Raw genomic sequence first — 229,937 nt, forward strand, 5'->3', positions numbered from 1 at the left:
GACCAAAAAATAAAATAAAATAAATAAAACGCAGTTGACAGCACATTTCTGAGCTGTTTGGGGAAATTTAGAGTGCTGGGTAAGAAAGCCTGATAACCACAGAAAAGGCCTGTATGCTCAGAGAGAGGGGATGGGGCACTAGAAGGAGATAGTAAACTCTAATGGCTGTGGTATGGTCAAATCATCAATACTGTAAGAATTCAGAATGTCATGGATACAATCTTCCTTCAGACTGATAAGATTCCCTCCCTCCCCAACCATGCTCCAGCTGGGATGAAGTTCTTGGAGGATGGAGTCCCTGCTGAGTGATTATCCCTAGGATACTTTTACTTACTCATTTTATACAGTGAAAACTATGGCTCTCAACACCTCTTAGAATCTGTGAGCTTTATGTCCCCCAGAATCCTTGTTTCTATGTAAAATCACCCCTCACTTCAGGAAAGAAAGCAGGTAAGTGACCTACACGATAAGGTTTCAAGCAGGTAAATGGTCTGTATTATCATGTCTGCCTTGACAATAAAGGTGGAAGGAGATTTATTTCAAAATAATGCAGAAGACTAAGAGTTATTTCAGTGAGAGATCTAGTTAGGCTAGTTAGGACTCATTTTGGAACTAGAGTTGGAAGAAAGAAGCATTTTTTTAATCTTTAAAAACTATTGAGTTTCTTATTTTTGATGGAGGCCTCATAAAGAAGATTTATTTTCAGCCTGTGGTAAAGTTGCTGGTAACCTCAGCAGAAAACAAACACACCTAGCTTCATGACCACAAAATTTAGTCAATTGTGTGTCTTTGTTGTTAGTACTGTAAAGGTGATGTACAGAGGGGTTACAGTTACATAAGTCGGGTCATGAGTACATTTCTTTTTGGACAATGTCACTCCTTTCTTTGCCTTTTCCCAGTTTTTCCCTCCCATCCCCAGCCACAGGTTGTATAGTTCATTTTCTTTCTTTTTTCTGATGTATTTTGTGCCAACTCTAGATAAAGATGTTTTTATCTAAAATTTTTTTATTGTGAAAATACTGTACAGAGGGGTTACAATTACATGGGCAAGATAATGAGTACATTTCTTATCAAGCATTGTTGCCTCCTCCTTTGAAAAGAAGCATTCTTTAAGCTCACAAATTTGTTCTGTAGTTGCCACACCAAATGAACAATGATCAAGCCTCCGTCTCCATGGAGGTCCTCACAGAGGAACCTGGACATGCAAGTTGACTTGGGATGATGCCGACAGAGAACAGCCACTTCTAGCCACTACACTATCTGTGCAGAGGCTTGTTTTCTTCTTCTTCTCTGTGCCCCTAAGGTAGTGCAGTGTGCAAGATACTGTTTGCTTTATGCAGATGCTAGTTTGTGCTGAGAATGGACTTGGGTTGATGGGGTCCCTGAGGAACACAACACAACAGGGAACTCCCTTTAACAGAAAGACAATTTGGCTATAAAGCCTGCTATTGTCTGAATGCCTTCTGAAATTCGTGTATTGAAATTTACCATCTACACCACCCCCCACACCGGTGGTAAACTACAAGGTGAGACCTTTTGAAAGCACAGCCTTATAAAAGAGCTGGAGGAAACTCATGCAGGACTCTTCTTTTATCTCTCTCTCCCTTGCCTTCAAGGTGCTTTCTTGGAGAATAGACTAGCCCTTACCACACACGAATTGTTTATCTTGGATTTCCAAGCTTCCAGAACTATAAGAGGTAAATTTCTGTTTTTTATAAACTACCTAGCTTTGGGTATTTTTTTAATAGTACCACAGAAAGACTATGATGAAGCACAAAAGAAAACATGACTCACAGAAGTAATAAATCATAGTCATTGGCAAGCTGTACACGGGTACTGAAGATGAAGTGATTCTTTACAAGATACAAAATAAATACTTAAAATTTTGTCACCAATAAATTCCTTTACAGCAATAATTTAACAATCCCATACTAGAATTTATGTAGTCAATGCTTCCATCTTTTCCTATGTAGTTGCCAGAAGGAATGATCTAGAACTTCCTTCCCTACTTTTGCATCTCCAATCTTAATTAATAGCTTGAAAAATATCAAATTGCAAGCATAAGGACGGATGTGGTACTTACTATCAGAATTTACAGAATGTGTTGCTGCATTCACTTTAGGCTTTATTTTAAGCAATAAAACAGGGCTGAAACAGAAAAACCATCCTGCGGCCATCTCTAGTTTAAATTTTCATGTCCTTCTCAGACATGTCCTTCCCAGACCTTGATATTTGCTATTCTTATGCATGGTAAGAATGGCAAACAGAAAATTCTCTGCCTACATTACTGTTTATAAAAACATGAATAGTACTTAAAGCAATAGTATCATACTGCACATTTCCTAATGTGTGACTGTTTCAATTGAAGTTATTCGCCAAATTTATTTGTATCCATGTATATATATGCCACTGTAGAACATTTTTTTTAATTCACTTTAAAACATTATCTTCAAATAGTGGTACAAAGGGGTTTCAATCTGTTACCCTTCCATCATTCCCGTCCTCCTACTTCTCCCTTCCCACACCAGTCTCATCCTTGTTCACATATATACATTGAATGTTATGACCATATTCATCTATCTTCCCTCTCTTTGTTTGTCCAGCCTCCTACCACTAACACCTACCTTGGGTCAAGACATGTTTCAATTTTCTAATATTCTCTTAATTTTAACAGCCTGTTAATTGTTCAAAGGTGTTACACCATGGAATCTCATTCCTATAGATACTATAGAAGAGGATGGGAAGCAGAGTGCTCACATGAGGGGAATTGTCTATCTATCTGTCTGTCTGTCTATCTATCTATCTATCTATCTATCTATCTGAGAAAATATGAAACATGTACCCTTTGTCCAAGCCTGACTTACTTTACTCAATATTTTTTCTAGATTCATCCATTTCTCTGTAAATGGCATATTTTCATTCTTCCTGAGTGTTAATAAAATTCCATTGTGCGTGTGTGTGTGTGTGTGCGTGTGTGTGTGTGTGCGTGTGTGTGTGTGTGAGAGAGAGAGAGAGAGAGAGAGAGAGAGAGAGAGCGTATGTTGGTATCTACTGCGTTTTCTTGATCCTGATGCAGAGCATCTGAAATGTTTCCATAGCTGGGCTACTGTGAATAATGCTGCAATAAACATGAGTGTGCAGATGTCTCTATTAGGTCTTGATTTTCATTTGAGTATAATTTATTCTCACAGTTTGATAGCAAAAGTCAACGAAACTTTGCTGTGAGTGACCAAATAGTGAATAATTTACGTTTTGTAGCCAACGAAACTGACCAATGACATGATAAGTCAAACTCTGTTGTCATAGTGCATATAGTCTATCACCAATAAAACCTTATTTACAAATTTGGGTGTCATTTAATTTTCACATATCTCATATTATTTAAATTTTTCCCACAATTTAAAGTTATAAAAACTATTCTTAGCTGATAAGCCATATAAAGCAAGCAATAAAGCTAGGCTAAAACAGCTGAACTATTCTACACCATCTTCAGCCTCTCATGGGGCAATTTGTTCCATAAGCCATAGATTGCAGACCTCGTCTCTGTGACATTCTTTCGTCAGAGTTCATTAATGTATTCCCTTACTATTGGACATTAAGGCTGACATTTGCTTTGTAATCAATTCCAAAATGGCTACAGCCCATTAGAATTATTTACCTATTTCTCCTGCCTCATATTTCCTTTCCAGTAGATACCCCAATAAAGGCTTTAGCCTCAGCTTTCTCCTCCTTCTCTGTCTCCTGGCTGAACCTGATGTTTCCTCATAATATCCCATCTAGCCTGGCTTGACCCCTAAGTCTTGAGGAAAGATAACTAATAAATTCTTCTTTCAAAGGCATTACCATTTCTTTGTTATTACTTTCATAAATTCGAATCCTGCATGTATAATTGATTTATAAAAAAATTTATTCTCTTCTCTATTTTTTTATTGTTTTCTATTTTTCTCTATTCTCTATTTTAGGGTACATATATATATATATATATATATATATATTCTATTCTTACAAGTTTATTTTTTGCCTCTTTTGTTTCCTTTGCAATGTTTTTACTTTATCACCTCATTTCTGATAATGATACTTAACAGTTTGAATGGTAAGAATTCTCCTTATATCTTGAGCCTCTTTTGCTTTGTTTGTTCAAACTTATACAGGTGCAGACATGCAAGCTGACATTGCCTTATACTTATAATGGATTGCTGCTTTTATTATGATAGGGTGCTCAAAATTACCCTTTCAAAATTCTTTGCCTTTAGCTCAGCATTGCATTTATTAATCCTCTTGTTCTCAGTGATCTCCATTTAAATACCATTGTTGTTAAGCTTTCTGTGTGGTACAGTTTTGAGAGTGATACTGAGAAGCAATATGACTGTTTTTAAATCACTTTGTGGGTGAGTTTAAGTCAGCTTAGGTTGAGGTGTTTCAAGTGTATATCAGGTCATCTGGTTCTCTTTTGCTTCTTCCATTACTGAAATGGGACCTTATGAAATTTCCTTAATTTCTTTACACTCAGGTCTTCTCATCTGTAAAAACACTGAGGTAACTGTTAGTAGCACATTATGCTCTTATTGAGGATTAAATGAAATAACTTTCTTTAAGAAAGGCGAGTAGCATGGAGTCAGTGTGAAGTAATTGTTATTTATAATTCTTCCTATGACTGTTGACCTATCTGGTCTCCTCTCCAGCGTTGCTTCGTTTTTTCTCTACCATCCTTTTCAGGTTGTTTACTGTCTCCTTTCCTGATATTACCTTTTGTTTCCTCTATTTTTTTTGGGGGGGGGGTCCGGTCTTGGGGCCTGAACTCTGGGTTTGGGCACTGTCCCTCAGCTCTTCAGCTCAAGGCTAGCGCTCTACCACTTGAACCACAGCGCCACTTCCGGCTTTTTTCTTTTTTGCTTATGTGGTGCTGAGGAATTGAACTCAGGGCCTCATGCATGAAAGGCAGGAGCTCTACCACTGAGACACCTTCCCAGCCCTGTTTCCTCTGTTTTTGAGTAATCTATATGTTGTCTGTCTATTCTTTTAGTCATTATACTTCAATTTTCTATGGTTTTATGGTGATGAACTTGATGTGTAGTTTGATGAACTGATATATATATACATATATAATTCATATTTCTGTTAGTCTGTTCATGTTTTCTCAATAACATGTCATTTGGCATCCATCCACTACAGGAACAAATAATAGCCAAGTTATTCATTTCTCCCCTCTGGTCCAAAGCCCTTATACTGAACATTCTATCTAATTTTAACTTACTGATCCAATATTTCTCTTCCCTAAATCAGCCCATAGCCAGATTGCAGGCACAAACAGACAGTCTCTACTCCCCAGAGCAGATTAGAATTACTTACCTAGAATTACTTACAATCCCAAATGTTTCTCCTGCCTCGTATTTCCTTTCTGGTTGACACTCCAACAAAGGCTTTAGCGCTGGCTCTCTCTTCCTTCTATGTCTCCTGGTTGAACCTCATGTTTCCTCATATGACCCACATAGCCTGGCTTGACCCCTAAGTCTTGAGAAAGATAACTAATAAATTTTTCTTTCAAAGGCATTACCCTTTGCCATTATTTTCATAAATTCAAATCTTGTGTGCATAATTGATGAATTACCCAGGAGTTTTCTCATGTTTCTTTGTCATCCCCAGCAAGCACTGGTCTGCTTTCTATCAGAACAGATTATGCTCTATATAATTGTATATACATAGAATTGTACAATGCACATTTCCCTTTCTGAATTATTTCAATCCCAATTATTCTTAATTTATTATGTAATCTATGTAATTCATTTATTACATTTCATTCTAGTGTGTGAAAATATAATAATTTGTTGATTCATTCATCTAGTGATAGACATTGGATTATTTCTTATTTATAGTTATTATGAAGAATTTTTGTTTGGATATTTAGGCACAAGTTTTCATGTAAACACTTGCTTTTATTCTCTGATATAAACAACCAGGAGATGAATGACTGGATCCCATGGCAGATATATGATTAGCTTTTATAAAAAAAAAATGACAATTTTCCAAAGGATATTGTCTCAGTTGACATTCCTACCACCAGTGTATGAAAATGTTGTTCTACATTCTATCAATATCTAGCTAATTTTAAATGTAAGCCCTTCAGTGGACATGTATTGCCTTATTTATATCATTAGAAATAAAAAATTGTTTCCATAGTTAACAACTACATAATGACTTGAAGTATCAGATTGCTGTCATTATCTTTTGATCTCATGTCTTTCCTTGAGTTCATTAGTCTTTACTGAAGAATATGCCTTAGCAACATTTTAAATGAGGTTCTATGGGAATTAAATTCCCTTACTTTTTGTGATTTTTCTTTTGTTTTTTCTCCAATGATAATTTAACGTGGTAAATTATCAAGATATTGTCTTCTAGTCTATATTGTTACTGATGAAAACCTGCTTCAGTCTATTGTCATTATTTTTAAGGTTATCTTTCTGATAGCTCTATTTTTTACACTCTGTAGGTTTACTGACACATCTAGATGTAAATTTAGCTTTAACTTTACTTCCCACAACAACTGACATTTTTCTGATGTGAAAACTTTTGATTCTGTTCTCAGCTACTACTCTACTCTGCTCATCCTTTAATCCTTTGGGAACTCTTATTAGATAGATTGTAGAGTTGCTTAATCTGTCTTCCATTTCCATTATCGGATCTTTTAAAATACATTATTTCTTCTCGAATTGAGTTTTGGATATCTCAGTAAAGTGTTCCAATTCATTCATGAGAGATTTAACTAGATATGGAAAGTTGGACAAATGTCTAAACTCAACCAAGCCTGTGTAATGTCTAAACTCAGCCCCATCTAGTATAATTCATATAGATGGGATGTAATATCTATTGACTGATCAAATAAATATCTACACTTTACATGTTTGATCATTTCATTCTTATGTATAGATGTATATCTCTGTTAAAATAAAATATCATATTTGTATCTAACCTCTTAAACAAATTTGCCACTTAACACTTTTAAAGCTACACATTTGGGTAAACTAAACTTGTTCTCTTTTGGAAAATCCTTTGGGATCTTTTGGCAGAATCCTTAGGTTACAGACCTTCCAGCTAACCCCAAGTTTTGAATTTCTTTATATTTGATCATTTTCATTATCTTGTATCTTGTAATTTTATGGTTTACTACAAAGATGAGAATGTCTCAGTTTTGCTTCCTGGGCTATATTTGTTAGTACTTTGTGTTTTGTGTTGTACAAAGCACCATGGAGAAAGATGAAGTTTGCTTTGTAAGTAAGCTATGGTCTTTTTATTATTATTGTTATTACAGTTTCCCTCTTTATTCATACCAGATAAGAACAATTTCTTCTAGCTATAACCTAATGTGAATTTACTAGCTCAGTGTTGACACAGTAAACAAGGAAAGATGCTAGAATCTTTTAAACATGGAAGGATGTTGGGTCACTTGACACAACCAGTTAAACCAGTAAGAGCCCATAAAATGGTTACAGCAGGTAGAGTCTAATGATCAGAAAGGGCCACCAGCTGATTTGAGTCAGAGCCTCTCAGGATGAGCCCATCTCTCAACAATATTGTGTCTTCTCTGCAGAGAAGTGGCACATTGATCAATTCTTTGATTGTGGCTTTGACAATCAGTGGGCAACACCTCTGCTCCTCTTCCACATTCACATGTCCTTGTCAGGTAGGGAAAAATTTCTATTATGGCTCCGCTTTTCTTGTGTTTCCTGCCCTGATCCTTCTGATTGCTGGATTTGCTCTGAGAAGCCAAACGTGGACCTTAACCAGTGAATACTGCTGCAACTGTGGCCCTCCATGCCGAAGAATCAGCCCTCTGGAGCAAAGGCTGGCTTGCCTTCAGTTCTTCAGCATCACTGGGAGGGCACTCGTGGCTCCATTAACGTGGTTGGCGGTGACCTTGCTACGAGGAACCTATTATGAATGTGCAGCAAGCGAGTTTGCATCTGTGGACCATTACCCAGAGTTCGACAATGTCACTGACAGCAAAAGAGAAGAGATACTAGCTGGATTTCCATGCTACAGTCCGGCTCCTTCCGATGTGAGCCTAGCAAGAGATGAAGTAGCTCTTCTGCACAGATTCCATTCACAGGTACGGTGTGTGTGTGTGTGTGTGTGTGTGTGTGTGTGTGTGTGTGTGTGTGTGTGTGTGTGTGTGTGTGTGTGTGTGTGTGTGTGTGTGTGTGTGTGTGTGTGTGTGTGTGTGTGTGTGTTTTCGGGGTGGGGGGGTGAAGATCATGGGCCTTGAACTCGGAGCCTGTGCTCTGTCCCTGAGCCTCTCTATGCTCAACTCTAGAGCTGTACCAATTGAGCCACAGCGCCACTCCCGGCTTTTTCTGTTTATGTTGTACTGAGGAATCGAACCCAGGGTTTCATGCATGTTAAGCAAGCACTCTACCACTAAGCCACATACATTCCCAGCCCACAAAAGGTAAGTTTTTAAATTTTTTTCCTGCCATACTTTTACAGTCATATTTTTGCTTATTTTTATATTACATCATGAAAGAACAAGAAGCAGATGCTACTGATGAAAATGAAGCCTGCTGAACAGCTACATACATAAGATTTAGGATGCTGGGCTGTGGAATCAGCCCACCTGGGTTTGCCTTGCTTTGCCATTTTGTTTTATTTTTTCTTTTTTCTGGGCCTGGGCACTGTCCCTCAGCTCTTCAGCTCAAGGCTAGCGCTCTACCACTTGAGCCACAGTGCCACTTCCGGCTTTTTTTCTTTTTGCGTATATGGTACTGAGGAATGAACCCAGGGCCTCATGAGGCATGCAAGGCAAGCGCTATACCACTGAGCCGCCTTCCCAGCCCTTGCTTTGCCATTTTCTGAGTTACAAAATTTACCCATATTTCATTTTTCTTATCTATAAACTAGGATTATTTATAGTATCTACTGAATAGAGTTGTTATAAAGAATAAATGAACTAATACATTTAAAGTGCTTGATGCTCTGCCTAGAATCTGTATTAAAAGTAATAAACTTTAACTACTATTAGAAACAGTAATACTATGTTACTAAATCCTATCTTTATGAATATATATTCTCACATATGTATTTGTATATGATAAAATCTCATCTGAAATAATAGGACATTGAATTATAACTTAAAAGTCTCCAGTGATGGTTCTAAAATCAGTCAATGTGCAGGTATGTATCAGGGAATGGAAAGAGTGAGAGGAAATCCTTAACTTACTACACTATCAGGTTAAAGTTTAGAAGTATAATTTTGCATTGTATTATGTAATGACAGAGCCATTGAGTTTAATTAGTTTCTCCAATGGATCTGGAGAAAAACATATTTTTAAACCACTGCAATACAGTAAAAATGTTATTGTTATTAAAAAGTAGGACAATTATAAATTCAAATGCATTCTTGCTTAAATTAAAAAGAACACATAAAGGTAAGATTTTCTTAAGATCAAATTAAAATTTAAAATGTACACACTGATTTCCATTTTAAAAGTTTTGAGCTTTGATTACCACTACTGGTTAATTTTTTGGTATGTGTTAAAATATTTTTTAGATATTTGTCATATGTATTACTATGCAGATATTTCGTATGTTAATTTTAAACCTTGTAATATTGAAAGCTAGATACAAACTCCATTTTTACAGGTGAGTAAATAAAGTTCAGAGGTTATGTGACTTGTAGAGGTTTGTGGAGCTACTAAATAACTGATCAAAATAGCCAAAGATCGCAGGGCACCAGTGGCTCACACCTGTAATCCTAGCTACTCAGGAGGGATCTGAGGATCGCATTTTGAAGCCAGTCCCAGCAGGAAACTCCATGAGACTCTTATTTCCAATAAACTACTCAAAAAAGTTGGAAGTGGCTCTGTGGCTCAAGTAGTAGAGTGTTCCCCTTGAGCAAAAGCAGCTCAGGGACAGTGCCCAGGCACAGTGTTCTCAAGCCCCAGGACCCACAAAAAAAAAAAAAAGCCAAAGATCATGTTTTGCCTTGCTGTCTTCTATAACCACCTTGAACTTCAATCTCTTTTGAGCAATGTACTGCCAGATGGATTTTCCTGGGTTGACCACAAGATCATATTAAGTTAAAAATTACTATTTGCCCACCTCCCATTCTGAAACTTCTTCCTGACGTTAGTTTTCTTCAGTTTCAATCTACTTTCTACATACTTGCCAAAGTATCTATCTTAATGCATATTGGGTAGTCAGGTCTTCCTCTCTATTATATAGAGTACTTCAGTGATTTTTCTACCATCTTGTGCACAAATTCCTTGATATCATATACAAAGTCCTTCAATATTTGGCCTTCTACATGATTCCTACAATGGTATAAATACAAAGTATCTGTGCCCCCTCAACTCTTCATTCTCTTATTTTCCTGTGCTGTTTCTTTTAGCTTTGTAAAATGAAACTTTTATTTTTTCCCTCATTTTTATTAGGATCAATTAATTGTACAGGAATGTACAATCCACTTGCATATCCACACATGCATACAACATATGATCAGACATTCCCTTCTGTCATTTTATGTCATCACTCTCCTTATTTTCCTGTCTTCTTTCTACATAACAAATCTATTCAACTTGTATCTACTGGACTATTTTTTTTGTTGACATAATTTAAATCTGGCCATCATCTCTCTGAGCATTATTCTGGTATTTTGTTAAAGTTTATTTCTCTTCCATTGTGATTCTCCAGGTGCTATTGTTACTAAAATAAAAATGATGACATTTTCCTTGACATGTTCATTTCTCTCCTCTTTCAGGCTTGAAGATTGTAGATAAGTCCCCATTTTAATCCCCATCACTCAGCAGTAGGTATCACAGGTAGTTAGAGGTCAACCTAAAGATGAATAAATGATAGTTGGTGTATATATGGCTGTGAAAGTTTTTCCCCCATTATGCTGTCTTTTAATTGGGTTAAATTCTGTCAAGTATTACTTTGGGGGTTTTTTGTTTTTGTTTTTTGTTTTTATTGTGAAAATACCATACAGAGGGGTTACAAATACATGGGCAAGGTAACGAGTACATTTCTTTTTGGGGGGGTAGGGGGGGGTCTGGTCGTGGGCCTGACCTCTGGGCCTAGGCGCTGTCCCTCAGCTCTTCAGCTCAAGGTTAGTGCTCTACCTCTTAAGCCACAGCACCACTTCCGGCTTTTTCTGCTTATGTGGTGCTGAGGAATCGAACCCAGGGCCTCATGCATGCAAGGCAAGCGCTCTACCACTGAGCCACCTTCCTTGTTGCCTCCTCCTTTGTTTCCCCTTCCCATCCCTTCACATTCCATCCTCCCCCTTCCCTCTCCCGCCCCCCCCTCCCCCCCCCCCCACCAAGTATTACTTTGTTTTAGCATCTACAGAGTGCAACTATTTCATGGTGCACACCCTGCTAACTCTAGGCTTATTGGTGAATAGAAATACACATAAGAGGCCTTCTCTGCCAGACTGTGGATATACATTGTTAGCTTTCCTAAATGTATAGAACTGTCCTCTAAGACTAGAAAACATTTATGTCAGGCTTTAAAAGCAGGAAGTAAACTTTTTTATTTTTAAAGGAGTACTAGAAGTTACAATGACTATAATATCAATAATCCATTTAGAGACACAAGTCCATTCACTGATTTATTTTTGGTTGCAAAAGAAAGAAGAAAGAGCAATGCAGGAAGAAGTCTCAATAAATGCTGTTTGGCAGGTCATGGAAGACATCTGGGAGGCTAGCATTATTGTCTATCAAACCATCATTTCTATCGCTATATTATTAGTAAATATTTATGAAGTCCCCAAAGAATGTATGGGCCTATACTTGATGACTGAGAAGTAAGGTTGAGCTATAAGCAAAAGCCAGTGTTATGTATCTTATGTAAGGTTAATTGGTGGGTTACAGCGTCAGCCACTCTAAGGACATTACTTAGAATCCATTCTAGGTTAACTGGTCAAATTAGTATTCTTATTACCAACATATGTGGCTTGACCTATCCTTCTATCAGCATACTTTCTATAACAATCAGCACTTTATTAATACGTTAAAAGACTGGAAAAACAATGCACGGATCTATATTTTAGTTCTGTTATGTCAGAATACATGCTACCATGGCTTTTTCTCAAATATTTTATGTGCTGGGTTTGTTTTTTTCTCCCTAACAATCATGTGAAGATGCTGGGCTGGATTTTGATTACCTTGGCAACCATTGCATATCTAGTCTCCCGCTGCGTGGCGAGATGCTGTTCGCCCCTCACTCCTCTGCAGCATCACTACTGGACCAACCACCTCCAAAATGAGAGAGAGCTCTTTGAACAAGCTGCAGAACAGCACTCCCGACTTGTCGTCCGGGAGCGCATAAAAAAGCTATTTGGTTTCATTCCTGGGAGTGAAGATGCCAAACACATCCGTATTCCTTCATGTCAGGACTGGAGAGATATTGCAGTGCCCAGTCTTCTATGCATGGGCGATAACTCACAAGGCCACCACTATAGCTTCCTGGGAGACAAGGTAGTTGAAGAAAATGAGGAAGACAAACCAGAAGGAATTGAATTAGAAAACGCGTCATGCCCAATGCAAGTTGCTTAATGTATACATGATAATGGAGTTTTCATGTAATCAATTCGTTTTCTTTTCCCCTCTCCCTCTGATATTTGTTTCTACAAGCCCATCAAAATACTATTTCCAAATTCAATTTATCTGAAGAACTATGCCAATCTATGTTTTTGAAATTTCATTCTGCCTTTGTATACTTATTGTGTCACATTGGTCTAATTAAAAACAACAACGTTTCAATCCCTATCAAAATTTGTATCTTAGTTCTGTTATTAGCTGGATGGAGATGAACATTTCTGGGTGCCATTTTGTCATCTTTAGCTGGCCTTATGGAAATGATGTGAAGATTAGGTGTGATATCCTAAGTCAATTATTTACCACAAAGCCTTTACTATTTCTACTCCTTTTAATTTCTGCTTTTCTCTATTTCTATGTTTATATAGTAAGTCTTCACTGCCTTCTTCTCTTTTGTCAAACCTGAATATCTGACCATTTGGGAAGATAGGTAAAATTCTCTTTCTAACTCTTGACACATGTGCGAAAGATTTTGAGTCATCCTTGTGATGAGGGAAAACGAATACATTACTTATCGCCAGCTCCATCTAAGGAACATTTTAATTTTTTTCTTTATTGTTATTGTAAAGGTGATTACAGCAGGGTTATAGTTACATAAGTCAGATAATGAGTATATTTCTTTTTGAACAATGTCATTCCTTCCCTGGCTGTCTCCCAGTTATCCCTCCCATCCTCACCCACAACTTGTATAAATGAACAAACAAGTTAAAAGGAAAAGAAAACAAAAACAGCAACAAAAAATATAGAAACCACTTGTGTCCACTTCTCAGGAACATTTTTATCACTACATATAAAGTTTATTCTAGACAGCTTATCCTCTGTGCTTCACTACTGAGGGTCCAACGTATGCCTTTACTCTTTCAAATCTTTGCATTCAAAGTCTATTTGGGAAATTTGGACTGACTGCTTATATTTGCCTATCTACTATTAGAACTCAAAAAGGTACAATATCATTTTGGCCTTTGTCTTGCTTTGCTAAAATGTAACCTCTGGTAGTTGACATTTTTCTGGTTTATCCTCATTATTTCTGACATATCACTTCTGATGCAGTGTCTCCTACATGAGTTTTGCCATGTTCAACTACCACACTAGCCATCTGGGCTACATTGGCAATCTGGGGGTTTTATGTATTCATTTATTTAGCCCAAACAATGATTTCTTTTTCAGTAATATACTAACTGCCAATGGTCAAATTTCAAACTTTCAAGGAGACAATGTAACTTGATAATCTAAAATGCAGCTAATTTCTTGGTAACTTGTATTTTATTTTATTTTTTATTTTATTTTATTTTATTTTTTTGTCTGCCATGGGGCTTGAACTCTGGGCCTGGGCACTGTCCCTCAGCTCTTCAGCTCAAGGCGAGTGCTCTACCACTTGAGCTACAGCGCCACTTCCGGTTTTCTGGTGGTTTATTGGAGATAGGAGTCTCACAGACTTTCCTGCCCGGGCTGGCTTTGAACCTCGATCCTCAGATCTCAGCCTCCTGAGTAGCTAGGATTACAGGCGTGAGCCACCAGCGCCCGGCAGTAACTTGTATTTTATACGAGTATGGGAAATTATATTTTGTTCTAAATTCTGGGTCCTTTAACTTAATGAAAACAAGTGATTTTTTAAAAATTGAGTCCAGGGTCTCATGCATGCACAGAAAACATTCTACTTCTTGGAGATATGTCCTCAGCCCTTTAGTTTCATATTTTGTTTTTTTGAGATAGGATCTTAATATTTGCCTGGGGTACCCTCAAATCTACAATTCTCCTGCCTCTGACTTTCAAGTAGCTGAAATTACAGGCATATGCCACTATGCTAGAAAATATTTTTTTAAGGAAATAAAATGTTTTCAAGATTCCTCCCCCCTCCCCCCATAGAGACTGTTTAGTGTCAGACTTGGCTAAGGCAGGAGACCTGTCCTGTCCTCACCATTACTCCTTATTTAACCTACAAATGTTTAGTTCATCTCTCTGGGCTTTAACTCTTTCGTCTGTGCAATCAGCATAATGATATGCTACCTTCTGCAAAACAAATAACTAAATTCTTGAGGTCCTTTCTAAACCCCATAGAATCTTTATTTTTATGGATGTATGTGGGTCAGTATATAAACAACCCTCTGGGATGGTAATATGCCAGTGTTCCTTTTTCTGGAAGGAAAATAGCAGGGTTGGACTGAGTTTTGTCTAATCTACTGGGATTCTACCTTTTACAGCGTGATGACCTTTAACAAGTAGCTAGAAAATGCTATTCTACCATATCAACTAACCACATAACTCAGTATTGACATAAGATTATAGAACGATATTGAAACAAAATGGAAGTGTGTTATGGGAGGAACTAGTGTTCTAATTCCCTCTGATATAAGAGTTAGTAAACATGGAAGTAGAGCTGTGGCTCAAGTGGTAGAGCAAAAAAGCCAAGTGAGGATGCATGGCCTGGAGTTCCAGCCACAGTAGCAGCAGCACACCTGCACACCTGCACACACACACACAGACACACACAGACACACAGACACACAGACACACACACACACACACACAGGCTCAGTATGTTTTGTTCTCAAAATTCTCCTGCAGTCCTAAATCACACCTGCACACCTGCACACACACACAGGCTCAGTATGTTTTGTTCTCAAAATTCTCCTGCAGTCCTAAATCCTGTGCCTCTTTTTTCATAAGAGCTTTTCACATACACACATACACACACACACACACACACACACACACACACACACACACACACACACACACACAGTCTCAGTATGTTTTGTTCTCAAAATTCTCCTGCAGTCCTAAATCCTGTGCCTCTTTTTTCATAAGAGCTTTTCACATTCCTTTGTATCAAGGTTATTAGTTAAATGAACAAGGCTCAGAATTGGTTAATTAAATTTTAGAAACCATACCACAATAAAGAATCTTCTTTAACACATTTAATAGCAATATCAAAGATGTATGGTTATAACATGACATCACCAGAAAGATTAATAGTTGTTTATACCTTATAATTGGACACTTTGTTTCTACCAGCATCTGTAGCCCTTTATTCTTCAAACTCTTTGCCAGTATGACATAGAAGTTTATATTTTGAGCTAGTTAATCATGATTCTTTGGCTGATTAACAAGGCTTCAAAGTACCTTTTAGCACCTATAGGAACATTTAAAAGATCATACACACACTTGGGATTTCATTGTTTTCTATATTTGCTATTTTAAATTAAATAAATTAGATTCCCTGCCTTTTTTCTCTTTTGTTCCACAGCCAATTAGATAAAAAAAATTTCCAGTAAAAACATGGTATTTCCTCCCCCTTATGCTTAGTGGATTTATATAATTATGGAACCGATAATTATAGTTAATTATGTGCTAATGCTGCTTTATAGCTTGCTACCAAGTGCTTTTGGCTACCACATCAAACTCTGTGGCTTGACATATAGAGATGTGCTGACTTCCTAACTTTAATTTTGCCACTTCACTGTGATCTAAATTGCCTCCTTCCCAAGAGACAAATAAACTCTATATTTAGGTAGGTTTCACTTAGATTTCTTGATGTTTTCCAAAGCAAAATTATACAGAACTATACTTTGTCATCCTCATTGTCTCCTTTCTATGTTCTGTCTCGATATATTTTTTTAAAAACTTGAATTCATAACTGTCATAAGAAATGAAGTGTTTCCTTGCATTTGGTTTGTACATAAAAGGAAAGCACATTAATCTTAAAACTTGGAAGTCACTTGACTACTGAATGTCAGACCAGGTAGGTTTTCGCTATCTCAAAAATATGAGACAGATATGGTTTTAATTTCTAAACAGAGTCCACCAAAATTTAGCTCTGTTCAGCAAAGAAAGTGTTTTGGCAGACTGAAAGGAGATAAATGACTGGCTTTTGAAGCTGTAAGGACACAAATCCACAAATGTGACCCCTCCTGGACTGAAGAGCAATGATATAATTTCCAGAAAAGGAACCTGCATTATCCTGAATTGAGTTATTTTTTCTGTGCAAAGCATCAAGTATGACTAAGCTTCTCTAATCTCTCAGTACAACCATCCCAAGAAACAGATTTCAAATATGGTTTCCTCTGCCGCCCCTGAGTGGTCAAGGCTGGTATCTGCACCCATCTCTACTCAGTGGTGCTGACAGTAATCTATTTTCAAGCATCTGAAATGCCCCAAAATCCAAAATATTATGAATGTCAACATGATGGATTATGGTTGCTCTACCAGCAAAATAGTTTCCAAAATCTGGGGAAAAAAAAACAACTCTGAACTGGGAAGCACTTTTGGTCCCTAAGCATTTTGAATAAGGAACATACTCAATTTGTAGAAATAGAAATAATTCACAACACTCATTATATGCTAGCTCCTTATAACAAAGTGGCAAGCAGTCACATTAGAAAATAACTTGCCAAGGTGACATTAAATGCTGTAGGAAATCGGAGAGAATTTTGTAAGGCTTTGTATAACAAATACTTTCTTTTTTATGTATTGTAAAGGTGATTAACAGGAAGGTTATAGTTACATAAGTAAGGTAATGAGTACATCTTTTTGAACTTACCCCCTCCATTTTTCTCACTTTCCCCTTCCCACTCAATACTTTCTCATTTCTAATATTATTTTATTAGGTAGCTGGTGACTCATGAATTATCACTGAAATCTAAGTCTACCTAAAATTTCCTATTTTCTTAATGGTAATTAAGAAACAGATCAGGGGCTGGGACGGTGGCTCAGTGGTAGAGCACTTGCCTTGCATGCCTGAGGCCCTGGGTTTGATTCCTCAGCACCACATAAGCAAAAAGAAAAATGCCGGAAGTGGCGCTGTGGCTCAAGTGGTAGAGCGCTAGCCTTGAGCTGAAGAGCTGAGGGACAGTGCCCAGGCCCAGAGTTTAAAAAAAAAAAAGAAAGAAAGAAAAGAAAAGAAACAGATCAAAGAATGTACAAAAGATGACAAGCTTATAAGTGAGAAAGTCCAGATTTTACCCAGAATCTGCTTTGGGGCTGGCTCTCAGCTCCACAGCACTAGCCTAGAGTTCTGTCACAGGGATAGCTAGCTTATCAACCCAAGAGTATTATAGGTATTAGGATAATTCTCCTCAGAACTCCTACCAACCAATAGCTGAAACATCCTGCAGTCCAATAGTGTGTCACATCACATTTACATCCCTCTCTTTCTACCTACACTGTACCTATGTAAATAAGGTCTCACTTCTAAGGCACTGTGCACTTTCTTACCTAGGTGACCTCTCCACTCTCACTTGGGCCAAACTTTGGACCTGAGCTACATAAAAGCCTGCAGCACTGATTCTTAGTCTCACAGTAACCACACACCTGCCCTGGTGTCTCAGGCATTCTCCTTCTTATTCGGGATGTAAGCAGGAAAGCACTATAATCTTCTCATTTGTTTTCTGTAGGACATAATTATGAAGGGTTAAACCAGAGTTCAGAAAAAATTTCCCATTACTCACATGGTCACAATCAGGGCAATGTCTTTAGAACTTTAATTTTCCTTTACATGAGATTTTGGATTGTGATTAAATTGTGGGAGTGGTAATTACTCCTCTTTGAAGAGCCATTCCAGGTAAAGCTGTTTTAAGGAGAAACACAGTATAACTGCATACACACAAGCACAGACTCCTGTACTGCAGAGGTTACAAGACTGTAGTAGGCTAATAATCCTTACCATTCCCATTCTTATCTCTGAAACTTGTGAATGTCACTTTTATAGAAAAAGACTTTGTAGCTGGTCACCAGTGGCTCACACTTATAATTCTAGCTACCCAGGAGCTCAGATCTGAGGACTGCGAAACTCTTATCTCCAATTAACCACAAAGACAGAATCAGAGCAGTGGCTCAAGTGGTAGAGCATCAGCCATAGGCGAAAAAGCTAAAGGTCAGTGCTCCAGACCTGAGTTCAAGCCCCAGGATAAGAGTAAGTGAGAAAAAGAGTGTGTATGTGTGTTTGTGTGTGTGTGTGAGAGAGAGAGAGACAGAGACAGAGACAGACAGACAGACAGAGACAGAGATAGAGACAGTTTGCAGATATGATCAAGTTTTTGAGAGTAGATTGTCCCAACATAATCACAGAGCTCTTTACAGAACAATCTTAGGAATAGTCAGAGAGAAGGCAGAGGGAGGGAGTGTCAAGGAGTGTCACAGTGGCACAGCTGGAAAAAGACTCCATCAACCATTGTTAGATTGTTAAGATCGTATAGTTCATGAGTTTAGGAACATGAATGCCCATAGGGGGAAAAGGCATGGAAATGGACCTTCCCCCAAAGCCTGAATAACAAACATAACCTTCTGACACTGAGACTTATTTCAGTACAGTGAGAACTATGCACTTTTGCTAAGGTTGTGGTACTACGACAGAGTAACTTTGTGTTGTTTTAAATCACTGAAATTTATAGTAATTTAGTGTAATGGTGATGGGAAATTAATACACATAGCAATACATGGGGAGAGCTTACAAATCCCCAAGACTGTGGATGAATGAAAACCTCTTCAAGCATTCTAAGACTCTGTATGCACTGATGTACCATCTAGGTACAGCTGGTGCTTCTAAAAAATAAGTATACACAATATTCTGCAAATAAAATTTAACGCATTCTAATACCTTAATATATTTTAAAATAAGGAAGAATACTTGAGGATAAACTTGCACTGGATTTATAGATACTTCATCTTAAGCAACAGAGAAAATATGTAAACGCTTCTCTTTTGCAGTTGCTAGTTTGCAGTATCGAGTATACTATAAATATTTTATAATGCAGACATATTTCAGCATTTAAAGTTCAGGACAGCAAATCCCAAACCAAGCAAATGCAAAAAAAAAAAAGCTGGATTTATGTGATGCTTTATTGCTTGTATAAATTTCATGTTATGAGTGAGTAGATTACTGTTGCTAAGTCTATGCTTGCCATTCTTCCATGTTGAGATCACTTGAATCAGAGAGCCATCTACAAAATAAGCATTTTTAACCAAATAATGATTTACTAGATCCTATGAGGTCTAATAAAAAATTATTTTGTGGAGAAGATAAAGTCATGTGCCATTCTTACGAAAAATTTCTGGTTGTTATAGGCATAGTTAGAATAATAATTAGTACACAATTCAATTCAGCTCGCCATCATGGCGCCTGTTCTTTTTGGAGCATCAGCACTCTCCGGGAGGCTACAGGGTGGGGCCCTCCCGGAGGATGCCTGCATTGCAGGGCACCTCTTGGACCCAAGGGTTGTGTTCTTGCTGCATCTGACGTCGCCCCCGTGTGGCCAGACTCAGGTGTTTCACCTGAGACGCCAATCCCACCTACATCTCCAGAGCCAGCTGGGGGTGTGGGTCCTCCGCTCAAGAGTTATGCCTGGCGCCTGTGGCTCACACCTGTAATCTTAGCTACTCAGGAGGCTGAGCTCTGAAGATCACGGTTCAAAGCCAGCCCGGGCAGGAAAGTCCGTAACTCTTCTCTCCAATAAACCACTCAGAAAACCGGAAGTGGCGCTGTGGCTCAAGTGGTGGAGTGCTCGGCTTGAGCTGAAGGACAAGAGTTCCCCACCACAAGCATCCGAGATGGTTCTCCCAGTAATATGAGGGTGGCTTTTAATGGGCCTTTCAGATTGCATTCTCTGTCTTTTCTGGCCTCTGATCAATTAGGTGATGCAGCATGCTCTAGTGCAGATCAAGGACATTCCTTGGACTGGAATGAGAGTGCCAGACTAGCACCATCCACCAGTACCTGGCCTGTCAAACCACCAAGCGGCCACAGGTGAAAGGCAGGAAGCAGCCGTTCCTGCTTTCCTTCCCCTTTCCCCGTCGCCCTTCTAAGGTCGCTGTGATTATGGCCTATAGTAATTGAAAACAGGCAAGATTGGAAAAAAAAATGTGTGGTAATTTTAACTGAATGGAAAACAAGTGATCATTCACATTTCCCAGAATACTTTGGGTTGGACCTGCATTGGTGGTGAAGAAAGCATATTTCCATCGCTTCCTCAAAGTTTAAAAGAGTTCAATATTCAGTATTTGAAACATGGAATCACCGCCAAAGTTTGCCTGGGTAAACTGGCTATATAACGTATTCCTCTGCTGAAACACTCAATTAAAAAAAAACAATCAAGATGCCTTTTAATAATACGTGTGACTAAATGCACTTCACAAAAGTATAGTCATTTGATTAGCCTTCGCTATTATGACTGACAATTCTGTGTGCAGTGATGAGCCGATAGTTAAAAGTGGCACTTCCGTTCATGACATAGCAGCGTTACCCTTTCTATCCAAGTGTCGCTGAAACCAGCATCTTTTGCCATTTACAGCCGCGCACGGCATGCACAGGTGCAGGTCTGCGCTCTGCGTCGTCTGCTTCAGGATCTCACACGACGTTTTGTGTTGTTGCTGTGGTTTCTGTGCGGTCCTGGGCTGTGCACTCGGGGCCGGGCACCGTCCTGGCCTTCGTGCTCATCAGGTCTAGCGCTCGACCGCTTGAGCCACAGCTCCACTTGGGCTTTTTTTTGGGGGGGGGGAAGGGGAATGCAGAAGCGGCATGGGCTTTCCTGCCTGGGCTGGCTTCGAACTTCCATCCTCAGATCTCAGCCTCGAGCAGCAAGGACTACAGCAGCGGGCGACCCTCCCAAACCCGTCCCACCGACGACCGTCAGGCTTCCCACTCCCCCTCAGCCGGGTTCCACCACGGGCCCACCCGCTCCCCCACCTCCGGCGGAACTCCAGGCCGCTCGGGCTTCCGGAAGCCCGACCATCCGAGGAACACACGGGGCCGCCGCCGGCCGCAAACCGGAAACCGGAGAAATCTGAAATTCAAGGACGTCCCGGGTCCCGCCGGCGGCGACGTCGTCCCGCCCAGCGCCCACGCTGGCGCTCGGCCCAGGCGTTTAGAGCGAGGATGCAGCTCGGAGGGGACTTCTCTGCCTCAGGTCCCGCCAAGCCCGGCAGCTCTCCTTAGGTGTCCTTGGCGAATGCCGGAGCGAGTGGTTTCATTATCCAGCAAATCCGAAGCGAGCGTGGGACAGGCGGTGAATTGGCTTCCCCGAGGCCAGGCAGAACGAGTCGAACGCCGATCGAGGGAGCAGAACCGGGAGAACGGCGCGGAACTGTTAGCTCAGTAGGCCGGGCCTGGCTGTAGCTCCCCGGGCCTGGAGAGTCGGGCTCTGCGCCTGCGTCCACCTGGCAGCCGGCGCGGCGGCGGTCTGGGCTGCACCGCGCCGCCCAAGTGTCCGGCGATCCATGGGCCAGCAGCGAGGGCCACGATGACAGATTACGGCGAGGAGCAGCGCAACGAGCTGGAGGCCCTGGAGGCCATCTACCCCGACTCCTTCACAGGTGACGCTCGAGGCCGCGAGCCCGCAGCCGGGCCGGAGCCGCCGCGGCCCTCGGCCTCGGGGCCGGGGGGAGCGGGGAGATCGGGGCCCGCGAGGTCGCAGGACCGCCTCACCCGCCACTCGGGGTCAGTCAGTTACCACGAGCCCCGGGGCAGCTCCCCACCCCCGCCCCGCTTATCCTGTAGCCTTGAAAGTACGGATGGCGCGGGCGGGACCTCGGAGACCCCGAATCGGGCCTGGGTTCACTGGGATGCACGGAGAGAAAAGGAATCCTCCGAGAGAGATCGAGGCTTACGGGTCGGAGGTAGCTGTTTTTCTCTCGGCGGCGTGTGAACATTGGTGGAAGTCTGAGTCAGGATAGAGAAGTAGCCTAGCCCCTGGAGCCCGTCGGCTTGCTTTAAGAAGGGAAATCTCACGGCATTCTGCAGAATGTCGAGTGAATGATGCCCCCTCCACGTTTCTGTTCTGCTGTAGAACACAGGTGAGGGGATCAGACATCACCTAGGTTGCCATGGAGGCTCAGGAAAGGTAAGTAAGTAGCTGGCTCTGTCTGGTCTGCTGTCGAGGTAGTGCAGACTGGTATTAAGTTCTGGGGGTTTGGGTCCAGTTCTAAAGCTGAGATGAGGGAGGGCAGACTTCTTGGTAGGTTAGGCTAGGATAACGTATCGATAGGTCCATTCGCTCCATTTTAAAGAAAGAGAATTCTTCCATATTAAAGCCGTGCTTCACCGGATTCTGAGAACGCTGCAAGATCACTGGATCGCTGATTTCTCTCAGATATGAAAAGCAGTGCAAGGAAAGCTAGTATGAGTATGAAGCCTTTAGGTTTGCAGGACTGACATTCCTTTGCCTGTTCTTTTGACTGTTGCCCATGATTGTCAGAATTCAGAGTGTGACTCTTTAACTCATGAAGTTCAGCCCTCTCCCTTGGTTTAGTGTAGATTTTTTTTCCTTGACTTCACCTTTTTTGACCACTGCTTGAAATGGTAGAAAATTTTGTTCTGCTTTGCCAACAGGCAGATGTCTCTCAGCTACCCCTGTATAGCTCCAGTCCTGTTCATGTTCTCTCACCAGCAATACAGCTGTGCTGTGAGGATGTTAAGGGGATGAGTGAAGAGGGGTTTGAGAGTGTCATTATCTGGGTGAGTGTGTATGGAGTCTGGCTCCCTTCTCTCTCCTTGCTTATATGTCATGTCTAACTAAAATAGGATCCAAGAGTCAGTTTGTGGATATGCTCTTAATCACAATGTTTGGTTAGTTCCACTATTTGGGAAATATAATAGGTGAGAACACTGTAGATAGAAGTAACAAAACATTAGCTGTACTTACTGTTCGTTTCTTTGTACATAGGGTAGATGTGTTATTAAATAACTGTATATATGTGCGCTTACAAAGGTGACATGCATGTGTAGCCTTAAAACAACCTTGTGAGTATCTCAACTTACAGTAGGCCCTAATAGCTCTGGTACACGAAATTCTTGTCAGATGCAGAAAGTCCTGGAGGATTCTGAGCCAGGGAAATAAATTATGAATTTTCTGATTCTTTCAAATATTCTGCTATTATCAGTAGAGTTTATCTGTGATTCCTGTCAGCATCTATACAAGATTTACAATAAATAAGATCTTGATATATAGTTCTTAGGGACTTAGGTACTTGTACTTTGTACAGTAGAGGCAGAGAACCTTAAAGTGTTTTCAAGTTTGATGTTTTTGAAATTTTTAAAGTTTGTAAGATTTGCTATTTTACACCCTTCCATACATTTGAACTTCTGTGTCCAGTGAAAGAGAGCTTGCTATGTCATATCACCAAGGAGCACTTTTCATTTTGAATCTCATTAAATATTAGGTTTAGTAAATGCTTCATCTATTGATGAAGGAAGTAGATACCCTTTTAATGTGTTACTAAGAAGCATTTGTTAAGTACACATGACCTTATATGGTTATTGAGTGGACATAATTCCAGCCCATAGACCTAGCTTAATCTCAGAATTACTTATATTTACAAAGATCTTTTGGTCCAGTGTTGCATTTGCTGTGAATTATATCATATCATAATACAATTTCTTCTTTTTGCCTATTCTGTAGCTTGATTGCACATTGATCCAACCCTCCTAACAACTAGTCTTCCAAAATATAAATGGACTCTTCTGATACCACATTCTCCTTCAGTAGTGCTTCACATGACAAGGTCCTGCTAAGGTAGTAGAATTTGGTTATTTCCATTGCTATATCAAAATCTCTGGCTGTGGGGAGTTTTGTTGGAATAAACTAGTTGACAGTTCAATAAACTAGTTGACTTAAGTTCCCTTAATTTTGTTTACCTTACCAAGATGGGTACAATACACACTTGCTGTGTCAGTCTGCTAAGTAGCAGCCATGAGCACTTAATAGTTACAGTAGTATCTTAGAGATAGAGCAGAAATCATCTAGTAAAAACTATTTTTGTGAGACATACTTTTTGAAAGGTTAGATACTCCCTAACAACCAAAGGGACTTAGTAGGGGCTTTCTGATTCTTTGTGAAAACCTAAGGTCATTTGTGTATCCATATCCATTAGTCTGTTTTTGACAAAACCCTTAAATTCTGTCCATTTTATCATCATAAACACTACATCACCTAACTCGCCCCTCCTGTTTCAGTAGGTCCCTGTTCAGTAGGTCCCTATGCCCAACAGCCTTCTCCTTTCTGTAAAAGTAATTTCAACCACACACAATGGTGGAGGTCTGGCATTCATCATTTACCGATAGCTCATACTAATACCTTAGAATGGAATTGTTAAACATTTTTATTGTAAAGGTGATATACAGAGGGGTTTCAGTTACATAAGTCAGGTATGAAGTACATTTCTTTTGGAACAGTGTCATCTCTTCCCTCATTTTCTCAGTTTTTTCTCTCTTGACCCCCTCTTCCCCTCAAGTTGTATAGTTCATTTTCAACGTAGTGTCCAGTGAGTATCACTGCTGAATTAGTTCACCCTTTGTCCCACCATTTCTGTGCTTCCCCTGATCCTCTCCAAATAGAATGGAATTTCCTTCAGCATAACTCAGGAATCTGCCAGGCACAGTCACTCATTTCTGTAATCCTTGCTATGTGGGAGACAGATCAAAGTATCAAGCTTCAAAGCCATGGGGCAACAAGTTAGTGAAATCCCCTACAATCAACAAGCTGTGAGTGGTGATCTGTGTTTGTACTGCCAGATATACTGGGAGCATAGATGGGAGGAGGATTGTGGTCTGAGGCCAGCCACAGGCAAAAATAATAATAATAATAAAATAAAAACTCTACTTGGAACAATAACAAAGCATAAATGGGCTAAGGAAATGGCTCAAGTGGTAGAGCCTAGCAAGTGTGAGGCACTGAGTTCAAATGCTAGAACCATGACCAAAAACAAAAAAAAACTGAGGAATTAACTGAGCATAATGGCTGTAATCTCAACATCCTAGCACTTGAGAGGCAGAGCAAAAGGACACAGTTCAAAGCCAGTTTGGGCTACATAATGAGTTTCAGGCCAGACTGGTCCACCCATGAAACCTTGTCTTACTAAAACAAAACGGAACAAAACAAAAAACAATAAAACCCCCTCTGGACTCATAGGTTTTTTGCAAACCCTGATGGATCTCACCATCCCTATTTATTAGTTATTGTACAAGTTCAACATATTAACCCCTCTCCTACATTTTTTTTTAATTTAGCTGTGACAGAAAATCCCAAATAGCAATGGTTTTTACAGTGGCTAAAGTTTGCTTTTTCTTCATATCAAAGAATTGTGGCAGCTCCACCTCCAGACAGGAAAGAGACTTGTCCAGACTCAAAGTTGCGTGCTTACCCTCTTAGATAAGATGGCATCATCGTTCTCTTTCTAACATCAGAAAGTGCTGGAGAGGAGGGAAGAAGGTAAAAACCCGAAGTTTCTCAAGGAAATTTCCCAGAAACTGCCCAAGGTCACATCTGTTCCCATCTTGTTAGCTGTAACTTCATCATTTCATTAGAAATATTGTGTCATTCTTATTCTTTGGTAAATATGCTTAGAAAAAAATGTCATAATTGGACAGAGGGAGAGTGGATATTTGAAGACTTAGCAGTATTCCCCAGTAGCCTTTTTCTTTGTTCTACCTTATTCCCATTTTTTTCCTTTGTAGTGATACGGTGGTGTGGTATTTTTGCAAACCTTTTAATTTACCTATTTAATGGGAAACAGTGAACATGCTGTATAACTATCTAAGGAGTATAAAATACTCTGCCTGAAACTTACCATCTTAGTTGTTGACTCTTCTAATAATGTGCCTAAGAGTTCTTTGCCTTTATTAACTGCTAACTTTGATTTTTACCTTTGCTGCATGTGGACATGGGCACCCCTTGGTGATACCATCTCTGAAAGGCCTATCCATGCAGCTCTTTTGTTGTCAGGTTCCTACAGTGTTCTAAGCTAATTATCTCCATAATCTTTTGGTTTCCTCATTTACCAGATGTTTATCTGATGCCTTGCATTTAGGCAAAGCAACAGTTCTGAGTTGTTTTGGAGAACTGAAAGGTGATGATTTATATGAAGGGAAAGATTAGTATGTGCATAAGCAGGACTCTGAGACATTGTGAATAAATAGTTTGGTATTGCCAGAACATAAAACTCATGAGACCTGATAAGTCACATGGACCAGTTCATAGGGAGCCTTGTCAGGGATTTAGACATGGTTAGAACAATGCTTCTTTACGTACATGGCTACATACTATAGTGCACATTGCAGGCACTGCTCTATCAAGTGCAGATTCTGCTAGTTGAGTAGTTTCATACATAAAATAGACTTCAAGTTATGTGTGCTTTCCAGAGTCTTAACTCTTGCCCCTTTTTCACAGTGATGCTAACACACTTAGGCAGGTGTAAGCAGGTAATGATGTGATGAAAATGTGCTTGCTTGGAAAACTGTTAAAGCAGTAGTGAGCATGGGGGGGTGGGATAGCATGGGCTACCTCTTAAAAACTCTTCCTTTGATTTGTATAACTGTTTTCTCTTGAGTTTGTTACTCATTCCTATGCTTGTTTCTAATAAGCTTTAGTCAGTTTTTTACTTTGTTTTCCAAGTAATAGATTTTTTTTTTAACCAAGCTGGCATTCACTTTTATTTTTCCATTACCTTTTCTCCTTGATGTTCACATTTAGTCTAGTGACTTTAGCTCTCACATTGCTATAGATAATCCTAAATGAAAATAAAGCCTCATTCTCATTATTTCCAGTTCTCATCTGATGTCTACTCAGTGCCTCATAAGTACATGTCTGGTTTTCTTTTGTATTCCTCATTTGAGTTCTCCATGCCACATCCTCAGCCTGCAAACTCTCTGTGTCATCCTTGTGGTGACTTCCTCCTGGTCTCCTGCTGTTCTCACAGCTGACAACCTCGTTTAAAACCTCATTGGTTTGACCTCATTTGTAGCAGTAATTTCCTAGTTTAATCAACTTTCAGTTTTGCTTCCCTCCTTCCATTCTATACACTGTTGTTTGATTTTATAACTGTCTAGTGGTACAATTTTAACTATATTATTACTAAAATCTGTTATCATCCAGGACTTAAATTTCAACTGTATTTTCACCTCCTTCACTGACATATTTGTTCATCAAGCTAAAGCTATAATCAGTCCCTAAACGTCCCACTGGCTTTTCATCCATTGTGCTCTTACTGCCGTGGTACACTCACCTGTTCACCTTCTTCATTTTTACTGGCCAATATGCCACCCATGGTTTTTAGCATAATTCAAATGACATCCTGGAATTTCTCAACTGAATTTTTTTTAAATAAAGCACTTTATAGTTTAGTTCTACAGTTACTGGTTATAGAACCTTGAGTGATTTATGAAAAGGTCTGTGTCTTGAGTTCTAATATCTATGAACTTGGGGCTAATAATGTCATTGCTTTAAAGACCATGTATTCTTACATTTTAACAGTACTGAAATAGGAATTTATTGATTACAGGATTGACAGCCTTTTTTTCTTAGTGGCGTATAAGTAAAAATAGTGCATACTTGATGAGGTCTTAAATTTGGTGAAATATAGCAAGAAAACCATAGTTTTAATGTTAGATTTAAAGAGATTTTATGCAAATGCACAGCACAGGATAGGCACAAAATGATGCTCAGTCAGAGTTAGCTGTTATACTGAATATAGGTTATCCCTACATTGGGGACTTGATAGAGTCCTTGTTGCAAGGAGTAGCAAGTTGGAATGTCATCATTAAACTCTTATTTCCTTGATTGCAGTGTTTATATTTCATGGTATGTAAATAGTAAAATTGGTCATGAAGTAAAACACATATTATATGTTTTAAAACACATATTTATTTAGAAATAGGTAAGACCAGTCATTTTGAGAGAAAGCTTATGAGTTTTCAATAACTTTTCAGGATAGGCTGAATTGCCTAAGACCTAGTACAGGATGAGTACAATAAGTGTTTCGTCTGCCCTGATAACACCTTCTAATAACCCCAGATGTTCACCTTTGCTTCAAGTGCCTTAAACCTGGATTAAAATTAAATGAAGTTATCTGTCCCAGAAATATTGGTAATCTATATTATGGTGGCTTAACCAGGTTCCTGGATACTAAAGGCAAATAGTTTCCATGGTGACTTCTTTAAGTGATCTTTGCTCTTTCATATCAGAAAGAGTCCACAGAGCTCCTGTCAACCTTAACAGGTGCCAGTACTTCCCTAGTATAGAATAAAGCATATAGAGTTTTCTCTAAGGCTTAGCAACTGTCACTACTGATAAAAACTTCCCTTGTTTACTATTCACATGGTTTTGAATTCAGGTTTCCTTTGTTAACTGTTTTTCTCCTTTTCTCCCATTAGTCTTTGTTTCATTAAGCCAATATGTATTGAGTGTCTAAAGCCTGTGAGGCACTGATCTGGGAGCTCCCATAGAAAGCATTGTATAATATCCTTGAGATACATGACATCACACTGAAATAATTAATAAAGCTTTCATATGTATGTAAAAGTTGATTTATATGTCTTGTCTTACTTAATAAATTTAAGCTATTTACTGCTCATATATTTTTTTTTTTGGTCCAGTCGTGGGGCCTGAACTCTGGGCCTGGGCTCTGTCCCTCAGCTCTTCAGCTCAAGGCTAGCGCTCTACCACTTGAGCCACAGCGCCACTTCCGGCTTTTTTCTTTCTGCTTATGTGGTGCTGAGGAATCGAACCAAGGGCCTCGAGCATGCAAGGCAAGCGCTCTACCACTGAGCCACCTTCCCAGCCCCTACTGTTCATATTTATAGCTAATTTCTATCATAATTCCATGAAGATGATAAAAGTTCAATAAATATTTGTGAAAGATTAAATTTGGTTTCACTAAAGATCTAGTCAATACTAGAAAGATAGAAAAGTATAAAATCAGTGACAACATGAATATCAGTGGGTAGTATTGAAGAGGAACACCAAAGTTTTTGCTATTCTATTTGGAGTTTTTTCTTAGGAACTTAATTTTTCATGTATATGAAGAGCTTTAGAAATAAAACATAAACTACCTACTATTTTGATTGTATAGGTAAGACATCAAGAGGGTTTATTAACCTTTCCAGATTAAAGAAAACTCACCTTGATTAGGAAATTAATGTAGTCTTTATATTTCATTATTCTGCTCAGTTTATATTTATTAAAGTAAAAATACAGGTTAAGGACTAGTTTTTAGGACTGGGTAGTGATACACTTACAATAAGGAATAACATCTGCCTTAGGAAGTAGGCTCCTAACTTTTATGTATGTTTTCTTGCAGTATTATCAGAAAATCCACACAGCTTCACCATTACTGTTACATCTGAGGCTGGAGAAAATGATGAAAGTAAGTCTCATCCTAAATACTTTTTTCCCTTTAGCTTTTTAGAAATTCCATTCATTCTATAGTCATTGTGCTGGGCATTGTTTGTGTAAAGGTACTAAGGTACTGTTAAGATTAACATGACTGGGTGCTGGTGGCTTATGGCTGTAATCATAGACACTCAGGAGACTGAGATCTGAGGATCTCAGATCAAAGCCAGCCTGGGCAGGAAAGTCTATGAAACTCTGATCGCCAATAAAAAAAAAAAAAAAAACCCACCAGAAAACCCAATAACAAGTGAATTTAGCCACCTGGCAAGCCCATGCCACTGCAGAGCTAGTCCAGAAAACATTCTCCATATCCACTTATTTCACACCACCCTCCTTTCCTAGAGGAGCCAGAGGGCATTACTGATGTTTGTATTTTAAGGAAGAGGAGAGGTAAAGAAAAGCAGTAGCCTTGAGCTGAAGAGCTCAAGAGTTCAAGCCCCAGGACTGAACAACAACAACAAAAAAAAAGATTTAATGTGAATGTTGAGTGTTTGTAGTCTGATTTATTGTATGAATATGACTTTAAAAAACATGTAGTCTAGCAAAATTCACTTGATTTTTTTAAGTGAGACAGTTGATAGAAAGAAGGTAAATTTTTGTCTGAAACAAGGTTTTACATGTGAACATTCAGTGGTTTTGTGGTATTTCATTGTGTTGACCATGATTACTTTTTACTATTTTTCCATGGCTATGTTTTACTATTAATGTGTAGAATGCTTGTTGGATATATTTGTTCTTCTTTTTTTTTTTTTAAAGAAACTTTAACACAAATAAGCAAATTAGCTTAAACTTTTGGTGGATAATTGAGGAAATAGTGTATAAAGTTTATTTCTACTTTTGGTGTATGTCAGTTACAGTAGTAATTTAATAAAAATGATATATGAATTGCAGTTAATGCCTAATATTCTTTTCCATAGTAATTGGTAAATCAATATCCTGTCATAAAGATTAAGGGGATAGTTTTAATAATATATAATAGCTCTCAATTTGTCTTACACAATTGAAAATAAAGTTAGCATTGAGATATTTTGATGTATGAAAAAGTTATCAAATAGTTATTTATTAATAGGTCAATGACAAATATTCTCATAGATAGGTATTGTATTAAAGCACAGCACAAAGTAACTAGTAGAGTATTATTATATAACTATTAGAGTTAAAGTGCAAAATAACTACTGTAGTTATTTCACTGTTTGAATTTTTTCTTTATAAAGAAGTTCTTGAGGCCGGGCGCTGGTGGCTCACGCCTGTAATCCTAGCTACTCAGGAGGCTGAGACCTGAGGATCGTGGTTCAAAGCCAGCCCGGGCAGGAGAGACCGTGAGACTCCTATCTCTAATAAAACCACCAGAAAACCGGAAGTGGCACTGTAGCTCAAGTGGTAGAGCGCTCGCCTTGAGCTGAAGAGCTGAGGGACAGCGCCCAGGCCCAGAGTTCAAGCCCCACGGCCGACCAAAAAAAAAAAGAAGTTCTTGACATTACTTGTGTTGCTTATAATACCATCTATATGCTGTAATGCTGTGGCAATGCTCATTGGTAAATACCCCAAAATAACAACACTTACCTTTTTAAGATTATACCGAAATTAAATGCAAAATTCAAAAATTGCTTAAGATTGTTCCCATATTCTGAATACTAGCTTTGTTAGAATCTAATAATCATCCAGTTGTAATGGTTTTACATAAGTCATGTTCTAATTTGAAAAATATATTCTAAATGTGTTTGAAAGAATCTATAGTTGTAATATGTTTTTCCCCCAAACTCCATTTTAATAAACGAACTAGTTCAAAAGCAGCAAAGAGAATAGATTTGTAATTTCTAGAAACAGCATTATAGATGATCATCAAAAAAAAAAAACTATTCTAACAACAACAAAAAAACAACTAGTCTTACTATGATGTGAGTTACAAGATAATAAACTCTAGGAAAGTGATCAATGTGAGTAATGATGTTAGTAGAAAAGATTTAGCACTACTGCTAGTTGGAATAGAGAACTCATTGAACTGGGCTACAAAGACGCTAGATAGCAATGTGCCCAATAATATTTCACTCCCAAACAGATGTTGGATCTGTACATTAGCACAAGTCAAAAGAGTGAGAATGTGTGGATGAATCACGTTTTTCATAGATACTTTTTCAAACTAGTCAAAACTTTGTCATCTAGCCAGCAGATATTGCAGCTTGGAATGGCTTCTGGTAGAAGCCACAGTTGTATTTTTTGCTTTTACTTTATGTTGAGCAGAATTTTTAAAAATATGAACTTTTGGCCATTTTCTTCCTCCGAAATACAAAATCATAAAATGATACTGGGTAGATGTACTTCCTATATAAGAAATGAATTTTGGTATTTACTTACCTCTTACTGGTATGTGTTATTAGTACTAATGATTTGCTAGTCTTAGTTTTGGGGGGCCGTTGGTAGGAAAATCTGTTATACTACTTTGGCAAATTGTAAGCTAATTACTGATTAAACAAAAATACTGATCTCTAGTCTTAATGTATTTACATCAAATTGTTGTCTTGTGTCTTAGCTGTTCAGACTACACTAAAGTTTACATATAGTGAAAAATACCCAGATGAAGCTCCCCTTTATGAAATATTCTCCCAGGAAAATTTAGAAGATAATGATGTCTCAGACATTTTAAAATTATTATCAGTGCAAGTAAGTAAATAAGAATTTTTTGTATTGATGTTATATTTTTGACTTTAAATATTATATGTTAACTTAAACATTAGATAATGTTATTAAATAGTTGTAATAAGTACAGACCAAGCAGAATGGATGGTGTAGTATTACCAAGTGTCTTTGTTTTAGTTTCCCACTGTTCCTTTAAATTTTGAGTAATAGAAGTTGTCCCAATTCCTATTTGAAACTCAGCATTATGACTTATTTCCTTAGTCTTTATGATATAGTAGCCCCAAAGGTACTTTAAATCATAAGCATAGTTCTAATTTGGTTCTTAGAATATCTAGTCCTACATGTAGCTAGAAGTTTCAGCATTAAAAAAAAACAAAACTCCCTCCCCTCTGACCTTTCCAGACAAGTTGCCTGTAGTGGGCTGCAATTGTTTTTTGTTTTTCCTTTTCTTTACCTCTCTTCTTCCTTAAAGCACAAATATCAGTAATGCTCTCTGGCCCCTCTAAGAGGGGAGGGTTGTGTGAAATAACAAGTGGATATGGAGAAGTGGTTTTTGGACTAGTTCTGCAGTGGGATGGGCTTGCCAGGTGGCTAAAGTCACTTGTTATTGGGTAGTGAGCTTTTCATTTCTTCAGAGTGAAGAATAGGGAGGTCCTTCATTCACCATCTTAAAAATCAGGAGTCCTAACTTGTTGTTTGTTTTAAAAATTGTCAGAAGCCAGGTCTTGGGGCTCATGCCTATAATCCTAGCTAAGATCTGAGAATCAAGGTTTGAAGCCAGCCAGGGAAGGAAAACCTTACCTACTAAAAAGACAGAAGTAGAGCTCTGGTTCAAGTTGTAGACTGCTAGCCTTGAGCACAAAAGCTCAGGGACAGCTCCCTGGTCCTGAGTTGAAGCCCTACAGCTAGTCAAAGAAAAAGGGATTGTCAGAAAACATCTCCATCGGGGCTGGGAAGGTGGCTCAGTAGTAGAGCACTTGCCTTGCATGCATGAGGCCCTGGGTTCGATTCCTCAGCACCACATAAGAAAAAAGCCGGAAGTGGCGTGGTTGCTCAAGTGGTAGAGCGCTAGCCTTGAGCTGAAGAGCTGAGGGACAGCGCCCAGGCCCAGAGTTCAGGCCCCACGACAGAACCCAAAAAAAAAACTATTCTAAGGACCAATAGTCCTTTAAGTGTTACTTTAAAAGAAAAATATTTGGAGTTTTTAGGGAAGAAAGCAAGCAAGAAAGTATGAGAAGATTTTGCTGCTTCTAGGCCCTGCTCAGCCTATTACCTGAGTGAAATTACAATTACTCATTATATATTTCATTTTAATAATGAAATATAGTAAATATAGTAATCTACAATGTGAATGTGTGGTATAACTAACTGAATTAATAGTTGTGTTATAAAAACATGAGATTTAGTGGTTGTGCAAAAATTGTTGGCTAGTTGTAATTTTTCTGAGAAGTGTGTTTCTCATCACCTGTTTTTGTTACATAGGCTGAAGAAAATCTTGGTATGGTGATGATCTTTACTCTAGTTACAGCTGTGCAAGAAAAATTAAATGAAATAGTAGATCAGATAAAGACTAGAAGAGAGGAAGAAAAGAAAAAAAAGGAAAAGGAAGCAGAAGAAGCAGAAAAGGTATATTTTAAGAGCCTGTTTCCTCTCACTAGTCATTAAATCTGTTTAGTTGGGAGCCAGTTTTTTTTTTGTTTTGTTTGGGGGGGGTGTTTTTTTGGAAATTGCAGTGGTTTTTTTTTTTTTATCACAAAATAAGGTGTATTTTAATACAACTTTATTGAGTAAAATATTTTTTGGTAGCATGCATAAGTAACACATAGTAATTGTGTAGTAAACCTTACATAAGACCAAGAAATTATTTTACCTGTTGCATAGTTCGGGAATTATAAATCATTACTAAAAATGAAGACTGAAGGGAACCTCAAATTCTGAAATGAAGTGTAAAAGTCATGATTTAATGTTACAACTTGATGTATATTCATAATGTTTTAGTACTGATATCAACTTTGCCAGTAAATAGCTATGGTAAATACAGAAGTTTATTGCATGTGATATATATATATATATATATATATATATATATATATAAATTAATTTATTCATTTTTTTGTAGTAAGAATCAGAAGTCTAGTTTCTCAGTTGAACCAAAAACAAAGAGAGTGGCAAATACAGGAAGAAATCAGATTAAATATTCCAAAATTTCAATGTGTTTTGGCTGATACTCTTTCCTGTTTCACATGTAATCAGTATGTGTATTTGTCTGGAATATTTAACTAGGCTTTACTTGTTATACTGATGTTTCATTAATCTGGCAACTTAAATCTCTATTTAATTTTTAAAGAAATTATTCCATGGCACTCCTGTTACAATTGAGAATTTCTTAAGTTGGAAGGCCAAGTTTGATGCAGAACTCTTGGAAATTAAAAAGAAACGGATGAAAGAGGAAGAACAAGCAGGAAAAAATAAATTAAGTGGTAAGTAGTATGATAGCTCTCTGCCCCATCATCATTCCTGCTATCCCCAAAACCCCTTGGATCCTTTCTTGTATAGCATAAAAAGGCCATTTAAGTATTACAATTGATAGATCTTAGGATACAGGGTCATTTAAGACCATAAGCCTTAGAAGTGATATAGTCAGACTTGTTGTTTTCTAGGACTCTTAATGCAGACTAGGGTGTACTTGTTTCACTTTGATATACATTTCATAAGCCCCATAGCTACTACAGCTCACATACATGATTAAATTCACAAGACAACAGATTTTAAGGAGGTTGTATTTTTTATTACATTTTTAAATGGTTATAGAGAAGATAATGGATCTAAATTGAGGCATTTGAATTAAACATACCTATTTCTTTTAGGAAAGCAGCTGTTTGAAACTGATCATAATCTTGATACATCTGACATCCAGTTCTTAGAGGATGGTAAGATTCTGAAAATCAAAGTAATAATTTTACTTAATGTAATGTTTTCCTCTCAGAGTTGTTTAAAACACATACATATACATTTTGAAGCCTACAGTTTAATAGTTTATTGATTTACATATTTGAACTGAGTGTGTGTGTGTGTGTGTGTGTGTGTGTGTGTGTGTGTGTGTGTGTGTGTGTGTGTGTGTGTGTGTGTGTGTGTGTGTGTGTGTGTGTGTGTGTGTGTGTGTGTGTGTGTGTGTGTGTGTGTGTGTGTGTGTGTCCGGTTGTGGGGCCTGAACTCTGGGCCTGGGCTCTGTCCCTCAGCCCTTCAGCTCAAGGCTAGTGCTCTACCACTTGAGCCACAGCGCCACTTCCGGCTTTTTTCTTTTTGCTTATGTGGTGCTGAGGAATCGAACCCAGGGCCTCAGGCATGCAAGGCAAGCACTCTACCACTGAGCCACCTTCCCAGCCCTGAATGTTTTCATTCTATAGCAATGTAGTTTTTAAGTTTTCTCATGACTTGAGCAATCTTCAGGTAGCAGTAGGTAGACAATTATAGTACAATAGTCTGATAACTAGTAAACTGGTACATCAAATTTGTAGTATCACAAATGTATGAGAATGGTATCTTGTGATTTTTCAGAGTTTGGGTAGCTCTCATATATGGAACTCTATAGTTTTCTCCGTAACCAAAATCTCACCTTTCCTTGTCTTTGAAGCATCTTCTACTAATTGTGCTTAAGCTCTGCTCCTCGCACTCTCACTTGTTTTTTGTTTTTTTGTTTTTTACTTGAGTCATGCCTCTTGTTTCAGCTTTTTGCTGGTTATAGTTTTCCATACACCTTACCTCTTGACATCTATCATCTATCTGTCTACACACTAATATTCATCTACACACTAATACTTACTACATTGTCCTGTCCACTTAGAATATAGCAAAGAACAGTATAAATCAGTTCTCTAACCATACACACTTTATGATCTATATATGTTGGGGGGACTTTTGTTTGGTTTGACTCAGGAGTTTTTATTTAGTTTTATTTTGACTCAGGGCTTCAGACTTATTCTACCGCTTGAACAATACCTCTAGCCCTGCTTTCGTTGGTTATTTTAGAGATGGAATCTAGTGAACCTTTCTGCCTGGTTTGGCTTTCAACAGTGATCCTCTCAGTATCAGCCTTCTTGTTAGCCAGTATTACAGATAAGAACCATTGGCACCCAGTATATACATGTTTTGTTTTGTTTTTTAAACTGGATTCCATACTTAGCCACAAGTCCAATAGCATCTTAACATTCTGTGTTTTTTTTTTAACCTTCTGTTATGTTCATCTTGCTAGTTTGGAATCTTCTAGCTTTTAGCCTTACCACCTTGTTCTAGATTATCTGCTGAAGAAGGTTAGGAATCAGTGTTGATAAATCTTCCTAACCTTAAACTAGGCTCTTATTGGCACCACCTCTATTATTTTTTTCTTTAGGTGGTGTAAGGTCTTGAGCCTGCTAGGCTAGTAGTGATCTACCACTGAGTTATTACTCCAGCCTTCAATATTTTTTGTTAAGTGTTTATTTCATTCTCTGTAACAGCTATGCCAAACTTTTTATATTCTCAAAAAATAAAAAATGTAGTTAAGATATCTTACATTTTCTGCAGAGTCCTCATTCCAAAAACATCATATCATTCTGTCTTTGGCTTTCGAAGTTTTAGTGTCTTCATTCATTCTTATCTCCTTTCTCTTTTTAAAGGTTGATCAGGCATCTTTTCATATCTAGTAAATTGCACTGACATATCTTTTTTAGCAATTTCTTTTGTTTCAAAGGTTTTATTATTTCACCTGGACTGTAGTGTAACCACTTGAACAATTTCTCTGTATCTCTACATCCTTATTTCCTCACCTATAGCTGCTGCTTCTGAGGTGATAAAAGCCATATTTTATCATAAAAACTCTATAAAATCCTTTAAGCAATATTAGTCACAGTTGTAGTTTGATTTTTTTGTAGTTCACTAATTTCTTCTTTTTTTTTTTGGTCGATCAGGAGGCCTGAGCTTGGGGCCTGGGCGCTGTCCCTCAGCTCTTCAGCTCAAGGCTAGTGCTCTAACACTTGAGCCACAGCACCACTTCTGGCTTTTTCTGCTTATGTGGTGCTAAGGAATTGAACCCAGGGCTTCAGGCATGCAAGGCAAGCACTCTACCACTGAGCCACCTTCCCAGCTCTGTAGTTCACTAATACCTTGAAATATAATATTTAATCTGGTCTGATGCTATTTATTCATCTGATTTTGAGCCTTTAGTTTTTGTAGATGTTCTTTGAAATCCATCATTGATACAGGAATTCACTTTTCACAATTAGGGTTACCCACACTTGACTTCTTCCCAAATAAAAGGATCTACCCCAGCCGGAGCATTCTATAAAAACTGATCTGTTCAGGGCAGAGTTCTGTTCTAGTAATAAAAAGGATTTCAAGTTGCTGCAATTGTATTGTTATATTGGCTTTTCAAAATAGGTGTGTAGGGTGGTATCTAGAACTTTTCTAGATAAATACAACGTGTGATCGTCCAGAAATGTTTCAGTAACCCCTACATTTACAACAGTGATACTACAACAAGCAGTGATACTACCAACTGCTGTTTGTTATTGGCCTAGAAGATCTGTTCCCTTTTTATTGCAAACGAAAACCACCCATCTTCATTTTTATTAGTGGGCATGTAACTATACCATGTAACCTTAAATCGGCAAAAGGGATTTTCTTGTGTAAGTCCCATTGATGTAGTATTGTTGTTGAAACATCCCTTTCCTGTTCCCCAAAAATCCTGCAGGTGGTTCTTTTTTGCCAAAATAACCTCTCATTTTTCACTGGAGTTGGATCAGAAAGAGTACTCTCAGTATTTATCAGTTGGTTGGACTGAATAGGAGCTTATGTAGGCTGAATGGAAAGATGACCTAATGTAGTTTGTTACTGTTGCTGCTACTATGTACTGAATCCTCCAAATCTCAGGCCAGTTCCCAAACCACTACCTAACCCAGTGCTAGTTCCTGTTTGTGTGCCCAAACTAGTACCAAATCTAAAACTTTTGATTTGAGTCACCCCTGAAGAATCTAGTAGTGCCAGTGTATGTTAGGCAGAAGAATCTAAATGCAGAGCCTGCAGTTGTACATGTCATCAGATGTCCAGCTGGCGGCAGCAGTGCCCCAGATACTTGAGGGAGCCCCAGAATTAAAGGCCATGTTTTGAGAGCAGTGGGAACAGGGGACTACAGTCCTGTTCCCATGATGTGTCCCTCCAGCACTTCAATGACTGAACAGTTCTAGGCAATATTTTCAATGTTATCACTTGTCAATAGGTTAGAGTCTGAGAGAGACAGACGATAACAATTTGTGAGTGCTTAAAGAGTACTATAGCATCCTACTTTCATCTGTTTCAGTCCAAACTGAAGTATGATGTTTTTAATGCAGAGCCTGCTTACTGCTTCTGACAGGAGTTAGACATTTGGAGTATTTGAAATCTGTTGGATATAAAGAGAACTGGGTGAGAGTAAAGGTTCAATTAAATCTGTCCTCTAAACCCCTGACACATGTCTCAGTGATAACCACCTTTTTATAAGTAATGATAACAAAGTCATATTGGAATATGCCACATTATAAATCATGGCATTCTAATAAGTTTTTAAATAGAATGTCCAAATTTTCAAACTATGAACTGAAAGAACTGCTCTTAAAATGTCAGAGTCTCTGCTGATCAATATATTTGTGGTTTGAACTGTTGGGTTTAGAATGTATCACTCATCCTTTACAAAAGAAGTTTCTCTTTGCTAGTACCAATGAGTTATATCTTTATGAAATACATCTTCATGAGATATGAGTTACGTGTTTCAGAGCTTATGACTGAAGGTAATGTTTTCTCACTCTTTGCAGCTGGAAACAATGTGGAGGTAGATGAGTCATTGTTCCAGGAAATGGATGACTTGGAGCTGGAAGAAGAGGAGGAGGATGACGATCCCGACTATAATCCTGCTGACCCAGGGAGTGACTCAGACTAACGGACTGCCCCCATCGCTAGAGAGGCTTCACAGCCACAGCATCTGTGGCTATGCTGAGAGGGCTTTGATTTTCCTTTCTTTTTTTTTCTAAGAAAAAAATCATTTTCAGGAGAATATTCTTCTGATAGCTTACATCATTGAACTTAATAAACTGACCTTAAAATTTCAAATATAAAATGTCTACTTCTTATTGGTGATCAAAAAGTCACCTATCTAAAAATCATTTAGTGTTGAGAAGAGCTGGCCTGTAAACACCAAGACTTGAAGGTAAGGTTTGTAGATGAGGAATTGGAATAAGTTAGAATTTCTATGCTGAAACCAATGATTACTTCGGGGTGCAAAGTGTTGTCATTCATACCATGTTACATATTGTCTGCAACACAAACACACATCTCCATCTGTGAATATGTATATTAACATGGGTGTTTGACTTGGGCACCAGGTGGGAGAGCCAGGCTTCATGCAGATTACCTAGTGAATGTATTTTTGGAGGACTGAATCTTGGCCCCAGTTGAAAATCACTTGTGCAGTGCACATAGCTGACTTCATTTTTAAAAAAAAAAAAAAAAAGAAAGAAAGAAAACACGTGTTGCATACCCATAAACAGAACAATATCAATTCCATGTTTATTTGGGAATCAGACCTTGGGATTAAAAGCATTTTCATGAAAAGATAAATCTATTGTGAGACTTCATGCTTTTTGAGGGAATCTTGTGGTTAACCTTGATCAAGAATGGAGGCTTTGCTTTTCCTAGAAAGACAGTTTAATCTGATGAGTAGATCCATAAAAGCTGTTACAGTTAAAAAGAATGATGAACAATGTGGGACTGAAGTGAGTGAAGACTGTCCTCCCTTCCGGTAAGTTTAAGACTAGTTTTATACATTCCTCATTGGATATCTTTGTCATTTGGGACTGAAGGCAAGAACCTAGTGATAAAATGGGGACAACCTGGTTTGTTTTTATAATAGAGTATGTATTGTATTCTAACCCAAGATTTTGCTTTTCAAACTAGAGCACACATATTTCCAGGATATGTAGTAGTCAAACTAGCAGTATCTGTAGTAATAAGTAATCAATAAGTAGTAGTCAATAATAAGTAGTCCTGATTATCAATTTTGCTTTTGGATTTGGGAAATTTTTTTCTACTTGTGCCAAGTTGTGCAAAAATATTACTGGGATAAAAACAAATTCTGAATTAATGCTTGACACAGAGTGGACACCTAATATTGTTGGATGAGTGAATTATGAAATAGAATGCCAAATTTTCTTGTACTTTAGAGATACATGAGAGTTTAAACAAATTTTTCTGTTTTTCATTTGCATCTTTGCATAATACTAAGCATCTGTTACTTTGGCCAGCAGAGATCCTTAAGGGAAATGATGTGTAAATACTGGTCAAAGGCCATACCTAAAATAGTACATGAACTTTACCTACCTGAGGTAGAACCAAGAGAGCAGTCACAGTCTCAAGGAAAGCAATGAGTTCATCTGTCATGGTCTTGAAACATGTTTGACAAGAAGCAAAATATTTATTCTTGAATCCCAGAAAAAGTGTAGATTGTGCAAACATGTTAAGAGGTAGAACTAGAACATAAATGTACTACCTGATTCAAATCATTTGCAGCATTTTTGTCTTTCAGGTTACTTTGTTTCAGAATGTTTCAAAAAGTCATTTTGATTGTTGGACAAGACAGTCAAGTACTCAAAAATCACTGTCCAAGTGAAAGGAATATTATTCCCAGCACAAATGGCACTGTCCAAAGTGCTGAAGATTAGCTAGCATTTGCTTTCTCTTAATGCTGTGATACAGTTAACATATTTCTGAAATGCTGAGCAGTTGGTGGAAAAGGAGAGTAAGATGGGCTGATAACTTGGAAAAGAGCAACTGGGAAAAAGGCAAGAGGGTATTTTCAGATTGGGGAAGAAAGTACCAGAGCTTTTTTATTTCCTTACACAACATGATGAATTTTTTTAAATGTTTTGACAATACTGGGATTTGAACTCACAGTCTCACACTAGGCAGGCGCTGTACCACCTTTTTTACTTTAATTACTTTCCAGGTAAAAGTTTCATGTTTTTTACCCAGGCAGTTCTGAACAGTGATCCTGCTTATATCTGTGTAACTGTGATGACAGGCATATACCAACATGTCACCCCATGCCCAGCTTTTTTGTCAAGTCTGGGTCTTGGCAAGCAATGTAAGTTCAAGTTACTCATTTTGTTCACTAACAGGGCTTTGTAATTAATAATTAAAGGATAGACTCATCATATAGATATTAAAGTTTTGTCCCCTGAGCAGTAGATTTTTGTATCTGCTTTGTCTTTCACACTGTGGCTAGAATTCTACTTAGTTTATCCCCAGTGAACGAACTTTGAGGAAAAGTCCTTCATGTTACTCTGGAATATCTGCTTATATCTTTCATTCTGCCCCCGCACCCCCAGTTATGATGTTTCCAGTTGCCAGCAGTACTTAATAGCATAAACACAGGGAAAGCACACAGGAGATTAATTAAAACTGTCCATTTTTTTTAGATGATTACAGATTTATAAGTAGTTGTAGGAAGTTTAGCTCCCATCCATCTTTTCTCACACTGGAACATGGTATTAAACTATAGAACAGTATCACATCCAGGACACTGATAATATGCCCATAATTCTCGATTAAGATACATTATTTATTCACCTATCCATAAATAGCCAATGCATAATATGCATGTGTGCATGTATATACATATATGTGCACACATTTCCTACTTTTAGGAATGACACTATTAGCATGCATTAACTGTAAAGGGGCTTCATTGGGATCTTTCCACATGTGTAGGCCATACATGCATGTAAAGACCTTAGTTTGTATCCACTCCATCCTCTTGTATTTTACCCATTCCATTCAAATATCTTCAACCCAATCTCAGTATCTGCAGTGCTTGTTTCTTCACTGCTTTTTATAGAAGAATGAGCTGGGAAAGAAACTTAGAAGTGTAATAACTTACAGTAAATATAGTTCCATTTTCTATATTAGAATTTCCCCCAATCATAACCATTCTTTATGAAGAATAAATGAGGTAAATATACTAAGATTAAAAAATGAATTTTACTATTAAGTAAGCAAATTGTCTTGCTTTTGAGTATGGTATGCCACATTCTAACATTGTGGACTTACAGTGTTTTAATTAGATATTGAAGAAAAGTTTGAAGATGAAAATATGCGAATTTTAGAATATTGGATGAAAACTAGGGAGTAATTATGAACTACCTTTTCACAAAACTCTACAGTAACTAAATCTGTTGAGAAGATAAGTTACTTTTTTTTCTCAGTTCAGTCCTTACTGTTATCTTAATGTTACTTTTCTTTTGAGTATAATAAAAATGTCTCTGGTCCTTTTATGTGTATGAGAATAACTTTTGCATTAAAAAACAATAAAAGAAAATAATTAGCTTGTCATGAAGGCTCAAGCCTTTTAATCCTAGCATTTGGGAGCTTGAAACAGGAGGATTAATAGTGTGGGCTATGTAGCAAGATCTTGAACCAAAAATAATTTTTAAAAAAATATATTTCTGTTGGTCAAAGGGAAGATATTACATTATTTGAAGAAAAATTGCCCAATTTGACAATATTAAAATTAAGAATACTTAGTGAAAATAGCATACACCAGAATTATAAAATATATATATATATGAGAGAGAATCAGCATGTGTATTAGTAAGTCAGTATCCAGAAGCGTTTTAATACAAATTACTAAGAAAAACACAACTGCTGAAAATCTGGACACACTCTCTAAGATTCTTTTTGCTCACTACCACTTGAGCCATAGCTCCACTTAGAATTCTTAGTCACTGGTGCCTGGCACTCCTTTTTTAGTATCCATGATTCATATGTTTGGCCTTTTAGTGTAGCCCCAGAATTTTGCATTTGTATTTATCTTTTCTTTTTCTTTATCTTAATCTAATTTTTTCTGTTATATCTACCTTGTCTTCAAGCCCTGATATTGTGGCTTTCATTTGATTAAGACTGCTAGAGAGGCTTCTGACTCAACAAACATGACGGCTAAACTTACTTGTAGCCATTGACCTAGGCAGATTTCTTGGAGATCTGGTGGTCTCAGACAAATACACCCAGTTTCCTCGATCCCATATTATCTGCCCCTAGTTTTGCACTCACTGTGAATGTATTTTGCCTTTTGTGATTATTACAATAACAGTGAATTTAAGTAAAGCTTATTAAACACTGAAAATAACGGTTAAGGAAAAACAGTTTTTGCATAATTTATTATGTCAAAATCAAACAATATTAAGACATAGAAGTGATGTTTAGGTGATATATATATATATATATATATATATATATATATATATATATATATATATATATATATATATATGGTTCACCTTGTCATATCAAGACTTTGAAGAAAATAAAAATAAATGTTATAGTATGTTCGTTACTAAGAACAATATTATAGAAATCCTTGCCTTACTATGGTTCCACTTTAAGATATTTTTTGACCTTACAATACTGCAATTCAATAAACACATCCTTGACCCTTGCTGCTAATTCTTGGTGAGGAATAGATTGTATATGGCTCCGTATTTTTAAAACTACTGTTACAATCAACTTTGGTACTATTAATGCAGAAATTAAAAACAAGGAAAAGGGCCCAAATCTATATGAATGCTCTTGTCCCTGAAGAAGGACAGGTCAGTAAGGCCCAAATTCTTCCCTGGTCTTTTAAGTAAAATATCACACCGTGGAAAGAGGCTGTTTTCAGCAAAAGTAAGGAAGGCCCTTTCTTTAAGCCTATTGGTCTGAAGCTGTTCCAGGAAGAAAAAACGGTTCAGGCCAAATGTTCAGCAGCAACCAGAGTGGAAGCCTACTTCATGAGAGTTGCATGAAGTGCTGGGTCCCACTGATGTTGCAGTTAACTGTTGGGGTCCAGTTTTGATGTCATTTTCCTCATTGTGGACATCCTGCTCGATCTTCCTATATATTTCTTAGGCTGTCTTAATGAAGGCCTCTTCAACATTGCAGGCTGGTTTAGCCTGCGATTACATTCTATGAATATAAGTCCATGCACCTGAGCAAAGGCCTCTCCTCCCTCTCAGCACATCCTCACTCTTAGATGAGCAAGATAACCATGTTGGAGCTGGAGTGCTGGTGGGCATCCTTTCACCATGAAGTCAGGGTTAAAGGTTTCACATCTAGTAATGTGTGCTAGCAGCGCTCCAGCTGCTTCCCGATAGTAGGATTCTTGCCCAACCATATCCCAGATTTGATTTGTTTTTCATCATTTGACCATGCATGCTCAACTCTCAACATCTGTTGTAAGGTCGTGAACAGGCTGGAACCCTTGTCAGTAAATGGCAGGAGGAGACATGACTTGCCACACTTTAAAGACCAGCCGGTGCACTCCAGACAGCTTGTGGCTAGGAGATTTGAGGTTTCTTTCTAATGAGGAAATACACTGAAATCCAGGAGCTGCAGATAATCATGATGTATTAAATAAGACAAATTCAAAATGAAAAATACTGCTTTCTCTTGATTGTTTTGGGGACACACACATCTACATATAGTGTGTATAGTGTATATAATTTATATATGGTGACAGACATGTATATGTGTAATATGACTTTAACTATGGGACTGTGAGAATGAGGGGAATGGGAAGAATGAGAATGATGAAGGATGACTAAAATAAAAATACATTGCAACTGTGTATGAAGATAGCATGAAGAATCTCACCAACAGGTGTTAAACAATGGGCAAGTGAATGCGATGAGAGAGAGCAGTAGAGAGGGTTATTTGGGTTAAAACAATATATGCATATACAAAATATGTTGAAACTCCTTGGCAAAATTAATAAACACTAAGAAAAGAATAGCAGAAGAGTAAAACAGGCTCTAATAGGGATAGGTTTCAGTGAGGGGGGAGGATAGATGGAGACAGTGAATATAGTTGAATCTAGTGAAATAACATGAAATGCTAAGTATTTGTTAAGTAACTCTTCATTAGTCATGTAGTCATAACTTTTAGAAATACATAAGTTAGGTGAAACAAAGTAAGTGAGCTTCTAGAGTTACTTAAATTTGTCATGGAAACATTTAATCATTTTTCTGTGAGAAAATCTTTCTAAAAGTTACAAAATAGGTGTTAATAAATTGTTGCTGGGGAAGGGAAACAAGGATGCAGGTTGACCCATTATAACAATGAAACATACAAGACACTATATTGAAAACGAACTTTACAACTTGGTGGGGGGAGGGAGGAGTTGGGGAGATGGGGAGGGAAGGGATGGTAGGGAAAAACAAAGGAGCAGTAACAATGCTGGATAAGAAATATACTCATTACCTTACTCATGTAACTGTAATCCCTTTGTACAATACCTTTACGATAAAAAATTAAAAATAAATTGTTGCTATATGACAAACTAAGACTTATTTCTTTTCAAATCTTCATTAAAATTCTCCTCTATAGGATAACTAGTAGAGGCTTTCCTAAAGCACTTCATAAACTACGTCAGGACATCTTTTTCTTTTTTTGTAGAGGTGATGTACAGAGGGGTTACAGTTACATAAGTCAGGTACTGAGTACATTTCTTTTTTAACAGCAGCACCTCCTCCCTCGTTTTCTCCCAGTTTTTCCCTCCCAACCCACTAGCCCCTGAACCCCCACATTGTATAGTTCATTTACAACATAGTGGCTAGTGAATATCACTGTTCAATTCATTCACCCTTTGTCCCACCATTTCTGTGTTTCCTCTTCCACTCCCCAAATCAGAAAAACTTAACATACAAGACAAAGAGTGACAAAAAGGGGGGGGGGGAACAGAAGAAAAAAAAAGAACCACAAAAAGTAAAATAAAAAAACCTCTTTCCACTTCTTGGAGTTCATTTCGAGAATCATCATTTCATATGATCATATGCACATAGCCATTTAGCCCTTGTGATCTCTCCTAAGAATATCCTCCTTTGGTCTCACTGTGTGAATGTCTAGAGTCCTGTTTATTTTATCATGTCCCAAGTGTAATGTTTTTGACCTTTACTATCCATTGACTTTACTTATAGATTTGTAGGCACATTCTAACTATTACAAATGAAGGAAGCCATGCAACCTATGTTTCTTTGGGCCTGGCTTACTTTGCTTAATATAAGTCTTACTGTTACCTTATGAATGGGACAATGTCATTCTTTCTGATGGAAGCATAGAATTCCACTGTGTGTATATACCACACTTCCTTGATCCATTTGTCCATGGAGGTACATCTGGGTTGATGCCATATCTTAGCTGTGGTAAACAATGCTACAATGAACATGGTTGTGCTGATCGCTTTAGTGTGGACTGCAATGAACATGGTTGTGCTGATCGCTTTAGTGTGGCCTGGTTTGTGGTTAATTGAATAAATTTTGATAGGCATTTCAAGGGGGAAATCCTTGTGTTGGTTACATGGGCCACACAGAAAGTTTATCAAACTATAGATAACACCATTGCTAAAACTAGGTGTTGTGTGTGGATAAACCCCTGTGGGAAAGACACAACCACAAAATTTTTTTAAAAAAGCAAATGCTCAATAATTACAATAGGTCTGACCTAGTTTTGCTTGTTCACTTGATTTGTTTACTTCATTACTTTTATAGCTTTTTTTTCCCCAGAGCTGAGGACCAAACTCAGGGCCTTGTGCTTGCCAGGCAGGCACTCTTCCACTGAGCTAAACCCCCAGCCCCTACTTCATTAGTTTTAAATCCATATTCTTGGTTCAAAACTATTATGTAAACTAGATTTAATCTAGGATTTGTTTTTCACTTTCTTTTTTGAACTTTGTACCTGTTTATTTTAAAGTTTGGCACGACAATTTGTAACATAATAGTGTTGGCTCAGTACAGGTAGAATTGGTCTTAACTTTGGACTTGTGATAATCCCTATCAAAAGTTCAAGGTCTGAGTTACTGAGTTACTATTCACTGGCAGAAAGTTCCTTCTATGGTCTAGCTTGAGTCCCTCCTGCTGCAGGAAATTTACTCTTTTCCCTGATCCTCATTCCCTTGGAAAAGAAGACTATCCATGGTAACAAAAATTGATTGACACTAAAACAGGCAGAAATATCCGCGAGATGAGGGATGTAATGGTAAGCAGCTGTTACTTCAGCTCCAGAAGTACAGACAATGGCTGAGTACTGTAACATAAGCCTATCATCCCCAGCATTATAGGGAACCACAAGAAGGATCACAGCCCAGTCAGGCCTCGGCATAAAAGGAGACCCTACTTCAAAAATAACCAATGTAGGAACAAGTTAGAGAAAGTCTTTCATGTTCTCAAGTGGTAAAGTGCCTGCCCTGTAAAATGTGAGGCCCTGAGTTCATTCCTCTTACAACCAAACAAGCAAATAAAACTTCTGTAAATGTATGTGGCACAGATTTAGTGAGTACAAAAAGAAATGCATTTTTATCCACTGGTTAAAAATAAAAGATAAATTTTTATCTACTAGTTAATAATTAAACCAAGAGTTGATGAATTATTCTTTGATGATTTGATCTTCACTGTGAAGTATTATATTATTACAAAGAAGCATAGGTTCATAAATTACTTCTCGGTGTATTCCACTTACCACATTGTAATTATATTATTTTAATTCAAAAAATTAAAGTTTAATGATCAAACTTAAAAGATTTTTAATGTTTAGTTGATCCTGAATTCAGTTACAGAGGCAGAAAAGCTGTACACTAAAGAATGCTCTCTGAAGACATCTACGAGTCATGTTCTATGCAATATGTGGGGTCATTTTTGTTCAGCGTTCCAATGCTGCTTATCTCCTAAATCAATTCAATTTTTGAAATTTCAAGGCATTCAATAATTTCATGGCAAAAAAGTTCTAAGCATAGATTACTGGTTTTGTTCATTAAGATAGCTTTGTAATAATGATTTAAAATGATTTTTTCATGGCTGCTTTTTTTTTCTTCCATGCTGTGACTACAATTCTACTCCTCATTTAAATCCCAGATGAACTTCAAGGGAAAGTCTTTCATGTTCTTCTGGAATATTCTGTCAAATCTTTCATTCTGCGCCACAGTGAAGTGATGTTTCCAGTCGCCCACAATGCCTAATGGGATCAGCACAAGGAGAACACACAGGAGAGTGAGCAAAACTGTCAGGCAACATCTGCACCCATCCATTGCAGCCCCTTCTTTAACTCAGGCTAATGGAATTTATTCTTTTACTTAAAATAGAGGAATGAGTAAAAGAGAAACTTGGGAATTCTGGAATATTATAAATATAATTAAAGTTCATATTCCCATATATTAGCATTTCTTCAGTTGCTCCCTTCCTAATTACCACCATTTTTTGGAAGAAAAAAATCCATTATATATATATATATATATATATATATATATATATATATATATATATGTGTGTGTGTGTGTGTATATATATATATATATATGTGTGTGTGTGTATATATATATATATATGTGTGTATATATATATATATATCTAAACACATATATTATTTACTGTATGTCAAGCATCAGGCTAAGCAAACTACCTCTATCAATAGAATTCTTAATACATTTTATTGGATATATATTCTTTTCTACATTGCAAAAGCAAGACATAGAGATACTCAACTAATGATGTACAAGGTCACTTGTTACTTGACAGGAGCTTGAAACAATCATCACACCATTTACAGTAAAATAAAAAATAGGGCATGTTTAGCTGTCAGATAAATTGCATCAACTCTACTGTTGGCTTTTGGAACATATAGCAAATCATTACGATGGGCATGAGAATTGCCTTTTGGTTTAGTCAAGAAATGTAAATATTAAATGGCAGTTGACATTAAATGGCAATGGAGGAAAAAATTATGAAATTTCAAAATCAAGGCCAATTGCCATACAATACCCAAATAGTTATTTGTAAATTTATTATCACAATAGTGATAATGAGTTAAAGAATAAAATGTAAATGAAATAGAAGTATTTGTTGATTAGAATATATTCATTTAATTTAACTTAAATGAGAGCTAGTTTATGGCTCAAGTAGCAGAGCAAACAAAGGTCTTGAGTAAAAAACCCCAATGGCAACATTTCCCCCCAAATTTCAGGAATATCCGTTAAGGAAACATTAATTTTTAACAACTCCTGACATGTAATAAGATCACAATAAGAAGTAATTTCATTTAAAAATGAATGGATTTATGGCAAATAGGTTGAATCAGAAATCACTAGTGGCTCATGCCTATAATCCTAGCTAGCTACTTGGGGAGCTGAGATTCAGAGGATCTCAGTTTGAAGCTAGGCTGGAAAGGGAAATGTGAGAGAGTTTATCTCTAGTTAGCCAGAAAAAGTCCATAGAGGAGTTTGTGTGTGTGTGTGTGTGTGTGTGTGTGAGAGAGAGAGAGAGAGAGAGAGAGAGAGAGAGAGAGAGAGAGAGAGAGAGAGAGAGACAGACAGAGAGACAGAGAGACAGAGAGAGAGACAGAGAGAGAGACAGAGAGAGAGACAGAGAGAGAGACAGAGAGAGGGAGAGGGAGAGGGAAGTTGTATAGGAAAAGGGAAGTTGGGAGAGAGGAGAAGCAAAAAGGAGAGAGCTTAACTCCTAGAAACATCTAGTATAAATAAAGGAAAACAAGAATTCAAATCTTTTTGGTCTAATATATCCACTGCCTTCAGATAAGACCACTTTAAACTATTAAAGAGTTAAGTCATGTCATCTATAGGAATGATTTTACTTATGAAACAGGTGAAATTGTCAGTTATGTACTAAAACACTGGTAGGATAAACATATTAGAAATATGATAATTTCTTCTAGAGTCCAAGGACTGAAGTGAACACAATCCGAGTATCACCTTTGCGCAAAAAATGTCCATCATTGTTTCTTGTCCCAATTTCCTTTTGTGAAATGGTAAGATAATTTGCTCGCGCATCAGACTTCATTTTCTGAAATGTAGCCTGTCTCACCACAGCATCTATATCTTCTTCACTCAGTTTTTTTTCGAAAAATTTGCTAATTTTCATCACTGAACTTCTGAGGTCCTGAAATGAATTGAAGGCATGAGAAGTTATTCCACATATGAGCATGAGTTACAGTGAAACATAGTGTGGTCAGGGAAGGCTTACTTATAGAGTGCAAGGTGGCTCTGCATGTGAAAATAAATCAGTACAGTTTATCACAAAATGGAGGGGAAACTGGCTTTATTATCTTCATTTATATAAAAACATGATTGTAATAAAATTCAACATCTTTGTACAGTAAAAAAAGAAAAAAAGCGCCGGGCGCCGGTGGCTCACGCCTGTAATCCTAGCTACTCAGGAGGCTGAGATCTGAGAATCGCGGTTCGAAGCCAGCCCAGGCAGGAGAGACCATGAGACTCCTATCTCCAATAAACCACTAGAAAACCGGAAGTGGCGCTGTAGCTCAAGTGGTAGAGCGCTCGCTTTGAGCTGAAGAGCTGAGGGACAGCGCCCAAGCCCAGAGTTCAAGCCCCATGGCCGACAACAGGAGCACATCAACAGGAGCAAGAATAAGAACCACATGCTTATCTCAATAGATGCAGAAAAAGCATTCGACAAGATCCAACACCCCTTCATGATGAAGGTTTTGGAAAAATTAGGAATCCATGGAACATTCCTCAATACAATAAAGGCTGTATATGACAAACCTACAGCCAGCATTATACTCAATGGTGAAAAACTAAAGCCATTTCCTCTTAACTCAGGAACAAGACAAGGATGCCCACTCTCTCCACTTCTCTTCAATCTAGTATTAGAATGCCTAGCTACAGCAATAAGACAAGATGCAGACATAAAGGGGAACCAAATAGGGAAAGAAGAAATAAAACTCTCCCTCTTTGCAGATGACATGATCTTGTATTTAAAGAATCCCATAGACTCCACTCCCAAATTACTCAAGCTGACTCAAAACTTTGGCAAAGTAGCAGGTTATAAAATTAACCCCCCAAAATCAATGGCTTTTCTGTATGCCAACAATGAGAAAAGTGTGGCTGAAATTAGGAAAGCAACTCCATTTGTAATAGCCCCACAAAAAATAAAATACCTAGGAATTAACTAAAGAAGTGAAGGACCTCTATGATGAAAACTTTAAAATCTTGAAAAAGGAAATCAATACAGAACTAAAAAAATGGCAAAGCCTCCCTTGCTCCTGGATTGGAAAGATTAACATCGTGAAAATGGCAATACTTCCCAAGGCTATCTACAAATTCAACGCAATACCTATCAAAATTCCAACCTCATTCTTCAAGGAAATAGAAGAGGCAATCCAAAAATTCATATGGAACAATAAAAGACCCCGAATAGCAAAAACGCTCCTCAATGGAAAGAACACTGCTGGAGGAATATCAATACCAAATTTTAAACTCTACTATAAAGCCATAGTAATCAAAACAGCTTGGTATTGGCATAAGAACAGACCTCATGACCAATGGAATAGAATTGAAAACCCAGAAATGAACCTACAGACCTATAGCCATCTAATCTTCGATAAGGGAGCTAAAACAATAGAATGGAACAAAGACAGCCTCTTCAGTAAATGGTGCTGGCAAAATTGGTTAACAACATGTAGAAAACTAAAGCTAGATCCTTATATATCACCCTGCACCAGAATCAACTCCAAATGGATCAAAGACCTTGAAGTCAAAGCAGACACTCTGAAAACATTACAGGATGGAATAGGAGAAACCCTAGGTCTCCTTGGCTGAGGCCGAAAGTTTTTGAATAGAGACCCGGAAACACAACAAATCAAAGAAAGGTTGGACAAATGGGATTGCATAAAGTTGCAGAGCTTCTGCAGGGCAAAGGACATAGCTAGCAAGATCAATAGAAAGCCCACGGATTGGGAGAAGATCTTTACTAGCCATACAACGGACAAGGGTCTCATATCTAAAATATACTTGGAACTCAAAAAATTAAACCCCCCAACAACAAATCCTCAAAGAAACAACTGCCCAATAAATAAGTGGGCGAAAGACTTAAAGAGAAACTTCTCTGAAGAAGAAAGAAGGATGGCCAATAGACACATGAAGAAATGTTCAACATCCCTAGCCATAAAAGAAATGCAAATCAAAACAACATTGAGATATCACCTCACCCCAGTTAGAACGGCAAAAATCAAGAACTCTAACAACAACAGATGCTGGAGGGGATGTGGACAGAAAGGAACCTTACTTCATTGTTGGTGGGAATGTAAACTTGTTCAACCACTTTGGAAAGAAGTATGGAGGTTCCTCAAAAGACCTCACATAGAACTCCCCTATGACCCAGCAATCCCACTTTTGGGCATTTATCCAAATGTTTACAAACAAGACCACACTAAAGCTACCAGCACAACTATGTTTATTGCAGCATTATTTACCATAGCTAAGATATGGAACCAACCCAGATGCCCCTCAGTAGATGAATGGATCAAGAAAATGTGGTATATATACACAATGGAATTCTATGCCTCCATCAGAAAGAATGACATTGCCCCATTTGTTAGGAAATGGAAAAACTTGGAAAAAATTCTATTAAGTGAAGTAAGCCAGGCCCAAAGAAACATAGGTCCCATGGTTTCCCTTATTTGCAATATCTAGTATATGCATGAGTCAAGCGGAAAAGGTCAGATAATGTGATGTCAGGAAAATGAACCCTTAGATATGTATTTAAATGTTTTTTTTCTTTCATGCATGTGTTTCTAACGCATTTATAAGATTATCTCTTTGTTGCTTTGTATGTCCCTCCCCCACAGTATAACCCCTGCTTTCACTATATTTGATGTCAGTATAACTTGTGGAGGAGATGGGGAAAAACCAGTTGTTTAAGGATACAGGTGGACCTGTTGCAACAATGAGAAGTACAAGTTGTCATCTCCAAAACGAGCTTTACAACGTCGGTGCGGGGGGGGGGGGGGGTTGGGGGGGGGAATGGGGGGGAAGGAGAAGGATTGGGATTGGGGGGGAGGGGGGAGGCTGGGAAGGGACGTGAAGGGTAAACAAAAGGAGGAGGCTGCAATGCTTGGTAAGAAATGTACGCATTATCCTGCCCATGTGATTGTAACCCCTCTGTACAGTATGTTCACAAATAAAATAAAATTAAAAAAAAAAAGAAAAAAGAAAAAAAGCCAATTAACAAACTAGTAATCAAAAGAAACAAACAATAAAAAGGCTTTTTTTTTTTTTTGCCACTTCTGGGGCTCGGCACTGGGCACTGTCCCTAAGCTTCTTTTGCTCAAGGCTAACACTCTACCACTTGAGCAACAGCACCACTTCTGGCCTTTTCTGTGTATGTGGGACTGAGGAATGGAACCCAGGGCTTCATGCATGCTAGGCAAGCACTCTACCACTAAGCCACATTCCCAGTTCAAAAGGCCATTCCTGAAGAATTATTAGAGAATACTTTCGAATTTTATATTCCAATAAATTATAAAATCTAGAGAAAATGGATGAATTTCCAGATGCATTTTAGCCTATCAAAACTGAATCAAGAGAATATGAACTACATAAAAAGATCTATAATAGAAAATGAAATTGAAGCAGTAATGAAAAGTCTTAGGCCCTGGGACCTGATAGATTGTCTTCCAAATTCCACTAGAACTTTAAAGATTGAGCAATAGTATTCTTCAAACTATTCTATGCAATAGAAGCAGAAGGAAAGTTAAATATTCTACTAAGCTAGTTTTACCTTAATACTCAAGTGGTTAAGGGCAAGAAAAAGGGTTAAAATAGTAAAAAAGAAAATTAAAGAACAATTTTTTTATTAACATAGATAGAAACTTTCTCAATAAAATACTTTCAAAGGGACATGTGAGACCAAGAAGAGAGGGCGTAGAAGAAGGAAAAGGGAAAGGGGGGAGAATACAGGCAAGAATTTATTGTATATACCACAGAATTGAGAAAAATAAAGGGAAGGGTGGGATGAAGGGGGAAAGATGTGGAAAGGATGTTACAGATCAAAATTCATGATATACACAAACTGCTTTGTTAAAAGGCAAAAATAATCAATACATAACCTAAAAATTAAGAAAAGTCAGAGGAGTGTGTTAGGAAGGGGGCTGGGAATGTTAAAATGAGTGACATTGAACAAGATGCACTGCATTCATAAACTGCTTTGTTGAATGGCATCTCCTTTGTACAACTACTTAAAGATAATAAAAACATTCCAGAAAATCATACCTAATCACCATTTAAAGAATGCAAGGATGATTTCAATACATGCAAATTCATAAATGTAATACAGCAAACAGAACCAAGTATGAAAATCACACCATCATCTCAATAAAAGCAGAAAAATCATTTATCAAAAGTCTTCCTTTTATGATAAGAACAACTCTGAAGATACTAGGAATAGAAGGAACATATTTCAACATAAGAGGTATATATAACAATGAATAGCTAACATCATATTCAGTGGGGAAGGGCTGAAACATTTCTTTTAAAGCCATAAATGAGATGATTCCATTCTCCTCACGCTTCCTTAAGAAAGCACTAGAATTCCTAGCCAGAGTAATAAGACAAGAGAACAAAGAAAGATTCAAATAGGAAAGAACAAAATGACCCTAGGTACAGATGATATCATCCCATAATTAAAAGCTCTTAAACGCTTGACCAAAAAATTTATAAATCTGATCAAGTAGTAGGACATAAAATTGAGTCACAAAAATGAATAGCTGTTTTATGTACTAACCATGAATCAGCTGGAAAAGAAATGAGAATATATATATATATATATATATATATATATATATATATATATATATATATATATATGTAACTGTGAATAAAGCTAACTAAAGAGATGAAAAACCTCTACATGGACATGTCAACATTTAATCACCTTGTGCAACTAATTGATGCTGCTAATAATATGTTTAAAAATAAATAAGTATATTTTGCCTTTCTAGATTTTAAAAAATGTGAGAAAAAGAAAAAAATCTAAAGGGCTGGGAAGTTGGCTCAGTGGTAGAGTGCTTGCCTTGCATGCATGAGGCCCTGGGTTCAATTCCTCAGCACCACATAAGCAGAAAAAGCCGGAAGCGGTGCTGTGGCTCAAGTGGTAGAGCGCTAGCCTTCAGCTGAAGAGCTGAGTTCAGGCCCCACGACTGGACCCAAAAGAAAAAAAAAATTAAAAAATAGTCATAACCCCACTTTTTGCAACTCATAACCCCCATTTTTGCAACTATTAAAGATAAAAATAAACAAGAACAGACTAAAATAGTTTGCTTTGGCTCTTTAGGGTATTTTGTGTTTCTACATAAACTTTAGGATTCAGTTTTCTATATCTGTAATAAATAAATTTAGGATTTTGAAGGGGATTGCCTTAGATCTGTAGATTATTGTTTGTAGTATGGCAATTTTCACAATAGTAATTCTTCCAACCAATGAATATTAGAAATGTCTTGTGTTTTCATGTTCAACCCAGAAGCATCTGATATCCACTTAAGTTTATTTCTTTAAGGCTTTATGACTTTTTGTGTAGAGGTTAAAATTTTCTGCACATCAAAAGAAACAATGAACACAGTCAAGAGCAACTCACAGATCAGAGAAAAATTTTGCCAACTTTTCTTCAGATGAAAGATTAATATCAGAGCATATAATGTTCTCAAAAAATTAAAAGTCAAAAGAATAAATTAGGGGCTGGGAAGGTGGCTCAGTGGTAGAGTGCTTGCCTTGCACGCATGAGGCCCTGGGTTTGATTCCTCAGTACCACATAAGCAGAAAAAGCCAGAAGTGGTCCTGTGGCTCAAGTGGTAGAGTGCTAACCTTGAGCTGAAGAGCTGAGGAACAGTGCCCAGGCCCAGAGTTCAGGCTCCATGATCAGCAAAAAAAAAAAAAAAGAATAAATTATTAGATTAAATGAACAAATGAAATAGAGATCTCTGAAATACAAATGGCTAAGAAACAAAGAACCATTCAACAAACTAAGTCATAAAAGGAAATGAAAAACAAAATGAAACTGAGACTTCATTTACTCATTTACTTCATCAAGAAATGCTGGTGAGGATGTGAAAGAAAAGGAGTTTTATACACTGCCAATGAGGATAAAAACTAGTGCAACCATTATGGAAATCAGAAGGGAGGATCATTAAAAAAGCTACAGTGGTGTGACCCTATCATCCTCTTAGGCCTCTATCTAAGAAAGTATAAACCAACATTCACTAATATTTATTGTAGCATTATTCACAATAGCCAATCTAGTCAATCTAGTTGCCCTACAATTTACAAATTAATCAAGAAAATGTGGTGTGTGTCCACAATGGGAAATAAACATAGCCATAAAGAATGAAACTATGTCATTTTCAGGAAAATGAATGGAACTAGAAATTATTATATTGAGTGAAATATGTCAGCCTCCAAACAAAATGTCACATGTTCTTGCTCAAATAGAAAATTTATATCTAAAATGAAAACCAAGAACAACTGGACTTGGGGGCAAAAGAGAGACTATTGGGATGTTCAAAGGGAGCAGGAGGAGAAATAAGAAGGAACCATGTGTCAAAGAAAGCAAAGTATGTTTTATATGTGTGTGTGTGTGTGTATACAGATATATGTATATATACAGCTACACATCTATTTATGTATATGTACATAAACATAAGTGATATACATGTATATGTGTACATATATGTATACATGCATGCTTATGTGTGTGTTTTTATATGCATATGCATGCATGTATAAATTACATGTGTGTATATGTATAGAGATTGCATTGGGAAACCTACGAAATATTACTTCTAAAAGGGAAGAAATACAGATGAGGGTTAAGGCGAACTTTCTCAAAATACACTATATACAGTCACCTATGAAATTTCATACAAACCACCTGTAATCTACAAAGCCTAAATTTAAACAAATTGTTTAGATATGTATATTGCTGATAATACAAGGCTATTCAGGGGACACAAATTAGGAGAAATGAAGTTTAAGATATGACCAGGGGAATGGTAGTGAGATTCCATCTCAACAAGCTAGGCATGGTAGTGTGTGCTGACACATCCACCCATACTGGAAGTATAGATAAGAGCCTCATGGTCTGAAGGCAACCCTGGAAAAATGTGAGATCTTATCTGAAAGTAACTAAAGCATAAAAATGTCTGGGGATAGAAAGAAGACTAAAGAGGAATGAGGAAAAAAGGAAATAATTCAAAATGTATTACCCTTTCAACCTACCTTCTTCATTTCTTCATAACTCAGGAACAGAATATTGAAGTCATGTCTGTGTTCATACCAGCCTCTAATATGATCAAACCACCGGCTTCCTACCACTGAAGGGAAAGTTTTAATGAGTAGCAAGGTCAAGGCATTGCACTTATTGAGAAACAAATTGTACAATTTCTGTCTTGGTTTTCAATTGCCAGAAATGAAAAACAAAGATTCCACCACTAGATATACATATGTCTGTCTTAAAATATTGTTTTATGAAGGCATCACATGATTTTCATATAAATCTGCCTCTCCAAACTTTATGCACTCAGGAGAGCAACAATACAGAATCAAGAAACCCAGGGGTTTAAGTTAGAAGGCATCTTTAAGACCAGTCTCTTCATTTTCTTATATCCTTCTCCTGAAGAGAATACCTTTGTCTCTATTTCCCTTCTTATTTGAAATATATCAATATAGTAACATTATCTCTCAACAGAGACAGAACATGAATCTAATCTTCTAAAGGAGTGAGCTCCTGACCCCAAATTCTGCAAGGTTCTTGTACCAATCCATGCTTCTCAGCTGCCCTATAAGGCCTACTACAGCTCCACAACAGAGAAGGCTTTCAGCCAAACATTAGCTATGCTGGAATGAATGAGTCTATCTTCCTCTCAAACTCATATAAATTGATATAATATTGGTAAATATCCTTAGTCTGACCAAAATAGTTCTTAATCAATATGCCTTTGTAACAGGACAATTCCCAAATGATACGGCAAGAACAGAAAAACTGTTGGGCAGCATGGAAAGTTAATGTGCATTTTTGATGACTTATATACATTGAATTGTTCTCCATCATTGTGAAATGTGTTCCTGAAGGTGGAAAACTTGAATAAGTTGTAGTCTTACTTTGTTACAGCATTCCTTTGTTAACTTGTTGCTAGGTAAACAAGTTCATGGTTACCTTTTCCATCTAGAAACGTTTTCATATATTCTTCTACGGTATCTGCGGCTTCTAATTTAACATTCCACTTTGAAAAATGAAAAAATGAGACCAAAACATCTTTAGGATTTCTGTAGATATAAAGCATCTGAAAGATGAATTATGAAAAAATTCTTGGTTACTTTTACAGGACTTTTTAACTAAATAATATTTTAATACAGAAATCAATCATTATTCCCATCCACACATGGAAATGTAGGTGGTTATAAACTTTTTCTTACTGTTACACTGTTATAATGAATGCTTTTATTTCCATGACATATGGCAAGAATATAGGACAGATTTGTAAAAGCAAAACAATTACTTTTAGTGTTGATAAACATTGAAAATTAGTTTGAACCATTGCAGCCATGAATATTCTGTGATATATAATACATTCTATAGCCAAGGTACTAATGGGGATAGTGAAACAGGATCTCATTAGGTAGATACAAATAGTTCTCTATATATAATAAAAAGGAACAGTAACACATTAAAAATAATAATTTGCAGCAAATGCCAGTGGTTCATGCCTGCAATCCTAGCTACTCAGGAAAATGAGATTTGAGGTACATGGTTCTAAGTCAGCCTGGGCTGAAAAGTCAGTGGGACTTTTATCCAATTAACCATCAAAAGGCCAGAATTAGAGCTGTGGCTCAAATGGTAGACTATCATGCTTGAAAAAGCTAAGAAACAGTGCCCAGGCGCAGAATTCAAGCCCCAATATTGGCACATACACAAAAAGTCATTTAAAATTGGATTAAGGAGTTGGGAATTTAGTGGTAGGTTGCTCACCTACCTTGCACACAGGCCCTAGGTTTGTCCCCTAATATTGCAAAACAAAAAGGAATAAGAGATGAAACAAATTAATTTAGATTATAAATCTTAAATATTTGAAAAATCATCAAAAAACAAATATTTTTATAAGCTGGTGAATGAAGTCTATAAATCAGGAATAGTTCAAGGCCACTGGGCTATATAGTAAAACATTGTCTCAAAATTAAATTATATGTATATGTGTAATTTTTAAAAGAAAATTGGATAAATTTTGAAACTAAGTTGAAATATACCATAAAGTTATATAATATCTAAAGTTATGCAATATCTAATCAGGTATTAGATATTATACAAATATATCTTTCAGAATGTAAAACAGGAAGATTGTCCAGGCAAAGTTAGGGAGACCACATCTCAGAAACAAGTAACAAATGGAAAAATGACCATATTGACAAATATTTGAAAGTTTGACAGGCAAACCTACTAGTTAAAAAAATAACTCATCTACTACTGGCTTCAGCATAAATGCATAAATATGAATATGTACTCTTCAGAAATATGTACTACTCCATAAAACTGAACATTCTAGTACTTGGAATTGTGTTTCTGGTTATACACCTAGGGAGTCAAATGCAGATGGGCCCGAGGGACTTGACAAAAATGTTCATAGCGGTGTGTGTTATAATAGCAAGATACAGCACTAAAAGAAGGTATTTTGTCTATGTGAACTCCATACATACTTTATTTTTTTTGCTCTTCAAGCCTCTAGGTGCTAAATAATATGGAATGTGGGTGCAGAAGAGACGAGGTGATGATCTTTTGGCGTAGTCCAATTTACGAATATTGTATTCCAAGTAAGGGACTCTATCTAGTGTTTCTATGTTTTCAGTCCCGTTGCGATGCCCCTCGTGAAAAATCAAACTGAGTATCTGCTGAGACCATATAGTACCTGAAAAATAAATAATTTTATTTTCAATGATCAAGTCGGTTGTTTTGCGCCTGGACGCTGTCCCTGAGCTCTTCCCTCAAGGCTAGCACTCTACCACTTGAGCCACAACACCACTCCTGGTTTTCTGGTGGTTTAATGGAGATAAACGTTTCACTGCCTTTCCTCAGGAGCCTGGGCTGGCTTTGAATCATGATTCACAGATCTCAGCCTCTTGAGTAGCTAAGATTACAGGTGTGAGCCACCGGCGCCCAGCGTCAAGTCTTTCTAATAACAAATGTCAACAGTTAGGCCATTCATCTTAAAATAGTGTTCTTTTTTCTTTTCATAACTCCAAGGATGCTCATTTATTTGTCTAATTTTGTTGTGTGAATCTAGTGGTAATGGTAAAAGGCAAAGCCAATCTTGAAGTGAAGCAATGTATTTCAAAATGATTTCTACTTATTTTTATGGCCAGATCATGTTTGACTGCCTTCTTGTTTTGGGACAGTTACCTCATAAGTAAAGAAGTTTATGTGAAACCTCAACCACAGCTCTACTTCTTAGTCTGCTTAGGCATTATAAAAAAAAACTCAAGTCGGGCTGGGAAGGTGGCTCAGTGGTAGAGTGCTTGCCTTGCATGCATGAGGCCCTGGGTTCGATTCCTCAGCACCACATAAACAAAAAGAAAAAAGCCGGAAGTGGTGCTGTGGCTCAAGTGGTAGAGCGCTAGCCTTGAGCTGAAGAGCTGAGCACCCAGGCCCAGAGTTCAGGCCCCACGACCGGACCCAAAAAAAAAAAAAAAAACTCAAGTCCTACCCAAGAATCATGGTTGGGCACCATGATCTTTTCAATTGCAGCCTCCAATGTAATTTGTATAACAGGTATGTGGCATTGATCCAGATAAGGGTTGAGAAGCGGGTTTTCTGAACTTTTGGCTCTGGATGGTCCTAAACTATGTTCCTCTTGTCTCAGCTTTCCATGTAGCTAAGATTACAAGCATGAGCCACAAACATCTAGCTGGAAAACTAATCTCTATGGGAGACAATGCATCTTTCACAAATGAAGCATTTACTACTTGGTGAAATGATTTCTGGCTGGTTCAAACCTATCCCACAGACTAAGCCAGTAGGTCAGTATTTACCAAGTCCTACTCAGTAGGACTCAGTATTTGTTATCAAAATTGACAACACATAAAATGCAAATGGCCTTATATTAAAGTCCCTTTGTATAACTTTTCTCTGATTTCAAATGATAGAATAAGCTACTGCTGATTTCTGGAAAAGAGCAAATTTTATGCCTATATTACCAAACCAAAGCAATGACTAACACATAATGGCCTACTACTGCACAGTGCTGATATCTCACATCTGTAATTATAGATCATGGAGAGACTGAGATCTGCAGGACTATGGTTATCTGGGGAGAAAAGTCCACAAGATTCCATCTTTAAAACAGTCAGCAGGGGCTAGGAAGGTGGCTCAGTCGTAGAGCTCTTGCCTTGCATGCATGAGGCCCTGGGTTCGATTCCTCAGCACCACATAAGCAAAAAGAAAGAAGCTGGAAGTGGTGCTGTGGCTCAAGTGGTAGAGCGCTAGCCTTGAGCTGAAGAGCTGAGGGACAGTGCCCAGGCCCAGAGTTCAGGCCCCATGACCGGACCCCCCCCCAAAAAAAAAAAATCAGTAAAAAGCTAGACTGGAGCTGTGACTCAAGTAGTAGAATAACACATGAGTAAGCAAGTGGGCCAAACAAATGTACCCTTATTCATACCCAGGGCAAACAAACAAACAAAACCAAGACCAACCAAACAACAAAAGATGACCCACTATTTTCACTTACCAGATTTTGGATATGTAATTACAAAAACATCATCATCCCTAATTTCAAAATCTTCTATATTTTTAAGGAACTCCATGTCAACTAAAGTGCGTTCAAAATTATAGTCTCTAAAGTTTAATAAGTATTCATTTGTATTTTCCATGATTATTCCACCTGCAAGTAAGAACATACAATTCTCAAGTTCTTTGGATTTTATAATAACTATTACTTATGAGTGTTCAATATCATAGCCTCATTTAAGTAGCTTCTGTGTATGAATATTTACTATAATAAACACATTACACATATTCAGTGATTTAAACTTCATAACAATCCACGTTGGTTTTTTAAAACTTTTTACTATTTTATATCTGAAGAAAAAAAGTTAAGCAGACTCTCCTAAAGTCCCAGGAGGAAAGAATTATCATGATTCTAAACAAACAGATGATAAAATTAAGAAGAAACAGAGAAGCCAACTAAAGTATTCACAGTTGCACAGCTTAGCAAGACTGAGAGCCCTGGGTAATACAATATGGCTACAGAGTTTAAACTTTGTAGAGTTCCTTATTATTTTCTATTTATTGCTTTTTAGTTATTTTCTTTTACTGTGCCAGTACTGAAGCTTAAACTCAAAACCTTGCACGATAGCTTGGCCTGTTCTCTCTCAGGCAGAACTATACAATATGAGCCATGTCTGGCTCCAGTTCAGGGTTTTTTTTTTTTGTTGTTGTTAATTGGAGATGAGTCTCTCAGATGTGTCTACCTGGCTGGCTTCAAGTGAAGATCTTCAGATTTCAGACTCAAGAGTATCTAGAATTATAGACATGAGCCACCAGTGCCTACTAATATTTTCTATTCTTATTGTTTACATAAAAATAGAAATTTTCAAAAATAAGAAACTCTTTAATAAATGTGATTTTGTTTGTATTTTTTCTAGTATGTGAATGAAGAAACTTCTGAGGTTTGAGATGGGAGGTTCAGGTTTTCCATTATTCAAATGAATAATGGAAAATTTTTACCTGATACCAATTGGTTTTACTCTACGAATGTTCCTCCAAATGGCTCCAAGATACTACATGGAAATGATCATTTCTAACAGAAGATTCTAAATCTGAAATTGGATATAACTTCAAAGTAAAACACAGATAAAAATCTTTTCAAAATCTGGACCAACCAAATCATTTTTATCCAGTCAGCCTGAGAAACATCTACTGGTTGGGAAATAGGTAATAGTATGCAAAAGAGTAAGTTCTAAGAACATTCATTTTAGAACTGGTACAAAGTTGTAAAGTTTATTTTTCGACATAACGACTTGTACATCTTGTTGCAATGGGTCCACCTGTATCCCTATTTAAACGATTTACAACTTTGGCTGGGGTGGGGAGGGTGGGTGGGAGATGGGAAGGGATGGGAAGGGGAAACAAAGGAGGAGGCAACAATTCTTGACAAGAAATGTACTCATTAAAACTTGCCCATATAATTGTAACCCCTCTGTATAGTATTTTAACAATAAAAAAAGAACTGGTACATACTAAACTGTTTTTTAAAGAAATTTTTGTGCACACCAAAAAGCTGAAAATTTGGATTTGTCTGAATGACATGTCAAAAACAACATTTACATTTTTGCCATCCAAATACCCTGGCCTGATAGAAGAAATCCAGCTTCAGTCATTTGCAGAGAACCAGTAGAAATCCTATTAGAATCAGTTGGGTAAAGCTTTGTGGGCTGTGACTTGTCTTGAATTAAAAGTTGTAATTAAGATCTTATTACCATTTACGCGTTTTGTTCTCCAGAAGCTGAAGTCTATGAATCCTGAGTTTTAAGTACGAGGACTAGAAGAGCTGGGTTCATGGATCTCAACAAACGACTTCAAGAGAGATAGATACAGAGCTATTTTGATGATGGCATTGTAAGGGAAACCTTAGAGAATTCTGTCCTTAAAAGGTAGTGTCTATCCCATGGTCAAATTAATAAGTACATAAGTGAAAAATAAGGTTGAGGTGAAAAGCAAAAATGAAGTGTGGATCACTACCACACACCTCCTAATATCCCACTATACATTCATCAAGGATTCCAGAAACTGAATCTTGAGAAAAAGAGAATGTGAAGTACTCACTACAATCATTCTGAATGAAACTTCCCCCACACTTGTGATATTTATTATGCTTAGATCCTCAACTGGTGTGCTTTTTACACCAGAGAGAGACACAGACAGACAGACAGACAGAGGTAGAGAGAGAGAGTTCAAGGCATTTCTGACAAGAAACAAGATAGTAAGAGCAGTGTGAGAGGAATTATGTACAGGATAGACAGGGGTAGTGTATTATTTGAAATCTCTGATACAGACAGATAGATATGAAAAAGATTGTACAAGTAGCAAGGGTTGTCTAAAGCTTCTTATTCTTTCACCATAGTACAAAGAGAAGAAGGGAAAATAATTAAACACAGGGGAAATTCAAATACATATTATGCGAAAGAGGGGGTGCAACCTGCAAGACACTCTCAACCTGCCTTTTACTACTCACAGTTGCCGATCAGCCAACGAAGCAAAAGCTCCTCTGATGAAACGTTAAAACTGCAGGAATTGAGTGCTGCTGAGGAATAAATACTCTCTACAGATTTTGTTTTGACCAATGTGGAGTGTTCTACGAAATGACCTGGCAACTCAGCTTGAGTAAATTAGATAAGACTTTGCTGATACCAGGAAAAATTACAGGGACTGTAATTACCTAGAATGAATTGTAGAACAAATATCACATTTACAGGGACTGTAATTACCTAGAATGAATTGTAGAACAAATATCACATTTACTCAATTGCAACAATTACTGAACTTAGAACAAGTACGTTGTACAGCTACAAGTACAACATGATTTAGACAATTCTTGGCTATGATTGCAGGTAAGTAAATACTTTTAGACTTCAGACTCAGGTCCATTCTTCAGGTCTGTTTTTGGACATGCTGTCCTGGATATATGCACATATTTGTACTGGTCCTGGGGCTTGAACTCAGCCTAAGCACTGACCCTGAGATTTTTTTTGCCCAAATTTAGTGATCTATCACTTGAGTTAGAGCTCCACTCTGGCTTTTTTATTTTTTTGAGAAAGTTATTGGAGATAAGTGTCATGTGGACTTTCTTGCCTGGGCTAAGTTTTTACCATCGCTGCCTCCTTGGCAGCTAGACTTACAGGCATGAGCCACCAGTGTCCAGCATCTTGTTCTATTATTAATCTGTCTATCCATGTATTTGTTCTGTTGCAAAACTGGCTAACAAGGATGGCAGGTTCTAGTTGCTTTATTTTTTTTTCATGGCAAGACTCTGACCTTTGTGAGATGTACAGCAGTGACATTTTGCCATCCTCATAGGGAGAAATAGATGTATTTAGGAATGTTCAGACCTCATTCTTCACAGAAATAGAACAAGAGCTGTACTCCTTCTATTATGCTGCCATTTTAGGATAATATCAGAACACAAAACTCAATTTATTATTGCTAATGACAAATATGCCACCTTTCCTTGAATGTATTTTTGAAGGAGCTTCTAAATATTCCAACTAAGGAGATTCATTCTCGTCCTTTCCAACATGTTATATTCTCATATGGGTATGGAAATGTATTCTGTGTACATGATAATGACATGAAATTTATTTATATATACCACCATAAGAACAATTATGTAATTTATTCATATGAATATTTGCTCAACCATATATGTAACTGTGCTTATTAGTTACACATCATAAGATCTAATCTATGCCCTCTGGACCAAAGAATATGCAGAGTAATAAAGTACAGTAATTTATAGTACAGATTTCTAATCTTTTTAATGAACAAATCTCTCTGATAAGGATTAAGGACATAGTGTGTACTCTGCAGGTGATTTAACCTTGTGAATGTTGATCCTGTCTCTTGTTTCTCATAATGTGTGTGTGTGTGTGTGTGTGTGTGTGTGTGTGTGTGTGTGTGTGTGTGTGTGTGTGTGAAAAAGAGAGAGAGAGAGAGAGAGGGACAGATAGAGACAGAGACAGAGAGACAGAGACCCTTTCTCAAAAATAGCTGGGTATGGTGTCTTATCCTTGTCCTTCTAGTTGGGAAGCTAAGATTGGGAGGATTGTGATTCCAGACCAATCAGTGCTGAAAAAGTCCAGGAGCTCCCAAGGTGGGCATGGTAGCATGCACCTTTCATCCCATCTATGACATGAAGTAAAAAAAAAACAGGAGGGAAAGAGTCCAGGCATATACTTTGATGGGGAGTGAGACTCTATCTAAAAATAGCCAAGGGGTAGAGCACTTGCCTTGCATGCTCGAGGCCCTGGGTTCGATTCCTCAGCACCACATAAGAAAAAAGCCAGAAGTGGTGCTGTGGCTCAAGTGGTAGAGTGCTAGCCTTGAGCTGAAGAGCTGAGGGACAGTGCCCAGGCCCAGAGTTCAGGCCCCACGACTGGACCCCCCCCCAAAATAAAATAAAATAAAATAAAATAAAAATAGCCAAGGATCAACTTCATGAAGTAGGTGAAAGATCTCTAAACTTAAAACTGAGTAGCTGGCTAAGACACAAATAGATGGAAAGGCGTCCTATTGCTTAATTTTTCACATTGCTAAAATCTCCACATACTTAATTTTCAGATTTACTGCAATCGCTATCACAGTATCAGTAATCTGACCCCCCATAAAGCACACTCAAGATTGAATTTCACCTCAAATATCATCAGGGAATCTTGGGGATGAAGGCATTGTTACAGGAAATTCAGAACAAGATATTCTCTGAGCTCTAAATCCTTATGTCTACTCGGTCATTCTATCCTAGAAATTTATCCTTTCCTTTCTAAAATCTAATCAACCTCAAGGAAAAGCTTTAGGGTTTCATGAAAAAGTTCAGTTCTTCAAGCTGAGTGCTGATGGCTCACACCTGTAATCCTAGCTACTTGGCAGGTCTAGATTGGGAGAATCATGGTTTGGGACAAAGTTCAGAAAAAGTTCTGAGACTCACTGTGAATGGAGAGCCGGACATGGTGATGTGTGCCTAGGGAGGCCATAAAATGGAATGATGTCCCAATGATGTCCAGATGTATGCCAGATAGGGAAGCAAAGAATAAGCAGCAGTAAACAGGAGTTTATGGCTCAGTGATAACATAACCTGCCTAGAAAGAGTGATGATTCAAGTTCAAACCCCAGCACTCCAAAAAAAAAAAAGTACCTCAAAGGCAATTCTCTGAATGCAGCTCCAGATCAACCATTTGTCATCAATATATACCTTAATCTTTCCACACAAGAAAACTACCCTCCTACAAAACCCAAGACCTGTCATTCTCTTAAATAAATTTCATTGCCAAATCTCTGCCATGGCTATGTACTATGAAAAATGACCACAAGTAGGCTGTGCTTCCTACTTTTTCCATCAAAAGCCTTCAATGCTGGAAAATTATTATCTGTTTAACCCAAACATCTTAACCCTCATTAATTCTTGAGAGCAAAATGAATTGTGATCCTCACTAGTGATCCCTCATCTGTGCTATGAGAGACTTCATGTCACACTTCAAGTGCACCCAGGCCTGTCTCTTCTATCACAAATGGTTATGTCCACAACTGTTCACCCATTATCAATTCCTCTTTCAGCTCGGATAATTCTCCAAATTGCACTTACTATAAATTTTTCATTGTCACGCTTCTATGGTTGAAGAATTTACTTCCTCTGTAAAAGTAGTATCTATCTCTTCCTTGTTAATGATCATGAAACTGTATTTTTGGCATATTCTTTCTCTTACCAATCTTTGGAGAGTATTTTCCTTCCTTTGACTTCATCCTTTTCAATATGCCATTATAAAATCAGAACTGATCAATGGATACTTTTGCTTTATGTCTTAAAGAAGGATATCCCACAAGAACAATTTTAGCCTTGATGGTATATTCCAATATCTCAGAGGAGCTGAGCCTCAGTAACCAAGAAACTATCAAGGCTCTACCTAGTTCACAAAATGAAAGTGACTCGTTGGCCAGGAGTTGTTCTTCAGAACTGCTGCATCTTGGAAGTGCTCACAGCAGTTCAAAGATACTTGTTCTTTTTTCAGAAGACTGCTACTCTGGTATTAACAAATCTAGCAGAATCTAAGATCATATAAGATATCTATTATATCAAGAGATTCATTTCAAAATAAACTTTTTGGGGAATGATAACTTGCTCTACGATTGTCCTGGGACAATCTTAGGTAGCTTCTTCCTACAATTGAGATCCCTAATCTCAATACTTCCAGCATAAAGTTTTGGCCTTATGATTTTGAAATGCCCAATCTTTCAGGTTAAAGTAGCTCCATTTACATTTAATGGTTCATGTAAGATTCTAGCCACTTCCTCCATAGGATCAGACAGCAATGCCAACTTAATATATGTTGGGAGCCAAGAAAGTGTATGGAAAGATAAGATTCCTCCAGCCCTAAGCAGACAACATTTGGCTAACCATAAAACTTCTCTTATCTCCAGCCCTAAGCAAACAGTGCCTGGCTAACCATAAATGTCTCTTAAAGAAATCACAGGAAATACCTTTAAGATTAGCACAACGGCCAAAAGGATAAGCATGACCCATCCCTGACCCCGGGACTTCTCACCTTTGCTTCTGCAAAGTTTTTTCATTCTTTCCCTTCCCCTGTCCCTTCCGGTATATAAACCCTGCCTCACTTTAATAAAGCAGACCTTGACGTGACTCAGACTGACTTTGTCTTTCTTTATGCGCTTGGTTTTGTTTCTCTCTCACCCCCATTGGTTTTTAAGAGGTGCCTCCTCGAGCCTAACGAATAACTGAACCTGCTGGACGGGTCAAATATATTATGTGCAGCTAATTTATTCTATAATGTTAAAGGATAAATAAAAATCTCCTAGTATAAGAACAAATTAAAACAATTCATGACTACTAAGCCAGCATTAGAGAAGATAATTGAAGAAATTACATACAAGAAGAAGAAAAAAGAAATAACTGTATCGCAAAGCTCATAGAACTCATAAATGTTATAGACTTTGATAGACAATTTGCTCCAGGAAAGTTAGAATATGTTTGTGACTTTAACTGAGCATTACTATCCCACAATATTGTGAAATTTGGGAAATTATGTAACCACTTAATCACAATAAAAAATTTGAAAAAAAAGAAAAAGAAAAACTGTCACAAACACGAGATCATGAAAAAATAAATTTCACAAGAGAAATGAAAACACATTGATTAGAATTAGGAAAGAAGCAATCCTTATCAACTCAAATCAGCAACTTCCAAAGATTGATTAGCAATGGTGAAAGTGAAAAAAAAAAACTACTAAAATCAATCAGGAAAGAAAATAATGAAATAGCAATAAAATAGCAATCAGAAAACACTTCCCAGAAACAACTCTAAATTAATAGCAATTCTAATTAAAATACACAGATTGACATCACAATACAGAGAGTTTGGCCAGAGAGGGAAAATTCAGGCAGATTGGTTAAGGAGACAGATCTGAGCATTTGCCAGTGATCACAGCTGCTGCAGCTGCCACCATATCAACAGAGAGAGTCCAAAGGCACCAGATGTGGTTTGCGAGAAGATTCTACTCACTGCCAGCAAGAACTGACGAGGAGCAGAAATCTTCATCCTGCTGATCACAGACCATGGACAGTCTGGAAACCAAGAGAACGGAGTGAGTAAACCCAAGACATCCTCACTCCTTCTCATGGAGCAGCAGTGGGAAGATAGTCCCTCCCCCACCACCGGAGAAGAATTCCATCTTTGTTTTTGTTTTTTGTCAGTCATGGGGTTGAACCCTGGGCCTGGGCGCTGTCCCTGCACTCTTCAGCACAAGGGGAGCATCCTACCACTGGAGCCACAGTGCCACTTCCAGTTTCCTATTGGTTTATTGGAGATAAGAGTCTCATGGACTTTCCTGCCCAGGCTGGTTTGAACCATGTTCCTCAGATTTCAGCCTCCTGGGTAGCTACGATTACATGCATGCATGAGCCACCAGGCCTGGCAAGAATTCCATCTTTGATACTGACAAAGGGCTGATCCAAGCAGCAGCTCCAACCCAGGCCTTCAAAGAAAACAATAGGGGCCGTTCAACTGGTAACAGGAATCTGAACAGCTCAGTTATATCCCAGGGAAAATTGCCCTTCTCTGGCAGAGGTGGTACTGCCCTCTGAGGAGTGACTTTCTTTACTAGGTAAACAGCCAGAGGCTCCCCCTCCCCACTGCAGGAGCAGGAGGGGTAAAAGAAAAACAATTGACACTCAGTAAACATAAATCTTGAGAATGGCTCCAGGCTGGGCTCTGTGAATGTCTCAGAAGCTAGCCCCTCAGGGAAAAGATGCTGATTGCTGATAGACTTCAACCCTACCCACAACCTATCTTCATCACAACAACTCCCAGCTAGAGGAAACAGCCATCTCCCACATTTGTGATACTCAAAACAGGTCTCCCTCTCACTGAACTAGCCTAGGAGGAGGATCACAAAGTCCTGGGTAAGGCAGAGTTATCTGCCTGCTCAAACAAACGGACTTAAGAAACCAATCAAGCCACAGAAAAACCAAACACCACAAGCAAACCAGAAACGCCACCCAGAGACTGATTACAGACGACACAGGGGAGATACAAGATCCTTCCCCCCTCCCCCAAAATACAATCAAAGAACTCTTTTTTCTACCTAATTGTTTTTAAATTTAAAAAATTGTTTTCTATTTTTTTCTTTCTTTCACAATTTTTACTTTAAGTGTATGTGATTTTTTTGTTTGTTTTTACTTTTGTTTTTTAATCTCTTTTAACCTTTTGGTTCTCTTTTCTTTTTCTTTTTCTTTTTTTTTTTTTTTTGCATGACTTAATTGCTGTTCTGCTCATCTCTAGATATATACCCATCATGGATTATTAGACCTTATCCTGCATGCTGTGCATACTTAATTCAGAAATTGATTACTCAATTTGCAACCTCTTAGGCTTAACTCCTTTAATAGTAGTATTATTTCTTTATACTTATATAATTTTTAAGTATGTCATTTTTAAATTTTTTATTCTTTATTTTTCCATTTTCTTTTTTATCTCTCTCCTCCCATTCTATCCTTTTCTTCTATCAGTATTATTTCTTTATACTTACATAATTTTTGTGTTTCATTTTTTAAAATTAAATTTTTGCTTTTTCATTTTTTTTCTTGTTTCTTTATCTCTCTCCTCCTTTCACTCTGCTGTATCAGTTTCTTCTCTGAAATTAGGGCTTGGTTAAATTCACTCTTTTACCTCTCCACATTCCTCTAATCCTATTTTTTTCCCTACAATTCTCCCTAAACCTATGAATTTCTGGTCTGCTGAATCCCTCTTTGATGTTCTTAGCCCATTAATCCATAGTTATTTGGTATTGAATTAGATTATATCTGTTGAAATAGATTGTATCTGCAGCCATTTTAACTGCATCAATCAGCCCGTACAACTACAGGACTCTGGTTGATGCTTGCCTTAAAATAGTGTTCTAGCACGAAATTGGTGTTACTTTCATAGCAAATGGGCAGAACAAGCCAGAGAAACACAAGAAAAATGGCAAGTCTGGGTATCTCAACTCCCACTCATGACAATCAGGTGACAGAAATAATAATTATAATCCAAAGGAGAGTTCCCAAAAAGCTCTACAAACACTACTGGTAAACATGGAGAATGAAAAGATTGAAAGCCTGCAAAGGACTCAGTGTGAGAGTGATAGGGAGCAAGATGAGGCTAACTAAAGATTAATGCAGGAACTTCACAAGCATAGTGAGCCTAACCAAAACTTAATACAGGAATCTTGTGAGCGCGAGGAAGCTAATCAAATATTAATACAGGAGTTGCATGAGCAGGCTGAGAATAGTCAAAGAGTAATACAGGAATTGCATGAGCATGAGGAAGCTAATCAAAGAGTAATACAGGAATTGCACAAGCAAGATGAGAATAGACAAAGATCAATAGAGGCATTCATGGAATCCACAAAGAGACTGCTGAAGGAATCCGGGGAGGCCACAAAGGGAATGTTGAATGGAGCCCTACAGAAGGAAAGGGAGTTCAATGATACCATATCCAATCAACTAAGGGATTTGAGAATAAACACCAAAAACCAAATTAAGGAACTAAAGAAGTCCATTCAAGATCTAAAACAAAGCTCCCACAAAGAATTTGAAGCCAACAAAGCCAATCAATTAGAAGGAAAGGAAATAAAAAAAGTAGAAAGTCTTGATTGTAGGTTAGACTATGCAGAAGATCTGGGATTGAGGACAGCCTAGATATTATAGAGAAAGACAAGATAAATCCAAGAAATATGATAGAGCTATTCAACATTTGGAAGACACCATCAGAAGGCCTAATCTGAGGATAATGGGTGTAGAGGAGCACCTAGAGACAGAAATTAATGATCTAAAAAAATTCATTAAACAGGATCCTGGCAGAGAACTTCCCAAACATGCAAAAAGATAGGCCTATTCAGATACAAGAATAGACCAGATCTGAACAGGACATCTCACCATCACATTGTAATCCACACAGGATCAATTCAGACCAAAGAGAAGAACCTTAAAGCTGTCAAGGCGAAAAGATAAATCACTTATAAGGGAAAACCAATTAGAATAACCTCAGATTTCTCAGCAGAGAAAATTAAAGCAAGAAGAGCCTGGAATAATGTATGCCACACCCTAAAGACAAACAACTATCAACTGTACCCAGCTAAACTCTCCTTCATAATGGAAGGTCAAATAAAACCTTCCATAGCAAAGAAAAACTGAAACAATATATCTCCACCAAACCACCCTACAAAAGATACTTAAAGATGTCCTACACATAGAAAACCAAGAGCACAGTAAAGGCCAAGAAACTGCACCCAAACTGAAAATCCAAGAACCATAGGAAGAACCCAGTTGTCGCAGCCTCCAAGAAGGTGGATAACATGGCAGGAACTACCAAACACCTCTCAGTCCTAACTCTCAACATTAATGGACTTAACTCTCCAATTAAGTAACAAAGACTGGTTGGATTAAAAAGCAAGATCCTTCTATCTGCTGCCTTCAAGAGTCACACCTTATCCATAAAAACAAACATAGTCTGAAAGTGAAGGGCTGGAATAAAAATCTACCAAGCAAATGGCCCCCATAAACAGGCAGGAGTTGCAATCCTAATAGCAGATAAAATAGATTTCAAATTAAAATCAGTGAGAAGAGATAAAGAAGGTCACTACATACTAATTAAGGGATCTCTACTTCAGGAGGATATTACATTCTAATCTATTCACTAAACAATGGAGCACCCAAATTTATCCAAGAAACACTACTTTCTCTCAAATTTCACATAGATCAAAGACATTAATTCTTGGGGAGTTTAACACACCACTATCCCCATTAAATAGATTAACTCGGCAAAAACTCAACAGAGAAACTGCAGATCTAAACAACTACATAGATCAACTGGATTTAACAGACATCTACTGAATATTTCACCCAGCAGCCTCAGAATACACGTTCTTCTCAGCAGCACATGGAACATTTTCCAAAATAGACCATATTTTAGGTCACAAAGCAAACTTGTCCAAATTCAGAAACATTGAAATTATGCCCTGCACTGTCTAGGGGAATAAAAAAAGTCACCAAAAAAAAGTCACCAAAGAAAGTCCTGTAACACATGGAGGCTGAACAATACACTGTTGAACCACCAGTGGGTCATGGAAGAGATTAGAAATGTTCATGATATTCAACAAAAAAATGAACACACAAATTACCAGCTCCTCTGGACACAGCAAAGGCAGTACTCAGAGGCAAGTTTATAGCTCTGCATTCCTACATCAATAAATTGGAGAGATCTGAAACCAACAACTTAATGAGACATTGGAACCTCCTTGAAAAAGAGCAGCAAGCTAAACCCCAATCCAGTAGATGGAAACAATAATTAAAATTTAAATCAGAATTGAATGAAGTAGAATCCAAAAAACCATAGAATTAGCAAAACAAAGAGTTGGTTCTTCGAAAAAATTAACAAAATTGACAGACCCTTAGCAAATCTTATCAGAAAAAGAGAACACATCCAAATAAACGAACTTGGAGATAAGAATGGAAACATCACTACAGAAACAACCAAGATTCAGAACAGTATAAGGGAATCCTTCTCAAACCTTTATGATAATAAGTTTGAGAATTTGGAAGAATCAAACAGGATTCATTTCAGGGATGCAAAGCTGGGTCAATATATGCAAATCAATTAATATAATTCATCACATCAACAAGAGCAAGGATAAGAACCACATGATTATCTCAACAGATGCAGAAAAAGCATTTGACAAGATCCAACACCCTTTTTATGGTGAAGGCTCTGGAAAAATTAGGAATCCGGAACAGTCCTCAATATAATAAAGGCTGTTTATGACAAACCTACAGCCAGAATACTTAATGGTGAAAAGTTAAAACCATTTCCTCTAAACTCATGAATGAGACAAGGATATCCACTGTCTTCACTTCTCTTCAATTTAGTATTAGAATGCATAGCTACAGCAATAAGACAAGATGCAAACATAAAGAGGATCCAAATAGGGAGAGATGAAGTAAAACTCTCCCTCTTTGCAGATGACATGAACTTGTTTTTAAAGAATCCAACGGACTCCACTCCCAAATTACTTGAGCTGATTCAAAACTGGCAAAGTAGCAGGGTATAAAATTAACCCTTAAAACCAATGGCTTTTCTGAATGCCAACAATGAGAAGAATGTGGCTGAAATCAGGAAAGCAACTCTTTTTGTAATAGCCTCACAAAAAATAAAATACCTAGGAGTTAACTTAACTAAAAAAATGAAGGACCTCTACAATTGTAGCGACCGTCTACTCGACCAGTGAGGAAAAACGACCACCACACCAGGAGTCTTCTCAGATCACGCTTTATTGGAGAGCCTTTTAGTTGTAGGAGAGCTTGGGCGCGAGAGAGCGTGCACCCGAAACATAGCCGCTTATATAGGAGAATCGGAACGTGGGTCTTTCTATTGTTGGTCGCCTGCCTTTCACCGTCACCAGGTGTCATGGGATTGGCTGGGGACTCTACCTGGCTCGCGCACGCGCACAGCCCAGGCGTCCCGCCAAGCACCGTCTGGGGTGGTTACCTCAAAGCTGCAAGGGAGTGGGCGGAGTCTCGCCTCAGCTCCCTACATACAATAACTTTAAAAACCTGAAAAAGGAAATCAAAGCAGAACTTAGAAAGTGGCAAAAACCTCCCCTGCTCCTAGATTGGAAGAATCAACATCATGAAAATGGCGGTACTTACTAAGGCTATCTACAAATTCAATGTGATACCTATCAGTATTCCAACCTCATTCTTCAAAGAAATAGAAGAGGCAATCCAAAAAATTCATGTGGAACAATAAAAGATCCTGAATAGAAAAAAACGATCCTTAACATAAAAAATAGTGCTGGACGAATATCAATACCAAATTTCAAACTATACTACAAAGACATAGTAATCAAAATAACTTGGTTCTGGCACAAGAATAGACTGAAGACCAATGGAATAGAACTGAAAATCTAGAAATGAACCCACAGACCTATAGCCACCTAATCTTCAATAAGGGACATAAAAAAATAGAATGGAAGAAAGACAGCCTCTTCAGTAAATGATGCTGGCAAACTTGGTTAATCATCTGTAGAAAACTAAAATTAGATCCTTATATATCATCCTGCACCAGAATCAACTCCAAAAGGATCAAAGACCTCAGAGTCAAAGCAGACACCCTGAAAACATTCAGGAAGGAATAAGAGAAACTCTAGGTCTCCTTGGCATAGACCAAAATTTTCTTAATAGAGACCCAGAAGCACAATAAATCAAAGAAAGGTTGGACTAATGGGATTGTATGAAGCTGCAGAGCTTCTGCATGGCAAAAGACATAGCTAGCAAGATCAATAGAAAGCCCACAGATTGGGAGATCTTCACTAGCCACACAATGGATAAGGGTCTCATATCTAAAATATACTTGGAACTCAAAAAATTAAATCCTCCAACAACAAATCCTCAAAGAAACAATTGCCCAATTGCAGCTCTGTTTACATAAGCCAAACTGAAATCAGAAGTGCCCCAAAACTCATAAATGTATATAAAATATGCTATACATGGATATATCCCATGCCATTATATAATCAATATTATTCATCTACAAACAAAATTGAAATTTACCAAAAAAAGTGAATGAAATGAAATTGTCATGTTGAGAGAGATAAGCCAAACTCAAAAAACTAAGTATCTCATAATTTATAAGATGCGGATATAATGGGAGATGAATATAAAAGAGAGACTTCTCGAAGGGGAAGTGGGAGGGAGAAAAGAGAGAATATAGGAGGGATGAAGAGGCTTGAAGGACATTATACACACACACTCACACACACAAACACAGCATAGTGAACTCCGCCTAGTGCTCTTTGAGAAAGAAGATAGGAAGGAAAAGAGGAATGCAAATATGGTGGAGGAGGTAAATTCATTCATAAAGTACACTGTGAACATGTATGGAAATATAATGAAAACCCCACATATTATAAATGTATGTTGTTGACTCAAAACTAGTGTTTTTAATACTTGAAATAAAAATATAAGAACTCACATAGTTACACTATAAATAGGACTAAACATTTAAAGAAATAATCCTACACAGTCTCTTCCAGAACATGGAAGAGAATGAAATACTTCTACATTCATTTTTCATGACCAGCATTATGGACAATGGCTTAGAATGAAGCTATAAAGATTAGGCTACGAATTTTTTCCTTTAATCCGAAGATTAATGAGAAGCAACTCTGGGATTACTAAGAGTCCAGCTCTAGACAGAGCTTGGGCTGAAGCAGGAATAATAATGAGCATCTTTTTCGATTGCTCCTTCCATTGAGCAGAAAGATAAGCAAGTTCTAAGTATCTATTCTTCCATTATTCTTTTTACTTGGCCTTTCCTCCCTGATCTGCCTTCATTTTTTTCAAGGATGGGAAAAGGAACAGCCTTTGTCATATATCTCCAGTTATTAAAGAAAAGATTCACGAAGAAGAAAAATTCTGATCCAAATCATTATGCCAACTATGGAAAAATGCAGTTCTAATTTATCTTAACCTTTTGTTTTGTTTTTAGAATTCCCTAGAATTCTAAATCTGAAAGATATGACTTTAAAGAGTCCCATCCCAGTAGAAATTTTATGAGGTATGTTGTGAGTTTGTACACATGAATATATTGAGAAAGAAAAACAGCCACAGCTTTTACCAACTTACAGAAGGTGTGGCTATTTCCCCACTAGACTAGGGGTGGGGCAGGGGGAAGTGCACTTAGAATTTATTGCCAATATTTTTCTAAGTGGAAATCATGTCAATGGAAAGTGTCACGTGTTAGTGTATTTTTAAAGAGAGAAAGGATGAGTTAACATGAAAAACTTTAAGTGAGAGCCAGGTGTGGTCCAACCCTACTCCTTCTTCGTGGTGAAGATAGCATACTGTACGTTGTCATAATCTTCACCTTAAATCATTGCAAGATTATGAACTCACACTTACATGAATGATTCTATCATATCTCTATCTTTAGGGTGAATTTGAGTTTTAATTACAAAGACCAGGAAAGCAGTGAACTGATTATATAAGGTACATTTCTGCATTGCCTTCTCCTTGAAAATAATATTCTACCTAATCAGCCCGAGGCTTCCATAGGAAGGGGAAGAGCAACACTTCAGGACTTCTTTGATTCTCCAACATTCTCCAGTGTTGGTTGATTGGCTCAATAAGCTAACTTTCTATGCCCTCTAAACGCGCATCCTGGGTTGCCTTGGTTCTCATCCTGGGTGGATGTGGGTGTCTTATCTTTAGCTTCAGGACTGGATGCTCAAGTTCTTCCCACTCTCTACCTTCCCTTCCCTCTTCCTTTTCCGCCCTCCTCCTCCTTTCCGTTCTACTCTTCTTTATCCTTAGCTAGCTCCCTTTCTTCCAGTTAGCTCTGCCCAGGAGAGCAACCCCTTTCCCCCACCCTCCTTTTCGTGAGAGACTGCGTGTAGCCTATATAATCTCTCTCCCCATCAGTCGGGCTGCTGAGCGCTACATGCTCTGCTGCTCCGCATCTGGTGCAGTTTGGTTTGGTTCTCCTAACAGACTCTCTTCTGCCTGAACCGCGTGGTGGTCTCCTTCTGGCAACCCTTCCATCGCCCTCCTTTCTTCTTGGCTGCCTTCCCTCCATTCCTTTCCCTCCTCCTCCTCCCCCTCCTCCCTTGTAGAGAGCTGCGAGAGGCCGTACCTGGAAGATGGCGCTGGCTTCCGCCCTCCGCCGAGTGCTCTCGTGGTAAACAACTCCTGATATGGCTAAGGCAAAGAATCTGGCTTGCTTCTGTGCACCTGAACCTATTGGCGGTTCCCACGTGGCGTATCAGGGTTGGCTACCCAGCGGGTATTTAAGGCTGTGGGGAATTCTCCCCGGGGTTGGGGTCAGAAGATTACTAAAAGGTCCTGAATAAACTGCGGAGAGAAGAGTCCGGTGTCGCGTCGTCATTACCGGCCGAGGCGGTAGCGACACTCCCTCTCACTTCCCCTCTGTCTCTTCCTCCCCCTCCTCCTCCCTCTCCCTCCCCTCCCTCTCCCTCCTCCTTTCCCCTCCTCCTCCTCCCCCCTACCCCTCCTCTTCCCTCTCACCCTCCCCTCTTCCTCTCCCTCCTCCCTCTCCCTCCTCCTTCCCCCTCCTCCCCCTCCTGCCTCTCCCTCCTCCCTCCCCTCCTCCTTCCCCCTCCTCCCCCTCCTGCCTCTCCCTTCTCCCTCTCCCTCCTCCTTCCCCCTCCTCCCTCTCCCTCCTCCCTCTCCCTCCTCCCCCTCTTCCTCCTCCCTCCCCTCCTCCTTTCCCCCTTCCCCCCCTCCTCCTTCCCCCATCCTCCTCCCAGCTCCTCTCGCTCAGACACACAGATGGGAAAATGCATCCTCTCTCCACGAATGCACGAGTCACTCAAAGCCTAACTTGGGTCGGGTTGTCACACACACAGACTTTCTCCAGCACCGGCTCTCGGTTCTCCCTTTTCAGTTGGGGCTCCCGGAACAGGACCCGGAGTTCTCAGGTTTCTAAACAAGAGTCCAGGCCGGATTGGCTGGTGTCGAAAGAGGAGCAGAGGCTCCACCAATGACAGTGCTGCGCTTTCCGTCTTTCTGGTCTCCTCCCCCGGAGTCCTGGCGGCGGGCGGGCCTCGTGCTCCCGGAGGAACCCCCCCGGGGTTGCTAGGGCGACGGGACGCTGCTGCGCCGCCCCGCGCTGCGAGCCCCGAACCCGCCGGGTGCCCCGCGGAGCGGCCGCGCGGCGCTGCCTGCGCGTGTCACTGCACCGCCTGCGCATCCAGAACGCTTTACCGGGGAGGGGGCGCGCTCTTGATTGCTTCCATGGAAAGTTCGATCTCCTTCCATCAAGAAAAAGAAAGGCAAGAACTCGGCGGGGCGGAGCCGCCCGGGGGAGAAGGAGCCCTGGCAGCGTCTCCTCACGAGCCCGAACCCCCGTTCCCCGCGCCCTGGGAGGCCGAGCGGAGCCCAGCAGACCCCGAGCCCCGGCCTCTGGGAGACGTCCCCGGACCCCAGGGGCCAGCTCCCGCGGCCCCTTCTCGGGGGCCCTCCGCCCCGACTCCGGGCAGCCCCGACCCGGACCTGGCGGCCCCCTGGCGGCCAGGCAGAACCAGCAGCGCGGGCCCGGGTCCCGATCCGCGCCGCCGGCCGTCCGAGGAGAGGGAGCCCGCACCCCATCACGCGAGTCCCTCAGAGGAAGCGTCCTTCCCCTGGGCTCCACAATCCGGAGCTGGCCTGCGTGGGCCGTGGGGTGCCAGCCACGACGACTCCCCGCGGGAAGAGCGCGGGGTGATCATTTCTCCGGAGGAAGACTCAGACGGCCACTGGGACCCGGCTCTGCCCGAGCCCCGGGCCAGCGAGGAGGCCCCCAGCATGCTGGACATCGCCATCCAGAATGCCAAGTCCTTCCTACAGAACACCAGCAGCAAGACAGGCTTAAACCTGTAAGATTGGGGGGCGGGGCATGGCACCGTGATAAGGGGTTTGTGGTTGTGGATGGGTTGAAAACCATTTGTTAATAAAAGCAGGGCAGTGGCATAGCTGCATCACAGCTGCATCACACAGCCCACTAGTGGGGACTCTTTAAGGTTCCTTGAGGACCCCAGGCACATAGAAATAAAAGCAAGAATTTATGGAGTCTTGGTGCTTGAAATAGGACATCATATCTCAGCATCCGTCCAGGATGCTTGCAAATACAATGAGCAGCACTTACGTCTGCAATCTTAAGCGGTGGGAGGGAGGGAACGAGAGGAAAAGAGGGAACAGCTGACACTAAGCTGTGGAAGAAATCATTGTATTGTCAAAGCTCATAGAATTCACACACGTGGTAGACCATGATAATGACAATTTGCCTCATGAAAGTTAAAATGTGTTGTGACTTTAAGTATCACTATCTCACAATATTGTGAAATTTGTGAAATTTATGTAATCAGTTAATCTCAATACAAAATTATAAAAAATTAAAAATCAAGAAAATGTGATTTACTATTCACTAGTGGATTCTATTTGAATTTGCAAAATAAACTTTAAGTCATAATTCCTTGGATCAAATGAAGAGCTTGATCTTCAAACTACTAAACTTTAAAAAGAGCTCATTGTAAATATTTGTGAGTTCATAAAAATTTTAAATGAGATTGGAAAGCTAAAGTGAAAAATCTCTTTTACTCAATTATTTTATGACTGGTGTTTCTTTATATATACATTTCATTTTATTTTCAAATTCTTTTTCCATGGTAATAAATATGTTCCATGACTTGCCTTCGTCATTGTCCTCCTCCTCCTTCTCTTCATCTTTGTCTTCTTCGTCTTCTTCTTTCACTCTTTCACTCTTTCACTTTCTCTCTTCCTCTGTGTGTGTGTGTGTGTGTGTGTGTGTGTGTGCCTGTGTGTGCCTGTGTGTGCCTGTCCCCCTGGGAATCCCCAGGGCCTGGATGTTGTCCCTGAGTCTTGTTGCTCAAAGCTAGCACTCTACCACTTGAGCCACAGCTCCACTTCCACTTTTTTTGTGTGTTGATTAAGTGGAGATAACAGTCCAAGGTGGCTTTGAATCACAATCCTCAGATCTCTGCCTCCTGAGTGGAGGCATTTCCTAAGGAAACTTGTTGAATAGATTCTTTCTGGTATGCTAGAAGTTACCTACACTGATAATCTCTGAATACTTAGAGTTGTTAAAGTTGCCAAAAACTTCCAATAACGTGGTCTGCATGAGATGCTCTTGATGTGTACATTATTTCAATGTTCTTGCTGTGAGCATTGTCTGAAAGTTTCTCTGTTGAACAGATATGATCATCTTGCTAACATGCTTACCAAGATATTAGATGAGCGTCCTGAAAATGCTGTTGATATCATTGAAAAAATCAGTCAAGATGTAAAATTGGCACATTTTAGTAAAAAGTTCGATACCCTGCAAAATGAGAATGAGCTGCTTCCAGCATATGAAATTGCAGAGAGACAAAGGGCTCTTTTTCTCCAGGGACATTTGGAAGGAGCTGATCAGGAACTGGAAGATGAAATGGTAAGTCATGACTACAAATTATAAATGAATATCAATGTCTATTATAAGTCTGGCGATTTGGGATTGTGGAATGTTTTAAGTTCTTAAAATTTTTATAGTATTTGGATATTTTTTTCTTAAATGTATTTTAGGCTTTCTCTCATCAACATTGTTTAGGGGTGTCTCATTTTGTGTTTGCAGAGTTTTTATTTATTTTACAGGCCTCTGTCTTGTCATATGCTTGTAGGATAAGCTTTTGTTTTAATATTGTCCAGCTTGCCCGGTACAAGTTTGTGTGGAGAGCTGTTGCTTCTTAGTAAATATCTGTTGAATAGTGAATGAAGGTTTCATAAAATTATGTCTTAACTAATGACATTAGTTACTGAGGAACTGAATGCTAGGCAAGCACTCTACCACTAAGCCACATTCCCAGCTCAGTCATGAATATTCCTATAAACAAATCTGTTAAAATTAAATTTGTTCAATTCTTTCTAGAGACACATAAAACAGGTTATCATATCAATGACTCAAAGACACTATTAATATAAAAAGCAACATTCACAAGTCACAGGCCCATGCCTGTAACTCTAGCTACTCAGGAGTCCCAATGACATATTATATTTATGATAGTGATCATATTACTATATAAATTTTTAGTAAGCACTGAGTCCTGATGGCTCACAACTATAATTCTAGCTACTCAGTAGGCGGTAACATAAAGGATCTAAGTTCAAAGCCCCAGTAGAAAATTCTAAGAGAACCCATCTTCAATTAACTAGCAAAGGCTGGGTTGTAGGCATGGCTCAAATTGTAAAGGACCAGCCATGAGCAATGAAGCTGAATGAGCCCTCAGTTAAAGCCCAGTACACAGAAAATAAAGTTTATAATAAGCTGAGCAGTGCATAGCTTAGTGACATCAAACCCATTGTAAGGTCATAACACAACATATTATATGTCTATGGTGATGCTGCTGTAAAGAAACCTACCTCAGTGTACTCATATGGAAGTCAAGCATGTACAGTTGTGTACAGTAGGTACATTTGGAATTTGTAAGTGTATTCTTTTTTTGTTCTGTTTTGTTTTGGTTGGCAGTGGGGCTTGAATTCAGGGCCTGGGCACTGTCCCAGAGCTCTTTTGCTCAAAGCTAGTGCCACTTCCGGGTTTCTGATGGTTAACTTTCCTACTCAGGCTGGCTTTGAACCATAATCCTCAGATCTCAGCCTCCTGAGTAGCTAGGATTACAGGCATGAGCCACTGGTGCCTGGCTTTCTATGTTATTTTCATAATACAATTGCCAAAGGATGTGTTTCTCAGAATGTATCCCTGTCATAAAGGGATGCATGACTATAATTTAAAATGAAGTTTTAAGTCAATCTTGTATTTCCATAGAACACTGGAAACTACTTCTCATGGCATTTTCATTCTCTTTGTAAGCAAGTTCCTTATATCTTGAGGATTGTGGCAATATCTGCATAGTAATATTATGGGTACAGTATTTATTAATAGAAGAAGAGAGGAATAAAATACTTGTTTTGATCTCAAGAAATAAATGGTGAAAACATTTTGAAAAAGAATTGGCTATCATGGGCTAAACATCTTTATCAGAGAATACAATCAAGAATAGCACAGGAATTTTAGCTTTAACCATTTCAAAAGAGTTGCCCAAATTATGCTTCTTAAATGGCTATATCCTTGCAACTTATACATATCGTCTGAACATCTATGCTTTGATCACCAGGTTATCTAAAATCTGTCTGTGACTAGGAAAATTCAGGGGATAGATGGGCTTGGGAGAAATGGGATAGAATGATGAAAGAGGTGATCTTGACCAAGATGCACTGTACTTAGAAACTGAAGGTTGAATGGTAACCCATTTGTACAAGTTCTTAAAGATCATTTTAAAATAACCATAAATAAAATGATTATGTAGATGAAAATTTTGATGATTAGAGAGACATATGTGCAACAAGGGATCCTCTGAGAGAAGAGAGGGAAGGAACCGCTGCCTGACATAGCCGCACCCCTAGGGCTCAACAGCCCATGGGAAGGAACTTTGCTCACAAAGTAGGGCCCAGAGTGCGCAGACAAGAGGGACAGGGTATAGATGTCAAAGAGAGGACGCTAAATTGCTTTAACAAGGTGGCAGGTGGTTGTGTGCCATATATACAAAGATAATGGGTGTGAGAGAATGCAACACGTGGGGTTCAGGCACACAGGCAGACATTCCCAAGAAGACATGAGTCAGCCTCCAGTGGAAGAGTATATATAAGAATAGAAATCTCACAGTGAAACCTCCTCGCAAAGGAAAAAGATCAGATCATTAGTATCAATTGCAAATGCTCGCCATTTCTCCATCTGATGGGCCAATACTTGGTCTTGAAAGTTGTCTGAAGTTTTTTCCTCACTTCCAATATACTCACAAATGCTTTAAAACTTCTATTTTTTTTGGGGGGGGGATCCGGTCGTAGGGCCTAAACTCTGGGCCTGGGCACTGTCCCTCAGCTCTTCAGCTCAAGGCTAGCACTCTACCACTTGAGCCACAGCACCACTTCTGGCTTTTTTTCTTTTTGCTTATGTGGTGCTGAGGAATGGAACCCAGGGCCTCAAGCATGCAAGACAAGCACTGTACCACTGAGCCACCTTCCCAGCCCTCTGTTTATTTTCTTGTAGGGAATTATTTTTCTCTTCATTATTATTTATTTTCATAGAATTGTACAAAGGTCTCATTATTTTAAATGCCAAATGGTTTATTGTAAGTAGGAGCAATTGACTATATTATACCGTTATATATAGATTATGCCTACACACTGTTATATGTTCTTTATAATTTGTTACCTTATCTATGTTAATTATCATATTGATATTTATTTGCCATACAGATATATGCCCTTGTAGTTAGTAAATATTTTAATACTATGACAATATAAACATACAGACTCAAAAGTACATGTATACATATTACATATATGTGTATTATATACATATGTATACACGTATATGACCCGTCCAGCAGGTTCAGTTTTTCGTTAGACTCGAGGAGGCACCTCCTAAGAACCATGGGGGTGAGAGAGAAACGAGACCAAGCGCATAAAGAAACACAAAGTCAGTCTGAGTCTCGTCAAGGTCTGCTTTATTAAAGTGAGGCAGGGTTTATATACCCAAAGGGACAGGGGAAGGGAAAGAATGAAAAAACTTTGCAGAAGCAAGGGTGAGAAGTCCCGGGGTCAGGGATGGGTCGTGCTTATCCTTTGGCCTTGTGCTAATCTTAAAGGTATCTCCTGTGACTTCTCTAAGAGACATTTATGGTTAGCCAGGCGCTGTTTGCTTAGGGCTGGAGATAAGAGAAAGTTTATGGTTAGTCAAATGTTGTCTGCTTAGGGCTGGAGGAATATTTATGGTTAGCCAAATGTAGTTTGCTTAGGGCTGGAGGAATCTTATCTTTCCATACACTTTCTTGGCTCCCAACACGTATACATATATACACATACTACATACATGTTCTATGCCTTAGGATAGAAAGAGAATTGCAATTTTTTTGCCAGTCCTGCGGGTTGAACTCAGGGTGTGAGCAATGTCCCTGAGCTTCTTTTGCTCAAGGCTAACACTCTACCACTTGAGCCACAGTGCCACTTCCAGCTTTTTCTGTGTATGTGGTACTGAGGAATTGAATGCTAGGCAAGCACTCTACCACTAAGCCACATTCCCAGCTCAGTCACGAATATTCCTATAAACATCTGTTAAAATTAAATTTGTTCAATTCTTTCTAGAGACACATAAAACAGGTTAATTATCGTATCAATGACTCAAAGACACTATTAGTATGAAAAGCAACATTCACAAGTCACAGGCCCATGCCTGTAACTCTAGCTACTCAGGAGTCCCAATTAAAAAAAAAAAAAACAAGCATTTTCCTTAAGAATAGAATATTAACCAAATCTTGTTTTTCTAGGTAGAAAACTCTCTTCCAAATGTAATGGAGTCAGCATATTATTTTGAACAAGCTGGAGTTGGTTTGGGAACAGATGAAACTTATCGCATATTTCTGGCCCTCAAACAACTTACTGACACTCACCCAATCCAAAGATGCCGATTATGGGGCAAGATCCTGGGCCTGGAAATGAACTATATTATAGCTGAAGTGGAATTTCGTGAGGGGGAAGAGGAAGAGGAGGTGGAAGAGGAAGATGTTGCTGATGAGAAGGACAATGGAGAAAGTGAAGCTGAGGATGAGGAAGATGAACTACCAAAGTCCCTTTACAAGGCCCCACAAGCTATACCTAAAGAAGAAAGTCGAACAGGTGCCAACAAATATATTTATTTTGTTTGCAATGAACCAGGAAGACCATGGGTGAAGTTACCATTAGTTACACCTGCACAAATTGTTACTGCAAGAAAAATCAAGAAATATTTCACTGGGCGATTAGATGCTCCCGTCATAAGCTACCCACCTTTCCCAGGAAATGAGAGCAATTATTTGCGAGCACAAATTGCCCGGATTTCAGCAGGAACCCACATCAGTCCTCTAGGATTCTATCAGTTTGGTGAAGAGGAAGGAGAGGAGGAGGAAGAAGTAGAAGGTGGACGAGATAGCTTTGAGGAAAACCCTGAATTTGAAGGCATCCAAGTAGTTGATCTAGTGGAATCTCTATCCAATTGGGTTCATCATGTACAATATATTCTCCCTCAGGTAGGAGACTTATTTGCCAGGTAATGTATAGATTTAGACTTAAGTGTGTTATGAAATTACTCCATTTTTTTGTACAGTAAATATGATAGATGAAATAACTATTTTTCAAATTATACAGATACATTTATTATGGAAACTACGTTATTCTATTTCTACAACACATGGAACAATTCTTTTACATGGATACTTATGTCAGACATTAAATATTGTGACAAAAACAAAAATAAGCGAACAGTGCTAAATAGCAATTATATAGTATTGTACTAGATGTTGTTAGTAGCACTATGTGTACATTATATTATGTATAAAACTATAGAGAGACATATAATTTACTCCTCACAACAACCCCATGAAAGATTCACTGTTACTACATTTATATTGCAGATGAGGAAAACTGAAGCAGTGCTTAGGGAACATGACAAAAACAATATAGCTAATAAGTAACAGAATCAGATGTGAGGCTGTACAAAATGGACATATGCATTCTCTAAACCACTCTGTGGTACTTTCCATGTGCAGGTAGAAAATCTTCATGACACTTTGATCTAGATAAGAGATGCTTTCAAGTATCTCTAGATAACATTTAGTTCATTGAGAAAATTTAACTCACTCCTATTTTTAAATTTTATTGTCAAGGTGATGTACAGAGGGGTTAGTTACATAACTGTATATTACATAAGTAATAGTGATTATATTGCTTGTCTAACTTGTTACCCTTTCCCTCATTTTTCTCCATTTCCCTCTCCCAACTCAATCCCATTATCACATTAACATTTTTGTTATTAATATTTATAATTTCCTAATTACCTTGCACACACAAATTATTATAAGCCAGTTTGTTACATTTTTTTTACAAGACTTTACCTTCAACTTTTGTAACTTCAAAATTACTGGCAAATGCTTCAACTAAATATTTTTTTGCTACAAATAAACCTGGATGGAAAACAGACCTTTGTAAGTGTGATAATTGCTTCAGTCTAAATGAATATTATGACGTGTGTGTGTACGCATGCATGTGTGCACTTTGTGTCAGTACTAGGGCTTGAATCTGGGGCTTCCAGCTCTCACTTATTTTTTTTTAACAAGTCTGGTGCTCTACCACTTAAACCATACTTCTACTTCCAGCTTTTTGTTGGTTAGTTGGAGATGAGTTTCACAGACTTTTCTGCGGAGGCTGGCTCTAAGCCTCTTGGGTAGTTAGGATTATAAGTTATCAGCCATCAGTTTGGTTTATTCTGAGACTTTTTTTTTTTTTTTTTTGCTGGTTGTGGTGCCTGAATTCTGGGCCTGGGCACTGTCCCTCAGCTCTTCAGCTCAAGGTTAGGGTTCTACCACTTAAGCCACAGTGCCACTTCTGGCCTTTTCTGCTTATATGGTGCTAAGGAATCGAACCTAGGACCACATGCATGCAAGGCAAGCACTCTTACCAGTGAGCCAACTTCCCAGTTGTATTCTGAGATTGTAAGTTTTGTGGCATTCATCTCTAGGGACGCTGTAATTGGTTCAACCCCACACAAAAAAACGAGGAAGAAGAGGAGGAAATAGAAGAAGAAAAAGAAGAAAAAGGTGAAGAGCCTGACTACATAGAACAGGAAGTGGGGCCTCCTCTTCTGACACCTATCTCTGAAGATTTAGGTAATTTTAAATAACTATTAATGTGGACACACACAAACTGTATACCATGTGATTAGATAGTGAGTATCTGAGAGTTGGAAACCTCTAAAAGGTAGAGAGGAGTCGTGCACTCATCCTCTTTTCCCTTCATGGGTTCTGGAATGGTGGAAGGAAAAAACGCTTCTAGCCATTTCATCATGTTGCATACTGAAGGAATGATGCCGAGAGAAAACTCAAGTAGCCTGTAGTTCTTACTGAGACTGGTAACAGTCATTTAGTCATTTGTGCAATATTCCCGTCTTACATTCTGCAAATCATAAACATGGCATAGCTGTAGAAAGAATGCCCCATTATTTTCTTGTTTTCTAATTAACTCATGTCTACATGTTTTTGTTTCTTCTTCAATTTTGTTTGGCTTATTACCCTTATTCTCTCCCATGGCAATAACCTTTGCTTTAGTTACCAGACAGCATTCCCTCTAACACATAACCTTATCTATCTTACTGGTAAAAACAAGCATACATCTATTTCAAATTTTCTTGTTTCCAAATCAAGGGACTGCTCTACTGATTTTGTGCTTTTTTTTTTTTTTTTGCTGCTGAAAAACAGCATTTTTTGGCATAGATGTCATACACTGATATAAACATTTTCATATATGCAATTGAGTTTTTTGAAAGTATTAGATATGGAGCTTTGTGCTTGCTAAGCAAGTGTTAAGCTATTTTAACTTTTTCTATACCAAATTTGTGTGTGTGTGTGTGTGTGTGTGTGTGTGTGTGTGTGTGTAAAACCAAGATTTACAAAAAAGTAACTTTGGTAAAATAGTAGATTCTTACCTACTTAAGGGCTAAGCTTTCATGTTTCTTCTTTGGTTCTAGAGATTCAGAACATCCCCCCTTGGACAGCACGGCTATCATCACATTTCATTCCTCAGTATGCTATTGCAGTCCTTCGTTCCAATCTTTGGCCTGGAGCATATGCTTTCTCCAACGGCAAGTAAGTATCTGGACATTTATAAGGCCAGAGTAAGTGCTGGAAATGGTTATCACTGGAATGTTGAGGCCTAGTATTTTAACTCATCTTTGGCATATGAGGTGCTAGTGGCATAAGTTTTATTAAAATACCTGTAGGCTGTATGCTGGTGTCTCAACCCTGTAATTGAAGCTGCTCAGGAGGCTGATATCTGAGAAATCACTGTTCAAAGCCGGCCTAAGCAGAAAATCAGGAAAAAGTTGAAAGTGGAGGTGAAGCTCAAATTATATATAATGTATATATATATAATATAGTGTATATATATCTATATATACACTATATTATATATATATACATTATATATATACTATATTATATTCTATATTATATCAAATTATATATATGTGTGTATGTATATATGTATATACATACTTATATATATAAATATATGCATGTATAAAGGAGTGGAGATATATCTCTATAGCTATTTATTATTTATATCTATCTCTGCTCTTGCCATGTATCTAAATCTGTATCTATCCATATAGAGCTCCACTTTCCTGAAGGCTGGCATTCTTCTACTTGACTGGAATTTTTTTTTTTAATTTGCTGGTTAATTTCCATAAGGGTCCTACCAACTTTTCTGCCCAGGCTGGTTTCCAATTGTGATTCAGATCTTAGTCTCCTGAGTAGCTAGGATTACAAGGCAAGAGCTATCAGCATCCAGCAAATTTTCTTTTTTAGCAGTCTAGATGTAGGATGTATTTTGACAGAGTCTGGCCCTGTGGTTTTCTTAACCAGCTTAAGCAGTTTGGATCAAAATAGATTCCTTATGGTAGAATCATTGAGGGCTTTTTTACCTCTGGTATTTTAAATGTATAGCATATTGCTTCAAAAGAATCTATATTTATTTCTTACTGAATAGAATATTCCAGTGACTTTTGTTTTATACTTAACAGAAAGTTTGAAAATTTCTACATAGGCTGGGGTCATAAGTACAGTGTGGACAACTATACTCCTCCAGTTCTACCACCAGTTTATCAGGAATACCCGAGCAGATCAGAGGTTATAGAAATGGATGACCCCAGCGTGGAGGAGGAGCAGGCTCTGATGGCTACAAAAGAAGCATCTGAATTTGTGGCAGAGGAGATTGAAGAATCAGAGGAAGATGAATATGAGGAAGAAGATGAAGACTAACAACTAAATTAGCCCACTCTTAGGTGTCCTTAACATATACATCCAATGTAGGCAAGGGGTGTGTGATTATATACATAGATAAAACTCATGTGCAAAGTGTCATTCCTTGAAAACACCAAACTTGACATTTCATACAATTTTTATAGAAAGATGTCCAAAGACTTTCCAGAGGCTAAATGACATCACTGTTCTCATGACTGCAGTAAGTGGAATGTATACTGTATCCTCTATAAATCTCACAATTCAGATTTTAATCCACAGAGCCTCTTTGAGACTTCTATAAAGTATCGAGGGGATGTGGAGATTTAAAAAAAAAACCAACAAAACACATATTGAAAACTCCTTAATTCCAGCATGTATTTTGTTAGCATTGTAAGAATGGAGGTAGAACATGTAGCTTTCTTGTCTAGAAGTCCAATGCACTATCCATTGTGCCACAGAGCCAGCTACATGTAGCTTTCTTAATCCTGCATAACTGCTTTATCAAGCCTGTGTGTGATATTTGTGTGCAATTGTGGTGTATTATGTGTATATACTCTTCCCTGGGTGAATGTTCATAATTCTATAATCACTCAGTCTATAGAGACACTCCATTTTTTTTTAGCCCTTTTGTTACTTTTCAGCTTCCTTAATCAAAACTAATTTGTGGGGCCAGGTAAAGAGATTTGCAAGTATAATCCCAACTACTCAGGAGGTAGAGTTTGGAAGATCTTAGGGCTGGCTCAGGCAGAATTAACAAGACTCTCATCTCAGAGAACAAGCCAGATGTGGTGAGCAACGCTGTACTCCGTTATGAGGGGGAAGAATCATGGTCTGAGGTCAATTCCATGTAAAAATGTGAGACCCTATCTGAAAAACAACTAAGGCCAAAAGGGTTAGAAGCATGGCTCAAATTGTTGAGAGCTCACCAACCAAGGACAAATTTCTAAGTTCACATCCAAGCAACACAAAATATTAATTTGAATTAAGGAAAAATGATAGGCAGAGAAGGGAAGGGGGGATTATCCAGACACCTTAAAGTTCTTTAGCGTTACTTCTTTAAAATATTTTCATTTACTGAGAAGTATTTTTAAGTTCAAGTGTACTAATCAAAAGTAGGCATAGTTCACAGAAGGGAGGAATATGAGAAGGTAAACAGGAAATGAGACTAAAATATAGCCTGTAGTATGATACAATCCACTACAAGAGGCCATAGAATAGCACATGGCAAATTCTGTGGAAAAGGAACAATTAAAAAAAAATTTCAGCCAGGGATTGGTGGCTCATACCTGTAATCCTAGCTACTCAGGAGGCTGAGATCTGAGGATCACAGTTCAAAGCCAGCCCGGGCAGGAAACTCCCTGCGGCTCTTATCTTGAATAAACCACTCAGAAAATTGGAAGTGGCACTGTGGCTCAAGTGGTAAAGCGCTCACCTTGAGCTGAAGAGCTGAGGGACAGTGCCCAGGCCCAGAGTTCAAGCCCACGACCGACAAAAAACAAACATAAAACGTCAGTCCAATGCTGCTGTTTTACCAAATAAAAATATATCAGATGAATTCTTAATTCCTGCACTTAGACTGGAAGTCTATCACTAGTCTATGGTGAGCATAACACTTTTGTCATGTATTTAGGACACTTAATCTAGACTTGAGCAGGTCAGGAAGCACTAAATTAAGCAAGCATGACCAGGTGTAGTAGTTTTGGGCAGTGCCAATTATTATTTGGACATGAGTTTGTGCTGATAAAAGTGCATGTATTGAAGGCTAGGCCCCAGATGATCAATTCATGTCCAAAGTGAAAAGCAATTAGGTATAAGGGTTGTGATTAACATATTTATCCAGCTAACCATCAATTGATCCAAGGATGGAATCCTAATAGGATAGAATTGGGCGGCCGTAGAAACGAGGTGAGTGACTGAATGGGCAGGTCACTGGTTTCATGCCTTAGAAGGGTGTATCATTTTTATTTTGTCAGTTGTGAGCTTGAACTCAGGGCCTGGGAGCTGTCCCTGAGCCTCTCTGGGCTCAAGACTAGTGCTCTACTACTTCTACCCTTTTCTGTTTATGAAGTACTAAGGAATCAAACCCAGGGCTTCATGTATGCTAGGCAAACACTCTACCACTAACCACCATTCCCAGCCTCTGGAAAGGTATATCCTGGGTGAGATTATAAGTCAGTTAGAGCAACTGCCTAGCATAAACAAGGTCATGGCTCAATTCCCAGCCCAAGTTGGTATACCTTTTTTACAGCCCCCTTTGTCTCTGCTTCTGGCCATCATGAGGCCAGCAGCTTAGCTCCACTATATCTGCCTCACAGCTGGCCCAGAAACAACAAAGCTGTCAAGAATGTACAGTAACCTCTGAAACCATAAGCCAAAATACATCTTTCCTCCTTGATATTGCCTCTCTCAGGTATCTGTCACAGTGATGAAAAATCTGATTACCGTAATGGCCAAGCTAGCCAAATGGTATAGTGTTAGATGTTTCAAAGTGAGAGGCCAAGGTTTGTATTCTGGATCATTATCAGGTTCTTGGGCAAATTCCTAACCTTTCAGAGCTGCAGCTTCCTTATCGGGCTACTGACAGTACTTTCTGAAAGAATTAAATGGAAGATTAAAGAAACTGATGGAATACAAGTTAGGACCTGATACAAACTTGATATTTGAAACATGGATTAAAAAAAAAAACCAATAATGCAAACAAGATGTTTTATTGAAATAATTACAAACAAGATGTTTTATTGAAATAATTACTAAGTAATGATACACTATGAGTAAAGGCATTATAGAAACTTAAATAACATGCTTAACATTAAGGGAATTCAGGTATATTACCGAACTCAATGTCTGAATTTGGAAAACAAAGTATAATTAATTCTACCATTATTCTTCAAGGAATCTTCTCTGCTGTAAAGACTTGAGATGCTTGTCTTCTAGCCTTGAAAAGGAATTAAAAAATTATTTGAAAATGAACTTCAAGAAATGGAAACAAGAAATTTTTCTTTGTTGTTTTTGTCGTTTGTTCGTTTATCTGTTTGGGAGGGTAATGGGCACAGAAATGGTGAGACAAAGGGTGAACAAATGCAGCAGTGGTACTCATTAGATACTATGTTGAGAATGAACTATACAAATTGTGGGTGGGGACAGGAAGGAAAATATGGGAGAGAGGAAAGGAGTGACATTTTCCAAAAAGAAATGTACTCTTTACCTGACTTATATAACTGTACCCCTCTATACTCATCTTCATAATAATAAAAAATTTAAAAATTATTTGAAAGCTATATTTAATTGATTGTACTATATCTATGATTAGTCTATTGTGGTTAAATTTTATGACTCCATAACATTTAACTTGAGATATAGCTCTCAAGTGATATAACTATAGGTCTATCATTGGTAAACAAACATCTTCATAGTTTAAAATAATTAAAATGAACTCCTAACTTAATATGACCAAACGAGAGGTTAGGTAAACAAACAAACAAACAAACCCTAAGAGTACAATTTGGTATTTAAGTAATTGCATAGAAATCTTATGAATTTTGAGTGGGTGGCTTACACCTGTAATCCTAGGTACTCAGGAGGCTGAGATTTGACAATTGAAGTTTGAAGCCAGCCCAAGCAGGAAAGTCCATGAGACTTTTTTTTTTTTTAATCTCCAATTAGCCACAAAAAGCCAGAAGTGGAACACTGGCTCAAGTGGTAGCTTTGAGTAAAAAAAAAAAAAAAAAAAATCTCAGGGACTGGGATAGTGCCTAGGCACCAGCATGGAAGAAAGGAAAGAGGAAGAAATAAAGGAGGGAAAGACGAAAAAGGAACCTTTTTGAAGCATTATAATTAAACTGAATAGTTTACCCTTACATCTCAAATTATTAGGTTAAAAAGATTAGCTATTTCTCCTTGCAAATAAAGTTTATTGCTTTCCCCTCCCCCAAGATCCTATTAGTTTCCATGTTCTTTCCAGTTGTGTATCTCATTTAGCTTTAGAGTGAAATCATCAATATGAAATACCCTATGGTAACAATGTGTGGATTAATATCCCGAGGCCTATGCATCCTCCAGACTTAATGTGCTATCATATAGCTTCAGTTACAACAAGTGGAGATTTTTCACTTCCTAGAAAATTTGCTGCAATATGCCAGTTAACTAATACCAATTAATTGAATAAAGGCAAGAGCTACATTCACTAAATCATTAATATTTACCAAGCATACAACACAGAACCCAAGGAATCACAAGAATAGAATTTTGATAGTAATAATAAAACCAGAAAAAATAGGTTATCAGATTGAGTTAGGTTTAAGGAATCTTTCTCCATCACAAGGCATTAAAAATTGTTACAGCTGGGCACTGGTGGCTCACACCTATAACCCTATCTACTCAGGAGTCTGAGATCTAAGGATCGTGGTTCAAAGCCAGTCCAGGCAGGAAAGTCCATGAGACTCTTATCTCCAATTAACCACTAGAAAACCAGAAGTGGCAATGTGGCTCAAGTGGTAGAGTGCTTGCCTTGAGCTGAAGAGCTCAGGGCAGTGCCAAGGCTCAGAGTTCAAGCCCCACGACTGACTAAAAACAAACAAAAAACAAAAAATTGTTACATATGATAAAACGAGACTTTTTTATGAAGCTGAGTGAAGCAACTGAAAGTCTTTTAAGTACCACTTAAGTTTAAAATGTTCAGCCCAGAAATTTATAAAAAAAAAACCTATTTGTTCAATTTAATGAAATAGGATAAACACAAAGGGATAAAATGAATTTAAACATTTTAAACTACATTTGGGGAAAAACAAAACCTGAAACAAGGACACAGGATGACCCACTGCAACAATGATACCCATAGGACAGTATGTTGGAAACAAACTACAACTTTGGGCATGTGAGGGGTGGGGGGAGGTGAAGGAGAGAAGGGATAGTGGGATAACAACAAGGGAAGGGGTAACAATGATCGACAATGTACTCATGTAACTGGAACCCCTCTGTACAGCATCTTTACAATAAGATTAAAAAAAATAACCAGTAAAAAAAATAAAATAAAGGGGCCGGGAAGGTGGCTCAGTGGTAGAGCGCTTGCCTTGCATGCCTGAGGCCCTGGGTTCAATTCCTCAGCACCACATAAGCAAAAAGAAAAAAGCCGGAAGTGGTACTGTGGCTCAAGTGGTAGAGCGCTAGCCTTGAGCTGAAGAGCTGAGGGAAAGCACCCAGGCCCAGAGTTCAAGCCCCACGGCCAGACCCCAAAAAAAAAAAAAATAGGGGCTGGGAAGGTGGCTTAGTGGTAGAGTGCTTGCCTTGCATGCATGAGGCCCAGGCTTTGATTCCTCAGTACCACATAAGCAGAAAAAGCCGGAAGTGGTGCTGTGGCTCAAGTGATAGAGCACTAGTCTGGAGCTGAACAGCTGAGGGACAGCACCCAGGCCCAGATTCAGGCCCCACGACAGACCAAAAAATAAATAAATAAAAATAAATAAAAAATAATATTTGGCCCACTCAAGCTTCCCATACTGAGATACTTACAATTTTCTCCTCAGGGGAAAGAGCACCCTCTACTGCCACTATTTGATATTGCTTGTGTTTTAAATTTCCCACAAACTTCCGAAGCTGTTTGAGACTGCTAGCCTCTATATCTTGTTTTAATAATTTCTGCATTTCTGGAGAAGGACATCCAGGATCAAATATCAGTAAACATAATGTTCGATTTTTTCTCTCTTCAATTCCAACAACTGTTCGACTATGACCTGTGAAAACATAATATATAATACACACACATATATGCATATATATATAATATCTATGCTATACACACAAATATTGTATAATTATTCTGGTATAATTACTCTATACAGCATGTGGATATATGTAAGTGCATTTAGAATATAAACATTGTTAGTTTCTGATGTTTATGTATCTGAGATCTCTTAAAACAAATGATTCGTTCTACTTCCTTTCACTTTTTTGCTTACTTTTAGATTTTTTAAAGACTCCATTACAAAAAATTCTGCAGCTATTTTACCACATGTCACTTTTCCTTTCCCAATTTCTCATTGAAATAATATCAAAGGAAAGGACTAGATATTTACCTAGCATAAAACAAAAGGTGAACAAAATAAAGTTAAATATACTAGAATAGCAGAATAGAGAACTTCATCTTTATGTTCCACACCCTCAACAGTGATTGCTTCACTTTATTTCTGTCAGTTCAGACCATCCATTCAACAGTATTTGTTAAATATCTGCATTCCAGGCACTATCCCAGTAGTAAGTTATTTATCAGCAAACAAGACAGACAAATGTGCCTGTCTTCATAGAGCTTCTATTCTAATAGAAAGAGACCCTCTATAAACAAGATAAACAAGTAAAGGAAATACCAGTGGTGACAGTCTGGGGTAGAGCTGTGCTTTTATATAAGGAGACGGCTGGTGGGGAGGGCTTCATCTTAGTGACTTCTGGATAAAGACTTGAAGGAAGTAAAGTATGAACCACGAAAGAAGACAAAGGCCCTCTAGAAGCCAGGAATACCATCATTCATTACCCGAAAATGTACTGAAATGACAAAGTAGCTCTGGAAATCAGAGTACGTCACAGTACTCCCAGCTCAGTTCTAATCTCTTAATCTGACTTAAAGCAACAGATGATTTGCTGTCTTATAAATTAATACCACTAGCTATGAGTTAAACTCACCTTGATGTTGTAGATAGATAGGAGGTTTAGATGTACATACGACCTTTGAATCCCCTTCCCTCTCTGAAGAATAATAGTTCAATATCCATTCAAACAAGCGAGGATGTGTACCCAAGGGACCAGTTGGCTTGTGGAAATCAATAATACGGCACCTATAAAGAATTGACAAAAATGGATTACTGACAGTGTACTTTGAAAATATTTTCATCAATATAATGATCTAATATACAAAGAAAGAACAAAGAAAAAATTAAAATTTTATTGTCTATTTGGAAAACTGCCATTTTCTTAGAAGATATATTTAAATAACCAAGAGCTTGATGGTTGATTTAATGGTTACATTTTTTTTCTAACATATAAACATCTCCTTGAACAGCTAAAGAGATACTTGCAGTTGAGTCTGGCCTGGGAAAAAAGGGAAAGATCTGATCTGAAAAATAACCTAGAGGTAGAAAAAACTGGGAGCTTGGGTCAAGTTGTACTTTCCCAACAAGCACGAAAATGAGGTCAAAATCCAGTATCACATAAAAAAACCAAAAAGGTCGTATGGACAATGATTCCGGAACAGACAAGAGTGCGGTGAGAATATGGGGAAGCAAAAGAAAACAAGGAAGTATGCGACCATGAAAAGAATACTTAGTCTGAGAGATGAAAAACTTAAAGGATAGGTTAAAGCCTAAAAAAGAAAAAAAGGATCCTAATGTACTAAAGGAAAGAGAAGTTCCCCAAACATCCTTCCTGCTTATTTTTCCAATATAATACACAGCTGGGCCCACCTTACCACATCCTGGTTAATAGCAACTTTATCAACTTTTCCATTAAAGGCAAACTGGACTTAGTACAGTCAATGATGGATTGTCTGTATGCCAAGTGTATCTATCCCTTGCATAACGGACTGTGTAATGTCTGAAACTGAGAAACTGGGACAGAAGTATCGAGTGGTTCTAATAGTCAAGGATCAACAATTTGAACGATGACCATGTACACACAAAGGAACCTATGCAGATGACTGCTTAGTTCAAAGAGCAACCCCAGCACAAATGTTACACTGTGGCTACAGCTGACTGTGACCTTAAAGGAAGAATCTGAAAAATCCCTAGAGTTCCTATCGTGTACACAGATACAACATCACAGATACAACATCAAGTGGAGGTCAGATGATTATGCAGCCCCTCAGTTCTAATTCTTACAAGACACAGTTCTACTACCTTCCTTGGACCTACTTTCTTTATTGCCAGTTCATACCAGTTCAATAATCAGCATGATTATTATTCTCTTCACTCACTGGCTCTATTATGAGCTGAATATAGTTAAATACACTCACTTTTTAATTTGTTTTTTCTTAAAGAAGAAAAAAGAAAAAGGTAAATAATGGTTGCCTCTGAAAAACAGGACTTGGCAGTAGAGAAAGCATGAGATAGAAAATAAGTTGCTGGGTTTTACTCCTTTTAATGCTATCTAATTTCATCCTTAAATTGTTCCTTTGATTAAAAAAAATAAAGTTTACAAAAACAAAAGAAGTTCCCTGCTATGGCAGCAACATTAACGAGGCTTTCTAGGTACATACTTCACCCTCAGGGAGGTCAGAAGTGTGTATATTTCACATGCTCCGATCCAAGCTTTTGTTCCCTGTAACCTGTTATTGAGTTGAGAGGCTCCTTGAGGATCAAAACCTTCCTTCCACGCATCTTCAATCATTGCCTGAATTTTTGGAATGCAAGGAATAGACATACCTAAAATTATATAAAAACAAGTTATAAGGCTGTTTCAAGTCACTTAATGATTTTGTTTGCTAGTATATCCTATATTAGAGGATCCTATACTAGTTTTTCAGTCATTTCTGTTATCTTCCAGTATGTCTTGCCTTCCAACCAGAATTCTAGTTTTTTTATATAAATTTTCACTACAATGCTTCTTTGTTAAAGCTATTCATTATTCAGGCTATGCATTAATTCACTCCTTATCACAGATATTATCGTTTGTTCAGTTCCGAGTACCATATTTCGCATACCTTTCAAGCAATCATCAAAAGTATCATCTTGTAATAATGATGAAAGTAGCATCTGGAAGTTTCTATAACCACATCCCCAACCTTTGTCACCTAAAGATGAATGAAAATGATCCACCACTGCAGAAAGCCACACATGCCTCACATCTGTGGCAATGTTTTGATAGTATCTATGAAGAGCTTCAATGATCCCTAAAATAGAAAAGAAATTAAGAGGATTTAGAAAGAGCTATATTATATATTTCTAACATCAACCTCCAGCTCTACAGCTAAATCCTATCACTCCATCCATTTTTTTAAATCTTCTCTCTGATATAACCCTCAAGTTTATGTTCTTGTTATAATCCAAGTTTCCTATTGCTGATTGTGTTACTGGGTACACTGAAATAAAATTATATTACCTCAGTATCTGTAGGACGTGGCAAAGGGAAGTACAATTGCTGAATGCATGCCCTCATTTCTGATCTGCTGCTATACATGGTACCACTCAGAAATCACTTAATTCTGATCAATTTGCTTCCAAACAAAAGACAAGAGTGGACATGTAGCTCTTAAGCAGTGTCCTGAGCTAGCATGCACAAGGTCCTTAGCTGTTATTCCCCAGTATTGCAAACCTCATGGGATCGTATCAATCTATGGTATATGAAATTATACAGCAAGCTAGCCTCAACCTTAACTTTATTTTAGATCACTATTCTTGCCATAATCTTGACTCTGGTCTAACTGTACAATCGAATTTTGCCCATGGTGTTTTAATTCAGTTCTAGTCTTTCACTTTGTACATATCTTGTACTAAAACAAACACTGAACACAAAAAGACAACTGTGACAATACTTGAAATCTCATGAACCCAGACTGCAAGTGTTATAACATGGATAAATAAATGTTATTAAGACAATATTCATCCCAAGAATCTGGAGATGATGCCTGTAATCCTAGTTTTTCAGGTGGCTGAAATCTGCAGGATCACTGTTTGAAGCCAGCCTGGGCAGAGGAGTTTGTGAAACTCTCTCTAAAATAAGCAAGAAGGTAGGCCACAGGAAGGTGGCTCAGTGGTAGAGTGCTTGCCTCACATGCATGAGGCCCTGAGTTTGATTCCTCAGCATCACATAAGCAGAAAAAAGCCAGAAGTGGCACTGTGGCTCAAATGGTACAGTGCTAGCCTTGAGATGAAGAGCAGTGGGACAGCGCCCAGACCCAGAGTTCAGGTCCCATGACAAACAAACAAACAACAATTACCAAAAAAAAAAAAAAAAAAAAAAAAAAGGTAGGCCAGAGGCAGGCCAGAGGCATCATAACCACACTGCTAGCCAGCAGCCAGCCAGCTATCAAGCAAGTGAGCGAGTATGCACAAGGCCTTGAGTTCAAATCCTAGTTCAGGTGGGAAAAAAAATGATACACCTGATTTTGTCCCTTTCCTCCAATTAGAACAATCACCTTATAGTTAGAATCCTACATATAAAATCCTTAAAGGATCAAATACTCTTGCCTTCAGAGGTCCTTTTTCAGAACAATCACTGCATTTATTCTTTGTGACTCCTAGTACTTCCAGATTACATTCTGACATATTAGAATATTTTAGCTCCTTGTGTATATTTTATTTACTCCGTAGATTCTGTGAAGGCCTATCGGTAGTCTTATGTAGCCCATTCTTTCTCATAATGTGGTATACCAAAAAGAAAAATCACTATTTTAAACTTGGATGAAGGGGATAAGAAAAGTGGTTTCTTCTGTTTGTTTTGGTCTTTAAGAAGGTAGATAAAAGGTGAATAAATTAGTCAAAAGGAACCTATCGTAGTTGTCATGCTTAGTATATAAAGAACAGAAATACAGATCATTTTAACCATTTCCAAAAAACGCAGAAAAATAGACTGGCACTTAAAGAAAAAGAAAATTAAAATGTTTACAACTGAGTTCTAAATGTTGTGAGTAAAGAGCAGGACAAACGTAAACTTTGGTATACATAGGTATCCTTATTACATATAATTAGGAGTACTTTGCTATTGGGAAACTGCCTCAGTAATCACATCATGTAACTGATTTAAGGGAAAATTTTCGCATAATCAAGTATTTTACTTTCCAAATTATTTTACTTTTGTTTGTGATTAAAATACAAACAAAATTGCAAGTATATATTATAAATGGACACTAAGAAATGGTTGTTTCAATAAACTTAAAGAATAATAAAAGTCTTTGCCACCAAATCAATCACTTCTAAATTTCAATGAAGTTTATAAAAAAGATGGGGAATAATGCCATTTATTCTTATATAAATATTTTTATTTTAAGCTATATGCACTAATGTACTATAGAACACTAATATAAGTAGACATTTTTATGTTTTTTTCCCCTGTACCCTAATGGTTCATATTTCGTATCAGCTGGAATGTCCTGTGACACATTATACTTTTTTAACATGGAAACCCATGAAGTTAAAAAAAAGTTTTCAGAACAGACTCCTGGATATAAAAATATATAATATGTGGTATTACAAATAAATAGAGAAAACAAAGGCTCAATAATTGGTATTGAGATAAAGGAACCCTTAGAAATGTTGTTACAAGTGAAAAAAAAAAGATCCCTACCTTCCCACCCACCCCTCCCACAATTCCTAGTGAAATTAAAAATCAAAATGTGCCAGAGGCTAGTGGTTCATGTCTGTAATTCTAGCTATTCAGAAAGCTGAGATCCACAGGATTGCAGTTCAAGGCCAAACAGAGCAGAAAAGTCTGCCAGAATCCATCTCCAAAATAAGTAGTTCTACCAATTGAGCTACACCTCTAGCAAAAAGACAGGCAATTGTGAGGCTGAGCTCAAACACATGTACCCACCTAAAAGGGGGGGAAAGTAAAACAGAGAAAAAAAATTAACTTCTAATTAACTTCACATTCAACATTTAAAGGCAAATCATAGACTTGTAGTCTTGTATTTACATTTATTCACCCAACAAAGGATTAGTGTCTTGAACAATTAAAGGACTCCCAGAAATAAAAAATAAAGACAAGCTAATATAGAGAGACAGAGTTAGCAAATAAGTAATTTCTTTCAGCTAACTCAGAAACACTCAGAAACGTATAGAGTATGTTTCACCTCATGTTCCATTAAATGGCAAAAAAAAAAAAAATCACTCAGTATTCCCATATTAATTCACACATATAATTATTCACACATTAGTGTGAATGTAGATTGCAATTATTTTGGAAAATAATTACTTGGTTAAGCTGAAGGTGTTCATACCCTTTAACTGAGCATTCAGTTCTGAATGCAGTTATTAAGAGAAACTCCTAATTTTTGTAAATTTAAAAGCAAATAACTAGAAATAACTTAAAAGGTCTATGTCTGTGAAAACAGGTAAGATGGAATTCATATAGGGAAATATGATATAGCAGAAAAAGTGTAGTAACAAGAATCAGTATATTTAAATATAGTATAAGTAGATTAAATACATGTAGAATATTTTTACAGACATAAATACATAAGTGGTTAAGACTAAAAAACATAGTATGAGTAGATTAAATACATGTAGAATATTTTTACAGACATAAATACATATGTGGTTAAGACTAAAAAACATGGTTTGGAACAAAGCAGACTTGATCATAAATCCAGAGAGGTCAATAACTAGCCGTGGCACCTTGCCTTGGGAACTTATTTAACCTATGCCACAATGACCTCATTCAGAATCTGTAACAGTACACAAAAGGATATTTATTTCGAGTTAAATGCTAGAATATATACGAACTTCTTTTTTTTTTTTTCTTTTTGCTTATGTGGTGCTGAGGAATCGAACCCAGGGCCTCATGCATGCAAGGCAAGCGCTCTACCACTGAGCCACATTCCCAGTCCCTATACAAACTTCTTAACATCCAAAACTGTGGGGTAACAGAGTAGCCACTAGCTACATTATTATTCAGCATTTATAATATGGCTTGTCTAATTGAGATGTGCTATAAAGTATAAAATACGTAATAATTTTAGAAAAATGCACAACCAATTAAGCAATCTCAATCTTAATATTAAGTTGAGATCATGGGTTTAAGCTCCTAAAATTTGATTTTTATAAATCTGACATAACTTTTTTTTAAATTTAATTTAATTTGTGAACATACTGTACAGAGGGGTTACAATTACATGGGCAGGATAATGCGTACATTTCTTACCAAGCATTGCACCCTCCTCCTTTGGTTTACCCTTCACATCCCTTCCCAGCCTTCCCCCCTCCCCCCCAATCCCAATCCTTCTCCTTCCCCCCCCTTCCTCCCCCCCCCCCCCACACCGACGCTGTAAAGCTCATTTTGGACATGACAACTTGTACTTCTCAGAAATCTGACATAACTTTGATTCAGTAAGATGTTCCCTTTACAGTAGTAGTAGGAAAGGAATATGTATTCAGTAGAAACCATGATCTCTGACCCTTTCCTGAGTTATGGATATGCAGTGAGGTAAGCTCCATAGACTCTAGGGAAAATAACTGGTCAATAACCAGTACACTGGGGCTGGGAAGGTGGTTCAGTGGTAGAGCGCTTGCCTTGCATGCATGAGGCCCTGGGTTCGATTCCTCAGCACCACATAAGCAAAAAAAGAAAAAAGCCGGAAGTGGCGCTGTGGCTCAAGTGGTAGAGCGCTAGCCTTGAGCTGAAGAGCTGAGGGACAGTACCCAGGCCCAGAGTTCAGGCCCCACGACCGCCCCCCCCCCCAAAAAATAACCAGTACACTGCAGAACACTATCTTGCTGTGATATACAGTAGTTTATTTATATTAAATGCACTTTCAATTTAGGATTTTTTTTGGTGTACAATGGGCTTATCAAAACACAATTCACTTCAAGTTGAGGAGCTTCTTTTACCTTTTTAAATATTTGTTTTCAATGGTTTTAGGAAATTTAAAACTCCTTGAGGCTCACATCATATTTCTATTAGATAGCATTAATCTAGAACAACATAAACACTCAATAAAAACTCCAAAGATTGATTTCCAGTAACAAATTACACAATATAAATTATCTTATTATAAAAACATGTCTACAGATCCTTCAAAAAACATTTAAAAAATAAAAAATTAGGGCCGGGCACCTGTGGCTCACACTTGTAATTCTAGCTACTCAAGAGGCTGAGACCTGAGGATGGTGGTTGGAAGAGCAGAAAAGTCCCCTGAGACTCTTCTCTCCAATGAATTACTAAAAGAACTGTAAGTGGCGATAGGAGCAAAAGAGCTCAGAGACAGCGCCCAGACCTCCAGTTCAAGCCTCACAACTGACAAAAAATAAAATAAAAATTGGAGAGTGAGAAGTGCAGCCTAAGTGGTAGAGTGCTTGCCTAGCAAACTTACGAGTTCAAAGCCCAGAAATATCAAAACAACAACAACAACAAAATCAAAACATACACACTTAATTGGTTCTATCACTTCAGCGGCATATGCACTATTAAAATGATGGTAGTGATGTTTCAGTACTTACCAGAAGTTTTTGTTTGCCCATCATCAATACCAAGAGCCAGTGATTCCATCATGCCAGCTTTTACTCTATGAAATTCAGATGGAGGCATTCGTCCCCTATTTACTTCTATTTCCATTTGCCGTAACTGCTGTTGTTTATATCCTCCAGAATTATCTAAACCATACTGTCGCTTTTGGACATAAAAACAAATTACTTAATTTTCACGTCCCTGTACTTCAATGAGATGTTAACTTATTACAGTTTTAATATTTGGAAATTGATTCCGAAATATTCTGGTTTATATGTCATTTTTTAAGTCCCTAACTTAATAATTAACCATTTTTCTATAACTATGATAGCACTTCTTTGTAAAAACCTGCTTGCTTTCCTTACACTAAACCGATCTTTCTTCTAAAGGCAGAAGAATTCTGAATGTTGATGTTTTTAAGAAAACTTGTCAATCTTTGGTTCTGAGGTTAGTTTGCGAAGGTTTACTAAATCGTCATTCAGACAATCATACTGTTTAGTATGAACTTACATTTGTGTACACTGGACTAAGAACTCATATAGCATGCATAAAACCACCTACGGAAAAGCTTCTTTGAGATATAAACAACTGCAAAGGTACAAGATAAACCTCTTTAAATATTCAAAACATTTTGTTTGGACAATGTTCAAAAAACATTTTTGCCTTAGCAAAAGCCAATTTTCTTCTCTCTCAATTATGGTAAAAATATTTTGCATATAAATAAATCAACACCGAGTAAGAAATCCTAAGTCATATCTTCCAAACCATATTTCAAGGAACTATCCATGTGTAAAGTCAGAAAAAAAAAGATCTGAAGGTTAAACAAGCTCGAGGCTGGGTATAGTGCTGCATGCCCACATTTCCTGCTAATTAGAAGGCAGAGACAGGAAGATCACAGTCTAAGGCCAGCCTGGAGCAAAGTTAGAACAACATTTTATTTGAAAAACAAACTAAAAGCAAATAGGACTGAAAGTGTGGCTCAAGTCTCACATGGCAATACCTTGAGTAAAGTGTGGCAAAAAATGAAAACTAAAAAGGTCTGGAAGAGATGTTTAACACTCAGTATATTAAAGGTTTTGAGAAGTATACCAACTTGTCAAACTTAATTGATTAAAATATTTTTTGTTTGTACTATCCTATTAACACTCTAAAAACTAAGTAGTAGGCTGGGAATGTGGCTTAGTGGTAGAGTGGTAGCCTTAGCATGTATGAAGCCCTGGGTTTGATTCCTCAGTACCACATAAACAAAAAAGGTGGAAGCTGTGCTGTGGCTCAAATGGTAGAGTGCTAGCCTTGAGCAAAAAAGAAGTTCAGGGACAGTGCCCAGGCCCTGGGTTCAAGCCCAGGACTGGCAAAAAGCAAAAACAAAAACAAAAACAAAAACAATTAAGCAGTAGCACAAAAGAAAAAAATATGTTAAATTTGTGAGTTAGAAATGAGGGCACTGGGAAGATGGCTCAGTGGTAAAGTGCTTGCCTTGCATGATGAGGCTCTGGGTTCGATTCCTCAGCACCACATAAACAGAAAAAGCCAGAAGTGGCGCTGTGGCTCAAGTGGTAGAGTGCTAGCCTTGAGCAGAAGAGCTGAAGGATAGCCCCAGGTCCAGAATTCAGGCCCCATAACCAACCAAAAAAAAAAAAAAGGAAATGAAAAGGGAAATAATATCCATTAACGTGCTACCAATTTAGTTCAACAGCTGCTACTGTCCACCTAAGACAAATCTATCATCAAAAAGTACATTCCAATAATGCCCAGCCAGGTACTAGTGGCATGTGCCTGTTCTAGCTGCACAGAAGGGTGAGGTCCGGAGGACTGAAGTTTGAAGTCAACCTAGGCAGAAAAGTCCATCATGAGATTCCATCTCCAAAATAATCAGCAAAAAAAGCAAGGCTGGGGGCCAGCTCAAGTGGTAAGGGGTCAGCCAAGTGAGCCAGTTGAATAAGCTGATCAAGTATGAAACCCAGAGTTCTAAGCCTAGTACCAGAGGAAATAATAGAGAAAAAACAATAAAAAAAAAAAACCCTAACAAACTCCTCCCACAAGAATGTCTAAAATTGAAATTGTTAAAGTTTAATACAAAAAATTAAGAAAAAAAAGAATTTAAGATTGAAGACACATAAACTTGTAATCTTAGCTATTCAGAAGGCTGAGACCTGCCCTTCAAAGCCAGCGCAGGCAAGAAAATCCCTGAGACTCTGATCTCCAATTAGTACTAAAAGGCTGGAAAAGGAGCTGTGGCTCAAAGTGGTAGAGTGGTAAAGCTCAGGACAGTGTCCAGGCCTTGAGTTCAAACCCTAGTACCAGAATTTTTTTTTAATTTCTAAGTAGCTATCAAAATAGATTTGGAGTATCAGTTCCCTAATTTGTCCTATCAAATTATATAGATTTGAATATAAGTTTCACCACCTAATCCTTGGCAAATGATTTAACCATCTCTTCCCATTTCTTCATCTGCAAAGTAAAGGAGGAGGAGGGACTAAAATAACACCTTGTGGATTGAATGTGAAGGTTTTCAGATACTGTATTTGGCCAAAATAAGTACTTATAGTGTTCTTATAAACTGTATTAGACATAGAGAAAAATAGCTTAATGATAAGGACAAAAATAATAGTCTGAAGTCTTGTAAGTATATTGGAGAACTAAGATCTCTACCAAAGCAACATATTCTAAATACTATTAATCATTATACCTGTAGTTTTTGAAATCCTTCCATTTCTTGTCTGGATTCCTCAGATTTCCTCTTTCTGTCTTCTTGCTTTTGAAGCTGGAAAGCCAATTCTAGATCACTAGAACACTGTACTTCATCCATGCCTATTAGATATTTTAATGTTCAAAAATTTAAAAAAAGTCAACTTAAAAATGGACACAATCAGAGCTTACTTAGTAGGAAATATTTTGTACAGTCAATATTATTATTTGCTGTTCATTCATGCCTATACTGTCATAGAACCATGGAGCACAAATCTGGCAGAACTGCTAAGGGAATGACATACATCTAAATAAAAAATATCACTGAGTGCTTAAACTACACAAGCACTATTCATTAGTTACCTGATTTCATCTTCATGACAACTTTATGAAGTAGGTATTACTATCTATTGAGAAAATAAAATTTAAAATGGTTAAGTAACACATTCCCATTGATGCTTTTTTTTTTTTTAAACTGGTCCTGGGGCTTGAACTCAGGGCCTGGGCTCTATTCCAGAGCCTCTCTGTGCTCAAGACTAGACCTCTACCATTTGAGCCACAGCACCACTTCCAGCTTTTTCTGTTTATGTGGTTCTGAGGAATCAAACCCAGGGCTTCATGCATACTAGGCAAGCACATTACCACTAAGCCACATTCTTAGTCCCACTGATGCTTCTTAATGCAAGTATAGCAGATTTGTTTCTCAAAGCAATACTAAGTAACAAAGGCACATAAAAGTATACATTTGTAAAGTGCAGGTGTTAAATACTAACAAGAGTTTAGCCTCAAACAAATTGTGTAACTGTACAACATCCTGCCCTGCTTCCTCTCTCCCAGTGGCCTTCAGGATCAGTGCCTTCTGGCTTGTATCTTCTCTCCCTCATATCTATATTAGTCAAGAACCTAGGGAGAAACTGAACAGAGAGGAGGTAGGGGAGATGTGAGGGAAGAAGAGAGAGTGGGGGAAGAACTGTGTATACATCATGAGGAGATAGATTCTTCGATAGGCCATCTGAAGCCTAGACAAAGAAACCAATTGTGAGGTTCAACTAACTGGAGGCCCAGGGCTAGGAAAGTAAGGGTGGCAGCCTTAGTCTAAAGTCCAAAGGCTCAAGAGTCCTGGAAGAAGGACCAACTATGCAAGTCCCTGAGTAAAAAGGATGAATGAAGAATCTGATTACCAGGGGGGCAGCAAGAGAAATAGGTTCCAATCAAGAAGGAAGAGCCAAAGTGAGTCTGCACCTACTTAGCCTTTCCTGGTCTACCTGTACTTTCAACTTAATTGGATGAGACCTGCCCACATCTAGGAAAGGTCTTCCCCAATCAGTTTACTGACCAATTTCTTCTGGAAACATCCTCACTGACACACCCACAAGCAATACTTTATCTGTTTTCCTGGCATTCCTCAAAACAGACAAGTTATATCCAGCCTCCAACCTGGTCGTTTAATTAAGCAACCAAATAGTTTTCCTTCTCAAATCTCTCACCTGATGCCACATCTTCCCATTTGGTCCTCTTTCCACTAAATCTTAGGGCATGTAATCCAAAATTTGTTTATTTCCTCCCATACCCTGAGGCTATATGTAGTGATGTGCTGGGACCATATCTTTCTTCACAACCTACTACAGGCTTACAGTATATAATATACGTAGAAAGCCAATCATACTCTGAGCAAGAAGGAAGAGCTTCTACCTACTTCCTTGCAATTTTCCCAAAGGAATGTAGAAGACCAAATGGAGTTAAGTAGGAGACATTCAAAGTAGACTCTTGTCTCTTTGCTCCAGTAATTCTTCTCTTGGGGTTAGGTTGGGCAAGCAGGTAATGTGCATGGAGATCACTGATACTGATATTAGATCACTGATACTAAATGCTAAAGACCCTTGCATTGCTAGAATTATCTATACACCTTCAGAAACAAACAAAATAGAATCTGTATACTTCATGTGCAATTAAAAATTTTAAGTCTCATTGGCAACTTCCTAGTTTAGCAGTTTTACTGGCTAAATACTAAGCTGAAGCTGAGTTATTTCTATCTGATAAAGGAGTTCTCTCAAATTATATATTGTTGCTCCAGAGAAAAACGCAAGAAGTAGAAATTAAATAAGGTATTTTTAACTTCAAATGCATAAACATACCTTGTCTATAGGTGCTTTCTTCTAAATGCAAGTTGACATGTTCCTGGAGAATACTGTAATTTGTACAAAGGAGCCCACACATAGGACAGTCATAGAGTGGTTGATCTGTATTAAGAGGCAGAAGAAAGCTGATTTATTTTGACACAAGATAAGAAAGCTCCATAATACATATGCAATTCAGGACCCTAGAAATAGAAGAGATGTCAACTATGCTTCCTTTTATCACTTTCAAATGTTTTCTTTTTTTCTTCTTCAAAAACTCATGTCACTAGACTATAGCATCCTATTCCCCTTCTTGGTGGCTAGAATTTTCTGAAATGGTGGACACTTTCTTTCATTTACAAAGATTTCAGCACCTGAATCCAAAGTCCTTACACTGTGATCATTTTTAGCTACTTCAATATGCCAGTGAGGTGGTTCTTTGCTTTTACTTCCAACAATCCTTTCCCTTCACCCTAACTTAGACACTCAGTAACATTATTTTATTCTTGATTATCATCAGTATTAGCTGACCAATCTCTGAAATAGTCTATCTCAAACAATCATCATCATATTTTTTGTGTATTTTACAACTATAAAGTATCTAGCTTAATTAAAACCTATGATATAGAATACATAAGTTGATCCTAAAAGTTTTGTCATTCATCCATCTCCCTCATGATTGTTTTTCAGTCTAGATTCCACGTGTTCCCTGTGGAGAAAATAAATAAAACAACTAGATAAAATACCTTCAATATCTGTAAAATGCCTTGCTCCATATACTGTATATAAGCATTAGTTAAAACCCACTCCATTCGATTTTTGTACCTCTAATGACAACAAGTATTTACTTATTCAACTAAACATGAAGACTCCTGATACTATTATAACTGACATACTTGACACTGAGAAACTTTCAAAATAGTGTGCCAATAGTTTGGTGTCAAGCATTTCTCAACAGTGGGAATTGTTGTACTAGCCCATAATAGCAGTCATTAACAGCATCTACTTAGAAAACTGATGGGATCAATGGACAACAAATTAGAAATAAGACTAGATATAGTTATAAACTGAATTTGATAGTATGTCAACAAACTTGCAAGAGTTAATTAGATAAGAGAAAACATCCAACTCATAAGCAATAGAAACTATAATCTACATAGGAATAAAACTAACACAATTTCTAAAGAAAATAAAAATTCATGCCGCCTTGATGGATTACTGTGAAGATATATCCTGATCTAATATCAAATAATATTTCAACAATATTCTCATAGGACTTGAAAAATTATTCTAAAACTCAAGCAAAACCATAAAGTGAACTTGTCAGTTAATACTGAAAACAAAGAAAAAGGGAAGAACTTCCCTGTCTGATATTAATGGTATGTTACAAAATTATGGCTATTAAAAGTAAGACAACGAATAATAGCCAACTAAATAAAAATTAAGATCAGGAAACTGGTCCACAGAGAGATGTAAAAACTTCTAAAATACAAAAAAGTCAGTGTTAAGCCCAGTATACAGATACACACAATTTAAATAGAATAAAATAAATATGAAAAGGAGAACATAAACATTTTCAAGAAAATGTGAGAGTGCTTTAGGCCCTCAAGAGTCCAGAACTCTGCTTTAGACAATAAACAGAAAACAAAATTTAAGTCCTGCATAAAAGTGAAGTAAGCAATAACCTATGGATTAAGCTGAAGTTAAGGATTTTACTGGAAAAATATTTAAAAAACAACAGAAGTCAATATATGTGAACAAGAATAGAAGCAATTGAAAAAGCACATGACATAGAAAACAGACAAAATATATGGCATATACAACAGAGGAAATTAACTGGAAAAGACATTTAACTTACAGTCAGAGAACAGCATTAAAAAAGAACCTAAACACCAACTTTATGTTTTTACAAAAAAAAAAAAGTCTTGCAAAATTTAATTCAAATGAGTTAAGCTAAATGCAAATCTCTAAAACTTTTAGAATTGGTAGAGTTTTCAGATACAATACCAAAAGCATGACCCACAAAGATGAAATGAAGATGTGTTGCATAAAAATTAAAAAATGTCTACTGTAAGCTGGGTGCTGGTGGCTCACACCTGTAATCCTGTTCTCGGGGGACTGAGATCTGAGGATCATGGTTCAAAGCTAGCTCTGGCATGAAAATCTGTTGAGACTGTGTGAATGCCAGAAGTGGCACTGTGACTTAAGAGATATAGTGCTAGCCTTGAGTAAAAGAAGCTCAGGGACAGTGGCAAAAGAGGTCAAGCCACAGGACCAGCAAAAAACAAAAACCAAACTTGTACTGTATAAAAAGCAAAAATATCAGTCATATACATATACTGGAGAAAGTATTTGCAAAACACGAGTCTGATAAAAAGTTTGTATCCAAAATACCCAAAGAACTCTTAAAACTCAAATATAAGAGCTGGAAGAAAAAACAAATTCATCATTACAAATGGAGATTTCAACAATTTCTTCTCAAAAACTGACAGAACTACTAGATAAGAATTGAGCAAGGAAAATAATCTGAACATAAAACAACACAATCTATCTGACACATACAGAATTCTACCCAACAAAGCAGAATATACTTTTTATTTATTTCAAGAACCCAGGAGATATACCAAGATAGATCATTAATAACTTTAGCTACAAAACAAGGCTCCATAGATTCAAAGGAGTTATTACACAGGATATAATTCCCTGACCATAACAGAGTCAAACCAGAATTCACTAACTGAATAGAAGTTTATCCTCTGAAAATTAGGACATTTCTGCAATTATTTTAAATGTAGTTAAAACATTTTGTATCTGCATCAATATTTTTTTCATAATTGTATTTTTATATTGCAGTAATTGCAAGTAAGCAATGTTATGGACATGAGCTGGATTTTAAAGCATATTTACAGCCATCTGACTTAAAAAAAAAACAACTTCTAGGAGACCACATACTGAGGAGACTGTTAGTTATAATTATTTATAATAAATACTCAACCTTCCAAAACATTGGCATGTTTTGTTTTCATGTGGATTTCCATATCGTCACTACATGCCTCTACTTTGCCACAAAATGGACAGTCAGGAAGACTATACACTGCTTCATAAGTTGATCCTTTTATTTCAGACAATCCAGACTGCTTTTCCCTGCTTTTCAGCATTTTTCTAGATTCTGTTAAGTTTTCTGAGTAAAAGGCTTCCTGTTTTAAAGGAACATCTTTAGGCAGGCTTTGAGCTGAACTTTTTGGAGGGTTAGATGCACATGCCGAATGATCACTTGAATTAACTTCCCCAGTACTCTGTAGGGTATTGTCCTTGTTATCTGAAATCCCAAACTGTGTTGTGTCTGTCCTCTCAAAATTTCCTTCTACTGTATTCTGCTCAAAATGAGCTGTTTCAATATGAAAACATATCTCATCATAATTTACCCCCGACAACTTGCAAAATGGACAAGTAATTTCATTTTCCATGTGAACAATTAGGAGGTGAGTCTTCATATCAGGTTCTGAAGCTACTGTTTCACCACAAATATCACAGCAAAGCATGGTAGCTAGAAAAGAACACAATATCATTTTTAAGTTTCAAAGCCAGGATTTAAAGGAAAATACATTTCACAAAATGATATGACAATTCTTTGGTACTGTTGTATTTTTGTGGAAAAATTTCCAGTGTATTTACTGTTCCAAAATATACAACTTTATAAATCTCAAACAAAATTTTATCAGAATGATAAAACACTCATACTCCAAATGCTTCAAAATCTGAACATCTTTGTTTTGTGTTTTTGATGCTGGTCCTGGGGCTTACACTGAGGCCCTTGCTCTCTCTTAAATTTTGCTCAAAGTTGGAGCTCTACCATTTGAGCCACATCTGCACTTCTCAAAATTTGAGAAGTTTAAGGGTTGACATGCCACAACTAGAAAATTCAGTGTCTGACCTCACGTAAAAGGTGGCAGTCAAAACACAGGCATACTGAAAACAGTGTATAAATTCACCTTTGGGCTTTGTGCACTACATATGACACAAAAGTGAACTTTGTATTTAGAGTTGTCTCATCCCCAAAACATCTTATTATGCATACGTAAGCACTCCAAAATTACAAAAAAAATTCAAAAATTAGAAATATTTCTGATGCTGCACCTTTTAAATAAGGAACACTTAACCTGTACCTCATGTCCAATTTATAATTTCAAGAATTCAGTGCAAGCAATAAAACAAAATAACGTGAAGGATTAAATATTTAAAAATAAGAAAGAATTATGTTTAAAAAGCTATCCAGCCAAACTCATGGCTATAATCAAGAGGTTGAGATTCAGAAGATTACAGTTCAAGGCCAGCCTGGACAGAAAAGTCTGCTAGACTTGTTTCCAGCAAAAAGCAGGGCTGGAGGCACAGCTCAAGTGGTAGAGAGGTAATTGGGGCTCAACTACAGAAGAGAAGCAAACTTGAGTCCTTAGGTTCGACCCCCCCCCCAGTGTAAGATAGATAGATTTAAAAAAAAAAAATACATGCCCAGCTACTAAGTCGCATAAAATACTTTAAAACTTATTAAATTGTGAGGGAGTATAAATATGTCCTAATGTGAGAATCAACACTAATAACACTTCAACAGCTTTACACGCTTAATAAAGACTACTCTATCAGTCCACACATAAGGAAACCCTGGCGCTAATAGATCTCAGAAAATGGTGGTATTCAAAGTGCTAGTACAGTCTGCTCCACAGCTTGTACTCTCAGCCGAAAGCACACCAATAGTAGGAAACAGCACTTCCTAGCCTAGATAACCGACTTCGGGCCTCAGGTTCTATCACTCTGGCTTTCTCATCTCTTCCAGTGTCAGTCTACAAAATGGGTTACATTAGGTTGGCCAATCTCTTGTAGACTTTAGGGGCTAGTAACATGAAGGTGAAAAACAAACAAGAGAAGCAATCACAACCACCACTCTCCTACACCGTTCAGCTAAGTACTTCGGGGAAAACCCCCACACAAGAACAGAGAACGTTGTTCCCTCCGTTTACAGAAACCTGGCTTTACAAAACCTCCCTACATTGCTGTCCTTCTGCTCCTCCTTTCTCTCCAGACAGGTAAAAACTAGTTTCTACTTCTACAAGGGCGGTGTCTCGACTCCCCAGTGTCTTCTCTTCTCGGAGAGGAGACCTCCAGACCCCGAGGGCCTCCGCAGCGAGTGGGAAATCGGCCTAGGCCGGTAGCAGGTGCGGGGCCCGGAGGGGGTGGGGAGGGCCGGAAGGCGCGCAGCCGGGCCTGGGTAGGCCCCAACGTCCCGAGTGGGCCCCAACGTCCCGAGCGAGGACACGAGAGACGGTTCAGACGCGTCCCTGAGCCGGAGCTCGAAGCCCGGGAACCAAGACGCCACCGTCGGCGTCCACCCACCCGGAAACCGAGCGGCTCCGACACCGTGCTTCACTCCACCCGCTCCGGGTCCCGCCGCCGCAATCGCCGCGGCCTCGTAGGTAGAGGAGTCCGAGCGTGGCGCCCAGCCCCTCTCCAGACGAGAAAGATGACCGCCACGCACTCAAAATGCAGCCGACCGCGAAATGAAACGAAGACTCAAAAACACAAAGCACTTCCAGCCATGGAAGGAAAGGAATCCCAGCATGCCCTGCTCCACGCGGGTCTGTAGTGCATTCTGGGAGTTGTAGTCTTTTTATTCATCTCTTTCGCGCTTCCCCCCGGCCCCCCCCCACCCCCCCCCCCCCACCCCCGCCCCACTTCTTCTCCCTCCCGGTTTACTACTAGACAAACTAGACCCAGAATTTTATTTTATTTTTATTTTGTTGCTGGTCCTGGGGCTTGAACCAGAGCTCAAGACTACCGCTTTACCACAGCCACAGCACCACTTCCGGCTTTCTGGTGGTAACTGGAGATGAGTCTCAAGGACTTTCCTGCCCGGGCTGGCTTTGAACCGTGATCCTCAGACCTCAGCCTCCTAAGTAGCTAGGATTACAGGCGTGAGCCACCAGTGCCCGGCTCAGATCCAGAAAATGTTAAGGTCTGAGAAACTTCATAAGGCCCGATGCTAGGGCAAATGTGTCTATAGTTCTCCTTTATTTAGAGCTTTATTGAGTTACAGGCTATTCTTTGTATTAGTAGAGGAGCTATATAACTACATGTCAAGCTCAAATTAAGTTCTATAGATTCAAAATAACTAAGACAAGTCATTTTTTCAAGGTTACAAGATCATATGTACATATTTATATTTCTCTCCCAGTTATTTATTCAACAATAAAGATCACCCATAAGAACCATTATGCTTGGCACTGGAGCTGCGATAGTAACCAAAATACTGGACTTTTGAAGCTTACATTCTTGTGAGATGAGATAGTGGAAAGAAACTAGTGATAAAGGTCTGGGAAGATGACTCAGTGGTAGAGTGCTTGCCTTACCATGAGGCCCTGGGTTTGATTCTTCAGCACACATAAGCAGAAATAAGCCGGAAGTGGCGCTGTAGCTCAAGTGGTGGGGACCTAGCTTTGAGCTGAAGAGCTGAGGACAGCGCCCAGGTCCAGAGTTCAGGCCTCACGACCGACAAAAAAAAAAAAAAAAAAAAAAAAGCTATAAAGCAAAACTGAGTTAAAGATATACTAGCGTTATTAGAAAAAGGTCTTGTGGAGGTAAAGGAGCTGATGAATAAATCTTGCACCAACATTTCATTTAGCTAAAACAATAGGAAGGCAAACTTAGATGACTCAAAAAAGAACAAATAGTCAACAGAATATAATATTAGGGAGAAGGGGAAGAGTGATTATAAAATTAGGTCAGAGTTATAGACACTAGTCAAATCACCTAGGACCTTCTAGAATACTACTGAATATCTAAACAGAAGAATGACATGATCTGATGGATGCACAATATAAGGTTTTAAAAAATTATTCTGCAGGGTGCCAGATAGGGTAGCTCATACTTTTAATACCAGCCGTCAGGAGACTGAGGCAGGACTGTTTGATCATGAGTTCCAGGTTGACCTGAGTCATCGGGCAAGACCCTGTTTCAAGAACAGCAAATTATTCTGTGGGTTTATGGTTAAACATGGAACACTGAACCGGACATTTGTATTTCTTTGCTTCTCAACAATCTACTAAAATAACAGTATAAGATAAAAAATAAACAACTAACAAGTGCTTACAAACTTTGGAAGCTAGAATGAGCAATAACCACCTGAGAGGTCAACCAAAACCAAGCCATTCACACTCTACCAGAAATTTTTTTTAAATTTAATTTTATTTTATTTGTGAACATACTGTACAGAGGGGTTACAATTACGTGGGCAGGATAATGCGAACATTTCTTACCAAGCATTGCAGCCTCCTCCTTTGTTTACCCTTCACATCCTTTCCCAGCCCAGCCTTCCCCCTCCCCCCCTAATCCCAATCCTTCTCCTTCCCCCCCCCCCCCACTAACGTTGTAAAGCTCGTTTTGGAAACTTGTACTTATTGTTGCAACAGTTCCACCTGTATCCTTAAACAACTGGTTTTTCCCCATCTCCTCCTCAAGTTATACTGACATCAAATATAGTGAAAGCAGGGGTTATACTGTGGGGGAGGGACATACAAAGCAACAAAGAGATAATCTTATAAATGCATTAGAAATACATGCATGAAAGAAAAAAACATTAAAATACATATCTAAGGGTTCATTTTCCTGATATCACATTATCTGATCTTTTCCGCTTGACTCATACATATACTAGATATTGCAAATAAGGGAAACCATGGGACCTATGTTTCTTTGGGCCTCGCTTACTTCACTTAATATAATTTTTTCCAAGTTTTTCCATTTCCTAACAAATGGGGCAATGTCATTCTTTCTGATGGAGGCATAGAATTCCATTGTGTATATATACCACATTTTCTTGATCCATTCATCTACTGAGGGGCATCTGGGTTGGTTCCATATCTTAGCTATGGTAAATAATGCTGCAATAAACATAGTTGTGCTGGTAGCTTTAGTGTGGTCTTGTTTGTAAACATTTGGATAAATGCCCAAAAGTGGGATTGCTGGGTCATAGGGAGCTCTATGTGGAGTCTTTTGAGGAACCTCCATACTGCTTTCCAAAGTGGTTGAACAAGTTTACATTCCCACCAACAATGAAGTAAGGTTCCCTTCTGTCCACATCCCCTCCAGCATCTGTTGTTGTTAGAGTTCTTGATTTTAGCCGTTCTAACTGGAGTGAGGTGATATCTCAATGTTGTTTTGATTTGCATTTCTTTTATGGCTAGGGATGTTGAACATTTCTTCATTCCACCAGAAATTTTTACCAGGTTTCTTGGACTGTTGGATTCCTCCCTCTCCAAGAGGTGCGTGTCAAAGATTAGACTTCTCAATCAGCACTGTACTGTAGGACGGACAGACGGATGGATGAATTGGTGACCCGATGAGAACTCATTCCTTGTGGGTACGCAGAGGATCCGTGACGGTCTGGCTACTGGGAATGAGAAACTGAACTGAAGAAGCGAGAGAAGAGCTAAGCGGTAGCAGAGGTCTGCACACACAGCGCGCTTTTCTCCGCCCCGTCCACAATCGGAGCCACGCCTCCCCTCCTATAGCCACGCCCCCTGCCGCCTCCACCGCCGCGGCCGCCGCGGATAGCAAGGGCTTCTGGGAAGCTAGCGGCGGGGTCTCGGGGAAGGGGCGCAGGTGGCCGCCATCTTGGACTGCGCTCGGGGGCTCTGAGGGAGCAGTGCCGATCGTTCTGCTATCCGCCGCGGACGTCGCCGCCGGGGACCCGCAGGTCAGGGTGCCGGAGAGTTCCACTCCCATGGGTAAGTGGGGTGACGTAGGCCAGGTTGGGGGGATTCTAGCGCTTGCACTCTCGGGGGGGGGGCGGTAGTTAGCGGGACCACCGGGTTTGCAGCTGGGTCCCCGGCGGACAGCGGCATGGGGGGGGCGGGGGGCGTGGCAGCCGCCCCGCCGGGCGCAGCGACCGCGGCGCGGTGACGCCGTCGCTGACCGGCGCGGGCTGTCGTGCTGGGGGCTCCCAGAGCCGGGTCGGCGGGGCCACGGCCATGGGTCACCCCGTCGGGTCCGCCCCGCCGGGTCCGCCCCGCCCGGCCGGCCAGCCGTGTCCGCCCGCCCGTCCGCCCGTCCGGCCTCCGGGCGCTTGTCTCCCATACCTGGTGGGGCCCGGACGTCCATCAGTTGTGGACGTGCCAACCCTAACCTCACGACGAGACCGGCGATCCTGGGGACCCTCTGTGCCTCACCCCCACCTGCCCCTGCCAGCCTCCACACCGTGCCGACCCCTGCTGCCGGAGAACATTTCATTGCGTTTCCTGGATCACGCCGAAGAAATGGGAAGATTGGAAAGCTGTGCGCTTGCACCGTGATACTTCAGAACGCCAGCAGCGAAATTGTACTCTTGAGCACACACACACACACACACACACAGAGGACAGAAGGATTTATAACTCGCCTCTCTATTTCGATGCTTCATAATGAGTCATATTTTGCAGGAAGGAGAATAAGTAAGCCAGAAGCAGACACCTGTCCTGTCCTTCAGACCTAAGTACTGCTTGTTGTAAGTGCGCCCAGTCTGCAATCCCTCATAGAATCTTGTGATATTCTAATTAAGCATCCAAACATATAGACCTGGCTTCAGAAATCCAGGTTGTAAATTTCAGAAAAAGAAAACTTGGACTGGAGGTGTGGCGCAAGAGGTAGAGTGCAGGTCCTAGCCATCAAGCTGGCCCAGTGTGTTTGAGATCCTGAGTTCAAAATGTTAGTACCAACAGCAATAAAAATAAATATTTTTATGAAATTCCAGCCTTTGAAGAAAGACAGTTCAACTATTTTATTTTCAGGAAACAGTTTCATTGGGTGAGGAAGCATCTTTAGAGACTTTTTCTTGGCCTTGACATCCTTTTTAAAGCAGCACTGTGAAAATGAAAACAGTGAAGAAAGAAGAACATGACATATGCAATGTTGGGGCTATATTTTATTTGGAAGACAAATTTATATTGAAATGTACCTGTTGAAATGGTTTAGTTTGGCCGAATAGGTTAACAGTTGCAGAAGTGGTTTCTAAATATACCTGTGTGCTGGAGTAGGCCCAAAGTTGTATAATCAAACATGGTCAGAAAATATTAGTAGTTTTCCTTTTAAAATTATTCTTTTTTAAAAATGCTATTTCATTGTGAATTTAATGGTGGGTAGTACATTAAGATATTAACACATGTATAGAAATAAGTACTGAGGATAAATGTGATCTCTCTTTCATACATACAGATATGTGATCAAAAACATTTAGAGGTCTAGAATATTTAGTAGCCATTTGGTTTGGGGGAATTTTTTTAATATATAAAATAATTACCCCTTTTAGTATCTGGGGATTGATCTTACTGTTTCATTTTGATATAGGCAAGAAAATGTGTTCTTTGTGCATAAGTATCAGAACAAATTTTGTTCTGTGTAATATGCCTGAATTTAATGGCCTTAACGTAAGCCTCTTACAGTGTGAGAACTATCTGTTTTCTTCTCTTAAGATTCCATGGCTAGTCCAGGGAAAGATAACTATAGGATGAAAAGTTATAAGAATAAAGCTCTGAATCCTCAAGAGATGCGTAGACGAAGAGAAGAAGAAGGAATACAACTTCGAAAACAAAAAAGGGAAGAACAGGTAGAATTTAAAAATAATTTACTTAACACAAATGTATTCAGGTTTAAAATTTTACTATTGCCAAGTTTGAGATAATTTTGAATGAAAATGTGATTTAGAAAATTGATTACCACTAAATCTAATGTTTAATTATTAAATTTTTAATGTTTAATTACTAAATATTACATTTTCTATTTGTCACTGAGAAGAATGACTTTCCTGTTTTATCAGTGAACTTTTTAATGTTATGTCTGTACCCCACTGCTAAGAATGTTTCAGCAAAGATTTATTTTAGTATAGGCTTAAAATAGGGAGAAATAGAAAAAGAGAGAAACATTTCTTGCTCCCAGGCAAGAAAGGTGAATTAAGACTTAAAATGGTGGCTTCTATATGTACCTTGTACCTTTTTGAGGGAATATTACAAGGTCATGTCATCTGGCAAACTTGTAATTCTTAGTTGATAAAATAGGTGGAGCCTACCCAAAGCATAGGTAAGCTTCTTTTGCCAGGAATTCCCTTTCATTCAATCTCTGTCCATTTATAAGGAGTTCTCAGATTTTTATCATTTCAAAGGAAGCAGATTTGGGGATGTGTTGCTTTGTCTTTTTAGTACTCTACCACTTGAGCCTACCTTGCTGGTTAGTTGAGGGAGGGTAATAGACTTAGGTTGTCTACCTGGGCTGGCCTCAAACTATGATTCTCAGATCTCAGCCATCTGTGTAGCTATAGTTACAAATGTGTGATAATTAGGCCCAATAAGAAATTAGATTTAGATACTCCTTCCTATAGGAGATTTAGGCAGATTTAGGTAGCCCCTCTCATATTTTCAGTCTTATACTTTAATAGTAGAAGAGATCTGATAAAAGAGTAACTAATCTACTTTTCCAGTTTGTTTACTGGGTTTAACTTCTTATTCTGACTCTTGATATTTGTCAAATAAAAATAAAATAACTTCTGTTTCCTTCTCTATCTGTCCCTTTTCATTGCCCCTTTAAGTGAAATGACTGGTCCCTTTTAATCTTTTTTTTGGTTGGTCATGGGTCTTGAACTCTGGGCCTGAGCGCTGTCTCTGAGGTCTTCAGCTTAAGGGTAGTGTACTTGAGCCACAGTGCCACTTCCAGTTTTCTGGTGGTTAATTGGAGATAAGAGTCTCCTGGACTTTCCTGTCTGGGCTGGCTTTGAACTTCGATCCTCAGATCTCAGGCTCCTGAGTAGCTAGGATTACAGACGTGAGCCATCAGTGTCTAGCTTCTTTAAATCTTAAAAGGGATAGAGAGAACAGAAGGTCTATCTTCTATTACTGTTTTCTGCTCAGAGTGGACAGTTATTGGCTCTGCTTGGAAAAAGTGAACTAAAAATTATTATCCTGTCAAATTTCAGAAGTGACTTGGAACATTCATTTGGCCCAAAATTCTGGTGACAAGCTGCCATGATCAAAACCAGAAGATGATCAGAATCAAGATACTGTTATTCTTTTAACTAAAAGAAAGAAGTTAAAGAGATATTACTGAAAACCATCCTTTAAAAGCAAACAGCATTTCCTATGTGAATACTCAATAGTGGTTTTTGTTTTTGTCTGTCTTTGGGCTTGAACTCCAGGCCTGAGTTCTGTTCCTGAGCTGTTTTTGTTCTGCCACTTAGAGCCACAACTCCATTTTGGTTTTCTGGTGATTAATTGGAGATAAGAGTTTCACAGACTTTCTTACCTGGACTGGCTTTATACTGTGATCCTCAGATCTCAGCTTCCTGAGTAGCTTGGATTACAGGTGTGAGTCACCAGTGTCTGGTGAATCTGACTTCTTGTTTCTGTTGCTAAAACTTAAGCAGAAATAGGTTTTATTTTGAAATGTAAATCTAAATGCAATTGTGTCTAATAGTTTTGAGAAATTTTTATTCCTGACTCATTTTTCATTTTTTGGTTTTCCAATGTTACTCATTTTCTTCTATCTCCAGTCTCATCCACCAGGTCTCTTAACCTCTTTGCATTTGTGACTTTATAAGGAATAGAAAATCACTTAAGAGAGTATATCTTGTTGGGTGCTGCTGGCTCCTGCCTGTAATCCTTAGGTACTCAGGAGGCTGAGATCTGATGATCTCAGTTTGAAGCCCAGCTGGGAAAATCCATGAGACTTATCTCCAATTAAATCACACACAAAAAAGCTTAAAATGAGCTGTGACTCAAGTGGTAGAACATGATCCCTTAGTACAAAAAACTCGAATGGTGGGGCTAGGAAGGTGGCTCTGGTAGAGCGCTTGCCTTGCATGCCTGAGGCCCTGGGTTAGATTCCTCAGCAGCACATAAGCAAAAAGAAAAAAAAAACGGAAGTGGCGCTGTGGCTCAAATCTTGACATTCTTCATTCTAATCAGTATTAAAATTTAGAAATATAAATAAAAGAAGAGGGTATGGTGTCATCTACAAGTTAAAACTGATGTGTTATAAAGACTAGTAAAGAAAAAGCCCTGTCTTAGAAGTATATCTAATTTGTCTGTTATCTCCTTATCTGTAGTATCTTGAATAATACTATATAATAACTGAAAATAAAGTAAATAATAAAATGTCTTCTACCAGAAATTATAGAATAGTGGCAATACACTTAGTTGTAGCTACTTGGGATGTAGAGATAGTAGGATTGTGGTTTAATACTAACCTACAAGAGAAAATTAATGAGACCACCAAAGTTGATGATCCACCATAATACCCACTATAAAGGAGACAGGGAGATCCTAGGCAACAAAACACAAGGCCCTATCTGAAAAATAAAGTAAAAAGGCCTGGGCATGACTCATATGGGAGCATCCCAACCTAGCAAGTGTGAAAGTCCTGAGTTTAAACTCCACATCAGAAAGCAAAGAAACATATACAGATAGAAGAACAGTATTTATTTAGCTATCAAAAAAGAATATAGCTAGATTTATCTTAATTTTAATTTAGGAAATGTTCTTATAATTTTCCTTTAGTGACTTCACCATGTCTTTGTCCTTCTCTTTTACATTAATGTACTCCTAAATTAAAAAGTATGTGGTCCTTTTTCTTGAGAATTTTTCTTTACTGCTTGTTATTTGGATATTCTAATTTTTAATATATTATGTGTTATCTCTCTGACAGATTTGTTTAAAAATTCTTAGGTATAATCCAATGTGGTAATATATACTCTTAAATGGCTTTAAACTGTATAAATATTTTTATTAGCATCAGTTAGTTATACAGGGGGTTGTATTTAATATTTTAGATTACTAAATTTTTGTTTTGCTTGCTCAGATGCAAAATGGAATTCTGTGGCAATTGAATATTTAACGGAAAGATAAGTCTATAAAGTGGTTTCTCTGTTGCAGCTGTTCAAGCGCAGAAATGTCTCTTTGCCTAGATGTGATGATTCTATGCTAGAAAGTCCTATCCAGGATCCAGATATCAGCTCCACCGTACCCATTCCAGAGGTATACTTTATAAAAAATACAGTAGGAATTGTACCTCAGTAATACTTAAGACCTAGTACATACGTCAAATATTACTCATGTAAAATATTTTGATGTTAATTCTTTTTGTGTGTTTTAGGAAGAAGTTATTACTGCAGATATGGTTCAGATGATTTTTTCTAATAATGCTGAGCAACAGCTAACAGCAACACAGAAATTTAGAAAGCTGCTTTCTAAAGGCAAGAATTAATCTAATGTGCTCATTTGATATAGGATTCTATAGTGGTTTTATTTTATTAGGTAAATTTTAAGATGTTTCTCTGCCACTAGTCTTAGTTTCTTTGTTTTTTCTTTAAAATATACTTGTAAATAACATTTTAAAGCATATTATCAAGATAACATTGTAGAAAATTGCAAAATACAAAATAATTTGAATAAATATGAAGGCAAAAATAATATTGTGCTAAAAATAAAAGAAGCATTTTTTAGGTATTTTTTTTCCATTGGATGAGAGGGTCTTGCTATATATAGCTCAGAATGGTATCAAACCCTCTAGAAAGCCCTAACTCAAATTCTTGATCCATGTTGTCAGCCTCCTAAGTGTGTGACATTGTACCTAGCTAGCTGCTTTTATTAGCCAGTGGAATTTTTCTTTGTTTATTTTATTTATTTATTTTTGCCAGTGTAGGGTTTTGAATACAGGGCCTTAAACTTGCTTGGTTTTGATTGACCCACTGACTTTGTACAGCTGGAGTCGTGCCTTCAGCTTTGTTTTTTGCTGGTTATTTTGGAGATGGAGTCTCTTGGACTTTTCTGCCTAGGTTGGACTTCTATTCTCCTGCTCTCAATATCCTAAGTAGGTAGGATTATAGGTGTGAGCCACTAGTACTGCAGTTTGGTTTGGTTTTTGTTAGTTTTTCTTCTTTTGTACTTTCAGTATTAGGGTTTGAATGGTAAACTTTGTGATTATAATTTCCTGTTTGTTATTTATCTAACTTAATATAGAGTACGTAAAACTTCATTAGTAAAAATGTAAACTTTTGTGTTTTCATGTTATTTATAGGATTAGCAATCCTTATGTGGAATTACATCTATGAACTGATAATAATTTTAAAAATGTCTTTGGATCATCTGCCGTATCTTTGAGAAAGATAGAATTTATTAAAACAGGAGTAATGAAAGAAATCCTTTAGTCAGGTCAGCATGGATTCTAAGGCTGTTGTCATTGTTTTCTTGTTTGTAGTACATATTCATGAATACATTTCCTTTTGTGTTCATTTTCATCATTCATGCTGAAGTAATTCAGCAATGTTAAGAAATCTTTATACAATCAATAATCATTTTTCCTCCTACTATGTAAAGATTTTTGTCATTTTTTTGTCAGATTCATATTTTTACAATAATTTTTTACATTTTCATATTCTCTTTCAGGATTTCTTTTTGATATGTGCCTGATATCATAACTGATTAGCAGAGCTCCTGTCAGTTTAATGATGTTTAAGAGTTTTAGAGTTTGTCCCCATTATTTTTATACCACAACTTCACCATTCTTGAACTCATGATTTTGATTCATTATGGTAAGAACATGGCTTGAAGAATTTTTTTCTCTAAAATCTTTTTCTGTGAGAGTTGCATTAGTACAGTTCCTTTTATGTCTTTACATGTATAAATAATATCTTCCTGGTGCCTTTGAACTATTTATCTGAATTAGAATTCTTTGGTTAGAAAATTTCATTCTCATTTGCTGTAATAATGCAAAATAATGTGTTTCTGTTAAACTATCATCATTTTCATAGAGGCAGTCATTTTTTCTCTGTTCTTCTTGATCCTGGGATTTTGTTTGCTCAGATTGGGTTTAGAGCAGTCGTGATATATTTCTGCCATACCTGGCAGGCCTGGAAAAATAGTATCTTGACTATAATTTTACTTGATCTGTCAGTGGAGTTTTACTTTATATGTCAGTATAGGAAAGCAGTTATACCTAGAACTATAAGCAAACACAGCAGGAGGATTTTTTTAACAAAATAATTTATTATGTTATTAAAACACATGTCAGATAACTCCAATATTTTGACTTAAAGGCATATAGATTTACTTTGTAAATATACTTTCATATTTCCACAATCCAAGTGGTCTATTTCTTTTTCTCCAGGTTGGGTGGTACTTAAGAGAAACACAATTCACTAGGTTTTGTCTTTTTTGGGGAGTATTTACTTATTGTAATCATTCTTACTGTTGGCACTAGGCAGATATTGCCTACCCTCTGCTCAGAGCTTTTTCTTCTCTGATTTAAACCATGATAAGACATTTCATAAGATTTATTTCCCTATTATAGCCACTCTTGTGGATATAAATCACAAATGACACTTTAATCCTAGTTTTACAGAAATTTCTCCACTTTTTTTTGTTTTCATCACTAGTGCTGTTAAAGCACTAACAGCACTATTTTGCTTATATTTTTATAATATATATTGTCATAATGACAAAAAGTATTGTGTAGTAGTTTTCATGTTTATAAGATAATATAGAATATTCTGTAAATAATATAATTTCAGTATTCTGTAGATCAGTATTCCAGTTCAGATTTATGTTAGATTCTGTGATGATCCAGTTCCACTTTGAATGATTTCTTTTTTTTGTATTTATTTTCTAAATGTATTGCTCATAATTCTCCATGAAGAGACCATATTTGAGTTCTTATTTATGACATTTAGAGACATCACTAAACTATATGTATTGATATAGCTGATAGTCCAATATCTACTTCTCAGACCCTCTAACCACAACTTTTTGTTTTCTTTTCTTATTGTAACCTCAACTCTTATTCCTTGAAAAGACAAGGAAAAAATTCTGTTCTTAAGCTTTAAAAAAAAGGTAGTATATTTAGAATTTTGGAAAAGAAGAAGGTAAATGTAGTAACTACATTCTGAATTTTTATTTTTAAAAAGGAAGTAAAAAGGATTAATACTGTATTGTTCTGTTTTATTACTATAACAACATATTGAGCATCTAGAATTAACATTTTGAAAAATCTAAACTGGGTATAATTACACAAGTTAGAAGTAGAAATGAGAATTCTGTGTGTAACTACATGGGCAGATGACACAGTACTAGACAAATTTGGATTGTGGACAGGAAAAGGTTAAAGAGTAAGCAGAGTTATGTGTTTGATTTAGGTTATGTTACATTTTAAAGGTGTGAAAATAAAAATGCATATAATGCTTAAATCTGGTCTGAAATCTAGGAAAGAAAAAAACCATTTAGGTACTTTGTCAGCTATCACATCTGAAAATGATAAGTGATGATTGAATTAACAAAAAAGTTACTGAACAGAGAAGTTACTGAACCAAAGGGTACAGTTTTTATCTGTCCATGGATAGAACAAGGATTTCTCTGTTCTCGGTTAATATTTAAAATAACTTTCTGAATTTTCCATAAATTCCCCAGAAATTTTATGATTTTAAAGACCTCTAAATTTCATGAAATTTATTAAGAGTTTTAGGTAGTCTAGTAACATTTCTGAACATCATAAATATATCCATAAACAAGAGAACTTCATCTGGCTGAGAGACTTTAAGCAAGTTCGGATCAATAATGAGGAAGAGATCTTTGAAAATTGAAGATAGTATTGTAGAAAGTTAATGAACTTCATCTGGCTGAGAGACTTTAAGCAAGTTCGGATCAATAATGAGGAAGAGATCTTTGAAAATTGAAGATAGTATTGTAGAAAGTTAATGAATACTTTCTCACCTGCTGTTTTCAGTATTAGATTGATATTTCTCTTACATTCTAAAGGTGGCTTCATAAAATAGGCCTCAGCTTATAAAATTTAAATACATAGGAAATACTGTTGAAATTCCCTATATTTTAATAGAAATGTAAAATTTACTTTGCAAAAATGTTTATTTTGAAAACACTTGTTTTCAGTTACATTCAGATAATAGCTTTAAACTTAGATCAGTGAAAATTTTTATGTGCCTGTTAATTGAATGACAACCACGTTATTGTCTTTTCATGTCTTGTTTGATAATACTTTTCTCTCAATTTTTAGAACCTAATCCCCCAATAGATCAAGTTATACAAAAGCCAGGAGTTGTACAGAGATTTGTAAAATTTCTTGAAAGAACTGAAAATTGCACTTTACAAGTGAGTCTCAAGTTTTCATTCTTAATCTCTTTATAGAAATAATATATTAAAGTTTCTAGTGGAAACAGTTTCTTCTTGTAAGTATTCAGTGTTATTTGGTAATAAAATAAAAAGTAGTGTCAACTGCACTGTCCTGGACATGGTTACAGTACTAGTTTATTTTGTCTGTTGCGGAGCTTGAACTCTGGCCTGGGCGCTGTCCTTCAGCTCTTTAGCTCAAGGCTAGTGCTCTACCACTTGAGCCACAGGGCTACTTTCGGTTTTCTGAGTGGTTTATTGGATATAAGAGTCTCATGGACTTTTCCTGCCCTGGCTGGCTTTGAACCTCCATCCTCAGATCTCAGCCTCCTGAGTAGCTAGGGTTACAAGCATGAGCCACTGCACGGTGCCTGCCTAGTACTGTTTTTTTTTTTTTTTGGTCTGTCATGGGCTTGATCTCTGGGCCTAGGAGCTGTCCCTGAACTCTTCAGCTTAAGGCGAGCACTCTACCACTTGATCCACAGCACCATTTCCCTGAGAATTGTTTTATTGAACAATTCTGGAAAGCATATCATTACTAACATTAATAAAATGTTTATAGTTGTTAGCCTTAATAACTTTATGTTTTAGAAACTTCAAACTAAGATATAGTTAAATTTAGTTCTTAGATGGTCATAGTTAAATTTGGTTCTTAGATGATCATAGTTTTCACTTTTATCCCTAAAGTCATTTTTCATTAATCAGTTAGATTTTTTTTTGAAAAAAAATACTAAGTACAATCTACTAAAAAGTGTGATTATCACTATATTGGTCTTAAAGATTATTACTTCTCAACCATGATATTATTACAGTTTGAGAAGTCTTTAAAATAATTTTCTGGCTGGGTGTGATGGCACATGCCTATAATCCTAGCTACTAAGGAAATGAAGATCAAGAGGCCACGCTAGGCAAAACGTTAGGAATAACCCATCTCAACATACAGGCCAGGCAAGGTGGGACATGTCTGTAATCCTAGCTGTGCAGAAGGAATAGGATCATGGTCCAACATTAGCCAAGACCCTGACTAAAAATTAAAGCAAAAGGACTCCAGGAAAAGCTCAAGTTGTAAAGTACTTACATAGTAATGGCAAGGCCCTGAGACTTTTCCATTTTAAAATTACTCCATTGTACCATTGCCTTTGATATTTTCATTCAGCTTTTGAGTAAAGGTGAAGACAAATAAAACAAGTTCTTATGTAATTTACTACTGATAATAAATTTGCTAAAGTTTACAAATATTTTAATGTCAAAAGTCCTCTCAGGTTTTTGTTTTCTGTATGATCTGTATGTTTTGTTTTTTTTTCTTTTGAAGTATGGTGTTTGAACTCAGGCCAGGAGCTTGCTAGGCAAGTGCTCTACCACTTGAGCCAGATTTCTAGCCTTTGACTTTTAATTTTCATGTTTTTATGTGCAGTTTAGTGCTAACTAGGAAAATAGGTACCTCTTAAGATTCTTTTGCTGTATTAAAGAAAATACTGAAAGCTGGTGCTTGTGGCTCACACCTGTAATCCTAGCTACTCAGAAGGCTGAGATCTGAAGATTGAGGTTCAAAGCCAACCAGGGCAGGAAAGTCTGTGAGACTCTTAGCTCCAATTAAAAAAAAAAAGTATTGATTTTTGAACTGTTTACTTTGAACAGCAGACTCCCTAATAGTAAGCATTACAAGCTATAGGAATTACAAAATGTATTTATTGTTGGGATTACAAGTTTCTCATTATATTCCTTCTTGGCTCTTGATTAAATTCTAATTTTTCTTAGCTAAGGGTTTCTGTCTCTGAAACCTGATTTCATAGAGAATCTTATTTTACTTTTACCCTTTAGTTTGAAGCTGCGTGGGCATTAACTAATATAGCATCTGGAACTTTTCTGCATACCAAAGTAGTAATTGAAACGGGGGCTGTTCCAATCTTTATTAAACTTCTTAATTCAGAACACGAAGATGTTCAGGAGCAAGTAAGTTCTAGTTTATATTTTCTTGAAAAATACCATTTGTGATTATGACTTGTGATTGGTTTTGTGCCTAATGTGCCTGTGCATTGCATTTGTTAAAATACACTAGTTTCTTTACAGTTTCTCTCAAATTTGAAGAATAGAAGAATGAATTGCCTGGGGCATAGATCTTGGGTTCTCTCTATGTGAGATCTTGACTAGCAAAGGAGTCACTGTTCTTATTGAGACCCTGGAAAGTTAGTAGCTCAAGTTAGTATTTAAAAATTGAGCTCTGGAAAGACTGTTCATGTTTATGGAGAAGTAGAATTAATATTGTAAAAATGGCCATATTGCCAGAAATGATGTACAAATTTAATGCAATCAAATTTGAATGCAATCCCCATCAAAATCCCAATGAAGTTCTTTACCAAGATAGAGGAAACAATCCAAAAGTTCATATGGGAAAACAAAAGACCTCAAATAACCAAAGCAATTCTAGGCAAAAAAAAGTAATGCTGGTGGTGTCACAATCCCAGACCTCAAACTCTACTATAACACTATAATAACAAAAACAACTTTGTATTGGCACAAAAATAGACCCAAGATCAATAGAAGAGACTATAAGACCAGGAAATGAAACTATATACCTACACTTATCTGATATCTGATAAGGGAACCAAAGATACACAGTAGAAAAAAGATAGCCTCTTCAGTAATTGGTATTGGGAAAACTGGGCATTGATATGCAGAAAAATAAAAATGAATTGCTGTTTGTCACCCTGCACTAGTATCAACTCAAAGTGGGTCAAAGATCTTAACATCAGACCTGCAAAAAGAGAGTAGGCAGAAACTTTTTGAAAAGAGTTCCAGGTGTGCAGCAGATAGGAGAGAGACTTGACAAATGGGATTATATCAAACTAAAAGTTTCTGTACAGCCAAGGACAAAGGACATAGAAAGTCAGCCAACAAACTGGGAGATCTTTATGGGCAATACATTAGACAAAGACCTAATACTCAAAATAAACAAGAGCTCAAGAAACTAACCCCTCCAAGCTAATAAACCAATCACTAAATGGGCAAAGGAACTAAAGAGAGACTTATCCAAAAAAGAGCTAAGAATGCAAAGAAACACATGAGGAAATGTAAATCATCCCTGGCCATAAAGGAAATGCATATCAAAACAACTCGTAGATTCCATCTCACCCCAGTTAGATTGGCCAACATCATGAATTTGAACAACAAATGTTGGTGGGATGTGGGGGAAAAGAACCCTATTGTACAATTGGTAGTAATGCAAACTAAAACTAGTACAACCACTCTGGACAGTAGTCTGGAGGTTCCTTAAAAACCTAAACATAAATCTTGCCTATGATCCAGCCATTCCACTTCTGGGCATCTGCCTAGAACATCACATGCCAGGATACCATAAAGATAACTTGCACATCCATGTTCATTGCTGCACTATTCACACTAGCCAAACTATGGAAACAGCCCAGCCTACAATAGATGAGTGGATCCAGAAAATATGGTACTAACATAAAATGGAATTTTACACAGCCATTAGAATAATAAGCCATTTGCAGAGAAATGGGTGGGCCTAGAACAAATCATGTTAAGTGAAGATAAGTCAAGCGCAGAGAGACAATCTGCATGTTTTCTCTCATACGTGAAAGCTAGTTTTAAATATACTGGGACATGATAAACTATATGGCACACTGGGAGGATACTCAGGAGAAGAACACAAAGGTGCAATGCCTGTGTGCCTCTGTTCATATAAAATAATATTTATCAAAATAATTCCAGCAAATGGAATCAAAAGGTTTTATTTCTTTTGATGATGTCCTTTTTGTTTTTGTTTTGTTTGTTCATTTATATGTCTCTTTGGGAGGGTAAGGACAAGCATAGAAAAGGAGTGACAGAGGGTAAAATAAACGCAGCAGTGGAACTCACTAGACACTTGAGAATGAACTGCTTGTGGGTGGGGAAGGGAGGGAAAAACGGGAGAATGGGAAGGAAGGAGTGATGTCAAAAAATAAGTGTACTTTTTACCTGACTTATGTAACTAACCTCTCAGTACCTCACCTTTATTATAACAATAAAATTGTAAAAAAAAAAAATTGGCCTCTTAAAAAATAAGAGCAAGTAATTAATACCCTCACTAACATTATAGTCCACAGGATGATAAATATCTTCACAGGAGTTGTTGCTCTTTTCAGGGGTTAAAAAAAAATCCAAATCAGGGCTGGGAAGGTGGCTCAGTGGTAGAGCACTTGCCTTGCATGCCTGAGGCCATGGGTTCGATTCCTCAGCACCACATAAGCAAAAAGAAAAAAAGCCAGAAGTGGCGCTGTGGCTCAAGTGGTAGAGCGCTAGCCTTGAGCTGAAGAGCTGAGGGACAGCGCCCAGGCCCAGAGTTCAGGCCCCACGACTGGACCCAAAAAAAAAAAAAAAAAATCCAAATCATTTTAAGTAGATGTTAAAAGTATTTACTCATGTTTAAATGTCAAAGTTTTCCAAGTTGAAAACACAATGTCCTTTGTACTTACATGAAAAGTTTGAAATTAGAATATAATAATTTGTATTTGCATAATTGGTTATTGAATTGGAATTTAGTAATAACTAATGTTATCCTTTACTAACATTTATTTAAAAAGTATAATATACCCTGACCAATTTTAAATTTATACTCCTATTCAATAGTTATAATATACCCTGACCACTTTTAAATTTATTCTCATATTCACTGTTAATTTTTGTCAACTTTATTTCTTTAAAAAAATTATTTTAAGTTTGTGGTTTGAACTCAGGACCTTGCCTAACTAAGCAAGTGCTCTATCACTTGAGCTATGTCTCCTGCCCTCTTTCTCATCTTATTTACAAGCCTTTCCAGTTAGGGGATTTCTTAGCATAAGGGCAAACTTCAGTATAAATATATTAGAAAATTTACTAAATTCGACTCTCCATGTAGCTTGTTCTCTGTGTTGAATGGAATAGAAATTTTTACTAGAATGTAAGGAAAACTTTTTTAATGCTCTTTCAATTTGATTTAAAATACTGTAAAATCACCTTTTATTCTTTTTTCTTGTTTTCTATTTTAATTTTGCTTTCTCACATTGCTAAAAATTATTTCCTTACTCATTTTGTACTGAACTCTTCCTCTTAAGAGACAGCATCTTACTTAAGATACTGAGAGAATATTCTTTCTTACTTTTCTAAGGCTGTGTGGGCACTTGGTAATATTGCTGGTGACAATGCAGAATGCCGAGATTTTGTTTTAAATTGTGAAATACTTCCACCTCTTTTAGAGTAAGTATAATTGTTTACAATTCTATTTTTAGAAAATAAAATTTGTACTCCACCATATTTTCTACATGTATAGTTAGTGTTTTATAATTTTGCTTAGAATTAGCAAGGCTAATTAAACATGAGTATAAAATAAAAAATCTTAAGATAAACTTCTGTATTAATGCAGCATTATTCTCAGTTGTGTGTATTTTAATGATTAACCAGGCATTTTACCCTCAAGAAAAACAGGTTAGTCCCCTGAAAGGATCTTCAGTTAGGCTAAATGCCAGTGGCAAGGAAAACAAAAACTTCTACCATTTATCATTTCTATATCATTCTCCATTTCTAGGTGAAGATTGAATAGTTAACTTCTAGACACTAATATGTAAATATTTCATTCCTGTATAAAAATAAGTAGTTTCTGTGGGCAGAAATAATTTCTCCAAAGGATTTTATGTAACTGACATTAATTGAGGAACTACTCTCAAGCCACCAAACCACTTATAATTTCATCAATTTTGGTTTTATCCAAACTTAATGTTCCATTTATGAGAGTTTAGCTGAATCACAAAAGAAAATACTGATAGAGTTCAATAACAGAGTCATACTGAAGTCTTCACTATTAAAAACAAAGTTTCAGTATGACATTCTTCTGAACTGCATATATGATGATATATTAACTGAGCATTTTGTTTGTCTTTTTACTTTTGGTGTCTGTCCCTAGGTTTCTTCTCTTTTGTATCCCAAGTTGGTGGTAATAAAATAATAAGTATGTAATAAAAAAAAAGGTTAAGTCAGGTTAGCTATCAGTTGCTGTCACTTTAAAAATGGTTAAAAATTATTATGAATTATCTGTTTTTCATGTTGAAATTCACACTTAGCTAATGCTTAAAGTAAATACACATTGATCAGAAGACAGTGTATTTATACTCTGTCTTGTAGAATCTAAACCCCTTTGTACTACTTAAAAATATAAAAAGCAGGGGCTGGGAAGGTGGCTTAGTGGTAGAGTGTTTGCCTTGCATGCATGAGGCCCTGGGTTTGATTCCTCAGCACCACACAAGCAGAAAAAGCCGGAAGTGGTGCTATGGCTCAAGTGGTAGAGTGCTAGCCTTGAGCTGAAGAGCTGAGGGACAGCGCCCAGCCCCAGAGTTCAGGCCCCACGACCAACGACCAGACCCCCCCCCAAAAAAAAAAAAAAAGAATATTGTGGAAGAGATGACAATATATATATATATATATATATACACACACACACACATATATATGTATATACATGTATATATACATATATCTACACATATACACACATATATATACATATATATAAACACATATATATAAAGCAATTTCTCTTAACATTCAGTTTTGTTTCAATGAAGTTTATTTTGTTGCTAATTCATTTGATTCTCAGTAATATAAATCTTTTATTACTGTAGGTCAGATTTGCCTACACATTGCTTCAATGTACCTAAACTTTAAGGAAAAGCTTTACATAATTATCCCAGTAACACAGAAAAAGGAAAGTTTATTCTCCTAAGCCAAATCTGGTTTGTTTCATGTCTTTTCAAATAAGCTCCATCGGGACACATTCATGTCCGTTCACTTAGTTAACATCTAGTTGCTTTCATACTCCATCAGCAGAATTAAATAGCTCCAGAAAAAGAATCTTTAAGAGTTCCTGAAAAAACAGTTGTCAATCTCTTTACACAAAATCAGTATAATTATTTTATTTCTAGTGATTTTATATATATATGTATATATACATACACACACATATATATAAGGAAGCCTCAAAGCTATTTATAGGAATATTTTCATAATATTTTTATGTATAAAATACTTAAGTAGCTATTTTAAAGTAGAATTAAGTATATTTCTAATACTGTTCAACAATCATTTCTGTTTACTTCCTTAACATTTTCACTAACTCAAATAGAAATCTAATATCCAAATCTAATATCACATACCATTTTAGCATCATTTTAGCCCTTTGTCTTTATGAAATTTGCCTGTACTGAATATTTCATAAATGAATCATCTAATATGACCTTTGTTTCAGGCTTGTTTGTCTTAGTATATTGTTTTTAGATTTCATCCATATTGTACTATATATAGAGTAATTCATTCTTTTTATAGCTGAATAATATTCTGCAGAAAAGGTCATTACTATTTTGAATGTCTATATTGTTTTGCATTGTATTGACACCTTAACTATTTGTCTTTCAATCAGTGAACATGGGATGTATCTGTATGATAGATTAAAATTTCATCATTATGTAATGTCTTCTGTCTCTTTAAAGTAATATTTTTGCATACTATCTATTTTATCTGATCAGTGTAACTACTTTTGTCTCTGTGTTATGCAAAGTAGCTATTTCTATTTTTCTTTCCTTGGCAGATTATTAGGAAATTCAAACAGACTCACAACAACCAGAAATGCTGTGTGGGCCCTCTCAAATTTATGTAGAGGCAAAAACCCTCCTCCAAACTTCAGTAAGGTATGCAAAAAAAATATACTAATTACACAGTTTGTCTCCACCAAACAAGTTGCTTTATGAAAGATTTTTTTTCCTTTTTCTTTTTTTTTCTTTCTTTTTATTTATTTATTTTTATTGTGAAAATACTGTACAGAGGAGTTACAATTACATGGGCAAGATAATGAGTACATTTCTTTTTTTTTTTTTTAAATTTAATTTAATTTTATTTGTGAACATACTGTACAGAGGAGTTACAATTGCATGGGCAGGATAATGCATACATTTCTTACCAAGCATTGCAGCCTCCTCCTGTGTTTACCCTTCACATCCCTTCCCAGCCTCCCCCCTCCCCCCCAATCCCAATCCTTCTCCTTCCCCCCTTCCCCTCTTCCCCCCCCCCCCCCCCCCCCCGCACCAACGTTGTAAAGCTTGTTTTGGACATGACAACTTGTACTTCTCATTGTTGCAACAGGTCCACCTGTATCCTTAAACAACTGGTTTTTCCCCATCTCCTCCACAAGTTATACTGACATCAAATATAGTGAAAGCAGGGGTTATACTGTGGGGGAGGGACATACAAAGCAACAAAGAGATAATCTTATAAATGTGTTAGAAACACATGCATGAAAGAAAAAAACATTAAAATACACATCTAAGGTTTCATTTTCCTGACATCACATTATCTGACCTTTTCCGCTTGACTCATACATATACTAGATATTACAAATAAGGGAGATTTTTTTTTTCTTGAGGTTGAAAGTACTTTTTGTTAGTACATATTTTTCTCATTGTCTTGACAGTATTTGCACATTCAAAAAATTCAAAGAATTTACCGATTTCTACTCTTTCATCCATCCAATTCTGCTGCCTGGAGACAACCATTATAATCAAGATTATGGGTTTTGTAGTTGACTTTAAAGGTATTCTAGTTTAGTTCTTTGAAACTTGAAGCTACTTCTATTCCAAAAAAAAAAAAAAAAGTAAGGTGTTTTATTCAGGTCTGTGGTTGTAAAGTTGGGAATATAAAATGGCATAGATACTTTGTATGAAATATCCAGCATACTTACGTCTGATACTTACCGAGAGATAGGGAATAGTATGTCTATAAAAGACCTACATGCAAATATTTATTGCAGCTTTAGTCATTGGAACCAAAAACTGGAAACAATACAAATATGCACAATTGGTGTGTAGATAAATAAGATGGTATGTTTATATGATAGAATACAACTCACTATGAAGAAACAAACTGGTCCATGCAATAACTTGCATTAACCTCATAGGCATAAATGTAACTGAAAATATACACATAAATGCTGCATCTTGCATGATTCCACTCATATAACAGAGTCATTTTGGAAAAGGCAAACTTAGATAAAAATATTATTGAGAAATGCCTGAGGAAAGAAAATTGACTACCAAGAAGAGAACTATTCAGAATGATAGAAATATCTGTAGTTTGATTGGATGATGGTTACACTTACATTTCTAGTAAAAATACATTCCTGAAATAGACATACTGAATTGCATACCTACAAAATTCCTGAAATAGACATACTGAATTGCATACCTACAAAGAGTATAGTTTTACTATATATAACTACTTTCTTTAGCCTTATTTTTAAGGTCCTATTAAAGATACATAACATGAAATAATCTTTGGTTAGATTTTTCATCATAATTTTTTTTTTAAATTGTTTGTGGGGCTTGAACTCTGGGCCTGAGTGCTGTCCCTCAGCTCTTCAGCTCAAGGCAAGCACTCTACCGCTTGAGCCACAGCGCCACTTCCAGTTTTCTAGTGGTTTACTGGAGATAAGAGTTTCATGGACTTTCCTGCCCAGTCTGGCTTTGAACTGGGATCCTCAGATCTCAGCCTCCTGAGTAGCTAGGATTACAACAGGCGTGAGCCACCAGCACCTGGCTTATGTATCATAATTTTTAGCTTAAAAATCAGAAGGTGACATTTCCTTTAGATAATAATGTGTCACTGTTAAATTATGTGATAATTATATTGTAGTAAAAAAAAATGGGATTTCCTTGTGCTTAAAAAATGTATGCTAAACCATGATAATGTTTGTAACTAATTCTTAAAGTGATCTAGTTTTTAAAAAATAAGAAAAATATGTGTGTGAATATATCTAGTTTTCAAAAGGAAAAATATGTGTATGCATATACATACATGAATGAATTTGGGAAGAGAGTATTTGTTAACTGTATGAATGGTATATAGATGTTTTTAGCATTGAGTGTTTTTGAAAATGTGCTATGGATTTGAAGTTTTTCAAAGTAATACATTCAGGAAGCAGCTATATTACCTACTTGCTGTTACATGGTGTGTACTATCTATGTCATCTGGATTATTTCAGTCTAGCAAATCTTGCTTTTGACTTTGCCCATGGGACCTGGTTGCTATTCCTGAGCTCTTCAGCTCAAGGCCAGCACTTTACCATGTTAGCCACAGCACCACTTCTGGTTTTCTGGTGGTTAATTGGAGATAAAGAATCTCAGGGACCTTCCTTGCCTAGGCTGGCTTTGAACCATGATCCTCAGATCTCAGCCTCCTTAGTAGCTAGCCATGCATCATTTTTCTCTTCCTTAGAAATTGGCCAGAGGTTCCTGTTCCTATTTCATAATCCACATTTGTCCATAAGCATGCAATTCCCCTGTGTATTTTATTTAAAGTAATAGATCATTTCTGCAAAATTCAACAAGAACCTTCTTAACTGACCTACTATAGAATGGGAAATTTACCTAGATTCTGGATATCTTAAAATTGGGCATTGGAAGGAGGTTTTCATCAATCTGTGGGTGCACTTTTACTTAATCTTCATAGATCCCATCTGCTGCATTTCACCCTTTCTCTGCCTCATGTCTTAGTTACTGTACTTCACATTTTGTTGTCCATTTTCCTTATAATTAACTTTGATTTTTTTATGGCCTTGAGAATGCTAGTCACCTACGTGTATAGTAAGCTTGACTTGGAGCTAAAGTCCTTACTCAGTATTTCATTTTTAGCATTGTCTCCCCTGCCTTCTGTGATGCTTGAAGCCTCTGATTTCTAAGGCACTTGCTGGAAGGTAAATTAGTATACTCCTACCTCAGTTTCTTTTTAGGAACTTTTCATCTTAATATATTGTAGACAGGATTTTAATGTCTGCTTGTCTCCACAAAGATGAAGTTTATATGTGTTTGTTTTCCTTGTTTCTAACAAGATAGTGGGGCAGAAATGTTTTCTTTTTTTAGTTGTAAGACTAGATATTTTTTCTAGAAACGTAGTGCTTACTTTTGATTTAACTCAATAAAAAGGCACTTATCAGCTTATTCTGGTGTGTGTGTGTGTGTGTGTGTGTGTGTGTGTGTGTGTGTGTGTGTGTGTGTGTGTGTGTGTGTGTGTGTGTGTGTGTGTGTGTGTGTGTGTGTGTGTGTGTGTGTGTGTGTGTGTGTGTGTGTGTGTGTGTGTGTGTGTGTGTTCTACTTCTAGCTTCTTACTAGAATAGTTTTATCAGAGAGAAGAGCCTTATGGACATTTCTGCCTGAGCTGGCTTCCAACAGTAATCCTTAGATCTCAGCTGTCTGAGAAGCTGGGATTATAGGCCTAGCCCCTGGCACCTAATTTTGATTTCTAGCTCAGAAATCTGTTTTTAAAGTTGCATTTATGCATATCTGTTTAAAGAAGGTATTTTTGTCAGGGATGGAGGCATGATTATTGAGGAATGATCTAGATGTGCTTATTCTGCTTACTAATCTACAACAGTTACAAACACTATGATAGGGTTTAGTTAGAAAAAAATACATTAATGTTTTTATCCATAGGTATAGAAAAAATACAAAATATATTGAAGTCCCTACTAGCCACAGTTTGAGGCATCCATAGGTCTGTGGAGGGAGAGCTATTATAGCTCTTATCTGAGGAAGGACACTATAGGATAAATTAACTTGACAAAACCTTAAGGAAAAGAGAACACTCATGCGAGTAAAAAAAAAAAAAGATGATTATTTCAGTGGTTATTGTATGCCAGTCATTATTCTTAGATGGTATATGCACTCATAAATTTATTAGTACATTATTCCCATTTTATAAATGAAGACATTTGAAAGGTGTTGCTTACCTCTACAACTAATCAGTCAATGTTAATAAGGATTAAAGTAGCTATACTTAGAGGGATTACAAATCTGCTTAGGTGTTTAGTTTTTGGATTTTTTATTTTGTCGTTTTCATTTTTGTTTATTTTTATTTTTAAGACAGTCTTCCTCTGTAGCCCAGGCTGGCCTCAAACTTAACAGTTCTCCTATCTCAGCCCTACTAAGTGTTAAAATTATACATGTACACCACCAGACCTGGTCAGTTTTGATTTTGCTTGAAGATTTAGGTTTTATTACATTAAGAGCAAATATATCTGGTTTGTGATTGGTGATGCATACCTGTATTCGCAGCACTGAAGCAGGACGATTGAGAGCTTGAGGCCAGATTAGGGGAAGTAGCTTAGTGGTACACCATTTGCCTGGCATTATGCAAGGCCCTAGGTTCAGTCCTCATAATGACAGGAGAAAAAGAAAAAAAAAACTCTAGGCCAGCCTACACTACAACCTGTCAAAACAACAACAGAATACAGTTTATTAATGACTGCTATTTGAAGATCTTTCAGAAATACATTTACTTTTATATTCTCTATAACTTTTCCACAAATGGATTAGATTCATTTCTAGTAAAGTTCATGAAATGAGTGAAGTAAAGCTTATTTAGGTCAACAATTCCATGTTTGTTACAGTAAACACTAAACATGAAGTATTTAGACCCCTCACAGTTTTTATATATGTTTTGAGGAGTATTTATATGATATTAACAAAGACAGGAGATAGCACATATATATTTGATTATTTAGAAAAGTCTTCACCACATATTTTATTCAACATAAGAATCAGTAGTATCACCTATAATCAGTTGCATGTTCATATATGTGATCATAATTTTGAAAGACTTTTAATTTCTTGGATATTTTTATAAGATTAACTGTTTTAAGCTGAATTTACAAATTTGCCTAAGGAAAACTGGTTTTGAATAAAGAAAAAACTGAAATGTAACTCTTTCTTCCCTTCCAGGTTTCACCTTGCTTAAATGTCCTCTCACGATTATTGTTTAGCAGTGACTCAGATGTGTTAGCAGATGTATGTTGGGCCCTTTCTTACCTCTCTGATGGACCCAATGATAAAATTCAAGCAGTCATTGATTCTGGAGTGTGTCGAAGATTGGTGGAACTTTTAATGTAACTATAATTTATGCTTTTATAATTGTATAGTTTTGTAATAAGATTAGCCCAGTAAGTTAAGAACTCCTCAGAAGTCACTGTCTTAAAGAGTAGTTAAAAAATTACCAGTCATCCACTTTACAGAGTAGCTATAATCCTAATTGAACCTTAAACTCCTAATTTACAAATTTAACTATTATAATTTACAAATTAGTTTGTAAATTAATCTGTTTATTTTTATATGATTTTCTTCTGAGTAAGGAAGATTTAATTCAACAAGTATGTATAAATGCCTTGGTATATGAGACACAGTAAAATACAGAACACTGTTTATTTTCTCACAATCACTGATTTATTCATTGCAATAATTTTGTATAAAAGGTCATGTACTAAAAATCATTTAGTATTCACTTGTATAAAAGATAATGTTTGTCTTTGACAGGCTGGTTAGCTGTTTTCTTTTTAAAAGAATAGCATTTCCGTATAAATAAAACTTGGTTTAAAAGACACTATAAGCTAGGTGCTGGTGATTCATGCCTATAAGCTACTCAGGAGGCTGAGATAGGAGGATTGAGGTTTGAAGCCAGCCCAGGCAGAAAAGTCTTTGAGATTATAGCTTCAATTAACCAGAAAAAAGCTTGACTACAAGCATGTTTGAAGTAGTACAGTGTCAGAATATTAATAAAAAAAGGAAATGAGAACATACAGGCCTCGAGTACTGACATGCATACTCACAGAATATTTAGCTTCAATATCATGAGAAGAATGTGTGTGTGTATAAAACCTGGATAAAATGAATAGCTTGTGATTTTCAAAAATGATGAGATTATGAAAATCAAAGGAAGATTGAAGAACTGTTTTGATTATGACAGACAGGAGTGACATAACTATTTGGGTGTAGCACATGGCCTCGAGTTCGTTTTTTTCTTTTTAATTACTTGGAATTAGTAAAATGTGAATGAAATGACTGAATGAACAGAATAGAGGGATTGGTACTGTGTAATTTTCTCGAAATTAAAATTTTTTAGTATATGAGGTCAAATTTTTATTTTTTAGGCACAATGACTATAAAGTTGTATCACCTGCATTAAGAGCAGTTGGTAATATTGTGACTGGTGATGATATGCAAACACAGGTAAGTTCAAACTTTTAATATGACAAGTTGCTATGTTTTGTTTATTATGTTTCATACCACTTAGTTGTATATTAACCAGTACTTTATAATAAGTGCTGCAGTGTTTTATGCATTCAGGGCAGTGAACATATTTTTGATAACATGTAATCTGTTTATACATCTGTTTAGGAAAATACTATCGTAGACCCAAAGAAATATATGATAAGCTGGGTGCTGGTAGCTCACACCTGTAATCCTAGCAACTCAGAAGGTTTGAAGCCAGTCGGGGCAGAAAAGTCTGAAAGACTCTGTCTCCAAAATATCCATGAAATAAACAGGGCTGGAGGTATAGGTCAAGTAGGAGACTGCCGGCTGAGAAAAGAGGAGACCCTAAAGTCAAACCTCAGTACCACCCCCCCAAAAAAAGTATATGATAAATATTGTTTCAGGAATTTATATCTAATTAAGGAGAAAATATTTAAATAAAGCAAATAAACCTAGTTGATATGTATATATGAATTATCAGTGGACCAGACAGTAAATGTTGTAAAAGTTTTTGGAGAAGATCAGCATACTAAATTTTGTTAAGGAGTTAGAACTAAAACTAGATGCTAAAAGTAGAGAAATACAGGAGTTAAAACTAAAACTAGATGCTAAAAGTAGAGAAATACTTAAATAGAAAGTTTTTATGTGATGATAAATGTAGAAGCAGACATGTAAGGACTGAAGTCAAAAGCCAGCCCAGGTATGAAAGTCCGTAAGACAATTATCTCCAATTAATCACCAAAAAAGCTAGAAGTGGAGTTGTGGCTCAAGTGGTAAAGTCCAAGCCTTGAGCAAAAAGAAGCTCACAAATAGTGCTCAGGTCCTGAATTCAAGCACCAGGACTGGAAGCAAAAAAAAAAAAAAGGCATTAAACCTAACCAGAAACATTAAATGGTGACTGATTGTAAATAGGTTTCAAATGGGGTTAAAAATAGCAGGGTGAAAAGAAATAATTCCAGAATTAGTAATTAGTTACATGTATATGTGTATGTCTTTGAAAGAAAGATGAGACATCAAATTAAGGTGTGATGTCAGGATTCTCTTGTGTTTACCATCTTAAAAGTATGTTTTTTTTTTTAAGTTCTAGCCTACATTTTGTTTTGTTTTGTTTTTGTCAGTCATGGGTCTTAAACTCAGGGCCTGAGCGCTGTCCCTCAGCTCTTCAGCTCAAGGCTAGTGCTCTACCACTTGAGCTACAGAACCACTTCTGAGTTTCTGGTGGTTTATTGGAGATAGTTTCATGGACTTTCCTGCCCAGTCTGGCTTTGAACCGAGATCTTCAGATCTCTGGCTCCTGAGTAGCGAGGATTACATGTGTGAGCCACCGGCACTCGGCCTACATTTTTTTTTTTTTGTTTTAACTTTTTAAATTCTATTTAATCACCAAAGTAAATAAGCAATTGATTCTGGTAACTGATAGTTATTCTATCAAAATACCCATTTAATGAAAATACTCTTCCAGATATACTATGTATTTTCAACTTAATTTTTACTTCAGTGCTCTTTACATTCTACCAAAATTTAAATCATTTTGAATATAGGAACATAAAGAATTAGAAGAACTAGTGCTGGTGGCTTATATCTGTAATCCTAGTTACTCAGGAGGCTGAGGTTAGAGGATTGCAGTTCAAAGCCAGCCTGGGCAGGAAAGTCTGTAAGACTCTATATCTCTAATTAACCACCAGAAAACCAGAAGTGATGCTGTGGCTCAAGTGATAGAGCACTCACTTTGAGCTGAAGAGCTGAGAGGACAGTGTCCAGGCCCAGAGTTCAAGCCCCATGACTGACAGGAAAAAAAAAAAAAGAATTAGAAGGGAATAAAGACCTTTGTATAGTGATAAAGTAGATCTTTACCTAAGAAAAGTAGAGTAATAAAACTTACTCTGCACATTAAGGTTTCTTCTTTTTGTGTGTGTGTTTGGGGGGTGGTTATGAGTATTGAACCTAGCATTCGTCTCCTTTGTGTGTGTGTATAAGTACAGGTCCTGGGGCTTGAACTCTGGGACTTGGCGTTGTACCTGAGCTTATGTGCTCAAGATTAGCTCTCTATTACTTGAAGTACAACTGTACTTCCAGCTTGTTTGGTGATTAATTGGAGATTAGTCTCAAGGACTTTCCTACCTAAGCTAGTTTCAAACCACAATAGTAGGATTACAAACTTGAGCTACCCGTACCTGGCTTGAAACTAGAATTCTTGAGAATGCTACTCAAGCATTTTACTATTTGAGCAATACACCCAGCCTTCATCAAAGAAGGAGGGAGGGAGGGAGGGAGGGAGGGAGGGAGGGAGGGAGAGAGAGTGTGTGTGTGTGTGTGTGTGTGTGTGTGTGTGTGTGTGTGTGTGTGTGTGTGTGTGTGTGTGTGTGTGTGTGTGTGTGTGTGTGTGTGTGTGTGTGTGTGTGTGTGTGTGTGTGTGTGTGTGTGTGTGTGTGTGTGTGTCCTAAGGCTTGAACTCAATGCCTATGCATTGTTGCTTAGCTTGTGTGCTCTAAACTTGAGCTACCCGTACCTGGCTTGAAACTAGAATTCTTGAGAATGCTACTCAAGCATTTTACTATTTGAGCAATACACCCAGCCTTCATCAAGGAGAGAGAGAGAGAGAGAGAGAGAGAGAGAGAGAGAGAGAGTGTGTGTGTGTGTGTGTGTGTGTATCAGTCCTAAGGCTTGAACTCAATGCCTATGCATTGTTGCTTAGCTTGTGTGCTCTACCACTTGAGCCACAGCTCTACTTGTAGCTTTTTGGTGGTAAATTGGAGATCAGAGTCTTACGGACTTTCCTGCCCTTGCTGACTGAACCTTGATACTTAAGATGTTCAGCCTCCTGACTAGCTAGGATACAGGTGTGACACATGCACTGGCCATTAAGGATTTTTTAAAATGTCAGGTTGCTTTCGGATTGCTGCATATGTGTGTGTAGTAAAGTATGTATATATTTGTATAATAGAAATTATACATTTCTGTATAGATTATTTACTGTAAAACTTTTTGTTTCCATTTCTAACTTGTTTTAGGTAATTTTGAATTGTTCTGCATTACCCTGTCTCTTACACTTGTTGAGTAGCCCAAAGGAGTCAATTAGAAAAGAAGCCTGTTGGACTGTTTCTAACATTACTGCTGGAAACAGAGCTCAGATTCAGGTAAAATACCTTACCCATCTGAGACAAGAACAAATATTACTTTGAACAAAAGCTGTCATTTTATCAGTGACTGTAGAGAATAGTACTAGTATCACTAAAAAACGATGTATTTTGAAAGAACCTTCCTGAAAAGTATTTCAGAGAGCATAGTATTTCCTCCTGTAAAATAATGGCATTGCTTTTAGTATTCTAGTGAGGAATAGTAATTACACTTATTAAAATGTTTAACGGTGCCCAGTGTAATTGTTAGTTTTTAGAAAGTAATGTTTTTTCTTCAGTTTTAAGTAAGTTAGGTGTTCTTTCAGATTTTAATGATTTATTAGGGTCTTATCAAGCTCCTTGGGTTGGTGAATATCTCCATTGTATCAATTATATACCTGTGCTTTACTATCTTTAAGACTTACATCCTACCCTTATCATCTTTATTCTTTTGTTTTTTTGGTTTGTTTTTGTCAGTTATGGGACTGGGCCTGGGCGCTACCCCTCAGCTCTTCAGCTACCACTTGAACCACAGCAGTACTTCCAGTTTTCTGGTGGTTAATTGGAGATAAGAGTCTTAGGGACTTTCCTGCCCCGGCTGGCTTTGAACCGCGATCCTCAGATTTCAGCCTCCTGAGTAGCTAGGTTTACAGGTGTGAGCCACTGGCGCCTGGCTCATCTTTATTCTTTTGAAAGTAATTTCCAGCTAGATGTGGTGGTGCACACCAGTAATCCTAGCATGCAGATATTAGGATAGGACCATACCAAGTTTAAGGCTGGCCTGGGCTATTATGTATCTCAAGACATACACAAAATAATAAAGGTAATTTCCTTTTAAGAAGAAAGTATTTGTACATTTGTTGGCAGATTAGAGATCAAATAGTTTCAAAGATTTTGTTAGAAACCTGACCCAGGTTTATGGCAATTTGGAAATACTTAAGTATTTATAATCAGTACATCTTGGGCCTGGGAAGGTGGTTTAGTAGTAGAGTGCTTGCCTTTCATGCATGAGGCCCTGGGTTCCATTCCTCAGCACTACATAGCAGAAAAAGCTGGAAGTGGCTCTGTGGCTTCAGTGGTAGAGCGCTAGCCATGAGCTGAAAAGAGCTGAGGGACAGCGCCCAGGCCCAGAGTTCTGTCCTCATGACTGGCAAAAAAACAAAAACAAAAACCCAGTACATCTCTACTTAGTAATGTTTTAGAAAATGTTTTGTACTAATGGTGTCACGTCATTTTTCATCCTCCTCTCAGGCTGTTATAGATGGAAGTATTTTTCCTGTTTTGATTGAGATTCTTCAGAAAGCAGAATTTCGCACCAGAAAAGAAGCAGCTTGGGCTATAACTAATGCAACTTCAGGAGGCACTCCAGAGCAAATAAGGTGGGATTTAAGTTTTTACAATTTTTTAAGAGTAAATGACAGGATCTGAATTAAAACATGCTCCTTATTTAGTGATGAAACTAACATTTCTATGCCCATAATTACATAAGCACGTATTAATATGAAGCAACATTAGCTGAATCTTTCATAATTAAAAAAAATGTAAATGATAATTAGCACCATCCTCTTTTGCAGAATGGTGCTAATTTGAACAGAAACTGTTTATTTTCAAATTACACTGTCATGAAGGTTTTCCTTTTTTATTTGAGGTTTAAGTTCAGGGCTTGGTACTTGCTAGGCAAGTGTTCTACTGCTTAGGCCATGATAATAGCCTTTTATATCAGATGATTTTTTGAGATAAAGTTTTGTTGTTTCCCAAGGCTGTCCTGCACTGCAAAACTCCTGTTTGCCTGGACTACCCTTGGTCAAAATCCTTCTGATCTCAGACTCTTAATGTGACTGGCAGATTTTTTAAAAAATATTATAATCATAGAAATCTTAACACTATTACATAAAAGTGACTAATAAATTTGAATATCAATTTAATTAAAGTAAAAGTGAAGTACACATTTAATGATTCTCTATTCCTAATTGTCATACCAGTGAGTTTTTTTTGTTGTTTTTTTGCACTATCCCTTTTGCTGCTCCTTTTGCTTAAGGCCTAGTGATTCACCACTTGAGTCACAGTGCCACTCCTGGCTTTCCTCTGATTAATCGGAAATAAGAGTCTCATGGACTTAGTTGCCAGTGCTGGCTTTGAATCCTACTCCTGAGTAGGAATACAGGCATTAGCCACTGACCCAGCTAACTAGTGGCATTTTTTTTTCCTATTCTAGTTATATTTCATATGTACTAGTTTTTGTTTTTTTGTTTTTATAATTTAAGATTCTTATTAACTTAACTGATAGTTGTAAATGGGCATTTAAATCAGACTAGTTTCAAATTTTACTTTAGTAAAAATTGTGTGATCTTAACAGAGTTATTGATTCTAGCGTCTTTATTTTAAGTTCAATAATATTAGTTTCATAAGTGAAATTTATGCATTTAAACTGTTCAGCATAGTAATGATACCTGGAGTTCTCAAGTAAAATTTGCCACTGTTAATCATTTTTGTAACCATATTTTTTATCAGTATTAATTTCTTAGTCTTTTGAACTGTATTTTCTATCTTTTTATCTCCAGTAACCAAGTTCCATTTTGTGCCTCAAATAAAAGTTTGATTTCCTACAGAATCTTATTTTGAAGATTCCTCCACCTGACTCAAGAATTCTTAGGTTTCTTTCTTTTTCTTTTTCTTTTGCCAGTCCTTGAACTTAGGGCCGGGACACTATCCCTGATCTTCTTTTACTCAAGGCTAGCTAGCACTTTACCATTCGAGCCACAGTGCCTTTTCTGTGTGGTACTGAGGAATCAAACCCAGGCCTTCATGCGCGCTAGGCACACGCTCTACCACTGAGCCATATTTCCAGCCTTTCTTATGTTTCTTAAAGTGACTATTTAGGAAATTATTTTCTAATGAGTATTTGAGTTCTTGAATTATTTCTTCAACTTATAAACCAAAAATTAAGTTACAGTAGTATTTTATAGTTCACAGGATTTTGTGGATTTTGGTTTGGTTTGGTTTGGTTTTGGTTTTTGACAAAGGCGCTCCCATGTAACCCAAGCTAGCCTTGAGTTCCTAGTATTCTTACTGCCTTGCCTCAGCCTCCTAAGTGCTGGGATTACAGGCATATACCGCTGCATTCAGCCAAGTCATTGTCCTATTCCTGGCATTTGTGCTATTATTTTGTTCCCTTAGATTCAGAACTTATATATAGTGATATTATATTACCTGTTTCTGTTTTATATTTTCCATATTACCTCATCGCTTTTTATCAGTTTTTTCCTACTTCATTTGTGTCATTAATAAAGTAGTAATGAAACAATATCATACCTTCGGTCTTGTATTTGAATACTAATTTATTTGCTTTGAGTTGATGTTTGCTTGTCTACAATTAGATGCATATTTTTTCAATTTATTTTTTTATTTTTCAACTTAATTTTATTTTCCATGTATGATTTTTTAAGCTTATTATTTGGATCAAGTGTCTTAATGGATAAATGATTTTCTAACCATTTTTGTCATCTTGTTAACTATACATACAGGAGAAGAGAGCTTTAAATGTTTCCTTTTTTTAAATGCCAGTATTAGGGCTTGAACTCAGGGCCTGGACACTGTCTTTTGGCTTTTTTGCTCAGGGCTGGTGTTCTCCCACTTCCATAGTTCCACTTCTAGCTTTTTGATAATTAGAGATAAGAATTTTCTACTAGCTAGCTTCATTTGTGATCTTTATATCTCAGCTTCCTGAGTAGCTAGGATTTACAGACCTGAGCCACTTGTGCTAGAGTGAGAATTTCTTGAACTCAGATTATATTTGGCCTACATTCCACTTGTAGTTATTAAGTACCAGCAATCATGTACTTTTATGTCTTATAACTGAGGTAGTTATTCATTCAACAAATATTACTGCTTAATTATGGTTCAGTATATAGGAAGGATGTGCTCCAGTGAAGGTACATCCATTTATTAAAGTTAATTTTTATTAAATGTTTTTACTCTATTCTCATAGCCTTATAAAATTGACACTATTATTTTTCCCACTTGAACATGGGAAACAGATATCTAGTAGTTACTTAGGGTCATACAATTAAGAGTGAAATTAAGACCCATGGTGTCTGATTTCAGACCCTGTTCTTAACTTTTGTGCTTAATATGAACTTTTTGCCTAGTGAACAGATTAGTTACTTCATTTACATTAGACAGAATAGAAAAACATACTAACTAGGAAAGAATGAAGCATTAGGAAATGAATGTAATATTTCAATGAACATTTTTATGAATATTTACAGGATGACTTGTTTTGTTTCTGGACATCACTTGCATTTCTTAAATGTAGCATGTTTAAGAATATTATAATTGTTTCCAGCCCAAGCCTCACCTTAAACAAAACACACACACACACACACACACACACACACACACACAAAAGTGGAATCTACTATTTTTAGTGTTGATATGGTATGCAGAAACAAATCCAAGTACAAGTTTGCTTGTGTGTATAATTTTCAGTATTTATAAAATTGTTTATTACTAGTTATTTTAGAGGAATGTAGAATATAGGATTTCAGGTCCCTGTGTACATAAAATATATAGATGTTTGTAATATTTGAGCTTTTATAGAAATATTTTTCTTAACTGCGTGTGCTTTGTTAAGAATATTTTTGTTATTATAAAATACAGGGTTTAAAAATTAACAGGACTTAAGAAACAAAGAACTCCCACTCATCTGGTCGAACCACTACTAAATATCCCCATGCTGCTGATCACATGTATGGTGTATATGTGTACACAGTTATTTATATTTTTTGCTCCAGGAAAGTTAGAATGAACTTGTGACTTTAAATGAGCATCATTATTCCACAATACTGTGAAATTTGGGAAATTATGTAATCACTTAATCACAATTAAAAAAAAAAGAAAAGAACCTCGGGGATGGTAGGGAGGGAAGGGACGGTAGGGGGAAAACAATGGAGGGGGTAACAATGCTCAATAGGAAGTGTACTCATTACCTTGCTCATGTAACTGTAACCCTCTGTATAGTACCTTTACAATAAAAAAATTTAAAAATAAAATAAAATACAGTGTTTATTAAGTCTTAATTTTTTTTTATTTTCCCCACTTCTCTTTTTTAAATTTCTTTAAAGGTATTTGGTAGCTTTAGGTTGCATTAAACCGCTTTGTGACCTTTTGACTGTAATGGACTCCAAAATAGTGCAAGTGGCTTTAAATGGACTTGAAAATATATTACGTCTTGGAGAACAAGAATCTAAGCAGAATGGAGTAGGCATTAACCCATATTGTGCTCACATTGAAGAAGCATATGGTAAGCTATCAGTTAAAAATGTATAAGTATAGTTAATTATTACCTGTCTCAAGTGGTTTCCCCTTGTGCCATAAATTGTTTTTACTGTAAAAGCAAATTTACCTATAACTTTTCCTAACCATGTATTTTCACTATTTAACTTTATTTTTAGATTGTCCTTATGCAGAAATATTGACTGATTATAGTACATATCTGGTTTTATGTTCTCTTTATTAACATTTTATTTAACATATATTTCTTTATGTTTTTTCTTTTTTGCCAGTCCTGGGAGTTGAACTTGATCTGGGTGCTGTCCCTGAGTTCCTTTTGCTCAAGGCTAGCACTCTACCACTTGAGCTACAGCACCACTTACGTATTTTTTTCTGTAATTACTTGGAGATGAGAATCTCACGGACTTTCTTGCCCAGGCTGGTATAGGCTAAGTAGCTAGGATTATAGGTATGAACCACTGGCACCCAGCTTCTTTATGATATTCATGCTTACAAGATCCATGGTGTTATATTGAGTGAGCATTGAGAACAGTTTTAGCCATATACTTACAGTTTTACATTAGTTTGTGTGCCACCTTATATATGCCAAAATAAGTATCCTTCTACATATAAATTTGTTTTTTCTGTTGAATCAGTATCTTGATATACATTTTCAGGAATAGAATGGTTGAGTTTAACCTTCCCATAGGTTTTATTCTGCTTTCTAGAAGCCCGTTACCTCAGAGTGTCATTGGTTTTGTAGAAATGTCCATAGCTTCATAATTGTTGAGCTGCTGTTGTAGCAGATGCAAAATATTATTTTCAAGTTAGTTGAAGTGCATTTCTTGGCTTATTTCTTATAGAATAGTATGTACTATCCATATGCTAGTATATTTTGTCCTTCAAATTAAGTATTTATTGTACTTTGTCCAGTTACATATTTGACTGTAACTTTTGAAATAACTGTTTGTACTTGTTTACTTATATGGCTCCTGGACTTTTTCTTACTTAGTTGACAAATTCTGTTCATTCATGTTTAATAAGTACTCAGTTTAATTCTGTGTCTTCAAAGTTTCCAAAGTTGCTGCTACTGGTGGTCATTTGATGCAAATTAATCTTTTTAGTAACCAGATTTTTCTGATTAGATTATTAAAGTATTTAACTTATAAAATTTAGTTAAGCATAAATCTATTATTTATTTGACTATTCCCTTTTCTAGATTAAATCTCCTTATATTTTATGATAAGTCAAACTTTTACCTATGGGTTTTAAATGAAGCCCAGAAAATTCGCATTGCCTTTATTTCACATTATATATTACTGGTGAAAACACTATATAAACACAGGATAGTAATTACCAATTTAAGATATTTCCTTACTATAGCTACTATTTTGGTCCCAAATTCTCTTACTATTTTGTGGTATTCTATTGTATAGATATGACTACTTTGCTTACTCTTTCTTCTATAAATGATTTATTGTAAATGACTTACTTTTAAATGAAAAAGTACCTTATCATTACTCAGATATACGTAGATTGATTGCTTGACTAATTCATGCAGTGCTGGTGTTTGAACTCAGGGCCTTTCACTAGGCCTTTCACATCGGAATGAAGTTTCTCCATTTCATTTATAGATTGCATTTTTGATAAGTTGTGTAGCAGTTAGCCATACATAGTATATTGTAGTGAAAAGATGTCATGGGTTTGCAAATAATTTGCATTTATTAAGAACCTTCAGCTCAGCTTTTGATGTGTTCATTGAAGTTTTGTCACTTTCTTTTGTGCTTTCTTTTTTAAGGTAATTACTTTGGAAAGGACCTGTGGAGGTCCTAGCAGCGTGGTTGGTGTTCCTGTTCCTATATTCCTCAAATACTGTGATCCTCTTTGCATCCTATTTCCCCAGACTCTCATTCTTAAAGAATAAGGCATAGATTGGCAGTTGATGTAGACATTAATTGAAAATAGTCCCATTGTCAGTGGAATGGATGGATGCTGTTGATTTATTATTTTGATTTAAATGTTATCAAAACTAATACTATGTTTTTATATATTATGTTTCTATAATAGGACTGGATAAAATTGAGTTTCTGCAAAGCCATGAAAACCAGGAAATTTACCAGAAAGCTTTTGATCTGATTGAACATTATTTTGGTGTAGAAGATGATGACTCCAGCATTGTACCTCAGGTGGATGAAAACCAGCAACAATTTGTTTTTCAGCAACAGGAAGCACCAATGGAAGGTTTTCAACTTTAACTTGATGGACCATAAAAAGTAATGCCTAAAAGGTAGCTTAGGATCTCTTCCATGTTGCCAGTGTCAGAACATGGAGGAAAAGAATGAATCTGATGCACTTTTACAAGCAAAATGAAACAAGTTTCCATTCAGATGCAACCTTTGCTTATAGGTTTTTGTTCTTTGTTTCTTGGTAATTTGTTTTGTTATGGCTATATCTGCCTTTTGTTATTTGGATTTTTATATCTTTGTGAACGATTAAACACATTATGCAATTATTTAACTAAAGCTTGAATAGGAGAATTTTGATGAAGTATTACATAATGGTTCTGAATTTTTTTCAAGTATTCTTGGAAACTGCACAATAACAGATTAGCTGTCAATAATTGTGTTTTTGGCAGTAGTCTGACATGCCCAATCTACCAAATCTACCTCTTACCTTGAAGCAAAAATAAAAACAAAAGCTTCCGAAGCATTGTAAAAGCTGAATTAAAATGTGAAAATATTACCTTTAATTCTAAATCACTGTGCTGTAGATTGTACTTTGCAAAAAATGATTACAACAGAAAACCTGCAAAATTTATAAAACAGAAAAATCAGTTGTACTGATAACTGTTAAATGTGGCAATTGTAAGGAGAGAAGCTGTTCTTCATGTTGAACACATTAAGACTACAAAACAATTGTGTTTTTAACATGTAAATGCTATTAGTATATTTTCTATTTTTCACCAAATATGCTACCATTTTGAAAGTGTTTTATTATTTTTACAGTCTTCCTTTTGAAGAAAATCATGACAGATGCCCGCTCTCACGAATCTAAAGTAGTGCTGCATACCTAAAATACTGTACCTATATCTCTGATTTTTTTCAGAGCAGTAATTGAAAAATTTTGTTCTGTGTATAATGTGAACTTAAGTTACATGAGTGACAAAACTATCCTGAAGAAGTCACGTTATTGTGTATTAAATTTTATTAAAAGCATTTAATGTTTGGACTCAGTAAGTGATGATATTAATGAAAATTGCTAAAGATTCTTTAATAGAAATCTATATTAGAAATGTTTTCTTTTGGTAATAACTCAGAGGGCCATACTGCTGCTTGTTATGAATCATATGTTAGATTACATTTGTATCAGATTGGTTATATATATATATGTGTGTGTTTGTTTTATGAATTAACAGCAAAAACCTCTTCAAACTATAAAAATCTAAAAGGTTTCAATAGAAAAGTTATATATATATTTACACATATGTATGTATGTCTTTGTTACTCTCCTGGTACTGTGCGTGGTAGAATTTTCTAAGTAGATGTGGTACTGTTCAACTCAATCTTTTAATTTATAGTTACATGCAGACTATTTACATTTCCAATTATATACCTAGAATTCTTAAAATCTAATTTACAGCTTGTTTTAGATGGGAATTAAAACATTTTGATATGACTCATAGTTTATTCTGTAAAGGAAGATTTCATTTATGATAGCATTTATGTTTCTGCTGGAAATCAGAGGCATGATATGAGAGTATATATAGGAATACTTTAAAATAGAATTATGCTGTGTAAATTATGTGCCATGTTAAACTTTGAGTAGGCACTTAAAATCTGCAACTATAAAATCCAGGTTCAGTGGTGTCTATAATGCTGACTTCATCTGCCAATCCCTTTTATACTGCAAAAAAAGAGGATTGTGTCTGTGTCCTTTTTATTGTAGTAGGAATTACATTGTTGAGTATAAAAAGTATTTCTTTTGCATTATATATATTAAAAAAACAGGGTAATGATATTAAAAATTACTGAATTGATAGTGAAGCTATCAGATATATACTGTGGTGTTGGACATTCTAAGTATCAGGTGACAGGGTATTCTATTCTTTGTAATCAATTGAACTTGATATTACAGCATAATTCACAAACTAGCCAGCTGTGCCTGCTTTTGAGGACCCCGTAGTCACTATAGTAAATCTGTGAACCCAAACTTTCAAAACATAGTTCTTATAAAACTTAGTGTATATGTATGCACATGCAGGTACACATAGAATGTCTCCAAGGAAGGTTTCAAAATTTGCCACTAACAAGTGTTGTATTTCTAAGTTAAAATATGGCCCTGTCTCAAAAATTTAAATATTTATGTTTTACTATTACTTGAATAATTAATTTGATTAGATTTGAATGCACAGGTCCTGGAGAAAGTCTAAGTCTGGTGATGATTTATTAGATTATGACTAATTGGGATACTTTAAAAATTATAAAAAATGTGACCAATGTTTTCAAGTGTGCCATTAAAAATGCTCCAAAATTTAGCTGGGTGTCAGTGGCTCATGCCTGTAATCCTAGCTACTCAGGAAGCTGAGATCTCAGGATCAAGGTTTGAAGCCAACAACTCCACCCACCCCTCCTCCACAGGGGTGGAAAAGTCTGTGAGACTGTTATCTCCAATTAATCACCACAAAAGCCAGAAGTGGAGTTGTGACTCAAATGGTAGAATGTAGCCTTCAGCAAAAAAGCTCAGGAATAGCAGCAGCAAGACCCTGAGTCCACAAGACCAGCACAAAACACACACAGCTTCATAATTTGTTTTATTAATCTTTATTGTCCCTTGTGAAAAGAATAATTTACTTTCCTAAGATTTATGGTATATACATCTGAAAGAAACTGCCAAATCAAATCAGAATGTGTTATAAAGAGGAATGTATTGGCATTAATGTAAATATCAAGACAATACTGGAAAGTGCATTTCATTTAATTACATTTGGTATTTGAAGTTCTAGTTAATCTATAAACTATGCTTGCTTACTTATTTATGAGCACTCCATTCATTGGCCTGTTTTTGTTGAAATAACACTATGTGTTATTTCAAAATGTCACTAACTTGGGTTTTAGTGTCATTTATTCACTTGTAGCACTGGAACACACACAAACAAAAAAAACAGGAATAAATTACTGGCAGAGAAAGAATAGTGTTTGGTAATGATAAAAACCTGTTTGCAGTTAAAGATTGATTTATTGGGAGGACTAAAAGAAGCATTTATTACCTTTGACTTTTTCTTATAGGAAGGAGCATAATGGAAAAAGGAAATATAAATCTTAATGAAGTTTGGTACTGTTCTAAGTTTAGTGTACTACTCGCTTAATAGTGAAACTGAGATCAAATGGTTAACTTATTCTAATTTGTAGTACTACTATTTTATGAAATGTGACATGATAGATGCAATATAATAGGGCTCTAAAATGGTAGTATTTCTTTACATTTTGATTGGGAAGTAAGGTAAAGGGAGGATATTGTTACCTAACTAAACACAAGAATTATGCAATATTATAAAATATTACAGCCCTATATTAAAAATAATAAAATATTATTTTACAGTTGCATTTATATGAATGTGTATTTCATTTGATTTCACTTAAGAATGTGTTTTGCTAACAGGGAGCAAAACTAAATGGCTGTCATTGGTTAGCATTTTATCTATATAAAACTAACAAAGGAGATATACAGAATCATAAAACATACTTGGTTAATCCAAAAAAGAGGAACAGTGCAACCAAAAAAAAAAAGAGAGAAGAAAAGGAAGAGAACAGAAGCAACAGTGACAAGATAGTAGATCTTTTTTTGTGGGGGGGGGGGGCGGTTATGGGGCTTGAACTCTGGGCTTAGGCACTGTCCCTCAGCTCTTCAGCTCAAGGCGAGTGCTCTACTGCTTGAGCCACAGCGCCACTTCTGGTTTTCTAGTGGTTTATTGGAGATAAGAGTCTCACAGACTTCCCTGCCCGGGCTGGCTTTGAACCGTGATCCTCAGTTCTCAGCCTCCTAGGTAGCTAGGATTACAGACATGAGCCTGGCTAAGATAGTAGATCTTATAGATCTAACCTCAACCACATCAATTTATAATTTAAAGACTAAATTGTAAGATTTAAAAAAAAAAGCCAGAAGTGGCACTGTGGCTCAAGTAGTAGCGCTAGCCTTGAGCTAAAGAGCTGAGAGACAGAGCCCACCCCCAGAGATCAAGCCCTACGACTGACAAAAACCAAAAAAAGCAAGACCTTTATGATTCATCTATTTTCAATGTTTTGAGGTGCTTTTATATTCTTCAGCACGGCAGTACTAATTTATAGTTTATATTGCCACCAACAGTATATTGTTTTCTTTTTTCCTACATCCTCTGCAACATTTATTATTTTGGCCTAGTCCTAGTTGCTCAAGGAGGTTGAGATCTGAAGATTGCAGTTCAGAGCTACCCCAAGCAGGAAGGTCTTTGAGACTTTTACCTCTAATTGGCCACCAGAAAATTGGGAGTGGTGCTGTAGCTCGAAGTGGTTAAGAGTGCTAGCCTTGAGTTAAAAAGCTCCAGGACAGCACCCAAACCTTGAGTTGAAACCCCACAACTAACAACAAAAAAAGCCATTGTAACTTGATATTTATTGTGGTTTTAATTTGTATTTCTCTGAGTGCTAATGATATTGAAGCCCACTTGAGATGTATTCTTTTTTTTTTTTTTTTGTTGGTCGTGGGGCTTGAACTCTGGGCCTGGGCGCTGTCCCTCAGCTCTTCAGCTCAAGGCGAGCACTCTACCACTTGAGCTACAGCGCCACTTCCGGTTTTCTGGTGGTTTATTGGAGATAGGAGTCTCACGGTCTCTCCTGCCCGGGCTGGCTTTGAACCGCGATCCTCAGATCGCAGCCTCCTGAGTAGCTAGGATTACAGGCGTGAGCCACCAGCGCCCGAGATGTATTCTAAGGATACAAAATCATACCAGCCAGGAACTGGTGGATCATGCCTATAATCCTAGCTGCTCAGAAGGCTGAGATCTGAGGATCAAGATTCAAAGCCAAGGAGGAAGCAACAATGCTGGATAGGAAAGGTACTAATTACCTTACTCATGTAACTGAAACCCCTCTGTACAGTATTTTTACAATTAAAAAAAGTTGGGCTGGGAAGGTGGCTCAGTGGTAGAGCACTTGCCTTGCATGCTATGAGGCCCTGGGTTCGATTCCTCAGCACCACATAAGCAAAAAAAAAAGATAATAGTTAAAAAAAAAAAAAAAGATTCAAAGCCAGCCCTGGCAGAGAAGAATCTGCAAGACAATTATTTATAGTTAACTACCAAAAAAAGCTGGTGGAGCAATTGCTCATGTGGTAGAGCATTATCCTTGAGCACAAAAGCTCAGGGACAGCACCCAGGCCTTGAGTTTGAGCCTCAGGATCGGCACCAAAAGAAAACAACCCCAACAATCATACCAAAGAGATAGTGGCTTTCCTGTTTTTTCTCCTGTTTTTTCTTACTATTCACAATAGTTAAGACATGGAGAATCAACCTGGTGCTTGGTTTTTAGCTCTGTTAGGACCCACATTTAAATTATTCTTTTACACTATTAACCTTTGTGAGGAAGTTACTAAGCAGCATTTTTCAGATGCACCTCACATTCTGAACACTGAACCTTGAACTACAAGGTATTTCTGCTGAGCTGGCAGAAATAAAACTAATACAGCCATCTTTGAGCTCTAAAAACTTTCCACTTCTCTGAGGAATAGTCTTGGGTAATAACCATGTGGTCACCTTAGCTGAAGACTCCATCTTCCTGCAATGCAGACCTCCAAAGTTTCCCTTGTATCACCTGCAGCCCTCAAACATCCAAGGAAAACAAAATGAACAACCTTAGAGCTAAACTAATTTGTTTCTTTTATTTCACAAACCACTGCCCACACCTGACATCTGTTTGTTTCTTATTTTTATCTGTAGTTTAGTTGTTTCAGACTAGTTCTTGTTTTTTTTTTTTTTTTTGTCGGTGGTGGGGCTTGAACTCTGGGCCTGGGCGCTGTCCCTCAGCTCTTCAGCTCAAGGCGAGCGCTCTACCACTTGAGCCACAGTGCCACTTCCGGTTTTCTGGTGGTTTATTGGAGATAGGAGTCTCATGGTCTTTCCTGCCCGGGCTGGCTGGCTTTGAACCGTGATCCTCAGATCTCAGCCTCCTGAGTAGCTAGGATTACAGGCATGAGCCACCAGCGCCCGGCCTCAGATTAGTTCTTAACTGTTCTATTTTGGTGGTAAAAAATGGCATTCCAGTCCATACTTTTCTTCTAGACAGACTATATATCTGAGGCTAGGTTTGAACTTACAATGTAGCCCCAGCCCCAACCTTATCACCTTACTGTCTCAGCCTCTTAACCAATAGAATTAACAACTGTACATCACCATACTTGGCTCTTTAAAGATCTTTTAGCAGACTGTATGGAATGAGCTTTGCTCCCTTTTCTCATTTCCAATGTATTTTCTTGTTTATCTCAATGACACTTGCCAAATTTGACTATGGTGATCATCTATGTCTTTTTAAAAATTTATTTCATTAGTTTCTGCCTTTGACCTGGGTAGTTGATGCAGACATATTCACCATGTAAAACTTACCAAGTTATATATAGTTTTGTGCATTCTTGAATCAAATGTATGCTCCAAAAAAATTCGGTAATATTTTAGAAAGGTCTTATACTTGTGGGTAGTAAAATAAAACCATAACAAATATTTCTTAAATATATTGTTTTACCTATCATTTATTGTTGCTGATGATAGTAATGGCCATAGACTATCATTTCATTTTAGCCTGTGCAGCCACTGCAGCTTCTTCACGCCACTTTGCTTTCTTTGCCAGGTTCCAACTTGTTAAAGATTCATGTCGTCCTGCAGCCTGTTAAACAACAGAACACACGGCCTTGTGACTCTCTAGAAGAACTTCTATTTTAGTTAAGAACAACAGAAAAGAAAAATAAAACATGTCATAGTTCCTTAGGAAAACTTTATTATGGAAAAAAGTTACATGTCTAGACTTCCAGTCTGCAAGACAGTTAATGTCAAAATCTGCCCCTTTCCCCAATTCCCATCCTTCTATATGCACAGACAAATTTGTTGGATAAAACATAATATGTAAGCCCAAAATCATAAAAGGGAATCTTCCACTACCAGAAATGCCAGGTAGTTCAAGGAAAATAGCTAAGATGGGATAATTGGACTTAAAGGCTTTGGGATAGACTGAAAGCATCAGAAAAATGTATGAAGTAACTGAAATTTCTCTCATGGTCCAGGGATCTCACAAGGAAAGTATGCATTTATCTTGGTGCAGGGAGAGGAGACCTAATATTTATGGTTTTTGTTGCTGAGGCAATTTACCAACCATTAAAAGATGCATAAAAACTCGAGAACCATGAACTTAGTAGGTAGTCACTTATAGTACCTTATCAAGTAGTCATTTACCTAATACAGGTTAAGATCAAGAAACGACTGGATCTCTTTCTTGCATGTTTGATTGCTTAGCCCAGTGTTTTCTAGTTTCCATTTAATGAGAACAATATTAAAAGGACAGATTATTTTCTAAGCTAGTAGGATTGAATGGGTGTATTTATGTAACAGTAAGCTTAATGGGTCTTAGTTCCAATGTGAAGTGAGTGAGCTCATGTATACACTAGAGAACCTGAGAATCATAGCATTAGGCACAATGATGATTGGTGGGTGGAATGCTGGGATTGAACCTAGGGTCTCACACAAGCTAGGCAAGTGCTCTGCCACTGATCTATCCCTAGGCTGTTTCTATTTCTTTTAGGGACATACTCACCCTTTTGGCAGAAATGATCACTGCAAAGCAGGCCACAATCGTGAGTCCAATCATTATGTAACAAGCTTTCACTCGAGCTTTGTTTCTTGCAGCGTCTATCATTTCAGGCCTAAACCAAGATTAAATATTTTGTCGATATGGTTTGTGACAGGCATGATAAATAATGATTTATTATGCTTGCCAGTTAGTCACTGATTCCAAATTATTAGGTGTTCTATTCAAGTTGAGATCTTTTTTTTTTTTGGTAGGTCGTGGGGCTTGAACTCAGGGCCTGAGTGCTGTCCCTCAGCTCTTCAGCTCAAGGCGAGCACTCTACCACTTGAGCTACAGCGCCACTTCCTCAAGTTGAGATTTTAAGGTAGTGTTAGCCACTATGAAAGTATAGTACAGAATATTTAATTTCCAATTGCTCAAAATGAAACCATAAGAAATTATGGCTTTTTCCAAAACGTAAGGAGATATGACAAAGTAAACAAGACTCGAGAAATAAAGGACCTCCACTCAGCTGGTTGAATTATTACTAAATGACCCCATGCTACTGACCACATATATGGTATATTTGTGCACATCGGAGGGAAACTAGAAGGAGGACACAGAAACAGAGGGAAATGGGAAACAAACAACAGCAGGACCCATCAGCTGCACTGGTCATTGATCAAAACAAACTAAGCAACTCAATGGCAGCTGTGGGAGGGAGGGAATGAGTGGGAAAGAGGGAACAGCTGACACTGAGCAAAAGGAAAGAAATATACATATCACCCAATGTGGAAGAAATAACTATTGTCAAAGCTCATAGAACTCACAAACTTTATAGACCACAATAAAGACAATTTGCCCCATGAAGGTTAGAATGTGCTTGTGATTTTAACTAAGTATCACTATCCCACAATACTGTGAAATGTGTGAAATTTATGTAATCACTTCATCACAATAAAAATTGTGATAAAAAAGAAATTATAGCTTTTGTTCATTAACTAAAAGTAGGAGTTAAAGCCATTTCAGCAAGTTTTTATAAACCCATTTTCAACATTCCCCCACAGTCTTTTCCCCCACCAATCCTATTTTCAAAAGAGACCATTAACCATTTTGTGTAAATAACTGTCAGAGAAAGGGTCTTTCCTTCATAGCTTCATGTAAGAAGTAATCAAAATCACAATAATTTTTCAAAAAAGAAAAAAAGACAAAAGAATGGGTGTGGTGGTGACTCTAGCCTGTAATCCAGGTGGAGAACAAGGACCCAGGATCCAAGAGAGGACAGGGATAAAAGTTCTGGAGATTCCATTTCTTTCAGTGGCTGAGTGCCTGTCATCTCCAGCCACACACAGGGAAGCTCAAGCGGGAGAATGACAGCTCAGGCAGACCTAGGAACAAAGCAAGATCTTTTTTTCAAAAAAAAAAAAAAAAAAAAGGCAAAAGGAGGTATGGCTCAGATGGTAGGTATCTGCCTAGCAATTGTAAGGCTCAGGGTTCAAAAAAATACTCAAAACAAAAATACTCAAAACTGTTAGCTGGGTGCCAGTGGCTCATGCCTGTAATCCTAGCTACTCAGGAGGCTGAGATCTGAGGATGGAAGTTCAAAGCTAGTCCAGGCAGGAAAGTGCATAAGATGCTTATCTCCAATAAATCACCAGAAAGCCGGATGTGGCACTGTGGCTCAAGTGGTAGAGCATTTGTCTTAGCTGAAGAGCTCAGGGACAGCGCCTAGGCCCAGAGTCCAAACCCCACAACTAACAACCCTCCCCCCCCAAAAAAAAACCCTCTTACTCTTATTAATCTGAAATTTGATAGTTACCTTCGGAAGTAGATATTAATTTATATTTTTATTAATAACATTCTATGAGAGATAAGATTTTAGCAATACTACTTACAAAGTAGTGTTACCAAAGAAATCATGCCTGTGGAACTTTTATACTAACCATTTATAGTAATATATACATTATATAAATATAGTGTTTGATGATGATGATGAAGAAGATGGTGATGATGATGACAGTGATTGGTGGTGGTATTGGCCTTCTGCTTGCTAGGCAAGTGCTCTATCAGAGAGCCATGCCTCAATGCCTTTAGTATTTTTTTTTTTTTTTTTGGTCCGGTCATGGGGCCTGAACTCTGGGCCTGGGAGCTGTCCCTCAGCTCTTTAGCTCAAGGCTAGCGCTCTACCACTTGAGCCACAGCGCCACTTCCAGCTTTTTTCATTTTGCTTATGTGGTGCTGAGGAATCGAACCCAGAGTCTCAGGCATGCAAGGCAAGCGCTCTACCACTTACCCATCTTCCCAGCCCCTGCCCTCAGTATTTTTGAGATAACATTTTGTTTCTTGCCAGGTATACATCTGAACCACAATCCTCTATATTTTGCTTCCCATTATGGCTAGGAGGACAGGCAATTGCCCTTTTTCTAATGAGATGGAGTCTTGTGGACTCTTCCGCCCAGGCTGGCCGGAAGTGTGATCTTCTTCGTCTTAGCCTCCCACACAGCTAGGCTAACAGGCATGAGCCACAAGTACTTATCCTTGAGATTGCATCTAGTGCCATTTGTTTCCATCTAATGTTGAGTTTAAATAGAAGGTAGTTAATTTTTTTTTCAAAAATTCTAAGAAGACAGGTTGCAATTTTTCAAGATAAGGATTCAGGTGGTTTTTCTTTCTTGCTATTGTTTCTAACTTATTTATAAGGTGATTTTTTTGTTGCTTTGTATGTTCCTCCCCCACGGTATAACCCCTGTTTTCACTGTTTTTGATGTTGGTATAATTTGGGGAGGGGAAAGGAAAAAACAAAATTGTTTAAATAGGGATACAGGTAGACCCATTGCAACAATGAGATGTGCAAGATGCTATGTCAAAGAATGAACTTTACAATTTTGGCAGCTGGGGGTGTGCGGAGTAGGGGGTGGGGAGTTGGGGGGAGAGTGTAGTCATGGAGATGGGAGGGCAGGGATGGTAAGGGAAAAACAAAGGAGGAGGCAACAATGCTTGATAAGAAATGTACTCATTACCTTGCTCATGTAATTGTAACCCCTCTGTATGGTATTTTCACAATAAAGAAAAACTTACTAAAAATGAAAAAAAAAAAACTGTAGCTGAACATCAGTGGTTCACTCCTGTAATCCTAGTTACTCAGGAGGCTGAGATCTGAGGATATGGTTTGAAGCCAGCCTGGAAAGAAAAGGCTGTGAGACTCATCTCCAATTAAGTACAAAAAAGCTGAAAGTAGCACTGTGGCTTTGGTGGTAGACTAGACTTGAATGGAAAAAGCTCCGGGACAGTGCCCAGATCCTGAGTACAAAACCCTAGTACACACACACACACACACACACACACACACACACACACGGATGGAAGGAAGGAAGGAAGGAAGGAAGGAAGGGAGGGAAGAGAAGAGGAAGGAAGAAAGGAAAGAAAGGAAAGGAAGGAAGGGAAGGATAAAAAAAGAGAAGCATGTTAGATTGATAGGAATATATTGTAAACACGTGGAAGTATAAAAGTGAAATCCTCTGTGTAACTAATATTAGCTAATAAAAATACATAATCAAAAATTAACTTTTTCCGTATTTAGCTTGTCTTCATTATATTTTTGGAAGAATATAAGTTTAAAGTGTTAGCTACAAGCAGGTTCAACGAGTGGTCACTAGCTTGGAAAGCAGTATTAGCTTTTATTCCAGATGGAACTGAACAGATCTGGTCTTTTTTACCTGTCCATCTGGCTTTGATTTGTTATATCAAATTAGTTTAGCACAGAGAAAAAAGTACAGTTATTTTTAAATATAATTCATGTATGGTACAAAAATTATAGTTCACTTGCCAATTAAATATCCATTAAAAGCATAAGATGAAAGCTATCTACAATCTAAAAACTTAATAGGAATATCCATCCTACATAGAAATACATTTAAAAGATTTATTTAAAATAATAAAATGAAAAACACTGAAGAGGGAAAGGAGAGTGAAGGAGAATGTAATTGAAGTACTTTATATGCATATATGAATATAGAACAATTACACCTGGTAAAATTAGCTTAAAAAGAGGAAGAATAAGAATGAGACAGAGGGGGGCAAATTCGATCAAAGTACATTATATGCATTATATATAATGAAATATAACATCCCTTGGCAAAATTAGTATATGCTAACTATTCAAGTACTTTCATGCTTCTAGCTTAAAGCTATAAAGCTTTTAATCAGCATTTTGCTTTTTGTTAGAAATAGTACATAATGCTTTTTTCTACTGTGATCCTGAGGTAATTGTGTTTTCTGCAAAATGGCTCTCTTCCTCCATACAGCTATTCTAATGTAATATTGGACACAGACCCTCTTGACAAACAGTAATTTACAGTACTACTGGTTGTTTACATTCTTGATATCTCTGTTAAAACTCCAGATATCAAAACAAATAAATGGAGGGTGGTGTTTTGTTTTCTGTTGTTTTTATTTCTTCAGCTGGGATTTAAAGCCTTACATTCCCAAGTACCAATTACAATTTAATCATCAGAGCTTGTGCTGCTAAATACTTTTCTGAGGCGAATTCATGCTTCACGCCTAGGTTACAGTTTGGAGTCTACAGATCTTGAGAAAGCAGTTCATTTTTTATCACCAGATATTAGAAAATATTTCTGTAGTTGAATAATTGTGGAAACAGGTGTTAAAAGGCCATGCTATTTCAAATTCCATGTCTAGTTCTCATTACATAACTCTCGATCCAAGGAGGATTCAAATTGTTTCAGAATTCTTTATTGACTCTACATTGCCCATCACATTTGTTTTTTCCTCTTCCATTTATTTGAGTTGCTTTTGGTAACTTGCAAGCTAGTAAGTGAATTTAAGGGAGGAAGAGGCCAAGCTTGCTGAGGGCCCTGGCTCTCCAGTGGTAGTAGTCAACCTGGTACCCAGAGAGTTGGAGAAGAATCTAGGCTCCCCAGAAGAATCTAGCCTCCCACTCTGAAAAGAGGAGGCCGCCGCGTGGAAGAGGTTTCTTCCCAGAGACCCTCTAGCAACCCCAGATGAAAAGACCAAGGAGCAACCCCTTCCTTGGGTGGAGCAGGGAGCAGATATTTCCACCCCACAGCCCCTCTCCCTTGTCTGGTGCCAGCACCCACTGGGGGCAGGTGATTTCTGCTTGGCCTCAAAGTCCATTGCTGGGCACCTGGGAGCTCTTGGTGGTGGTGGGGGGGGGTGCAGGGTGGGGTGGGGGACTGGTAACTGGGCCATGATGGATGTGCGCAATAACCGTCTGCCATCTCCCCCCCCCCCGTAAGATAAGCCATACTGGAGGGGCTGTTATGGCAAAGAACTTGATGGCCCTGTGGCCGCCTTGGCCCCCAGGTGCGCAGCGGCGGGAGGGGCACGGAACGACTCTCTCCCCCCAGCTCCTCCCCCTCCCCGCACCCCCCTACCCCCTCGCCGCACCCCCAACCCCCTCCCCGCACCCGCCCACCCCCTCCCCGCACCACACGTACGGGACGCGCGGCGGGATGTCCTGCACGGATCTGAAGCGCCCGGTCCACAGCAGGATTTTCTTGTCGAACTGCGAAGGCTTGAGCTGCGCGGGGACCCCGTGGAGCTTCTCTGCCGGGACGGGGCGAGGGCACAGGCGCCGGGGATGGGCGAGGGGACAGGCGGATCCAACCTGGACCCCCCCCCCCCGCGCCCCAGGCTCCGGGTCCCCCCTCCCCCAGCCTTTCTCCCCAGCAGTGCCATCTCTCCCCGGCCGTTCTCCCCGACGCTGGCTCACCTTGACCTCGGGGGGTCCCGCCGCTGGCATAACGGGGTAGGCTCTGGGGCCAAGGAACCCAGACCCGCCGCGGCGCTCCTAGAGAGGTTCTTGGGGCGCCGCGAGCCCGGGACCCCAAGCCGAGGCGCAGGAGGCCTCCCAAAGCTGGGAGCATGCTGCCTTTCCCGCACCGCACCCCGCACCCGCACCTGCACCGCGCGCAGCCTTCTCCCCGCAGCCCCGCACACCCCTCTCTCAGCCGGGGTGGGGGTGGGGGAGCGGCGGGAGCCCCAAGGGGCCCACACTCCGCCCCCTGTCCCCGCCCCGGCCGCGGCCCCAGGCCACAGCCCGCACGGCTGAGAACTGCCCTGTGCGCAGGCTCTCCGCCGCGGGGGGGGGGGGAGGGCGGGGGGGACGGCTGCTGCGGCTCCTTTTAAGCCTATTTCATTAGTCAGTCTTGGTCCCATTGTTCGTGCCCTCGATCCACGTCAACTATCCACTCAGCCAGCTTTCTGATCTAAAGTTAGCACTTCACCCCACCCCAAACTCTACACCTTTTTTCTTTCCTAGGCAAAATGACTTGAGTTCCTGCCTCTCCTCTGACTCTCTGTCTCTGTCTGTGTCTCCCTGTCTCTCTCTGTCTCTGTCTCTCTGCACGCGCAATACCGTGGCTTGAACTCAGGACCTGGGTGCTGTCCCTCAGATTTTCACTCAAGGCTGCCACTCTACCACTTGAACCATAGTTCCACTTCCAGCTTTTTTTGGGGGGGGGGTGGGGAGTAGAGGGATTAATTGGAAATAAGAGTTTTATCATTTTCCTGCTAGGGTTGGTTTGAACCGCTACCTTCAGATCTCGGCTTTGGGAGTAGCTAGGATTATAACCATCGGTGCAGCGGTTTCTATTTTTCAGTGAGCCACAAACTCTCTAAACGCCTTCAAAATACACTTTGCTTCTGTCAATTCCTACTTTGCTTTAGACATAAAGGGGAATAAAAATCCAGCTTCAAAGATGGGAGACAACCGGCTACCTGAAAAATTCTTTGTTGTATTGCACTAGCAGCAGGTCCTAGCCAGGTACGTGTCCAGCTGGGACCAGTTCTGCAGCCTTCCTCTGCTCACTCCACCCAAGTGCTTTCCATGCCTCACAGCGCCTTTTTAGGTTTCTTGTTGGATTTTCACATGTTCTTTTCCTAATCAGATTCTGAAAACGCGCCCCGTCTCTCTGACTCCTAGACCGATGTCATTCACATATGAATGTTTGAAGAGGATGGATGAGCAACCTAGTACACCCGGCCCCTGTAAAGAAATTGGCATTTAGAGGCTGGGGTAACATTAGCAGGAACGTGGGCTTTGCCTTCACACACAACTATATCTCAGGTGTGTGACTGAAGAGTCACAGTCACAGACAAATCGTTTCTGTTATGTCCTGGTCTCATTTGTAGAACTGGATTTTCTCTCTTTCATCGGTTTATACAATGATGACCTCAAACCTACCAAGTCTAAGAGCTGGAGACAGAGCAGTAGTGGCCTGGGTCAAGTGGGATTAGTAGATAAAAATCAAGCAAGATAGGAAAGGAAGTCAACTGGTGCACATAACTATATCAAAAGATGTGGTTTCTTCCGTTTGTATTTTTGAAACAGTCCCCAAATCCAAGAACATTTTAACCCAGGAAACCTTTTGTAGGGAGAGGATTGTGAGCTCGCTGGAGGATTTGTGATTGTATTCCAGGATATAACAGAAAAAAAAATCAGCACCTGGGAGATAATTAATAATATTTGTTAACTAATCAATGGATGAAGGGAAGTCTTTTAACTTCTTGTCTCCAATGCCTATCATGCTGCTTAGCACACAGCAGTCTCCAAATAAATATTTACAGAACTGCACTGAATGGAATCCTATTTGAGAAAGCCTGTTGATATAAACAATATTCGAATTTTCCCACCATCATGCTACTTGAAAAGTCTTCCATGTTTGTGTGTGTGTGTGCATGTGTGTGCGTGTGTACGCATGTGATCTAGTACTAGTGTTTCCACTCTTACTTAGCTCAAGTGTAGCATTCTACTAACTGAGCCACACCTCCACCCCCAGATCTTTGCTAGTTAATTGGAGAGAAGAGTTTCAGATTTGTCTGCCTGAGCTGGCTTCAAATCATGATTCTCAGCTTTCAGCTTCCTGAGTTGCTAGGATTATAGGTGTGAGCAAGAGGCATCCAGTTTAGAATATGTTTCTCCCCCTCCCCCCTCCCCCCTCCTCTTCCTCCTCCTCCTGTTGTTGGGCCTGTGGCTTGAATTCTCAGCCTGAGTGCTGTCCCTGAATCCTGCAGCTCAAGGCTACCACTCTACTTCTGGTTTTCTGGTGGTTAATTAGAGATAAGAGTCTTGTGGACTTTTCTTCCCCAGGCTGGCTTTGAACTGCTATCCTCAGATCTCAGCCTTCTGAGTAGCTAGGATTACAGGCATGAGCCACAGGTGTCTGGCTAGAACATGTTTTCTTTCTTTATTATTTTTAATTTTTTTAATTATCTTTAAGTGCTTGTACAAAGAAGTTCCCATTCTACAAAACAGTAATGAACACAAAGTGTCTGATAACATTGTTACCCATCGCTCCTAACAATGTTTTCTTAGACATAGTTTATAATCACTGTAGGGGAATATCTTAAGATAACTCTCCTAGAAACTATCTCTCTAAAACTATTTCTGCTAGAAAGCCAATGTCTCATTAAGGAACATTAAACTAGCTAAGTTTATTTTTCTGGAACAGATCAAGTGTTTCACAGAACACCCAGACTTCCCTAGTTATTATATGCTTACTGGTGCAAGGCCAGTGAACAGGACTCTAGTCAATAGAGAAAGAACAATTCCATTCTATTCTCTTTCCCTAATGGGTTAAAAAAAAATCTCACCATTTGGTAATGGTCTAGATAAAACAAATTATTTACATTTTCACTTGCATAGAGCTTGAGGAGAAATCTTAGTCCAAGTTTTCTTTAGCTACAAAGCCATTTTTGGGTTAATCTACATATTTTTTATTTTAAAAATGTTTTATTTTATTTTTCAAAATTTTTATTGTGAAAATACTGTACAGAGGGGTTACAATTACATGGGCAAGATAATGAGTACATTTCTTATCAAGCACTGTTGCCTCCTCCTTTGTTTCCTCTTCCTTTCCCTTCCCATTTCCCTCCCCCCAAAAATTTATTTTATTTTGTTGTAAACGTGCTTTATACAGGGTTACAGTTACATAAGTGAAATAATGAGTACATTTCTTGTCAAACAAGCCAATATTGTCAAGTGATTTCTATGTGCTGGATACTGTTCTACGCTGATAACCTGAGAAAAGTCTGTTTCTTTTATGTTTTTTCTTCTTTAAAAATATTTTTTATTGTTATTAAAAAGGTGATGTACAGATGGGTTACAGTTACATGAGTCAGGTGGTAAGTACATTTCTTTTGAACAGTGTTACCTCTTCCCTCCTTTTCTCACAGTTTTCCCCTCTAACCCTCCTACAAGTTGTATAGTTCATTTTCGACATAGAGTCGAAAATGTATCTCGGCTGCATTTGTTCACCCTTTGTCCCACTACTTCTGTTTCTCTTTACTAACTCCCCCAAACAGATAAACTTACATACAAGACAAAATGTACAGAAAAAAAAACAGTGATGAGAGAGAAAAAAAGCAAACTAACAATCACTCTTGTTATGAATCCACTCTAGTTTCCCTGTGTATTTGGTTATTTTTCAGTCCAAGGGTTTAAATGTACTATTTTTAGTATTGTTCCTTCCAGACTTGTTTTTGATTCATGTAGTTTACATTTCCAACCCCTACACTATTGTACCCTAAAGATATACTGCTCTGAGTTCCCCCCTCTTTTTCTGACCTCTCCATAGGGAAAGTTTTAAACTGACAATGTACAATAGATCCGGTTTGCAGTGGTCTCTAGGACACAAACTTACCAAGTAGATACGCTGGGCAACTCAACCTGGCAATTTTTTTCAGGGTTGAAAATAAATAATTTTTTTTAGTGGAGTTTTTTTTAGAGGAGTTAAAAATTGGCTATTTTGTTTATTTTTTTTCTCCCTCTCACTCACCTGCAAATTGTTAACTAAGCATCTGCTTTTAGAAGCTTAGCATGATTAGATTTCCAAGAACAATGCAAAGAGGTTGTTCAATAATAAAATCTTAAAGTTCTAAAACATAGTGATCTCCTTGAGTACATAATGCATTATAAATTCTAAAAAGAATTTATGACACTACAGGATAAGAGATATTGATTCAATAATGAAGTTGTGCTCAATTAGGTACAGAGGGAGATTTCCATTAGTGTTAGTCTTCTGTGAGAACTGTTAGGAAGAATTTGAAGCACCAATGGAAAATGCCCAAAGTTCCTTCATAGGAAGCTAGCCCCAACAGTCTCAGTTTCTTATAAAGAAAAAGTAAAAATAGAATTCCCCACCAGGTGGCAGTATCTGCAAGTAGTTTTACAGTCTTACATTAACTCACAATTTGTATCCAGCAGCATACACATAATATGCATTTCTGAGGTAATAATTCCTACCAGCAAAATTCCAAGTCAGAGACTGTGTTTCTTTTATTGTGACAACTACTGAAAAAAATTGATCTCCAAATTTTTTTTCTATCTGATAGGGAAAAAGATTTTTAAAAATATACAATAAAGAGAAGTCTTCTCTCTCTCTCTCTCTCTCTCTCTCTCTCTCTCTCTCTCTCTCTCTCTCTCTCTTCTCTCTCTTTCTCCTCCATATATATATATATATATATAATATTGCTCTGACTTACTCTTCCATGTGTAATATAGAGTAATTCCTATTTCCAAAGTAGCAAATTTTGGTAGTCTGGGCCTGTTTCTTTGCCATGGGGAAAGCATTCTCTGGGCTCCACTATTTTCACCTTTTTCATGGTTTAACTAGTTTGACCAGAGAAACTGGCTTATAAATTACAACAATCTTTTTACTTGAAGATTTATAAAATAGCTTAATGTCTCTTTCAAGCTTTAAGTAACATAGATCAAAAATAGGAGGAAAAAGTGTTCATATAGAATTCTAGAAATCCTTCCCTTTCCTGATATGACAGTGTATGAACTGGTGTGCTAGTAGCAAGTTGAATTTATTTTCATGTGGCCACTAGATGAATCAAGAACTCTCAGCAGGACACTAATATGACTGATCTTAGTTTTCTCCTTAATACTTATTCACCTCACAAAATTGCTGTGAAAATAGTGACTGTGATGGGGATAGCAATAATATTTTGAATAGTGACTAATAACTTTTAAAGTATTCTAATACATGTGATCTCTTTTGAACTTTATTATAACATCGTATGGTATGCCAGAAAAGCAGTTTTGTCATAGATTTTCATGAAAAAGAAACCAAGACACTGACAAAGTTTGGAAACAATATAAAAAAACCTTCCTTTGTGAGGTTGGAAATGTAATAGGAAGGACAAGAAATACAAATGTTTCTGGGCAAGGAAATGTAGAAAATAGCCCTGTATATATAGTAATTTTCCTCCCTGTATGCCTAAGGATATTAACTAGGTGGAAAAGGTACTTTGATGACCAACCCTTCTTCCTCACATTTCCACACAAACTCTGTGTATATAGTTACAGAGAAAAATATAACCATCAGAAAATAATACACCAGTATGTGCATGATTTATAAATGTATATACTATACATGTTGAGAAATCATGCAAAATCACTGCTTTTATATGGAAATTCAGCTTATGCAGGTCCACTGACAATAAAGTGTAATATCTTTCTTCTGTAGTCCTTGATTGGTCCACCACAGTACTGCGTTTCATCAATAGGCCTGGTAAAGAAAATGTACCATGATATAATCCACGTGCAGAGGCAAGTCTTTTTATGAATTAATTGTTGTACCTACTGAAACAGGTGAAATAGCTCTTTATCTGCTGTTGGACTAATTAATTATTAAATTATGATTAATAGTACTTGATGCAACTACTTACTATGAGTATAGAGATTAAAGGATGTGGTAGGATGCAGGGAAAAGGCCAAAATAACAGTAGCCAACTCAACTCTTTGTACAGAAGTGGGATAGAATTTGCCTAGCATGGATGGAACCATCAACATTAGCAGCAGCAATTTCTTTCTTGGATCTGTCAGTAGACAGAAAGGGCAGAGGAGAGGAAAAAATAATTTGGGGGAAGATAAAAGGAGAAGTCTTAAAAATTTGTCATAACGTATTGGGAGGATAATGTGAGGAAACAGAGCTAGGAAAGTCAGCCAAAACCATTTGCCAGGCCTGTTAGGATTTGTAGAGCTTTTGAACCTGTAAGTTGGTATAAGGATAAATGATGAGATCAGCTCTTGTCCCAATAATGGGCCAAGTCTCTGTCATCCCTTTAAAATAATCACGTTAATTAAATGGTGATATAATTAAAGACTCAAGTTCCAGATGTAGGGAGTAGTAACCAATTTATTGGCCCTTGTGGTTGACAAATAAGCCCAGTGGGAGTATAATCTGTGGGCAAAATAACAAAATAAACAGGCTTATTAAATTAATAGGGCTATGTGTGTCACTTAATTAATTAGTTGTAAAGCCTTTTGAGCATTAGGAGCCAGCTTCTGGGGGGAAGTAGTATCAGAAGGTCCCTGAAGAATATCAAATAAAGGTTTAAGGTCTCCAGTGGTTAATTTTAGACTAGGTCTAATCTAATTAATGTCTCCCAATACTTTTTGAAAATAGTTTTATTTTTTGGTCGTGAACTCTGGGCCTGGCCACTGTCCCTCAGCTCTTCAGTCCAAGGTGAGTGCTCTACCACTTGAGCCACATCACCATTTCCAGTTTTCTGGTGGTTAATTGGCAATAGGAGTCTCACAGACATTCCTGCCCAGGCTGTCTTTGAACCACGATCCTTAGATCTCAGCCTCCTGAGTATCTAGGATTACAGGTGTGAGCCACCCGCACCTGGCTAAGTTCAGGTTTTTAAATGATCAGTTTTCAGTACAGGCAATTGAGAGTGAATTGGTTTTCCAGTTATAATATGGCCTAAGAAATAAAAAAGAGACATAGTTTGACTTTTTTCATCAGCAATACATAGTCATGCAAGAAAAAGATGCTGTTGGCAGACACAGGCAGGCATGGAACTGTAGTTAGTGTTGGCTCCGCGATGGTGTAGCATCTGTCTAAGATGGCAGAGGTGGAAGAGACACTGAAGCGACTTCAGAGCCAGAAGAGAGTGCAGGGCATCATCGTGGTGAATACAGAAGGCATTCCTATCAAAGGCACCATGGACAATCCCACCACTACACAGCACGCCAACCTCATGCATAACTTCATCTTGAAGGCTCCGAGCACTGTGCGTGAAATTGACCCCCCAAATGACCTGACCTTCCTTCGAATTCGTTCCAAGAAAAATGAAATTATGGTTGCACCAGATAAGGACTATTTCCTGATTGTGATTCAGAATCCAACAGAATAGCCACTCTTGGATCCCCATGTCATTCCCTAATTTAATGCCCTCCAAGAATTATAATGTCAATCATGTCATCTGACCAGCCCATAAAGATGACCATAGATCCCTCGTGAAACAATAGAGATCACTGTAGATTCCTCATAAGCCAATTCAGTGACCAAGGGTGGGTTGGCAGCTCCCCTCTACCTTCACCAGATGGAGGAATTCTTCTCCCTTCCCCGCTCCAGTGACCCCAGACTTCCCAGGAGGGCTCCTCCCCCGCTTCCTGGCTTTGGAGCTACTGCTTAGGAGAAGCCCACACCCAGCTTCCTTCTGACCTTCAGTTCACAGTTGCTCTTGGAAAAGGTTGTTTTTCTTTAACTAAAAATAACCAAGCCACTTTAAAAAAAAAGAAAGAAAAAGATGTTGTTGAACATTTAAAAACAGGTGCTGCAACAATTCCAGGTTGGAACAAGCCAATCAGATATCTAGTAATAGTACGTGCACACCACCTAGAGGTTCCCTTAGCTGACTTTGACCTGTAGCCTCATTTTCAGGTCCCTGCTTAGCTCTACTTGCCGGATACTACAATACTACCTCAGAACCTGAGAGAAACTGGTAGGGGATTAAGGAGAAGAAAGACAGACCAAAGATGGGGTTGGAAGGACCAAGTAGGCTGAAAACCTAAGTGGCCATGATCTTTATTTGTCACATAGTATTATAGTCACACAAGCAGAATATTGGCTTCCCATCCTCAGGAAGCCCAAAAGTTCAGTAACTGCTAAAGATAAATTGTAGACAGCGGTTTTCCTGAGAACACAAACATTTCTATCTATACACAGCATGGTTAGAACAGATAGTCTACTTAGTTGAAAGCACACCAGCCAGCACAGGGTATAACTGAATGCAGAAGGCATGTGACCAGTACCAAGAGTTGGTCCCTGGCCACACTCAGCAGCTGTAAGACCCTGTGTGCAGCTTCAGTAGCTCTATGCCTTTCATTCTCTATGTGACAGAATTTGAACCATCATGTGAAGCATACTTTAGTTCTTATTCTTTAGTTCCAAGTCATAGAAATCCCTGGGGCACAAGCGGGATGGGGGGTAGGGGTGGGAAGGAAAGTGAAGACAGTTTATGGTTCTGTGCAGGTGAATTATAATCATTAAATGATTCTCTCTTTCTCTCGTTCCTTCCCATCCCTCATTGGATTTACTTGAAACATCATTATCTCCTACTGCAAGTGAGTTCAGCCACTAATGAAGATCTAGCAGGAGCCTTTCTGCATCTTCTCTAGAACAGGGAGGACCCAGAAGGATTCTCCAAGCTTAGCCTGTTCTCTTTTCACTCTGGTTTGACCACCTGTCTAGTGGTGTGTGGGATGGGGAGACTTGATTTGTTTCTATTTTTTTTTTTTTATCATGGATAGCTCTTTAGATGCAAAACACTTCAACACAGACTCACTATGTAATTGCAGACTGGTTTTCAAACTCTAGGTTTACATGCTTTTCAGTCATGCCCTTGTAATTAAAAAAAGCACATTAAACCCACAGATGTACAGATGCAAAACAATGACTATAAAAATCAGAAGATATTTGGTTAATTTTTTATGTCTAAAACTTTTCTGGTAACCTGATTTTGGCTGTAAATGCAAGGCCAGGTTATCAGAAAAAAAAGAGTTATACAATGTAATAAATTTCAATCACCTGACATTTTCTTACAATGGATTGAGATGGAAAGACCGCTTCTGCATCGTGGCCAGCAGGAAAGGAAAAGGAATTAGGATGAGAGAAGACACGATTTTTTTTTCCAGTTCTGGGGCTTGAACTCAGGGCCTGGGTGCTATTGCTGGGCTTTTTTGCTCAAGGCTGACACTCTACCACTTGAACTACAGATCTACTTTCAGCTTTTTTGGTGGTTAATTGGCAAAGAGTCTCATGGGTGTTCCTTTCCCAAGCTGGCTTTCAACTACCATTCTCCAGATCTCAGCCCCCTAAGTAGTCTTGTTTTTTTTAAAAATATTACAATTAAATTAATTACATTTTAAATTTGTTCACATCCTTAGTCTCCACCTCCCTTTCATCTAAGGTTTTTTTTGGGGGGGGGTCTGGTCGTGGGGCCTGAACTCTGGGCCTGGGTGCTGTCCCTCAGTTCTTCAGCTCAAGGCTAGCACTCTACCACTTGAGCCACAGTGCCACTTCCGGCTTTTTTCTTTTTGCATATGTGGTGCTGGGAATTGAATCCAGGGCCTCGTGCATGCAAGGCAAGCGCTCTACCACTGAGCCACCTTCCCAGCCTTTTCCAAGTTTTGAGGATGTGCAATTAATCTTATTTTCTACTCTAAATTTTTGGAAGACTTATGGAAAGATTTCTATATGAGAGAAAGAATTTGGAAAACTGTCATTGAATTACTGTGTTGACGAAGATTTTAACAATATTTGTGAAAATGTTAGTTTCTTATTCATAATTTATTGAATACCAATTTTGGGGTAGCTCTACACACAACCTAGGACACGCAGAGGACATTTATACTCAGCCTTTCCTTTTGAGAGGAAGACAGAACCTGAATTAATGAGGGTCTGAGTCCATCCTACTATCTAGCCTGTATGCAAAGCTGGATTATTTCCCTAGACTCTGTTTAGGAATAACATATTTTACTGTGTATATATTTGGACAAGGGAAGACATAATTACACAATTAGTCAAACACTTAATTCTGCATGTTTTCTCCCTGAGTCCTAACTAATGTGTAGGTACCTGCTTGAGAAATGATTTGAATTTTAAAAGACAACTTGTAAAGAGTTATGTAATTCATAGTGGAGAATTAATTGCTGGTTAATTGGAATTGTGCATACTTTTTGTATGTTTTTTTGCTTAAAATCTCATTTAAAAATAATATTTAAGCAATATATCAATATTATAAATTAATATTATTGCTTTTTTCTATTTTTTGTTGGTTCTGGGGCTTGAACTCAGGGTCTGAATGCTGTCCTTGAGCTTCTTTTGCTCACGGCTAGTGTTCTACCACTTGAGCCATTGCACCACTTCTGGCTTTTTCTGAGTAGTTTATTGGAGATAAGAGTCTCATGGACCTTCCTGCCTGGGCTGGCTTCCAACCACAGTCCTCAGATCACAGCCTCCTGAGTAGGTAAGATTACAGGCAGGAGCCACCGATGTCTGGCTTTTTTTTTTTTTTTTTTTTTTTTTTAAGGGAAGAGACTTTATTTCAAAAAGGACCTAAGAATCATTTCACTTATATCCAACTCAATTTAAGATCTTCAATAGTTAAATAAAAAGTAAAATATCCTTCTCTTACTTGCTTAATTTTTGTTTGGCAAAAATCTACTTTTAGCTTCAAATAATACTCAGACTGGGTAGCCTTTCCTCCCCTCTGGATTAATGACTGAACTCTATGTAATAGTAGGAAAACTCACGACCTGTTCTTTGGGCACAACAGAGCTGGGAGTTTTGTTTTGTGTGGCTACATTGAAGAATTTGGAAATTCTCCTGTAACTCTGATCTCTTATCAATAGGAGAAACTGTTTCTAATGACAACAGAACCACATGTCAGTGAAATCACCAACAGAATACTCATTTCTTAACATTTTCATGTGGATCAGAGTGTTTTTATCCACTAGCAATCTTATGTATTGTGTGTGAGTAAACTTAGGCTGAACAATAAGCTAGAGTTAATCTCTTATTTTTCTTTCCAAGAAAAAAGTCGAAGTTGGAAGGTCTTATTTAGCCAGGCAAGGAGATTCAACTTAATCATGAATGCAACGGAAAATTATTAAATTTTCCTAAGAGTCTGGCGTCTTCAGCAATAACTGGTGAGTGAATGATCTGTGTAATGTATGCTATGTGTTAGGCTGGGAATCCTAAACATGGTCTCTCCTCAATAGAGATAGGAAGTCCTGAGAAACAGCTCCAGGGTGACTCAATGGTGTTAGAAGTGAGCGTAGAAAGGCAAGATTAGTTGAGACAGCTGTTGCTAAGGAATTGACACTTCACTGAAAAATGATGAACATACTAGAAACCTCCCGAGAACACAGATCTTGCCTGTCTTTTCTCTGGTCCTCATGCATAGAATTATGCCTGGTCCATATAGGCACTTGGTGAGAGCTACATGAGTTAAGATACAAGCAAGTGAATGAAATGGCGTGTAGTAGGTGATGAGATAGAGGCAGAAAACAAGACTTCCTGGAAGAAGAGACATTTACATCTTGTCTGATGTGTTTAGCTAGCATGTTACAGGAAACCATAAGCAATAAAGACACAAAAGCCGAGAGATGACCCCAGGCTTTGAAGCATTATTAATAACATCTTGGGGTGGGGCTGATGACTACAAGTTGCTATTGAAGGGCACTAAACCAGAGAGAAAAGAGTGAAAGATGGTGCTGAATGAAAGCCTGGGCAGTAGTTTTGACTTATGAAAGATTTTATAACTGAGTTATCATGAAAGGGATTTTTACTATAAAACTAGGAATTAGGATTGGGGGGCATGGATCGAAGGGTAGAGTACCTGTGTAGCAAGCACAAAATCTTGAGTTCCTCTGTACCACCCAAAAAAGAAAAGAAAGGAATGGAAATTAGAAATAGATGAAATGGGAGTAGAAAGCTTACTGAGAGTTTCTATATGTTCATCATCAAATAGTTGAGATCCGAGTCAGCTGCAACAATGTGTAAAGAGGTGATGAAGGACTCGATTGAGAAAGTGATAACAAGAAGCAGTAATGGCAAAGCTTTGAGAAAATGTAGGTGTTAGAAAACAAATGACAGATTGAAGGTGTTGAAAGGGAAAAGTAGACAGCGGACTCAAGAATGAATTCCTTGCCAGGCACTGTTGGCTCACTCCTGTAATCCTAGCTACTGGGGGGTGGAGGGGGCTGGGAGCTTAGGGACTCTTATCTCCAATTGTAATTGTATCTCCAATTGTAATAATGTGTGTAGAATGTGTTGATTGAACTTGGAACTCTGGGGAATATCATGTTTAAGAATCGAGGTCAACTGGGTGCTGGTAGCTCATGCTAGTAATCTTAGCTATTCAAGAGAGGCTTATAGGGTCTGAGGACTGCACTTAGTCTGAACTTTAAGTCATCCCTGAGGCTTCAGGTAAGTATCCTATTCTTCATCTAGCCCTCCCTTCATCCTTCACCATGGCTAATTGCAACTTCTCCATGTCGTGTGCCCCAGTGCCTATGCATGAGACAATCAGAATCCCCCCAGTGAAGCAAAGAGCACTCTCCTGGACTGTGTGTTTTTTGCACTCAGGAATGATCCCTTCCTGCTTCTTGTCCCACTAAATCCAGCTGTAACGCCTGACCCATCACAATGGCTCACATGCTTGTTCAGTTGCCCTGAGGCAAGAGAATGGAGAGGGGAAGATGCTTCAGAAAGTAGCAGCAGCCATACAAAGAAAGAGGTTTGAGCGTGTGCTGGACAATAGAACATGAGTGGTAGCTGATGGGTTCCACTGAATAGAAGAAGAGATAGCATTCACCAGGTGCTCAAGAGGAAAGAGGCTAAGACCACTAGGGGCAGTAGGGCAGAGAAGATCAAGGCAACTTTGGTGAAGATGATGACGGAGAAGACACACAGGAAATCTAGTTGCCCGAGAAGTAAATGCACATTTTAGATACAAAGACCAAGATAACATTTTACTCTAGTATGTGGCATTTCCCAAAAGCTCTCTCAGATACTTGAAATTCTTTTCCTAGGCCAAGTCTTACAAGCACGGGTGGCATTTTCTTGGTAGATGTGGGGGGATGCTTGTGTCTGGAGACCTTTGCCTTTCTGCCAGGCTGCAGGCTGGCACCCAGGCCTGGGATTGGTAGTGACCAGGCCATTGGCAGCATCCAGGGAGACGTGACTCATGGCCAGGCTGTCAGCACTGTGAGAGGAGTAGCGGTATAACATCTGGAGGAAGGCCGACTTGGTGTTTGTCTCTTGCTTGTAAAGAATGACGTAGCATTTGGGGAAGAACGTGCAGCACAGGATCCCATAGTTGGATATTAAAATGACGATAATCTCCACGGCAGGCAAGTACTTGCCGAAGGTGGTAGCATACACCGGGATGAACGTGATCCAAGCTATGAAGTAAATGAGCATGCCAAATGTGATGAACTTGGCTTCGTTGTAATTCTCAGGGAGTTTCCGCCCTTTGAAGGCAAATAGGAAGCAAATGAAAGCCAGAAGGGCAATGTAGCCCAGCATGGTGGCCAAGGCCAGAAGGGACCCCTCCTCACATTCTAGGATGATCACCCTGGGCAAGGAGACGTTTTCCTCCACAGCAGGTGTGGCCAGTACGAGCCAGAGGGTGCAGATGACCACTTGCACCCCCGTGCAGGAGACGATGATGGGGATGGGCTTATAGAGGCGCTTCAGGAGCTTCTGTAACTTGGGATCGAAACTGAACGCTAGCAAAATCTTCAGGGATTTCATCAGAATGCAGGAGATGCAGAGAGTAAAGCTGACCCCAAATAGCGTCTGTCTGGTTTTGCACGTGAAATCTTGCGGCTCCCCAATGAAAAAAGCCGTGCTGGCAAAGTTGAGCAAATGGCAGAGGAGAATCACGTAGCACACCGTCAGTCCCCCAGACGATTTCACAACGGGTGTGTTCAGGTTTCTGGTGAATATTATTCCGATGGCCAGAACCAATGTGATCCCCAGCAGGGAAAGGGCCGCAAGCAGGATAGCCAGGGAATCGCTCCAGTCAAGGAATTCGACTTCCTTTTCAAAGCATGTGCTGCTCCTTACAGGAGCCCAGTGTGTCTCGTTGTTGCATAAGAGACAGTGATCCATGTCTGGAAGGCAGATGGGACTCGGTTACATGGAAAACATTTAAACCAGGTGATCGTCCATGGAACTACCAGTGAGGCTCTTCTGCAGTTCTGACTTGAAAACTGTTATAGGTTAAACGAGTTACTTACTTAAAAATACTAACTAAATAAATATTATACATACATGACCCCCAAGAAAGAAAGGTAAAAACAAGGGAGGAGAAAGAGCAGAAGAGAGACAAAAAGTTAATTCTGTTATGAAATCTTTAGGAAACCAAAAAATTCCTCAAAAAAAAAAAAAAGCTGGCTTTGTTGAGAATTCTGCATTGACATCCACCATGTCGGATCCTCTATTATGAATTCGGCTGCAATCAAAAACACTGCCTCACTTTAAAAGTAGAACGGCACTTTCAAGCTTCATAGTATATGATTCCATGGATGCTTATTGAGATGTTGTGCCTGGGGTTGGAGCCTGTCATCCTGAGGGGCTGGGAACAGGGAGAGGAGCCACGCAAAGCCTCAGTAGCTCCATCATCAGTCATTCACCCCATCCAGAATCAGCATAACTATTGCTCGGGTTCATCAGTAGCAGTGTGTGGGGCTCATGTTTACTAAAATATGGGGAAAATAAACTTTAATTATTCATCAACTGCCACTGATTATAATCGTATCTTACCTCACAGAAGGGAACTTGATGCATTCATGGAAATACGGTAAATTCAAATAATGTAACTCCTTAGAAAGGCAAAATCAAAGAAAGTTCAAAAAAGTAAACACCACGGAGAAAAACTTGAAAGGGGTGGGATGGAGTGTAGGGGAAAAGGATGGGTGATCCTTAAATTTTAGCTTCCTGAGTAGCTAGGCTTACAGGAATGAGTCAATGATGCCTGCTTTCCCTCTTGCACTTTGTGTATTTTGCTCTGATCTTGTTAACTTGATAAAGACAGAGTAGACAATCAGTGACTAATACCTCAACTCTCTTGGTAGCTAGTCTTCTTGTCTCACAGCAACTTCTTATTGTGAGGGACTTAACTTTTACTTCCTTATAGGAATGTTATGATCTTCTGGGAACCTCTTAATTCTTCTCTGAGTTTCTGTTATACTTGGTTTAGCTAACTCAGCATTGACTGATTGATATTCTTGTGCTCCCATTAGTATGTATGTATGTATGTATATATATATATATATATATATATATATATATATATATATATATGGGACAAAAATAACAACAGAGTTATGTTTTTAAAATGGTTTCAAGGAATCATGCACGAAGGAATGGCATTCTCTCTTGGAAGTGAACTTATTTCTATGTCTCTAGTATTTAATGGGCATGTTGATAGAATCGAACAACTTCCAAAATTAAATGAAATTTCATGGAATTGAATCTAACAGAAGGTTGGGAAGCTTCCTTACCTGTCCCAATGAGAAAATAGAATTAGTGTACAGAACATCAGCTTAAGAGAAACTGGGCCAGGTGAGCCACTGTCTGAGCTGTGGTGACTTGATTACCTGTCTGGTTGCTGTAGTGATTTTCAGGACAGCTTGCACACTCATAGCAGCAGGTGTGTTGACTTCTTGTGGTTCTCTTCATTTGTCCAGGACTACATTCTTTGGAGCATTTAGATAGAATTTTCTATTTTCAAAGTGAAAAGAAATTCCAAATAGATTTTTAACTTCTATTTTCCTTATGCATTTCTTTTTTTAAAACATTGAAAAAAAACAAAGAATTATCCTTAATTTAAAGAAATATTGACTACATACTGTCTTTGGTTTTTTTTTTTTTACAGGATTCAGTTTTGTTATTTTAAGAAATATGAATAATCTTAAAATATATAAATGCTGTGGAAATTGGTTCTTTCAGGCCATTTCCAGTGAGAGGAGAAAAGTGTCATGGTAGAATCACAGAAGGAAATGATGGCCTGGAAATTACAATCCCACACTGAATAAAGAGTTCCCCTATATAAGAACAACAGTAGGGCTGGGAAGGTGGCTCAGTGGTAGAGTGCTTGCCTTGCATGCATGAGGACCTGGGTTTGATTCCTCAGCACCACATAAGCAGAAAAAGCCAGAAGTGGCACTGTGGCTCAAGTGGTAGAGTGCTAGCCTTGAGCTGAAGAGCTGAGGGACAGAGCCCAGGCCCAGAGTTCAGGCCCCACAACTGGCAAAAAATAAAATAAAATAAAATAAATAAAAAAGAACAACAGTAAATCAATGAACTTTTATACTTTTTAGAAAGTTCTTACCATGACATCCATGGAGCATATCCAATCTACCTCTTAAATGCAAAAGCCCTCTGGAGTTTGGAGATTACAAATTCAAAGTGAGACCAATCAGCAAAGCTTTTCTTTTCCTGTTTTCTTCCCCTCCAAGCTATGTAGGAGTTAAACTGATTGGTCAAAAAGTTGGATTTCAGCAAGATTGAGTATAATGAATAGTGAGAGCCATAGGATTAAGGGTAAACTGCAAGAGGGTTACATTGTTGGCCCTGGAATTTAAGGAGGTAGGTGGGACCAGTGAATAGTTAAGAACTTTTTGGAAGTCCTGGGAGAGTCAAGGACATTTCTAGGTGAGATGACAACAGATCTTGTGCTGCAAAGCACTTGTAACAGAGTTACCTTAAGTTTCCTGAATTCATTTTTTGTTTCTTGGTTTGTTATGATGAAGACATCATTCTGCAGGTCATATTCGGCCATCTTGGTAATAGTCATGTGGCCATCAGTCTCCTTCCAGAGGACCACATCATAGCCAGTGTTCAAGTCCCCATTAGTGTCAAAATGGAATGAATTTCTTCCATCGGTGAAGGTTACGTTTTTCAAGGCAGCAAGCAACTGTAAAAATTAAAATGTAAGTGAACACTGAATATAAGTATTATAAGTTAATCTTTTATCCTAATTATAATACTACCTTATTAAAATATGATTTAAAATGAAGGAAAAAAGGATTCTGTGTCACTGGTTGGGGAACATTTTAATATCTAGAAGAAAAATGAGTTCCATTTGTGTTCTAGGATCTCTGCCTGGCAAAGTTTTACTATGTGAAATTGAAGAGCAAGTTAGTTTCTATAGGTAATAGCTTCTCTTGACAATAAAATAGAAGTATAAAGTGTCTGTATTCATCCACACTGAAGAATTTTGGAATGGATTTGTTTTTGAGCACAGATTCCTGTGCCCTGATTCTGTTCCATTCTTTTTTTTTTTTTTTTTTTTGGGTCCGGTTGTGGGGCCTGAACTCTGGGCCTGGGCGCTGTCCCTCAGCTCTTCAGCTCAAGGCTAGCGCTCTACCACTTGAGCCACAGCGCCACTTCCGGCTTTTTTCTTTTTGCTTATGTGGTGCTGAGGAATCGAACCCAGGGCCTCAGGCATGCAAGGCAAGCGCTCTACCACTGAGCCACCTTCCCAGCCCCTCTGTTCCATTCTTCTTTAGTGGTTATCCTTGGTGGTTAGTTAGAATGACTGGGTTATCTTAGTATCTGCTGGTTCTGAAGTTTGTTTCAGTGGTTGAATGCATAGTAACATGAACTCTAAATTCTATTTTTAATTCAGTTCATAAAATGTTTTTTAACTTAAGAGGAAAGAATCAAAATAAAAATTATTTGTCTTACTACAGCATTTGTATAGGAATTACCAGCATATGATAGCTCTACAATGGGAAAGATCCTACAGACAAATGAGAAGCTACACTGAGCTTATGTTCCAGAGAAGGAACACGAGTTGAAGGCAAGAAAACATGATGCAGCTCTGGCCCTATCATTAACTTGATACATAAGCATGGGCAAATTAGTGTCCTCTGAATGCACTAATTATGGCCCATTTTACACATACATTTATGATTCTATGTAGATTTGTTGGGATAAAAATCCATGAAATGAGGCAGAACTTCTTCTGATTTTATACTCTTCAGTTCCTTTGCAATGAATTCTTTGTGAGCAATTCATTTTTTGTCAATAGAATATAAAGAAATTGCATTGTAATGTAAATATATTAGTCAAAATGATCATGCCTCAAATGTCACTTTAGCAAAAATCCTTCTAATGAATATAAACTACTTAAAAAGGGCAGAATATCAGGTCTAACATTTTTTCTAATAAATGTAAATTAATTACTTTCAAAAGATAGATGATCAGATCTAGCATGGTAGAATTAGTAAAAAAAAATGTTCTTTTAGAATTTCCTGGAAGAAAAAGTGGAGGGAACAAAAATAAAGAATAGACAATGTTCTCACTTCTTCCTATGTACTGATTTAAATTCTGTCCCTTCCTCAGACAATATACCCTTGAAAGCCATAGTAATTCTGTTCTTCATGGAGCATATATTCCTCCCCTCTTCTATTTGAACTATAATTTCCACCTGTTCTTTCCCCTGCATTTAATTAGGTTTTACAGGGTAAAGTTTGGCATGTATATTCTGTAAACAATGATGGCATTATATAAGGGAAATAAACTTGGACACTTTTATGCTTGTTCTTACAAGAAACAGGACAGAGGCACATAAGACAACAAACTCATTAAATATAGTAGAACTTTTGCTTTGGTTAAGGCAAAATTTGAACATCACCTAATTATTACGCTATTACTTTTTTTTTTTTTTGTCGGTCTTGGGGCTTGAACTCTGGGCCTGGGCGCTGTCCCTCAGCTCTTCAGCTCAAGGCGAGCGCTCTACTGCTTGAACCACAGCACCACTTCCGGTTTTCTGGTGGTTTATTGGAAATAAGAGTTTAACGGACTTTCCTGTGTGGGCTGGCTTTGAACCGGATCCTCAGATCTTAACCTCCTGAGTAGCTAGGATTACAGGTGTGAGCCACCGGCGCCCAGCAAAGCTATTACTTCTTAATCCATTATTTACTTTTTTAGAGAAGACCCTGAACTTCTTTATCAGTTCAATTACAAAATTTTGAGCTGAGATTTGCATTTCAATTATTATATAACCTATCTCTGGATGATGATACCATGTTTTTAAGAACAAAATCCAAGAGGCCATATTAGTTAAGGTGTTATGTCAGAGGAATACTGAGAATCAAGTTGTACAGTAGTTTGGAGATGACTGAAAAATAAAGATGTGTCCCGTATGACTCACATGGTTAGTTCATATGTTCTCTGTGAAACCGCAGAAACCTTCATTAAAGAAAAAGACATAGCATGAGCAGGACAAAGTACTGAGGCCTTTCAATCTCTTGCTCTCTAATTAGGCCGCCGATGTACTTCTTTCTATAAACAAGCTCATGGAAATGCAGCTGAATGAAATAAATGTGACTGTGCTATTCCCCAAATACTACTATCACCAAGTATAGAGCCAAAATAAATACTATGCTCAAATACAAGGAAAAAATGAACCCCTTTCAAATTGTTTGAACCCCTTTGAATTGTTAAAATCATTCAGAAAGTATTGCTTAAATATTAGCAAATTTTGCTAGGGACAGAGTGATCTTAAGTATACATTCCTGGTTAAAGATCCTAAGTGCTGCTGCTTCTTAAAATTTAGTGTTGTTTGAAGACTTTTTCATAAAAAGGCCATTGTTTGCTTCATGTGTCCTACTGAATCTGGCACTGATGGGATATGGCTCACTTGCATCCTGATCAAAGGAGCAAGTCACTCACTACTTCTCCATTCCAATCTGTGTCTGTTGCTTTCTAGATTAACAGGTTCTCAGGGGCATGAAGAATGACCCTAGCCTCCCCGTGTTTAAATACAACATTTTAGAATGTTTAGAGTAGACTTTCTCAAGTTGTTTCTTCAGAATGTTTGATACATATCCCTTATTTTAAACACTTTCCCAGTTTCTCTTCCTGTTTCCATTTTCCCCCCATGATTTGGTTTTATGTTTTTGTATATCCTTACTTCTTTATCTCCTCCGTCTCTGTAGTTATTCTTCCTCTCTTCAATCTCTCATCCCTAAAATTATAGGTAGTGGTATTATTACCAAAATAAAAGCCTATTTCTTTTCCCCCAGGCATACTTCTTTTTGTAAAGTGGTTTTCTTGTGTGTGTGTGTGTGTGTGTGTGTGTGTGTGTGTGTGTGTGTGTGTGTGTGTGTGTGTGTGTGTGTGTGTGATACATAAGACCCAAACTACTGAAATGCATTAGAAAATGACACACTAAGAAGAGTGCCTTGTTTCTCATACCAGTAATCCTACTTAATCTTGAGGCCAAGCCCTGGAAGACTGCAGCTTAAGGACAGTCCAGGCAGAAAAGTTCACTATACTCAATCTCCAAAATAACCCAGCAAAAAATAGGACTGTTAGTCAAATGGTAGCGTGCTAGCACAGTTACGAGGCTCTGAGTTTAAACACACACACACACACACACACACACACACACACACACACACACACAAAGAAAATGTTATACTGAACTTAGAGTATACTGAAGATTAGTTATAGAGAAGAATAGCAATCCAGAAGTGGTAATTTATAATTTTCTCAACTCCCTCTTTAAAGTTACACTAAAAAGGGAAACTTTCAAATAGACATTTAAAAATCATCAAATAAAAGAAGGTTTAATTGAGGTTGGGAAGGTGGCTCAGTGGTAGAGCGCTTGCCTTGCCTGCATGAGGCCCTCAGTACCACATAAGCAGAAATAAGCTGGAAGTGGCGCTGTGGCTCGAGTGGTAGAGCACTAGCCTTGAGCTGAAGAACTGAAGGACAGCGCCCAGGCCTAGAGTCCAGGCCCCACGACTGACCAAAAAAAAAAAAAAAGAAAGAAAGAAAGAAAGAAAGAAAAGAAAAGAAAAAAGAAGGTGTAATGGCCACAGTACTTAGGAGGTTTGTGAGTTTGGGGCTCACCTGGACTATGTAGCAAGCCCCTGCTAAAAAAAAAAAGACAAATAAACAGATAATAAATAAACAAAAATCATTAGACATATAAATCTAAGAGCGTTTTAGTTTAAAAAAAAAAGCCTCATTCGTTGTTGGGCATTGGTAGTTCATGCCTGAAATTCTAGCTACTCAGGAGGTTGAGATGTCAGGATTATGGTTTGAAGCCAGCCTGGACAAGAAAATCTGTGAGACTCTTATCTCAATTAAGCATCACAGAGTTGGAAGTAGAGCTGTGGCTCTAGTGGTTGAGCACTAGCCTTGAGCAAAAATGCTCGAGGACAGCATCCAGATCCTGAGTTCAGCCCCGAGGACTGGCACACAAAAAGATCATTAGTCTTCCATCTCTATTAGACTTTGGGCTTTGCATTTACAAGTTGAAAAATGGGTAATATATGCAATAATCATGTTAGTTACAAATGAAAATAAATTAACTTGAAAACAAGCAATTTATACCACATGATCCATCCAGATGTCAGCTTGTTTCCTCTCACCTTGGAGCTTATGTTGCTGGGTAATTAAATTACAAATGGGAGAGGCTGAGGACATAACTTAGTGACAGAGCATACATTTTGATGTGTAAAGTCCTGGGTTCGGAATTCTCAGCATGCACACACACACACACACACACACACACACACACACACACAGCAAAAACATTAAAAGTAAAAAATATCCTGTCCATATATGCAGTTATCTGATCACTTATAAATATGAAACATATGTGCTTTGTAATTCCATTCTGCCTCAAGACATCCAAATTTGGTTTTGAATACACACATTATGAAAAACTTCTTTCTTCTGAGTTAAACCTTACCACCATTTAAATAAGCAGTTTACTTTTAATTGCTTTGTGCATAGGCACATAAGAAAATACAGTAAACATCTCTCACTAAATAGAGCTATATTAAGCTTGGAAGTTTCACTACATTTATTAGGGCATAAAGGAAAATACTTTCTTAAAGGCACAGTTGTGGATTCATTTAAATTTAAAGTGATATAATTGACCTAACAGTGTTCATTTTAAGAAGTCCTAGGAATTTAGTAAGAGAGTCTAACTGGCAGTGTTAAGACTCGAACAACAAAGGCTGTGTTATCCACACTGGCATCATGTTTAGGGAACTTCCTTCCCTCAATTTCCACATCCATGACACAGGTTAGACATCCCTAATCCAAAACTTTGAGACTCAGGTGCTATAGAATCTGAAAGGTTTTGCATAACAGCATGAAGCTATATGTGGGAAATTCCTCACAGTCATATGGCAGGGGTATGTAGAAGTACTCTGCATGAAATATGGAAGCAAAAATGAATTTTGGGTATAGACACAAGTCCTATTTCTCAGAAATCTCATCCTATGTATGCAGATAGTTCAAAATCTGAAAAATCCAAAATCTGAAACGATTTCCATATCAAACATGTCAGCTGTGTTTAGTGATAACAAAAAGAATAATTCATGCATTCTAATGCTTATTCACAACATTAAACATGAATTTATACGACATGTGTGATATGTACAAACTCAATGAAGATAGTACTATCAAAAAAATCTTCTTGGAAAATGAAAGAATAAAACTTGAGTCAGACAAGAAGGATTTGAAGGTAAAATAGAATTCTATCATCTTAAAAAATGAAGAACTATGATAGACATGCTTGTTATTCAAACAATGAGTTTCTACTTAGAAAAACACTAAGAGCAGATAATATAAATCTTTGTGAGAATAAAGCAAAGAAGGTGATAGGGAGATGATGACAAGGAGTTTTCTTGGATCTATGGGTTAGTACCTCCCATGTCTGAAAGGCGCTGGGTTTCTGGCAGTCTCGAACTTGACACAGATCTCGAACGGCATAACCAAGAGCAAGCACTGCAAGCTGAACGCTGTGAATGAGTCCTGGCTCAGTGTAATGCCAGAGGAAGTCATTTTTCATGAAGTTCCTTTCCATAGCCTTGTTTGCCTTGTAGGTCAAATTCTCCCGAGGAGGGCTGGATATGCACTTACTCAATTCACTGTTATTGACATGCTCACAAGCAGAAACAAGCATGGAGTATTCACGGAGGGGTTTGTTATTAATGTGGGGATATTTGTGCAGAGTTTGAAGAAAGGAATGGAAAGAGGACAAATTCCCTCTTCTGAAGGTAAAACCCACCACTTTGCCAATCTTTTGGACATTGGGAATGGTGATGATCTTGGTGGCAGTTGACCAGTTGTCACTAGCAATCCAGACCTTATTAATATTCCTTTCAATGGCTTGATTGAAGAGACTGAAAACATGGAATTTTCTCAGAAACACCACAATCACATTAACCTTGGCTTCTGCAATGATTGTCTCAAGTGTCTGGTTGACCCTGACTTGGATGGTATTGTCCGAGAGGAAGGCTGGGAAAACTTCTTTGAAGGCAATGCACACATTATTTGCTGCAGCCTGAATGGTGAAAGTGTGGAGAGCCAATCGCCCATAGTCATCATCTGTAGTTATGATGCCAATCCAGTTCCATCCAGACTTCTGAATCAGGTGCGCCATTGCTTTAGTTTGATAGAAATCACTAGGCACAGTCCGTAAAAATGAAGGAAAGCGGACTTTATCACTTAAGATTTCCACAGTTGATCCGTAACTTACCTGGAAATGAACAAAGTCTTTTAGTTATGGTGTTTGATAGGGTCCAGGGGGCTACTGGAGGTAGGTGCTCCTCTCGTTGATTTTTGAAACCCTTTGGTCTTTTCTGTCTTACACTTGCCATAGATTTCTACTTTATAAATACTTTTAATTATGATAGCATCAAGGATGCTTGGAGTTACTGCTTTCTAATAATTTCATATTGTATAATAGAAAGTTCAGACTCTATCTTACATCTCCATTACACCACTATATCTGTCTAAAATCTCAAGCAAGGGCTAAGAGTGGAAACAATTTAGTTTTAATTTTAGAGATAAATATAGGCTGAATGAAGTCAATCAGATGAAGAACATATATTTTGGGATGCCAGAACATACAAAATCAAGTTTAATTCACAATGTTGGTCATTGTCTTCTAGGTAAAATTATCCAAACAAACTTTTCCATAAAGAACCAAAAATAATATATTTTCAACTTTGTTGCCTACCTAGGGTCTACATGTCTATCTATCTAGAGCATTTCCATCATATTCAGAAACAAATAATCCATGCCACAGCTTATAAAATCCAAAATGACCGTGCTTTTACCTGTCTACAAATGTATCTCTTAATAGTTTTCCTTCTGCTCCAGCTAATCTAATGATGATGACCTTGTTGCTATTCTACCTTTGCACTGGATGCTTCCTCCATCAAGTAGATCAAATTCTTTCTTCCACTTGCCCAAATTTCCTTAGTATTGTTTCTCATTTAAGTTTGATGCTAAATATCACTGCCTTTTGTACCTAAATCCTCTGATTCATTGCTCTCTTCAAAACCGGACTGATGTAATGAAGAAAACAGAACAGTTGGCCACTTCAGAGATGTGAGTCATATCCAAATCAAGCTACAACAGTCAGAACTACACTTGACTAATGCACAAATTAGTCTCTTGCTAATTTCTCCAGCTTTTCTGGATGTCTTCTCCAGCTTTCCTGGATTTTTAAAAATAATAATGAATAGGATTAAAAACCAATGTATAGAAATAAGACAAAACCCACCTGTGGCATGAGTTGTAAGTTCAACATCCTGCAGACAGCCATGGTTATCTCTGAGTATCCAGCGCCTATAACAGCCTTAACCCTTGGCATGTAGCTGGAATAGTCACACTGAAACTCCACTGTTTCTCTAGAGCAGTTGAATTTAGAAAGAAACCTTAGGGTGGCTGCCATTGCAGCTGTGACTTCTGTACAAGTGTCATAGATTTCATAGCCCAGTTTGACTCCAGGTAACAGTGTTGAATTATTGATCATCTCGATGCTGTGGATCATGGCAAGAGTCTGAAGAAAGGCTGATATTTCAAAGCTGTTGAGAAAACAGTATTTTTTAAAATAAAAAAGTAATTATTTTATTGATGTGATGGTACTTCATCTTACCTCTATCTCTAGCTAAAACTATTTTTGGATAAGTTAAGCTTATTTTTTGAAGTGCAGAAAGTTTGAGAATTATTATTGATGGAAACTTTTAATGTTAGAAAGCAGATTCCTTCCTTCCTTCCTTCCTTCCTTCCTTCCTTCCTTCCTTCCTTCCTTCCTTCCTTCCTTTCCTTCCTTCTTTGTCTAGTGGTGGTGTTCTATACTGATGTTTAACCTCAAGGCCTGTTTTTTTTTTCTTTTAGCTCAAGGCAGCACTCTACTACTTGAGCCACATTTCCAGTTCTAGTTTTTGCTGATTAATTAGATAGAAGAATCTCATGGAAAAAAAAAGAATCTCATGGATTTGTCTCATGGGTTGTGAGGTTCAGATCTCAGTCTCCTGAATAACTAGGATTATAAGTATGAATCACTGCTGCCTAGCTAGAAAGTAGTTCCTGAAGTGGAGTCTATAATACAGGATTTCACCTTTTCTGGAGAAGTCTGAGATCATTTCACACATTTGGTTTAATATTCTGTAATATGAGATGTGTCTGATTTTTGTTCACTCTTGTAGCTAGATGTCAGCAATTTATTACAATCAAAGTACTTGCATCCTAGACTGAATGTACATTTCTTTTTAGCTCTTTAATGGTTATGGTTGGAAGGCAGAAATACAAGTATTAAGAGTTATCCTTAGGCAAGGTACACTGGTTTAATTCACAGACACCACAACATTTCTATAGTCAGTGGCCATTTCCAGTGTTGTTCTTAATTTGTGATTATTCACAGACCTGACTTGTTTAATACTGCATTTCCTCTCTACTACTGTGATGAAAAGATTACAAATATATAGTGCCTAGTGTGCAAGAGATGTTTAATTTATGGTTTTGAAATGAAGAAAAGGGTTTTGATATTCCACAGTTTCCATATAATTCATGAAGTTAGGATAAGCCCTTGGAAAATATTTGTTTTCACCGTGGACAATCTAAATATGATTTGGAAAAATCAGCACTAAAATTTCCATTTGCAAAAAGAACCAAGGAAAGAAAAGGTAAACCAACATATTACCTCAATTAAAATTGGTAACCCTATCAGTGACCTCTGCGTGTTAGCTCGACAATAGACGTTTCTTTAATGTATTTACTTTGGTTTTCTTGGTACTTAGAACACAACCCAGGTAATGTAGATTCTTAGGAAGTTCTGGTTCATTGTTAAATGAAAAATCTTTCTCTTTTTGGCTGACAACGAGCCAATATATTTTCTTTAAAAATTTTTAATGCGTTTTTATCGTAATGGGTTGCAGTTACATAAGTCAGGTAAACAATACATTTCTTTTCAAACAATGCCACCCTTTTCTTTGCTTTCTCCCAGCTTTTCCTGTTTGTCCCTATCCACAAGTTGTATAGTTCATTTTCAGCATAGTGTCTAGTGAGTACCAATGCTGCATTTGTTCACCCTGTCTCCTACCATTTCTGTACCCCTCCTTACCCTCATGAAGACAGATAAACAAGACAAAAGGAAAAGAAGATAAAAAGAGCAACAAAAAACATCTTTAGGGGCTGGGAAGGTGGCTCAGTGGTAGAGCGCTTGCCTTGTATGCCAGAGGCCCTGGGTTCAATTCCTCAGCATCACATAAGCAGAAAGAAAAAAGCCGGAAGTGGCGCTGGGGCTCAAGTGGTAGAACGCTAGCCTTGAGCTGAAGAGCTGAGGGACAGCGCCCAGGCCCAGAGTTCAGGCCCCATGACCGGACCCCCCCCCCCCAAAAAAAAAATCTTTAAGCAATATACCTTCCTTCCTTCCTCCCTCCCTCCCTCCCTCTCTCTCTCTTTCTTTCTTTCCTTCCTTCCTTCCCCTTCCTTCCTTCCTTCCTTCCTTCCTTCCTTCCTTCCTTCCTTCCTTCCTTCTTTCCTTTCTTTCTTCCTTCCTTCCTTTCTTTCTTTCTTTCTTTCTTTCTTTCTTTCTTTCTTTCTTTCTTTCTTTCTTTCTTTCTTTCTTTCTTTCTTTCTTTCTTTCTTTCTTTCTTTCTTCTTTCCTTCTTTTTCTTTTGTTGGTCATGGGGCTTGAACTCTGGGCCTGAGCACCATTCTCAGTGTGAGGGACAGGCGTGAGCCACCAGCACCCAGCTAGGCAATACATTTTCTATTTAGTAAATTTTCCTCTGGAAGAAAATTTATCAGACCAAAATATTCTTTAGTATTTTCTATGATAGCTTATAATTATGTGGACCTCTAATCTGTAGACTGAATATCAATGCAGCACTCTGAAAATCCTTACTAATAATTACATGCCTATCCCTTAGTATTCCTGCTAATCAATGATTCTGATGACAATAGCTCAAAGCACCCAGCTTTGGGGAAAATATGAAGAAGGAATCATAGAATGATTTCTTTTATCAGAAAGTATTCTTAAATGATCCAGTAAATAATTTTTGATAAATAAATAAAAGGAGCCTAATAACCACCTCCCTCTCCCTACAAAAGAAAGACATTTTGTAAAGGGGTGTTGAGTGTGGTGGTTCATACCTGTAATTTTGCACTTGGGAGGCTGATGCAGGAGGCTTGAAAGTTTGAGATTAGCCTAGGCTACTTAGCAAGACAAAGAAAGAAAGGACTAGGCACCAGTGCCACTAGCTACTCAGGAGGCTGAGATCTGAGGATCACGGTTCAAAGCCAGCTCAGGAAGGAAAGTCCATGAGACTCTTATCTCCAACTAACCACCAGAAAATTGGAAGTGGCACTGTGGCTGAAGCAGTAGAGTGCTTATCTTGAGCTGAAGAGCTGAAGAGAGCGCCCAAGCCCAGAGTTCAAGCCTCACGACCACCACCATCACCACCACCAACAACAAAAGAAAGGAAGGGAGGGAGTGATGGAGAGAAGGAGGAAGGAAAAAGAAAGAAAAGACTAAAGGAAGAAATGAAGAAAGAGGGGTAAAAGAAGAGAGGAAGGAAGAGGGGAAAGGGAAAAGAAAAGACAGGTAAGAGAAAATAAGATATTAAATTTAGAATCAAAAGCAGAATTTTAGAAAGAAGCTTAGCGTGACATTGCCAGGGTCCCTGAAGCTGCTACCACCTCCTACCTCAACAGACATTCTCCACACCCTACTTCTAGAGACAGGAATGTGGAAAACGGAAGCTGAAGAATTGCAAAATTAACGTCCTAAAACTGGAATTAGAACTCAAATGCTTCTTTGTGCCAGCCACCAACTCAGCTTTACTTTCCCCAGATTCCATTATGCCAAATGTCACTTTGCACAATTAAGACTCAGAGCACAACCTGATCATCAAGAAAGAAGGGACATAAGAAGATCATAACTTGTCATCTAAGATCTAGATTATTTTAAGATTGAAATAAATACAACAAAGTGTTAGTATGAGGAAAATTAAATGTATTCTGTTGTAAATAAAGCATTAAATAAGAGGCCTAAATTAACAACAAAGTACCTGCTGTGAGTGATAAAAAGGTAAATGATTGTGTGAGACGCAGGATAAGCTACTGGGTCGGCTCAGGTGTCTTCCAAGACTTTTTTTTTAAAAACACAATCCAAGAAGTACATTAATGTAGTTTTCCTTGCCTCTGCACTTAAGGCTGATTAAACTCCCTTTTTAAGGATTGTGAGACCAATCTTAGCAACTTGAAAAGTATATGTTTCTTTTGTATGTTCTTCCCCCTATGGTATAGCCCCTGTTGTCACTGTATTTGATTATGGTACCCTAGTATTGTATATGTACTTAGTTGAATTTTAGGGAAGGGAAGGGGAACAACAGAATGGTGAGACAAAGGACAAGGGGGGAACCAATACAAAGTCATATTCACAAGACAATATGTCAGAAACAATCTGTACAACTTGGGGGGTGGGGATGGGGGAAAGTAGGAGAAAAATGTTTGACAAGAAATGTACTTATTACCTTACTTACGTAACTGTAACCCCTCTGTATGTCACCTTGACAATACAAAAAAAGAAAAAGAAAAAAAGTATATGAGTTCAAATTGATCGAACAACTTAGATCTTAACACAAGGAAATGGTTAACAGGTTCTAGCCTTTCAGCATAAGCTGGAGTCTGGAGGCTTGACTCACCCAGCACACTTCTGAATTTGTGGTCGTCTGGGATGATCTTCTGAGGACAACATTTTCTCATGAATGGCGAACAAACCTCCAATCATGACATGTCCCGGAGAAGCCACAGCCACGAAGTCATCAGGAGTCTGGCAAGGTTGAGAAGTAGCAAGAATAATCACAAAGCAGGTAATTACTATAATTAATAGTGCCATGTTTTTGTCTTATCTACTCAGTTCATGGATGGTCTCTGGAATCACTAAGCTCATGGAGACCAACAAGGTTCATGTTTCCCCTAAACACCTTGTAAGGTACTCAGGGCCAGCAGTGCTCATTGTGAAGTTGCTTGATGATAGTAACAACAGTTCTTTCACCAATAGGAATGTGTTAGACTGCCAAACATTCTCCAGTGTTATAGACTTGTAATAGTGGATATGTCACAGCTAGGTAAAAGCAGGTATCCTAAACACAGGTCTCACTGTAATCATATTCTTTTCCTCCAAGAATAGGACATGGGTTTTGAGTCATGTTGGCATTTCTTCTGCCCTTTCTTTCTGGACCTTCAGGAGGTAGCAATTTGGAAAAAAATTCTCCCACTTCTGCATTTCTAAACATATATTCAGTGCACAAAGGATTCAGGATAGTTGATTGGCTGTTTAGAACAAAAAAGAAAAAAGAAAGACTCTGCTTTTATTTCCTTAGACAACTTTTACCTTTTTTTAAAAAAAGCAAGACTCATTTGAGTTTTTATTATTCCCATTTTACATGGGTTAATGACAAATAGCTTTTGTGGTAATAGGTGAAACTAAAACAAGAAGAAAAAGCCAGTCCGATAGAGTGCTTTGTTTTGAACCAGGGAAGTCTATCGTGGGTCACTGACATTTCCAACATTGTTGGGCCACTTATTTTGATACATTTTAGGTTAGTTTCAGACTATGTGTTCCTAAATGTTAGGCATCTGAACTCATATGACTTGACCCGTGCTTTTGGAATTTAACAGAGGCTAGATAAACCTCATACATTTAGTCAACATTAAATAAAAGTTGAAAGTTTAAAAATTAACTTTTCAAGACCAATGCCTTAAAAATATGTGAAATAAAAAGAATCTCTCACAGGATTGCAGGTTCAAATCCAATACATCTAATTTAATAGACAGCAGACACATTTAAAGGATTTTTTGTAAGACAGAAAAGTATAGTGGCCACTGTGGCATATGGAGTTATTCAACTTAGTCTTAAATTTCATAACTCATATGTTATCCCAACTGCTGAGTGAAGTTACAGGTCATTACATTGCATCAGATATGTTCTTAAACTTAACTAGGATTTCTAATAGAATACAATCCAATTAACTTTAATAGTCCAGAAAGCTCAATCAACATAAATAAGTTTGAAGACCTTTCAAATGTTTAGCATTTGCATTTTACTTTTCTTGTTTTTTCCATATCTATGTATGTATGAATGTATATATGTATGTAAGTGTGCATGCGCAATTGGATAGACATATTTTTATTTAGTTATTTTGTTCAGATAACCTCAAAGGTCTTGTAAAATTTAAGTTCAAAGATGACTCTGAGGCCCAAGAACAGTGACTCATATTCACACTCCCAAGTACATGGGAGGCAGGTATCAGGACAGGCTGATGGAAAGTTACCAACACCTCAACTCACCCAGCAAGCCACATTTGTGGTTCAGCTACATAGGAGTCAGTAAGAAGGAGGATCACAATCTGAATATAATACCTACCTGAAAAATAACTACTGCATAAAAGGTCTAGGGATGTGTCTCAAGTGGTAAACACCTGCCTAGCAAATGTGAGGCCTTGAGTTCAAAACCCAGCACCATGCACATAAAAAGTCCAACAATGATAATTTTGCTAAGACTATTCTAACTATATAATATATACTAAGCAAATCTGAACAGTTTTAAAGGTGTGTTGTTCATGGTGGACATTTATTTGAAAATTCAACAAGAAAAGTTTTTCCAACAATTTCTCTTAGGTTGCTATTTTAATCATATTTAGAGTTTTTAAAACTATGAGAAGCCGGGTGCTGTTGGCTCACACTTGTAATCCTAGCTACTCAGGAAGCTGAGATCTGAGGATCATGATTCAAAGCCAGCCTGAGCTGAAGAGATAGGGACAGTGCCCAGCCCTGGAGTTCAAGCCCCATGACTGACAAAAACAAAACCAAAACAAAAAAAATTATGAGAAAACATACACATAAAGCAAATTTCCTTATTTTAACAAAGAGAACTCATCCTTGAAGATTTGTTTCTATAAAAGTGCCTCTGATGGTATGAAGACCAAAGCCTCCCCACCCCCTTCCTCCCTATACAAGGGGCAGAAAGGCTGCAAGTTATGTTAGATGTCTGAACAATGATTTTCTCATCCATGATAATTAAGATGTTCTATTTAATGAGTATGTTGTGAGAGTTGAGCTAATCTACATTGTAAAGCTCATGTATTCCTGTAGGCATTCAATAATTAGCTCTTTGCTTTTCCTTCCCAAAATGAAACTGAAAATTACTCATTTCAAATTTGAAGCGCTCCCTAACTTTGATTATTGAGAGATTTTTCTCAAGAATCTTAAATGCATTTCAGAAAAGGATTTTCTTTTGTATTAACTCCATGACATGATTAAAATTTAAGTCTGAAGGAAGATAGTCTATGAATCACTTCAAAATTCGATCAGATATTATTTTGGCTGTTGTAGTTACTTGTTTCCTCTGCTTTAAAAATTACTACTATTATTTATTATTATCTTTAAGTAGTTGTACAAAGGAGTTGCAATATGACAAAGCAGATTATGAATACAATGTATCTTGGGCAGGTCACTCCTGTGAACATTGTCACCTTTCCCACCTAACCACCTTATCATTCTTAATTTTAACTTTTTAGCCATTATTTTAAATCTGTAGCTACTACATGTTTTCTGCTACTTAAAATGCACACAGCACCAATAACGATTTCTTTTTTTTTCTTTCCTCCAGTCATGGGGCTTGAACTAGGGGCTGGACCATCATCCCTGACCTCTTTTTGCTCAAGGCTAGCACTCTATCACTTTGAGCCACAGCACCTCTGCCAGTGTTCTGGTGGTTAACTAGAGGTAAGAATCTTGTAGACTTTCCTGCCCTGGGCTGGCTTTGAACTGCAATCTTCACATCTCAGCCTCCTGAGTAGCTAAGATTAAAGGCATAAGCTACCAGCACCTGGCTAACTATTTCTATTCCTAAAGAATATGACTTTTTACCTTGAACAACTGTTTCTGAAAGATAAAAGTTCTTGCAGGTATGAGTTAACAGTGAGACTAGCTTGATCATTCCTTTGATCTCAAGGTTCTGTGTCTTTGTCCTGATCTTTATGTGATAAGATATAGCATTAATATTACTTAAAGAGAATGGCATGTCGATGGGAAATCACTATCCAAGCTATCCTTATAGAGATATCATTGCCCTGCTTGGAGTGATCTAAAAAGAAAGAATACTCACTGATTGAATATACTTTATTCTAACACAGTGAAGATTAGGTGAGGGTTAAGATTTCTTGCAGAAATCTTCAGATAGGAGTTAACAATGAGACTAGCTTGACCATTTCTTTGATCTCAAGGTTCTAAAAGTGGAACTTGAGAGCCAAAGGCACAGAATACAACAGCAGCACATAAGGCAGCCTGCAAGCAAGTCACCAGCACGAGGGTCGGGAGAGGTCCAGCGTCACAGTGCTCATGGGAAACATGGACTAGATGGCTGCCTGTTCCACCCTGACACAGTGCCAGCCTGATCAGGCAGGTGAGAGTTCCCACTGAGAATGAACGAAGAAGCTGACACCAGTGTTATGAAAGTAGCTGCCAAGACCCACAGCCTAGAGGGGAAATAAACAGAGCTGAAGAATGAGCTCTGACTCACTGTTTCACATTGTCAATCTTCTCCATTTTTTCCCCAGGCCTGTACAAACAAAAATATATTTAGCTTAAAACAAGCAGGTATTCAAAGCACAGCACCACAACTACATTTTATTTGAGCAACAATACATGTGGGCGCATTTTTTCCATTTGTGATGCATTTCTCTTCCACAATCATCTTTATTACAATATCACAACAGGTGAGATTTTTTTTTGATCCTGAAGAGCACAACCTTAGGCACTGAGTCAGGAATGCATGATTAGGCATTTAAAATTACTTCTTTTGTGCCAATACCTTACATGTTCATTTGCTCCTACTATTATTTTTTAAAATTTTCATGTGCACGTTATATATTACAGACTGTGATAGACAATTTGCTCCAGGAAAGTTAGAATGAACTTGTGACTTTAAACGAGCATCATTATTCCACAATTACCAGAAATTAAGTAATCACTTAATCACAATCAAAAAAAAAAGAACCTTGGGGAAGGGAGGGCGGGAGGGGATGGTAGGGGGAAAACAATGGAGGGGGTAACAATGCTCAAGAGGAAGTGTACTCATTACCTCACTCATGTAACTGTAACCCTCTGTATAGTATCTTTACAATAATAAAATTAAAAAAAATTTCATGTGCAATATATTGCCTGTTTAACTGAATATTAGCATTCTGAGATAAGGGTTTTGTATGTTGTAGATCTTGTAGTACATTGTTTTACAAATGCATTTATAGTTTTGTTGTTGTTGTTGTTGGTCATGCGCCTTGAACTCTGGGCCTGGGTGCTGTCCCTCAGCTCTTTAGCTCAAGGCTAGCGCTCTATCACTTGAGCCATAGAACCACTTCTGGTTTTCTGGTGGTTTATTGGAGATAAGACTCTCAACAACTTTCCTGCCTGGGCTGGCTTTGAACCTCGATCCTCAGATCTCAGCCTCCTGAGTAGCTAGAATTACAAGTATGAGCCACCGACACCCGACAAGTATAGTTTTATGATGTATCATGAAATACATTTGAGTCCACCAAATATATTATATACATTCCAAACATATGGCTCAGCTTAATTTTCATAACAAGTCAGCGATAAACGGACTTAGTAGTAGGCAGGATGAGTCCCTTAAACCAAGCTACATATCATTAGATATGATCAGCATTTTACAGGTTATTGCTATTATTATTCATTCATAAAAATAAGAACATCATCTCATATAATTTGATCAGTAGTGAGTGCTAAAAGATACTGTACTATATTCCTCCCCCCACTGGAGACATTTTTTTTATTTTTAAAAATTATCTTTTAGTTGTACAAAGGAATTGCCATTTAATAGATCCATATATGAATATAATATATCAATGATCAATGTCACCCCGTTCAACTTTCTCTACCTACCTCTTTCCTCATTCCTCTTAATACTGTAGGATAAACCTTAGATTCTTGTCTGCATTTTCTTCCTCTTCTTTTCATTCATCTATACCTTGACCCAACCATACTCCTTTTGAGTACCTGCTTACTGGGGATCCATTTTGCTGAACTTTGATTTTGGTTTTCCAGGGAATTAAACTATTTGAGATCTTCTTTGAATCTACAATATATTTGAATATACTTGCATACCATCCAATATATTTACTTACAACTTTGTAAGCTAAATCTAGCTTTCACATAAATCGTTTGTCTCTCTGGGCCTGACTTATTTCACTTAACATAATTTTTCTCAAGTCTTTACAGATGGTACAATATTCATTCTAATGGATGAGTAAAATTCCATTGTATGTATATGCCACATTTCCTTGATCCATTCATCCACTGAGGGGCATCTGGGCTGATTTCAAAACCTTGGCTATGATGAATAGTGCTACAATAAGTAGAATTTTGCTGGTGGCTTTACTGTATCTGGTTTGTAATCACTTTTTTTACTGCTGAAATTTAAATCATAAAGTTGAATACATTTACAAAATAACGGATTTTGATACTTTTGGGCCCTTTCCACATCGAGGAACACCTTGACTTGCTCAGCTGGTTCTGTATTCCATCACTATACTACTCCATACAGAATCACCAAGTATTATTTTCTTACTTTTTCCCTGAAATATCTCACTCGATCATGTACCATGTTCTTCTCCTGCTGTGCCTCTATTTACAGTTGGAATCTCTCTTCTTGTACTTAATAATATAGGTTTTGCATTTATATAACTAGGCCTATGAATGGAATCCACAGAAATCTTCCTTCCTTAAAATTATATAAAATTTGTTAGTGAACAGGCATCAGAAATATTTAGCTTTTTCATTAAGAGAGTATTCATCTAGAAACCTAGAATACTCCCCCATTTTTGAAAGATGTCTGTAAATCCCAGAAAGGAGATGAATTGTTATTAGAATAATTTGAGCCCTGCTTCCCAGGACATATTGGATTTTTTTTTGAGATTTTACTCTTGCTTTACTTGTTAGCCATTTGAACTCAAATCATCCTAAGGAATCTTCTACCACTGATTTCATGTGTGCTTCATACATATCACCATTCAATATCATCAGCCAAAAGATCATCTTAGCCAAGTATGACTGCCTTGCCTTAGTTCTCTAGGTACACCTACTTTACTTACCACTAATGACACTAACAAGCATAATTTTTCTGGTGAAGAAATAGTAATAGGCTATTTGTGTTCTATTAGTTCTGCAAAGTCCAAATATTCACTTTTCAAAGCTATTTTTAATTCTCTATCAATCAAACAAAAAACATGGACTGTTATTTATACACTGTGGTTATTTGTGTACTCAAAGAAATTCGGTAGGAGGATGAAGAATATGAGGCCAGCCTTGGCCACAGAGGGCATCGGAGTCTATCCTAGGATATTAACAAAAATGTCTCAAAAAATAAAACTAAAAAACTTCAAAAGTAAATATTTTGCTGTAACTTGTATATGGATGTTAACACACAACACACACACATATCCTTTTAAGAGGGGAACTTTAATATTTTATGTAAGCATTTTGCTCTACCTTCTATTTTCTTGTATGGAATGGTAATAAAGCATTTCACAATCCTATTATAGTTCCAGTTATAAAAATTAATTATTTTACCCAATAGAGAACTAATTTTAACATAGGCAAGCGAATCAAAATTCTAAAGGATCTACTACTTATCTGTCTCAGCATTCAATCATTTTTTTCCACTTTTTTGTGTATTGAATCTCTTATATTGCAAATCATGTTTTCAATAGACTTATAAAAATACTATAAGGATTTAGTCTTTATGTATTACGAGTTAAATAGGCATGAAAGCTAATTTTTTATATCAATGTAATGAAAAACCATTAATTATCACTATTTCATTGCTGTTTATACAAAAACAAATAAACACAAAAACAATTTCATTTTTGATGAGCATTGAGATAGATCAAACCAACCACTTAGCTTTCTAAATAATGCAGAATTTATAAAATCAAATTGTATCAGGAATCTCAAAGGGTGCTGTCCCTGTGCTCTTCAGTTTAAGGCTAGTGCTATGCCACTTGAGCTACAATGCCACTTCTGGTTTTCTGGTGGTTAACTGGAGATAAAAGTCTCACAGACTTTCCTGCCCAGGCTGGCTTTGAATTGTTATCCTCAGATCTCAGCCTCCTGAGTAACTAGGATTTATCTCCACATTCTTGAATAGACCATTCTGCATAGAGTATAGCATATATGCTTCCATTTCTTCTTGCCCAGATTGCTATGTTAGGCTCAAAAAGCTGAAGAAGCAGAATAGATATTAATATAGATATTAATAATATCTATATAATATATAATAATATAATTTAATATATATATTAATAATAGATATTAATATCATTTTCAGGCTTTACATTATGATTTCCTCAGAGAAATTGATTTTTTTCACAAAGTGAATAAGAATATGTCATTGTTAGCTGTTATTGTCGATTTCACTGTATTTTAAAGGGCTATGGGAACAGTCTCTGTGTATGCCAGAATATACCCAGTATCTAATTTACAGACCACATATAGTGGACACTGAATAACTATTTGTTGGACGAATAAACGAGTACATTGGAAAAGCACAGAAGAAGGTGGCTACAGCTTAGACTGATTTTCTTACCTAGGTGGATGTCGCTTCAGGAAGCTACAATACCTGGAAGAAAGAACTCTGAAGGTTGGATATTGGAAAAGACAACTCACAAGCTAAAATCAGAAACTCCTTGTTCACATTGGTTTTCTCCAGTTTGCGATGTCAGAATAAGCATTTATTTGGGGGATTAGTAACACCTGCTTCCTTATTTATTCATTCTTTGTATTCCTCTCTTATGGAGGCAATATGGCAATCTCCTAGCTGTGGTAGGAGACATACTGGCCACCACCTACTTAATATTTGTTTTCAACAGATATATTCCATCGGGTTCACAGTTCATGTTGTGAGTGTGGCATGTCTGTGTTGTAGTATAAACAATCCCTTTTATGTACTATGTTTGCATCTCTTAAGCTAAGTTCAGTAGCAAGGAGCAGGCCAAGTCAAATAATAAGTAATCAGAGAACAAATAAGAAATTATGTCATAGAAGTAGACTATCAGTGGAAAGATTGTAAGAGTTTACTAAAAAATAAGAGTACTTCCTTTATAAGTGTTTATATTAATATAAGCAAAAATAACAGATTAACAATTTGGAGTGAGCAGTAAGAGAAGAAAGCAGACTTCTTGAGATTTCAGAAAAATCAACAGTTTTAATCTCTCAAACAAAGACAGACAACTATGGTGAGACCAGGTTAGTGAATTATTGCAGATCTGGTTGCTTTGGTTGACAAGCAATCATTCACTGAAAGTTTTCTTCAAATCTTTCTTGTAGAAAAAAGATAATAGAGCTATGTTAAACAAACAGATAGAAAACTTCTGTATTATCATAAAGAAAAACCCCACAGTGTAACAGATAACTAATTTAGAAAGATAAGAAATTTATCTATGCTTGCTGTATAGAGTTCTGGTTACTCAGTTTCTTTCACAGACAAGTAGTTTTATTTAATCTTTTAAGTTAATCAGCTTGTCCTCAAATATTATAGTAGTAATTATATACTGTATAACCTTTAATTGTGCAAACTAGAAACTAAAAGTTGGAAATAAAAATGAGATTAAACCCAGGGCTGGTGGCTTCTGCCTATAATCCTAGCTACTAGAATTGAGGATTGAGGTTCAAAGCCACCCTGGGCAGACAAATCCAAGAGACTCTTATCTCTAATTAATCAGCAAAAAACTGTGCTGTGGTAGCATGGTAGAGTGTCAACCATGAGCAAAATAAAAAAGATGAGCCAGAATTCAAAGTCCTGAATTTAAGCTCTAGTACACACACAGATACACACACACACACACACACACACACACACACACACACACACACACACACACACACACACACAGAATTGAGATTAAATCTTGTGTGTTCATGTACTAAAAAGTATCATCAAGGAAAACAAGTTAGGTAGCAATTCAGTGCTTTGGGGAAGCAGAGAGAATTTGGGTCAGTTATGTTGGCCCTTACTTTACCTAAATGAGCTTGGACAGATACCTGGCCATCAATCGAAGTTATTTTTTATTTGCCCATAGTTTCTTCCTTTTCATGTTGAATAGGTATATTAAACCATACTCTATAGTATGTTCACTGATTGACCAAATATTTACTCTTTTCTTTGTCCGAGGCATTGTTCCAGATGCTGAAGAGGAGAAGTGATAACAGCCCTAATGAGATGAAAACATCCCTAATGAAGTTTACAGTCAAGTGGACAATGACAATACAACCCCTAAGGAAACTGAGAGGAAGAACCATCGATCCAGCTAGAAGTCAGCTCAAAGGCCTCAAGAAACGCCACAGTAAAGTTCCAAGGGGGCAGATGAATTTAAAGACAGGAAGGCTGAAAACAGACACCCAAGAGACCTCAGTGTGAGGAAGTCAGCAGAAGGAGAAGAAGCCATGATTGAGCTACACAGAAGCTCAGGAGCTGAGGTGTTTTCAGGACTGATCAATCAGGTCAAATGTTGCGTGAAAAAAGAGGAAGAATGAAAATTGACCATTGGCTTCAGCAGTGTTGAGGACAGTGATGACCTTATAGTGTTGCTGGAATGGTGAGGGGTAAATTAAACGTTCGTTAGTCATCAAATGACCACCTCTAGATGGATGGTGGGGGTCAATCTCCAGTGTCTCAAAGATTGTGGTATTATTATATCATAACATATAAAATATTCTATTCCCAAGATTACAAATCCGACGATTCAGACATCCAATCTAATTATTTTCTTCTCTCTAAAACATAATGGATAACAATACTTACTATTTACTGAAAGTTCTATGAAGTAGGGTCCATTTGTATCTATTGTAAGGAGTTGAGGGTGTAGCTTAGGTGCTAAAACGCTTGTCTACCATGGGAAAGACAGACGGAAAGTAATGGGGAATCTTAAACTAAATGGGACTGTATAATTCTTTGAGGATGACAAGACCCATATACTGCTGCGGGAATTCAAATCTATATCTGTCTGGATCCAGGGCCTTAGTTCTCACCTGTATCTCATACCTCTCCCCAGTGCCCAGAAGACATTTGAATCATGAGTAAATCACCAGCTTCTGTGCTAGATGACTCCAATAGCCTTCTACATAACAGCAATTTACACAAGGTTTCCTCACTACCTAATCCCCCATAGCAGCTCCTCCTCTGATACACCTCTTTACCTATTTTGCAGCAACAGTGAATATATTTCCTACCTCCATATAGGTTTTTTTTTTTTACACATATTCTCTGCTTTGAGTATCTTTCACCCTTATTTCTGCCTAGTGAACTTCAGCCTCTTATGTCGAATCTTCGTATCAACGAATTGCATTTGAGGGAGATGTGATCAAAGTACTTTGTAGGTAGGCACACATGGACATGTCAAAATGAAACCCTTTCGCACTACTCATTGATGCTTATAAAAATGTTGGGGGTAAAAAACATACATAATAATAAGCAAATGAATCAAACTAGTTGTAGATCTGACAAAGTCAATGTAACGCTTGTGCAACCTATCAGACTGTATAAGAATGTTTGCTTCATATGTCAATCATAATTTAAGGAACTCCAGAGACAAAGGGTATGCTCTAATTACCCATATTTTTATTTGTTCCTTTGTCGTTTCTTCTTCCCTGGTATGTCAAATTTCTTCTCATATTAGTCGCATCTTTTGTTCTTAGCGTTGATGCTTTGATATGTAGGGACCTTGCTGTTGGTGGATAGGTTGTTTTTGCCAAGGACAGCTAATTCCTAATGGCAGGAAACAACTTGCCTTTCAGAGGTACAGCCCATACTTCCAGCCAGCTCTGTCTGTCATGGTCTCATACACAGGTCCACTACTTATTTGATCCAATCACTTCAAGGCCAGGAAACAGATGACTAGGGATAATCCCATTCTTTTAAGCCCATTAAAGATCTTTCAACCAGCTAATCCTAGCCTTGCTTACCCAGGCTCCTCCATTCCTTCCTTCAGTAGCCACAATAAAGGCTCTTACCCTCGTTCCACATTCTCAACTCTACCTGACTCCTGATGTACTCCAGTGCTACCATTTTAGTATGCCCAGTATCCTGTTTCCAGTAATCTGTGAATGTTGATCATTTCCTTCCTATGAAGGAAATTCCTTTAAAAATTATTGTAAAGATGCTGTACAGAGGGGTTACAGATACATGAGTAAGACAATGTTGATCATTGTTACCCCTTCCCATGTTGTTTTCCCACTATTCCTTGCCTCTCCCACCTCCCCCACTCCCAACTCCCCCCACTGCCGAAGTTGTAAAGTTTGTTTCCAATATACTGTCCTGTGGGTATCCTTGTTGCAATGGGTCATCCTGTGTCCTTGTTTCAACATTTGTTATTCCCCTTCCCCTCCCCAGATTAGACAAATGTATATACAAGATGCAGGGTACCAAAATCAAGTACAGTGACAACAGGGGATATATGTCTTATCATATCTGATTTAAAAGAATCCTAGATACCCTTAAAACAGCTCTTTTGTCAATTTTTTTTCATTTAAAGAATTTTCTGTAGTCCTTCTTTCTAGATCTGTTGGCAATAAATTTCCTGAGGGTTTTTTTTTAATGGGAATATCTTATTTTCCTTTGATTCCTGAGAGGTGTTTTCACTGGTAATATGATTCTGGCTACAAGGCTTTGTCTTTCAGCATTTGTAAAAATGGTGCCACTTCCTTTGTATATCAATAAATGCTTAGTTTTAATATTTGCTTCATAAAATCATAACCATTTCTTGAGATATCTTGAGGATTTTATTAAAACCCAACTCCCAAATGCCATGTGCACTATCTGGTCAATACTAAGTATGCCACAGGACTTAAGGACTTGAGGAAATCATATTTTGACACTTAAAACAACATTTAATACTTTCTCTGTTTAAGAAATTTCAAATTAATAATCTAAATAGAAATAAATATTGCTATTCTAAAATATTTTTTTCTAGTAAGGAACTTATTCCTCTGAGGTGTATAGATACTATACTTTATAAAAGGAAAAGAGAACTGACTCTTTGGTTCTACTTTAAATCAGGTTACACCACCAGTTCTAAATATCACACAATTTTCCATCCAGACACTGAAGATTCTATGACAGATTCAGGATGTCAGATTAATCTATATGAACTATAATTTGAAGTTATACATTTTAAAGAAAACTGCAAACTGAAAACATTTTCAATATGTTTGTGCTGTTACTTTATTTACCCTAAGATATTCAGACAAAGTTGGGATAAAAGTTAAAAAACAAATGATTTGCCTTTTCGCCCACTAAGTATATAAATATAATTTTTTAACAAGCTGTGACTGAAACATTTTAACTTTATGGCTCAGTGTTCATGTTTACTTAATGACAAACAGAACACACAGATCTTGTAAAAACACAGATGATCAAATGATCCTTCCATATTTCTTCAAAGACAGTAAAGGGAAAAACAGGAAAAGAGTAATAACATTTCCAACTTTTGAACTTTATTTCTTTTACTTGTGTACTTTACATCTTGAATGGTTAGGTTAAATCCCACTATAATTTGCTTTAGTTAATGAAATGATGAAAGCATTCTCTTGGTATCATACATAAACAAAACTTAACTTCACTTTTAAAAATACTCCTCCAGGATATATAAGACAAACAAAACATTAAGGATTTATAATTTTGTGGAATGATAGAAGTTTCTGATATATTTTGTGTTCAAGGAAAATCCGATAAAGCACTCTGTGCATTCTATTAGAAGCAAAGAATTAAAATTTCTGGATTAGTGTTTCCTGAAATGTTTCTTAAGATGCTGTGGAGCATTGTCCATTGATGAAAGTATTTTTTGTGTGTAAATAAAATGGAAATATGGTTTGAACTAAGTATAGTGTCTTATTTATCTTAGGGCTCTCAGTCTTCATTCTAAAGGGATGTATGTACTTTGACATGAATTTCAAGTTACATTATGAAGTACATATTATATATATATATATATTTGTAATTGTTATATCTTCTTTATGGGTCTTTCCTTTTATCTCTCATAATACATTTTTCTCTTAAATTCTACACAGTCTAATACTAAAAAATTTCCACTAGTTTTCTTTTTTTTAAACATTGAATAGCATGTACCTGTTATGTATTCTTCTGTACTTTCTTTTTAACCTTAATATGCCATTTTGTTTTAGATTTATTCCTTGCAAACATTTACAGTGGTACATTGATAAATCTAGACTCCCTTCTCTATCCTCTTCTCTGCCCCATCCTTGCAAATCGGTATCATCTCTATGTGACATTCAGCCCAACTGTCAGCTTCCACTTATGGGAAAGAACATGTGGTACTTGGTTTTCTGTGTCTGCCTTACTTTGCTTGACATCAGATCTCCATTTTTGCAGCAAATGTGATCATATCATTAGTGTATAATGCATCGCATTCCTTTGATGAAGGGCACCAAAGTTAAATTGGTATCTTGACAATTTTGAACAGAACTGGAATACACATAGTGAATATGCATTTCAGTTAGTTTCTCTTTTAAAATTTAGCAAACAAATTTTGAAATATTTTGAGGCGGATGAGAACACAACCGTGAAGTCAGTCTAGGTTGGGTTCAAATTCTGTCTCTCTCACATGCTGGCTGGGGAAAGAGCCAAGGAACTTGATTTCTCACTTCCTATATGCATGGAATATGGCCAGTATTACTGATCTCCAAGACTGTTATAAGATTAAGCAAAATTAAGGATGGAAAGCACCTGAGGAAACTCTAGTCTCCAGTCCCAATAAATATTATTAATGAAAGGAGACATATTGAGGCTCTGCTTTTTCCAGAGTTGAGAGGGAAAATTGATTTTAGCACATACTCAAAAGCCCAGAAGTCAAATTTGTAACACTGGCCCTGGAAAGGGAGAGAGTTCTTTACTTTCTCAGAGTTCTAGAGTTCATACTCTACGCTGAATCAAATCATTTTTTGTAGTTATTTTGAACAACATTTAGAAAGTTAGACAACTCTTGATGAATTTTTTTTTCTTAGAAAGAGATTATATAACAGGAGAAATATTTCTTCTGCTCCTGCTCCACTCCTGAGAGTCTGCTTTGCTTTTTCTTTCCAAGTCAGGAAAGCTTGTAATGCCCTAGAAAAAAATTGTTCAACATCCCCACCTACTGGTTACTCCATATTATGATATTAAAGATCAGAAACTTCCTGTTAGTATTGTAGTATTTTCTTTTTAAATAGTTTTATTCTTACAAAGTAGTTCAACAAAGGAGTTACCATTCAACAAAGTGGCTTGTGAATACAATGTGTCTTGATCAAGTCATACATTGAGCACTTACTATGTGTTAAAGACAGTTTTAAGAGTAGAATGATATAAAAAATTACAAGGTAATGATACATTTTATGTTATGTCAATATGATCTAATGAAGAAATAATTTTCATCATTATCTCTGAGCAAGAGAAGAAATCACTCAACAGAAAGTGGGAGAGTGATTGTAATAGCTTTTTGCATAATGTCTCTGTCTTCAGCTTTTTCCCCAACGCCAGTTCATTATCTACTGAAACATCAGTTTCCTTCCTGATCAAAATAATGAAATGAAATAAGACTTTAACTTTTCTTTTTTTTTTTTAATGTTGTTTTTGGGTCTGGTCGTGGGGCCTGAACTCTGGGCCTGGGCGCTGTCCCTCAGCTCTTCAGCTCAAGGCTAGTGCTCTACCACTTGATCCACAGCGTCACTTCCAGCTTTTTTCTTTTTGCTTATGTAGTGCTGAGGAATTGAACCCAGGGCCTCATGCATGCACGGCAAGCACTCTACCACTGAGCCACCTTCCCAGTCCCAGACTTTAACTTTTCAAATAGACATTAACTTTCCTCTCAGCCAATATCACTTTGTGATATTAGTTAATACCACATAGAGGATAGGAATTACCCAGCTGATCTTGTCTAAATTTTTGACTCATGAAATCAAGAGATATCACACTATTCAGTGTATATATGTGAAAATGGAACCAGTAAATTAAGAAGATGGATGGGGTTGGGAGAGGTGGAGGCAAATCATGAACAAGGTGACACTGATCAAGATTCATTGTAGTCACAAACTGACATGTTGAATTGAACCCTCTTTATACAGTTACTTAAGGATAATTATATATATATATATATATACGTATATTCATACTATATAATACCATTTATATTTTTTGTTGCTTATAATCATGCATAGCAATAGGTAATCTGCATCTTTTCCCGCAGCCTATTTTTAACACAACAGCCAAAATAAGTATGGAAATTTAATTCAGCTCATGTTCTTCCTCTGTTTAAATTTGGATGATGGGTAAAACTCACAGTTCTTCCAAGGTCCCTATGACTTCTCCAACTTAAATCCCTCTTATAGTCCACTTGCTCACCTGTGCCCTTCCATACCAGTCTTCTGCTAGATAAAAGTTAATGTGTTCCTGGCAAAGGCTCTAGCAAGGTCCTCTGCCAGAACAGCTCTTCTTCACACATAGTATTTTTTTTGAGGGGGAGTGGGGGTTATTTTAAGAAATGGTCTTGCCATACAGGTTAGGCTGACCTATGTTCTATGTATCCCAGGTTGGATTCAAACTCATGAGACATCACCTCTGCCTCCCAAGTGCTAGAATGACAGGCCTGTGCCACTGTGTCCAGTTTCATGCTGCTGACTTCTTTTACCTCTGTTAAATATTCACTCACATGCTACTTTCTCAACCAGGTGAGACATAACACAAACCTGTTGACATAACACAAACCTGATTATCTAATTTAACGCTACCTTTTATCTTTTTTACCATGGTACTTTTGCCCTAGTAGTTGTGAACTCACTATTTTGATTTTTTTCCCTGTACATATACATTTCTACTACAATTTATGAATCCATATTGTTATTGATTTATCCATCTTTTAGGGCATAATGTAAGGTTTTTAAAGGCCGGATCTTTTTCTGTCTGCTTAGTGATGAATTTCATGTGACTCATATATATTTGCTAATTATTTGAAGGAATGAGATTACTCTGAATTAATATGTTTGTATTATTTACTACTGAGTAGTTATGGGGTTATAGATATTTATTTACCTCAGCTTTTTATTTTTATTTTTAATAATATTCTAAAGATACTATAGAGAGGGGTTACAGTTACATGAGTAAGATAATGAGTACATTCCTATTGAGCATTGTTATCTCTTCTTTTGTTTTTCCCCTACCATCTCTTCCCACTTCACTTCTCCAACTCCCCCTGCCAAAGTTGTAAAGTTTATTTTCAACATAGTGTCTTGTACATCTCATTGGATCAACCTGTATCCTTATTTCAGCACTTTGTTATTTCCCTTCCCCTCCCCAAATTAGAAAAATGTATATACAAGATGCAGGACACTGGAATCAACAACAGTGAAAACAGGGATAATACATGGGGGAAGAACATACAAAAGAAACAAAAAAAATCACACAGTACATTATAAGTACATGAAAAAAACAGCAAGAAAGACAAAACCTTTTGTGTCCTTATCTTGGGGTTCATTTCACTTAGCATCATCTTCCCCCTCCCTCTTTTTAATTACCTGGACAAACATAAAAGACAAGAAAGACAATCTCATTCAGTTTTCTTTCTATTTTTTGTCAGCCATGGGGCTTGAACCCAGGACCTGCGTGTTGTCCCTAATTAGCATCATCTTATATGGCCATAGGTACATAGCTTTTGACCTTTTCTGCTTGTCCTAGACATATACTAGTTCTTGCAAATAAGGGAAACCATGGGACCTATGTTTCTTTGAGCCTGGCTTACTTCACTTAGTATAATTTTTCCTAGTCTTTCCATTTCTGAACGAATGGGGAAGTGTCATTCTTTCTCATGGAGGCATAGAATTCATATACATATATATATACACATATATGTATATATCATATTTTCTTGATCCATTCATCTACTGAGGGGCATCTGGGTTGGTTCCATATCTTAGCTATGGTAAATAATGCTGTGATATAGGGCTGGGAAGGTGGCTCAGTGGTAGAGTGCTTGCCTTGCATGCCTGAGGCCCTGGGTTCGATTCCCCAGCACCACATAAGCAAAAAGAAAAAAGCCAGAAGTGGCGCTGTGGCTCAAGTGGTAGAGCGCTAGCCTTGAGCTGAAGAGCTGAGGGACAGCACCCAGGCCCAGAGTTTAGGCCCCACGACCGGACCCCCCCCCCCCCAAAAAAAAATAATGCTGTGATAAACATAGTTGTGCTGGTAGCTTTAGTATGGCCTTGTTTGTGATCGTTTGGGTAAATGCCCAAAAGTGGGATTGCTGGGTCATATTTACCTTAGCTTTAAAGAGAAAAATATCTTAAATTTTAGCTCCTGTGATTTTTCTGAGTACAAATAGACTGTTTTCAATTGACTATGAACATTATAGTCAATATGTTTGAATGGTGAGAAAATTTTCTTAAAACAATAATCATTATTCTTTTCTTCATCAGCACCATCAGCACCATCACTATCATCATCATCATTGTCATCACCCATCAACTCTGCTTACAAATACCAATTTAAAAGTAAGAATGACTTTTTTTTTTAAATTGTATTTTATTTTATTTGAGAACATACTGTACAGGGGGGCTACAATTACATGGGCAGGATAATGCATACATTTCTTACCAAGCATTGCAGCCTCCTCCTTTGTTTACCCTTCACTTCCCTTCCCCGCCTCCCCCTCCCCCCACCCAATTTTACCCCCCTCCCCCCACCCAATTATACCCCCCCCACACACCGACATTGTAAAGCTGGTTTTGACATGACATTTTGTACTTCTCATTGTTGCAACAGGTCCACCTGAATCCTTAAACGACTTGTTTGTCCCCATCTCCTCCACATGTTATACTGACATCAAATATAGTGAAAGCGGGGGTTACACTGTGGGGGAGGGACATACAAAGCAACAAAGAAATAATCTTATAAATGCGTTAGAAACACATGCATGAAAGAAACGAAAACATTAAAATACATATTTAAGGGTTCATTTTCCTAACATCACATTATCTGACCTTTTCCGCTTGACTCATACCTATACTAGATATTGCAAATAAGGGAAACCATGGGACCTATGCTTCTTTGGGCCTGGCTTACTTCACTTAATATAATTTTTTCCAAACCTTTCCATTTCCTAACAAATGGGGAAATGTCATTCTTTCTGATGGAGGCATAGAATTCCATTGTGTATATATACCACATTTTCTTGATCCATTCATCTACTGAGGGGCATCTGGGTTGGTTCCATATCTTAGCTATGGTAAATAATGCTGCAATAAACATAGTTGTGCTGGTAGCTTTAGTGTGGTCTTGTTTGTAAACATTTGGGTAAATGCCCAAAAGTGGGATTGCTGGATCATAGGGGAGATCTATGTGAAGTCTTCTGAGGAACCTCCATACTGCTTTCCAAAGTGGTTGAACAAGTTTACATTCCCACCAACAATGAAGTAAGGTTCCTTTCTGTCCACATCCCCTCCAGCATCTGTTGTTGTTAGAGTTCTTGATTTTTGCTGTTCTAACTGGAGTGAGGTGATATCTCAATGTTGTTTTGATTTGCATTTCTTTTATGGCTAGGGATGTTGAACATTTCTTCATGTGTCTATTGGCCATCCTTGTTTCTTCTTCAGAGAAGCTTCTCTTTAAGTCTTTCGCCCACTTATTTATTGGGCAGTTGTAAGAATGACTTTTTTTGTGTGTCTGTTCTGGGGCACTCACAGCTAGCTTTTTACTCACAGCTAGCTTTCTATTACTTTAGCTACAGCTCCACTTCTGGCTTTTGGTTGGTTAATTGGAAATAAGAGTGGACTTTCCTGCTTGTCTAGCTACAAACCAAGATCCTCAGACCTCAGCCCCTTCAGTAGCTAGGATTACAGGTGTGAGCCTCCGGCACCTGGCAAGAATGGATTTATAATTTATTTATTTATTTATTTAATTTATTTATTTTGGGTCCAGTCATGGAGCCTGAACTCTGGGCCTGGGCGCTGTCCCTCAGCTCTTCAGCTCAAGGCTAGCACTCTACCACTTGAGCCACAGCGCCACTTCTGGCTTTTTTCTTTTTTCTTATGTGGTGCTGAGGAATCGAACCCAGGGCCTCATGCATGCAAGGCAAACATGCTACTACTGAGCCACCTTCCCAGCCCCTGTAATTTATTTTTTTCCATGTAAGTTTTTCTTGAGGACCCAGTTATTTTTTTATATAGACAATATCAAGTGTCTTTTCTATGTCTATTAGGAGGTATATTTTCATTAACTGAGATTATTTATTGATTCATTTTAGAAGGTGAAAGTGTCCACACTTTCCTAGACTAAATTCCTCCCCCACCTCCCCTGTATAATGTAAAATCCTTTTAATTTGTTGTTAGATTCAATTTTATTTGGATTTTATTTGTGCTGGGGCTTGAACTACGTGCTTAGAAACTGTCTCCCAGCTTTTTTTTTTTTTGCTCCAGGTAGCACTTTGCCACTTGAGTCACAACTTCAAGCACTTCAAACACTTTTTGATGCTTAATTGGAAATAAGAAGTTTCACAAATCTTTCCTGCCCAGGCTTTCTTTGAACCAAGATCCTTAAATCTCAGCCTCCTGAGCCGCTAGGATTATAGATGTGAGGCACCGGCACCCAGCTAGCCTTGGTTATTTTTTTCAGATATGTTTTTGCCTGAGGCCAGCCTTAGAATATGATCTTCCTACCTAAATCTCCCTCTTGACCAGAATTATTGACACGAACCACCACATCCAGCTTGGTTGAGATAGGGTCTTGTGAATTATTTTTCTGGGCTGACTTAGAACCATGATTCTCAAAATCTCAGCCTCCAGGGTAGCAACAGTAACTTGTACCATTTCTTGGATTTTTTAAAAATGTTTTCATTATGACAGAGAGAAATGCTATCAGTCATTAGTGGATAGGGTCAGATGTTTCAGCTTCAATAAATACAGTTCCACACATGCATTTTTGCATTTTCAGCATATACTAAGTAAATGGAGACAATACATAGTTCTTTAACAAGCCTAGAAGATAACTTTTTTACATATAAACACAAAGATATTTTGGTATATATATATAATACTTAATGACATTTCTAGGAATTCAGTTAATGTAACTGTGTCAGATATCATCAGATACTTGTTCTGCCTTTTATTCCTAATGAATTTATAGTCTATTCTTGTTTCTTTCATATTCATTATGTTATTATTTCTAATTATGCAAAATTTTATTTCTCAATTTATCTTAGCTATTCTGTCTTAAACTTGCAGTCAAATAACCTTGTTTATCTTTTTTTCCATTTAATTTTTTTCCTTTGTCCAAAATCTCATCAGTCAGTTTTCCTTATTTCCTTCCTGGACATCCAGATGTGCACAGGTAACTACAAGTTTTAATATCTCATTGGATGTTATGCATCTACTGTGCAGAGGGGATCCTTTTATTGTAGAAGAATAGGTAGTCTGATCCTCAACAAGCCTTGATGAGCCTTCTCACTGAAAACTTTGAAGTGTAGCATAGACAGGGAGACAGCTTTACTTCTTACAGCACAAAGTTTCAGAGAGAGAGAGAGAAAGAGAGAGAAAAGAGAGAGAGAGAGAGAGAGAGAGAGTGAGAGAGAGAGAGAGAGAGAGAGAGAATCTATGCCTGATGTTCACTGAATGAAGCAATGAGGACATCATATCCTTCTGTTTTCCTGATGTAATGTATCTTGACCAAGTAAAGGAATGGCATGAATTTGAAAAAAAAAAGTCATTTTATAATCTTAGCTTTTTGTTGTTGTTGTTGGTTGTGGGGCCTGAACTGTGGGCCTGGCACTGTCCCTGTGCTGTTCAGTTCAAGGCCAGCTCTCTACCACTTGAGCCACAGCATCACTTCTGGCTTTTTCTGCTTACCTGGTACTGAGGAATGGAACCCAGAGCCTCATGCATGCAAGGCAAGCACTCTACCACTGAACCACCTTCCCAGCCCATATAATCTTAACTTTAAGTTTAAATTCAGAATTTCATTCTTTATGACATGAATTCCTATTTCCGCAACTTTTCATGAGTGTCAACTGTCACTTAAACCATTTAGATTCATTCATAATTGGAATTTTTAAATATACATTTTGTTGGCACCATCGAACGTTTTCTTTTCATAGATTTGTAATTATCAATATGCCAGAACAAGGGTCAAAACTGAAATTTTTCTTTCATGACTCTCACTCTATTATAATCCTTATTTTTACTTGAAGCACTTCCTGTCTCAAGTATTCAATTTCCTTTATTTTATGGTCTTTTGCAATCTTCTAATTTCTAACACTAAGTGAATGCTGAAGGCAGCTGGCAATCTGTACACTATTTAATGGGAACTATGTCATAGGAAAATTTCCATTAATTTTCCTTATATGTTCATCCAGTAAGTCATATACTGACCTTGATGATTTACCTACTATCCCTGGAGAGGCCAATTAACTTTTATGTCTTATATGCGCTTCTTCAAAATTAACTCATAGTAATAAACAGATAATCAACCACATTTTACTGTGATATAAGTTATGTTAGTAACTATTATAGCTAAGCTTTAAGGATGAAGAAATTCTTTATTCATTTCATAAAAGCTGAAGCTTAGTTCACATTTACTACACATTCATAAACAGACTTACTGTGTACTTTGATTTTAGATCTGCTTTTATGTTGTCCTACCTGTCAGTGATTTAAGTTTCTAGCAATCTGTGTAAAGAGAGATTATAAATAGATCAACGTAAAATGTGTAATCATATGTAATTATTTGCTTCCCATGTTAGTGTCAATGTTATTATGGTTTACTTTTAGTCTTGAATGCCAGTCAGCTTTTTTTAGAAATTTACATATCTCTTGTGATTAATTTTGATTATTAATGCTGAAAATAAGGCTAAAAGAGATACTGCTAAAATTTAACATACCTTGAGTTGTATTTGGATGTTCATATTTTTAAATACTAAGCCAGTCCTGGGGCTTGAATTCAAGGCCTGGATACTATCCCTGGATACTATGCCCAAAGCTATTGCTCTACCACTTGAGCTATAGCTCGATTTCTGGCTTTCTGGTGTTTAGTTGGAGATAAGATCTCATAGACTTTGCTGTCCCCTTCAAACCTTGAGTCTCATATCTCAGCCTTCTGAGTAGCTAGAAATACAGGCTGCCAGTACTCAGGCTTGATCATAGTACTTTAAAGTACTTTGATTTTCTTAAAGTGAAGGACTAAACCATCAGAGCTTCTATTTCTAAGTGGTTCATCTCCCCTAACATTATTTATTTTCATTTGAAATGCATATGTGTTTGATCTGTATTTTATGAAGTGATCAAAACATAAAATAAAAACCAGACTTGACTACTTTTGTATGTATTTGTACCAAAATCTTCCCTTATTTTATGTAGAAAAATCTAATACTCTTGAACTTTTACTTTATGACATCTAAGACCATTAACTAGAAAGAACATACAGAAAAATTGTACATGTACAAGAATTATTAAGTTATTTATTTTACTCAAATGTGCCTAAAATAAAAAATTAAAATACTGTACATATAATGTTTACTTTTTAGTAATGTTTACTAGTTCATTATGGAGACAGAGAAACTGTCTCACATTGTAGGAGCTAGAAAATGACCCAGCTGCTTCTGGCTATTATTATTTCTGCTTGACATTGCCAGTAACATGTAGTGATGACACATAAATAGAAAATTGCCTGGAGCAATTTAAATATATCTGATATATACAAACATATCTGATCCCTTCAGTCTCTTTTGGGCATATCTTAAGTCTTTGGTTTGCTTACTTCTATCTGTGATTCTTATCCTGGTATGCTGGACATAACATTATTGTTTTCTACATGCCATGATATGAAATATCAGGAATGTAATGGTAAGATCATTTCTGGACTGTGATTGTCGTCTCTTTCCTTACATCTTCTAAAAGCAAATTTTGCTACTCTTGGTTTGAGAATTGTATACTCATGATGCTCTATTGATAAAGATCCATTTCATGCATTGGTGTACTGGTTCAGAGATAAGATGTACACCTGTCAAAATGATTTCAGGTGATTCTAAAATAGAGTTCAACTTCAGGAAATACTGTTTGAATCCTCGAATTAGGCTATAGCAAATGCTTCTTTTGCCCCACTGTTGCTTACTTATGTTATTTTATTGTTATTTTATCTTCCTTTGGTAGCTATAAAGTAATATTTTATGAAAGAGGTAGCAGTTAGTCAGTTTTTTCATTAGATAAATTGCTCAATAATGAAGTGATATTTAGCTCAAAAGCTTTCAGGTAGAGTAAGAAATGGGGAATAAATGCATTGTACACACGGCCTTAGAGCCACAGTCTGGAGTTAGTAGACATAGCTTTTCATTTCACTCAGGGACACTGAATACAACCAGTAATTGAAACAAAATTAATCTTGTTTAACTCCAGAAAATTACCTGCACTTTGAAACAAGTTATTGATTTCAGTATTTTATTTAAAAAGAAACACATTTCATCAAAATCATTCATGATTTTATCTTTATGATATACCTAAAGTGATTGCCATTAGCATATTCACTTATCCATTTTATGCAATTACAAACAGGATTGAGAGGTTAAGAAAAAAGTAAAAGCTATGGTCTTAAATCAAGATTTTCTTTATAACATGTCATTTCTTAGTTGGTGTTTAAGTCAGTAAAATCTGATTCAAGGATCAAATATGATTTTATTAAAGGAAGTATTTCCAGAAGAGACAGATAAGGGAGTAAGAGTAGCAGCAGGACAGAGAAAGAAAAGAAGCCAAACAGGATTTCAGGATGGTCCAGTGGCAGATGGCTGCAGCGTGACCTGAAGAGGAACAAGAGGCTATAAATTGCACATCAGATGTAACCAGCATGAGGCCTGGAAGTTGAGCTTCCAGTGTTCCTCATCATCAGCCATTGGCTCAGGATTCCCAAGGAGTAAATAAGCACCCAGATGCTGAGGTTCTCTCTGCATATGGGTAAGGTGAGTTCCTCCAAAAAAAGAGCCTCAAGCCGGGCGCTGGTGGCTCACGCCTGTAATCCTAGCTACTCAGGAGGCTGAGATCTGAGGATTGCGGTTCAAAGCCAGCCCGGGCAGGAGAGACCGTGAGACTCCTATCTCCAATAAACCACCAGAAAACCGGAAGTGGCCCTGTAGCTCAAGTGGTAGAGCGCTCGCCTTGAGCTGAAGAGCTGAGGGACAGCGCCCAAGCCCAGAGTTCAAGCCCCACGACCGACAAAAAAAAAAAAAAAAAAGAGCCTCAAGTACTTTCTGGTAGTAACTGAAACTGTGGGAAATAAAAACTTGGATTAGCAGAGACTTCTGTATTATAATTAATTTGTTTTAATTTAATTAGATGATTACTGGCAAGAAAAACAGGCAGAAGCTAGGGGAGGGATACACTGGAAATGTGAAAGGATGCGAGGGTATCTGAGGAGTACAATCACGAGGTCTATTCCAAACAGGAACTATTATACAACTGAGATGGAAATAGGCATAAAAGGGTCAACTTTCCAGCATCACAAAGAAATTGTATACCAATATTCCTGACTGTAGATTCCATTCCCTTTCAAGAACCTCCGCTTTTAGATATCATGTTTTTCCTAAAACAAAATCAGCTTTTTCAGATATTCTTTGAGAGGTGTCAATTTATAGGCAGAATTTTATTTATATGTATATGATTTTATTTATCAGCATTTCCTCATGCCAAGAGACAATTCATGACTTACATAAATTTCCTATAGAACATATTAAAAAAACCAAAATCTTAAGAATCACAGTTTTAAGATTACTCTTTATATTTACTTATTCTTCTGCCTAAGATTGCATATTTGTTTAGCACTATTCCCTCAAACATTGGTCTGATGAACTCATATTGATTATAATACAGAAGTCTCTTGTTTATCCAAGTTTTTGCTTTCTACCATTTCAGTTACCATGGTAAATCATGGTTCAGAAATAGTAAGTGGAAGATCCCATAAATAAATAAATTTCATTTCACCTACTGTTCAGAGTAATGTAAAGATATGTCTTTTGCCTGGGACATGAGTCATCCATTTGTGTATGGTATCCCCATTGTATATTCTTCCTGTCTATTAGTCACTTGGTCGTTACCTGGGCTATCAGAATATTGCAGTGCCTATTTACTTACTCATGGCCCCAAAGCTCAAGAGTAGTGATGCAAAGGAACCACCAGGTGGGATAGCATGGAAGGACAGATTATCTCAGGTATTTTGGGCAGCACTGCAGGGCATAGAGGAAAACATATATAGGGTTTGGTACCATAGTTTCAAGCATCCACAGATGGGAGGTGTCTCTGCATGCCATATCCCATATGGATAAGGGGGACTAATGTAATCAGGAATGGCAATTTAGGGTGATGAAAGCTTTGTTCCTCACTGCATTCGCTCAGTGCATCCCATAAGTGTGAGAAAATTGGCATTCATTTCTAAACATCTGTTATTTTTTCTTATTTTTAATGTTAGAAATCAAAGGTTTATTTAAATAATCTTAGTTTGCATTTCCATTCATCTGCTCCATTGGAAAACTTCCAAATATTCACTAAGTACCTGTAGGACACACAGACCCTCTGGATGTTAAGTAGTTGATAACTGTGTGTTTTCCTTTGGGTGGTACTGGAGTTTGAACTCAGGGCTTGCTAGATAGGTACTCTACTGCCAAGCCATGCCTCCAGCCCTATTTTCCACTGGTTATTTATTAGCCTGCACTAGGGTTTGAATCCAGGACCTGACCTCTAGTTTTTGCTCAGCTTTCTTGTTAAGACTGGTGTTCTACCACTTGAGCCATGCCTCCAGTCCTCACTAGTTATTTTTGAGGTGAAGTCTTCCTCCTTTCTGGGGCAGGGACCATGATCTTCTTTTTGGGATGGCAGATGAGAGCCCCCTGTTGTGTTGGGGACTTAGGATTATTTTCTCTATGGGCTGGCCTGGAACCCATGGTCCTTCCACCCTCCGTTTTCCACATGGCTTAGGGTAACAGATGTGCATTCAGCTGTGAGACCCTTGAGAAAGGGTTTTGCAGATTTTTCTTTTTTATTAATAAGTTTTTTAATTGTGAAAATACCATACAGAGGGGTTACAATTACACGAGCAAGGCAGAGTACATTTCTTATCAAGTATTGTTTCCTCCTTCTTTGTTTCCCCCATCAGGCTTGTCTCCACTGCCATCCTCCCATTCTTAGCTTCTAAAAACGTTATTTTTACAGGCATAAACCACCAATGTCCAGCAAGGAGTCAATAAAAAAATTTAAATGGAGTCTTTTCTTGTGGGAGGATTTTTTTTTTTTTCTGAATGAGCCTTAGTGTGACTCCAGCCAGCAGCTGGAGGCAACAGGTAAATAGAAATGCTCTTTACAACACATCTCCTTAGTGGCTTTGACAAGACGTATATTACTGCTCCCATAGTTCACCCTTTAGTCATCTGGTATTTTTTCTATGTTAAATTTCAGTTTCCTGTCATTTGATGATGAATTTCGAGGGTGATTTATTTTTTTCTAATGTTTCAGGAGAAGAATTACAAGTTAGTTATGGCGAGGCCGTGTGAACCAAAGCAGCACTATTACTTTCCTGGAGAGTACTGGGAATGTAGAGAGACAGGGAATACTTTCCAAAAAAACAGAAGAGGAAAAAAGGGGAGATTAGGTAGCAGTTAGATGAAATGAGTTTAAAATCTCAGGGTGTTCTTGCTCAAAGCACAACTAATTCTCTCCCAAGTCTTGGCTCTTGGCGTATGAGAATGGAAAATTATTTGTATTTCCCTTTAAGCATATGTCCCTTGCATGGCCGCTAGGCATGAGATAAGGAAACCTCAGGTAAAGTGTAAATGACAAAATACTATGAGTGGTAGTGAAAGTACCTTTTCCTTTAAGTTCAGGGCCCCTTTTCAGAGGCAGCCAGGGCACCCCCCCCCCCCCCAGTCTCAGCGCAGGCCGGGGTGGGAGGGAGTGTGTTGGGATGGAATCTGTCCTGGGCCACAGCAGAGAGCCCTGGCCAAGCCCTGGGGTTGTCAGGGGAATTAACAAGTCCACCTAGGCCAAGTAGACTGGGTGGTGTACCGGGACCGTTCCCATGTCCCTGGCGTGCAGAATCAGGGATGCTGGACAGGTGCGTTATTGATGTCTCCTGAGTCTAAGGATGGGGTTAGATGAAACGGATGGGAATCAAGTGTTCTTGGAGGTTTCTGGAAGTTTGGGGCATTTAGAACGACCCTGGGCCTAGCGCAAGATGGGAAGGAGGAAGGAGGAAAGAGACTTCAGGTCGCCGGGCGTGGCTGGCTCAGGTGAGGAAATTACTTTGCGGAGAAGCATCTGCTAGGGACAGTGGACAGGTGCAGAAAGGCGGCACTCCCGTCTGGGCCCTCCCAGGCCCTGGGATTGTTGGGGATCGACCTGAAGACCCGAGTCTCTTCTTCCACCTGCAGGGGCTCAGCGCCTCCTCCCCGGCGGCTGTGGCCAACAGGTCCCCCCCTGGCCCCGCCCCGCCCCGCCCCGCCGGGGCTCCGGCTCCACCCGCTGCTGCGGGCCAGGCTGCTGGGCGCCGAGGTCTTGGCGGCGGGGAAGATGGCTAAGATCCGGGAGCTGGAGAATGCCTTTCTGCAAGCGCAGCCCTCGCCCCAACTTTCCCCTGAGATCCAGGGCGAGTGTTGTGTGCAGCTACTGGGCAAGGATTTGCTAGACTATCCCGAAGAAAGAGCGTACCTGGCAGCTGAAGCGCAGCCCCCGGGCGCGCCTAGCAGTGGAGAGAAAAGGGGGGACCCGGAGCTGCAGGTGGGAGTTAAATCAGGTGAGTGCTCGCTCCCCTCCGGGGATGGGGTGAGGCCAGGATGTGTTTACTCCCAAAGAAGGGCGTCCAGGAATCAGAAGTGGATACCCACATCAAATGGGCGCAGGCGTGCAGTGTTCTGTCCGAATCATATTTTCTCAGGAAAAGTGTGTGTGTGTGTGTGTGTGTGTGTGTGAGAGAGAGAGAGAGAGAGAGAGAGAGAGAGAGAGAGAGAGAGAGAGAGAGAGAGAGAGAGAGAGAGAGAGAGAGAGAGAGAGAGAGAGAGAGAGAGAGGGAGAGACAGAGACAGAGACAGAGACAGAGACAGAGAAAGAGAGAGACAGAGAGAGAGAGACAGAGAGGGAGACAGAGAGAGAGAGAGAGAGAGAGAGAGAGAGAGAGAGAGAGAGAGAGAGAGAGAGAGAGAGAGAGAGAGAGAATTTTGCTCTTCTGTTCCCCTACCCCCCAGGCGTAGGACGCCTCCACCTGACCCAAAGGTACCTGGAGAAACGACTTCATTGATTGTGTTTTCTTCTTCTGTTGTGGTCCTTCCTTAAATCTGAAACCAGAAATGCATTTGCACAACGGGAATTTGTCCTCTGAAGAAGAGGATGCTGAGATCCACTACAGCAAAACCAAAGCAGCGGACCAACACCTGTCTCAAAAGAAAACCATCACGCAAATTATGAAGGCCAAGAAGAAGCAGACTCAGCTCACGCTGCAGTGGTAAGACCGGCCCCCCGCGCGCACGCACGCACGCACCTGTGCAAGTCTGTCACTTCAGGCTCTTCAGGATTTGTGTTTCCTATAGTTTGCGGTTCCTGGAAACTTTCTGGACCAGTCGGAAGGCTCAATTAGACATTCGTCCATTATTTTTTCACTGTCTATTTAACATATAGAGATATTCTGGTACGGATTAAATACAATCTATGATCATTACTGAGGGAAAATACAATTCTTAAAACGTAAGCTAGGACTATTTCTTTTTTTGGTGAATGACTTGCTTACCATGGAAGCCATTTAATTCTTATATATTCTTTGTTATTTCCCAGGTGTGTGTGTGTGTGTGTTAATAAAATGTGATCATTCATGATACGTTAAGATAAAAGAATCTTTATCGGACAACTTAGAAAAAGAAAACTGCCCATAAAATAGACCAATTGTGTTTGAAACAGAAAACTTCAAAAAATCAGTTAGGATGTCACTATTAATTTAAATAAATGTTCAAATGTTTTATGGCACCTGTCATATATAATTATCACTGTAAAGGATCACAAATTGGATTTTATAGAAACTCTCTTAAAGAGATTATCGGTAGGTTTTCTATGTAATGAAGACATTTAGTAATGTTTATCTAATTGAAAAAAGAACTCTAAAGTAAAAATGTAATATTAACCCCAGTATGAAGTAGTAGTATATATTTCCTCATTCTAAATAATCAAAAAATAACTACTTATTTCTGATAATATAGCCTGTTTATATACAATACTATCTATAGCTTATAAAATATAATAGGAAAAATCTAAAATATAAGACGGTTTTATTTCTACTTTTTGAAGCATTAAATTGCAATTTGCATATGCTGAATTTTTGTGATTATATGCTTGAACCTTAACAAATATTTGAGATATAAAACAAATATTTCACCAAGGTTACATTTTAACTGTTGAAGTTGATGTCATGATTACTAGTTAAGAACACACATGAGCTGTAAATAATTTAGCTAATTATCAAGAATATTTTATTATTTTATTTTTATTTTTATTTTATTTTTTGTTGGTCGTGGGGCTTGAACTCTGGGCCTGGGCTCTGTCCCTCAGCTCTTCAGCTCAAGACTAGTGCTCTACCACTTGGGCCACAGCCCCACTTCCAGCTTTTTCTGCATATGTGGTACTGAGGAATCGAACTCAGGGCCTGATACATGTGAGGCAAGCACTCTACCACTGAGCCACCTTCCCATCCCTCAAGAATATTTTAGACATAATAATTCTCATTTGGAAAATTTGGGCAAAAGTATTTTTATTTCAGATATATTACAGAAGTGTTCTGAATGATCACTTCATTTTTGAGTACAAATTGAGTGAATAGAAGCAACCTTAAATTTACCCAAATTTAATATTGTATTTACATCTGTATTTACTCTGTATTTCAAAGATTAGCAATGCCTAAAAGTAGATGACAAGTAGGCATGATGTACAATGCCATTAAAATATAGTTTTTAAAAATAGCTAAATATTTTTCAGTAACTTTCATGTTTTGTATTTTCCACTTTCCTAAAAGTGAGCTGATTTGTTTGTTATAAGTTTTCATTTGAAGTTACAGATTACCTTGGGAGTGTTAAAACTTAGAACTGAAAGTCAAAGTAAAAAAGCTGTCTGAATAGCATCAATTTTCACTATCAAGTATTTGATTTTATGTATGCAAATTCACTTATTTAAAAAAATTAAGATCTTAGTTAGTTTTGGTCTTATTTTCATCCTTATAGAAAAAAAGGCTGTCTGACAGCCCTTTGCCTACTCCAGATTTACTTTCCTCAGTACTAAAGTGAGCACTGAGACTAGTTTAAATCAGAAGTTTTGAAGTATTTCACCCATTTCTAATTTGAATATATACTCTATATTAGCCTTCTGTTTTATAAATGATTATGATTTTGCTAAACATAAAATTGATATTTCATCCCAAATTGAACTATGAGAATTGTGTAACTTGGAATAGAATTTAGAAGTTCTGATTTCTAGATTGCTGTTCAGGTAGTTGTAACACATATATACTTACTATGACTTTATAAATTGCACTTGCCCTTTAAATGGGATTGTTTCTAAGATTTCAAAGTTTGTGTTTCCTTTTATATATGGATTTGCAATGATGCATATTATGTTTGAAGCCATTTCTGTAGAGTTGTACTGTCTCAAGTACAACATGTGTTAGATAATAATAAAACTAATCACAGTAAAAAGTTATAAGGATAGATACAGACCAGTGTCATTTCAGCTAAATGTGATGAGTTTCCTCTTCTGGGATTTTTTTTCCCTTTAACAAATGCCTCACTGTCATTCCCTAATTACTAGTATTCACAAGTAGTCTAAAAATGAAAATAAGAGGGTACAAGCATTTTCCATCCAGAAGCTTGCTCATCCCTCTTCTATGAAGGTGTTCTTCAATAAAAAAAAAAACTGGTATCTTCTATTTTACTACTGTTACTTATGTATCCAAGAGTCAGCCATGATGATCAATGAGAATTTATGTAGAAATATTTCCAATATGGACCAGTTAGAAGCAACAGTTCATTAGCCATGATATTTTAATGATACTTAATGATATAAGTATTTAATGATATTTTAATTGCACTAGTAGATATTCTCTGGGTTCTTGCTCTTCTTATATTAACCTTTATGATCTGGGATTGTTTTTGCTTTTAAAACAACACAAATTTATTATTGCAAAATTTCTATCGGTAAGGAATCTGGGACAGTTCCCTTCACACTTTTTACTAGGCTGAAATCAAGAAGTCTTATCTGAGATTCTGGTTTTTCTTCTAATTTCATTGTTTGTCTAGAGAATTTACTTCTTGCGATGATTAAACTGAGTTCCTAAGGTCTTACGGATTAATGGTCATCCCCTGAGAGAGGGTTCTCTTCAAGATACAGTAGTATGCTTCTTCGAGATCTGCAGGAAGCTGTCTGCTACTACTTCAAACCTTCTGGTCTTTCATCTCTGATGTCTAGAACTTCTGTCGATGGTTTACAAATTAGGTCAGGCTCATCAGGATAATCTTTTAACTAAGCTTTTTTATTTGCTTTCACACAATATTTATATATTTATGAGGTACAATGGGATTTAATTCTACAATACATTTGGTAATGAGCATAGGGTAACTAGCATATCTATCACCTTAACCTTTTAACATTTCTTTATGATGCATACATTAAAATTTCTGTCTTCCATTTTGAGATATATAATGCATTGTTATTATTTTTCACCATGACCTAAAAATAATTCTAATAATATCCAGAATAAAAGAGGTCTACTCATGACTGCTTACTAACTCAGTTGTATAGTCTGAAAAATGAGCATTCGGTTATAGAGAAGGAGGAAGATGAGAAAGCATCTGACTCAGCTTTTGGCCTTTTTTCTTAGGCTTGAAGAGAATTACATAGTGTGTGAAGGTGTTTGCCTGCCACGGTGTATCCTTTATGCACATTATTTAGATTTCTGCCGGAAAGAGAAATTGGAGCCAGCCTGTGCAGCCACCTTCGGAAAGGTAGATGAAACATATTCTTTATGATTAGAGCTGTCTAATCAGAAATACCTTAGCCAGCTCTCATAGAGAAAGTTAAAGCCATTTGTTCTACAGGAACCAGAGAAATCTCCTAATAACTATATTTCCAACTGTAATGTTTTTCCAGCCTTAATTCTGAATATCAGAACCTTGACTTTTTGACTGTCAGAACCCACTATCAAAAGATAAATGAGCTTAAAGCAATCTCCATTGAACAGTGACATTTTCCCTCAAAGAGGAAGGCAGTGAAGAGTATGTGGAGCAGTAAAATAAAGCAAAGGTAGTAAACCTCTTGAGGCAATTTGTGGTTATCATGATTATGTAGATAGTCTAAGGAGATGTTTTAATAGGTTTTTATTCTACAACCTAAAGACTTGCCCAAACTCTCTATTTGACACTGAATATATTTGTATGCCCAAACTCTCTATTTGATACTGAATATATTTGTATCTTGAACTTAAATATTTCATGATGGGATGGGTTAAATTTCTGTCATTTGTAAACATTCGTTTCTATATATAGTCTATATGGTTCTGATGGGAATCTATGGAGCTGCCATTGCTATACTTATCATTTTGAGAACCAAGAAACAATATTAATCTCTTGGGAAAACCTCATCATGCTCTGTTGTCTGAGAATGTAGAATGTCTCAGGAAATCCATAGGAAGTGTAGATCTCAAGTATTGTTATCTCTATTGTTAAACTGAAATCCAAATTCTAACCTGTAGAGGGACTCATTGTTCAGAAAATAATGAATATATGACTCCTGTCTCCATGCCTCATTCAAGTCATTTTAAAAATTATTTATTCTGAAAACCTATCTGTTTACAGAGACAGTGTGACATGGCACATAGTAACCAATCAACCTGTAGTCTAGCCATGACTTCAATGAACTCATTGTGAGACCTTCAAAGCTCAAGCAAGTCACTGAAGTTAGATAAGACAATTTCCAATGTCCACGTTAGCATTAGCATGTTATGGGTTTCCTTTATGGTGATGATTCTTAACTAGGAGTCACAATGCACCTTGAGAATCTGATTCAAAAAAACAAAAGACAAGCTCATATATAGACCTCTTAAGATCCAACTGTCCTTTCAGGATGGAGATGTATATTCAATTATGTGTAAATCTCTTTATAGAATTATTATAAAGAAACCAAATGCCTCTCTTCTGAACATATATAAAGCAATCATTACTTGACAATAAAATCAGGCAAAAGCAGTTACTAGTAGATTTGCCTTGAAAACTCACACAAGTGGTAGAACACTCTAGTTAAAAAACCAAAAAAGGCGTCTGCCTCTGCTGAAGTATTGTCTACCTCTATGTGTGTGTTATTACCTTCTTTCACATTAAGTATACTCTCACAGTTTACTTAGAGTTCAGCTTTACTTTCTTGACCTAGTTGGTAATGAATGGCTCACATTAGAATAACATACTTTATAAACACTAAAGTAATTGTGTTTCTTTTTTAGACCATTCGCCAGAAATTCCCCCTCCTCACCACACGGCGTCTTGGAACAAGAGGACATTCAAAGTAAGTCCACAATAATTCCTCCCTTGTACATGAGGATGTGAAGTGTTGTCTTTATCAGTGGATAGAACCAGATTATGGTTTTCTTAATAAAGCAGATTTACCAAGTATCAGCATATTAAAAAAAGGAAATTTTTTACAATAATGTCCAGAAAGCAAAATTTACAAATGAAAGCCAGATTATATTATTCTTTCTGCTGAAATAAAGGAATAATTTTTATAATCTTGAAGCTGTTATTTAAGGGGCCAGTGTTACAGAAGGGAAATGTACAAGATTAAATATAGTAACCAAACATTATCTACAACGCCTCCTAAAGCAAAGCCAATGCCAGGGAGGGAAGAGTTCTGAGGAGAAAGAAGTTGTCCTAGTGACGTTCAGATTGTCTCTTGAGTTTTCTATCTTAGATGACAATGACCTAGTATCTCCTTCTCTTTCCTTTACAACAAATGACATGCACAAATGACCTCTTTGGCTGTCTTTTTGTCTGCATATAAGCAGGAGATAAGCTACCAACATATTCTCCTCTTGATATCTTTAGCTTTCTTGTCTTTCGTGGCTATCTCTGTAGAATGTCCAGTTACAGGTCCTCGTTAATCAGTTATTTCTTCTGTTCCCTGTGTTTTCAGTTTCTTCTAGGGTCTACAAGCACAGCCAAGTCTTCTATACTGAAAGACTACTAGACCTGCTCTATCCTCACCTCTGCTCTGCTGTTTTCATTTTCTTTGTTATTTCATGACCTACAAGCTGCTAGCTCACTTCTCTTGGTGCTGTTCACCACTGATCCCATTCGTATGCATACACTTCCTTTATCTGAAGCTAATGAATGGATCACTTTTGCTATTCTTCACCTCCATTTTCTTTTGCTACTAATGCCCTCTTACAATTAATAAGTACAGAAAGTTCCCCTCTGGTTCCTCTATCACAGTTTTACCCAGTTCTTTCACTACCACAGCATTTCTACCTTTCCTGCCATCCTCCCCTCCCCAGAGGACTAGTCCAGTGCTGACCAACGGAAACATAATGTAGCCTTGTATTTTGCTCAAAAATGTCTAGAAAGGGATTGGAATGTAGCTTAGTGGCAGTGTGCTTGCCTAGCATGCATGAAGCCCTGGGTTTGATTCCTCAGTACCACATAAACAGAAAAAGCCAGAAATGGCTCTGTGGCTCAAGTGGTAGAGTGCTAGCCTTGAGCAAAAGAAGCTTAGGGATAGTGCCCAGGCCCTGAGTTTAAGTCCCAGGACTGGGGAAAATAAAAACAGCCCTCTAAGAACAACTGAAATTAATTTTAAGACACTTTAACCCCACAATTGAAAATATCATGTAACTATGTAATCCACATAAAATTATCAAGATATTATATAGTCTTTTATTCTTACTGAGTTTTGAAACTCATGATCAGTTTTCTCTTGATAAGAAATCTCAGTTCAGACTAGCCATATTTCAAGTCATTGCATGTGGCTCATGGCTGCCTTACTGGCTAGCTCAGTGTTTTATTTACTTGTCCCCAAACCCCACAAACAAGAACATGTCTTTAATTTCCTCGAATTTGGCTTTCCTCATTCCCACTTGATAACCTGGCCTTGACTCTGTCTTTCTAATCTATTCCATATAATGTTTCTGAGGTTCATATTTAACCAGATTCAAGTTGCTCAGAAACTTCCACTGGCTCATAATTTCTGCTCTTAAAAAGACACAATTTTATCACCTTGACATTCAAGATCCATTACGATGAAGTTCCAATCCATCTTCCTATCTTATTGATTTCTTCTTAATTT

At 37.7% G+C, this 229,937-nt stretch overlaps 8 protein-coding genes and 4 pseudogenes across 19 annotated transcripts; 6 read left to right on the plus strand and 6 right to left on the minus strand.

Annotated features, from left to right (window-relative positions):
• The first annotated feature begins 7,546 nt into the window (after nucleotides 1-7,546).
• Nucleotides 7,547-12,548, plus strand: Calhm4 (calcium homeostasis modulator family member 4). Its single transcript, XM_069986944.1, has 2 exons — nucleotides 7,547-8,104; nucleotides 12,135-12,548. Exons 1-2 carry the CDS (start codon nucleotides 7,547-7,549, stop codon nucleotides 12,546-12,548), a joined length of 972 nt encoding a protein of 323 aa, XP_069843045.1.
• Nucleotides 12,549-21,648: 9,100 nt separating this feature from the next.
• On the plus strand, nucleotides 21,649-39,502 carry Rwdd1 (RWD domain containing 1). The gene is made up of 7 exons (XM_069986962.1): nucleotides 21,649-21,896; nucleotides 29,655-29,720; nucleotides 32,277-32,407; nucleotides 33,866-34,009; nucleotides 34,731-34,863; nucleotides 35,251-35,313; nucleotides 39,208-39,502. The coding sequence occupies exons 1-7, from the start codon at nucleotides 21,824-21,826 to the stop codon at nucleotides 39,330-39,332; spliced, it is 735 nt and encodes a 244-aa protein (XP_069843063.1). The 5' UTR covers nucleotides 21,649-21,823; the 3' UTR covers nucleotides 39,333-39,502.
• Nucleotides 37,439-38,520, minus strand: LOC138803153 (nucleoporin p54 pseudogene; annotated as a pseudogene).
• A 4,220-nt stretch (nucleotides 39,503-43,722) lies between the features above and the next one.
• LOC138803131 (ras-related protein Rab-2B pseudogene) lies at nucleotides 43,723-46,608 on the minus strand (annotated as a pseudogene).
• Nucleotides 46,609-47,932: 1,324 nt separating this feature from the next.
• Nucleotides 47,933-78,954, minus strand: LOC138803150 (amine sulfotransferase-like). 6 transcript variants are annotated; one of them, XM_069986971.1, is made up of 9 exons: nucleotides 78,863-78,954; nucleotides 78,209-78,426; nucleotides 66,959-66,991; nucleotides 61,988-62,140; nucleotides 59,964-60,172; nucleotides 58,429-58,555; nucleotides 57,492-57,586; nucleotides 50,175-50,361; nucleotides 47,933-48,424 (listed from the first exon to the last, which is right to left on the minus strand). In XM_069986971.1, exons 4-9 carry the CDS (start codon nucleotides 62,127-62,129, stop codon nucleotides 48,303-48,305), a joined length of 882 nt encoding a protein of 293 aa, XP_069843072.1. In that variant the 5' UTR covers nucleotides 62,130-62,140; nucleotides 66,959-66,991; nucleotides 78,209-78,426; nucleotides 78,863-78,954; the 3' UTR covers nucleotides 47,933-48,302. The 6 variants fall into 6 exon arrangements, with proteins under 6 accessions (XP_069843072.1, XP_069843071.1, XP_069843069.1 ...); XM_069986970.1 differs by lacking the exon at nucleotides 66,959-66,991 and having other exon boundaries at nucleotides 78,863-78,953; XM_069986968.1 differs by lacking the exons at nucleotides 78,209-78,426; nucleotides 78,863-78,954 and adding an exon at nucleotides 69,545-69,606.
• Nucleotides 78,955-79,260: 306 nt separating this feature from the next.
• Nucleotides 79,261-90,053, plus strand: Rsph4a (radial spoke head component 4A). 2 transcript variants are annotated; one of them, XM_069986964.1, is made up of 6 exons: nucleotides 79,261-79,949; nucleotides 81,286-81,520; nucleotides 85,449-86,186; nucleotides 87,674-87,821; nucleotides 88,679-88,796; nucleotides 89,755-89,862. In XM_069986964.1, the coding sequence occupies exons 1-6, from the start codon at nucleotides 79,330-79,332 to the stop codon at nucleotides 89,765-89,767; spliced, it is 1,872 nt and encodes a 623-aa protein (XP_069843065.1). In that variant the 5' UTR covers nucleotides 79,261-79,329; the 3' UTR covers nucleotides 89,768-89,862. The 2 variants fall into 2 exon arrangements, with proteins under 2 accessions (XP_069843065.1, XP_069843064.1); XM_069986963.1 differs by having other exon boundaries at nucleotides 79,265-79,949; nucleotides 89,732-90,053.
• Nucleotides 90,054-92,643: 2,590 nt separating this feature from the next.
• On the minus strand, nucleotides 92,644-114,514 carry Zup1 (zinc finger containing ubiquitin peptidase 1). Of its 4 annotated transcripts, none has more exons than XM_069986965.1 (10): nucleotides 114,287-114,513; nucleotides 111,894-112,445; nucleotides 108,917-109,021; nucleotides 106,783-106,904; nucleotides 104,087-104,255; nucleotides 98,635-98,823; nucleotides 98,191-98,356; nucleotides 96,624-96,775; nucleotides 95,460-95,680; nucleotides 92,644-92,886 (listed from the first exon to the last, which is right to left on the minus strand). In XM_069986965.1, the coding sequence occupies exons 2-10, from the start codon at nucleotides 112,438-112,440 to the stop codon at nucleotides 92,839-92,841; spliced, it is 1,719 nt and encodes a 572-aa protein (XP_069843066.1). In that variant the 5' UTR covers nucleotides 112,441-112,445; nucleotides 114,287-114,513; the 3' UTR covers nucleotides 92,644-92,838. The 4 variants fall into 4 exon arrangements, 3 of the variants coding, with proteins under 3 accessions (XP_069843066.1, XP_069843068.1, XP_069843067.1); XM_069986967.1 differs by having other exon boundaries at nucleotides 114,429-114,493; XM_069986966.1 differs by lacking the exon at nucleotides 114,287-114,513 and adding an exon at nucleotides 113,943-114,230.
• Nucleotides 97,211-97,806, plus strand: LOC138803137 (rRNA-processing protein FCF1 homolog pseudogene; annotated as a pseudogene).
• Nucleotides 114,515-117,519: 3,005 nt separating the features above from the next.
• On the plus strand, nucleotides 117,520-154,603 carry Kpna5 (karyopherin subunit alpha 5). Of its 2 annotated transcripts, XM_069986975.1 has the most exons (14): nucleotides 117,520-117,675; nucleotides 119,395-119,528; nucleotides 122,842-122,943; nucleotides 123,062-123,161; nucleotides 126,974-127,068; nucleotides 128,908-129,039; nucleotides 132,233-132,321; nucleotides 134,702-134,801; nucleotides 139,881-140,044; nucleotides 141,083-141,161; nucleotides 144,197-144,322; nucleotides 145,553-145,680; nucleotides 149,425-149,603; nucleotides 151,640-154,603. In XM_069986975.1, exons 1-14 carry the CDS (start codon nucleotides 117,672-117,674, stop codon nucleotides 151,825-151,827), a joined length of 1,620 nt encoding a protein of 539 aa, XP_069843076.1. In that variant the 5' UTR covers nucleotides 117,520-117,671; the 3' UTR covers nucleotides 151,828-154,603. The 2 variants fall into 2 exon arrangements, with proteins under 2 accessions (XP_069843076.1, XP_069843077.1); XM_069986976.1 differs by lacking the exons at nucleotides 117,520-117,675; nucleotides 119,395-119,528; nucleotides 122,842-122,943; nucleotides 123,062-123,161 and adding an exon at nucleotides 124,356-124,499.
• Nucleotides 154,604-158,343: 3,740 nt separating this feature from the next.
• Fam162b (family with sequence similarity 162 member B) lies at nucleotides 158,344-165,445 on the minus strand. The gene is made up of 4 exons (XM_069986950.1): nucleotides 165,128-165,445; nucleotides 164,853-164,961; nucleotides 159,403-159,511; nucleotides 158,344-158,481 (listed from the first exon to the last, which is right to left on the minus strand). The coding sequence occupies exons 1-4, from the start codon at nucleotides 165,279-165,281 to the stop codon at nucleotides 158,383-158,385; spliced, it is 471 nt and encodes a 156-aa protein (XP_069843051.1). The 5' UTR covers nucleotides 165,282-165,445; the 3' UTR covers nucleotides 158,344-158,382.
• A 6,818-nt stretch (nucleotides 165,446-172,263) lies between these two features.
• On the plus strand, nucleotides 172,264-172,651 carry LOC138803139 (dynein light chain roadblock-type 1 pseudogene; annotated as a pseudogene). The gene has a single exon (XR_011364880.1). The product of XR_011364880.1 is annotated as a dynein light chain roadblock-type 1 pseudogene (transcript).
• A 4,957-nt stretch (nucleotides 172,652-177,608) lies between these two features.
• On the minus strand, nucleotides 177,609-194,397 carry Gprc6a (G protein-coupled receptor class C group 6 member A). The gene is made up of 6 exons (XM_069986951.1): nucleotides 194,204-194,397; nucleotides 189,775-190,078; nucleotides 187,909-188,742; nucleotides 181,933-182,145; nucleotides 180,827-180,950; nucleotides 177,609-179,338 (listed from the first exon to the last, which is right to left on the minus strand). Exons 1-6 carry the CDS (start codon nucleotides 194,395-194,397, stop codon nucleotides 178,227-178,229), a joined length of 2,781 nt encoding a protein of 926 aa, XP_069843052.1. The 3' UTR covers nucleotides 177,609-178,226.
• Between the last annotated feature and the right edge of the window lie 35,540 nt (nucleotides 194,398-229,937).

This window comes from Dipodomys merriami, unplaced genomic scaffold (assembly GCF_024711535.1).
Source record: "Dipodomys merriami isolate MVZ:Mamm:240054 unplaced genomic scaffold, mDipMer1.0.p SCAF_335, whole genome shotgun sequence".
Taxonomy (NCBI): domain Eukaryota; kingdom Metazoa; phylum Chordata; class Mammalia; order Rodentia; family Heteromyidae; genus Dipodomys; species Dipodomys merriami.

Coding starts and splice junctions, on each gene's coding strand:
- Calhm4 (XM_069986944.1), top strand. CDS start 7,547: ATGAGCCCATCTCTCAACAATATTGTGTCTTCTCTGCAGAGAAGTGGC. Junction 8,105..12,134: donor TGCACAGATTCCATTCACAG/GTACGGTGTGTG, acceptor AATCATGTGAAG/ATGCTGGGCTGGATTTTGAT.
- Rwdd1 (XM_069986962.1), top strand. CDS start 21,824: ATGACAGATTACGGCGAGGAGCAGCGCAACGAGCTGGAGGCCCTGGAG. Junction 21,897..29,654: donor CTACCCCGACTCCTTCACAG/GTGACGCTCGAG, acceptor GTTTTCTTGCAG/TATTATCAGAAAATCCACAC. Junction 34,864..35,250: donor AGGAAAAAATAAATTAAGTG/GTAAGTAGTATG, acceptor TATTTCTTTTAG/GAAAGCAGCTGTTTGAAACT.
- LOC138803150 (XM_069986968.1), bottom strand. CDS start 69,599: ATGGTCTGTGATCAGCAGGATGAAGATTTCTGCTCCTCGTCAGTTCTT. Junction 62,141..66,958: donor TGTCCGGCTCTCCATTCACA/GTGAGTCTCAGA, acceptor TCTTACTTGCAG/GTGGAATAATCATGGAAAAT. Junction 57,587..58,428: donor AACGTTTCTAGATGGAAAAG/GTAACCATGAAC, acceptor CTTTCCCTTCAG/TGGTAGGAAGCCGGTGGTTT.
- Rsph4a (XM_069986963.1), top strand. CDS start 79,330: ATGGAAAGTTCGATCTCCTTCCATCAAGAAAAAGAAAGGCAAGAACTC. Junction 86,187..87,673: donor TACAATATATTCTCCCTCAG/GTAGGAGACTTA, acceptor ATTCATCTCTAG/GGACGCTGTAATTGGTTCAA. Junction 87,822..88,678: donor ACCTATCTCTGAAGATTTAG/GTAATTTTAAAT, acceptor CTTTGGTTCTAG/AGATTCAGAACATCCCCCCT.
- Zup1 (XM_069986965.1), bottom strand. CDS start 112,440: ATGCTTTGCTGTGATATTTGTGGTGAAACAGTAGCTTCAGAACCTGAT. Junction 106,905..108,916: donor AGAAAGCACCTATAGACAAG/GTATGTTTATGC, acceptor AATATCTAATAG/GCATGGATGAAGTACAGTGT. Junction 98,824..104,086: donor TGGGCAAACAAAAACTTCTG/GTAAGTACTGAA, acceptor TTTCTATTTTAG/GGATCATTGAAGCTCTTCAT.
- Kpna5 (XM_069986975.1), top strand. Junction 119,529..122,841: donor AACAAAAAAGGGAAGAACAG/GTAGAATTTAAA, acceptor TCTCTGTTGCAG/CTGTTCAAGCGCAGAAATGT. Junction 129,040..132,232: donor ACGAAGATGTTCAGGAGCAA/GTAAGTTCTAGT, acceptor TACTTTTCTAAG/GCTGTGTGGGCACTTGGTAA.
- Fam162b (XM_069986950.1), bottom strand. CDS start 165,281: ATGCTCCCAGCTTTGGGAGGCCTCCTGCGCCTCGGCTTGGGGTCCCGG. Junction 164,962..165,127: donor CGGGACCCCCCGAGGTCAAG/GTGAGCCAGCGT, acceptor CCGTCCCGGCAG/AGAAGCTCCACGGGGTCCCC. Junction 159,512..164,852: donor GACATCCCGCCGCGCGTCCC/GTACGTGTGGTG, acceptor ATCTTGGTTTAG/GCCTGAAATGATAGACGCTG.
- Gprc6a (XM_069986951.1), bottom strand. CDS start 194,397: ATGGCACTATTAATTATAGTAATTACCTGCTTTGTGATTATTCTTGCT. Junction 180,951..181,932: donor ATGAATTCAGGAAACTTAAG/GTAACTCTGTTA, acceptor CTTTGAAAATAG/AAAATTCTATCTAAATGCTC. Junction 179,339..180,826: donor TCACTACAGCAACCAGACAG/GTAATCAAGTCA, acceptor TCTGCCTTCCAG/ACATGGATCACTGTCTCTTA.